The sequence below is a fragment of the Stigmatopora argus genome, chromosome 10 (assembly GCF_051989625.1).
Source record: "Stigmatopora argus isolate UIUO_Sarg chromosome 10, RoL_Sarg_1.0, whole genome shotgun sequence".
NCBI lineage: Eukaryota > Metazoa > Chordata > Actinopteri > Syngnathiformes > Syngnathidae > Stigmatopora > Stigmatopora argus.
In genome coordinates this window covers 16,475,616-16,732,249 of record NC_135396.1, presented here as the reverse complement: position 1 = coordinate 16,732,249, position 256,634 = coordinate 16,475,616, and the positions used below count along the sequence as shown (strand labels likewise).

Below are 256,634 nucleotides of genomic sequence, written 5' to 3'. Positions count from 1 at the left end.
GTATTTCAACCAGACTACACAAATTGAAGACGAGGAAAAGTAGACTCAATTAAATTATTTAGCTCTTTACGAACAATCACAGCTAAATGTAGAGCAAAACAACTCAAACATGAGAAACACAAAGACAATTTAAACACTGAAAAAGAATAAAGTAATACAAAAACAAGACAAGATACAACAGGAAACCACAATTTCAGTTGCCAAATACGTAAATACAGTGGGTTGTCAGGGCCTGCAAGGTCTTCTCTGCTGGCCTAAAAAAATCTGAATTACAGGTAAGATCGGGCCAAAAAAATCCTGCCCGACCTGGCCCGGCCTGCGCATATTAGAGCCTGGCCCGGCTTGCGCGTATTAGAGCCTGGCCCTGCCCGAGCCCAGCGAATTAACTTTATTTGCAGGACTAAGCCCAAAGCAAACCCGAAATTTCAGATTTTTATTTGTGAGGACTCGGGATGGATAGATATGGATATATGGATATATGGATATAGGGATATACGGAAATACGGATATAACGGATATATGGACATATATATATTTTTTATTTTATCTTATTTTTTCTAACACAGCAAACAACTACACTCATAGTAAACAAATAAACTTTGAGTTGCAGAAAGTGGCTGTTGTTGTCGGATTGGTCAAGCAGACGTAGGTTTGTGTAAATGTTGTTCTGGTTTATATATATATATATATATATATATATATATATATATATATATATATATATATATATATATATATATATATATATATATATATATCTATCTATCAAGGCCTTCTCTGCTGGCCGAAGAAATATCTGAATCATATATTATATTTTGTCCATCAATGCTTATTAAATAATTCCAAATTGTCTGTTAGCTTCCTTTCATTGCTTTTCCCCCTGGTTGCACTGCTTCCAGATGTGTGTTTTCATATTAATAATAATAATCTTAATAATCGAACATAGGCTTTGTCATCATCATTGACTCAACAAAAGCTTAATTGTCATCATACCCAGAAACTGCGTATGACGAAATTGGTAGTGCTTCTCCACAAGTTGCATTTTCCCGGTAAAAGACGCAAATAAGTGAAAATAATTTCAGACTCGTAATTTGGCATTCTGCCGTGATGGATACATCGCATCACCCCCCGAGCGGATCACTTACCTCTCACAGTCTTTCACTTACCTTCAGTCAGCCAGTAGGAGGCAGATCACCGCCCAACGTCTTTTCATGTTACCTGTTACGTCACTCCGAAGTTATTACACATTTGAAGGGATTGTGTGTCATGTTACCACAAGTTTAGAGTCCTGATGGATGTGGGAAAAAACTGTCCTTAAGCCTATTTGTCCGTACTTTGTGAGACCTATAGCGTCTGCCAGAGGGCAGCAGCTGGAACAGATTGTGACCAGGGTGGTATGGGTCCCCGATGATGTTCCTGGCTCTGCTGAGGTAACGAGGGCTGGAAATGTCTTCCAGTGAGGACAGAGCGCAGTCGACGATCTTCTGGGCAGTGTTTATCACTCTCTGCATGGCCTTTTTGTCTGCTCCCGTGCTTCCAGCGTACCACACTGTGATGCAGTATGCCAGGATGCTCTCCACAGTGGCTCTATAGAAGGTTACCAGAAGCTTAGTGTCCAAGTTGTTCCTCCTGAGTACCCTGAGGAAATGGAGTCGTTTCTGGGCCTTCTTTACTACTGCCGTGGTGTTTGTAGACCAGGAGAGCTTATCTGTGACGTGGACCCCCAGGAATTTAAAGGACTGGACCCTGTCTACACATACTGCATTTATGAGGAGTGGGGCCAGATATGTGCTGTTTTTGCGAAAGTCCAGGATTATTTCTTTAGTTTTCGTGGTGTTCAGTGTGATATTGTTCACCGAGCACCACGAAGAGAGTTTGTTGACCTCAACTCTGTAGGCCGACTCATCCCCTCCTGAGATGAGTCCGACCACAGTGGTGTCATCGGAAAATTTGATGATGGAGTCAGACTGGTGGATTGGTGTACAGTCGTATGTGTACAGGGAGTACAGAAGAGGACTCAGTACACAGCCTTGAGAAGATCCAGTGCTCAGTGTAATGGAGGAAGAGAGGTGGGGACCAAGTCTAACAGTTTGTGGTCAGTTGGTTAAGAAGTTCTTTATCCAGCAGCAGATGGAAGAGGATAGTCCAAGGTGGGAGAGTTTGTCAGTCAGAATGTCCGGTATTATAGTGTTGAAGGCTGAGCTATAGTCAATGAAAAGCATTTTCACGTAATTATCATGGTGCTCCAGGTGGCTCAGTGCTGTGTGTAGAGCAATGGTGATAGAATCCTGACTGGACCTGTTTTGAATCATTTAAGCAATCACATTTCAACCATTATTTGTTGTCACGGTCTACGGTCACGATCTACCTCAAGGCCTTCACAGTCAGTTCTGCAGGCTCTGCTGCATTAAACAAGCGTCGATAAGACTGTTGCTTTAACCAATCAGATTTCGAGTTGGCAACACCACAATGCCTTGTCGCAGGCTATACGTCATTGCCTTCTCGCACGCGTAGGGATACATCATCGCTTTCACCAACTATGATTGGCTAGTGATTAGCCAGAGCTACCAAACTGTATCACAGGCTCGACTTTCAGCATTAGCTTCGATGGCGATAGAAAAGAAGGAAGAACGAAAGGAGGATGGATATTGTGTACAGTTAAGAAGGATTTTTGGTGAGTAAAATATGGCTATATTGCTAAATAATATTTCAATTATGGGCCCGGTTCTGATATCTGAAAGGCTCCAGTGTTTGTATTTAAGCTACAGTGTTTGCATTTATATCACTAAATGCTGCTAGGAAGTGGATTTTACCCCATATTAGTGCAATTTTTGCCGTTTCGCCATTGACGTCCATCGCTGTCTTTTCCCAGGGAAATCACCCCCCTTGGCCCAGTTGTAATGTCTGAAAAGCTCCAGTATTTGTATTTAATCACTAAATGCTGCTAGGAAGTGGATTTTACCCCATATTAGTGCAATTTTTGCCGTTTCGCCATTGACGTCCATCGCTGTCTTTTCCCAGGGAAATCACCCCCCTTGGCCCAGTTGTAATGTCTGAAAAGCTCCAGTATTTGTATTTAATCAATAAATGCTGCTAGGAAGTGGATTTTACCCCATTTTAGTGCAATTTTTGCCGTTTCACATATGGACGTATTGACATTCATCGCTGTCTTTTTCCCGGGAAAATGATACTCCGGGCTCGGTTCTGATCCCTAAAAATCTCCAGTATTTGTATTTAATCAATAAATGTTGTTTTCGGCTGGATTTTATCCCATTTTCGGGCAATGTTTGCCAGTACGCCATTGCCGTTCATCGCTGTCTTTTCCCGGGAAAATCACCCCCCTGGCCCAGTTGTAATGTCTGAAAAGCTCCAGTATTTGTATTTAATCATTAAATGCTGCTTGGAAGTGGATTTTACCCCATTTGTGTGCATTGGTTTATTGATTATTTTTTATGTGTCGCAGCTGTAGCTGCAGTAGAGGTTTTATAGCCATAAAATAGTTTTTGAGGGTTGGATTGAATCGTTGAAGGCGCTACAAGAAAATGCACGGACCGCCACTGATATATATATAATATATATATATACAGACGCTCCCCTACTTACGAACATTCAACTTACGAACAACGGTACATACGAACATGTCTGCAAATTGCGTTTAAGTCCAAAAATGTTCGCAAGTCCAATTTTGTATTTCGCCCCTTTTTCGGAGTAGTACTTCTTTCCGCCACTAATACCGACGCCTGGCGCTGTGAGAGCTCAGCTCACCCAGCATCTACCTTCTTCTTCGTTGCAATGCGGAAGTGCGTGAATGTATCTCCAGTGTGCAAAGAACCTTTTTCATTTGTATCATTAAATATCTCATGCATCCAATATTGAATATGGTTGGTAAAAAGCTAAAGGCTTCTATTGAGGGAGTTGCAAGGAAGAGGCAAGCCATTTCATTTGAAACGAGTGGCAATAATAACTAAGCTTGATGCGCGTGAGAGTGGTGAGCGTTGCACATTCAGTACCATTTATAAACAGAAAGATCGAGCAGCAGGACCCAAATATTGAACGTTGCACAAAGTTTGCAAATCAATTGAATGATGCCATACAGTGCTACCTCATCATTTATGATGAAAAAAAGAAGAAAACTGCAATCGTCATTAGGTCGCTTCTTTTGGCCAGTTTCTAATACATAAATCTCTCTCTCTACAGTACTGTACATATTCTCTCCATTTTATTAAATGTTTTTTTTTCAGTACAAACCAATGCGTGTTACTTATACAAGCCTTAAACATACAAATGCACTTGTATAAACCTTCAATATACTTATATCGGCCTTAAACATAAATTATAATACAAAATATAGCACTGAATCAACTTACAAACAAATTCAACTCATGAACAACCGCTCGGAACCAATTGCGTTCGTAAGTAGGGGAGCGTCTGTATATATATATATATATATATATATATATATATATATATATATATATATATATATATATATATATATATATATATATATATATATATATATATATATATATATATAAGAACAAGATGGCAGAAAAACAAGATGGCAGAAAAACAAGATGGCGGCGCACACGGATGCAGCGGCTTTTGGCTTTCCAGTTTGGTGTATTCTTTTCTCAATCCTATCGTTATTTACCAACATCTGCGAGGCAAACTTTTCCTACAGTCGCCACGACTTAATTGCTATCGGAAGGAGATGCGATATATCCGATGTCACAACGAACTACCAACGAACCTACGATATCCCCGAGGACATCTCGAGACCTCCGGGACCTCCGTGGATAGTCAGCCCACTCAAAGCACGACGAAGGAGGCGAAGGCGGCGGAGAGAAAGGAAGCAAAAGCGCGGTTGTCGGGCGGGCCTTGCTGCTAAGCTAAGTCAACAACCACACCGAGCACCGCTCCCGAGTATCTTTTTGACCAACGCCAGATCCATCACCCACAAAATGGACGAGTTGGAACTTCGAATTGCCACCAACAGCTTTGTTAAGAACTGTAACATTATCCTCATCACGGAAACGTGGCTACACCAGCAAATCCCGGACGCTGCGGTTTCGCTAGCTAGCCGAACGCTTTTTCGGAACGATCGTTCAAAGGAACTAACAGGCAAAAGCAGAGGAGGAGGACTTTGCTTGTTCATACATAATGAATGGTGTGGTGACAGTAGGATTATTGACACTCACTGTTCTCCGGACTTAGAGCTATTGGCAGTACGGTGTAGGCCAGGGGTGTCCAAACTATTCCACAAAGGGCCGCAGTGGGTGCAGGTTTTCATTCCAACCCATCAGATGACACCTTTTCACCAATCGGGTGTCCTACAAGTGCAATCAGTGGATTGCAGTCAGGTGCTTCTTGTTTTCTTCAGAAATCTCATTGGTCAAAATGTCTGTGCTGGATCGGTTGGAACAAAAACCTGCACCCACAGCGGCCCTCGAGGACCGGTTTGGCCATCCCTGGTGTAGGCCCTTCTACCTACCGAGAGAGCTAGCCGTCGTCATAGTAACGGCGGTTTATATTCCTCCTGATGCTAACGTCAACACGGCATTAAACCTCCTGCTAATGGCTGTAAACAAACAACAGCTTGACCATCCCGATGGAGTCTGTATTGTTGCTGGTGACTTCAACAGAGCATGTTTAAAGACTGTTCTACCTAAGTTTATCCAATACGTAAAATGTCACACGAGGGGAGACAAAACTCTTGACCATGTTTATTCTAACATTAAACATGCTTACAAAGCCACTTCCCTCCCTCACCTAGCTGGATCAGATCACCTCTGTCTAGCCCTCACCCCAGCATACACTCCATTCCGGAGGCAAACAAGACCACAAATAAAGACAATTAAAACTTGGCCCGAGGATGCCCTTTCTCAGCTGCAGGACTGTTTTTTCCGCACCAAGTGGGAACTCTTTGAACACGACAACCTCCAGGACTATACGGACGCTGTACTCTCCTATATCAAAAACTGCATGGACAATGTCACTAGGAATAAACAAATACGGGTTTTTCCAAATCAAAAACCCTGGATGACCAAGGAGACTCAGGCACTCATCAAATGCCGTAACACCGCTTTCAGATCAGGGGACAAGATGAAATATAGAGCTGTCAGAGCTGATCTGAAAAGAGGCATTAAAAAGGCCAAGGCAGAATATACTAAGAAAATTGAGGAGCACTTCACAGACAATAACCCAAAGAAGATGTGGCAGGGAATACGACATATTACCAACTACAATAACAATAATATGTCTGTTAACGCAGATGCCTCACTAGCGGAGGAACTGAACCGTTTCTTTGCCCGCTTTGAGACTGACAAATCAGACCCAGTCTCAACACCCCCGCCACTATCCTGCAGCAATACACTGAAGTTCCAGGAAGAGGAAGTGAGACTGGAAATGCGGTCTGTGAATACCAGGAAGGCTGCTGGACCTGATGGAGTACCTGGGAAGGTGCTCAAAGCCTGTGCTGACCAGCTGGCTGGAGTCTTCACAAAAATCTTCAATTGTTCCCTGCAACAATCCATCATTCCATCCTGCCTGAAATCTGCCACCATTATTCCTGTCCCCAAAAAGCCAACTATCGACAGCATGAATGATTATAGGCCTGTTGCTCTCACACCTGTGATCATGAAGTGCTTTGAAAAGTTGATAGCCCGCCATATCAGGAATACAATCTCTCCCTCAGTTGACCCTCACCAGTTTGCTTATAGAGCTAACAGGTCCACTGAGGATGCTATCACCATTGCTCTACATACAGCATTGAGACACCTGGAACACCATGGGAATTACGTGAGGATGCTTTTCATTGACTATAGCTCAGCCTTCAACACCATGAAACCGGACATTCTGACTAACAAACTCTCCCACCTCGGACTATCCTCCTCCATCTGCTGTTGGATAAAGAACTTCCTAACCAACCGACCACAAACTGTTAGACTTGGTTCCCACCTTTCTTCCTCCATTACACTGAGCACTGGCTCCCCTCAAGGCTGTGTACTGAGTCCTCTTCTGTACTCCCTGTACACTTATGACTGTACACCAACCCACCAGTCCAACTACATCATCAAATTTGCTGATGACACCACTGTGGTCGGACTCATCTCAGAAGGGAATGAGGCGGCCTATAGAGACGAGGTCAACAAACTGTCTTCGTGGTGCTTGATGAACAACCTCACACTGAACAACACAAAAACTAAAGAAATAATCCTGGACTTCCGCAAACAGAGCACAGATCTGGCCCCACTCCTCATAAATGGAGTTCGTGTAGACAGGGCCCAGTCCTTTAAATTCCTGGGGGTCCACGTCACGGACAAGCTCTCCTGGTCCACAAACACCACGGCAGTAGTGAAGAAGGCCCAGAAAAGACTCAATTTCCTGAGGGTACTCAGGAGGAATAACTTGGACACTAAGCTTCTGGTAACCTTCTATAAAGTCACTGTGGAGAGCATCCTGGCATACGGCATCACAGTGTGGTACGCTGGAAGCACGGCAGCAGACAAAAAGGCCATGCAGAGAGTGATCAACACTGCCCAGAGGATCGTCGGCTGCTCTCTGCCCTCACTGGAAGATATTGCCAGCCCTCGTTACATCAGCAGAGCTCGGAACATTGTTGGGGACCCGGACCACCCTGGTCACGACCTGTTCCAGCTGCTTCCCTCTGGCAGGCGCTACCGGTCTCACAAGGCACGGACAAAGAGGCTTAAGGACAGCTTCTTCCCCACAGCCATCAGGACTCTAAACTGCAGCAGCACGGCACGACACACAATCCCCTCGGTGTAACAACTTCGGGGTGAGGATAGATGAAGGACGTTGGGCGGCGATCTGCCTCCTGCTGGCTGACTAGGTAAGTAAGGAAGACAGTGGGAGGTAAGTGATCCATTTTATTCTTTGTTGGCATCGGTGAGGCAATCCTTCGCAGTCGCCGGGAGCTGGTTGCGCTCGGGAGGTGATGCGATGTATCCATCACGGCAAAATTGCCAGCAAGTCTGAACTCTTGCCTGAGAAAAGTGCACTTCGTGGAGAAGCACCTTCAATTTCGTCATACGCAGCTGGGTATGATGACAATTAGGTTTTTGTCTAGTCAATGATGACGACAAGCCTAAGTCTGATTTTATTTTTTATTTATATATATATATATATATATATATATATATATATATATATATATATATATATATATATATATATATATATTTATATATATCATATATATATATATATATATATCAGTGGCGGGCTGTCAGAGCCTTCAAGGCCTTCTCTGCTGGCCTAAGAAATATCTGAATCATATTACCACCCTGGTCACAATCTGTTCCAGCTGCTGCCCTCTGGCAGACGCTATAGGTCCCACAAAGCACGGACAAATAGGCTTAAGGACAGTTTTTTCCCCACATCCATCAGAAATCTAAACTCGCGCTAACATAACACACATTCCCCTCTGCGGTATATGAACAGATGTTTGGTTGGTGATCTGCCTCCTACTAGCTGACTGAGGAAAGGTAAGTGGAAGACAGTGAGAGGTAAGCGAGAGGTAAGCGACCTGTATCCTCAACAGCGGAATGACAAATTACAAGTCCGTAACTTACACTTATTAGGTATTTTGCCGATTAAACGTAGCTTATGGAGAAGCACCATCAATTTCGTCACACGCAGTTTCTGCGTGTGATGACAAGTAGGCTTTTGTGTTGTGATAATGACGACAGGGCCTATGTCCGATTATTATTATTATTATTATTATTATTATTATTATTATTATTATTATTATTATATTTTGTCCATCAATACTTATTATTCCAGATGGTCTGTTAGCTTCCTTTCATTGCTTTTCCCCCTGGTTGCACTGCTTCCAGATGTGTGTTTTCATATTGAAGCATTTAACCAATCACATTTCAGCCATTATTTGTTGCCAGATCAGATCTGCCTCAAAGCCTTCACAATCAGTTCTGCGGGCTCTGCTGCATTAAACTAGACTGTTGCTTTTAACCAATCAGATTTCGAGTTGGCAACCCCACAATGCTTTTTCATACGCATTAGCATTTTGCTGGCTGGGATACGTCATTGCTTTCACCAACTATGATTGGCTAGTAGGCGGGCCAAAGGTGGGGCAGCCAGAGATCGCAAACTCCACCCACAATGGCTGACAGAAGCAAAAACAAATGGATTCTGTTGCAGATTCGCTCACAAAGCCATTTTCCAGACGGACTTTTCCAGAAAAAAATGGACATCATTAAGAAAGGGCGGTCAACTCCGAAGCTAGCAAGCCTGTTACAGCCGGGAAAATGGTGTGTGCGGCACTTTCAGTGCGCTAACTTAGCTGCACAAGCAAATAGTATATTGTTGTAATGATTTAAAGCCATTTTCAAAACGGACTATGCCGGAAATATGACAGGACAGGCTCGACTTACATCATTAGCTTCGATGGCGATAGGAAAGAAGGAAGAAAGAAATGATGATGGATATTGTGTACAGTTAAAAAGAATTTTTGATGAGTATAATATGGCTATATTCCTAAATAATATTTCAATTGTGTGCCCGGTTCTGATATCTGAAAAGCTCCTGTGTTTGTATTTAAGCCCCAGTGTTTGTATTTAATCACTAAATGCTCCTAGGATGTGGATTTTACCCCAGTTTAATTTTTGCCGTTTCGCCATTGACGTCCATCGCTGTCTTTTCCCGAGGAAATAACCCCCCTGGCCTGGTTGTAATGTCTCAAAAGCTCCAGTATTTGTATTCAGTCAATAAATGCTGCTAGGAAGTGGATTTTACCTAATTTTAGTGCATTTTTTGTCATTTCACGTATGGACGTATCGACGTTCACCGCTGTCTTTTTACCGAGGAAATGATACTCCGGGCCCGGTTCTGATGTCTAAAAAGCTCCAGTATTTGTATTTAATCAATAAATGCTGTTTTCGGCTGGATTTTACCCCGTTTTCGGGCAATGTTTGCCCGTACGCCATTGACGTTCATCGCTGTCTTTTCCCGGGAAAATCGCCCCCCCTGGCCTGGTTTTAACATGTGAAAAGCTCCAGTATTTATATGTAATCATGAAATGCTGCTAGGAAGTGGATTTTACCCCATTTTTGTGCATTGATTTATTGATTATTTTTTATGTGTCGCAGCTCTAGCTGCAGTAGAGGTTTTATAGCCATAAAATAGTTTTTGAGGGTTGGATTGATACGTTGAAGGCGCTACGAGAAAATGCACCGACCGCCACTGATATATATATATATATATATATATATATATATATATATATATATATATATATATATATGTATATATATATATATATATTTATATATATATATATATATATATATATATATATATATATATATATATATATATATATATATCAGTGGCGGGCCGTCAGGGCCTTCAAGGCCTTCTCTGCTGGCCTAAGAAATATCTGAATCATATTATATTTTGTCCATCAATACTTATTATTCCAAAGGGTCTGTTAGCTTCCTTTCATTGCTTTTCCCCCTGGTTGCACTGCTTCCAGATGTGTGTTTTCATATTGAAGCATTTAACCAATCACATTTCAGCCATTATTTGTTGCCAGATCAGATCTGCCTCAAAGCCTTAACAATCAGTTCTTGCGGACTCTGCTGCATTAAACTAGACTGTTGCTTTTAACCAATCAGATTTCGAGTTGGCAACCCCACAATGATTTTTCATAAGCGTTAGCATTTTGCTGGCTGGGACATGTCATTGCTTTCACAAACTATGATTGGCTAGTAGGCGGGCCAAAGCAGCCAGAGATCGCAAACTCCACCCACATGGCCGACAGTGGCAAAAACAAATGAATTCTGTTGCAGATTTCTCTCACAAAGCTATTTTCCAGACGGACTTTTCCAGAAAAAAAATTGACATCATTAAGAAAGGGCGGTCAACTCCGAAGCTAGCAAGCCTGTTACAGCCGGGAATATGGTGTGTGCGGCACTTTCAGTGTGCTAACTTAGCTCCACAAGCAAATAGTATATTGTTGTTTTGATTTAAAGCCATTTTCAAAACGGACTATGCCAGAAATATGACAGGACAGGCTCGACTTTCATCATTAGCTTCGATGGCGATAGGAAAGAAGGAAGAAAGAAAGGAGGATGGATATTGTGTAAAAAGGATTTTTGGTGAGTAAAATATGGCCATATTCCTAAATAATATTTCAATTGTGGGCCAAGTTCTGATATCTGAAAATCTCCAGTGTTTGTATTTAAGCTCCAGTGTTTGTATTTAATCACAAAATGCTGCTAGGAAGTGGATTTTACCCCAGTTTAATTTTTGGCGTTCCACCATTGACGTCCATCGCTGTCTTTTCCCGGGAAAAATCACCCCCCTGGCCTGGTTGTAATGTCTCAAAAGCTCCAGTATTTGTATTCAATCAATAAATGATGCTAGGAAGTGGATTTTACCTAATTTTAGTATTTTAGTGCATTTTTTGTCATTTCACGTATTGACGTATCAACGTTCATTGCTGTCTTTTTACCGGGGAAATGATACTCCTGGCCCGGTTCTGATGTCTAAAAAGCTCCAGTATTTGTATTTAATCAATACATGCTGTTTTCGGCTGGATTTTACCCCATTTTCGGGCGATGTTTGCCCGTACGCCATTGACGTTCATCGCTGTCTTTTCCCGGGAAAATCACCCCCTGGCCTGGTTTTAATGTCTGAAAAGCGCCAGTATTTGTATTTAATCATGAAATGCTGCTAGGAAGTGGATTTTACCCCATTTCCGTGCATTAATTTATTGATTATTTTTTATGTGTTGCAGCTGTAGCTGCAGTAGAGGTTTTATAGCCATAAAATAGTTTTTGAGGGTTGGATTGATACGTTGAAGGCGCTACCAGAAAATGCACCGCCCGCCACTGATATATATATATATATATATATATACTATATATATATATATATATATATATATATATATATATATATATATATATATATATATATATATATATATATATATATATATATATATAGTATATATGACTATGCCAGCATTTATAGTGTTTAAACGTCTTATTGTTATCATAACAGTATGGTCTGTATTTTTTCAGGAGTTTGCTTGTTCGGAGGACGAAGAGGACGATGATCATAAAGCAGAGCCTAGCTCACGACTACATTCACAATGTCATTGAACACTGCAGAACTCAACCCTTTACCCTCATGATTGATCAAAGCAATGACCGTATTACCAAAAAGAGGCAGGTTATATTGAGTCACTTTTTTGAAGGGGATAACATTAAATCGTGACTACAGTGGTACCTCGACATACGATTGTAATCCGTTCCGAGACTGAGATCGAATGACGAGCTTTTCATAACTCGAGCGGACTTTTCCCATTGAAATGAATTGAAAACAAATTAATTCATTCCAACCCTCTGAAAAAACACCAAAAACAGGATATTGGATTGGAAAAAATGTTTTATTTCTTCTAATTCGCCATATATTGACAAAGTAATAAATAACGAGTGGTTTAATAGTAATGAAATATGTTGAATAGAAGTAAAATTAGATGCATTTCGCAGAGGGGAGACACGGCATACACGGAGGCACGGAGGGGTCTTTATCATCGGCACTCGTAAATGAACAAACAAATCTAAATTAACTTGGATAACTATATACAGACACTCAACGTTTAATGTAACTTCACACAAAACTGAATTCTAATTTTGTTTTAGTCTTTTTTACCTTAGTTCTACGGGTTGACACCACCCGGACGCTCCGCCGAAGTCTTCAAAACGAACGCATCAAGAGTTGTTTGTTTTTGTCTCCCCTTCAAAATGTTTCGAAAATGACGCGCTGGGGGATGTAACTTTCCTGGGTGATAATCAAGGCAAAAATGTCTTGATAAATTCCACCACGGCTTTCGAATTGGAACTTGCCGCTTCCCCGTGTCGGATTACCGAGTGTATGCCAGATCTTTTTAAAAAAAATTCGAACCAGCCATGACTCGCTTTAAAGGGTTTTGAAGTTGTTGAAGGCTCTCCTTTCGTTGTTATCAAATCCATGTAAATTCCGCTGGCTTTTTCACATATGGTTGACTTGGTCATGCTATCTCCTGCTAATTGTTTTTCTTTTATCCACAATAAAAGAAGGTTCTCATCTCATCGTGAATGTCACTGCGCCGGTGGGAAATTATAGTTAGTCCCTTGGAAGGCCTCTTCTCCTTAATTGCGTCCTTCTGCTTGAGGATGGTGGATATAATTGACGGATTCCTCTCGTATTGCCGAGCGAGCTCGGTAACATGTACCCCTCTCTCATATTTTTCAATTATTTCGCGTTTCATGTCCATTGTCAACGGTCGCCTTTTCTTTGCAAAACTCTGCCGATCCATATTATTGTTTACCTGGTATGTAAATGTAGACCAACGTGGGGGGAACAACGGGTGGGGAAATGCAAAGTCCGCCCAGCGCTCGTAGATATATTTTATACACGAAAGAGATGCAAAAAAGACAGTGCCACGGCCACCTGGCTTGGTCGCATCACGAAATTTTGATCGTATCTCGGGTGAATTATTCGATCGAAATTTCCGTCATAACACGAGCATGTTGTATGACGAGCTGTTGTATCACGAGGTACCACTGTACTTGATTTCCGGAGTTAGCATCAGGTACATCGTCAGCAATCTTTGCCGTTATTGATGGACTGTTCCAAGAAAAAGACATTCCGTGGACAAATATCGTGGGATTTGTTATCGGCAATTGTAACACTATGGTTGCAAAGAAAAACTGTTCTCTCAAGAATCATAGAAAATAATGAGGCTGTTTAGCATTGCATGCATTTGCTACCTTGGCAATCTCTGTGTAAAAAGTGGACTAAAGACACAGTTAATGTGGATGAACTGCTGCTGGATACCGTATTTTCTTGCATATATGCCTTATTTGTAACTCAAAAAAACAATGACTGAATCAAAGGTACAGCTTAAATGTGCACAAATTAGACTAGGCATGCACGAAACTGCAATCTGACAAAGATGAAACACCATAACCTAAGACAATGCAGTCGATATGGTCATTTATTACAAAATAGTTAAAAGGTAAACAGACAAAAACTCTAAACAATTTTTTCGACGTCTATGAGTGAAATTCAGGAAAAAAATAAACTGTATATATAATATATAATAAACTTGCATAAAACGTGAAAAAACTCACTTACTTGTGCCGGCCATTGCTCAACGCCATCTTACCGTAGTTAAACGTGCTCTGACTGGCCAGACACTAGTAGCCTTGATACATGTGTTCGTAGTCTTTACCATGTCAGCACATGTCAATAGTTGTTAAGGCTGATCGAAGGTCTTGCGGTTGATCATAAAAATATCAGCCTTGACACCTGCATAATGTGTATCTCATGCTATTATTGCATCCACTCGGACACACTTCCTGGTTGCACTGCTCATGTGACTTCCATTTGTCTACGTGCAGGCAACAACCTTTCGGGATGTGCAATCCAGCAGACAATCCTTTCGAATCATACAGTATCTCAAAAATACCACATGTGATGATTTTTCTTAAGATTTTCCCTTCAAAGTAACACAATTGTACTCCCAATTAAAACCACAAATATGGAGGTGAAAATTGTGAATCAGGGGGCGTCTTATATGAGAGAAATCGTAAAATTCAACTATTTAAGGCAATTTTAAAGGTCAATATGTGAGAAAATATGGTATGTTTTTTTAAGAACAGTCCAAAACGAATGGAAGATTTAAAGGAATTTCAGGACTTTACAAAACCCTCAAGCATTGCCCAACCAATCAAATCAATCAAAATCCTTTATTGTCAATATACACAGCTGCGTATAACGAAATTGGTGGTGCTGCTCCAAAAAGTGTGTTTTCCCAGTAAAAAAAACATGAATAAGTAATATAAAAAGTCACATCCTAGCAAGGTAAATTCTAAAATATTGCACAATCTAAGATATTGCACATTGTTATTGCACACCCCGAAGTTATTGCACAGAAAGGATTGTGTGTCGTGCTAACGCAAGTTCAGAGTCCTGATGACTGTGGGAAAAAACTGTCCCTGAGTCTATTTATCCATGCTTTGTGAGACCTGTAGCGTCTGCCAGAGGGCAGCAGCTGGAACAGGTTGTGACCAGGGTGGTATGGGTCCCTAACAATGTTCCCGGCTCTGCTGAGGTAGCGAGGGCTGGCAATGTCATCCAGTGAGGGCAGAGAGCAGCCGATGATCTTCTGGGCGGTGTTGATCACTCTTTGGGACGGAGACATCCCAATGCTGAATGTCCATGAAAGAGAAAAACGCTTAGTCCGGCGGGCGTCCACGCCGACCCGTGACAAGGCGAGGAAGTGGCTGGTTATGCGGGCGTCCGCGCCGGCCTGGCAGGATTCCGCGCCGGCCTGTGATGAGATGTGGGAGTGGCCGGTCCGCGCCGGCCGGTGACGAGGGGCGGGAGTGGCTGGTCCGGTGAGCATCCGCGCCGGCTGGTGACGAGGTGTCTGAATGGCCGGTCCGGCGGGCGTCCGTGGCGGTGCTTGACGAGGAGTGGGAGTGGCCGGTCCGCGCCAGCCGGTGACGAGGGTTGGGAGTGGCTGGTCCGGCGGGCGTCCGCGCCGGCACCTGACGAGGAGTGGGAGTGGCCATTCCGGCAGGCGACTGCGCCGGCACCTGACGAAGAGGGGGAGTGGCCGGTCCAGTGGGCATCCGCGCCGGCACTTGACGAGGAGTGGGAGTGGCCGGTCCGGCGGGCGTCCACGCCAGCCCTTTAAGTGATGGCCGGGCGCCCTGCCCTGAACAGACACCAGAATTTCAGAAAGATCGTCGGCCACCTTACCCTGGCTGCTTGGGGGGCCGCCGACCCCCTCGTCCAGTGGGGCCGGAGAGTCGCCGCCGCCGACCCCCTCATGCAGAGGGTCCGGAGAGCGCCGATGTTGACCTCCTCGTCCAGGGGACGCTGGTTCGTGGCTTTGGCACGGGGATGGCCGGCGGGCCAGCCGGCATGGGGACGCTGGTTTGTCGCCTGGGGACGGGGATGACTGGCGGGCCAGCCAGCACGGGGACACTGGTTCGTGGCTTCGGCATGGGGATGACTGGCGGGCCAGCCGGCACGGGGATGACTGTCGGGCCAGCCGGCACGGGGATGACTGGCAGGCACGCCGGCACGGGGACGCTGGTTCGTGGCTCTGGCACGGGGGTGATTGGCGGGTCAGCTGGCACGGGGACGCTGGTTCGCGTTGCGGCGCTCGCTGCCTCCTCCGGGAGGACGGCGTAGCACACCGGCCGCCACCCGGTGGTCCATTGTAGATGGCCAGCCGACACGGGGACAAATCTTGCTGCTGTGCCTCCCCACAAGGTCAAGGCGGGCAGTGTTCGAAACTCCTACCTGAGAGTTATCGGAGAAGATGGCGGGGTCAAGGTCCTCCGGGAGGGTGTATCGAAGTCTGAATCGGCTGAGGGAATCACAGTCCGAGTCTGAATCTCCAGCCCACAAATCAATTAGCTCATGACCATCCTCATTATCAGAAAATACAATAACAAATACAGATAGCTGGGGCGATCAACAGGAGCCGATGGAGGCTGCGGATTCTCCCTCCACTGAGGAAAAGAATAGCTGGAGTCCGAATCCAGATAACTAGGGCGATGGAATTCGGGTATTCTCTCCTAGTCGAGTGAGTTGCCAGGATCGACTGGGTGAGGGATGGGGCCAATAATCGGGGGAGTATGAGCTAAATGGCTGCCATCGGCGAGAGCGTCAGTAGCTTCCCGCTGGATCCAAGACAGGAGGGACAAACAAGAGTAGGGAAACGAACATCAGAACACAGAAAGCAAAGGAAAAATAATAACAAGCCAATCCTAACATGCAGATGTTGAAAGGCCAGGGGAAGTCAAATCAATCAATGATAGGCTACAGGAACCTCTCACTCTCCTCCGTATGCGGTCGATTGGTCGGCGGTCTTTTGGTCGCCGTCTTTTGGTCGGCGGTCTTTTGGTCGGCGGTCTTTTGGTCGGCGGTCTTTTGGTCGGCGGTCTTTTGGTCGGCGGTCTTTTGGTCACGGACTTTTGGTCGCGGTCTTTTGGTCGCGGTCTTTTGGTCGCGGTCTTTTGGTCGCCCCGACCGCGACAACGGGCGACCAAAAGACCGGCGACCAAAAGACCGACGACCAAAAGACCGGCGACAAAACAAGGTAAAACAACACGGTCTACGCATCAATAAAAGCCAACAATGGCCATGAGCAGTTTCACTGAGCCGACGTGTGAGTGTATAAGAGTTTGTATGTACATGCGTTGTCCCTTTAAGAAGCTACGTCAGTCAGGGTCTTAACAAGTTCTCCAACAAAAAACTATAAAAGTCCGGGAAATTTGGAGCTTTTCTTTAGCCTAATAATTACTAGGGCATTAAGTATGACTAAATAGTAATTCACAGTTTGTATTTAGGGAATTTGAGCAACGATTTCAATGGTAATTATCACTTACCTTCCGGGCGACCAAAAGACCGGCGACCAAAAGATCGGCGACCAAAAGACCGGCGACCAATCGACCGTGTACCCTCTCCTCACACTACATTTCCATACCTCACATCAATTTATTCCACGTACTCATCCAAACAGAAGAATGCATGATTGGTGATGTGATTCCAGAAATGTAATGGTTGCTAAAGAAAGAAATTCTACCGACAGGTGCCGACAGCATGACGATATCAGACTTGCAGTTGGTTTGAATACCAGGGCTCTCTTCAAAGACGACGATGACGAAAGCAAACTAAGCATCACACCAGTAAAGGAAGGGATCTTCTTTTCTTCTGTGTGTTCTTTCTATTAGGCTGTTGTGACCAAAATGATCAGCAAATTCCCCTTTCAAAATTCTGTTGGAAGACCACTTAAGCCAGAGTCTTTTTGGCAACACATATTTCAATTATAAAGTGCATTAGGGCAAGATCGCTTTCCATTGATGAAAGAGATTGATAAATTTCTGCTCTGCCTTCCTCACTCCACAGTGAGAGAGTTTTCAGCCATGTGAGGAAAATACATAAAGAGTATAGGAAGACAATGGGAACTGATACTCTGAAATCTTTGTTGCAAATTAAACTAAATTTCTGTTACTGAGTAAAACCATCTTTAGAACATATCAAGTCTGTGAAATCCTGCACTGCTACTTATAATAAGCAACACTAAATTTACTGCAAATGGGAAAGAAAGTAAGAAAAAACTGAAAGAATTGTTTGTGTTGTTTGTTTGGTAAATAAAATAAATTGTTTACACAAATTATCCTTGTTTTTATTTGACATAGTCCGTCTTGCTGTGAATAAATATGTGCCCTGCCACGTCGACCGGCGACCCGGCGGTGCATGCCGGCGGCAAGCAAGGTCTGTTCCGCAACCCGGCCGGCAATCTTTTAAAAAACAAGAACAAATCCTATGTTTTGACTCATTCGTTCAGAACAGACAATGGTGTTTTTTAGGTCGTTTTGTTACCTGACCTGTTTCCATCCCATGCTTAGTCAGGCCCAATGTTCCCTCTAATTTTTCGTTGGTCTGGGCAGAAAGACAACCTCCCTGAGCGCACTGAGTACCAGTGTGAGCGACATCATCGGTACTCGAATGATTCGCCTAAAGACGTTTCGCCGACAGACGTTTGACAGACGGGCAGGTCGCCGAATGGACGTTCGGCCGAACGGAGGTTTCGCCGAAACGGGATCCGCGCGCTCGCCCCGCCCCCGGATCGTGTGTGTACAAGTTTTTCAACCTCGGCCCGCGGGCCATATACGGCCCGTTAGGATTTTTAATCCGGCCCGCCGCCGGCGTTGTCCAAATTATAGTAAAAATCAATGTTAGTCTACCATCAATGGCAGCCCGGGAATAAGCAATCTTGGCTGGGCATGGCAGCCCGGGAATAAGGACTCTTGGGCGGGCATGGCAGCCCGGGAATAAGAACTCTTGGGCAGGCAGATGTGGCAGAACCGAGCCGTAAAATGACAGCAATCGGGTCAAATCCATCCTAAGATAGCATTTAATGATTAAATACAAATACTGGAGCTCTTTGGACATTAGAACCGAGCCCAGGGAAGTGAATTCCTCAGTAAAATGTTGCGATGGAGGCAAAAAAACGTCTATATACGTCCATTCGCCAAACGGCTCAAAATGCTCTCAAATTCGGTCAAATCCAGCCGAAAACAGTGTTTAATGATTAAATACAAATACTGGAGCTCTTTGGACATTAGAACCGAGCCCAGGGAAGTGAATTCCTCGGTAAAATGTCGCGATGATGTCGCGATGGAGGCAAAAAAAGTCCATATACGTCCATTCGCCAAACGGCTCAAAATGCTCACAAATTCGGTCAAATCCAGCTGAAAACAGCGTTTAATGATTAAATACAAATACTAGTATTTGTATTTAATCATTAAACTAATAAATACTAGTATTTGTATTTAATCATTAAACTAATAAATACTAGTATTTGTATTTAATCATTAAACGCTGTTTGAACGAACGTTCATTCGGCGACCTGTCCGTCTGTCAAACGTCCGTCGGCAAAACGTCTTTAGGCGAATCATCCGGTCACGACATCATCATTGCTCGCTATGGGCACACCAGTATCACACCTGCCACAAGCAGGTGCATGTCAATCTTCCCTCTAATTTTTCATGTAAAACATGCTGTAAAACACGAAAAACATAAGAGTGGACAGCGCTACTGCCACTGGCTGCCACTTAAACGGCGCCATTATGGGGAAAGGGGTAAAAAAATAAAATTAAAATAAAATAAAAACCTTGGGATTTTATTTACTGCGCGCCATATGATTGCTGCTGCGCAGAGAAGACGAGAGTAGTGCACAATTGCGCACGCGCGCAGCTTAGAGGGAACATTGGTCAGGCCAATACAGTAATCGCTTGAATATTGCGGACAAAGGACCCATGGTCACAAGAAGACAAAGGATTTGGACTAAAATCCACATTAACCTGTTTTGGGGGATTTATATCAAGCGGAGAGGAACTATTTTCACTGTCAGTACAGTATTTAAAGTATTGGCCAAACCGGTCCTCGAGGGCCGTTGTGGGTGCAGGTTATTGTTCCAACCAATCCAGCACTGACATTTTGACCAATGAGATTTCTGCAGAAAACGAGAAGCACCTGACTGCATTCCACCGATTGCACTTGTAGGACACCAGATTGGTGAAAAGGTGTCCTCTTGATGGGTTGGAATGAAAACCTGCACCCACTGCGGCTCTTTGTGCTATAGTTTACCCACCCCAGCTTTACAGTCTTTTGATATGCTTATAGCTGTAATATTTCATAAATATACACTTTTTGATAATTGTACTTATGTACTTGTATTTCTGTACTGTAAACAGATATTGTGGTAGTAATAATGGTGTGATCCTACTTTGTGGTTTTTTGTTTATTGCGGCCATGTTTGGTCTACATTAACCGCGATATTCGAGGGATGACTGTAACTGGTTGATTCTTTGATTACAACACAAATGCCTGACTTTAAAATATACGTAAACAACGGGACGCACATGCGGATATCATGCTTTATTGACAAGGCCGTAATAAGCGCGAAAAATAAATGTTCATGATCAAGGATAACTTTTTCTAGTGTACTGCGACAATATTAGCAATCGACAATGACGTTGTTGTCATGATGAAATCATGATGTAGTGAAGCCGCGAAGTGAAAAAGGATCCAATACACACGTGTTACAGCACAGTCACCACCAAGGACATCCTGCATCTCAGTTTGCCAAGCACAGTTAATGAATAAAAATGATAAGTGTAAGAATAATAATAATGAATGGATAATTATAACAGTATACGAAAGGTAATATATACTGACTATCAAGTGACTGCAGAAAAATCCTTGATAGGCAGATGAGAGTTTGAACTGGAGCTATTCAACATAACACCTGCATAGCTAATGATTTTTAAGTGTCAATATCTTGTCCGTACGTATTTGGAATTAATAAGCCTTCTAACTGGCGGCTGAGTAGTTAGCATCAGCCTCACAGCTCTCCGGTCCTGGGTTCAAATCCAGGTCATCTCCATCTGTCTGGAGTTTGTATGTTCTCCCTGGGCCTGTGTGGGTTTCCTCCGGGATCTCCGGTTTACTCCCACATTCCAAAAACATGCATGGTAGGCTGATTGGAAACTCTAAATTGCCCCTAGGTATGGGTGTGAGTGTGCATGGTTGTCCGTCTCCTTGTGCCCTGCGATCGGGTGGACACCGATTGAGGGTGTCCCCCGCCTCAGGCCCGGAGTCAGCTGGGATAGGCCCCAGCACACCCCGCGGCCCTAATGAGGATAAAGAGTATCAGAAAATGAGATGAGAAGCCTTCTAACAGCTCCATACTCACTGGTATATTTAATGCAAAAGGTATATTATTGACACTATCGGTACTCGGATGATTCGCCGAAAGACGTTTCGCCGACGGACAGGTCGCCGAATGGACGTTGCGCCGAACGGAGGTTTCGCCAAAACGGGATTTGCGCGCCTGCCCCGCCCCCGGATCGTGTGGGTACAAGTTTTTCAACCTCGGCCCGCAGGCTATATACGGCCCGTTAGGATTTTTAATCTGGCCCGCCGCCGGCGTTGTCCAAATTATAGTAAAAATCAATGATTCATTTCCCTTTGCCACTGATCACTCTCAATTTATTAGTCTACCGTCAATGGCAGCCCGGGAATAAGCACTCTTGGGCGGGCATTGCAGCCCGGGAATAAGCACTCTTGGGCGGGCATGGCAGCCCGGGAATAAGCACTCTTGGGCGGGCAGATGTGGCAGAACCGAGCCGTAAAATGACAGCAATCGGGTCAAATCCAGCCGAAAACAGCATTTAATGATTAAATACAAATACTGGAGCTATTTGGATACCCAAACCGAGCCCAGGGAAGTGAATTCCTCGGTAAAATGTCGCGATGAAGGCAAAATAGTGGTAGTTTAGATCCGGTCGATGTCGGTTCTGGTTTGTAGTTTTACTCGGGAATTGTGTCCCATGTGTGGGTAGATGTATTATTGACTAATTTGTGTAAAAATATTGGTCCAGGAAGGTTTGTAACGAAAATACTCCTGCTTTGAATCGGCAGAACTCTTCCATCCGGTGGACAAATTTATTCATTGCAATTGGGTCAGGTAACGCTCTAAAGTGCACATTTATCAGGGAAATCAACCACCCTGGGCCCGGTTCTGATGTCTAAAAATCCCCAGTATTTGTATTTAATCATTAAATGCTGTTTTCGGCTGGATTTGACCGAATTTGAGAGCATTTTGAGCCGTTTGGCGAATGGACGTATATGGACGTTTTTTGCCTCCATTGCGACATCATCGTGACATTTTACCAAGGAATTCACTTCCCTGGGATCGTTTCTAGTGTCCAAAGAGCTCCAGTATGCTCCAGTATTTGTATTTAATCATTAAATGTTGTTTTCGGCTGGATTTGACCCGAATGCTGTCATTTTACGGCTCGTGACATCATCGCAACATTTTACCGAGGAATTCACTTCCCTGGGCTCGGTTCTAGTGTCCAAAGAGCTCCAGTATTTGTATTTAATCATTAAATGCTGTTTTCGGCTGGATTTGACCCAATTGCTGTCATTTTACGGCTCGGTTCTGCTATATCTGCCCTTCCCAAGAGTGCTTATTCCCAGGCTGCCACGCCCGCCCAAGAGTGCTTATTCCCGGGCTGCAATGCCCGCCCAAGAGTGCTTATTCCCGGGCTGCTATTGAGGGTAGACTAATAAATTGAGAGTGATGAGCAGCAAAGGGAAATGAATCATTGTTACTATAATTTGGAAAACGCCGGCGGCGGGCCGGATTAAAAATCCTAACGGGCCGTATATGGCCCACGGGCCGAGGTTGAAAAACTAGTACACACACGATCCTGGGGCGGGGCAAGCGCGCGAATCCCGTTTCGGCGAAACCTCCGTTTGGCCAAACGTTAATTCGTCCGAATGAACGTTCGGCGAAACGTCCATTCGGCAACCTGTCCGTCTGTCAAACGTCCGTCGGCGAAACGTCTTTCGGCGAATCATCCGGTCACGGACACGGTCAGTGCTACATTTCAGTGGCTGTGGATGTAAACACACAAATATAGATTCCATATAAACCTGTTGTATTCACAATGTTGATAATTATTGCAAAACTTTGACTTTGCCAGCTAAACAGTGAGGTTTTACAAACCAGCATTGGGTCTTTCCAGTTGGTTCCATACACTGTTGAACCATGTCATCGTTCCCAGCTTTTCAGAAAAGGAACCCCCTCATTGTGATTTGCACTGTACATTGCCTGCTTTTGTAGCCACACTGCACAATGCGAGTTTCAGACGGGCTGGTTCATTATGTGTTGTCAGCCTATTCTCCCTAACCAGGCTCAACCGGATTCATCTCATCAAACTTGAAGATTCAAAAGGCCACAAAAAATGCATTGCAACGCTTAGCTGAAAGTATTTATTCTGAACGATTCAACTTTACATGAAGGTAAGTCAAAACATCATTCAATTCCAGATTATTTGATTTGATAAATAAAGCATACCTAGTTCTGTATAGCAACAAATGGCTACACATTAGGTAAAAACATTAATTAAAAAAGAAAATAAAACCAAGAAAAAAGAAAGAAGAAAATTATATTATTGAGCACAGCTTTGTCAAGTATATGGAACTCTGTTTTATAGTTACAGATTTGTATTTTAAAATGATAAAATCCCTTTACATTTCTATAACATCAAGAATTCATCTAATCATAGATCAATAACGTAGAAACATACAAGAATAACAGCTACTGTTTACTACATGATGTGCTTTTTAATTTGATGGATTCACAGCATTTCATAGTCCATAATTGGTAGTTAAGACAGTGAGACAGTACATCAATGCTGCTGACATACTTTACTTTACTTCTAAGGTCAAATCATGGGTGACTGGTCCATTCTTGGGCGTTTTCTATCCGAGGTCCAGAATCATTCCACAGTGATAGGGAAGATCTGGCTCACGATGCTGCTCATTTTCCGTATCTTGCTGGTAGCTTTGGTGGGAGATGCAGTCTACAACGATGAGCAGTCCAAGTTTACCTGCAATACCCAGCAGCCCGGATGCAACAACGTCTGCTACGACACATTTGCACCTGTATCGCACTTGAGGTTTTGGGTTTTTCAAATTGTGCTGGTCTCCACACCATCCATATTCTACATAGTATTTGTTTTGCATAAAATTGCCAAGGATGAGAAGCTAGACGGTCAGCGAGCACAGGTACTGAGGCAGAGGCCTTCAAGGCAAGGTATAGGGGAGAAAGATAGCAAGGAGAAGTTGAGAGTGGGTGTGCCTACTTACTGTCCTCATTTTAGGGAAGATTGGGATGATATGGAAAGAGCACAACACAGCTTTCTGGAGGAGGGCCATGGTGCACTAGCAGAAGACCCTACAAAGCAATCCAAACAGGTGCTGCTCATCTACATCCTTCATGTATTTCTTAGATCAATCATGGAGATCACCTTCTTAGTGGGCCAGTATTTATTATTTGGGTTCGAGGTGCCTAACCTCTACCGTTGTGAGACTTATCCTTGCCCGACACGCACAGACTGTTTTGTGTCTCGTGCCACTGAGAAAACCATCTTCCTGAACTTTATGTTTAGCATCAGTCTGGGCTGCTTTGTGCTCAACATAGCAGAACTTCACTACCTGGGCTGGGTCTACATTTTCCGTGTCCTTTGCTCAGCATGCTCTAACTGTTGTGGTCAAAAGAATGTTCTAGATAAAACGTACTCCAAGCAAAACCCGCTATTGCTTCAACTCAGGCATTCTCTGAGAGGTCAGCTGGTTCTGCAGACCCGGTCACCCATGGCTCAAGAGAAGACAAGAACTCTTCTTACACATGCTCCAGCTATATCTTTTGAGACAGACTCAACTGTGGAATGCACCTCAAAGAGGAGTCCAGAGAACATAGATAAGGTCAAGGTCAAGTTGGCCAACATGGCGAGGATGGGACGAACTAAGAAGTCTTGGCTGTGACAGGGTCTTTTAAGGTCATGCGACTGTGTTCTCACAATGTTGTCTTGTTTTTTTCCTCACATGTAGGATATTCTTTCAAAGTTAAAGCTTAGTAGTATTACCTTTAGAGCTGGCAGTGTATAATATTTGATAAATTGATTTTTCAAATTGTATATATATGTATATATATATATATATATATATATATATATATATATATATATATGTATACATATATACATATATTAATATATATTTAATGGAGTGCCGATAATTGAGTCTATAACCAACTGAAGGACTATTTGAGGCCCTGATTGTTCAGTCTTATTTTCTTTCAAAAGAGTCAGTTATGGCAGTTTTAGTTTGAATGTATAATTGTTTAAACCTTTGATTACAGTATTCTTACATATTTTCTTCATAAATGTCTTGATAGACTGGATTATTATTTGATGATATCACACTGCTGTATATGATCAAGCTTGTGCTTATCAAGGTTTATTTCAAATGTGAGTCAACACAATGTTTGCGTGAATACAATCACATTTTTTTGAATAAGCACGTGATGTATATGGTTATAATGTGACTTTTACCGAGTAGGAGGTGATTTCAGTTGAATTTTGAGAGTGATTCATTTTCATTAGCATGAAGTTGCTCTATTGTTCGATTCGTGCAGTAGTACAGTAAGGAAGAAGTTAACGTTAGCACACCAATACATGCACATAATCACACATCTAAACAACTTCAAATAATGAATTCAAAACAACTTAGCATTAAATATAACTCCAAAGGGCCAACAGTCTCTCCATATCCTCGTTCAGTACAAAGAGTCCATGCCAAGGAGTTGTGGCTTTGAATCCTTCCTTCAGGTTCAATAGCGTAGCGATGCTATTAGGTGGAGTACGACTGGCCATATTGCCTTGCAATATCAGTCAACCGCACGCGATTTTCTTATCTTGTTTTTCGATGAATAAAAGAGTCCGCTTATTCATTTCATTCACACACACACACACACAATTTTAAATAAAGGACTCTGTGACGATAAATGGCGGTCAAAAGAGAGTTGTTGTTCTTGTTGTGTGGGGGTCCAAGGGGAAGTAAAGCAGGCCGCAATGTTACTGGGACAATTTCAAAATATAATAATGGAGGATTACGTAGCTTGGATCTTGTTTTTGTATGTTGGGACAGTCATTTGCATATCAAAGGGTTTTGTAACCTGAAAATTTTGCACTTAAAGGGATTTGTAAATAGAAGTATGACTGTATTGAGGATTATTTTTTGGGTGGTGATGTCAGCGTGTAGTCGAGCTCCTATACTGGAAATTTAAATAAAAACAGTGTCATTTGTTTGTTGAATTGAATTAGAAGAGGATGCCTTCCCAGACATTTTTATTCAAAGAGGAACTGAAAGAGCCAGGGTTCATAATGTGTGGGTATGCTGCTGGCTTGATGGTAAAATCATTCTTAAACTACAAGTTCGACCGTCCTTGTACTTTAAAAAGTATAACAAATCCTTGCTGCCTGTCTACTGGGTGAGGAACAGGTAAGCCTGGATCATGAAAGCCCTCACAACGGAATTGTTTCAACCCGAACCAGAAGCTGTACCTCGCTGAAAGGGGGGCTGAATCAAGGTCCTCCTCCTACTGGACTGTTCAGGAGGATTTGGACTAAAACCCCATTAACCTGTTTTTTTATTTATATCAATCGGAAAAGAACTATATTCGCTGAGTAAAGCATTTAAATTATTTGCATTTTTTAATATATAGATTAAATTTAGATATTAATACATTACAGTATTTTCATATGCTTATAACTGTAATCTATAATCCTGATAAAGAGTAATTTATGGATGGATGGATGTGTCTGTGTGAATGTGTGTGTATGTTAAGATTCTCTCGGTACCTTTGTCCAAACCATGCAACGTAGAGAATTGAAATTGTTTAAAGGTGGCCAGAAACGTCTGTTGGATCCTAATAGACGAGTGATTGAATTTCTTCACCTTCTCGAAGTGTGTAAACTACTTTTATTTGTTAAAGCTGAAAGCAGAGTTGATGTATGAATCGTTGTTTTTACATGATGTGCCCTAAACACACCGTGTGGCTGATTTGGTCATCATTTCCAGGTCCAGTTTCCATACCTGTCAACCTCTCCCGATAACTGCCCTTATAAATGATTATGATTTCCCTTACAACCCCCCCAAAAAACGTATATCTACGCATGTAGACAGGGTCCAGTCCTTTAAATTCCTGGGGGTCCACGTCACGGACAAGCTCTCATGGTCTACAAACACCACGGCAGTGGTGAAGAAGGCTCAGACACGACTCCATTTCCTCAGGGTGCTCAGGAAGAACAACTTGGGCTCCAATCTTCTGAGAACCTTCTATAGAACCACTGTAGAGAGCATCCTGGCGTACGGCATCACAGTGTGGTACGCTGGAAGCACGGCGGCAGACAAAAAGGCCATGCAGAAAGTGATTAACACTGCCCAGAGGATTGTCGGCTGCTCTCTGCCCTCACTTGAAGACATTGCCAGCCCGCGTTACCTCAGCAGAGCCAAGCACATCATAGGGGACCCTTACCACCCTGGTCACAATCTGTTCCAGCTGCTGCCCTCTGGCAGACGCTATAGGTCCCACAAAGCTCGGACAAATAGGCTTAAGGATAGCTTTTTCCCCACATCCATCAGACATCTAAACTCGCGCTAACATACACACATTCCCTTCTGCGGCATATGAATAGATGTTTGGTTGGTGATCTGCCGCCTCCTAGCTGACTTGAAGGAAGGTAAGTGGCAGACAGTGTGCGGTAATCGAGAGGTAAGCGACCTGTATGTAATCGAGAGGTAAGCGACCTGTATCCACAACAGCGGAATGACAAATTACAAGTCCGTAACTTACACTTATTTAGGTCTTTTGCCGATTAAACGTAGCTTATGGAGAAGCACCATCAATTTCGTCACACGCAGTTCTGCGTGTGATGACAAGTAGGCTTTTTTGTGTTGTGGTAATGACGACATGGCCTATGTCCGATTATTATTATGCGCATGTCATCCTTTATCGATATTGCCGTATATGCACCGCTAAAAAAATACATACGATTAAGGATAATTTTTGCTGGTATACCGTGACAATAGTAACGATTGATGATAGTAGCGTCGTTGGCTGCCAGCCTACGAGACTATCTGGATTTTAGCCAAAACGGTCTTGTTGAGATCGGTTTTCATAAATATTGGCGATTTTTTTTCCCCGTACAAAAGTCGGTGTACGGCGTACATGATTTGAAATGGTAAAAAAACGTATAAAATACGTATAAAACGTACAAGTTGACAGGTATGAGTTTCCAGGTGCTCCATGGAACACTTTTTTTTCTGTCGTAATGGGAGTTATAAAACATCCACCCATCCATAAATCATTCTTTATCTATTCTATAATCCTTATAAAGTGTGATTTATGGATGTGTGTGTGTGTGTGTGTGTGTGTGTGTGTGCACCTGGAAACTCACTGACGGAAATTTTTATGGTGGGCAGAAACGGCTGTCAGATCCTAATAGACGAGTGATTGAATTTTTTCTTTTTTTTCTGTCGTAATGGGAGTTATAAAACATCCACCCATCCATAAATCATTCTTTATCTATTCTATAATCCTTATAAAGTGTGATTTATGGATGTGTGTGTGTGTGTGTGTGTGTGTGTGTGTGTGCACCTGGAAACTCACTGACTGAAATTTTTATGGTGGGCAGAAACGGCTGTCAGATCCTAATAGACGAGTGATTGAATTTATCTACCTTCTCTAAGTGTGTAAACTCAAACTTTGAGCATTTGCAAGGATGATCGATGACTATGTCTGGCCAGAAATATGTTAACTTGCTGCTCTCTTGTGGTAGTTTTAAAGCATTACACTCTGCACATTTGAAAAATCCATACTTTCTTCAGTGCACACTGCAGTGCTTCCGCTTAGTCATTTCCGGTTGAAGTTAGTTGCATGAACTACGCAACAGCCCAGCTATTAGAGTTTTTATTTTTGTCATATTTTCACTTTGGTTTACAATGTTTTAACAAAAATAACACCCAAACATTTCTTAAATAGGTAAAATTCATCATCCTTTCTTTTGAAATTGACCATCAAATTTCCTTACTTTTTCCTAAAAGGCATACTCCTGCTTCTGTATACATGTACATAATTGTATACACGTTTGCTGTGCTATGCGTGTAACTGAAATTTTCCTTTCAAATCTAACCCATTTTTCAAAAGAGATTTTTTTTTATAGCGCAACAACTGTCTTTTCGTTCTAAACAAACAGGGTGGACCGCCCCCCCCTGCTTGTATTTAATAAATTCCCATCTCAGTGCTTTTATTGTCATTGTTACGACTAGCTCGGTCGTGGAACGTAGTTGGACCCAAATGCAGGGAAGCAGGCAATGGACGAGTGCGTGGAGTGTTCTAACAAAACTTTAATATCTAAGGCAGGAATCTTCAGAAAATAAAAAAGACTAGGGACATGGCACATGGAACATGGGAGGGCAACTTGGCATGATGCAAACACAGCAGACGATCCCACAAAGACTAACAAACACACAGGGTTTAAATAGACAGACAAGGGTTGATTACAAAGTACACACACCTGATCACATGAGGTAAAGGAAAACATGAGGGACACAATAGGCGAAAAGCATAAAAAACGACCATAACCCCCTCTAACCCTAACAGTCATTATACAAGAATAATGAGCTGTAAAGCCAGTTGATGACCTTTTGGGCTATGTTCATCCTCCTCTGTGCAGTTTGAGTGCTACACTGACACAGGATAGGTCAGCATGCTCTAAATGGCTGACCGGTAGAAGATCAACAGCAGGTTGGTGTTTAGTTGCTCCTTCCTGAGTACTCTCAGGAAATGTAGCCTCTGCTGCACCTTCTTGATGAGTGCTGTGGTGTTTGCTGCCCAAGTGATATCAGCAGAGATAAGGACCCCCAGGAATTTGAAAGTATTCACTCACTCCCCTCATTGATAGAGAGAGGGGACAGAGCGGCCTTGTTCCATCAAAAGTCCAGGCTGAGTTCTCTGGTTTTGGAGATGTTCAGTGCCAAGTTGTTGAGAGTGCACCATTCGGTGACTCTAAGGACTTCATCTCTGTAGGCAATCTCATTTCCCTCTGTGATCATCCCCACCACCGTAGTATCGTCCGCAAATTTCACAATGATGGTCTCAGGGTGTGTGTAGAGTAAGCAGAGTAGTGGACTCAGCACACAACCTTAGGGCAAGCCGGTGCTGAGCATTCAGGCGGGTGAGAGGTGGCGACCCAGCTTCACGTGCTGGGGTCAGTTGACCAGAAAATCCTTAATCCAGGAGTAGATGGAAGGTGGGAGCCCCAGGTTAGCAAACTTGCTGCTAAGAATGTTGGGTCTTATGGTGCTGAAGCCTGAGCTATAGTTGATGAAGAGCATTCTGACATAGGTCCCTCTTTTCTCAAGGTGGCTCATTGCAGCCTGGAGGGTGGTGGTTATTGCATCTTCGGGGGATCTATTCGGTCGATATGCAAACTAATGGATGAGGGGGAGACAAGCTTTGATGTGTCCCAGTACCAGTTTTTGTAGGCACTTTGTGATGATTGGTGTAAGAGCTACTGGGCGGTAGTCGCCCAGATTGTTTGCGGGTGACTTCTTGGGTACTGGGATGATGGTGGCCGATTTTAGGCAGGCTGGGACGGTGGCTTGTTCTAGTGGCAGGTTGAACATGCCTATGATGACTGGTGATATTTGTTCAGCACATGCCTTCAGTACTTTGCCTGGTATTCCATTAAGTCCTCTGGTCTTTCTGGGGTTGACTGCAAGGAGCACACGTCTCACGTCCACTACCTCCATGGTGAGTGGGGTGTGGGGTAAAGCTTTTTCCCGAGGTTGGTGTGGGATGTATTGGAGGTTGAGGTGGTGTGACTGGTTGCTTGGCTTGGGATTCAAAGCGGGCAAAAGATCTGTTTAGCTCCTCTGCCAGTGCCGTATCTGAGTCCACAGGAGTCGTAGCTCAGCCTGGCCCTAGACCCCTGTACATTTGGCAGGGTGTGCCTGGATGGACGGCAATTTCTGCCTTTAGAGACGGGAACAAGGAGGGGTTGGTAACCCAGGGAACATTGGAACAGAGACAGACTGGAAGAGGCATTGGGGAGAGAGTTGTAGGCATATTCAATCCAGGGTAGCTGGTTACTCCAGGTGGTCAGAAGGGCATATTTGGTGCAGCAGGGTCTGCCTCCAGTTGCTGGTTAGTCCGCTCCCAATGTCCATTTGTTTGGGGGTGATATCCAGAGGAAAGGCTCACAATAATGTCCAGTGCTGAGCAGAAAGCAGACCAGACATGGGAGGTGATGAATTGGGGACTCCGGTCTGAGAAAATGTCTGTAGGTATTCCGTGCAGACGGAACACATGCTGCACAAGCAAGTCCACAGTCTCAAGGGCTGAAGGCAGTTGCGGATTGCCACAAAATGTGCGGCCTAGGAAAATTGGTCAACTGTAGTTAGAATGACTGTGGTACCCCGAGATGTGGGGAGGCCTGTGACGAAGTCAACAGCAATGTGGGATCAAGGATGGCTAGGAATCGGCAGTGAGCGGAATAGGCCAGAGCTCAGCTTGGTGGAAGACTTACTTACACGTGGCAGGCAGATACAAATGAGCATGAGTCCTAACTCATTGTTGGCCACCAGAAGCGTTGGCGCAACACCTCCAGTGTCCGGGTGACTTCTGGGTGGCAGGTCAGGCGTGAGGTGTTATTGTGTAATATTGTGGTGCCTGTTAGTCTAGATAACACCTATTGTGGAATTAGATGCAGTTGTGAGGGCGCCCGTGAGTCAAAGATAGCATCATGCGTTTATGAGCCAGGTTCGGACAGTGTGCGGTCGATTCGTCACCGTTTTTTTGGTCGCCGTCTTTTGGTCGCCAGTCTTTTGGTCGCGGTCTTTTGGTCGCCCGGACCACGACAACGGGCGACCAAAAGATTGGCGACCAAAAGACCGACGACCAAAAGACCGGCGACAAAACAAGGATAAAACAACACGGTCTACGCATCAATAAAAGCCAACAATGGCCATGAGCAGTTTCACTGAGCCGACGTGTGAGTGTATAAGAGTTTGTATGTACATGCGTTGTCCCTTTAAGAAGCTACGTCAGTCAGGGTCTTAACAAGTTCTCCAACAAAAAACAATAAAAGTCCAGGAAATTTTGAGCTTTTCTTTAGCCTAATAATTACTAGGGCATTAAGTATGACTAAATAGTAATTCACAGTTTGTATTTAGCAACGATTTAAATGGTAATTATCAATGACCAGAAGATCGGCGACCAATCGACCGTGTACCGGGTCGGACTGACCTTCCAAGAAAGATATCAGACGATGCAAAAGCGACGACAAAGGAGAACAGATGTCCTTCATGTTTTCACTGTACTGTGCTCAGTCTATAAAAGACAACAAATTGTGCAATAAAGCAGGTCTTGCCTCCTGTATGGAACCGGAGCCGAAGGGAAAGGCGTTGAATGATGACTGCTCCGTGCGCAAGATTTCTTACCATTTGATTGGCCATACGGTGTATGTGTGATAGGCTGGCCTCAATGCTGTAGTTCTAAACTTCCCTGGTGAAAAGGACCTGTGTTGAAAAAGATAAGAGGGGAGACCTCACACGCAAGGAGACCAAAAGTCTCCGTGTGTTTTATCAAAAAAGACTCGTCAAGCTGTTAAACAGCTGATTGGAATCTCACTGGAAGAAAAGAAGAGTTGAAAAGAGGGCAGCTGGTCTGCGGCCATCACCCTGATTTGCTTGTCTCACAAGAAAACTTCAGTGCTTTTGGTCCAGAAGCTAATGTAAAAGAGTTAGGTGATTAGATGAAGCCATCAACTGTAGTTTAAATGTAATGTCTGTTTGAACGTTACTTCAGGTGTAGCGAGTCGGTGAAATTGTTGCTACGACCTCCAAAAAACACTATCAATCCTGGTTTGCGCCTAAAAACAAACCGTGGTTTTGAGTGATAATTTCTATTGGATATTCAAGTGAACCCACCAATGAGTGTTCAAGCCAGCTTGTGTTTGAGAAATCAGTCATACGGTCACTATGAGAATGGACTAAACAATGTGCATTACAACTCAAAGAGTTTAAGTTCCGTGTGAGTGCAAGTTGCTGTGTGTGCGCGTGGGAGAGTGAATATGGGTGTGTCCGTTTCTTTGCCGGTTGAATTCAGGCGTTAAATATAACAAAACGCGCCGTAAACATATGATTTGCTTAGGACTGTGTGGAAAATAAACGTTAAAAACGTATTGTTAAAACTCTGGAAAGACACTGTTGTTTGAGTGGTCACTTCTGGAACATTAACACAAATTTGACGCTGGTTAGTTTGCATCCAGTAATATTGAATTTGTGGCTACAAGCGATCACTTTCTCCGTGAATAGTTGATCGAGAGCTGTATTGAAAATTCCTTTTGAACAGAACTAATGAAAGTGTGAGAAAGACTACTGAAAGTGTGAGAAAGACTACTGAAAGTGTGAGAAAGACTACTGAAAGTGTGAGAAAGACTACTGAAAGTGTGAGAAAGACTACTGAAAGTGTGAGAAAGACTACTGAAAGTGTGAGAAAGACTACTGAAAGTGTGAGAAAGACTACTGAAAGTGTGAGAAAGACTACTGAAAGTGAGAAAGACTACTGAAAGTGTGAGGACTACTGAAAGTCTGGTGAGAAAGGCTACTAAAGTGTGGGGATTTTGTGTGCTGAGAAGGGCAACTGAAAGTGTGAATATTCTGTGTGTGAAGAGTTGAGATAAGACTTGAGGTGCAATTGCTTAGAGTAGAGTTAGAATCTCTGCAAACTTTGTCAGCTGTTTCCCTTCTGGAAACGAACTGACTGTTGGGTGGAGCAGCTAACAGAGTATATCAGGGGGCGTGACAAATCACCCCTCCCTTCACAGAAGTATTAGGTACAAGAGAGGAGTGTGCATTTTAATTTTTCTGTGACCATTGGATTCTTTAGAACTGTATTGCTCACCTGAGGATGTTTTAGATTAACCCTGTCACACAACCACCATGGACTAAAACATTTGAAGTGAAATCATTTTGTCTCAACAGTCCACTATTTTTGCCAATAACCCCTATATGTCACCGATGTCTGGGTGAGCGGCTCAATGAACTAGGGGTTGGCACATCGACCTCACAGTTCTGAGATCGACTATCGAATCCCAGGTGGGTTCCAACCTTACAGTGTGTGGAATATGTGTGTTGTCCCCGACAATTTGTGGGTTTTCTCCGGGTACTCTGGTTTCATTCCACAAACCAAAATTATGCGTGCTAGGCTGGTTGAACACTAAATTACCCCTGGTTATGAGTGTGAGCGTGAATTGTTGTCCGTCTTCCTGTGTTTTTGACTGGCTGGCCACCGAGACATAATCATCTCATTTTCTGAACCGCTTTATCCTCATTAGGGTCGCAGGGGGTGCTGGACCCTATCCCAGCTGACTCCGGGCCAGAGGTGGGGGACACCCTGGATCGGTGGTCAGCTGATCGCAGTGCAAAAGGAGACGGACAACCATGCACACTCATACCTAGAGCCAATTTAGAGTGTCCAATCTGACTACCATGCATGTTTTTGGAATGTGGGAGGAAACCGGATTCCCGGAGGAAACCCACGCAGGTCCGGGGAGAACATGCAAACTCCACACCGGTGGATGTGACCCAGGACCCCAGAGCTTTGAGGCCGACATGATAATGACCGAGATATAATCAATCGATCAGATATCGAAATGGAAAACATTTGGGAATTTGGAACCGATTTTTAAGATTGCCAATAAGCAATTTTCAAGGATGGCCGGGACAAATTATGGCAGAAATATTTTCATCAAATGAAATTTTAATGAAAATGCGACAGCGAAGTCCAAATTTGAAACTTAAGGTGTGGATGAACAAATAAGCTGCTCTGCGAAATGGGGATTTTGTGAGCACTGAGGGAAAATCCAAATTTGTAGATAAGCTCTCTTGGGTGGGCTGCTGTTGGAGTAATCATTATTATAAATGTGTTTGCAATGCTTATTTAGGAATATAAAGCCTTATAATATACATGCTTACTATATTAATCAATATATTTGCTTATTGGGAATAGTAATGCTCATCCTAAATGTGTAACTATATTAAACTATATATATATATATATATATTGTTGATCGCTTTTATGTTAGAGTTAGAATTAATGTGTTTTCAACGAAGACAAACGCTTACTCCAAGGTCACTCTCCAGGACAACTGGCTCCAGCTAGAGACTTAACAATTCACTGAGTCCTTGCTCCGAGGACTGATTACTGGAAGATACGCCTCAACCCTTTCCCCAGATACAAGTTCCAGGATCTACAAGGACTCTTAAACTACTTTGTTTACCTTATAATGAAAATATTATGCAATTCCTCACGCCATTGTTTGGGTGCCTTTTTCAACTTTTATGCTCACTTCGGCAATTCTCGCACTGTTGTTTTTCTAGATTACATAAACATGTTTTTCGAGTGTCGCGATTAAATACAATGATTCAGTTACTGCAATTCAGAATGCCTTGTGGACTGAGACGACGTCACAAGGCAACTCCTTGCAAGTGTAACCCGATATGTTGAAAGATGTTTTTCCTTTTTTAATTAAATATTACTAATAATGATTTAAAAGGTTTTAATCATTATTCTAACAGCTGCTATCTTGACAAATGGGAAGTCTCATGTCTCAACAAGGGGGGTTTTGGGCTGGGTGCAGCGCCACTGTACAACTTTTGGGTTAATTTGTTTTCTAAATATAATACCTTTTTGAAGGGATTGTTTGATCTGTGCTCACACAACCCCCAGGGCAATACATGACCAAGGCGTGGTCGACCCCCAAAATCAATGTATCCCTTTCAAAGACTCCATATGTATATTATCAAATTAAATGACAGTGAGGGGAAGAAGCTTTGTCTATTTATTGTAGATGTTTATTTCACTGAGTTGAAATTTTTCGACAAATTTTATTTGGTTAAGCATACAAATTGCCATTATTCACTACGAAATGGTAATTAGATAACGAGGCAAATTTGGCTATATTGGAAAATCTTTAGAGAAAAAAAATATTAAGGGTAGCGAAGGAGATTGTGCTTCCCAACAGGAAACGGACGAGACCAACAGTGGCGCCAGGAGGCTGGGTGCTCATCTTGAGCATAAAGAAGAAGCACTGGCACGATCAAAAGTGGGAAGGTCCATACCAAGTGTTGCTGACCAACCAGCAGATGTGAAAATAGCTGAGAGGGGGATGTGGATTTACCTTTTGCAGAGTAAGAAGGTTATCTCAGTTGAAACTTTTGAGGAGACAGATGAGAAAAACCTTCGGACTAAATAAAAGAAAATGAATGATATAACCACTCCAATATTGATGAGAAGGATCATTGCTCTGGGAGCAATAACATTTTCCATTGTGGTCTCTTTTATATTGGATTTATTGTATCCATATGCCAAAAAAGGTGAAAGCTTTTCAATTGAAACTCAACCTTCTGCTAAAGGGCTAAAATGTGAGAAAATACGAGAAATATTGAGATGCAGAAAAAAAAATAGTCGGGCATAACAAAACCTACCAAAGGTGATTTTCAAACGTGAATTTGAGACGACATCCCTAGGAGAAAAAACACCCAAACAAGGTTTTGGCTCCCACATCTAAGACTACTTCAATCACTATTCTTTGGAGTAAAAGTGGTTTTTCAAAACAAAACTTGTGTCCTGCTTGTAAAAAAATGAAACATGTTATGAAAGCGGTAAAAAGACAGGCCAATTTTTCCACTGATATTGACTTTGCTAACTTTACCTGTTTGAACCTTACAGGGCAGGGTCTGAATCTGGGGCCGGTAAATGAGACATTTTGATCTACGGTGGTGATGTGGTGTAAATAAATTGTGACTCCTGTCAAAAAGAAACAGGACTATGTGCTTGGGTTTCACTGCTCTTACAAGTATCTGTTTGTCCATCTACAGATGAGGAAATGCAATTGGCGGCTCAGAATTTCAGTGCGGCAGTTGGCGTCTCCAAACGGAGTTGAGCCTCATGTATCCGAATTACATTGATGGAATTTGGATCCCGAGAGGCATACCAGATGAGTATGGGTTTACTAACCAAATTGCAGCAGGTCGGGAGGTTGCCCCCTGAACCTAATAACGGGTTGTGCCACCTTTGGCAGCAATAAATGAAATCAAGCGTTTACAATAATTTGTGATGAGTCTTTCACAACGCTTTGGAGAAATTTTGGCCATTCAATATTAGAGATTTTTTTTAGCATGAACAGCCCATTTCAGATCACACCACAGCATTTCAAAAGAATTGAAACCAGGACTTTGACTTGGCCACTCCAAAGCCTTAACTTGTTTTTTTGCCATTTAGAGGTGGACCTGCTGGTGTGCTTTGGATTGTTGTCATGCTGCATGCTCCAAGAGCGCTGGCTTTTGAGCGAACAAACTGAGGGCCAGACGTTCTCCTTCAAACTTTGCTGGTAGACAGCAGAATTCATTCCTCCATCAATTACAGCAAGTCATCATTGTCCTGAGGCAACAAAGCAGCCCCAGGCCATTACAATGCTTCACTGTTGGTATAGTGTTCTTTTGATGGAATGCTGTGCCATTTTTTCGTCAAATCTAACGGGCCGCACACCATCCAATACATTCAATTTTTGACTCATCAGTCCACAGAATGTTCTTCCAAAAGTGTGGAGGATCATGATGTTTTTTTGGTAAACATAAAATGAACCTTTATATTCTTTTTGGATAGTAATGTTTTTCGCCTTGGAACTGTGCCATGGATGGCATCTTAAAATCATGAACATTGACATTTCCCGACATGGATAAAGATTAATCTAATCTAACCAAACCTGACTTCATTTAACCCAACCCAACCCAATTCGACCCGACCCGGCCGGTACGCGGTCGATTGGTCGCCGGTCTTTTGGTCACCGGTCTTTTGGTCACCGGTCTTTTGGTCGCGGTCTTTAGGTCGGCCGGAAGTTTGGTCGTCGTCTTTTGGGTCGCTGGTCTTTTTTGTCGCCGCTCTTTGGGTCGTCTTTTGGTCGCCTGATCGGCTACTGCCATCTACTGTCAATTTATTAAATAGCAAATGGTGTTTTTATTGAAGCAGTCCAATGAACCTTCATTCTCTCTGGAGAACTTGCAATGTTGAAATACTTTAGATTAGATGGTCATTTTTATCAAACAAATAAAAGTATTAGTATACTTTTAGTTAGACAGTATTTAGATCGTTTCAACAGTATTTAGACTCTAAATACTGTTGAAACGACCTAAATACTGTTGAAACGATCTAAATACTGTTGAAACGATCTAAATACTGTTGAAACGATCTAAATACTGTTGAAACGATCATTGGACGCCTATGTCAGTCAATGGCAGCAGCCGATGTGTTAAATGAGTGCTCTTATTGATATTTTGACATTAGATCGTTTCAACAGTATTTAGATCGTTTCAACAGTATTTAGATCGTTTCAACAGTATTTAGATCGTTTCAACAGTATTTAGATCGTTTCAACAGTATTTAGGTCGTTTCAACAGTATTTAGAGTCTAAATACTGTTGAAACGATCTAAATACTGTCTAACTAAAAGTATACTAATACTTTTATTTGTTTGATAAAAATGACCATCTAATCTAAAGTATTTCAACATTGCAAGTTCTCCAGAGAGAATGAAGGTTCATTGGACTGCTTCAATAAAAACACCATCTGCTATTTAATAAATTGACAGTAGATGGCAGTAGCCGATCAGGCGACCAAAAGACGACCCAAAGACCGCCGACAAAAAAGACCGGCGACCCAAAAGACGACGACCAAACTTCCGGGCGACCTAAAGACCGCAACCAAAAGACCGGTGACCAAAAGACCGGCGACCAATCGACCGCACACGACCCGTCCCATCCAATCTAATCTAATCCAATCCGATCTAATCTAATATAATCTGATCTGATCTAATCTAATCTGAGGCCTGCAGTTCTTTTTATGTTTTTTAGGTTCTTTTCTGACCTCGTGGATGAGTCGCCGTCACAATCTTGGAGTAATTTTAGGTGGCAGACCACTCCGGGCCAGGTTTGCCACTGTTCCCAGTTCTCTCCATTTGTGAATAATGGCGCTGACAGTGAGTGGTTCACTGGAGCCCAAAAGATAAAACGTTTAACAAAATTTATTTTGACGTCTTTGAATGAAATTCAAGAGAAAAAATAAAACGTATCTTGCATAAAACGTCAAAAAACTCACTTGTGCCTGCCATTGCTCGCTCAGGGTGTCTCCATTTTCTCTAGGGATGACAAATAGTTAACAAGCAGTTCCCAGATTCACAGTTCTGCAAGGCGTGATGGATCCTCTTTGTTTAGACTTCCAGGAGTAAACTTTATTAACAAAAGGCAAACTTTAAGAGTCTGGTCCGTTCTGGCTCTTTATTTAGACTAACTAAGGTTATCAGGAGCAAAGCATTTACTTAGTTGCAAGCAAAAAAGATGCTAATAATGATGAGCAAAGCAAGTTAGTTACTAGTAGTTAACCACATTGTATTCTTCGTTGCAAGCAAATAAAATAAATATGGACTAAAATCCACCTTAGCGACGTTTTGGCAGCAGAAGAATCCCGACTAGGAGGTAATTCTGAGCCTCCATCGGCCCCGGTCGAACGCCCCAGCTCAAGTTTCACCAATAACCCGCCCCATCGCTCACTCCGTCGCGCTGGGCGGATGGCACAGCTAAGTGAGAAGACCCTAATGCCGACGACCCCTATTCATCCCCCGACTTATCTGAATTCGAACTCCAGCTATTCTTTTACTCAATGGAGGGAGAATCCCCAACCTCCATCGGCATGTGAGGATGACCAGGAGCTAATTGATTTGTGGGCTGGAGATTTGGATTCGGACTGTGATTCCCTCAGCCGATTCGGACTTCGATACACCCCTCCGGAGGATGTTGACCAGTGTTCCCTCTAAGTTGCGCGCGTGCGCAATTGCGCACTACTCTCGTCCTCGCTGCGCAGCAGCAATCATATGGCGCGCAGTAAAAAAAAAAAAAAAAAAAATAGGATTTTTTTTTTTTTTTTTTTTTTTTTACCCCTTTCCCCATGATGGCGCCGTTTAAGCGGCAGCAAGTGGCAGTAGCTCTGTCCACTTATGTTTTTCGTGTTTTACAGCATGTTTTACATGAAAAATGGACAGGTCGCCGAATGGACGTTCCGCCGAACGTTCATTCGGCGACCTGCCCGTCTGTCAAACGTCCGTCGGCGAAACGTCTTTAGGCGAATCATCCGAGTACCGATGATGTCGCTCACACTGGTACTCAGTGCGCTCAGGGAGGTTGACTTTCTGCTCAGACCAACGAAAAATTAGAGGGAACATTGATGTTGACCCCGACTCCTTCTCCGATTACTCCGACCTGGATTACCCCAACCAGGAATCGCCGTGTTGGCTGGCCATCTACAATGGACCACCACGTGGCGGCCGGCGGGGAGGCTCAGGTAGGAGTTTCAAACCCCGCCCGTCTTGTCTTTGTGGGGAGGTGCAGCAGGGAGGTTTTTCCCTGTGTCGGCTGGCCATCTACAATGGGCCACCACGCCCGTCCAAGCTCCTCGCTCGACCACGCCCGTCCAAGCTCCTCGCTCGACCTCGCCCGTCCAAGCTCCTCGCTCGATCTCGCCCGTCCAAGCTCCTCGCTCGACCTCGCCCGTCCAAGCTCCTCGCTCAACCTCGCCCGTCCAAGCTCCTCGCTCGACCTCGCCCGTCCAAGCTGCTCGCTCAACCTCGCCCGTCCAAGCTCCTTGCTCGACCTCGCCCGTCCAAGCTGCTCGCTCGACCTCGCCCGTCCAAGCTCCTCGCTGGACTTTGCCTGTCCAAGCTTCCCGTATTCCTGTGCTGAAGCCACGCACTATATTCCCCGTGCCGGCTGGACCGCCAATTGTACCCGTGCCGAAGCCACGCATTGCGAGCAAATATATAATAATGTAAGAGTAATAAGCTAAGTAAAGCAAAGCATTCTTCATTGCGAGCAAATATATAATAATGTAAGACTAATAACCCTAACATTCCCCCTGTTATTATATATTTGTACGTAATCCCATAATCTTTTTTAAATTTATGACAAATACAAATACACTTGGGGGTTGTCTCGATCTTTACCCAAATTCACCTTACTTGCATATCTGGCCTGAAAAAGGAAGAACAAAATCATTCTCATCCAACTCATTTTCATAATTAGCATAATCTTGGACATCAATGTTATCACCAGTAGGCTGTCTAATAAGCAGATACAATTCTTGCAAATTGGAATTTGTTAGAGCAATTGCACCAACCATAAGTCGGCCTAGCAAAGAGCATAAGCAGGGGAAAAGACAATTCTCACACATTCTCAAAGTATTAGCCAAAACAGCCATTGATATCACCTCGGTGAAAGCCAATTTTTTACATTTGCTGAAAGCCTTATCCCACTAGTCTGCCAGAAGCTGGACAGTTCCACTCCAGAGTGCCTCTTCGTTTCCGGTTCATGGTGTGCAGGCCTTCAACGGCTCTGGTTAGGGACTCATTGGGGAACGTGTCGTTGAGTGCAACATTTTCAAACATTGCATACGCCCCCTGCTCCATTAAGAGCACATCGACCTTCAGAAGCATATCAACTGCTGTTCCTTCATTGCTGTAAATCCAATTTCTTTTTTTTTGGACATTGTAATGGATGTTGTTCACCCTATTCATATTTTTATTTGGCATAACCCAAAGAAAAATAGACTCCTGCTGCAATTTGGCAAACCAACCCATAAGTCGGATCGTCATCCCTCGATGAGGCAAAGTCGTCGAGAGAGGCCAGCCGCTGCACCGAAATTCCGAGCCGCCAATTGTATCTCCTCCACTCTAAAACAGATACTGGTAAAAAAACAGTGAAACCAACGCACATAGTCCTGTTTCTTTTTTGACAAGACTTATACAATTTATTTGCCCCACTTCACCACCATAAGCCAAAACGTGGAATCAGTGGCACAGTTTGCCTTGAACAATGGGCACACCATGTCTCATCTATCGCTCCCAGATTCAGACCATGCCCTGTAAGGTTCAAACAGGTAAATAATAATAATCGGACATAGGCCCTGTCGTCATTATCAACAACAAAAAAGCCTACTTGTCATCACATCCAGAAACTGCGTATGACGAAATTGGTGGTGCTTCTCCATAAGCTGCGTTTACTCGGCAAAATACCTAAATAAGTGATAGTTACGGACTTGTAATTTGGCATTCTGCTGTTATGGATACAGGTCACTTACCTCTCACTGTCTTTCACTTACCTTCAGTCAGCTAGTAGGAGGCAGATCACCACCCAAACATCTTTTCATATTACCTCAGAAGGGAATGTGTGTTGTGTTACCGCAAATTTAGAGTTCTGATGGATGTGGGGAAAAAACTGTCCTTAAGATAGCACAGTGGAAAAATTGGCTTGTCATTCACTGCTTTCGTAACAGGATAGACACCGTTTCATTATTTTTCCTTTTCTTTACAAGTAGGACACATTTTTTTCTTTAGTAAAAACACTTTCCCCAAAGAATGGTGATTGAGGGAGTTGTTATATACGATCACATTTTCCCTCATCTGGTCGTTTGTTTTAACCCTTTGTAAGAAGGTTTAGTCTCAATTGAAACGTTTTCACTTTTTTTGCATATGGAGACAATAAAACCAATATAAAAAGTTCCCTATGGTTTATGGCATTGCTCCCTGAGCAATAATCTTTCCAATCAATATTGGAGTGGTTGCCGTTTCGTTTTATTAGGACAGAAAGTTTATCTTACCTTTCTCCTCAAATGTTTCAACTGAGAGAACCTTCTTACAGTGCAAAAGGTGGATCCACATACCCCTCTCGGCGTGCTAGTCCTTCTTTATACTGCAGGTCGAGCACCCAGGCTCCTGGCACCACCATTGGTCCAGTCCGTTTCCTGTTGAGAAGCACAGTCTGACTTTTGCTAACCCAAATTCAATGCGTTTCCTTAAATATTTTTCTCTTTTTATGTAGTCAGCTAGATTAGCCTCATCATCCAGTTCCAATCGTGCAGTGAATAATGGCGTTTTGTATGGTCTACTAATTAGGATTTCCATTTGTTGTTGTCCGGTTGACCTTGTTATGTAGGCGCAGTGATTTCATAACGAGATATGGAAACTTTTGTCAATCCAGCCAATTATTTTGTTAACACAATTTGGGTGCCATTATCACTATAAATCAATGGTTCTTTGGAATTTCAAATTGTGCACTGATATGCCGAGCACAGGTTAAGCATGCTCTGCAACCAACTTAACTCTATAAGTTGTGTAGTGGCACCGTACCAAGGCCACCATCCCCCTGTCGAGACATAGGACTTCCCATGACTCAAGACAGCTTTGTTAAAAGCAGCTCACCCAAGTAAGCTGATGTACCAATTTGTTTTTTCTTTTTGTTTTTTCCTCAGTGCTCCCAAATTTCCTATTTTGCAGAGCAGATTATTTGTTTCTCCACGTTAAGTTTCACATGTGGAGTACTGCTGCTGCATTCTCGTCAAAAAATTAAATTTGACGAAATTCTTTATTATTTTTTTCCTAATCTGCCGCCGCCATCCCCGAAAAGGCTTATTGGCGATTTCAGAAATCAATTTCAAATTTCCAAATGCTTTTCCACCTTGATATTGGATTGATAGATTTTATCTTGGTGGCCAGCCAATCAAAAACACAAGAAAACAGACAATCATTCACGCTCACACTCATAATCAGGGGAATTTAGAGTGTTCAAGCAGTCTAGCATCCATAATTTTGGTTTGTGGGAGTAAACTGGAGTACCCGGAGAAAACCCACAAATTCTCGAGGACACCAGAAATACTCCACACTCTGGAAGGTCGGGATCCACCCGGCTTTCATTAGTAGATCTTAGAACCGTAAGGATGATGTGCTAATCACTAGTCTTTCTATTTGGGTCGTTTACCCATACATCAGTGACCCATACATTTTCATCACAGGTGGAAACCACCATCCCCAGTGGGGCTTCTTGGTCATTCATCCCCTTTTGCTGTCCTATCAGCAATAATCGTTGTGATTAACTCTCTGTTTGCCAATAATGCAATAACGGAAAAGCTGTGACACATTGAAACACACACGCACCCCCACACAAGTATATTAATCGTTTGTAAAAAAATTAACCTCCATGTTTTGCATTAAGTTATACAACTCCATAAATGCTATCAGTTTAGCTGTTTGTACACAGAATTGAGGTGGGAATAGTTTTGCATCTACAATTTTTATTTTTATTTTTTTAGTAGCAGTCAATATATATTGTATTCCGTTCGAGTTTTACCCATTCCATTTATTCCTAGACAACCCATCTACTTAAAGCATTACTCAGAGGTTGATATTTCATAATTTGGAAGAGCTATTTTTTACCATAATTCCAGCACTTGTTTCATACCATGAAAGGCCCCACCAGATTTTGAGCATCCAGTGCCAAATAGAGCCTATTTCCAAATTTCCCTCGAATTTGTTTTAGATATGGGATGTATATTCCCCAAATATTCTAGAACTCATGCGCCAATGCATTTTGTCAAACCCAAAGCGACAAACGTAATCTGTTTCTTAGCCAGATTTTGGAGCTTGGAGAATTGTCCATTTCCCACTTATCTAAGCTTGTCCTTGCCAATCGTTATCTCTGAAACATTTAGGTGCATTAACCCCATAATTATAATGCTGCAAATATTAAGCTAAAGTTCTCTTAATTTGTATGCCTTTAAAGCAATAGAAAGGGTTAGGGTTAGGTTTAGAAAGCAACGTCATTTGGTTGTTATCAATTGTTTAATGCTTATGCAATCTGTAATATCCTAATAGTCATCAATATGACCCACGCCAAAGCATATTTCACCCGCTCAGGACAAAACAGGGAATGTCTTCCGTGCACTGAAAACACTCCATGCCCCTTCAGTCCTAGGGAAATTATGCCTATCCTAAATCAATTATTTTAACTAAACCAGCCAGGTACAATTTACCTAATTACTTGGATGAATGCCATTTCTGCATTGTTATTTTCATGTTTGATATCATTAACAACCAAATAATTCTTAATACTTAAGATCTAATTCTAATCTACTTAAGAACCAATTTCGGAAATCACCCCATACGATGTTTACTTAAGATAAGAGCTATTTTCTGTAGCTCACTGTTACCACAATTAAAACCTACAATAATCAAATGAGAGGAAATAACCTTCTACTAGGCATTTCCTAATTACAAATTTCAATGTTTAATAAAGGACCCACAATTGTCACCAATATGTCATAATATTGTACATTTTCTCATCCCTTTTCCTCTAACCAGCTAATCTCTAATGTTAAAGTATTTTGAACAAACCAACCATTCAAAAACAGTATTAATAAGCTTTTATCTTCCAAAATCTATTTTTCTTTAATTAAGAGCCCTTCAAAATACACAAATTGGTAAAAAATGGCTATCTTGCTCTATTCCCAATTTCGAAGCCAAACAAACCAATCTTTTACCAAACAGATTGTCTATCACCTTGAAAGACATTTTGTTTAAAATCCGAAAAATGCGAAAATAACCGCAGAACCCTGCATTTCCTGCAGACCATATTTTGCTCTTATTCTGAAATGTTTAATGGAAGCGCGTTTTTAGCCGCTAACTGTGAGTTTTAGACTCGCTGCAAAAGCAGCATTTCTCCTCTCGCACACACATCTTATCTGTCACAAATTCCTTGTTTTGCTCTGTTTACAAATGCCTCCCCAGCGAGGTATCATATTTGAAATGTCGCTTTTTAGCTGTGAATATTGCATTCTAGAGAAGACTACCATTGGTCCATAATAAACTAATTTAATTCCTCATCCGGTATCCAACAATGTCACATTTTTTGCCGATATCCCATAATCTTAAAATATGCTGCAAGCACAACTTTATCCCATAGCAAAAAACATTTTTGCACACACAAGTTTGCTTAAGCAACCCCAGGGGCTAATTGATGTAATGTCTTCACGGAAGGGGTCCAAAAATTTTAGTCGCTTATGCGGTCCGGTCACACAAGTTGCACATTGAATGACTGCAAATAATCAAGCTCTGTTTCTGACTCCGTCCAATCGGTCGCCCCGCGGGCCGCATTTACAAAGTCGGCCGGAGTGGCCCGTGCTCATTTTTCTCATAGGCCTTATCAGGCCCCTCAGTCATTTTGCACCACATTTTCGCATGGAGGAAGTTCATGTTTTCAAAACTCTCCCGCGTCTCAATCAAATCAGCAGTCACAGCTAACAGATCGCTTCCCACCGCGGTCGGCGCATTATTTGGCAAGTCTAGAGTATAATAAAAAAAAGCAGGTTGGCAACCCTGCAAAACATTTAGTTGGCCGTTTTGAATTTCTTTTCGTCTTTTAAGCATCATATTCCCGCTAGCGGACGAGATCAAAGCCAGGCCAAGCTGCAATAGGCCATCTTATCCCAGTAAATTGACAGTATATTCAGGTACTACTAACACAGACATTTTACATGTCTCCCCATTCGGATCTCTTATCTAAACCGGAACTGTTTCCGAAATGGCGGTATCCCGACCATCTGCCATTGTCACAAAGACCCTCCGCTTTGTACGTCTAGAACCTGGAATATTCATTTTAATTGCAGTTTTACAAGCTCCAGTATCACATGAAAATTCCAATTGAATTCTTTTCATGAAAAATGTGATCTCAGGTTTAACCAAATAAAATGCCAGTATTTCCACTAAATTTAGCTCAACATCTTCATATTTAAAATCTTCATTCAATTCATTTTGAGCAGGCATGCCGGCTAGCCATGCCGATTGGGCCCTGTTTTTAGAGGCCCTGTTATTTGGGCAATCACGCGATATATGCCCCATTTTTCTACAAATCCAGCACGCAGTATTTTTTAAAAACCCGATTTCTGTTTATTTTCCTCATTTCTTCTCTCCAAATCTCTTGGCTAACATCCCTACGCTCTCGCCACCTCTCGGTAAAAAAATCTCCTTCAGCCGAGGGGCCCCGCTATTCTTTTCTTTTTTTACACAACGGACCCGTCTCATCACCCTCCTTTCTGTGGAACAAGCCGTCTCGCTCTTATCAACATGCTCATTCCCACTCAGATCAGCTTTCTTTGCAAAAAACAATCTTAACATGTCCATCGCAACGTTTTTTTGCCATCAAGAACCAATAATTGGTATCATCATATCCATCCTCCATTTTATATAGATTACCCCTATGCTTAGTGCGTATTTTATCCTGCAGGTCTACTCTGATCCTCTATGAACATTCACAAGGTCAAACACAAGTAAAGCACGCCAAGACAGATGAGTGAGATTTTGAAGCTTCTGCAGAAGGAGGGTCCGATGACTCTCTTTCCACAGCCGATATTTCACTTAGGGCAAGATTTCATGACATACAAATTCTCTATGACAAGGGACATACAAATTCCCTATTAAAAAGATGCAGCGGGACAGTGACACCGATGATGGTGGTGACACTGATGATGTTAAAGGCTACATATAAACATATAAACAAAGGACATACCCTATTACAAAGATGCATGGTTTTGAAACCAATCGTTGTGATGTGGATGGAAGGTCTCTATGACATGGGCATGACACGGATTGAAGGTGATGTCATAGATTTAAACATTATTTGATTACTTTTTAAGATTTCACATACTATTTTATGCATATTAAGCTGGCCAGCAAACCCATATTTGTTTATCCACAAGTTTAGGTGTTTAACCCTTGAAGCGCTTTGATTTTCAACAAATTTCCAATCTTTACATGGCAGACGCTGTTTTGGATCTGCTTCACTCGCCGCCTTGTTATTCGAGCTCCCCATTTTGAAGTGAGTTGATGTGCAATTAGGTAGTAATTTCCTTTTTCAATTTTTTTTCCGCCTTTGTTTGTTTTCCTTAGGTTATCACTACACACGCAACACAAAAGTATACCCTCCCGCTCCTGGTATACTTTCGGAGTTTGAGTACCTACCGGACCACAGTACAGGACACCGACGCCCTAAATTTTATAGACTCATGCTCTGTCTCTCACCTGTTAGGGACTAGTATTCACAGGGTTTTATAGTCGCCGTCCCAGGACGCGAGTCCACTTCTCAAAATGGACCTTCACATGCAATGCTCTTTTTACGCATTTGGAGCCTCCGCCGCAACATGCAAACATTCATGTGGGCTCACCAGAGATGCCTTCAGATGTCTCTTTTAGTAGGATGGGTCTTCAACCGTCATGAATCCAGGCACTCCGGCGAAAATCCTGCCCGCAAAGGGTTTTAGACGCCGTGGCCACGGTCTTTCCCAAATGTCGACCAAGCGCCTGGACTCCTCCGGTATGTTGACTCCCAGGCTTGAAGGACCAAAATGATAGGTTCACCAATAGGCCTTCCCAGATGCACGCACAAATAAAGGAGACATCAGACTCATTGTTGCGTCTGTAAAACAGCTTCAGGAGCAGGTTAAGAAAGCGTGAGATCAATTTAAAGGAAATAGATTTATTACCAGACTGCAGGATGGGGAGAGAGCTCGAACAGCTGTGAACTGCTCACAGTCTGTTGTCCTTGCAACTCTCTCCGAATGAACAGTAGAGTCTTTATATAGGAAAACAGGGTATAGTATAGTTTCTATGACAACGACCAAACTTTGGGCAAAGTCTGATTAATCAGTGTCAAGTCTCCATGACAACGACCAAACTTTGGGCAGTCTGATTAATCAGTGTCAAGTCTCCATGACAACGACCAAACTTTGGGCAAAGTCTGATTAATCAGTGTCAAGTCTCCATGACAACGATGTTTCTATACTTACAAAAACTGATACAATATGAACAAGCAATTGCAAAGCGATTTTGTCATCTTATCTTACAATCTTATCTTACACCAACACATCGGTGGCATGGAAATTTTCATCACAATTGGAGACTGCCATCCCAACTGAGGGCTTCTTGGCAGCCTCCTCCCCTTTTGCTCTCCTATCAGCAAAATAATTCCCAAAGGAAATAGGTAATTAATGTATTAGATATGTGTGCCACACATTTTCTAATAGAAAGTTTGTTTTGGAAGTCGAACTGCAGCCATTAGTCGCCACATTAAGTCAGCATGCGCGGCTGCCATGCCATTTTTTGCACGCACGCACGCACACACGCACACGCACGCACATCATATGAGCCACCAAATAAATAACTTTTGTGAGATCCATTCCAACCAACCAAGTTATCTCAAACATTGGAAAGAAAATAGCGTCAGTATGCAATCTAAACATCCCAAGCAGATGTCATGAGCAATAAACTTTTTATTTTTTGCACTGAATAGAAATTAAGAAAAACAAAACAACTCAACTTATTTTGTACAAGATATATTTTTGTAGCAGATATATTTTCATACTGCCTTGAAAAATTAAGAATGGAATAAAAGCATTTCAGCCCATTTATTAAGCTGATTATGGAGGAAATACAAAAGTTCATATGTTATGGTACAATGTGTTGCCTGAATACTATTCAGCTGTAATAATGGATTTATGTGGAATTAATTTACTAATACATGCCTGACAGCAAAGAAATTAAAATGATCTTATAGTAATACTATGCTACAGTATTTTCCAATCTCATTGAAAAAAACAAAACAAAGATTACCTATAAAACAACATATCTATGTAAACTACAAAGATTTAAACATTAAAATACATCTTTTACAGAGAAAAATGACCCTTATGAATAATTTGTGGTGTTGAGAGGATGTATAATGGCAAGCAACTGCTAGATACCAAAAAGTGGTGAATGTATTGTATGTGATGTGCTTAATTATACGATAGCACAGCAGATGCTTGACAACAGTTTTCATTCATTTTTAGTTTGGCAGTTGCACTATTTTTTTAAGCGTTTGATTCAATAATACAATACAACATCAGGTGGGATAGGATTTCTAACTGTGACACAACATCTCAAAAACATCTAAACAAAGAAACATATCACTATTAATATCACTTGTGTAAACTATTTCATGACATATTGTATTATTACTGAAGCTCAGAGTGCTGTGGTTACTAACCCTCCCTGAAATTTAAATGTATATTCTCACTTTAGTTAGCCAATTATAAAACACTATTCGGAGCGTTTTATCATCTGCTGTTTACACTTCACATTCCTTTCCCAGAATTGTGGGTGAGTAATCATAAAAGCAAAAATTATGCTTCCATCTAACTTGCATTCCTGAATAGGATACGCTAACATTTTGTGGCCAAAAACTGTTGTCATAGGTGGCAAACCATACTTCAATGAAGTAGTAGGATACGCTCAAAATTTGTTGCCAAAAACTGTTGTCATAGGTGGCAAACCATACTTCAATGAAGTAGAAGAAGAACCAGTAGGATGCGCTCAAGGTTTATTGCCAAAAAATGTTGTCATAGGTGGCAAACCATACAGTGGTACCTCGACATACGATCTTAATCCGTTCCGGGACTGAGTTCGTATGTCGAGCTTCTCGTAACTCAAGCGAACGTTTCCCGTTGAAATGAACTAAAAACAAATTAATTCGTTCCAACCCTCTGAAAAAACACCAAAAACAGGATATTGGATTGGAAAAACATTTTTATTTGTTCTAATTCGCCATATATTGACAAAGTAATAAATAACGAGTGGTTGAATAGTACTAAAATGTGTTTAATATAACTAAAATTGGGCGGATTTCATGGAGGTTACAGAGAGGGACAGAAAGAGAGGGGGTATCTTTCCACGATAACGCACTCGTAACGGAACAAACAAATTTAAATTAACTTGGATTAATATATACAGACACACTCAAACATACGTTTAATGTAACTTTACACAAACCTGAATTCTAATTTTGTTTTAATCTTTTTTACCTTTGTAACGGGTTGACTCCACCCGCACGTTCAGCTGGAGTCTTCAAAACGAACGCATCAAGAGTTGTTTGTTTTTGCCTTCCCTTCAAAATATTTCGAAAATGACGCGCACAAATGTCATCACAACACGATAACGCGCGACCAATTGCCAGCTTGTCAGGGTGCCTCTTTTCTACAAAATCCGAAAACTCTTGCCACTTCGTTGTAACTTTCCTGGGTGATAATCGAGGCAAATGTCTTGATTAATTCCACCCCGGCTTTCGAATTGGAACTATCTTTTATCCACAATAAAAGAAGGCTCTCCATCTCGTCATGAATGTCACTGCGCCGGTGGGAAATTATAGTTAGTCCTTTGGAAGGCCTCTTCTCCTTAATTGCGTCCTTCTGCTTAAGGATGGTGGATATGGTTGACGTATTCCTCTCGTATTGCCGAGCAAGCTCGGTGACACGTACACCACTCTCATATTTTTCAATTATTTCGCGGTTAATGTTGATTGTCAACGGTCGCCTTTTCTTTGCAAAACTCTGCCGATCCATTGTTGTTTACTTTGTATGTAAATGTAGTATGCATTGACCAACGTGGGAAAAAAACGGGGGGGAAATGCAAAGCTCCGGCCCGTGCTCGTAGATATATTTTACACACGAAATGTGCAAGACAGTGCCATGGCCAACTGGCTTGGTCGCATCTCAAAATTTTGATCGTATCTAGGGCGAATTATTCGATCGAAATTTTCATCGTATTTCGAGCATCTCGTAGGTAGAGCTGATCGTAGGTCGAGATACCACTCTACTTCATTGAAGTATGGTTTGCCACCTATGACAACAGTTTTTGGCAACAAAGTTTGAGCGTATCCTATTCAGGAATGCAAGTTAGATGGAAGTATAATTTTTGCTTTTACAGTGGTGGACAGTCAGGGCCTGCAAGGCCTTCTCTGCTGGCCTAAAAAATATCTAAATCACAGACTGTTGTTAATTATATTTTGTCTATGAATACTTATTAAATAATAAAACCGGGAACGGACATTTTCAGCCCTAAATAGAATAAGAACTTGCCAGAAATACTAGAGAACAGACTCGACATTCAGCATTAGCTTCGATGGCAGTAGGAAAGAACTAGATTATTCTGTTTTCATGAATTTAGTGGGTTGGTCTATTAATGGACATGTCGCTGCAAGAGGTAAGAGAATCAAGAATAAAATAACTACATTTTCTCAGATGTAAAGCAGTAAGTGCTTTTGGTGTAGATCTACATTGAGCCAAATTTTACTTATTGACCATGACAACTGGTTTTCTAAAAAAGACCGAATTGAAAGTACGATAGCAACAACAGCAGCCCTGAGCGTTCATACAATACTAAGCATGATTTAAGGGGGGCACATTCCACATAAAACAAAATGTATTAAGAAAAGGCATTTTCTTTTCCAGAACCTCACCATAGTTAGTTTTTTTTTTACTATACAAAGTCTGTACAAAAACTTTAAATTGTGCATGAAGAGCAAAAAATAGGGCAGGAATAGGGAAAAATGTGTGTTTCTAGAAATAAGTACTACTCCTTTGGCATTTGTGAGTCACTGGGAAGTAAAACAATCTTTTCACTTACATTAATATCCTTTCTTGTTGTTCTCCTCCATAAAATGTCTAAACAGTGATACTTTAAAAATTAGTCTCTCATTCACATTCTCTAGCCATTTCTTCTGACAATTCATATTTCCTGTTGATAGAGAAAGAGTGACTTACTTTCTGAAAATGAAAGAATGATTATTAATAGGTGGTGAACAAGGTAGAAATATACTAATCCCCTCCAGACCAACTTTCTAATAAATAAAATCAGTGATATAGAAATAGCCGATTTAAATGTTTTTTTTGTCCAAACTAATAAACTTTCCCCTAATGTACATCTACAGTCATGCATGTATCAATAATCATACCAGAAGATGTAAATTGTAAAATGAACCTACAGCTGTTGCTTTCTGTGTGTGAGAAGCAGGATTAAGAGTAATGTGAAATTTAAAAACTGAGGTGATTTGAAATACGTTCCGTCTTGTACAGTGTTGGAGTAATTCCAATGTCAATCTCTACCAGTAGACAGAAATTATTCATTCATTTTCTAAACCGCTTTATCCTCACTTGGGTCGCGGGGTGTGCTGGAGCCTATCCCAACTGACTTTGGGCACGAGCCGGGGGACACCCTGATTTGGCGGCCAGCCAATCGCAGGTCACGAGGAGATGAACAACTACTCACGCTCACACTCATACCGCGGGGCAATTTAGATTGTCCAACCAGCCTACCATGCATGGTTTTGGAATGTGAGAGCAAACTGGAGTACCCGGAGAAAACCCATGCAGGCCTGGAGAGAACATGGAAACTCCACACAGGTGGACAAACCTGGATTTGAACCCAGGACCCCAGAGCTGTGAAGCCGACACCCTAACCACTCAGCCGCCGGGCCGCCCTAGACAGAAGTTAGGGTAACAAAACTGTGAGCGAAAAAGGTCAGGGGATTATTGTAATCAGTCACACAGCGTTGAGCAAGGATATCATTCTTTTGATATTTTCATTGTTTCATAACTGTAACTATTTTAAAAGCATTGGTTTTACTACTGGGCCTGAATGGTGCCTGCGATTGGCTGGCCACCAATCCAGAGTGTGGTTCAGGAAATGACTGAACGAATGAATGGTTTTCCTACAAGAAGGAATGTGAACATTTACTTTATTCAACTGGTTCCTTCAAATAAGAACTCAATGTACAATCAATCATACCTCTGTCTGTTGCTGCGAATCAGTGATAACAGTTACCCCTCGACGCAGCTCATCCATACTGTCAAAATTGCTGCCATGTTCAGAGTCATCCAGCCCACATAGGGCTGACACGTCCGATGCTGATGATGCGCCAATCGAAAGCCGCATATTTAGAGACCTAGAGTCATCGTTCTCACCAGTTTTTGAAGTCCCCCCAGATGCCAAAATACTGAATTCCCCATTTGCTGCCTCCCCCGTTGGAACCTGATGGGGGGGTAGGTATTGACTGGGGTGAAAATGGGAACTGCAATGCTGATGATCAGTGCCACCAGAATTTAAGGTGCTCTCTTTTGAAACCGGCAGGTTGGTGAGTGGCAGATTGTGGGGCTCTGCACAATCCTCTCCAACGGATGATGGTATAGGCAGTTGGTCTTGGCTGAAGAATTCTTCCTCGTGGGGCGGTGGATAATCGCTGTCGACATCATAATCCCCCAGATAGTAGTCGGACTCTAATTCATGATTGCTTCCTCCAAGCCGTACTGGTGTTCCCGCTGTTTTTCTTGGAGTCGCCTCATAGCCTGGGCCCTCCTCAATATCTGACAATTTGGTGCTTGGCATCCAGTCTGATGTGTCCCAATGATATGCTGGAAAATAGAGGAGGAAAAGTTTAGCCATAAACTGAAATAGGAAGGCTCCGCATGTAATAGTTATCATTACCAGCCTTCCTCGCTCCACACTGTAATGTAAAGTTTTGCATTACACATGCAGGTGGATTGCAAAAGCAGATGCAGCAACAGTACAGAAAATGTGTCAAAGGCCACTGACAAAATAATAAGGTCACAGCATGCTTGTTTTCATGCAAATAGTAGTGAGAAAGCAATGTTTGAAAAATTAAAACTTAATCATGTTGATGTTCAAAAACAGTACGTGGTAAAATGTCTTCTAGATTAATGAAGCAGTCATATAATCTTGCATTGATGGACAATAGGATACGCAGTAAAATGACTGGCACATCGATTGAGTGTGAACTCAACATTGAAAAGACTGTGTTCATACAGTGAAATAAAAAATGATTCATAAGGTAGGTATTTTGACTGAAGTAAATATTGGCTGAATGACCTCTTCTTAATGAGACTGATTAGCAAAACAAAGACTGTTATGTGGTGGACTTTTGGCGTGTCCTCTCAGATGTGTATAAACAAAGTAATTACAGAGCTGCCAACATCCGTCGACCCCATTTCAGGAGTTGCCTTGTCACATTTTTTCCCAGTTTTTCCGGAATGGATGTGATTCATGCAAAATCGATATAAAATGTAAAAAAACAACAACATAGAACAATTTAAATGAAACTGTTATTATCATGTTTTTTACATTAATTGAAATATTGTGTTTTTGCAAACTATTCAAAAAGTACAGGAATGTCACATTTCAGTATTGAAGATCATAATCACTATAAAGGTATTTGTTACTTTGTGAGTAGATGGAATATCAGAACAAACAAAAAGATGTTTTTTCCATTGTAATATCCTATTTTTGGTGTTTTTTTCAGAGGGTGGGAACGGATTAGTAATTTGTATTTAGTTATTTTCTATGGGAAAATCTGATTTGAGACACGTGTAAATTGACATATGAGCTTGATCCCAGAACAAATTAAGCTCGTATCTGAAAGTATTACTGTATAGCACATATGCAGGGCTAGATGTCTAAAAGCAGAATCAGCAGGGTAAATATCAGACGGTCATCCTTCTTCTCTGGCCGACTCGATTGTAGCTGACTAGAGTAGGTAAGTAATTTTCCCCACTAAAATACCTCCAACTCACTGATTCCTTGACAGTTTTACAAACAAATAGGTTTATAACAAACCACATCAATGTGACTAATTTTCTAGACAGGTAATAGCTTACTGCGGTGAAAAGCCACTCAATGTATAAATATCTTGCACATCTTGTTTCCACAGTGTAAAGGGTCAATATCATAGGGAAGTTAATATGCCTGTCTTTGTAAATGCAAGATATCAAATTATTCAATTTGTAAAAAGAAAGGGGTTGGTTGAGTGGTTAGCGCGTCGGCCTCACAGTAAATACAAATTACTAATCCACCTGGGTTCAAATCCAGGTCAGTCCACCTGCGTGGGTTTTCTTTGGGTATTCCGGTTTCCTTCCATGTTCCAAAGATATGCATGGTAGGCTGATTGGAGACTCTAAATTGCCCCTAGGTATGAGTGTGAGTGTGAATGGTTGTCCGTCTCCTTGTGCCCTGCGATCGGCTGGACACCGATTGAGGGTGTCCCCCACCTCTGGCCCGAAGTCAGCTGGGATAGGCACCAGCACCCCCCACGACCCTAGTGAGGATAAAGCGGTTCAGAAAATGAGATGAGTTGAGATGAAAAAAGAAATACAGTGGTACCTCGAGATACGATCTTAATGCGTTCCGGGACTGAACTTGTATGTCGATTTACTGGTATCTCAAATGAAAGTTTCCCATAAAAATGAACTAAAAACAAATTAATTCATTCCAACCCTCTGAACCCCTCCCACCCCCCCCAAAAAACAGGATATTGATAGGAAAAACATTTTTATTTGTTCTAATTCGCCACCTATTAACAACAAATAACTAGTGGTTTAATAGTAATACTAAATAATAATAATACTAAAATGTGTTTAATAGTACTACATTTAGACGGAATTCGCAAAGGGGAGAGAGAGAGGAACAGAGGGAGGGGGGAGAGAGTCTTTTTGCACGGCAACGCGCTCGTAACATAACATAAACAAATTTAAATGAACTTGGATTACGATACAGACACACTATAAAAAATGTAAACTAACCTTACACTAAACTTAATTCTAATTTTGTTTTACATTTTTAGACCTTTCTTCTCCCGGGTTGGCTCTATTTGCCCCGCCTCCACCCTGACTTTCAGATGCAACCCATGGAGGGTTGTTTGCTTTTATCTTCCTTTCAAAATATTCCGAAAATGATGCACACAAACGTCCTCCCAATAGAATAACGCACGGCCACTTGCCAACGAGAAGTAGTATATACTCCTCTCGTATTATCGAGCAAGCTCCTCCGCCATTCTGCACTGACTAAGGGGGAAAAAACACTGAAAAAAAACTCTCCGCCCAGTGCTCGTAGAGACATTGCACGAGGGAGTTGCGACGGGAAAGACAGTGCCCATGATGTTCTTATTAGCAGCCTCTCGCGTCCGCTGTATACTCTAAATTGTATGTATATCAAAATTTGTCTCGTATCTCAAGATAAATATTTGCTCGAAATTTTACTCGTATCTCAAGATAAATATTTGCTCGAAATTTTACTCGTATCTCAAGATAAATATTTGCTCGAAATTTTACTCGTATCTCAAATTGCTCGTATGTCGGGGCACTCGTATGTCGAGGTATTACTGTAAGTCTATCTTGATGAGAACCTGATGCTTTCTAAGGACAGAAATTACAATTTTTGTACCAGAAGTTTAAGATGTTGTGTCAGCCACATTGCTTCTAATGTCAAATTGTCTAAATTCTTTCGATGGTTCATTTTACTGCAATTGCGGCCCGGTGTCGCAAGTGGTAAGCGCGTCGGCCTCACAGCTCTGGGGGCCTGGGTTCAAATACAGAGTCGGTCCACCTGTGTGGAGTTTGCATGTTCTCCCCGGGCCTGCGTGGGTTTCCTCTGGGTGCTCCGGTTTCCTCCCACATTCCAAAAACGTGCATGGTAGGCTGATTGGACACTCTAAATTGCCCTTCGGCATGTGTGTGAGCGTGAGTGGTTGTTCATCTCCTCGTGACCTGCGATCGGCTGGTCACCAATTCAGGGTGCCCCCCTGGCTCTGGCCCGTAGTCAGCTGGGATGGGCTCCAGCACCCCCCGCAACCCTACTGAGGATAAAGCGGTTTAGAAAATGAGATGAGAGATAATTACTGCAACAGTTGTCACTTTCGAACAAGAAATAAAATGAAAGTGGAATTTTGTTTTATTTCAAAATCAAGGCTACTTGCGTCTGGCCAGTCAGAGCACATTTAACTAGGTAAGAGAGTAGCACCCTAGATAAGATGGCGGCACCCCACCCAAGGTAAGAGCCCCGAGTGAGTATTGACGGGCAAGTGAGTTTTTTTCTTCTTGAATTTCATTCATAGACGTCAAAATAAATTTAGCTTAGTGTTTTATCTGTTTATCTTTACTCTATTTTGAAATAAATGACTGTATTGGCCGCATTGTCTTGCGTCATGCCATCATAACGTTATGGTGTTAAGCCATACCTTGCTCTTTTTGTCCGACAAAAGCGGCTTAAATGTGAGTAAATACAGTGTATGTATGTGTATGTGTGTATATATATATATATATATATATATATATATATATATATATATATATATATATATATATATATGTCAGACAGCAAACAGTCGGACAGACTTACAGACAGATGGACAGACAAATAGACAGATGGAAAGAGAGAGAGTGCGAGAGAGAAAGAAAGCAAGGGGTAGAGATAGAAGGGAAGATAGAGAGAGACAGAGAGAGAGAAAGACAGAGAGGGAGAGAGAGAGAGAGAGAGAGAGAGAGAGAGAGAGAGAGAGAGAGAGAGAGAGAGACAGAGAGACAGAGAAGAAAAGAGGTGGGTGGTGGGGTGGAGATAGGTTAGGTAGGTAGATGTTCACCTCTGTTGTAGGTTTGACTGTGGTCCATGACTGACACTGTCATATGGAAGAATAACAAATGAGAGGTTTTAAGCATTTGCATCCTGACTGGATTGCTGCATCATATGCAACATACGTGTGATGCCACCGTTACATTTGCTGTTGTTTTAATTATAAATTAGCAATAAAATTAGAACTCTTAAATTTTCTAAAATGTGTATGAAGATTCAATTACAATCTTTTACAAATAAAAACATGTAAAACACTTTGCAGAGTGAATTCAATCACTGATTTAGTAAACTATCCTAATAACCCAAGTTCATTTTCATGTACTGTGTGATTAATTGAATGTTTGTTTAATGGTGCCTCAAACCTTTGCGTGGTATATAAATAAATATATTTCAGTGGAAAATAAATGCATAATAAAGGATTTTTTACATGAATTGCTTCCTTCTTGAGGGAATAAAAAGGAGTTGGAGATGCAAAGTGGATGAGACATTGTACCTTCACTTTCGATTGTGTCGACAGCGTCATTCACCAGTCGAATGACGGTCACTATGGAGGCTTTTGGGAGAAAAAGGGAGAACTGTTTTGAAAGAGGAATTCACGGTGATGGTTTAGTACAGCTACTAACAATCCAATCAGTTGCCATCGCTGTCTGCACAGAAGACTACCTTTTTAAACTTTTACCTTTAGAGTGCTCAGACACGTTTGCTCTGACAAATGGAAAATGAGCAACCACCAAGCATGACTTTGTCTAAATATTACAAAAGAAATATAACGTTGCAGAACCATTGCAAAAAATAAAAGCAAGATGTTTTGCACAACAATATATAAAATTGTATTCGCTTGAGATGCCAAAAATGGAGAAAAATGAATGTCTTTAATTTGTGTGCTATGAAAATGACATCTCTGTAAATTATGTACATGTACATTACATGTATTCAAACCAAAACACAAACGCCATTTTCAAAGCTCCTGATCTAATGCAATCGGATTTACATACAAGACATTGTAAAAGATTAAAACCCCTAATTGGCTGGAAGTGAAACTGATGACAGGAACAAGAATGACGTGGTTTGGAAACCAAATGCCTGTGGAAAGCCACTACAGGTGTTTGTAAACCTGCCATCTTACATTTTTGTGTGTCTGATAACGCAATGATTTGTGTGGGAAGCTTAAGCCCCCTATAAATATATACATATTAGACAGAGACCACATTGAATCAGCTGCAAGTTGTTCCAACCCCAATCCCAGTGAAGTTGGGACATTTGGAAGAATAAATATATACAAAATACAATCATTTGCAAATACTTGTCAACCTACAATGAATACAATAAAAATACAACATAATTTTTCTGAAAACTGATTAATGCACAGCTGCCAACCTCCGTCGACCCCATTTCAGGAGTACCCTTGTCCCATTTCCGGAGTTTATCCGGAGTGAATGCAATTCACGCAAAATCGATAGAAAATGAAACAAAAAATAACGTAGGACAATTTAAATCAAACTGTTTTTATCGTATTTTTACATAAATTGAAATATTGCATTTTTGTAAACTATTAAGAAAGTACAGCATAATGAAAATAAGCTTATCTTTGTGTTTGGGTCCTTCTACATGCGTTTTACAGTCAGTAATTCCATCATGTGTCACGCTGAAGTCGCATATGCATGTTGTGCAATATGTAAATGTTGGTCCTTTTGGAGACGGCTTCAACATGGGATATTACGTCAAAGAAGAAGTGTTGGAATAATGAGCAATAAACAATAGAGCAATAAACTTCTGCGAGTGTCTGGATTTCTTAAAAGTTTCATCCAAATTGCGATCCATTTTGCGCTTATTCCGAGGAGACATATTGATAAGTGCTTTGTACTCCGACTTGAACTTCCTTTAGAACAACCCCGGAAATGATAGGATTTGTTTCAAAACAAATGACTGGTGGTTTAGTCAACCTTAATAATACTTCCCTTGTGAAAAAAAAATTGAAAACGAAAATGTTAAAGCAAGAGGCTACCTACCTATGCAATCGATTCCGAATCAATTCCCATGCTGAAGTCGCTGAAGACGAATCATTCGACAGAACTTGTAACTCGGATGATTCACAATACACTCCTGTTACCAAATTCTTCGGGTTTACAGGGCAGTTGAATCAAGATGGCAGAAGCTGTAGTGATGGTGTGAATTTCGAGGGATTTAATTTGGAAATTTGGTACTTTTCCAAAATGGTTGGTTCCAAAAAAATTTAAGTGACATTTTTTTTAGTAATCATGAACTTTTGTGTTCACCAAGCCAGAGAAAATTATTATAGTTGAAAAATACACAGCTTGTCACTGCTGTGTATTCAAGTCAATGTTGAAAAGTATTTGCAAATCTATTCATTTTTGTTTATTTATTGATTCATTTGTTTTACACAGTATCCCAACGTAATTGTATTTGGGATATTAAATAGGGTAAGGCATTGCTATCATGTTTCTACCCGGATTCTTCAATCTGACAAAAAGAACATAATTAACAAATGAACTTAATGGCTTGTAGGCGATCACAAGTGGGACCTGTAATGTGGCATCAAAATTACATTAAAAAAGGAAATTATGTGCCTCCTTTTTTCTCTGACGCTATATGATTAAGATCAAAACTATCAAAACTTTGCTTGCTGTTTCAAACTGCATGAATTGATTCAAAGAGGAGAGGAATTGTTTTGTTAATGGTAAATCCTATACCAATAATGGTCAACCAAAGCACAAAATGTATGCATGCATTAGAGAATACTTCTGTGGCTATGCACATCATAAATAAGGCAGGTGCTCTATGTAAGCTGAATCTTCCAAACATAATGGATGACACACCTTTGGCTATGGAAGTAAGACAAGAGAAGGCAGTTTCTCTTGAAGTTGATGTTTTAATTACCCCTCCTATCGTCATTGATAATTCAGTCGTATTGTCTTGTCCCTTCTGTTCTTTCATCCTTATTTTCATCATGCACACACCAGAACATTTGTATATATTTGAAATTCAGAGTGCATTGCTGACAAACGGAGTGTATCTTTACCATTGTCATCACAGGAGTCAGACTGAAAGGAGCTCAGCGACTGGACCTCTGAATTACCGCCTTTGTTGCTCCCTGAGAGACAAGTTACTTCCTCAACCATTTTACCTGCAATGAGGGAATAAATAGAGGGCCAGGTGAAATTATTACAAATACAGTAAAGCGTATTTTGAACTAATGAATTTGTGATACATGGCATTGTTAAGGACGTAAGTCGTGACTGGCAAATATGGAATTTTAATGAGTTTAATTTTCAATTTATTCATGATCTAAAAAAGAGCCTACATTAGGGACAAGTTTTATGTGTATTTTTGAAACCAAAATGGATTATAACTTTTACAGATTACCTTCATTTTATTCATTAATTTCTAATCTTCTTATCCTCACAAGGGTTGCCAGGGGTGCTGGAGCTTATCCCAGCCAACTACTGGCAGTAGGCGAAGGACACTGAATTGGTTGCCAGCCAATCACACCGTAATTCTATTAGCTCTAAAACTTAAATGCCCAATTTTACCCTTAAATTTTTTTTTGTTACTTTTTTTTCTCAACTTCTTGTTGTCTAACAAGTACAGTCCTGCTCACCAGTATTTGCACTCACAAATTTCAAGTCTATAATTTGGAATATTATCTGAAGAAAATAAATCAATCATATCAAGAAAGATTATTTTTCCCCCCGAAAACTGCATTGTTTCAATACTTTGGAACTCCAAATAAAATATTTCAATTGCATGAATTTAGTACATTTCAATTAGTTTCAGTAGATATTGCAGATTATTTAAAAAAAGAAAAAGGAGTTCCAGTAATGGAGAGGGAATGTGGCTGAACTTCAAATTCGGGTTGAGTTTTGAATTGACAGTAAAATGTCTTTTTTTCCACATTAAATTTGAGTTCATACAGTCCTGGTGGTTAACAGAGAGAACTGCATGATTTTGTTGCTCTGATGGTGGCTAGACAGCAAGATCAACATGAGGCAACACAAAAAAAACCAGCTTGATATCTCACTGTTATTAAAACTTATAAAAGTTGTTGTCAAAGGAAATTGTCCACTTAACTGAGTTTAGTGTCATAGTGTCACCACCGGCTTGAAAGAGAGGCAGAGAACAAACTCAAAAAAGGCATACAAGTAGAAATTTGGTGAACAATTATTTTTCAATTCAAATTGGTCGTTGGTGCAAATTGGCCTAAAAAGAACCGAAATATTTAAGTTTGAGTTTTATTTATTTAATAAGCAACAACACATATTAATGAACATATTCATGTTAATGAACATGTAAATGCAAATATGTAAGATTGTAGCCGAGGCCTAATTTCTATATTTAGTCCCTTGTGTAGGTAGAAATTTATAAAAGGTCGAATTACGTTTACCTGTAAAAGTTACAAGGTATTTTAGGGTCACTGCAAAATTCTGTTCCAAAGCCAAATATCACAAACCATATGTAAGTAGCTTATATCTGCAATAGAAGGAATGACTGTAGTCATAAACAGTCTCACCCTCATCACTGTCCCAAGGATTCTTTTGTATGGAGCATTCTGATCGACAAGGGGAAGCTGGAGGAAGGTTTGGAGCCACGCTGCACACAACAACACCCTTCCTGTTGGACCCTGAAAGAAACCTCGGTGACTCTGGGTGAAAGGTGCTCATCTCTGTATGCTCCAAAGTGCGTCCGTCCATCATTTCCAGCGTTGACCGTGGATCAGATTGGAAACAAGGTGTGTATACCATGGGCCTGACGGGGACCTGTGGAGGTCCCATTATTACACCTGTTCTGACCACAGGAGGCCCCAGCCCGGTCTCTGAGTAAATATTGATCGGGTCTCCAGCTGTGCAATGCAGTGTTTTAAACTGAACACCGTTGGCTTTGTTGAGAAGGGCTGCTGTGGCAGGGTCTTGGACCAGGGCCAGGTTGTTTCGCGAGTAGCTCTTTTGGAAGACCTTCTTTCGGAAAGCTATGAAGAGGATGATGAGGGCAGTGATGACAAATAGCACCACAGCAATGCCAATCAACTCCTCCTTTCCGACCACCAAGTGACCAGCTTGCATGTCAGGGACAACAACAGGCCGCACGCTGCAATGCTGGCCCACAAAGCCCGTGGTGCAGTTACAGTAGAAGGAACCATGAGTGTTGACACAGACACCGCCATTCTCACATTCAACCTCAGGATTGCTGTGGTCACATTCGTTTACATCTTTCTCACAGCTGCAGGATGGAGTGTTGGAGAGAAGAAGGGAAGATACTGGTATCAGAAAAATAGCAATGCAAGGCAAGACAAATTTGCATAGCACATTTCAACACAAGGTAATTCAAATTGCTTTATATAACATCCATCCATCTATTTTTTGTATTGTTTATCATCACAAGCGTCACTCACGGGAGGCTATGCCATCCAACTATGAGCACTAGGCGGGGATACCCTGAATTGCTGGCCAGCCAATCGCAGGGCACAAGGAGACAGACAAACATTCATGCACACGCACACCTAGGGACAATTGAGAGTTCAACCAGCCTACCAAGCAGTTGATTGGGATGTGGGAGAAAACCCACACAAGCAACAACATGGAAACAGAAAGGAAGCTCTAAACCTGAGATTGAACCCTTGACCTCAGAACTGCGAGGCTGAAAGAGTTGCAGGGGTTGCTGGAGCCTAACCCAGCTTACTTTGGGCGAAAGGCAGACTACACCCTAGATCAGGGGTGTCCAAACTTTTTGCAAAGAGGGCCAGATTTGGTAAGGTGAAAATGTGTGGGGGCCGACTATTTAGCCTGACATTCTTTGAACCATTAACATTAAATACAAATTAACTTTTTGGGATTTTTTTTAATTACAAATGGCATACTTTTACATTTTTTTTTACATTTAGGTTTTTACCGAAATCACAAACCACAAAAAATTAAGAAAACTATAAAGGATATCTAAGTTCATGTGAAACATTACATATTATTCACTATTATATGCTCACTGTAGGAAAAGTGCTGAAAACAAAACAATGATCACTGCATATTCAAACTGTGATTTTGACCATCACAAAAAAATTAATTAACTGAGATTTAAGAATTTATTCAACTCAGAGGACTTAACAAAGGTCTTGCCTGCACTAATGTGAAGGGTGATACTGGGATCTTGACTGCAGTATGTAGTCCATGTCTGGCTCAAGAGCAGTGGTTTTGATGCGCAAGACGTCACGCAGGTGAGAGTCACTCAGTCTCGTCCTCATGCGGCTCTTGTTAATGTTCATAACGGAGAATGTCTTCTCGCACATGTATGTGGAGCCAAACAAGCTCAGCATTTTCTTAGCAAATGTCCGAATTGCTTGGAACCTGCCTTCATCCAGCTGGCGGTAGAAGTTGACAAGAGGGAGCTGTTGGTGCCGACTGCGATGCTCGGCGTCACACTGCAGCTCAATGAGCTCCAGTTGCAGGTGGTCTGGAGCGTCATCAGGGTCCACGGAGAAAGGAGAGGAAAAAAGCGTGATCTCCTTTTCAATAGCTGCAAAGTCCCGAAAGCGCTGCTGAAACTCCTCAACCAGAGATGAGATGTCTGCTGCATACTTTGTCATTTGCGCACTGATATTGATCTGTGGGAAACTGGTCACAATTTCCTGCAGCGACGGGAAATGTGCGGTATTGGGCTGCGCCTGTGACAGGTGTCTTTGGAAAAGTAGCAGCTTGGTCCGAAAGGCTTTGATGTGTGAATACAGTTGGCTTACCACTGCATTTTGCCCTTGAAGGCTTGTGTTCAGCGCATTCAGATGTCGCGTTATGTCAACTAAAAATCCCAAATCAGCCAGCCAAACAGGATCATTTAATTGTGGCATGGGTTGTCCCTTTTTAGTCAAGAATTGTCCAATTTCCTCCCTGAGAGAGAAGAAGCGCTGCAGCGCAGACCCCCGACTGAGCCACCTTACGTCGGTGTGATACAAAACATCTCCGTATTCAGCCTGGATGTCGAGAAGAAACTGTTGAAACTGGCGGTGGCACAGCGCTTTGGAGCGAATATAATTAATAGTCTTTATCACCGGTTTCATAACATTATCATATTTCATATATTTGGCACAGAGAACTTCTTGATGAATAATACAGTGGAGTTTAATAGCGCTGCCTCCTTCTTCGCTGACTTTGTTACAGACAAGGCTTGATAATCCACTCCGCTCGCCAGCCATGGCAGGTGCGCCGTCCGTAATAATCCCGGTGACTTTATTCCACTGTAGTTTCATGTCATCTACGGTGGAACAAACAGAAACAAATAAATCCGTTCCTCTTGTTTGGCCCTTCAGACTCTGGAGGTCCAGAAGCTCTTCACTCACGTTCATGTCATTGTCCACTCTTCTTAAAAAGATCAGTAACTGAGCGGTGTCGGACGCATCCGTGCTTTCATCACACGCTAACGAGAAAAAGTCAAACTCAGTTCCTTTTGCCTCTAACTGTCTCTTAATATCTAATGAAACGTCTTCAATTCTCCGTACCACAGTATTACGAGCCAGGCAAATATTGGCAAACTCTTGCTTCTTCGCGGGACAAATTTTCTCAACCATTTTCATTACACAGTCTTTAATAAATTCACCCTCGGTGAAAGGTTTGCAGTGCTTTGCAATCAGCGTTGCCACTTCGTAGCTTGCCTTTGTGGCATTTTCATTTGACTCACGGACTCTTGTGAAAAAGCTTTGCTGTGCCGTTAAAACAGCTTCCAGTTGCTTCACTTTTTCACCGCGTTTGTTCCCAGTTAGCTTGTCGTAGCTAGCATGTTTCGTCTGGTAGTGCCTCTTGATGTTGAATTCCTTGAAAACAGCCACAGTCTCTTGGCAAATTAGGCAGACACAGTTGTTTCGTATTTCAGTGAAAAAATACTCAAATTTCCACTTGTCCTGGAAGCGGCGGCACTCGCGGTCAACTTTCCTTTTTTTGTTTACAGACGCCATGTTAGAAATGGGCTGGGCTGAAAACGACACGTCACGGCGGCCAGAGTGCGGCCACAGGGCTACTGTCATCTTCTGGTGAAATGAAAAATAGCTTTTTGTACACATGTATTTTATACTGTGGTCAACAGTGCTGGCGGGCCACATATTATTGATTTCATGATAGAGGCCGCGGGCCGGTAAAAATTTGTCCACGGGCCGCAATTGGCCCGGGGGCCGGACTTTGGACATGTCTGCCCTAGATGATCGTCAGTCAGCCGTAGGGGACACTGAGAGACAAACCACCTACGTACTCACAATCATACCACCACCAGCGGGAATCGAGCCCGTCCTGCCTGCACCGAAGTCAGGTGAGTGAACCTCTACACCAGGCATGTCCAAAGTCCGGCCCGCGGGCCAATTGCGGCCCGTGGACAAATTTTTACCGGCCCGCGGCCTCTATCATGAATGTTTTTTTTTTTTTTTTTTTTAATATTTTTTTTTTTTTTTTTTTTCATCATGAAATCAATAATATGCGGCCCGCCAGCACTGTTGACCACAGTATAAAATACATGTGTACAAAAAGCTATTTTTCATATTTTTCATTTCACCAGAAGATGGCAGTAGCCCTGTGGCCGCACTCTGGCCGCCGTGACCCTTGACCTTGCGTGATCGTTTCAGCCCAGCACATTTCTAACATGGCGTCTGTAAACAAAAAAAGGAAAGTTGACCGCGAGGGCCGCCGCTTCCAGGACAAGTGGAAATTTGAGTATTTTTTCACTGAAATACGAAACAACTGTGTCTGCCTAATTTGCCAAGTGACTGGCTGTTTTCAAGGAATTCAACATCAAGAGGCACTACCAGACGAAACATGCTAGCTACGACAAGCTAACTGGGAACAAACGCGGTGAAAAAGTGAAGCAACTGGAAGCTGTTTTAACGGCACAGCAAAGCTTTTTCACAAGAGTCCGTGAGTCAAATGAAAATGCCACAAAGGCAAGCTACGACGTGGCAACGCTGATTGCAAAGCACTGCAAACCTTTCACTGAGGGTGAATTTATTAAAGACTGTGTAATGAAAATGGTTGAGAAAATTTGTCCCGCGAAGAAGCAAGAGTTTGCCAATATTTGCCTGGCTCGTAATACTGTGGTACGGAGAATTGAAGACGTTTCATTAGATATTAAGAGACAGTTAGAGGCAAAAGGAACTGAGTTTGACTTTTTCTCGTTAGCGTGCGATGAAAGCACGGATGCGTCCGACACCGCTCAGTTACTGATCTTTTTAAGAGGAGTGGACAATGACATGAACGTGAGTGAAGAGCTTCTGGACCTCCAGAGTCTGAAGGGCCAAACAAGAGGAACGGATTTATTTGTTTCTGTTTGTTCCACCGTAAAAAAACCATAACGGTCAAATTTCCATGGTTAGTTACTACTACTACATTCAAAGAATGTCAGGCTAAATAGTCGGCCCCCACACATTTTCACCTTACCAAATCTGGCCCTCTTTGCAAAAAGTTTGGACACCCCTGCTCTACACCATGAGGTGGCCTACTACAATAGTCCAATCTACTAAAAAGGAATGTATGGATGGATTTTTTTCCATCTCATGTTTGGACAAAGTGCCCCTTAATTCTGCCTATATTCTTTAAGTGGTCATAGTAAGATTTTGTGACAAACTTAAGATGGGTGTCGATATTGGTGGTGTATTATCAAGTCAGATAATATGGCCTTAGGAAGTACAACAATTGTGTACCTTTTAAATATGGAGGTCAATAAAAAATTAAGGCGGCCTGGCGGCTGAGTGGTTAGTAGTGCCTCGGACTGACAGTTCTGAGGTTGAGGGTTCTGTGTGGAGTTTGCGTGTTCTCCCTGAGCTTGCGTGAGTTTTCTCCGGGTACTCTGGTTTCCTCCCACATTCAAAAAACATGCATGGTAGGCTGGTTGATCACTCTTAATTGCCCCTAGGGTATGAGGGGGAGCGTGAATAGATGTCCATCTCCTCATGCCCTGCGATTGGCTGACCACCATTCAGAGTGTCCCCCACCAGGTTCCCAAAGTCAGCTGGGATAAGCTCCAGCACCCCCAAGACCCATACACACTGATAGACTCCAACATTACTGCACATCGTAATGATAGTAATGGTGTCATGAGGATGAGCTAAAACAGATCTTCATTTGTGTGGCTCTTAATCAAGTCATTCTTATCTCATTTTTTGTAGTTTAAATATATTATTAAATACATTACCATGCTGTTTCGTGCATTGTGAGATCCCAGAAATGTGCATATCAAAGGTGTTAGATTGTTTCCACAGTTCCATAAGGGCAATGTGCAATACCGCAAGCAGAAAACATGGTCCATTAGCGTAATTTGAAGTACCACAAGTATAAAACATGTTTCATAAGCATAATTTGAAGTACCGGAAGCGTAAAACGTGTTCCATAAGTGTAATCTGAATTACCACAAGTGTGAAAGGTGATCAAAGCATATGCTTTTCGATATGCCCTTCACTTGTGCTTGCGATTCACTTTGTGTTATAAGCGTGCCAATATTCTCAGCGAATCAGAAGTCCGGATGCAGCGGAAATTCTGATTGACTACTTACTGTTAATGAAGGCATACAGACTGAAAACAGACTGGATAGAGGCTCTCGAGGACCGGACTTGGCCACCCCTGGTTTACATGAAAGTACTTAAAATTCATATAGATATACATATATTTTTACAAAAGGTAATATAATAGAACATATACTATGTTGTCCCCACCTTTTGTTAAAATTGGACAGTAAGCAATCAGAATTTTACTTGCATCCCGACTCCTGATTGGCTGAGAATACTGACAGGCTTGTGAGACGAAGTGAGTTGGAAGTATGCTAGGTAGGCTGTTTGGACACTTTAAATTGCCCTTAGGTATGAGTATGAGCATGAATGGTTGTCCGTCTCCTTGTGCCTTGCGATTGGCTGGCCACCAATTCCGGTTGTTCCCCATCCGGTACCAATAGTTAGTTGGGATAGGCTCCAGCACCCCCCCCCCCCCCCCCCCGCAACCCTTTTGAGGATAAGCAGTTCAGATAATGAATGAATGAATATGAAATTAAACTCTTCAGTCTTGCAAAACGAGTATTACGTTATTTTTTCGAGTAGAATGCGCAAAATTTTGTAACAAAAAACTAAGCCAAGTTCGGGTGCACGTTATACAAATTTTATGACCAAATCCCGGTGAAAAACTGCCCTCCGCCGGTGCAAAAGTTCGCGCTGGAGCCATTATAATGGGAGACATAAAATCTGCCTTTGTCCGCCAGATGGCGCGCAAGAGCCGTTCTACCAGCGCCCAAAGAACGTAAATTTATATCCCTCTTCTCAGGGGATATAAACTACCGTTTTTTATTTTTTAAATTATTTTTTCATACAAAAGCCGGCCCTCTCCAAATTAGCTTTTGGTTAGTTTATAGGTGAGGGTAAAATAAAAAAAGTTGCTCCAGAGAAACGTGAGCAGGGCAGCCACTCACTGGAGTCTGCCCAGGAAGTGCTATACTCGCTCAAGAAGAATGGAATCAATTGTTTGGTGAATTTGATGACGATGATTCAGACTTTGAAAAATTTGTGAAATTATGATGATGAATTAGACTTTGAAAAATTTGTGAAATTATGATGATGAATTAGACTTTAAGGAATTAAAATGATAAATTCCAGTTGAGAATTGTGTTCATACTAGTAGTTTTTACCAGGTTTTTACTGGCTCCCCTCAAGGTTGTGTACTGAGTCCTCTTCTATACTCCCTGTACATATACGACTGTACACCAACTCACAACTCTAACTCCATCATCAAATTTGCCGATGACACCACTATGGTCGGACTCATCTCAGGGGGGGATGAGTCTGCCTACAGAGGTGAGGTCAACAAACTGTCTTCGTGGTGTTTGGTGAACAATCTCACGCTAAACACCACGAAAATTAAAGAAATAATCCTGGACTTTCGCAAACGCAACACAGATCTGGCCCCACTCTTCATAAATGGAGTATGCGTAGCCAGGGTCCAGTCCTTCAAATTCCTGGGGTTCCACGTCACGGACAAGTTCTCCTGGTCTACCAACACCACGGCAGTGGTTAAGAAGGCCCAGAAACGAGGGTACTCAGGAGGAACAACTTGGGCACTAAGCTTCTGGTAACCTTCTATAGAGCCACTGTGGAGAGCATCCTGGCATACTGCATTACAGTGTGGTACGCTGGAAGCATGGCAGCAGACAGAAAAGCCATGCAAAGAGTGATCAACACCACCCAGAAGATCATCGCCTGCTCTCTGCCCTCACTGGATGACATTGCACGCCCTCGCTACCTCAGCAGAGAACATTGTTAGGGACCCATACCACCCTGGTCACAACCTGTTCCAGCTGCTGCCCTCTGGCAGACGCTACAGGTCTCACAAAGCACGGACAAATAGACTTAGGGACATTTTTTTCCCAGAGCCATCATGGCTCTGAACTTGCATTAGCACGACACACAATCTCTTCTGTGCAATTACTTTGGGGTGTGCAATATCTTAGATTGTGCAATATTTTAGAATTTACCTTGCCCGGACGTGACCTTTTATATTACTTATTTATGTTTTTAATGGGAAAATGCACTTTGTGGAGTAGCACCACAAATTTTGTTATACGCAGCTGTGTATAATGACAATAAAGGCTTTTGATTTGATTTTGATTTCCGTACCATATGTTGTGAATACATGTTTTGTAATGGCGACATGTGTTCAGCATTTGCCAGTTATCAGTACCGGTGCAATCCTTGGTGTGAGCTGCGAAAAAGTGAAAAAACAACAACAATTTTTGTCACAAATTATGGGAGCGTGTTATACACGTGTCAGGCCCCAGACTAGACTGGTGGCTGGTTGCGCCTGTCACCCTATCACAGGTCCAGCCCCTAATGACTCGAGTGCTGCCAGGTGTGAGTCATTAGTCTACAAGGAGTATTTAAAGCCACCAGGAACATGACCATGCTGCTGGATCGTCTAAACAGATTACTGTGAGGTACCCTCTGGCGTTTTTCCTTGCCTGTCTTATTGATATTCGACCTATTGTTTGCACTCAGGATTCTGACCACGCTCTGCCCCCACGACCACGGATCACGGACCACGGACAACGACCACGGCTCACGCACCACGGACAACGACTGCGCCTTCGAACCTGTACACGCCACACGGACTCCACGGGAACCGACGTTCCCGCTGCGGCCAACGATCCGCCTCCGCCTTCCCCTCTTGTGCTCGCCCGCCTCGCGGACGATCAAAATAAATATTTGAAAGAACCAGACTCACACCCTCGCCTGCTTTGGGGTCCTCCATCCCCGTACGTAAAAACACGGGTGCAGGTTATACTCGAATTTGATTGGATAACTTTATTCATCCCGTATTCGGGAAATTTCATTGTCACAGTAGCAAGAGGGTGAGAATGCAGATACAGGAAAGGCTTTTTAGACATACATAGATAGGTAATAAGCAAGTGAGTAAATAAATAAATAAATATATAAGTTTCAATCCCAGCCAAATGATGTAAAAAAGTGAGACTTACTGTCCAGAAAATACAGTTATATTAAAGGTTCTGTAAGGTCATTTAGATGTCTGTTTTTTTTAATTATTTTAAATACAGTCTAATCTCTACTTAAGAATGCCTCCAGGTACAAAATTTTAAGGTTACAAACCCCTTTGATATGCAAATTACCGTCTCAATATACGAATATAGTTGAAATTTCAAGTGATATGGCTTTTTATATTTTTGGGGTTTTATTTTTAGTTCCTGTTTCAATTGATTTTTGTCTTCATGATTTTATGTGACTCCTGTCTACAGGAATTTGTCCATTTACAACCTATGTGAGTTACATCTGTTCGACTTTACGACCACGAAGGTTGTGAAGCATTATTTATGACAGTGCAGTGTGAGTGTTGCATACGACAGTTGTTTCCTCTGCATCTTAAAAAGCAAATCAGGAGATGTGGCAGCTCATTTATTTTCCTTTAGATGGGACATGCACAAACTGTTATTTCTGACATAACTTTTCTTTTTTTTTAACAACAATACGTGTGTTTCCGAGAAAGCCCACGCAAGCCCGGGAGAACATGAAACGCCACACAGGAGGACTGACCTGGGATCGAAACCAGGACCCCAGAACTGTAAGTTGCTAACCACTCATCTGCCGGACCACCTTTGTTTAAAATTATTTGTGCAAATGAAATGAATAAGCGGGCTCTGTTATCTATCGAAGAAAAACAGGTGTTTAAACAAATAAGAAAGTGACAGGCACTTGACTGATATTGCAAGGCAATACGATTATAACCCACTAACTAGCATTGCGATGTTATTGAAGCAGAAAAAAACATTAAAAGTGACGACTCCTTAGCATGGCCTCTCTGTACTAAACGACGAGATGAACTGACTGTTAGTCTTTTGGAGTTCTATTTTTTAGAATTTTGGAGTTCTATTTAATGCTAAGTGGTCTTGAATTTATAATTTGAAGTTGTTTAGATGTCTTTATGTGCGTTCGTGTGCTTTGTCTATTGCCTAACGTTAGCTTCCTCCCTTTTGCACGTTTATTATTCATTTTAATACATTAATAAATAATTTTCTTATCAGTTTCTCTCATTTTTGTGTTTCTCACATCTTTCATACAAAATTTTCTAAAGGGTTCAGTTGGTAGTTTAGTCATAATTTTATGAGATTAAATCATTTTGTTGCTTATTTTTATGAAAAGTAAACTGGAAGCTCTTTGGTTTTCTAGGCTTCAACTTTTGTCGACGTTAAGAGTATGAGCACAAAATGTTAGGTGGATGAAGTAATATTGGAAAAAAGTCGTAATACAGTGGTACCTCGAGCTTAATGCGTTCCGGGACTGAGCTCGTATGTCGATTCTCTCGTATCTCAAATGAACGTTTCCCATAAAAACGAACTAAAAAAAATTAATTTGTTCCAACCGTCTGAAAGAAACAAAACAAAACAGGATATTGGATTGGAAAAACATTTTGATTTGTTCTAATTCGTCATCTATTAGCAGAGTAACAAATAACTAGTGGTTTAATAATACTTAAATGTGTTTAATAGTACCAAAATTAGATGGATTTCGCAGAGGGGAGAGAGGGGGGGACTTTTTGCACGGCAAAAATTTAAATGAACTTGGATTACGATGCAGACACAGACTCAAAAATAAATTTAAACTAACCTTACACTAAACTTAATTCTAATTTTGTTTTAAATTTTTATACCTTTCTTCTCCTGGGTTGGCTCTATTTGCCCCGCCTCCACCCTGACTTTCAGATGCAGCTAAAATGAAACTATCAATGGTTGTTTGCTTTTGTCCTCCCTTCCAAATATTCCAAAAATAATGCACACAAATGTCCTCACAATAGGATAACGCACGACCACTTGCCAACTCTCCCAGGAAGTAGTAATCCTCTCATATTAGCGAACAAGCTCCGCCATTCGCACTGACTAACGGAAAAAAAACTTTGAAAAAATGCAACGCCCCGCCCCGTGCTCGTAGAGACATTACCCGAGGGAGTTGCGACCAGAAAGACAGTGCCCATGATGTTCTTATGAGCAGCCTGTCACGTCCGCTGTATGCTCGTATATCAAAATGTGTCTCGTATCTCAAGATAAATATTTGTTCTTAATTTTACTCGTATCTCAAATTGCTCGTATGTCGGGGCACTCGTATGTCGAGGTATTACTGTATTACGAGATTCATTTTCTTGTTTTTACTGTACCTGAACCGGAAGTTGTTTGGTTTCAGGGGCATCAACTTTTGGTGACATAAAGTCTCTGTGAGCACAATACTTTTTGCGTAATATTGGTAGAAAAAGTCAAAAATCAAAATAACGTTAAAAACATTGCATTAATTATTTTAACATCAGTCGAACTGAAAGATATTCGGAGCGGACATCAACTTTGATGACGTTAGATCGGGGTGAAAAAAATAGATTTTGGAATAATTTGGGGGGATTATTTAATTCCTGTAAATAAAACTTTGATGAGAACGACTTTATAATGTTAATATAGGTGACATAGTTTTAAATTATAAGATTTTCAGATAGTGGTGTGCCTTGAATTTCTTTCAATAGAAAAAGTGTGCTGCAGCTCAAAAAAGGTTGCGAAACACTGTGGGTTATTTTATAAAAGCCTCAATTTGTGCTCATCATAAATAAGAATATAAATGGCATACATTTGTGTACCTTTGCACACATCTAGCGGTGGGAATATAATTTCAAACTGTCGTTACAATAGAGTTTCACATCTTTTTATAAAACTTCTACAAACAGTTGAAAACAGTTAAGCAGGGGTCGGGAACCTTTTTGACACAGAGCCATAAACAATTCCTTTTTTCAAATTTTATTCCTTGAGAGCCATACTAAGATTTTAAGAGTAAAAATGTGAAAAAGGGATGTTATTTCTTTTTTGGGTTGGGGGTCATTTTACCACTTTTAAAGTACTACATTAATTCTTTTGACAACACTGTTACGCAATTGCTAATCAATGAAAATATGCATGCAGAAAAGTCTAATGAAAAAAAAGATGATTGAAGTGAGAGCCGACGTGTCACTCCTATTGGTGCATTTGGGACGCGGCTCTGTCACCAGCGGTTTAAATATATATTTTACCTCACAGGTTAGCGAAGAGCCACATGCGCCCATCAGAAGAGCCACATATGGCTCCCGAGTCATAGGTTCCCTACCCCTGCAGTAAAGCATTGACGAAACTGCATACAGAGATAATGGAAACCTGCCTTGGTCGTGGAATTGGATTGGATTGGATAACTTTATTCATCCCGTATTCGGGAAATTTCATTGTGACAGTAGCAAGAAAAGGCATAGTTATAAGTTAGACAGTACAGTCGCAAAGGCCGCACAACAACAAAGCAAAAGCCAAAAGTACAAAGCAAATCAAAGTAAATGGAAACTGGAAAATGGAAAAAAAAAAACTGGAACCACACACAGGAAGTCTTCCACAAGATGGGGAACTTCTGCAGACTGTGACCGAGGTAGAGAATATGCAGAGTCACTCTTCCAAGCTTATCTGCACAGTTCCTCAGTAGTCTGGAGCTGAAGACAACAGTTGCAGAGTAGGGCACCTCGACTCCGTTGCTAGTAAGCGCCGACAGCTCTTCCATCTTATCCCACGATGGAACGGTTGGTCAGAAGCGTTGCCTCTTCTCCCGGCACTTTTGTCCAGCTCCGAATCCCCGGCGGCACTGAGGTGTTGCTCCTTCCGCTCCGTATTGTAACAGCTAGTCCCATGTGTGTGACAGCGTAGGCATGGCTGAATGGTTCCAAAAAAAAGAAGTAGCCGAAAGAAGCCAGGCTAACAGAACAAGGAAAGTTGTAAAAACATTAAAGTAAAAAATATAAAGTACAAAGTAAAGTAAAAAGGAATGTATTAAGAAATATTAAAATGTAATTAAAAAAAGATAGGAGGGCTGTAAATAACGAAAAACATAAGAGTGTACAGAGCTTCTTCCACTGGCTCCCGCGTGAACGGCGCCATCTTGGAATGGAAAAGATAATAGAACTGTCCTTCACAGCATCCTTTTTCATGGTTTTCAAATATGGAGTAACATGCAGACTATTACAAACAAAGAAAAAAAACTTGAATAGAAATGGCATCGAAACCTCTGGGAGTTTTAGCGCTCTGTCTCCAGATGTAAATACAGATTTTATTCATTTCTGATGTGAGAACATAATTAGTTGCAGGAAATGACGTTTTGTCATTTAAAAAAAAGGACATTTCCAGTTATTAATGTACATATGACGACACATCAAATGAATTAACAAAATATTCTCTTTGTTCTGAGTTTTTGAAAACTTTCATTTTTATTGCATGTTTGTGCATGAATGACAAGCAAAACAGTAGATGTTTTTTTTGTGTATGTGTGCTAAGTAATGTGCTTGCAACCAGTTTAAGGTGTGATCAAGCTCTTTCCAGTGGCTAGCTGGGATATGCTTCTGCACCTCCACCTTCCTTGTGAGTATATACACAGTACAGAATATGAATGAAAATATAATTTCCATCCCATGTTTTCCTATAATTCTTGCCTTAACACTATTTGTTTGAATCTTGTTTAAAATTTCCAGCTTGGGTTTCAGTCTTAACACATGTCATGCCTTGTATAAAGCAAATTGTACTACACATAGAGATGCATTGTTGTTGTTAGCGTTGATAAGGAGAGTATGGTTGATTTTCTCATTCACAGCTTAATGATTGGAATGATACTCACGTCAAACCCATGAATCCTCTTCGACAGCGGCAGAGGAATGCACTGCCAATGGCCTTACACATACCCCCGTTCTTACATGGATTGGGTACGCATGCTGTTATCTCTATTTCACAGCGTCCCCCAGTGTACAGAGGGTTACAGGTGCAAGAGAATCCTAGCAGACAAGAGGGGAAAAAAAGGATAAATATTAAGGCCGTGGTCCCCAAACATTTTTGCCTTGCAAGCTACTTCTGATGACCAATCTGAAATGATCTACTTACCTTCATTATAGTACAGGGAAACATTTAACAAAATTAAATTTTTGATGAAAATGCAGCCCAAAGAACCATTGATTTATAGTAATAATGGCACCTGAATTGTGTTAACAAAATAATTGACGGGATTGGCAAAAGGTTCCATATTTCGTTATGAAATCACTGCGCGTACATAACGAGTTCAAATCCTATTTGGTAGACCATATAAATCACCATTATTCACTTCACGATTGGAACTGACCAAAACAAGCTGGAAAGGAGGATGCGGATCCACCTTTGCACTGTAAGGTCCTCTCAGTTGAAACGTTTGAGGAGACAGGTAAGAAACTTTGACATGATCAGACGTTGATGGCAAGCACTCCAATATTGATTGGAGAGATTATTGCTCAGGGAGCAATGCAAAAGATTATTGCTCAAGGATCAATGCCATAAACCATAGGGAACTTTTTGTATTGGTTTTGTTGTCTCCATAAAAAAGGGGTGAAAGTGTTTCAATTGAGACTAAACCTTGTTACAGAGAGTAAATGATCAGAAAGAAAAAAGAAACTACAATGGATAGAAATGTAACTAGATTTTAATTTCATGTTTGACTATTGAAAAATTAAGAAAATATTAGGAAAAATATTGGTTAAGAAAGTTTTATGGGAGATGATGGACAAACTCCAAAGACAATGGAATGTTACATTTGATAAAAAGACCACTAGATTGGGATATTTTGAATTTCAAACAACTGAGTTTAATATGCAACGCGATACACATTGAATGCATTGGGACTTGATTAGTATGTATTTGATAAGTAATGAGTTTTAATTGCTCTAAAGGACACTCTAAAGGACACAGTTATGCTAAAAATATTAACCTTGACAAACAAGGGGTGGTTACATTTTAGTGGGTTCAATTCTTTTCAGAATTATAAATGTGTGCATTTGTTTCTGAATATTAATTGAAGTGAATGTAACTGTTGCAGAGAACTGGAAAGCTGTTTTCCTGAGGAGAAAGCAGCCTGGTTTGCTTTTTTATTTTTCCTATTTTAAATATGATTAGTTAATTTGTGTAATTACAGGAAAGGAAAAAACAAATATAGTTCTTGAATTTTACAAGGAAGCAGTGATCAAAATAGAATACCAGCTAGCATATTTAATTTTGACTGACAAGGCATTTAGATTTTCACAAACTATAGTGATGGAATAAGTAAGATATGTGATTTTTGTTCATTGGAGTATTAAGGCCAGCCAAATAGCTGTATGCAAATGTAAGGCACACAGTCTGCGGACGACTTGTGCACAGCTAAAGGCCTGCCGTGCCTACCAAAAAATCTATTCCAAAATTGAGCCATGGGAGGAGCCATGTCTCAACAGGGGGATTGATGGACAAATGATGGCCATGCTCAGCGGTTGGTGTAAATACCCACTTTAAAATTTTAGTTTACAGACAACCTCAGGCCCAAACGAGGGCATCCCGATCCGAGTCATAAAAAGGAAGTCCTGGTCCTTGCCACGCTGGGAAGGCCCATTCGTGGTTCAACTCACCACCCCCACAGCAGTAAGGATCGCTGAAAGGTGGACGTGGATTCACCAATCCCAGGTCAAGGTAGTTCGAGATATAGGTGACTCTGAGTAGACTGGAAGTCAGACGGTTCCCAAACCTTTGTCCGTGAAACACTCATCTGACGTCTACTCACCTGCACAACCACCTAACCTTGACCTCCCATAGACACGTGGCACCCCACACCAAGCTATGACAAGATCAGGGCCACAAAACAGGAACCAGGTGAAGGAGTTCATAAATTCAGAGCAAGATTTGAAGTGTTCAAAACCCACAGTGGGATTGTGGAAGACCAAAGCGACCAAGGGGCATTGTTCCCTCTAAGCTGTGCGCGTGCGCAATTGCGCACTACTCTCGTCTTCTCTGCGCAGCAGCAATCATATGGCGCGCAGTAAAAAAAAAAATCGGATTTTTTTTTTTTTTTACCCCTTTCCCCATGATGGCGCCGTTTAAGCGGCAGCCAGTGGCAGTAGCTCTGTCCACTCTTATGTTTTTCGTGTTTTACAGCATGTTTTACATGAAAAATTAGAGGGAACATTGACATGCACCTGCTTGTGGCAGGTGTGATACTGGTGTGCCCATAGCGAGCAATGATGATGTCTTGACCGGATGATTCACCTAAAGACGTTTTGCCGACGGACGTTTGACAGACGGACAGGTCGCCGAATGAACGTTCGTTCAAACAGTGTTTAATGATTAAATACAAATACTAGTATTTGTTAGTTTAATACAAATACTAGTATTTGTATTTAATCATTAAACGCTGTTTTCAGCTGGATTTGACCGAATTTGAGAGCATTTTGAGCCGTTTGGCGAATGGACGTATATGGACGTTTTTTTGCCTCCATCGCGACATTTTACCGAGGAATTCACTTCCCTGGGCTCGGTTCTAATCTCCAAAGAGCTCCAGTATTTGTATTTAATCATTAAACGCTGTTTTCGGCTGGATATGACCGAATTTGAGAGCATTTTGAGCCGTTTGGCGAATGGACGTATATAGACATTTTTTTGCCTCCATCGCGATATCATCGCGACATTTTACCGAGGAATTCACTTCCCTGGGCTCGGTTCTAATGTCCAAAGAGCTCCAGTATTTGTATTTAATCATTAAATGCTGTTTTAGGATGGATTTGACCCGATTGCTGTCATTTTACGGCTCGGTTCTGCTACATCTGCCCGCCCAAGAGTGCTTATTCTCGGACTGCCATGCCCCCCCAAGAGTGCTTATTCCTGGGCTGCCATTGATGGTAGACTAACATTGAATTTTACTATAATTTGGACAACACCGGCGGCGGGCCGGATTAAAAATCCTAACGGGCCGTATATGGCCCGCGGGCTGAGGTTGAATAACTTGTACACACACGATCCGGGGGCGGGGCGAGCGCGCGAATCCCGTTTCGGCGAAACCTCCGTTCGGCCGAATGAACGTTCGGCGGAACGTCCATTCGGCGACCTGCCCGTCTGTCAAACGTCCGTCGGCGAAACGTCTTTAGGCGAATCATCTGAGTACCGATGATGTCGCTCACACTGGTACTCAGTGCGCTCAGGGAGGTTGTCTTTCTGCTCAGACCAACGAAAAATTAGAGGGAACATTGCCAAGGGGTGTACCAAGCCCAACTGAGACAAGGGTTCCTGGAAGGGCTCCAGCCCCCAATCAAAGGGTTTGTGCAGAAGTACTGTGTCACATACCGAACCATGCCAATGAATCAACTAATGGAGTGGGTGATTCATGCTGCGGAAAGACACCGCCAAAAGCAGACAAGCGCAGGAGTCAATACTCTAACCCAAGCCATGGCCTCATTGTTGAACCAAGGGTCACCAGAAGTATTCTAACAACAAGGACGTGGAAGAGGAAGAGGCCGAGTAAGACCCGGCCCACCAAGAAGAGCAAACCCAAAGTGTTACAATTGTGGACAGAGAGGACACTTTGCTCGAGACTGCAAAAATCTACACAGGGGGAACCAGAGACCCCCACCGTTCAACCCTGAAAATCAATATTAAGAATGACGCCAGAGGGAAGAGAAACAGAAGCCTAACACAGAGGAGGAAACTCAAGAAAGTGATGGGGAGGACGAAGAAACCCCTTGCTCGCCAGCAGAAGTGTTAGACTTAACCGAAATCATGTCCACCTTCCGGGACAAAGACAGCAAACCATACTACACCTTACTGGTGGGACAAAAACAAACACCAATAACATTCTTATGTGACACTAGAGCAGATAAATCAGTCATCAAAGACCAAGTGCCAGGATTGGACAGGATGGATTTATTGAAGAAGTCGAAGAAGATAAAAATAACAGATGAAAATGGACGAAGCCACGAAGCAAAGTTCGTCCTGAGTAAGAACTGTCCTGTGAACCTCCTGGGAAGAGACCTACTCCGTAAACTGGGAATCAGCCTTATCCCCACAGATGATGGCATGAAACCAGTACACAGGTGGGAGGAAATGGAGATCCAAGTAGTCGAAGGTTAAGAGGAACCTCATACGTTCTACTCCCTAGATTTAGCGACACAAGGGCCCACATCTGTAGTCTGACAGTTAAAAACCAAAGTCGAAGATGTAGATGGCCAAGCACAAACACACTGGCCACTACACATCACTATGAAGTTTGGAAAACCCTGAACAGAATTTGTTAAACAGTTCGAGCGACTCGGACCCCAACTAGCTCAATACGAGTACCTGTACACCACGGCAGAGGGAGATGCGGCCACCTTCAGTGGACTTGCCACCTCAAGCGGAAAAACGGCTAAAGTTTGGGATAACACCCCACGTGTCCATAAAGACAAAACCCCACAGGCCCTGGAAGGACCTAGGATGCATGGTGCGATTCTTGGAGACCAGAAGCGAGGAGTCGTGGTCACATCAGACTCCTACAGCCAGCGGACTGATGAACACCCCATATGGAACAGTCACTGCTACAAGATGAAGACTCCCCTACAGTACCTACCAAGTTCATTGCAGTCCAAATCAAAAGCAGACGTAGCAAAAATGACCAGCAAATGAAGTAAGCGTCGCTGAACAAAACTGCAGCTGCTGAGACCCAGTAATATGGACTGAAGAAGGAAACCGAACATTCCTGGAAGTGAAGCAACAAATTTTGGAATCAGGATTCCTGGCGCTTCCAGACTATGAAACACCATTCACCCAAACAGTGACTTGCAAAGGGACATTCATGACATCGGTATTACTACAACCACATGGAACAAAGATGAAACCAGTAGCGTTCTACTCAAAACGACTGGATCCAGTTGCAGCTGCTCTACCCCCGTGTACGAGCAGTGTGCGCAACAGCATTAGTCGTACAGATGACAGCTGAACTTGTACTGTTCCATCCACTCACACTCCAAGTCCCCCATGAAGTGGATCTACTGATAACACAAACAAAAATGTCGTTCCTGTCACCAGCAAGACACCTGGCCATAACAGCTACATTGTTATCGCAACCCCATCTCACCGTAAAGCGATGCAATACCTTGAATCCAGCACACGCTAGTAACTTACAGTGACATACAGTACCACCGCATGTCAAACCATGCTGGAGATTCTCGCACTCCTTTGAAGTGTGACGAATGCCAGGATGCAGTCTCCTGTGTAAATGTGTGTTTTGACTTCGCTCATTGAGATGGTGCCCTGAAAAGTGACTTTGTTATTTTCCATACCCTGCAAAGAGTGACTGATGATGGTGTTTGTATTCTAAAACCCGGAGAGGAGGGATACAAATTGATGTGATTAATAAAAATTATTTTAGTTACTATAGGGGGGAAATGTGAAATAATCTTAAAAGTAATCAAATAATGTTTCAATCTATGACATCACCTTCAATCCGTGTCATGACCATGTCATAGAGACCTTCCATCCCCATCACAACCATCGCTGTCAAAACCATGCATCTTTGTAAAAGGGTATGTCCTTTCTTTATATGTTTATATGTAGCCTTTAACATCATCAGTGTCACCACCATCATCGGTGTCACTGTCCTGCTGCATCTTTGTAATAGAGCCATGCATCTTTGTAATAGGGAATTTGTAAGTCCCTTGTCATAGAGAATTTGTATGTCACGAAATCTTGCCCTAAGTAAAATATTTGCTGTAGAGGGAGAGTCGTCGGACCCACCACCTCCGGACCCTCCTTCTGCAGAAGCTTCAAAATCTCACTCATCTGTCTCGGCGTGCTTAACTTGTGTTTGACCTTGTGAATGTTCATAGAGGATCGGACAGACCACTCTAGGGTGTAGTCTGCCTTTCGACAAAAGACAGTTGAGTTAGGTTCCAGCAACTCTTTCCAGGATCGGCGGTATGGAAGATGAATGAATAGCTTGCTTGATTTGTCCCAAATGCACTGTATTGGTGTCACTTCTTCATGTTTCAACTATCACAGCTTGGTATTCAGTGTCATGAAAAGTCGGTAGATAAGCCAATATGATATGATAATAATGTTATTTTGGAACTGGTAAATTGCCTAAACTTGAGATAATTCCATACTTGCTCTGGTATTTTACTTTTGCTGAGGCAGAATTTTCAGAAAATATCATGTGGATCTTAACTATGTATAATGGATTCAAAAGTTTGACTTCATTTTGGGGCCAGAAAAAAATACTGTATCACATAAATGTGAGACGTGAATTTTGTTTGTACAGTTACCGTCACTCACCACTAGAAGGAAGGCTGATGCAGCTTCCGCCATTGCGACAAGGCTGTTTCAGACAGGTGTCAGGGAACAGGATGCAACCCAGCTTCAGTTCTGTCAGTTCCACCACCTCGGCATAGTCTGAACGCTTGTTCTGCAAAGGCAGCTCATTGTTGTTCAACATGACCGAGTCCAGGCAGCCTTGGAAGCCCTCAAACATTTTATGGTCCTTTTTCAAGTCAATGAGGCTACGTGAGGTGGGATGCTGCATCTAAAGCCAAGGTGGGAAAGTTTGGGAAAAATAGCTTAAAACAACTGCAATTGGCTGGCAACCGATGCAGGGTGTCCCCCGCCTGTTGCTCGTGGTCGGCTAGGATAGGCTCCACCATCCCCCCACGACCCTTGTGAGGATAAGTAGTATGGGAGATGAATGAATGAACTTAAGACAATATTCATTTATCTTCCACACTGCACATCCTCGAAAGGGTTGCGGGGGTTGCTGGAGCCTAACCCAGCTGACTTTGGGTGAAAGGCGGACTACACCCTAGACTGGTCACCAGTCAGCCGTAGGGCACAAACGGGCATCCGCCATCAGCGAGCTACCCGCACCCAAGTCAGGTGAATGAACCTCTATACCACGAGGTAATTTTTTTTTTACCCCATGAGCCAAATAATTTGTTTGACTATGCTTTATTGTATAGCACTGCAATGCACACTGCACATATAATGTAGTGCCAGCAACAGGTGCATTTTGATATTTGTGATGTAAACTACACGCCAAAGGTAGAATCACATCATTGTTTGTTGATAATTGTGTGTGCGTGTGTGTGTGTCTATATGACATTTAAAAAAAGTGCACACCCCAGTTCAAATTGTAAGGTCTTGTGATGAAAAAATATATTTAAAATGTATTTTTATTCAATTTAAATGAGAAAATCCTTTTGGAAAGTTATGCTTATACTGTATTGAAAACGGCATGTAAGAATGTGAGTCCATGGGGAAAAGTAGTCCCAGGAATGGTAATGTATAGACAATGAAAATCACCTATTTCTCATAGCGTTGTAGTACATGTGAGGGTTTATGAAAGTTCAGCTTGTTAAACAATTTAAATTGAAATACATATCAACAGCCATGGTTGTTTGTCTCATTGTGCCCTGCGATTGGATGGGCACCAATTCAAGGTGTCCCCGCCTCTTGCCAGAAGTCAGCTGGGATAGGCTCCAGCACCCCCGTGACCCTAGTGAGGATAAAGCGGTTCAGAAAATTAGATGAGATAAACAGCCATATGTCGACATATGAACAAAGAAAAAGGACAATGCTCAAAAGCAGGTCCCAAAGTGTCCCAAAGGTTACTGAAGGGTATATGAACTGAATGTCCAAATGCTAAATGTCTGTATATCGTGCCTAGGAGTGTAAAATATGTAATGTAAAATAAAGAATCAAAATTAGTTTTACAGCACCATCATTAACAGAAATAGCTTAGGTGCTATTTATTTACAGCATCACTGTTATGCGTAGTTGAGGTTTTGGGATGGATGTGTGAACAATTTCCTTGTCTGTGCTGACCCTGTGATTATTGTATGCGTTTCGCCTATTGTGTCCCTCATGGTTTCCCTTCTGTCATGTGATCAGGGGTGTGTATTTTGTAATCAACCACTGTCTGTCCATTTAAACCCTGTGTGTTTGTGAGTCCTTGTCGGATAGTCTGCTTTGTTTGCGTCATGCTAGGTTGCCATGCCATGTTTCAAGTTCCTCGTTTCCCCATGTCTTCAATGTCAGGTTTGGTTTAGTTATATATTTCTAAGTCCTTGCTATTTTCTTGACTCCCTCCCTCCCTCAGTTATTAAAGTTTTTGTTAGAGCACTCATCGCACTCGTCCCTTAATTGCTTCCCTGCATTTGGGTCCTACTCTACATTCCACACTTGACGCCGCATGAAACATATCAATCACTCAATGAGAAAAAAATATTTAAGTTTGAGATTATTTTGCATAGTTAATAATAAAGATGCAATCATTGACACTGTACTGCAGTTGACAGTTTTTAAGTGGGTGCTTGTAGCTACAAATAATAAGACATTGCTAGTTATGTATAAATAATAAGACTGAGTTTAAAAAAAATACTGACCAGTGCTCCAAAGTAGATGGTTCTGTCAGAAGCAAGAGGTTCCATTAAAGCTCGTCCATGGCGCCTTTCAACATAGCTGTCGTCCAAAGACAGACTGCTAAAGTTGCGGTTGAGATCTATTACCACTGTGTGCCAGCTGCCATCGTTAATCCGGCGGCCAGAGATCCCTAACATGTCGGGACTGTCACCACCTGCGGTGCCAGGTGCGCAGCTGAGCTGGAACCACAGCTTTCCCTCATCCAGCTGCTCACACATGCAGGAAAACATATTTTCAGTGACAGTGACTATGGCTTTCCCCTGGATGAAGACACCCTAAATATTCTTGAACTTATATTAAATACCTTGGAGGATGACATTGATATTTATGAGTGTGTGCATCGGTGTTTGCATACGTGTGTGTGTGCGTGAATGCGTGAGTGTGAATGCGTGTGTGTGTTTGGTGGTGGGGTTAGGGGGGTGTCTAAGCGCCAGATAGCGATAATACCTTAAGCATTCTGCAAGGCTCACTATGAGTGTACATAATGATTCCTCTTGTCTGCAATGTTCTGATCCTCAGAGTCAGTTTTAGCTCAGTTTGGAGTCTCTCTGAAAGCTTGTATTTTATGTAGCTGTCACCTGAGAAACTCAATGATGAATGGCCTATACAAACACAAACGTACGCATCATTACATAAATTATTATGTAAGGGAATAAAACAACTTGTGAAACATGCATTCCCAAGAAACACCTGCACACTCTCCAAGTTTTCCCGGAGGACATTGACATGCATAGCGCCCCCTGGTGACATCCACTGAAACACATTGCATGTCCGCCGGACAAGGTTGGTCCTCACATAGTCCTGACATTACAGCACAATTGACATCTAAAAACATACACAGAGAAATAAAAATTGGAAAGGAAATATTTAGCAAAACCTCTATTAAGTCATGTATTGTGGACTTATTGGCAACTTTCTGGATTTTAATTATTTTTGGCATAAAAAAATGCTGTGTACAAAATGTGACTATACAATTACAATCAGATAAACTTTATTATGTTAACATCACTGATGGCCTGGAATTGGCTGGCAACGAATTCAGGGTGTCGACTGTCCATAATTAGGTAGGAGAGTGCCCCTGTGACCCTTGTGAGGATAAACGAAATAGAAAATGAACGAATAAATAAATATTATGAAAAAGTGAATGCTATTACTGATTGCTCTCTCTAAAAGCTTGGCAACATGTCCTTGCTGAAAGCGCCCTTCCCTGTATCCTGGCAGAATCGATGAAAGCAAAGTGACCCCTTTTAGCGCAACATGAAACTAGAGCTAGAATTTGTGAAGATAACATTTAGGACAGGTCTTCAGTAGTACAACTCATGATCATTGGGTGGTTTAGCTTATACCAGTAGACACCCTCACTTGTTTTTATTGATTATTTATCTGATAGTTTGTTTGTTGTTGTTATTTGTGCACTTATATAGTTATTTATGTTGTGACTACTTATTATGTTGACTAGTTATTTATTTATTATTACTTATTTATTGATTATTTATTTATTATTACTTATTTATTGATTATTTATTTATTATTACTTATTTATTGATTATTTATTTATTATTACTTATTTATTGATTATTTATTTATTATTACTTATTTATTGATTATTTATTTATTATTACTTATTTATTGATTATTTATTTATTATTACTTATTTATTGATTATTTATTTATTATTACTTATTTATTGATTATTTATTTATTATTACTTATTTATTGATTATTTATTTATTATTACTTATTTATTGATTATTTATTTATTATTACTTATTTATTGATTATTTATTTATTATTACTTATTTATTGATTATTTATTTATTATTACTTATTTATTGATTATTTATTTATTATTACTTATTTATTGATTATTTATTTATTATTACTTATTTATTGATTATTTATTTATTATTACTTATTTATTGATTATTTATTTATTATTACTTATTTATTGATTATTTATTTATTATTTATTGTTATTATTGATTGATTATTTATTTGTCTGTTTGTTTGTTGTTTTTTGTGAACTTCGTGGTGAAGCTTTAAATCTAATTATACTTGTATAATGACAATAAAAGCATTCAATTCAATTCACTTCGGTAAGGCCTACCATGGTTGAGCAAGTTACAGTTGTGTTTAATCGTCAATTATGCGTATGCGCTAAATTAATAAAGCTCTTTCTCTTCAAGCTATCATACCAAACTGAACATTTACATGACCCAATGCTTACCACTGCAAGTGCAACGTGAGATCCGATCAAAGCGTGGGGACACAAAGCTGATTTGTGGTGTACTGTACGTTGCCAGATTGTGTGAATCCAAGTTGATGGTTTGCTCACAATGCGCCCCACGACAATCCAGTCCTGAGCAGTTCTTATCCAAGATGGCTGAGATTTTAAGGACCTCCTCCAACCGCCACCTGGAAACGCTAAGTTTCTGAGTGAGGTAAGCTGCCTTGTAATATCCACCCTCAGCTGTTTCCACAGCAACAAGCATGTCCAGCTGTTTGGTACCACCAACTGTCTGGAGACTGAGCAGGTGCATAGAATCCTGTTTCTGTGATGTTGCCGCTTGCTGCAAAACCTTCAGCATGCTCTTCAGGTATGAGGCTACAAAGTCGTGTGGCGTCACACTTTCAAAGCGAACAGTCACAGCCTCGCGCAACATCTCAGGAGTGGCCTGCTCAATGTGCACGCTGACAGGCACTGGGACGGCAAATCGGCCATCACTGACACTGGCGTTAAGCGAGTATCGGCCAGCATCCAAACCTCCCAGGGCTATTATCTTTCCATCACGAGGGCTAATTTTGAAAAGACTGCGATGGGCTGGCGGTGCGTGACCATAGGTCAGTGCGTCATAGGGGTCAGCATCTGTGGCGTGCAACTTTCCAATGACACCACCGGGAAACTCATCCTCCATAGTGATAATATGAATCTCTAGTGGCAGAGGTACAGGCCTATGTAGACTCTCCTCAATCACCCTGACCGTCAGTATGGAGGAAGAGGACAAGCCAGGCCTGCCAGAGTCAGTGACCTAATTAAAGAAAAAGTTGTTAAGTGAAAAAGTAAACTATTTGTAAAGTGACTTTCACAGAAAGAAATAAGCATTTTGAGTTCAAATATATAGCGAGAACTGTGGTTTTTATGGTAATATGCATGCTAAAAACAGTTGTTCAAAACAAATGTTGATAAAAAAAACCAAATGGCCTTTTATTGTAACATAACTGAACTGTGAATGACATTAACATTCATATGCACATTGGTCATGAGTCATGACATCCATTAAGTTACTGATTGTTCACATCCTTGCCATAAACATTTAAGATATCAGTTGTCCTATTTATGACACATGCCAGATTCTACTAACTACCACATGTAATGCGCAAAATCAACACTATCTGTTGCAGTGCATCTGCAGTTGCAGATATCTGATTTCTAGCCTGTTGTCCACATCCATTATCAAAAGAGACTTTTTGCTCATATTTGAGTATAAAATGATTTTAATAGTGCCACCTTGTTGTGAAGAGGTGGCACTATTAAAAGAGGTGGCCTACGACTGACTGGCAACAGACCAGTCTGGGTTGTAGGTTGCCTTTCGCCCAAAGACAGCTGGGTTAGGCTCCAGCAAGCCCCGCAACCCTTTCGAGGATGGGCGTTATGGAAGATGGATGGATGGATGATTTTAATATAAAGCATTTTCAGAATTTAAAATAAAAAAACCTGCCTGCTTAACTTAATTGTGGATTTGTGTGTATTCTGTGGATTTTTTTTATTCCTTTGTCCTGTACTTGTGGTTGTTGTGTTTTATCACCCTTATGTATTTACCCATGTAGAATAGCAGCTTAGTATACTTGCTATTTGGTGTTGTTTATCTCTCCCTCTCTGCAATACGAACTACTGTAAACCTTCTTCCTCCTTTACGATAGTTTTTTGGAAGATGAAACGGAAGAAAGAATTTGTTAAAAATGTCGCTCATCACTGTCTAAAGATTTCTGTTACAGCACCTTCCTCGGAAGATGAAAATATTTATCGCACCACTAACACTGCTTCTTGACTCTAAATTATATTTTCTACAATACAATAAAATAATTCAGCATTTTCACCCTACCTCAGGAAATGTATACATGTGGCAGATGAGTGGTAAACTTGGATTTCTTTTAAGATAGTATTGACACCTAAAATTAGCTCATTGTAATCAGAAAAAAATATGAATTAAATATTTCCTAAAATCATGAAACCAACTCTAATCATTTAATGTAATTGTAAAGTATTGGTACCTGTATAAGAACAATGTATTTGGTTGCAAGGTCCCTCCTGAAGACTTGATTAGCCACAAGTGTTCCGTCTTGCTCCAGCATAAATTCTCCTCCCTCATTTCCAGATAAGATGTGGAAGTCAAATGGCGGCCCATTGTGGGAAGAGTCCAGGTCGATAACGGACAGCTGAATGATGCTGGTGCCAATTGGCTTGTTTTCCTACAACAGTAAACAGTCTGTCAGTTGCTCTGTTTAATGCAATTAATTCTCTACATGATAGTATACCAAGCTACAGATGCATTTCAGGGAATTAGATGATCAATTAGGGACGGGACGCAATGTCTTGCAGTCAGAGGAGGAAAGAGGGAGACCAAAAAACTAAAATAAAAAAAAATGTTTTTCCAGTTTTTTTAATATTTTAACGAAATATCAATCTAATTTACTGTTTTTATATTATCTTTTAATTTTCATGTTTAACAATAAATACTGAGAAGACACTACGTAACAGAGCAACATAGCGTGGACAAGCACTGCACCGCCTCCTTCCGGTGGCCAGGTTTGACTGTGTCATGTTCATCTTTGGCTGCGAGGCAGAGTGGCGCCCAGAAGACCAGGAAGCAAAAAACAAAACAGAGTGCTAAAGCACAAAACTAAAGGCTTTTGTGAAAACCCCCCCAAAAAACCGTACAAACTTAAGACTGGGTAAAATTAACAAAGAAACAAACTTAACGTGGATGCCAAATATGCACACCGAGGAGAAGACACCATAACCAAACTAAGCAATAATCCCACACAGACTGACAACGACACAGGATTTAAATACAGGGGATGACAAGACAATTACAAACACCTGGGTTACACGAGGGAAAGCGCACTGGAAAGACAGCAGGTGGAGCACATTCATAATCACGCAGACAGCACAGGCAAGGAAAAAGACACCCATCCACCTAAAACCCCAACAAAACGTGACAGACTGGGCCTCGGATGAGGGTGTGCTGGGCTCTCTATTAATGTCACTATAAAATGTTAAAATACGAAATTTATGGGAACTGAATTGTTCTAGTTTACCATGTTTTTGTCAGCACCTATACATATATCTGTAATGTGTCTTACATTTGGTAGCGAAGGAAGCATTGGGGAGTCAAAAACTGGAGGTCGGTCTTCCAACTAGGGTGCACTAACGATGCCAGGAAATGGCAGTGACATAAGCGATTTACAGGTACAGTGACGCGAATAAGTTGCTCACGTTCAGGCTGACAATATTCAATTTGTCCAAAATGAGGTTCATTAGAAACAACCTAACGCCTGAGTCAACAAAACTGTATTTTGACCCAATGACCATTTCACAAGACTTACTGCCTAACAAGTTGGTCATCGGCCTGCAAGACAACACTAAAACCAATTGAATCAAGGCAACAAAGCAAGCTCTGAACGTATGTGGGACAATACTGTTTAATATGCAGATGCCACCTTAGTTTACAAAATCTTCCATCACAAAGCTCCTCCTCCCCTGCAAGATTTTGTACAAAAAAATTCCAACACATCAACAAGAGCTGGCTCTAGAGGTGACAGTGTAGGTCTCTTCAAAAAGAGTGTATTCAGCCAAAGCACCTTCACTGTCCGTGCCTCGCATACCTGGAACTCAATACCAATTACCATATGTGAACTCCCATCTCTGAAGCTCTTCGCCACTCATCTTAAAGGTGGCTTTTAGACGAAAAAATTGGGATCACAACACTGTCTAAAACTGTGCTATGCGTGTATGTGCGTGTGTGTAGCTTTGTGTATGTTTTGCAATAACGAAGACAGGACACACGAGGGAAAATACGCCCAACCACCAAGCCCCAACAAAACAACATCAAACTACTATCTAAACCCTTGATGATCAAAGTGTGCCTGAAAGGTGTGAGAGAACAAAGAGAGAAAATGATCTATTCATGTATGAAAATAATTAACAAACATGCAACAGCATAGTGGTGGGTTCAAATCCATGTCGGTCCACCTGTGTGGAGTTTGAATGTTCTCCCCGGGCCTGCATGGGTTTTCTCCGGGTACTATGGTTTCCTCCCACACTCCAAAGACATGCATGGTAGGCTGATTTGACACTCTAAATTGCCCCTACGTATGAGTATGGGCGTGAATGGTTGTTTGTCTCATTGTCCCCTGCGATTGGCTGGCCACCAATTCAGGGCATCCCCAGCCTCTGGCCTGAAGTCAGCTGGGATAGGCTACACCACCCCACGCGACCTTAGTGAGGATAAAGTGGTTCAAAAAATTAAATGAAATAAAATATTTTATGGCAGGAAAAATAACTCACTTCCATGGTGTGCTTTAATCATGCATGAGAAACGTTATTACTGTTAGCAGAACCATTTGGCTTTTCAGCAACACACTTTTCATGCGGTAACACATAATAACCCATTATCACAGATTTCTGGTCAAAATTTTGGGTCGGTCAACTTGGCATTTACCTGGATGACAGTGGTGAGGTTGGCAGAGGAAAAAGTGGGGGGATTGTCATTGATGTCAGAGATGTCAATCTTGACCATAACAGTGGAAGACAAAGGTGGTATTCCACTATCCAGGGCTCTGATGGCCAGAGAGTAGCCTGGAGCCTAGATGACACACATAATCACTGTATTGATTACAGTTCAAAGTCAATAATGCCAACTAGACAACAAAATTGACGAATTCAAAAAACGTGATTCTATCAACCGCCATTTAAAATTTTGTCCTTGGGATGATAGTAGAGGACAAAGCACATCTAATGAACCCCATTTACGTGAATTTATTCTACACTTTCATGTTTCCCTTAAAATGGTCAAACCTTGATCTCAAATATTCCTTAACAGTTGCATAGTTCCTAAGCCATTGATATACCCAGTATGTGACCCTGAGATGCCTGCTGAGGATGCTGAAGGGTTTCCATAAAAGTTTGCAGCCCAAGTAAGATTATCTCTAAAAGTGTTCTGCATTTTATAAGTTTGAATTGTTCTGAATGGTTACGGCTTGTGGGAAGGCATCTTGGATGTTTACTTTACTTCTTCCTAAACCATAGATTTATCCAGTATCATTAATTTTTTTTCAATTTATAAAAGGTTGCAATTATATTATTTGAGTCCAAAGACCTTTTATTATTATCAACATGAACTTAAACATAGTGTACTACATGATATCGATAGACTCCCTGGCCGAGTGGTTAAGGTGTCAGCTTCACAGTTCTGGGGTCGAGGGTTATAACCCAGGTAGGTGCTTACTATGTGGAGTTTGCATGTTCTCTCTGGGCTTGCGTGGGTTTTCTCCAGGTACTCCGGTTTCCTCCCACATCCCAAAAACGTGCGGGATAGGCTGATTGAACACTCTAAATTGTCTGTAGGTGTGGGATAGACTGGCCAATTGGCTTAATAATTGTTTCTTCATGTCGCGCCATGTGGCCAAACTGGTTTTACAATTGTTTGTTAAGATCGTAAAATGTAAGATAGACTGGCCAAACTAGCTTTACAATTGTTTGTTAAGATCGTGGAATGTAAGATAGACTAACTAGCTGGCCTTGCATTTGTTTGCTTGTATTGTGCGATGTGGCAAACTCGGTTTGCAATTGTTTGCTTGTATGGTGCGATGTGGCAAACTCGGTTTGCAATTGTTTGTTCGCCTCGCACAATGTAAGATAGGCTGCGGAAGTTTGTGTGAGCTATAAAAATATCGTGTTTGCATACAACTTAGCCCTGCAAATGTCTAACCATATCAGCCTAAAGTTTTGTTTACATAAACTTTGTCCTACATCGCTGTCTTAGAAATATTACCCTGTTTTCCTATATAAAGACTGACCCACTGTTCATTCAGAGAGAGTTGCAGAGGACACCACGCTGAGTAGTTCAACACTGTTAGAGCTCTCTCTCTCCATCCTGCAGTCCAGTAATAAACCTATTTCCTTTAAATTGATCTTACTCTTTCTTAACCTGTTCCTGAAGTTGTATTTTCAGATCTATCAGTAGGTATGAGTTTGAGTGTAAATAGTTTTCAGTTTCCTTGTGCCCTGCGATTGGCTGGCACTGATTCAGGGTGTTCCCCGCATGGTGCAATTAGATAGCAGAGATAGGCTCCAGCACCCACCGTGACCCTTGCAGGTTTTAGCAGTTCAGAAAATGAATGAATGACCGCCATTATTAAAAATCGGACTGGCAAAATATAAAATAATTTGGGTTTAAACTTGAAAACATTCATCATTTTCCTTTTTTATTCAACAATAACAAGAAACAATGATGGTGGTCATTTGAAAGCTATTTTAGAGTAGGGTCTGAGAGTAACTGCAGACATTTGCATTTCTTTTGAACATGCTCTTATTTTGAAATGTTCAACTTAAGTGCGAGCTTAGCTGTTAACTGAGAGCTTTACAGTAAGTTCAAAAAGTACCAACAACCATGTGTACTTTTCCTTACATTTGGTTTTACATGCGCCTATTTTCTATGTGTCACATTGTTTACAAATGCTGTAACACACCAAGTTTCCTTTTAGAAATATTCTTTTTAAACATGAAGATTGCGTTTTGGAAAAGACTACTATTTGTTGATGGGAAGCTAAAGTGGTTAGTATACTGAGATCCTTCACCACTTCCAGAATGCCTCCTAAATATTGACGCTCCTTGATATGCTAAAGGAGTTACCATTGCAGCATAAATGAATCTACACTGTGGCGTTTTTTTGGTACATAATTCACCTGGTAGGAACCATGTTAATGTTAATGGGTTCTATTGTGCGGTTAAGAGGGAGACCCAAGGGAAGTTAACGCTCTTTCCCTATGGAGATGCATGTGTGTTGTTGCATGCGAGAGCTCTGTATGCTGCGAATAAATAAAAAGAAATGTTTCTCGTGTGGACTAAGACACTTCGCCTCTGAGGAATAAAAAATAAACCAGTATTATGAGGGATAGGGCTGTGAAGCTGGCATGATGAGAGGACGTCAACACAATAGCCCCCGAAACCCTGCCCTTCAACTGATAAGGACCTCGTAGAATTGATCCCATCGGGGAGTAAGAGCAATGGACAATGGCGAGAATGGGGATGAAGAATGTGGTTTTCCTTTATTTAGGACATCTACAGGAGATCTTCAATATGGCCCGCAGTTTACGACAACGGGTCCAGCATATTGATGACAATATGGCCAGAGCCATTGAATTTGGCCATCATTTTGACAGTGTCATGTACTTGTACAATCTCATATTTGTACAAGAAAAGAAACGGTGGTCGCCATGTTCCTTGTGTGCCGGAAACCTCTCGCAGAAAGAAGCTCCTCCTTCTGCCTCTACAGCGCCTCCTGAAGATTCCATCGATTATCCAATGCCTCTCGAAAGTGACGAAGAGGACTTGAACTAAAGCTCCCAATAACCTGTTTTTTAAATTATTTAAATCAAGCGGAGTATTTTCACTGTAAGCACAGTACTAAAAGTATTTACATTTGTTTTTGTTAATAGATTTATTTATGTCAGTGGTTCTTAACCTGGGTTCTATCGAACCCTAGCGGTTCGGTGAGTCGGTCTCAGGGGTCCAGTGGAGCCTCTGCCGCGGAGGTCAAGACACATCGACTCATCATGTCTATTCACAATAACATTCCCCACTTCACCATCACTGGCTGCAGATGATTACGTGACATTGTTTGGCCAAACAGTGCTGGGAGGAATCCATATATCTTAAATAGGGTTTGGTGAAAGCGCATATGAAACTGGTGGGGTTCGGGAGCTCTGACAAGGTTAAGAACCACTGATTTAGATATTAATACATTACAGGCTTTTCATTTGCCTATAACTGTGATAATTGTTAAATACACTTCTTGATAATTGTACTGTTGCCCGGTTAGCACGTCGGGCTCACACCTCTGGGGTCCCGGGTTCAAATCCAGGTCACGTCCAACTGTGTGGAGTTTGCATGTTCTCCCTGTGCATGGGTTTCCTCTGGGTACTCCGGTTTCCTCCCACATTCCAAAAACATACATGGAAGGCTTATTGGACACTGTAAATTGGTAAAAAGGTATGAGTGTGATTGTGCATGGTTGAGCTGGGATAGGTTCCAGCACCCCCCATGACCCTAATAAGGATATAGTGGTTCAGAAAATGAGATGAGATGTGATAACTGTACTTCTGTACTTGTATTTTTCTATAGGTGTGAAAACATAGTATGGTATGTAGTAATAATAGAGGTGATGCTACTTTGCGGCCCTCTCTGGTCTACCTTATCTGCGATATTCGAGGGATTACTGTATTGTCTTTCACAATTAGCCTCAATGTAACAATGCTACCAAATCACAATGTGTAATGTAGATTTTTATTTTTTTATTTTTTATTTTGTATGTCTGAATTTTAGTTATGCAGTATATTGAAGACCAATAAACATCTTTGAACAGGACTGTGGTCTCATTAACTGTCTGGCGAAGTTTAAACACGCATGCGTGTCGAGAATACGTGCACACACGCAGCAATAAATTGTAATTGTGCAAATACCGCCCCCATGCGATAAATGGATTTATTGAATACCGCAACAGGCATATTTCCAGACATCCCAAGTCTATTGGAAGTCTCCCTGATATTGATAGTGGCTCCTTGATGACCGCAAGTTGGATAAAATATCCCGGATTTTGTTTCTATGCGGGGGAGTATTTTTTGTTTGTTTGATTATGACAATGTGTGGGCGTGCAGGCGGATTAATAAATCATGCACTGTGAGTTTTAATATCCTACTTTATCAAATTACACAGGCATGCGAGAGGAGGAATGGGAAGAGTAGAAAAGAAGATAGCTGTGCATTATGCCACCAGTAATAAACAAATATAACAAATTCACGGTATAGCCGAATATACTATAGTATATTTCTGTTTAGTTGAGTTGAAAAATTATGACACACTGGCGGGCACTGGCACTGTGTGTAACAACGACTTCACCATTACCCATGGTGGGAATTGATGATTATAAAAGACATGTTGAGGTAGGCAAAATTTTCAAACGCCCTTTTAATTCTGTAGGTTAAAGACTGTCAGAAAATTAGGGTTGTTAATATTGGAATATAATCAATAAATATCTCCCGAAATTAGATTTTCTCAAGGCCTGTCTTTCTGATGTGTAGCTCACAGAGAAAGTTTTAATTTCTCATTTTTATCACTCTATATTTATACACTGTCAATGTTTGCACACTTTTTCTGTTTTTTTTGTTTATTAGCCACTCAGAAAAAACAACACTGTCAGCTTTGACATTATTGGATCCATTGGCGGGACCAAATTGCAAGTAGACTACAAAAAAAATATCACAATTCCAATATTTTTGGATGGAAGTGTACAGATAAATTCCATTTTTAGATCAACCTAGATAAAAAATATTGGCCAAACATAGCTGTTGTGCTACTGTATTGCCTTGTTGTAACAATAAGGTATTGTTCAATAATGTCAGCACACATAACTGCCACATAGAGGCACACACCCACGCACACAATTTGTTTCCCCGCTATCCTGTATTGGTTTATACATATACCAGGGTATTTTTAGTTTGTTTGGTTTGTTTCTCCATACTAAGGTATAAAAGGGATATAATTACTAATGACGTATGATTGAAAGAAATCCCAATGCAGCAAAACAATCTGGATGATATGAGAACAACCCAAATAGATTAAAAAAATCTTTGTGGATTGAGTTGCCTGAGAGGTTAGAACCCCTTTTTCTTGAATGTTCAACTCCACACATTGTACTATACAAGGCATACGATCAGAGGAGGGAAGTGCTACGTGACATGCGGCCCGCGGGGCGACCGATTGGACGGAGTTAGAAACAGAGCTTGATTTTGTGCAGTCATTCAGCGGTGCACCTTGTGTGCCCGACCCGCACACGCTACTAAAAAAATGTGGATCATTTGAGTGAAGACATTACATCAATTGGCCCTTGGGGTTGCTGAAGCAAACTTGTGTGTGCAAAAAAAGTTTTTTTTTTGCTATGGAATAAAGTTGTGCTTGCAGCATATTTTAAGATTATGGGGTCTCGGCAAGAAATTGTGATTTGGTTGGATACCGGATGAGGAATTAATTTAGTTTATTATGGACAAATGGTAGTCTTCTCTAAAATGCAATATTCACAGCTAAAAAATCGACATTTCAAACATGATACCTCGCTGGGGAGGCATTTGTGACAGATAAGATGTGTGTGTGTGTGAGGAGAAATCCTGCTTTTGCAGCGAGTCTAAAGCCCACAGTTAGCGGCTAAGAACATGCTTCCGTTAAACATTTCAGAATAAGAGCAAAACATGGTTTGCAGAAAATGCAGGGTTCTGTAGTTACCTTCGCATTTTTCGGATTTAAACAAAAATGTCTTTCAAGGTGATAGACAATCTGTTTGGTAAAAGATTGGTTTGTTTGGCTTCAAAATTGGGAATAGAGCAAGACAGCAATTTTTGACCAATTTGTTGATTTCAAAGGGCTCTTAATTAAAGAAAACTAACTTTTGGAGGATAAAAGGTTATTAATAATGTTTTTGAATAGTTGGTTTGTTCAAAATACTTTAACATAAGAGATTAGCTGGTTAGAGAAAAAGGGATGGGAAAATTGGCAATATTATGACATATTGGTGACAATTTGTGGGTCCTTCATTAAACACTGAAATTTGTCATTAGGAAATTCCCAGTAGAAGGTTATTTTCTCTAATTTACTTATTGTAGGTTTTAATTGTGGTAACAGTGAGCTACAGAGAATGGCTCTTATCTTAAGTAAACATCGTCTCCTTGGTGGGGGTGAGACGAGTTGGTTGCAGTAGGAACTCAGCCAGTGATTTTTTTAGCCGTTAATTACCTATTTCCTTCGGGAATGATTATTGCTGATAGGACAGCAAAAGGTGGTGAGCTGCCAAGAAAATGCAGCAACAGTACTCCAAATGTGAAACTTGACGTGGAGGAAAAAATAACCTGCTCTGCGAAATGGGGAATTTGGGCGCACTGAGAAAAAAATAAAAATATTATTTGTACATCAGCTTATTGATACCATGTCGAGTCATGGGAAGTCCTATGTCTCGACAGGGGGGATGGTGGCCTTGGTGCGGTGCCACTAGACAACTTATGGGGTTAAGTTGGTTGCGGAAATTTTTGCAGAGCATGCTTAACCTGTGCTCGGCATATAAGTGCACGATATGGAATTCCAAAGAACCATTGATTTATAGTGATAATGGCACCCAAATTGTGTTAACAAAATAATTGACGGGATTGGCAAAAGGTTCCATATCTCGTTATGAACTCACTGCGCCTACATAACGAGTTCAACTGGACAACAACACAGGAAAATCCTATTTGGTAGACCATAGAGATCGCCATTATTCACAGCACGATTGGAACTGGATGATGAGGCTAATCTGGCTGACTATATAAAAAATAAAGAAAGAAAAAATACTTTAAGGAAATGCATTGGATTTGGGTTAGCAGAAGGAGACTGCGCTTCTCAACAGGAAACGGACTGGACCAACGGTGGTGCCAGGAGCCGGGGTGGGACCAACCAGCAGACATGAAAATAGCCGAGAGGGGGATGTGGATCCACCTTTTGCACTGTTAGAAGGTTCTCTCAGTTGAAACGTTTGAGGAGACAGGAACTGCGAGTCCGGTGCGCTAACCACTCATGTGCCGGGCTGCAAGAACTTTTTTTAGTGCTTCTGCGCTTATTACTAACGTTACAGATCTGTGCTCCTCCTATCGAACTTGAAATCAACTGCCCAAGGAGGTATTTTTGCAGTTCCGCATTAATACCCTTTGCTTCTTTCAACTTCTCATACTTGAGCAAAATTGTTTATTCTTCCTCCATTGTGTCATAGGACTACCTTGCACTTGTGTGTAACATTTAAGGAATCGATTTTGATTGGCAGTGAATGACCTCAGAGGGGTTAATACCTAGAGCAGAGCAAAGGGCCTTTCAAATGCACTGGTTTGCATGTGTCTTAAAAACTGCAAACACCCTGTATGAAATGCCTTCTTGGCAATTGGTCAGTGTGCCTAACACATATCCTTACAATGTGTAAAATGTCAGCTGTTTCATTTTCTTCAAATGTGTTTTCATGTGCATGTGTGTGTTGTGTGTGCCCTCACTGTCTCACGGTCCAGATGCTTGTTAACTTTGACAGTCCCACTGAGTGGGTCAATGAAGAACTGATTGTCTCGGTCCCCGCTCACAATGGAGTAGAGGATGGCTCCATTCAGCTGACTGTCCAAATCCTCTGCTACAAGCTGCAACACGTGCACACAAAGACACACACACATACATATGCAATATAAATAGCAGCCTCTTTTTATTTAAAAGTCATGTTTCAGCCATTTAAAACTTTTTAAATTTGCCCATTCTAGAATTTACTATCATGGGATAAATAATGGTTTATCTTAAATTATCCTGAAAGTAATTCAATTCTTCAATTAATCAAAAGTTTACAGATAAGAAAAAAAGTGTGTGCTTAGATTCTTCCGGTTTGTTTTCTACTTTTGAGAAGGAACACTTTGAGAGATCATTATATACACTGTACATGCAGTAACAAGGGGATTAACAACAGTCTAATAAGTAAAAAAAGTACAGTACTTACAAAGGTCTTTAAGTACGAACATTTCAGGTTACGAAAGCTTTTTATATGCAAATGAGTGCCTCAAGATACGAAAAAAGATCCAAGGTACAAAATCCCCGAAAAAGTAAATGCATTTCCTTATCCGTTATTTTATTTTGAAAATATTGTCACAAAAATATTGTCGATTGCTTCTGACTTTAGATCCTCGCTACACTCTACTGTGCTCTTATTGGCGGTCTCACAACAACCCTCCATGTGTCTTTGACTTTCTGCTTAAATTTATGCTTGGAAGAAGTTGTGGCCGAGTGCCTTAGACGGACTTGCAGTCGACAACAACTCTTCATGTTTCAAGATTCTCATGTTTTTTTCACCACTGTTCGTCATTGTGGGCTTCAAGTTTTTCTTGGAGGAAGCTGAACTCAGTCTAGCCTCAACCTGAACCACAGCTTGCGGTGGGCAAAATTGTGTCGCGGGGGCAGGCGATGAGGGTTATGGTCGGTAAAGAGGACGTTGACGAGTTAGTCGAGGGGCGCCAAAACTAACTCTAAACGGAGCAGGTGTTAATGCAACGCTCTGCAATACACAAGGAATTCAACAAGAAGGCGGCTGAGGAGGAACCAGCCACCATTCCAACAGCACAAATCAGAAAAAAACGGGGGAGAAATTAACTTTCCGACCTCGTGGATAAAAGCATCAAAGAGTTTTCACGAGTCATGCGATCACCCACTTTGCTGACGTTTGTCTTGTGGATTTTAGAAACATTATTAAAAGTCGTCAAAGGCAATGTCTTTAGATCGATTTTTCTCAAAACATTTGTCAACAAGCACCGCCAAAGGGGAACTTATATCCAAACACGTAAGAAGCAGTGGTGATAAAAAAAATGGGTGAAAAATTAGCTGTCAAAGAAATCATAAAACACTAATTGAAAAAATTAAAAGTTCAATTCTAATATTGTTTAGAATTCTTAATTTTGTTTATTAGATGTGTGTTCATGTGTACGATTGCTTTCTACCTCTCTTGCCTAACGTTAGCTTCCTGACACACAAATAGATTTTGCATGTTTATTCAATTTAATAGCTTATTAAATAGTTTTTGTTGGATTTATTATGGAATGTTTCTATATGTGTTGTAAGCATTTTTAATAAGTAATAAGGCTATAAATTAATTCATGGGACCATGGACATTTTTTCCTCTCCATCGTCTCCTCAAGGCCCCACAGCTCGAGGACACATTGTTTTCAGGACGCTTTTCGGCAAAACACAACCTGTGTTTGGACGGGACTCTGGCAGCAGATGGCGATAATCGCATTATTGTTTGAAAATAATGAATGCTTTGTTTACCTTATAATGAAAATATTATGCAATTCCTCACACCGTTGTTTTGCCTTGTTCAACTTTCATGCTTACTTCTGCAATTCTTACACAGTTGTTTTTCTAACCATCTAGGGCAGGGGTCTCGAACTCAATTTACCTGGGGGCCGCTAGAGGCCGAGTCTGGGTGAGACTGGGCCGCATCAGGATTTCCACAAGAAAAGCACTGATAAAACATTCCAACGTTATCAAATATCTTTATTTTTTAACAAAAAATAATGAATTAAATAAATTAACTTAAAGATGAATAAAAAATAAATCAATCAGTAATACAAAACCAAATAATACTAATGAGCATACAGTAGATATACACTGGCTGGCTAAGTAGAGAAAATGAATTATTTTTATTCCGTTTCAAATGTCTGTATTAACAGCTCTTTAACCTTTAACTTTCTGAACTTGAATGGAACATTGAACATGAAATATTCTGAACACGGCTTCTCTTGCCTACTCCTTGCTGCTAGAGACCTGGCAGCGCTTCTTCTCACATAGTCACATTTGGCTTGAGGGAGGAAGCAGTGGAGACCCTCAGTAGAGCTTGAAGATGCTCATCAGTAAGTCTGGACCTGTACTTGGACTTATTGAAGTTCAAGGTGGAGAAGAGCTTCTCACACAAGTATGTGCTCCCAAAAAGGCACATGGTCCGCTTGAACCTTCGGGAAAGTTCAGGGAAGCTGGGGGTCAACTCTCTCAAAAATTGCCCAAGCTTGTCTGCTTCTCCACTCACCTCCCTGAACTTGGCTTTGAGTGCAGAGTTGCACTGCAGGTCAATGAGCTCCATTTGAAGCTCAGGAGGGGCATCTTGCACATCAAAGGAGAAGGGGTCCGCAAAAATTTGAAATGTGGCTTTGTGTGTCTTGAAGTCTGCAAATCTGTGATCAAATTCCTCCTGTAGCTTCGAAATGGCCTCAACATACTTCTCACCACTGAATGGTGTGCCTGCATCCACGAGAGCCTTGCATGCTGGGAAATGGCAAAGGTTTGTCTGAGAGAGCTGGGCTTTCCATAACACAAGTTTAGTGCAGAATGCTCTCACGTTGTCATAGGCAGCACTGACAAGTTGCCCCTGGCCTTGTAGCTTCTTGTTCAGTATATTAAGCCCATGTGTGATATCAACAAGAAAAGCCAAGTCCATGAGCCATTTGGGATCACTTAGCACAGGATCAATCAACTCACAAACGGCGTAGCTAGCTTTGACTGCTGCATTACTGTCTTTGGTAGCCTTCTTGAAGAGATCCTGTTGCCTCAGAAGACGTGTTTTAAGACTGGCAACCTGGTTGGCTCTCTCATCTCCCTGGTATTTTTCGTACTCCTCAGCATGTCTCGTAGTACAATTACGTGTCAAATTGTATTCCTTGTGCACCGCAACTTTTTCAGTGTAAATGAGACACGTTGGGGTGCCCCTGTGTTCAACAAAGAAATATTGCACTCCCCACTTTTCTTGAAACTGTCTGTGCTCATCACCGACCTTTCTCTTCACGGCAGGCTTTGAAAGAGACATCTCTGGGGCTCTGTAATATGTTTTTCCACTTGGAATGAGTCTCGGGTTGATCTTTCACATTCAGTCGCGCGGGTTTGTGGCGCATGTGCACTTTCGCTCTCCGTTTCAATCGCGGAGATGGCTACAGACACTGACACAGGCTGGATCACAGATCATAGCGCCTCATTCAGTTCTATGCTGAGAGCAGCGGAGGAGTGTGCGCGCCGAGCGGAGTGATCGGCCTCACGGCTTCTCCTCCGCCCAGCTGATTGGAGGAATGAATGAGTGAGTGAGCAAGGCACTGGACAGCCCGGCCGATGTCCCGCCCTCCATAGCCGTATACCTCACCGTGATTGGTTCAATCAGCTCCGAACCAAAGTTCCCTCTAATTTTTTGTTGGTCTGAGCAGAAAGACAACCTCCCTGAGCGCACTGAGTTCCAGTGTGAGCGACATCATCGGTACTCGGATGATTCGCCTAAAGACGTTTCGCCGACGGACGTTTGACAGACGGGCAGGTCGCCGAATGGACGTTCCACCGAACGTTCATTCGGCCGAACGGAGGTTTCGCCGTAACGGGATTCGAACGCTCGCCCTGCCGGATCGTGTGTGTACAAGTTTTTCAACCTCGGCCCGCGGGCCATATACGGCCCGTTAGGATTTTTAATCCGGCCCGCCGCCGGTGTTGTCCAAATTATAGTAAAAATCAATGTTCGTCTACCATCAATGGCAGTCCGGGAATAAGCACTCTTGGGCAGGCAGATGTAGCAGAACCGAGCCGTAAAATGACAGCAATCGGGTCAAATCCATCCTAAAACAGCATTTAATGATTAAATACAAATACTGGATGATATCGCGATGGAGGCAAAAAAATGTCTATAGACGTCCATTCGCCAAACGGCTCAAAATGCTCTCAAATTCGGTCAAATCCAGCTGAAGACAGCGTTTAATGATTAAATACAAATACTAGTATTTGTATTTAATCATTAAACTAACAAATACTAGTACGACCTGTCCGTCTGTCAAACGTCCGTCGGCGAAACGTCTTTAGGCGAATAATCCGGTCACGACATCATCATTGCTCGCTATCGGCACACCAGTATCACACCTGCCACAAGCAGGTGCATGTCAATGTTCCCTCTAATTTTTCATGAAAAACATGCTGTAAAACAAGAAAAACATGAGTGGACAGAGCTACTGCCACTGGCTGCCACTTAAACTGCGCCATCATGGGGAAAGGGGTAAAAAAAAAAAAAAAAAAAAAAAAAAAAAAAAAAAAAAAAAAAAAAAAAAAAAACGATCTTTCATATTAAGACGGGGGCCGCAAATTATCGTCCCGAGGGCCGCAGTTGGCCCGCGGGCCGCAAGTTTGAGACCCCTGATCTAGGGTGTTATTGTACTGTCTAAGACAATTGTTTCGATTACATAACATGTTTTCCGTGTGTCGCGATTAAATACAATGATTCAGTTACTGCAATTCAGAATGCCTTGTGGACTAGGACGACGTCACAAGGTACCTCCTTGCAAGTTGTAACCAGTTATGTTGAAAGATGTCTTCCAATTTTAATTAAATATTACTAATAATGATTTAAGGGTATTAATCATTATTCCAACAGTTTTATGATCATTTTCTCTCATTTTTCTGTGTCTTCACAATTTTCCTACAAAATTGGGACACTGATGAATTTTTAAGCGTTTAGTTAATAGTTTTGTGGGGACCGTGGAACGAATTAGAGTATTTACATATAAAGTACTGCTCTACTTACGAAATTTTCAACTTAAGAAAAAAGTTCTGGAACCAATTAATACGACTGTAGGACTGTAGTACCTCTACTTACGAAATTAATTTGTTCCATAAGTGGTTTCGCAATTGGGATTTTTCTTAAGTAGAGAAGCACTTTACATTGAAATGGCAATTTTGTATGAAATATGTGTGAAACACAAAAAAGAGCAATTCAAATTAATTACACAGCGGGGGAGAAGGCAAACATTTGACATCTGAATTAACTTACGTAGACATACACATAAACATACAGCAAAATAACTTTAAATTCATTAACTTTGGGTGAAATATCGATCCAACGACATTTGCCTTTGATGACTTTTCCTAATTTTGCAAAAAGGAACACTTTGATAAACAAAGCACGCTTCTTATTTTCACACAAACGTGAAAATTATGACAGGCAAATTATGAAGCTGCATTAAGCACATTGAGGAAAAACTCAAGAAACAACGTGATAGAACCCTCTGACGAACAAGGGTTGAAGGCACAGAAATAAGGAACACACTGCCTGAGCGGATCTGCCATGATCCTGGAATAAGATGAAAAAGTGCCCAGAAAGTGTCAGCATAGTGTGCTAATCTCAGGGGTCATAGAGATGCTTCTTCTCCTTCTAGCCAATGGGAAGCCAGCAGAGTATTGGGAGGTAGTCAATGGGTGAAAAATTCTATTATGGCAAAACATTTGTACAACAAAGGCACAATCTCAACCCATTTATGCCATACATCCCTGATTGCAGCTAACTTGTTTCTTTTACTTTGACCAGCTCCTGCGTCCCGGTTGTAACATCGGATCACATCGGAGATGTCATGTGAAAATTCCCTAGAAACATTGTTGCTCAAAATATTGGCCTTACATTCTCTTCATTCCGCAAACTTGTAGTTGTTTCTCCCCTTGACCTGTACATTCAGGCTAATACCAGAGTTCCGACGTAATTATGCAAGTCAGTCTGATCCATTGGCTTCCATTTTATTTGAAATACACGTTTCCTTTTCAAATTGGTCATGTCCAGTATAATCTTCTCTAATGGCAATAGGAAGAGAGCCTATCATGTAGGACTAGAGGTCATTTTGATGACATTGGACGATGATTTCATTGTTTTCTTTGTGTGTTCTTATGTTCATTCTCCTACTCTTGTTTGTCCCTCCTGACTTGCTGTTCCTCTCGCACAGCTGCGCGTCATTGATAATTAGTTCCTGTTTTGTCTGTTTAAACCCTGAATTGTTTGGCCAGTGTCGGATCGTCTGCTTTGTTTTGTACCATGTCAAGTTGCTACGCCATGCCATGTTTCCTGTTCCATGTTCCTCGTTTCCCCATGTCCTCCCGTCAGGTTTAATTTTGTGATTTGATTTCTAAGTCGTTGTTATATTCTAAAGAACCTGCCCAAGTTATTAAAGTTTTCGTTTGAGCTCTACTTCCCTCTTCTTGTCTGCTTCCCTGCGATTGGGTCCTAATTCATGTTTCCTCGCCACGATGTCCTACGACAAGGACGTGACATTTGGCTGATGGAACGGCAAACACGTCCTCCCGTTCAGAAGAAAATTGATGCTGATGTTGATCATCAGTCTTTGAACTCTCTTCCTCTACATCACTATCACAGTTCAAAATCAGTGCCACAGTTTCTCCAACTGTAAACCTTCTGGAGCTCATTTTTGGTTTGTCAGAGACGACATGAGAGCGTGACAAGCACAAGGGAGAGAAAGTTGTTCCTCCACTGGAATTATGTAATTATATATTAAATCATTCATCAATTCACCACCTGGGCCTCTGTTTAAAATACAAATACTCGGGCAATCTAAATAAAGTGCCTCAACGAGATATATAAGTATTTAATTTGGGTCTGAACAGCTATTTACCGACATTGAAGTGTCTAGGTCAAAATGACCCAGAACATCATTTACGTATACAACCAGTGTACAGACATTTTACTACACATTAAAGTGTCCAGGTCAAAATGACCCAGAACATCATTTACGTATACAACCAGTGTACAGACATTTTACTACACATTAAAGTGTCCTGATTACATGCACCAATTCATGGTCTAGGACAGGGGTCCCCAAACTTTTTCCTGTGAGGGCCACATAACCTTTCCCTTCTCTGATGGGGGGCCGGTGTCAGTTTGTAACAGAAAAAGTGTGACGATCGTAGGGGAGCTCAAAAAATTTATTGTTTTCCAGAAAGCCACACAACCAAATAACCCTTTCCAGGTTCTTTACAGAAAAAAAGTCAGGAAACAAATAATAACACTATTAATGAAATAAATAATAACTAAATAACCCTCTCTGAGTTCTTCACAGAAAAAAACCAGGAAATAAATTACACTATTTATGAAATAAATAATAACTAAATAACTCTCTCTGGGTTCTTCATAGAAAAAAAAAGCCATGGAACATTAACTTTCTGTTGTGCCACAATCTTCTCCCTTTGCTCTGAAGTTTATGCACGACACCACAACCGTCATTACAGAATCCCACGTCAACATTTTGCAGCACAGTGCTTGCTGGTGAATTTGGCAGTGGACTCGTAGCGGGGCGATGAGACCCCTTTTTTCCAACTCCCGGTTCATGCGTCCCATTATTAGACCGCGAGTTTCAGCCACCATGCTAGGAGCCCCGTCAGTCGTGATGCTAGCTAGCTTTAACCAGTCCAGGTCCAACTTCTCCATGGTTTGGCACACTTTGTCAAAAATATCCTCTCCTGTTGTAGTCCATTTGAGACTTTGGAGGGCTGCCAGATCCTCGCAAATCTCAAAGTTTGCGCTAACTCCACGAATAAAAATGAGCAGTTGCGCTGTGTCTTGCACGTCCGTGCTTTCATCCAGTGCTAATGAAAAAAAAGTCAAATTCTTTCGTCTTCTGCTGCAGCTGGGCATATACATTACTCCCGATTTCTTCAACGCGTCTGGCGATTGTACTCGCCGACAGACTTACGGCATTAAATGCATCTTTCTTCTCGGGACACACTTCCTCCACGACAACATCCATACATTTCTTAAAAAACTCTCCGTCAGTGAAAGGCTTACCGTTGCTTGCTATCAGTTTAGCAACCCGAAAGCTGGCCCGAACGGATGCCTGGTTCAGCTGAGCTTGGCGTAGAAATGTAGTCTGCTGAGATAATATTCCAACTTTTAGCTTTGAGAGTTTGTCTGCTCGTATTTGGCCTTGCACGCTATCGTACTTGTCTTTGTGACGGGATTCATAGTGCCGGCGAAGATTGTATTCTTTGAATACTGCCACCGTCTCTTGACAGATGAGAAATACAGCCTTTTCTTTGCATTTAACAAAAAAATAACCGTTTGTCCACTGCAGGTTAAATACCCTGCATTCTGAATCAATTTTTCTCTTAACTAACCTTTTCGCCATTATTCCATTCTCAAACAGGTTTCGGTTGCACAGTTTTTATATGCTTGAATAGCATCGCAATAGTGATGGCCCGAGGGCTCCGCCCTCACCTGCGATCGTCCAGATGTCTCGCTAACACTCTGCTCACGCATGCAACGGTGGAATGCCCGCATGCATCAAAGGCAAACACTCTCCCCGCGCGTGTCACCAAAGGAGCAATGCGAAGGCCCGCTTCACTGGGATGATTTGTGGGCTCAGCAGGGGTGCAATGAACCAAACACAAGATTAAAACGTCCCAGTCTTCAAGGCCGAATAGGAAAATAAATCCGATAGCGTCTCTGGTATTGTTCAGAGGGCCGGTCCAAATGTGCCGGCGGGCTGCATCCCAAAAAAAAAAAAAAAAATTAAAAAAAAAAAAAAAAAAACGATAGCGTCTCTGGTATTGTTCAGAGGGCCGGTCCAAATGTGCCGGCGGGCCGGATCCGGCCCGCGGGCCGTAGTTTGGTGACCCCTGGTCTAGGATGAGGAAAGTCACAAAACTGTCGGAAAAAAAGGATAACCAGTACTTTGGTGAACATGAAAAAACTGAAATGGGTCAAATTGACCCGTAACGTCAAGCTTCAATCACCTGCATTTTTGGCTGAAATTAAATAATAAATTTGCTCAAAATTTTCCGATTTTTATTCTTTTTGTTTTTTTACATGAGGCCGGAATATTTAACCTCCTAAGACCCAAACTCTTGCAAGGCATGCAATTTCATTTTCTCTTTGATATTTAGGCTAATTGGGACCTGATGAGTGTAAAAACAAAGAATTATCATTTTACATGTTGTAGCTTCTGAGAAAAATGATGTCTACATCATAAGTGGACGCCAGGCCACTGTAGTCCAAAATTTAACATTGTAGCCTTGTGACAACCAAAAATGTGATGCCCACACATGTGGACGCCAGGTCCTAGGAGGATAAGAAATGAATTTTCTTCTGTGTATTTTGCTATTAAAAAAGTTTAACTTTCTGTTAGATGATTAAGCTGAGTGAATACAGGTATGTGTAATTTCTTAATCATACTGTGAATATGAATTCTGGTAAATACAAAAAGTTACACAATATGCATTGTTTTTAATATTTACACTGATCACCACACCATTTATGGGCCTTTGTTTTGACTTTTGCACACTGATATCGTTTATTACACTGATAATTTTAAAAACATTTTTAAGCTTACACCCATGCTGTGTGTAAGGAGCTCAGGCAGAATACTTTGAAGAAGTTTTCAGCCATAAGAAGGATGTCTTCATCCCTAGGTACATGTGTGAGTACTAGATCCTGCTATGTCCAAATTACAAAGTCGCAGTACTGGACAACACTTGCAAACATGTGAAGTTGAATCTGATGGTAGTAGATGGTAGCAAAAGCAAATAGACGACATGATCAGGGTTCCTTCGAAGCTGTGCGCGTGCGCAATTGCGCACTACTCTCGCGTTCTCTGCGCACGGCAAACATATGCAGCGCACAAAATCAAATTGAATTAAATTGAATTGAATGCTTTTATTGTACTCCAACCTGAATTGTAAAAAAAAATACATTACATTTTTTCTTTGCCATTTTGCAACGCAACTCAGAGAGTGCCAGCCTGTCACTGACAAACGACAACAAATGGTCATTTTGGATAAAACTGACAAACACCGTGTCCAGCCAATGATATGATGCGGTTCAGCTAACGTCGTGTGTGTTGACTTCCGCGGCATGATTTCATTTCACCAACCCTTTATAATGGTCAAACGAGTCAAAGTAAAAAAGAAATGCGGTTCTTCTAAGATGGAATGGCTGTCGGAGCAAATAGAATAACAAGCGGTGAAATTGGGTGAGAACTGTCGAAAACTTTGCCAAGTATGCGTCTGTGTGTTTCATTGTGTGTGGTATGTGTCATCGTTTGTCGTCAATTTACACGATGGACTATAGTTGGAAATTAGCCCTTGGCTGCCATCTTACATATTTACATATGTATGTTCATGAATATGTGCTGTCCCTTATGAAATAAATCAAATCAGCTAAAGTTGTAAGCGAGTTTTCCAATGCAAAAATATTGCACATAAATGGACGCTTGACTATCTCGAGTGACACATTCAGCAGAAAAGTCGTTTGAAGCAGAATGAGAAGTGGACAGATGTGAAAAATGAGGTCAACTTGAAGTAAGATTTGTGCAGATTCTATTGTCATTTATTTAGATATTTTATCCACAGATATGAATCATTACATTTTTTTAGGACTAGATCATTTATGGCTAGTAGACACATACCTGTCAAGGTATACGTTTTTTGATCATTTCAAATTGTTTACGCTGTAACCTTTGTACGGGAAAAAACGTTTTTGTTGTTGTTGTTTTAAAAAAATATTTTTTACGATCTTGTTTTACCCATTTCGGCTGTAATCCGGAACGTCCATTGCTAATATTGTCAAGCATGATATGCGCACGTGCATTCCCCTTTCACCCGTCCGCCTTTTCACCATCAAAAATATAGCAAGCAAGGTACCCTGACATGCACCTGCTCATGGCAGGTGTTCTACTGGTGTGTGCCCGTTGCGAGCATTTATGATGTTGCTCACACTGATCCTCTGTATGCCCAGACGTATGAAAAATAAATCCCTCTAAGCTGCGCGCATGCGCAATTGCGCACTACGCTCGTCTTCTCTGCCCAGCAGCAATCATATGGCGCGCAGTAAATAAAATCCAAACTTTTTATTTTATTTTGTTTTTTACCCCTTTCCCCATGATAGCGCCGTTAAAGCGGCAGCCAGTGGCAGTAGCTCTGTCCACTCATGTTTTTCGTGTTTTACAGCATGTTTTACATGAAAAATTAGAGGGAACATTGACATGCACCTGCTTGTGGCAGGTGTGATACTGGTGTGCCCATAGCGAGCAATGATGATGTCGTGACCCGATGATTCGGCTAAAGACGTTTCGCCGACGGACGTTTGACAGACGGACAGGTCGCCGAATGAACGTTCGTTCAAACAGCGTTTAATGATTAAATACAAATAATAGTATTTGTTAGTTTAATGATTAAATACAAATACTAGTATTTGTATTTAATCATTAAACGCTGTTTTCAGCTGGATTTGACCGAATTTGAGAGCATTTTGAGCCGTTTGGCGAATGGACGTGTATGGACGTTTTTTTGCCTCCATTGCGACATCATGGCGACATTTTACCAAGGAATTCACTTCCCTGGGCTTGGTTCTAATGTCCAAAGAGCTCCAGTATTTGTATTTAATCAATAAACGCTGTTTTCGGCTGGATTTGACCGGATTTGAGAGCATTTTGAGCCATTTGGCGAATGGACGTATATAGACGTTTTTTTGCCTCCATCGCGACATCATCGCGGCATTTTACCGAGGAATTCACTTCCCTGGGCTCGGTCCTAATGTCCAAAGAGCTCCAGTATTTGTATTTAATCATTAAATGCTGTTTTAGGATGGTTTTGACCCAATTGCTGTCATTTTACGGCTCGGTTCTGCTACATCTGCCCGCCCAAGAGTGCTTATTCCCGGGCTGCCATGCACGCCCAAGAGTGCTTATTCCCGGGCTGCAATGCCCGCCCAAGACTGCTTATTCCCGGGCTGCCATTGATGGTAGACTAATACATTGAGAGTGATGAGCGGCAAAGGGAAATGAATCATTGATTTTTACTATAATTTGGACAACGCCGGCGGCAGGCCGGATTAAAAACGGGCCGTATATGGCCCGCGGGCCGAGGTTGAAAAACTTGTACACACACGATCCAGGGGCGGGGCAAGCGCGCGAAACCCGTTTCGGCTGAATGAACGTTCGGCGGAAAGTCCATTCGGCGACCTGCCCGTCTGTCAAACGTCCGTCGGCGAAACGTCTTTAGGCGAATCATCCGAGTACCGATGATGTCGCTCACACTGGTACTCAGTGCGCTCAGGGAGGTTGTCTTTCTGCCCAGACCAATGATAAATTAGAGGGAACATTGGTCATGATTCATTTGGAGTATATCTAGTATTACTTCATATGTATCTTTGTCATAAGATTATTATATCATAGCGGCAGCCACATTCGCGCCATTGGTTATGCTATTTGTGAAAAACAACAACACTTCCTAATTCATTAGTACTCACCCTTTCTGTTAAATTTGTTCAATCAACGATTAGTGCAATTTTCGCCTAGGAATTATCTTTTCCGTTTTATCTCTAAATGTATTTTTTTAATGTAGAAATGTTACTGAAATGTAAATATGTTTTGCGAATCCCCAAAAATGTATTTAAATGAAATTGTTTGCTGAAATGTAAAAAAAATTTACAGTCCAGGAAAAGTGGTTTATGCTGAGGTAAGTACAACTCATAATAAATTTTTCAAGTCTAATTTATTACATTTTTGATGATACGAGTGTAGATATTTTTTGATCTCGCAATTCAAGTTTACATTTCATTGAAATGTGGTAATGATATATCTTGATATCTAAGTCCAAAAGGTCATAAATGACGCATAAACTATTATGAACATACCTGTACAACTGACTCTCCAATGGTGGCATCCTCTGACACAACAGTGGTATATAAATTACGGCTAAACATGGGGGCATTATCATTGACATCTGTCACATTTATGTTCACTGTGGTTATAGTGCTCAATGGAGGTGTACCCCTATCTTGTGCCTCCACTGTTAAAAAGTAGTCCCTGCAAGTTTCATAATCCAGTGACTGGGCAACTATAATGGCACCTGTGGGAGGAGGGCAGAGAAATAACAACAACAGTAGTGAAAAAGATATAGTTCAGCACAGTAAAATCAACAAGGTACACCTATTTATATTTAAAATACTACCTACATATCAAACTCACCAAAAACAGAATGGATACTGAACTTTCCATGTTCATTTCCTGATCGTATACTGTAGGTGATCTCAGCATTCGTTCCGATGTCTTTACTAGCAGCATATACTGTGAGAATCTTGGTGCCTACTCCCACATCCTCAGCAATGGTCACTAACTGATCCCGACGCTCAAACACTGGTGGGTTGTCATTTATGTCCAATACAGTAATTGTAACATTGACCAATGAAGAGAGGGGCAGAGGTAAACCCTGATCCGATGCACAAATTAATATCTGATAAGATGATTGAATCTCTCTGTCCAGAATACGTTCAAGCACAATAATGCCTGTTGACTTGTCGATAGAGAATGAACCGTCAGCAGAGTCTGTTAGAGAGTACACAACTGTACGTCCAGGGCCAGCTGCATAGAAAAAAAAGTAGTTCCAGTAATTTGGTATTGAAAATAACTAAACATTTACTAAACAATGTGTGAAAAGATGGAAACAGGACTGACATTGTGTGTACGTGCAAAATAATAAAGAAAATAGCCAAATGTTGGAATAACATTAGTCTAATTCATTATCTGCCCAGAATATAATAATGTAGTATGCATAGAGAAGAAAACTACTTCAAAAAAATCAATAAGTTATAAAATGTTGCTCACACATATTTTGCTGTTATCTATTGTGATGTGAAATGCGATTTTGAAAAGTAACTTAAATATTCATTCCTTCATTTTCTGAACCGCTTATTGTGGGGGAGTGTTGGAGCCTACGCCAGCAAACAATGGGGACCAGGTGGGGGGTACTCTGAATAGGTGGCCAGCCAATCGTAGGGGACAAGGAGACGGACCATTCACGCTCACACTCATACCTGGGGCAATTTAGTGTTCAACCAGACTACCATGCATGTTTTTGGGATGTGGGAGGAAACCGGAGTACCCGGAGAAAACTCACACAAGCCCAGGGAGAACATGCAAACTCTACACAGTGAGGACCGGCCTGGGAACGAACCCACAAACCCAGAACTGTGAGGCCAACGTACTACTCACTCGACCGCCAGATTCCAAAATACATTTTTGAGCAAAATGATACTGTATATTTAAGACCCCTTCTATGTAAGTTGATACTTTTTCAGACAATAGAGCAAGCAAGAATGTATTAGTTAATATAAACTATGTGTTAGTAATTTTATGATACAAGTAATACATTTAAAAACATCACCTTCATCAGGGTCGATAGCTTGAATACGAGTGAGAAGGGCTTTAGTGCCAGTGTCTTCATATACACTTGCTGTATAATGTGGCAGGGTAAAGATTGGTGGGTTGTCATTCACATCTGTCACTTCCACCCACACCTCAGCACGGCACCACAACCCACCACCGTCAGTTGCCAGGACAACCAGCCAGTAGTTAGGTGTCACCTCTCGGTCCAGAGCTACTGACGTCTTGATTGCACCTGGTAATGGAATTAATGAATAATTTACAAACATCATCCCAGACAAAGCAGATTGATTTGGATGGATAGGCTATCTTTTCAAACTTACAAATATGCCGAGGTTGCATTTTTCTGTTGAAAATTTGCAGACATGTAATAAAGAAGGTGGCTTGTGCTACTGTAGGCATTAAAAAGCTAATTTCATTAGCTGGAGATAACAATGATTACTCTGATTAACTTTAAAGGAGTGATTTGGTAACCATGTCAAAAAAGAAAATGACTGCACTTATGTGATTTGTGATCAAGGAATAGCCTGTTTTCCCCAGTGTCACGTCTTTTTGTTCAAATGACATCAATGTTTCATAAAGTGATAATTTAGTTAAAATGCACATAATCATTGTTATAAATTAAGAGTGAGACATTTGGTAGAGCAATACTTCATTTGTTTTTAAGCAAGAGCATCTGTTCTCTACTCTCACACCTTGGACTATCCTCTTCCATCTGCTGCTGGATTAAGAATTTCTTAACCAACCGTCCACAAACTGTTAGACTTGATCCCCACCACTCTTCCTCCATTACATTGAGCACTGGCTCCCCTCAAGGCTGTGTACTGAGTCCTCTTCTGTACTCCCTGTACACATACGACTGTACACCAACCCACCATCCATCCATCATCAAATTTGCCGATGACACCACTATGGTCGGACTCATCTCAGGAGGGGATGAGTCGGCCTACAGAGATGAGGTCAACAAACTGTCTTTGTGGTGCTCGATGAACAATCTCACACTGAACACCACGAAAACTAAAGAAATAATCCTGGACTTTCGCAAACACAGCACAGATCTGGCTCCACTCCTCATAAATGGGGTATATGTAGACAGGGTCGAGTCCTTTAAATTCCTGGGGGTCCACGTCACGGATAAGCTCTCCTGGTCAACAAACACCACGGCAGTAGTGAAGAAGGCCCAGAAACGACTCCATTTCCTCAGGGTACTCAGGAGGAACAACTTGGACACTAAGCTTCTGGTAACCTTCTATAGAGCCACTGTAGAGAGCATCCTGGCATACTGCATCATAGTGTGGTACGCTGGAAGCACGGCAGCAGACAAAAAGGCCATGCAGAAAGTGATTAACGATGCCCAGAAGATCGTCGGCTGCTCTCTGCCCTCACTGGAAGACATTGCCAGCCCTCGTTACCTCAGCAGAGCCAGGAACATCATCAGGGACCCATACCACCCTGGTCACAATCTGTTCCAGCTGCTGCCCTTTGGCAGACGCTATAGGTCCCACAAAGGACAGTTTTTTTCCCACATCCATCAGGACTCTAAACTTGCTGTAACACGACACACATTCCCTTCTGTGCAATAACTTTGGGGTGAGATAACATGAAAAAATGTTGGGCGGTGATCTCCCTCCTACTGGCTGACTGAAGGTAAGTGAAAGAGAGTGAGAGGTAAGTGATCCGCTCGGGGGTGATGCGATGTATCCATCACGGCAGAATGCCAAATTACGAGTCCGAAATTATCACTTATTTGGGTCTTTTGCCGAGAAAACGCAACTTATGGAGAAGCACTACCAATTTCGTCACACGCAGTTTCTGGGTATGATGACAATTTGGCTTTTGTTGTTGTTTGTTGAGTCAATGATGATGACAAAGCCTATGTCTGATTATTATTATTATTATTATTATTATTATTATTATTATTATTATTATACCAGTGTCTGGGTCAATGCTGAAGTCATGGGATCCAAGGCCCTGCAAGGAGTACTGAATCCAAGAACTGATGCCCACATCTTTATCAGTAGCACCGACTCTTAGAAGTACACTGTTCACTGGGATATTCTCTGGAACGGTTGCAGTATAGATTGCCTGTGGATATATGTTAGAAAACACAGCTTTTGATTAATCATTTATAATGCTTTGTTACAAATTTGCCGCATTTGGTTTTAAAATATTTATAGTCATCTGATATATTCAAACCCAGTTGAAAAAAATAAAGACAGTTGCAAAAACAAGTTTAATAGTCACCTGGTTACAGAGGGGTTTGTTATCATTGGTGTCTATCACTGTGATCTCCACAGTTGCTTGGGAAACAAATAGTCCATCGGTTGCAGTGACATTAATAATGTAAAGGCTGCGTTCCTCTCTGTCAAGCAGTCCTTTCACATACATTTTCCATTCACCCTGAACTAGACCCAGTGCATACACGCCTCGATAGTTCCCACCTGTAAAAATGGTGAAATATGAGACAATTAAGATCATTTTGAATTAGTTTACACATTTTGTCTATTCCTAATTACAACTAATCAGACTTAAAGAGGACAAATAAATAACCTGGAGAATGGATGTGAACGGAAAGTAATACTGTATTTGCTTAAAGGGTAGGAGTGTTAGTTTTAATAGTCTAATAATAATTGAAACCATAGTTATGAAATCCACCATGAAAATTTCATGATGGAAAGAGATTGTTAATTATGCAAATGTCTCTCGTTTAAGAAAATCAGGACTGAATGAAATTGATGTACACATTTTTATGATTCCACTTAAACAATAATTTGAAACGTGGAGTGATATGGAAGCATACTGTGATATATATATTTTTTTTCTACCATTTGGAAAATGCAGAACACCATAACTAGCTTAGTCACAGGGCCAGTTACATTGGTGTCGTGACCCATATCGGCAGTTTACGGTTAAGGGGGTGACTGTAACGGGTGCACGCATGTTTCGTTGTATGTTGTGCAACGCTCCCTTCTGATGCCTTCAAGAAAGGATCTAGCAGCTAGGCGACAAGCCTGGGCTTTTAGCCCTGGCCCAGTGGCTGCTGTGCTGACTACGCTGTGCCAATTTGAGTTCTGATCTGGTATGAAGGGGCGGATCGTGTTGCTGGCGGCCGACTAGTTACATTTGTCTTTAAAAAATCTTCATTACAAAAAAAAATGGATTTCACTTGGAAAAATATGACAGCGTTTTCGTTCTCCCCGGGCCTGCATGGGTTTCCTCCGGGTACACCGGTTTCCTCCCACATTCCAAAAACATGCATGGTAGGCCGATTGGACAGTCTAAATTGCCCCTAGGTATGAGTGTGAATATGAATTGTTGTCCGTCTCCTCGTGCCCTGCGATCGGCTGGCCACCGATACAGGGTGTCCCCTGTCTCTGGCCTGGAGTCAGCTGGGAATATATTTCTGATTAAAACTAATGTAACATTTTCTTTACCTTAGCCATTTGATTACCTAATCACTTGACATGCATATGGATCAATAAAATATAATTTTAATACACATTACTTCTCAAACAACAATAATTAAAAAACACTGTTCTTAAAACTGTTCTTACCAGTTATGTGATAGCTGACTTGTCTGTTATTGGCAGAACTGTCGTCATCTCTTGTATTGAGCACAGCAACAACTTCTCCTGGAGAGTCACTCTCATTCACTGTACCAACATACCGTTGCTCCAGGAAAATGGGTGGGTTATCATTGATGTCTAACACTGTCACTGTAACAGTGGAGGTACTAGAAAGTGATAATGCCTCTCCTAGATCTGAGGCAATTACTGTGAATTCGTATGATGGATTCAACTCATGGTTCAGGTTCTTGCAAGTGGAAATCCACCCTGCATTAGAGTCAATACTGAACATTTCAGTTAATGCATTAGAATCATTGTCTGAATGGACGAAGGCCCCAAGACTGTATGTTACTTGTCCATTGGCAGCTGAGTCTGGGTCACGTGCTTGGACTTGAATAACTCTGGTTCCAATTGCCATTCCTTCCAAAACAGTGGCTTCATATGAGATGGTCTCAAAAGACGGTTTATTGTCATTTAGGTCTAGTACTTTAACAATAACATCAACTGAAGTGACAGAATCCAGCTTGGCCTGTTGCACAGTGGCAATAACTTTGAAATGATATTCTTTTATAAACTCGTGGTCAAAGAGCTTATCAATCTTAATAACACCTGTACCTTTGTGAATCACAAACACCTCATCTTTGTTGTTTTCTCCATTTTCCCCGTTAACCAGAGAAAATGTAGCCTTAATTGTGTTATATGCAGGAGGATTGTTAAGGCGGACCATACCAATAGCATAGCCTATTAAAGTGTCCTCTGGGATGCTGAATAGGTATGGCTGTTGACTAAAAGATGGAATGATGGAATCTGGAGGAAGAACATGAATGTAGACTGACACTAGAGAGTGGCGAACTGGACTCCCACCATCCACAGCTTTTACAAAAAAAGATAACACCGAGTTCCTCAAATGATTGAAGCTTCCTTTTGTCACCATCCAGCCATTTTCAGGATCAATCTCCAAAATGTCCACCACGGGCATATGTGCCTCACTATAGAGTGAATATGTAACCCTGGCATTGGTTCCATCATCGGAGTCAATGGCACTAATCTGTGTCACCAGAAAGCCAAAGACCACATCAGATTTGACTGAAGCTCTGTATTCAGTAGCACTGAAGTGTGGTGCATTATCATTCTCATCCAAAAGTGTGAGTTGTACGGTGCAGTAAGAAACACGTCCACCAGAGTCTTGGGCGAGAACAGCCAGTATTATGTCTTTATTTGCAGGGTCCTCACGGTCAAGTTTGTCCACTGTGATGATTTGACCACTTGCATCAATGCTGAATTGGTTTTTGCCGACATCATTGACAAAGGAATAAGTAACACGACCAAAAACACCTGTGTCCGCATCAGATGCCTTTACCTTAAATAAAAAGATAGGGGGCAAAAGGGGGGTGCGTTGCATATTTTTTTATTTAATTGCAAAAAATAAGAGAAAATCTTAAAAGAATTAATCCCTTTAGTAAATAATTCTTACCTGTATAACTTTGGTTCCTGCAGGTGCATTTTCTTTCAGCTCTGCTTCATATACATTCTGTCCAAAAATGGGATTATGCAAGTTGGCTGTCAACACTTTAACATGAACTTGTGCAGTGTTGGTGAAGACTCCATCGGAGGCAGAAACATTAAGGCTGTAAAAAGGCTCCATCCTTTCTTTGTTATGGCTGGATAACATGATAATTCCTGTCTTTTTTTCCATCACAAAGGTCAACCTTTCATTTCCAGACAGAATACTGTACTCCATCTTGTCAAAATCAGAATTGTCTGCATCAGAAGCTTGAACGCAGGTTACAAATTGACCCTTTGGTGCCAGTTCGTTTACATGTGCTTCATAAAGGAGCTGATTGAAAACTGGTGGATTGTCATTTGTGTCATTCACCACAACTGTGACAAGCATGTCACTACTTAAAGGTGGAAAGCCATTATCAGTAGCTCTGACGATGAACTCATACTTCTGGATTTTCTCATAGTCCAGCATACGGGCAGTCAGAATCAGTCCACTGCTGCTGTCAATGTGAAAATAGTCAGTGTTGTTGTGTGAATCTGATAAGATCTGGTAAAGAACATTATTATTCTTCTCAGAGTCTTTGTCATTAGCCAATACCTGAAGAGCTGGTGTCCCAATCACAGCTGTTTCTGATAAAACTACAGAGTAGGACATTTTGTGGAAGATGGGGACATTGTCATTAACATCCAGAACAGCTACATTTACGTCAACCTCAGCGCGCGCACCAGTTAAATACTCAGTTGCTCTGATAGTCAGATGATAATGTGATGATATTTCATAATCTAACGAATGGATGATAATTATGACTCCAGTGTCAAAACCAATGTCAAATTGAAGATACGGATCCCCATCAACAATTGTGTAAAAGATACTCTGACCCTCAGGACTTGTTGCATTGATACCGAGAATAGGTGTGTGCACTGACACATCCTCATTAACAGAAACTGAATAAAAAGATTTGTCAAAGACAGGCATGGCTTTGTTGACAACTGTAATAGGAAATTCAGCGGTCGAGGACAGTGGTGGAGATCCACCATCTCTGGCATATACCACCATCACGTATTCCATATTAGACAAGTCAGATTCAAATGTCCTCTTGAGTTGAAGAATCCCTGTGTGTCTATTGATTTCAAAATGGCCATAGTCATCCTTGAGATAATATGACACCTCTCCATTAATTCCTTTATCCCAATCAATTGCCATAACCTTGAAAATGTGTGATCCTGGCTCAGCTTCTACTTGAACAGCTGCATAATATGGAAGTCCAACAAATATAGGTGCATTGTCATTTATGTCTTCCACCTGGACTTTCACCATAACTCTGGCTACATGCAAGTGGTCATGCTCCCTTCTTGCCTCAACAACCAGTTCATAGAATTCTTTCTCTTCGCGGTCAAATGGTAAACCTGTGGTTTGGATCACTCCTGAAGTTGGGCGGATTTTAAAGTGCTGACCAGGGTTCAACAATGTGTACTTTAGTGGTTCATTGAGACGATTTCCCACAACATTGAGAACAGCCACCTTGGTGATATTCAACACATTCTCTTGAATTGAGGAGGTGTAAAGATCATTGGAGAACTTTAGACCAGAATCCAGAGCTTCTCGTAAAACAATGGTTACCATTGCTGTCGTGGAAAATTTTCCATCGGAGACTTTGACACTGAAGCGCAAGCGCTCTTTGGAGAAGTTGTTGTTTTTAACAATTATGAGACCATTAGAAGGTTTGATTGAAAAATGTTCTAGTGCACCATCTGTGAAAGAGTAGGTGAGTCCTGCAGCCTGTTTGTCTGGGTCTGTGGCTGACACCTGTAGTGCCTCCGCACCGACATAGGTTGGAAGAAGCACAACTGTTTCATAGGCACTCTGTGTAAATCGAGGTGGTGAATCATTTGTGTCTATGACCTGTACTGTGACCTCAGTTGGGCTATCTGCTGTCAACTGTGGTCTACCATTATCTCTGACTTGAACATGGAAGTGGAAGGTAGAAAACTTCTCATGGTCTAGATTTGCAATGGTCCTGATGGAGCCAGTACCTGAGTCCACTGTGAAAATCATTTTTGCTGTGTCCTCGACAATCTGATATACGAGCATAGCATTCTGGTTGTGATCAGCATCAGTAGCTTTGATTACCAATGGGGAATTGTCTAAGTTTAAAACTAGACTATTAACAGGTGCAGCTTCGCTGATGCTTCCAAGATAGTGAAGTTGCTTGAATACTGGCAGGTTATCATTTTCATCCAAAACATGTATCAGAAGAGTTGCAGTGGAACTCAAGCCAGCCATGTTTGTAGCTTGTACTGCGAGGGTAAAATATGATCTAGTCTCAAAGTCCAAAGACTTTTGAGTGGTAATTACTCCACTATATTGATTTATCTGAAAAATTCTACCTGAGTTGCCTTGTTTGATGTCATAAGTGAGTGTGGACTGACTGACTGCACTGACTGTGGTGACAGAGGTGCCAACTACTGCATTTTCTGAGATATCAGCTTGGTACTCCGGTTGAGGGAACTTTGGGCCTGCATTGTTCGAGAGGGTGACTGTAATATGCACAATCGTGGTTGTGGACAGGGAGGGGGAGCCATTGTCTGTGACTCGGATAGTGAGTATGTAGTGACCTATACTTGACAAGTCGAGGTCATGAGCAATTGTTATGATTCCCAGAGATGGCTCAATATGAAATGAGTTTCCATTGTTCCCTGTAGGAAAATAAAAAACAATTTAATTAAATTGATTATGAAAAACAAGTTTTCAAGAGAACCAACCTGATTCAATGGAATAGTGAAGTTCTCCATTCCTTCCTTTGTCTTTGTCCAAAGCAGTGACCTTCACAACAGCTGACCCCACCGCTGCTGACTCATAGACTGAACCCTCATATATTGCACTTGTGAAGATCGGGACATGGTCATTTATATCTTCCACTTCTACCAGCACACGAGCCAGGTTTTTCCGGTATGGGAATTCTTGATCTTTAACCTATGGTGGGACACAAATTTTGGTAATAATATAACCATATTTACTCGCATATAAGCCGCACCCTTAAAATTGTCTCAAAATTTTTGAATTTTACAATTTCTCGCGTCTAAGCTGCCCCCTGATTCACAATTTTCACCTCCATATTTATGGTTTTAATAGGGAGTACAAATGTGTCACTTTGAAGGGAAAATCTTAAGAAAAACCATCACGTAGTATTTCTGAGATACGGTATGAATCAAAAGCATATTATTAGGGTCCATAAGTTAAGTTAATATGCCTGTCTTTGTAAATGCAAAATATCAAATTATTCAATTTGAAAAAAGAAATAAGTCTATCTTGATGAGAGTCCGATGCTTTTTAATGAATCACAATTTTCTTACCAGAGGTTTAAGATGTGGCGGCCAAATTGCTTCTTATGTATGTGTAAGACTGTATCAGTTTTGTGAGTATAAAAGCATTGTTGTCATACAAACTGTGAATGGCTGACATGTCACCATAAACACTCAACTGTCTGACTGGTTAATCAATCTAAGTCTTGTGATTGAGTTGACATGTCAGCACACTCAACTGTCCGACACTGATCAATCAATCTTTGCCCTGCAAATGACTGAAACGTATCTGTCCAAAGTCCTGCTGACAACTGTCAGTTTTGCCTGTATTTAAGACTCACTCACTGGTTATTCGGAGAGCGCTGCAAGGACAACAAACTGTGAGCGATCACGCTGTTTGAGCTCTCCCCATTTCTGCAGTCTGGTAATAAACTTATTTCCTTTAAATTGGTCTCACTCTTTCTTAACCTACTCCTTAAGTTGTTTCTCAGATCTATCATTCTTTGGTGCCGAAACACAGTAATTGCCAGAGCGACGACGGACCGCTACGAATGGTAAAATAAAGACTGTCGACAGCATCCTCCATTGAAAGGGTTAACCCGACGGACGTTCCCTCGCCGCGCCGGTGATCTGGTGACGGGTCCCCCGAAATAGGGCAGGTTCGGAACGAGAAAGATCGTGAGTTCACCCTTTGATTTCCGTGAAGTGTGATAATTTGAATGAGTATTATCACTGCGGTAGTATTGAATATTTGTGGTCTGGGACCAACTTACGTAGAACATATATGTTCGAGGTCTGGGACCGACGTACGTGGAACATATATGTTCGAGGTCTGGGACCGACATACGTAGAACAAGAACAGAGCCAGAGACTCCACTAAGAGACAAAGTCAAGGACTTGTCTGATCTTGGTGTGTTCAGAGATATTGGGTGAATCACGAAGTATTGAGATCAATTTCGGTAAATTTAGAATAGAATTGTTGTTTAAGCTATTAAGTAAGTGTTTAATATGGGTCAGAAAGCGACAAGGGAGATGGGTGTTTCCAGACAGCAGAATGGAGATCGGAGGGTTGCCAGATGTGGGGTATGTGCGGATGCATAGTGTGGGGAGTTGCCTGTGTCTGCTGCGATGGGTGGAGAGGCATGGTTTCTGTCCCAATTTGAGGGATATGGAAGGTTTGATGAACGTAGAAAGGGAATTGTTGAAGAAAATAGTTTTGTAAGCATGAAGAAAATAGTTTTGTAAGCATGAAGAAAATAGTTTTGTAAGTGAATGGAAAAGAAAGTGTGGAAAAAGCAGCTGAAGGTGTGCGGAGAGTTGACTTGAGGTGCATAGAGTAGAGTTAAAATATTTTGTGTTCAGTGTTGCTGCAGAAAATGGCTCTTATCTTAAGTAAACATCGTCTCCTCGGTGGGGGTGAGACGAGTCATTAGGAATTCAGCCAGTAAATTTAGCTATCCTTGGGTGGTTAGCAATATAGGGGTGATTTGCAAATTAGACCTTAAGTATTAACAATTATTTGGTTGTTAATGATATCAAACATGAAAATGACAATGCTGAAATGGCATTCATCCAAATTATTAGGTAAATTGTACCTGGCTGGTTTAGATAAAATAATTAATTTAGGATAGGCATGATTTGCCTAGGACGGAAGAGGCATGGGATGTTTTCAGTGCACGGGAAACATTCCTTGTTTTGTCCAGAGCAGGTGAAATATGCTTTGCGTGGGTCATATTAATGACTATTCGAATATTAATGATATACGGATTGCATAAGCATCGAACAATTGATGTCAACCAAATGACGTTGACCTATTTCCTTAGGGAATGATTATTGCTAATAGGACAGAAATAGGTGGTTAGCTGCCAATAAGCCCCAGACTTGGGATGGCGCTCTCCACCGGTGATGAAAATTTGCAGATTATGAGTGTGAGCGTGAATGTTTGTCTGTCTTTTTTTGTTTTTGATTGGCTGGCCACCGAGATATAATCAATCGGTTAGATATCAAGGTGGAAAAGGATTTAGACAATTGGAATGGATTTCTGAAATCTCCAATAAGCCCTTTTTCAGGGATGGCGGCGACAAATTATGGAAAAAAATATTTCGTCAAATGAAATTTTTGATGAAAATGCAGCAGCAGTACTCCAAATGTGAAACTTGCCGTGGAGGAACAAATAATCTGCTCTGCGAAATGGGGAATTTTGGGACACTGAAAAAAAAAGGAAAAATCTTTAAGGAAACGCATTGAATTTGGGTTAGCAGGAGACTTTGCTTCTCAACAGGAAACGGACCAACGGTGGTGCCAGAAGCCTGGGTGCTCAACCTACAGTATAAAGAAGAAGCACTAGCACGACCCAAAGTGGGAACGTCCATACCAAGTGTTGCTGACCAACCAGCAGACAGGAAAATAGCCGAGCGGGGGATGAGATCCACTTTTTGCACAAAGCATTTCAATTGAGACTAAACCTTCTTACAAAGGGTTAAAATAAACGAGGAATGAAAACGTCCAATGGATCCCCAGTCAAACACGCAGAGCTTCTCACAGAACTCCTCAAAGCGGTACAGCTACCGATGAAGCTGGCTATCTGCAAATGTAAAGCACACACGACGGGACAAGACCCCGTCTCATTGGGGAACAAGCGAGCAGACGAAGCAGCCAAAGAAGCCGCACACTGCAAACATCTAGACGGCAATCTCCACGGTGGAATGACACAGCCCAATCCCTGCCAAAATCCTAAGAGACATGCAAAATAAACGACCAGAAAAAGAGAAACTACAATGAGAAACAGAAAGAGCCACTCAACACAAGAACGGCCTCTATGCAAATAAGCCATGCGTCCCACGATCATTGTTTGAAGTGATTGCCAAATTGAGCCATGGCAGGAGCCATGTCTCAACAGGAGATAGTATAGTCCCAGAGGTCTCCAAACCTACTTGAATTTTTTTGCTGAAACAGCCTCACCTGCTGTAGACACAACTCTCAAGGCAATGAATGACTCAAGTGCGGAAAAAGGCAAACAGGAACATATTCCTTTGAGGTTCTGAACATGGATTTACTCGAACTGAACCAAAGTGGCACATACAAGTACTGTCTTGTGATCATTGACACACTTACCAAGTGGGTTGAGATATGCCCATCCAAGAAAGCTGACGCCAGGGCTGTCGCAAAAGCCATATGCAAAAGGTTCATCCCAAGCCATGGAATACCACAAGTCATTTGGAGTGATAATGGTGCTCACTTCGTGAACCACGTGGTCCAAACTGTGGGACGGCATCTTGGAGTCAACCTGAAATATTGTTACACCTGCCGCCCCCAAAGTGCTGGACTCGTTGAAAGAACCAATGGAACAGTAAAACTCAGACCTAGAAAAAACATGGAAGACACAGGAAAACCATGGCCAGAATGCCTGAGCCTGGTAGAAACATACATGAGAATCATTCCGACAGCACAGAGATGCACACCATTTGAGACAGTGAATGGCAGACCCTTCAACTTACCAATGTGGGAAAAAGATCTGGTGGTAGAAGAGAAAGGAGAAACAGATCCCCTCACTCAGTGGTTATGCAAAATGTTCCAAGAAAGAACTGTGATAAATGGAAATGATCTGCCGACATCTTCTCTGTCTCCCACACAGGAGATCCTGTCCCCAGGTGACCTGGTACTCTTCAAGGTGATAAAAAGAAAGTGCTGGTCATCTCCAAGTTGGGACGGACCTCACTGTGTGATTTCGACCGCTAACTTCACCAAGTTGGCCACCACCGTCAAAGCTGATGAACGTGTGTTGGAGCTCACGACCATGATCCAGTGTGGGGCTCGGATGTTCCCCTCGAACACAAACACTGGTCAGTCTCCTCCAAAATCCTGATGACTCTCTTCCCCTGGGTAGGAACAGCAAGGAACACTATGTCTGGAGGCCATTGACTACAAATTCCAGGCCTACGTCAACGCATCAGTCCGACTACAACAAGGCCGGGAAGCCCAAATAACCGCCCAGCAGAGAGGTGTGTGTGCCATGGTAGGAGACTCATGCTGCACCTTCATCCCTACCAACACATCCTACTCAGTCCATGATGCCCTACAAACTATGAAGAACATACAGAACGCTATGAGCTAAGATCCGGTTCCACAACGAGGATGGCTTGACTGCTTCCTCTCGGGCTCATGGACACAGACTCTTTTGAAAGCCCTAGTACCATTCGTAACTGTTATTGCTCTCGTGCATTTTATTCTAACTTGTTGTTTACCCTGCTTCTCAGCTTTGATCAAACGTACCATTAATGCCACAGTCGATCAAACCATGATTGTTGAAACCCAGCTAATGCTAACTCGTATACACAGGCAACAATCCATATCCCAATCTGACCCTGATGTTGTGCTACTGTCTGACACCGATTAATATGTCTTTCCTATTGTGAGACACCAGGTCCCCCTCCTGGTCGGTCTAAACTCCAGTTCGAAGTAATTTGTGAAGAATTTTGTTCAAAAGTAGCGTCGCTAACGAACGAGGTTCCGATGTGTTTATACTCACACCAGGAGGGAATTGTAAGATTGTATCAGTTTTTGAGTATAAAAGCATCGTTGTCATACAAACTGTGAATGGCTGACATGTCAGCATAAACACTCAACTGTCTGACTGATTAATCAATCTTAGTCTTGTGATTGAGTTGACATGTCAGCACAAACACTCAACTGTCCGACACTGATCAATCAATCTTTGCCCTGCAAATGACTGAAACATATCTGTCCAAAGTCCTGCTGACAACTGTCAGTTTTGCCTGTATTTAAGACTCACTCACTGGTCATTCGGAGAGAGCTGCAAGGACAACAGACTGTGAGCGATCATGCTGTTCGAGCTCTCTCCATTTCTGCAGTCTGGTAATAAACTTATTTCCTTTAAATTGGTATCACTCTTTCTTAACCTGCTCCTTAAGTTGTTTTTCAGATCTGTCAGTATGGAAAAAAAACATACATACAACAGCCGTAGCCGATAGTTAGTGGATCTGTGGCAATTATTTATTGCATAAGGTTCTTCCGCCACGCTGTATTGGTCTGTGCACCTTGGTAAGGATAAAAGTGTCTGTTCAAGTAATGTATAAAGTAGTGGCTGAACTTCTAAACACAACTAGAGAGAGTAGGTTTAAGAGGTCATACGTGCCTGACTGTTGTGCTTATTTAGACTCAATAAGACTCAAATAAGATCAAAGCCAGAAGTGAAATTAAGTTAGGGTTGGAGTCCATACTCCTTTGGATTACCGTAATTACTCGAATATAACGCGCACTCGAAAATAACACGCAGGTCATTTTGGGCCAAAAAAATCTGGAAAAACGCAGTACTCGAATATAGTGCGCACCTAAAATTTCCCGCTGACGAAAATCAGAAATCTTACCTTTTTTTCTTCGTTTCACGATTGTTTTGTTCAAACAAATTTATTCATTAGAATCCTTCAAATGAAGAGTTCCTCTCTCTCTTTGTCTGTCCTCTTGTTATGATCGCGCCGCGTCGCTGGGTCGTCGCAGCGCGATCGAGGGCATCTGTTACGGTCGCGCCGCGTTGTGCGACGCGACCGTGGATGTAGGTAGACCCAAATACAGGAAGCAGGAGAGGACGAGGCATTCAGCGTGATACGGAGTCCTTTAATGAATCAACCAAGGCGTGGAAACAAACGTGGCCGCATGCGGCGCGCATACGGACAGAGGCAACAGAATAACGACAGCTAGCGAGCGCTAGCAACCGCTAACAACAGTCAATGATAGTCAACGATAGTCAACGATCCGGCGACGTGTGATGACGCGTTGCTACTTAAATACAGGAAACGAAAGGAATCAATGGATTGGCTACAGCCGGTATGCGTCAACTTCCTCTTCCTCCCACAACACATCATCCGATTGGCTTTACGAGATGACGTAAAATCCGTGCGTCGGCTGTACGAGATGACGTAAAATCCGTGCGTCAAAGTGAGTTTGACAATGCTTTTTTCGATCGAAAATTTGTAATTTATTTTAGTAATTGATTATAACACTGAACTGAGAGAGGGTGAACTGAGACGAGTACGAGGCTAGAGGGGGGCAGTTGTGGTCTCGGCTTTCCGATTTTCGATCGGGTTTACCAGATGACGTAAAATCCATGCGTCGGCTTTAGGAGATGACGTAAAATCCGTGCGTCAGCTGTACGAGATCACCTAAAATCCGTGCGTCAAAGTGAGTTTGACAATGCTTTTTTCGATCGAAAATTTATAATTTATTTTAGTTATTGATTATAACACTGAACTGAGAGAGGGTGAACTGAGACGAGTACGAGGCTAGAGGGGGGCAGTGCTGGTCTCGGCTTTCCGATTTTCGATCGGGTTTACGAGATGACGTAAAATCCATGCGTCGGCTTTAGGAGATGACGTAAAATCCGTGCGTCAAAGTGAGTTTGACAATGCTTTTTTTCGATCGAAAATTTGTAATTTATTTTAGTTCTTGATTATAACACGCACCCCCAACTATTGGAATTAATTATATAGCAAAAACCTGCGTGTTATATTCGAGTAATTACGGTACTCCCAATAAAAATGTAGAATGGATTAATTATGTATATTATAATCAGCAGTGTTTCATTAACTATACAAATGAAGCTTTCAGAGCGCTCGGTGAGCAGTTGCATGAAACTTCAAGGATGACGTTGCAGAATCGTCAAGCCTTGGATTGAAAAAGGAGTATGTCATAAGATTAGAGATCAGTGTTGTACTTACATTCCAATGAATGCTGCTAGCGGAGGAGCATTTATTGAAGAAATGCTAGATTTAGTGAAATACGCATGGAAGTAACTGACAATACGGGGCGTGACGTATGGTCATTTGATTGGCTAAGGTCAAAACCTGGGTATTGGTGCACTAGATAGGCAAGGATAGGAATAATTGTGTTAGTAGTTCCAACAATAGTATGCCTTCTGCTTTGTTCTCTTATACCCGTTATGAAGTAGCTACTAATGAAAACTGTTGCAAAGCAGATGACTACGGTTGCTGTTACCAAGGTGGCAGAGGCACAGTTAGCACAACAAGTATACGAGCAGCCTGATCTGTTCCCAACCGAGGCAACGGTGTTAAGGTATTCCCGTGCGGCTTTCGCGTCGGAACTCGCTGCTTCCCATGCCTCATGTATCCCCAGTTTGTTTTTTAAAATTATCGAACCGGCCACGACTCGCTGTGAATGTTTCGGCTGGTGTTGAATGTGATAACTTTGCACTTTATATAACTGTTAATATATCCATAACAGCAATCGACGGCGGAGCCAACTTTCACACGTGTGTAGCTCTTTATTGCAACACTCAGACCAACTCAAAGCATGTCAACATCCTGGTCACGCTGTATTACACAATAGTCACTAGGTGGCGGTGGTTAAACACACTTGTATAACCTGAGGCAACCAAACAGTTCTAGTATCAATATACTACACTTCTCCCCCTTTAACTATGAAGTTCCTATTAAGAATTAACACTCAACTTCAAAAATTATCTTTGCCTCATTAATTTTTTTTTATAACTTTACTCCTCAAATTGTAACTTAATTATTACTGCTAACACAACCATTAGACCCAATATGTCAGTCTTTGACATTCCAATCTCAGGAACTCTTTTTCACATTTTTGTATGAACAGGAACTTTTTTATTTTAGGAACAACGTTCCTCACAACTGACCGATCACAAATTCAGTCGCTTAGGAGATGCTCTATCTCTCACTGGGTACCTGCGCCCAAGCACCTCTGGGGAACTGACTGCTCGGTTGTCAGGTGTAACTGTCTTGTCACAGGCCACTGAGCCTGGTGAAGGTGTTACATGTGTCTCTTCAGGTGAGTACGGGCTACCACCTACTGCTCCAGGTGTGCCTTTCCCCCCACATCTGCGTGAACCACCACAGGGTAGTTGTTTGTGACGTCCAGCTGCTCATCCAGAAACTCCAATGTGTCTGGTCTGGACGGTTGGTTGTACAGCAGATGATCAATGTGGATTGAGCGTTGGCTCACTCCATTCCATACCAGGTAGGTGACTGGTCCAAGTCTCTTTTCCACTGTTCCTTCTGTCCACCTCTCCTTACCTCCACAGAAATTCCGGATCAGGACTGAGTCACCCTCAGACAGATGTCTCAGCTTGGAGGCGGTTTTATCATGATAGTGTTTCTGCTTCCGTTGTTTTGCTTCCACCACTCGAGCGAGATCTGGTTTCAGTAAGCTGAACCTGGTCCTAATTTGACGTTTGAGAAACAGTTCAGCTGGTGCACAACTTGTAACACTGTGTGGAGTATTCCTGTATGACATCAGGAAGTTAGCTAGCCTGTGCTGCATTGTTATTGTGACATTTTGTTTCTTCTCCTCGAGCACTTGTTTCAGCAGTGATGCTTTCACTGTCTGAACTGCTCGCTCTGCAGCTCCATTGGAAGCGGGATGGTAAGCTGGTACCAAAATCTGTTTTATTCCATTGCTCAGCAGGAATGTCTTGTACTCCTGCGAAGTGAATTGAGGACCGTTGTCAGAAACAATCTCCTCAGGAAGACCGTAGGAAGAAAAGATGTTCCGCAACACCTCAATCATTTTGGCTGCTGTGGTTTTTGCCATGGCGATGACCTCAAGCTATTTTGAATGACTGTCCACTAATACTAAAAAGTGGTGTTGATCTTTCTCTGCAAAGTCAATATGTATTCGCTGCCAAACTCTAGTCGATCACTGCCAGCAGTGTAGAGGTGCTGCTGCTGGTAGTTTCCTCACACTCTGACAGGTCTCACATTGTTGTACGGTATGTTCTATTTTACTGTCGAGCTGCGGCCACCACAAGTAGCTCCTGGCCAAGGCCCTCATCCTGCATCCTGGTGAATATTATGCAGTAGTCGTCCTCGGTGTGCTGGTGGAATGATAACTCGAATTCCCCACAATATGCAACCTTGTTCCACAGACAGTTAATTTTTCCTGAAAAAGTATGGTTTCAGTCTCTCGTCCTTGTTATGACTTGGCCATCCAGACCGAGTCAGCTCCAGTACTTTGCATAGGACTGGGTCCTTCAGAGTGCTCTATACGATCTCTGTAGCCTGCACGGGAAGCTCATCCACTACTGAGAAATAGAAGATGCTGTTTTCCTCTGCTGTATTATTCTTTTCCTTCCCCGGCAGTCCAGATAACGCATCTGCGTTGACATTTTCTGCTGACGTTCTGTACTCTATACTGTAGTCATAAGCCATCAGTCTCAGCACCCAGCGCTGCATTCGCAGAGCAGCTAAAGTGGGGATTTCAGACTTGGGTCCCCAAATGGCAAGAAGGGGCTTGTATAATGTGTATAATGTATAAATATTTATGAAATGTGGTCACGCCAAAAATTATGGCCAAAGCCTCTTTTTCTATCTGACTGTATTTACTTTCTGCCTCTGTCAATGTACGTGATGCAAATGCAATCGGTTTTTCATCCCCATTTTCCATTATGTGAGACATGACCGCCCCTATCCCATAAGGTGATGCATCTGAAGATAATCTCAGGGGTTTCTTGGTGTCATAGTGAACTAGTACTGAGTTATTTACTAACTGTTCTTTTGCATCTTTGAATGCTGCTGCACATTTAGGAGTCCATTTCCACTCAACTTCCTTCTTTAGCAGTTGATGTAGTGGCTGCAGCACCGTCGACAGGTCTTTCCTGAACTGACCATAATAGTTTAATAGTCCTAGAAAAGACCGTAGCTCTGTGACGTTTGTAGGCTGGGGTGCATTAACGATGGCTGCAACTTTTGTCTCAGTGGGGCGCAGTCCCTCCTTATCTATCAGATGCCCCAGGTATTCTACTTTCTCCTGCATGAAATCACATTTCGCTCTTTTCACTCTCACCCCGTAGCTCTCCAGGCGGCTCAGTACCTCCTCCAGATTCTTCCGCTCTTGTTTTCCCTGTGACCAATATGTCGTCCAAAAAACAGGTCACGTGCTCCAAGCCTTGGAGGATCTGGTCCATCACATTCTGAAACATAGAAGGAGCACTGGACACTCCGTATGAAAGTCTATGGTACACATACAGTCCTTTGTGAGTATTTATTGTCAAATACTTTTCTGAGTCTTTTTCTAACTCCAGCTGTTGGTAAGCATGTGACAAGTCTAACTTGCTGAAAAGAGTGCCTCCAGCTAGCGTGGCAAAGAGGTCTTCAACGTTTGGTAGTGGATAGGTCTCCTCTTCCACCCTTTGATTTACTGTGACCTTATAGTCTCTGCAGATAGGAATTGACTTGTCTGCTTTGGGTACCACTACTATTGGCGCGGCCAGCTTTTTCTTGGCAATTTAACTCGTTCTCAACTGCATTCTTTAATGCATAAGGCACTGGTCTGGCCTTCCTGAAGACCGGTTTGGTATTTGGCTTTACTGTAATGTTGGCCTTAAAATCACGAATAGTGCCTAGCTCCTCAGAAAACACTGCTTTGTGTCTCTACAACACTGCCTCCACATCTGCGTTGTTACAGCCCCTTGCTGGTATAACTGAGAAGATGCTTGCCCAGTCCAGTTTGAAGTTTTTGAGCCAGTTACGGCCTAGGAGGGCTGGTCTGTCACCTTTTACGATCACTAGTGGTAGATCACCACTCTGGTTTCCATATTTTGCATTGACAGTCACTTGTCCCATCAAGGGAATGTTCTCTCCGGAAAAGGTTGACAGCTGCAATTTACTTACTTTCAATGGCAGATGAGAGAGATGCTTCTTATACACTTTTTCAGAAACAAGTGTTACAGCAGCTCCTGTGTCGAGTTGCATCTCTAGAGGAGTTCCTTCTAATTTGACCTGTACTGTCATTTCCTTCTTCCAATTTCCGACAGTATGTGTGGGATACACGGCATTCAAGTGATATGACCCAAACAGTTCATCATCAACATTTCCTGTTGTCTCATTTTTATTTTATTTTACATACTGTGTGCGTCCTTGCCTATGTATAGTTTTACACATCCTTGCTATGTGTCCTACTTTTGAACACTTGTGGCATGCCTCTATTTTATACCGGCATACTGGAGCTTCGTGGTTGTTACCGCCACATCGGTAACAGGGTTGGTGATTTTCTGCTCTCTGTGGTCTGGAATTTCCACTTGTGGTTTCACTTTTCCATTCGCTGGTGGCTGGTTGGTATTTCCACGCACTTTTGCTTGTTTTCTTCTGGTCAATCCTATTTACTGTGGCAGGTCCTTTCATTTTGCTGGCAAACTCCAACGTATTCTTTGATGCCATTTCCATGGATAACGACAGTTCGCATGTTTTTTTTAAATGTCAGATCTTGCTCCGTGAGTAATCTTCTCTGAATAGCTTCCACTCTCAATCCACAAACGGATCTGTCTCTCATTGCTTCATCTAAATCAGGGCTGGGCAAACTTTTCGACCCGGGGGCCACATTGACTTTAAAAATTTGACACGCGGGCCGGGTCAGCACAAGATATGATACATATAAAAACTGCACCCATTAACCGTACATATGAAACATAAACAGAAAAAAGGACTAAAGTATGAACATACTCATCACTCATCTGGGATTTATGGGTTGCTTTCTTGGTTTTCATCAGACTAAAGTTCTGTTCACACATATGTAGAGCCAAATAACACCAGAATCCTCTGTGCCATCTTCTGGATGTTTGTAAATTTGGCTGCACTTAATGAAGCCTAAAACTCAGAGACTTTCAGGGAGTTGAACTTGTCACATTGGAGATCAATCAGTTCCAACTGCAACTCCTGTGGAACCGTTTCCGGGTCTTGTGAGAAAGGACATGACACCAGCTGTCAATTTTTACAAAATCACAAAACCGACGGCAGAATTGCTCATGCAGGTCATCCAATGATTTCCTGTATTTTGACCGCATTTAAAAAAATATATAATAATTGGCAGTCGGCGGGCCGGATTAAAAGGCCTAACGGGCCGTATACGGCCCGCGGGCCGTATTTTGCCCATGCCTGATCTAAATGGAGACCAAAATCACAGTTGGTTGATAACTCCTTTAATGCCACAACATAATCTGACAGAGACTCGTTTTCTTTCTGATTCCTTTTTTGAAATTTGAATCGCTCCGCGATCACCAGCGGTTTCGGTTTGTAATGTGATCATAATCTTCCGCTTAGCACATCATACGAGAGGCTACTTGGCTTATCTGGTATGCAGAGGTTTTTTAACAGTCCGTAGGCTTCAGCACCTATTACAGACAGGAAAACGTTGGCTCGTTTACCTTCCTCCACTTCGTTTACAATCATCCATTGCTCAAACCTCTCCAAGTAGGACATGAAGTCTTCTTGACCTTCCTTGTATTCGCCGAGATTTCCAATGAATCTGGCCATGATGCACCGCCGACGTTAGCTTAGCAACTCTTGCTAATGCTAGTTTGCAAAGTCCCTTTACCTCCGTGTAACGCCTTAATTTCCGCGTTCTGAAACTGTGAATCCCTACCGGCTTGAAAGGGATCCCATCCTCGTCACCACTGTGATAACTTTGCACTTTATATAACTGTTAATATATCCATAACAGCAATAGACGGCAGAGCCAACTTTCACACGTGTGTAGCTCTTTATTGCAACACTCAGACCAACTCAAAACATGTCAACATCCGGGTCACGCTGTATTACACAATGGTCACTAGTTGGCGGTGGTTAAACACACTTGTATAACCTGAGGCAACCAAACAGTTCTAGTATCAATATACTACAGTGGTACCTCGTCATAAGACCACTCGTCATACAAAATGCTCGTCTTACGGGGGAAATTTCGATCGAATAATTCGCCCGTGATGCGGTCAAAATTTCGTGATGCGACCAAGCCAGGTGGCCATGGCATTTTTGTTTTGCATATCTTTCATGTATAACAATATTTACGAGCACCGAATGAGATATTCAGACCAGGAAACGCACAACGCGCGTGCGCGGGGAAAAGGGGGCTTTCTGGGTAATGAAGTATACTCGTGCACACAACGCCGACAGGCAATGGCACTCAGAATAAAACGTTACCCACAATCAATACGTGGGTAAGCTCAGCTGCTGCATTTCCTGTTATTTTTTATCTAATTCGAGGAGTATTATATTACTTCTCGTTGGCTGCTCATAAGAACATCAGGGGCACTGGCTCGCAACAGCATCCCCGGTAGCAACTCTATCATAGGCGCCGTTCGAGGGGATGCGAACACAGATGCGACAAGCTAAAAGGAGCCGCTAGCCAGCGCCCCCGAAGCTCCCATGAGCAGCGGCGCGATCGCTGATAAAAGACTGCTGCTCGTTGGCAAGTGGTCGTGCGTTATCCGATTGTGAGGACATTTGTGTGCATCATTTTCGGAATATTTTGAAGGGAATAGTACGACAGTAAAAAGCCCATCGATAGCGAACGTGAGGGTGGAGTGTTTGTTCCGTTTACGAGTGCGTTGTGTGGAAAAAAAAAACCCGAAGCCCCCCCGCCCCTTTTGTGCCCCTCTCCCCTTGGCGAAATCCGCCCAATTTTAGTTAGATTAAACACTTTATTTCTATTAAACCACTCGTTATTTATTACTTTGTCAATATATGGCGAATTATAAGAAATAAAACATTTTTTTCAATCCAATATCCTGTTTTTGGTGTTTTTTTCAGAGAGTTGGAACGAATTAATTTGTTTCCCATTCATTTCAATGGGAAACTTCCGCTCGAGTTACGAGAATCTTGTCATACGAGCTCAGTCCCGGAACGGATTAAGCTCGTATCTCGAGGTACCACTGTACATTGAAGTATCCCTTATACCAGGGATGGGCAAACCGGTCTTCGAGGGCAGCTGTGGGTGCAGGTTTTTAACCAATGGGATTTCTGCAGAAAACAAGAAACACCCGACTGCAATCCACTAGTACAGGGGTCACCAAACTACGGCCCGCGGGCCGGTTACGGCCCGCCGGCACATTTGGACCGGCCCTCTGAACAATACCAGAGACACTATCGGATTTTTTTTCCTATTTGGCCCTGAAGACTGGGACGTTTTAATCTTGTGTTTGGTTCATTGCACCCCTGCTGAGCCCACAAATCATCCCAGTGAAGCGGGGCTTCGCATTGCTTCTTTGGTGACACGCGCAGGGGGAGTGTTTCCCTTTGATGCACGCGGGCACAGTGATACCGAGACATCTGGACGATCGCAGGTGAGGGCGGAGCCTTGGGAGTGGGACCATCGCGGACTATTCAAGCATATAAAAACTGTGCAACCTCTTTGAGAATGGAATAATGGCGAAAAAGTTAGGTAAGAGACAAATTGATTCAGAATGCAGGGTATTTAACCTGGAGTGGACAAACGATTATTTTTTTGTTCAATGCAAAGAAAAGGCTGTTTGTCTCATCTGTCAAGAGACGGTTGCGGTATTCAAAGAATACAATCTTCGCCGACACTATGAATCCCGTCACAAAGACAAGTACGATAGCTTGCAAGGCCAAATACGAGCAGACAAACTCTCAAAGCAAAAAAGTGGACTACTATCTCAGCAAAATATATTTGTACGCCAAGCTCAGCTGAACCAGGCATCCGTTCGGGCCAGCTTTCGGGTTGCTAAACTGATAGCAAGCAGCGGTGCATTTAATGCCGTAAGTCTGTCGGCGAGTACAATGACCAGACGCGTTGAAGAAATCGGGAGTAATGTAAATGCCCACCTGCAGCAGAAGACGAAAGAATTTGACTTTTTTTCATTAGCACTGGATGAAACCACGGACGTGCAAGACACAGCGCAACTGCTCATTCGTGGAGTTAGCGCAAACTTTGAGATATGCGAGGATCTGGCAGCCCTCCAAAGTCTCAAAGGGACTACAACGGGAGAGGATATTTTTGACAAAGTGTGCCAAACCATGGAGAAGTTGGACCTGGACGGGTCAAAGCTAGCTAGCATCACGACTGACGGGGCTCCTAGCATGGTGGCCGAAACTCGCGGTCTAATAATGGGACGCATGAACCGGGAGTTGGAAAAAAGGGGTCTCACCACCCCGCTACGAGTCCACTGCCTAATTCACCAGCAAGCACTGTGCTGCAAAGTGTTGACATGAGAGAGATTCTGCTCTGACAACTGAGCTGAACTTTTATCTGTTAAGATTGTGCATGGCACAACAGAAAGTTAATGTTCCATGGCTTTTTTTTCTATGAAGAACCCAGAGAGAGTTATTTAGTTATTATTTATTTCATAAATAGTGTTATTTATTTCCTGTTTTTTCTGTGAAGAACTCAGAGGGTTATTTAGTTATTATTCATTTCATTAATAGTGTTATTATTTGTTTCCTGACTTGTTTTCTGTAAAGAACCTGGAAAGGGTTATTTGGTTATGTGCGGCTTTCTGGAAAACAATAAAAAAAATTAAGCTCCCCTACGATCGTCACACTTTTTCTGTTACAAACTGACACCGCCCCCCCATCAGAGAAGGGAAAGGTTATGTGGCCCTCACAGGAAAAAGTTTGGGGACCCCTGCACTAGTAGGACACCAGATTGGTGAAAGGGGTTGGAATGAAAACCCGCACCCACTGCGCCCCTTCACTCTCTGCTGCTTGCTTTACTTTCAAGTCCTCGCAGACTCCGCTAATTATTCCTCCTTTATCCATATTAGAAGAAGCCCCCCTCCCTCTCGTCATGAATATCACTGCCCAGCTTGGAAAGGAACACCTAGCGATTGTATCATATGCTCATATGTCAAACATTGTCTCGTATCTCAGGGCAACAATTCGCCCTGAATTTTCCTCGTTTCTCAAATTCCTCGTATGTTGGGACACTCGTATGCCAAGGTATTACTGTATATCAAGGATATCGATGATCCAATGGAATACAATATATGCCTTTATCAATTCATTGTCATACCCCTAATGGGTTTCTGCACATTCTCCGATTGAAAACCTAAGGATAAAATGAATTGGAGATAATTAAATTTGACGAATGACAAATTCCGGCAGATTATAACAGAGTTGTCTTTGTTTGGTGCAGGTAGAGATACAAGCCGTATTAGCAGCAGTGTGTGAATCAATTTGTTTTTAATGAGGACATAATTTTGTATACTTTCTCTTAGATCAGATGTAATCATCCAAGAGAAAACACATTCAACACACGGGCACAGTGAGATCATGAACATATCTTACCATAACAGTAAGGATGTGCTGTGCACAAGCTTCATGATCCAAACTCTGGGTTGTGTAGATAGTGCCCGTGGTGGCATGGATACGAAACAGTCGTATGCTATTGGGGTCTATTGCACTCTGCAACGAGTAGCTTAGCTGATGATATTGATCTCTATCCAATGCTAGCACCTGCACTACTTCAGTGTCAGAAGGCGTGTCCTCAGAAATTGTGACATCATAGTATAGCTGGGAGAAGATGGGAGCGTTGTCATTGTTGTCAGTGACAGTTATGTGAACCTATTGACCATATAAAGAAAAGAGACAGAAGAAACAAGTGTTAAATTTTACCTTGGAAACTTCAAACAAACAAAAATCTTGCTGGTTTCATGAATTAACCAGCTATTTTAATGCATTCTTTTAAACATGAATATGTGGTCAGAGATCCTCACAACTTATGTCTTATACAAGTATGAGAAAATCTAAATGTAATTTTTTTGTGTTACATTTTTTTAAAGAAATCAAGAACAAGCCATAAACTTCGAGATAAAAAAAATACTTATGCATTCAGAATTTTTGGCCGTGCCATAGTGCCATAAGTATTCCGATTTAATTTGCGACCAATCAAACTGGTTTCTCTCATTGCATTTAGAGGGTAAAACAACACAAAATTGAGTTTTTCAAAAATTTCTTTTGTGCTCCGGTGGTCGAGTTCATTTGTGAGATTGTGGATTAAATCCCCATGGGTTCCCACCTTCCTTTGTGCAAATTGCATGTTCTCTCAGTTTCTTTATGGGTCTTCTCCGGGTGCTTTGGTTTCCTCCCACGTCCATAAAACAGCTGGTTCAGCAAGCCTTAACTCTGAGCCTGTGTTTCCCAACCTTTTTTGAGCTGTGGCACACTTTTGGCATTGAAAAAATCTCAAGGCACACCACCATCTGAAAATCTTTTAATTTAAAACTATGTCGCCTATATTAACAAAAGTCATTCCCATCAAAGTTTTACAGGCAGGAATCACATAAACCTCCAAAATTATTCCAAAATCTAATTTATTACACTGACCTAATGTCACCAAAGGTTGATGTCTGCGGACCCTGAACAACTTCCGGGTCGAGTGATGCAAAAATAAGTAATGTAATGTTTTTAATTGCATAATTATATGACATTTTTCCAAATATTACTTAAATCTACTAATATTACGCCAAAAAATGTGCTCACACAGATTTTACATCACCAAAAGAAACCAAACAACTTCCGGTTCATGTTAGAGAAAAATAAGCAACAAAATAACTGTTTCACAGTTTAAATCTTGTAATAGTATAATCTATGGTACTCGGATGATTCGCCTAAAGACGTTTCGCCGACGGACGTTTGACAGACGGACAGGTCGCCGAATGGACGTTCCACCGAACGGTCATTCGGCCGAACAGCCGTTCGGCCGAATGGAGGTTCGGCCAAACGGAGGTTTCGCTGACACTTTTACCTAGGGGCAATTAGGAAATCAAATCAAATCAAAAGCCTTTATTGTCATCATACACAGCTGCATATAACGAAATTGGTGGTGCTACTCCAAGCTTTTCAAAGTGTGTTTTCCCAGTAAAAAAAAACAAAAACATAAATAGTAGTATAAAAGTATAAAAAGTCACATCCCGGCTAGGTGAATTCTAAAATATTGCACAGAATTCTAAAATATTGCACACCCCGAAGTTATTGCACAGAAGGGATTGTGTGTCATGCTAGCTTAAGTTCAGAGTCCTGATGGCTGTGGGAAAAAAACTGTCCTTAAGTCTATTTGTCCGTGCTTTGTGAGTATTGGTCCCTTCCCTGACAATGTTCCTAGCTCTGCTGAGGTAGCGAGGGCTGGCAATGTCATCCAGTGATGGCAGAGAGCAGCCGATGATCTTCTGGGCAGTGTTGATCACTCTCTGCATGGCCTTTCTGTCTGCTGCCGTGCTTCCACACAGTGTACCACACTGTAATGCAGTATACCAGGATGCTCTCCACAGTGGCTCGATAGAAGGTTACCAGAAGCTTAGTGTCCAAGTTGTTCCTCCTGAGTACCCTCAGGAAATGGAGTCGCTTCTGGGCCTTCTTCGCCACTGCCGTGGCGTTGGTAGACCAGGAGAGCTTGTCCGTGACATGGACCCTCAGGAATTTGAAGGAATGGACCCTGTCTACGCATACGCCATTTATGAGGAGTGGGGCCAATCTGTGCTGCGTTTGCGAAAGTCCAGGATTATTTATTTAGTTTTCGTGGTGTTTAGTGTGAGATTGTTCACCAAACACCACGAAGACAGTTTGTTGACATCATCTCTGTAGACCGACTCATGCCCTCCTGAGATGAGTCCGACCACAGTGGTGTCATCGGCAAATTTGATGATGGAGTCAGACTGGTGGGTTGGTGTCACTGTTCCCTCTAAGCTGCGCGCGTGCGCAATTGCGCACTACTCTCGTCTTCTCTGCGCAGCAGCAATCCTATGGCGCGCAGTAAAAAAAAAAACGTTTTTTTTATTTTTATTTTATTTTATTTTTATTTTTTATTTTTTTTTTATTTATTTTTTTTTTTTTTATTTTATTTTTTTTTTTTACCCCTTTCTTCATGATGGCGCCGTTTAAGCGGCAGCCAGTGGCGGTAGCTCTGTCCACTTATGTTTTTCGTGTTTTACAGCATGTTTTACATGAAAAATTAGAGGGAACATTGACATGCACCTGCTTGTGGCAGGTGTGATACTGGTGTGCCCATAGCGAGCAATGATGATGTCGTGACCGGATGATTCGCCTAAACACATTTCGCCGACGGACGTTTGACAGACGGACAGGTCTCGGAATGAACGTTCGTTCAAACAGCGTTTAATGATTAAATACAAATACTAGTATTTGTATTTAATCATTAAACGCTGTTTTCAGCTGGATTTGACCGAATTTGAGAGCATTTTGAGCCGTTTGGCGAATGGACGTATATGGACATTTTTTTGCCTCCATCGCGATATCATCACGACATTTTACCGAGGATTTCACTTCCCTGGGCTCGGTTCTAATGTCCAAAGAGCTCCAGTATTTGTATTTAATCATTAAATGCTGTTTTCGGCTGGATTTGACCGAATTTGAGAGCATTTTGAGCCGTTTGGCGAATGGACGTATATAGACGTTTTTTTGCCTCCATCGCGATATCATCACGACATTTTACCGAGGAATTCACTTCCCTGGGCTCGGTTCTAATGTCCAAAGAGCTCCAGTATTTGTATTTAATCATTAAATGCTGTTTTAGGATGGATTTGACCCGATTGCTGTCATTTTACGGCTCGGTTCTGCTACATCTGCCCGCCCAAAAGTGCTTATTCCCGGGCTGCCATTGATGGTAGACTAACATTGATTTTTACTATAATTTGGACAACACCGGCGGCGGGCCGGATTAAAAATCCTAACGGGCCGTATATGGCCCGCGGGCCGAGGTTGAAAAACTTGTACACACACGATCCGGGGGCGGGGCGAGCGCGCGAATCCCGTTTCGGCGAAACCTCCGTTCGGCCGAATGAACGTTCGGCGGAACGTCCATTCGGCGACCTGCCCGTCTGTCAAACGTCCGTCGGCGAAACGTCTTTAGGCGAATCATCCGAGTACCGATGATGTCGCTCACACTGGTACTCAGTGCGCTCAGGGAGGTTGACTTTCTGCTCAGACCAACGAAAAATTAGAGGGAACATTGGTTGGTGTACAGTCGTATGTGTACAGGGAGTACAGAAGAGGACTCAGTACACAGCCTTGAGGGGAGCCAGTGCTCAGTGTAATGGAGGAAGAGAGGTGGGGACCAAGTCTAACAGTTTGTGGACGGTTGATTAAGAAGTTCTTCTCCAGTAGCAGATGGAAGAGGATAGTCCTATGTGGGAGTTTTTCAGCCAGAATGTCCGGTATTATAGTGTTGAAGGCTGAGCTATAGTCAATGAAAAGCATCCTCACGTAGTTTCCATGGTGCTCCAAGATGGCGTCCTCAGTGGACCAATTTGCTCCATGACCGGACATTTCGTCGATGGACAATTCGTCGCCGGACAGGTTAGGGTGTTATAATTTTGAGAGAGAGAAATTACCTGGTTGATCGCTTTCAACAAATTATTTATGCAACAAAACAATCGTTCGCGAGGAAGCAACCGTTCGACAAAAACGCTCTTCGACTAAATATCCATTCGACATATCGTCCGGCGACATGTCTGTTCGACGAACTGTCTGGCGACGAAGTGTCCGGCAACGAATTGTCCGTCGACGAAATGTCTGGTCGACGAAATGTCCGGTCGACGAACTGTCTGGCGACGAAGTGTCTGGCGACGAATTGTCCGTCGACGAAATGTCCAGGCACCATTTGCTCTATAGGCAAACTGGTGAGGGTCAACTGAGGGAGGGATTGTATCCCTGATATGGCGGGGAAGGAGGAATTTGAACTCCTGGGAAGAGCCCATCCCGATTTGTTTTAATCTGTACTTTTTCTTATTTTTCTAATTTACCTGAATTTGTTTGTATCCTTTTAGTGCTTTAGGTTCAAGTTTGTACCTTCTTCTGTCCACTTAAGAGAATAAAAGAATTTGCAAATAGAAGAAGCCGGCCTATCTGTTTATTGCATCACACAAAAAATAGGTCTCTTCTACAGTACCCGGAGAAAACCCAGGCAGGCCATGGGACAAGAAGGTCGGAACCCAACGGGGATTAAACCTTCAATCTCAGGCAGACGTACTAACCACTCACTCACTGGGCTGCCTTAAACCTGAATAGAAATATTAAAATGCTAAAAATAGTAATTATTATTCAGTATTATTTACATGCAACATGAGGAACATTTTCATTGAAAACGGTAGTAAATGTTGGTCTCCTCAGGGTGGCCACGTTCAAGATTGGGAAATAATATTGTTTGACAAAATGTTGCAGTACAAATCTTAAAATCCACATCCAGTTGGAAAAAAATTGGATTGTGATTTAAGGACTGAGCGGATGCATTCGTTGCACTGCCAAAAATTGAGCAATTTCAGAGTCAGAACTCCAGCACTGACATTAAGCATGCATCGACACCACGTGGAAATTAGAGGGATGCACACCTATTTAAACCTATATTTTTGCTTGAGGCTTAAGCAGCGACATGGCCATGTCCATGGTATTGAAATATTATTGTTTTCATACTAACACGAAGCAAACCATATTTAATTAATTATTTAAAAAAAAAGTTTGCAACCAGAGGACAGGTGAAAATTGTGGCGAAAATGGCGGCAAAAAAATGGCGGAAGTCAGGGTACCGCCTCCTCTTTTGCGCTGCAATGACTGGTTCCACACCACAGAAGAAGAAAGCAAAAGTATAAATGTCTCTGCGGACACACGTGCCGGTCTTTCCTGTTGCCTGCGTGTAGCGTTCAGCATTGCGTACGGAGAGTGAATTCCAGCTTTCTTTGTTTGGATTTTACAATTATACACCACAATTAAAAATGGCTCCCAAGCATCCAAGACCACCCAAGGCTTCATTTGATGCGGAGAAAAAACGGAAGATGATGACGGTTGCTGAAAAACTTAAGTTGCTCGACATGCTGAGAGCAGGCAAAAAGTATGTCGGTGTCGTGCGCCTTTGCGGCATCAAAGAATCTACCGTGCAGTACATGAAAAAAAGGAAGCTAACATTCGAAATAAGGCCACGATTTCATTTACAAGCGAAACCAAGCACGTGGTAACCACGAGGAATAAAACCCTTCTCAAAATGAAGAATGCCCTCTCAGTCTGGGTCTCGGAATATAGGGCGAAAAACCTTCCTCTAGATACCAACATCATCTGAACCAAGGCCAATAACTTGTATGATATTTTAGCTCCCGACGAATACTCTGAATGTGAGCCTCAGCCAAGCACCAGTACCACGAGTGAGCCTCGTGAATTTTTAGCAAGCAAGGGTTGGTTCGAAAAATTCAAAAATAAGCATTTCTGCCTGTGTACTGGATGAGCAACAGAAAAGCTTGGATGTTGAAAGCTCTCCTTAATGAGTGGTTTTATAACTGCTTAATCCCGACCTCGAAGCTGTATACCTCGCCAAAAGGGGGCTGGATTAAACAAACATCAGCCTGTTTTTTTAATTAAACAATCATCAACCTGTTTTTTTTAAATTATACAACAATCAACCAGTTTTATTTTTATTAAACAATCCTCAACCCGTTTTTTTTTTATTACAAACATTAACCTGATTTTTTGGGACTATTTCAAGTAGAGAAGGACTATTTTATAGATTATATATATTATAATTATATATTAATACATTAGAATCTTTAAATTAACTTGGATTAATATATACAGACACTCAAACGTACGTTTAATGTAACTTTACACAAAACTGAATTCTAATTTTGTTTTAATTTGTTTTACCTTTGTTCTCCGGGTTGACTCCACCCGGACTTTCAGCGGGAGTTTTTAAAAGGAATGCATTGAGGGTTGTTTGTTTTTGCCTTCCCTTCAAAATATTTCGAAAATGACGCGCACAAATGTCCTCACAATACAATAACACGCGACCACTTGCCTGCTTGTCAGGGTGCCTCTTTTCTACAAAATCAGAAAACTCTTGCCACTTCGCTAGAATGTCTTTGATATCCTTTGTAGCCAGGCAGTCGCCCTCTTCCACCTACTCCTCGCTACTGAGTTCCCGCAACACCTCTAAATGTTCACTCTCCTGGAGCTCGATTAAATCCTGTGTCATCAGTTCTTCGTGGTGCTCGGCGATTAGGTCATTCACATCTGCCTCGTTAACCTCCAGCCCCAAGGAATTTCCAAGTGACACGATATCATCCATGACAACGAAAAGCTCTGTGACACGTACCCCACTCATATTTTTCCATTATTTCGCGCTTAACATTGATTGTCAATGTTCGCCTTTTCTTTCCACAGCTCTTCATTCCACCTGTTTACTTTGGATCTATTGTCACTTTGTATTATGCATTGACTAACAGGGGAAAAAACACGGGAAAATGCAACGCTCCGCCCAGTGCTCGTAGATATCTGTTATACACGAAAGAGATGCGGCAAAAAAGACCGCTACAATGATAAACAGCCTCTCATGTCTTGGCCACCTGGCTTTCTCGCATCTCAAAATGTTTCTCGTATCTAGAGATAATTATTTGCTCGAAATTTTACTCGTGTCTAGAAATGCTCGTATGTAGGGGTGCTCGTATGTCGAGGTACCACTGTATTTTGATTCCCTTTGCCTGGGTTGTGTCCATTTTTAAACAGCTTAACATTTTTAACAGTTTAGTTTGTGTTTTATATTTTTTACTCCTTGCCTACTCTGGCCAGCTACAACCAAAAACTCCTTTTCAATCTTTTCGTAAATCACTGAGGAGACATCACTCAGAATTTTCTGCTAAACTCTTGATTTTTGAAAGTTTAACAGCAATAGTAGAAGCTTTCCCCTGACGAGATGACCCAGATGTTGGTCAAGACACTACACACAATATTTAAAATTGCTTTCTACATTGGACTGCTAACTAAATAAAATTAAACCTTAATTGCACATTATTACTTCGTCCAAAAAACTTAATGGAAAGGAAGAAATTTAGTTAATTTCTATAACTCAGTAAACCAGCTTTAAAAATGTTTCCAGTTTTTGCATTTATCTTTAATCATTCCATGAATTAAACAAATCATGAAATTGACTTTACAGAACCTTTAAATTTTGAGTTTATTATACATTCCTATCATTTAAGCAATGTTCATTTGAAGTGCATGACTTTTTAGCCCCAAAATAAACTTGACTTTTAACAGTCTAACACAGGTGCATCTGCAAAGTCAAATGACTTACCTGTGTGTATGCAATATTGATACCATCTGTAGCTTGCACTGTTAGGTTGTAGAAGGAGCGTTGTTCAGCATCCAAAGGCCTGGCAATAATGATGGTGCCCATGGCCTTCTCAACATCAAATACACTGTCTTTGTTCCCACCTGGTCCACATAAGGAAAGTGGCAGGGTTTAAACAATGTTAATCATTTAGCCAGTCTGAACACATAATAGTCACCACACTAAATAGAGCGGTTGAAGACACATGCAACTTAATTAAATCCAACCAAATAATTTTGCAACATGAAAATGAAATACAAATTATGACTGCTTATGTTTACACCACTGCAAAGTGAACAGTCAATTTAGAAAATAAAAAATAAAACATCTGACAGTGTAAACCCATCACTAATATTCTGTATAGCAGGTGTGGTGTACATGTGGCTACATATATATATATATATATATATATATATATATATATATATATATATATATACAGTGGTACCTCGTCATACGACCGTTCGTCATACGGAATGCTCGTCTTACAGGGGAAATTTCGATCGAATAATTCGCCCGTGATGCGGTCAAAGTTTCGTGATGCGACCAAGCCAGGTTGCCATGGCATTTTTTTTGGCATATCTTTCGTGTATAACAATATTTACGAGCACCGGATGAGCTATTCAGACCAGGAAACGCACAACGCGCATGCGCGGTGAAAAGAGGGCTTTCTGGGTAATGAAGTATACTCGTGCTCGCAAAAGTATCCCCGGTAGCAACTCTATCATAGGCGCCGTTCGATGGGACGCGAACACAGATGCTACAAGCTAAAAGGAGCCGCTAGCCAGCGCCCCTGTAGCTCCCATGAGAAATCCGACTCGGATCGCTGCCGCCTGTGCGACGAGGAAACAGAGTCGTCTGAACACTTATGGCTCCGCTGTCCGGCCTTAATGACCGAACGCTACCATCGCGGCTTGGGCAACTCCCTGGATGAACTTATCCGTGTTCCAGTGGCAGCCCTAGCGCTGCTGAGGGTAATCCTCAGGCGCCTGAGGTGAAAAAGAAGAAGAAGAAGAAGAAGAAGAAGAAGATGAGCAGCGGGGCGATCGCTGATAAGACTGCTTGCTGCTCGTTGGCAAGTGGTCGTGCGTTCTCCGATTGTGAGGACATTTGTGTGCATCATTTTCGGAATATTTTGAAGGGAATAGTACGACAGCAAACAGCCCATCGATAGCGAACGTGAGGGTGGAGTGTTTGTTCTGTTTACGAGTGCGTTCTGTGGAGGAAAAAAAAAAACGAAGCCCCTCTCCCCTCGGCGAAATCCGGCCAATTTTAGTTAGATTAAACACTTTATTTCTATTAAACCACTCGTTATTTATTACTTTGTCAATATATGGCGAATTATAAGAAATAAAACATTTTTTTTCAATCCAATATCCTGTTTCTGGTGTTTTTTTCAGAGAGTTGGAACGAATTAAATTGTTTCCCATTCATTTCAATGGGAAACTTTACCTCGAGTTACGAGTAACTTGTCATACGAGCTCAGTCCCGGAACGGATTAAGCTCGTATCTCGAGGTACCACTGTATATATATATATATATATATATATATATATATATATATATATATATATATATATATATATATATATATATGTATATATGTATATATATGTATATATATATGTATATATATATATGTATATATGTATATATATATATATATATATATATATATATATATATATATATATTTATATATATGTATGTATATATATCATGTTTATTTGTTCTAATTCGCCATCTATTGACAAAGTCACAAATAATTTTAATTAGTTAAATAGTTTTATAGTTTAATAGTACTAAAATTAGACGGATTTCGTGGAGGGGAGAGAGAGAGAGGGACAGGCACGGCAACGCGCTCGTAACATAAACAAATTTAAATGAACTTGGATTACGATGCTGACACACTCAAAAATGAGTTTAATCTAACCTGACACTAAATTTAATTCTAATTTTGTTTTAAATTTTTATACCTTTCTTCTCCCAGCTTGGCTCTCTTTGCCCCGCCTCCACCCTGACTTTCAGATGCAACCTATCAAGGGTTGTTTGGTCTTCCCTTCAAAATATTCCGAAAATGATGCACACAAATGTCCTCACAATAGGATAACGCAAACAATTGCCAACTTGCCCGGGAAGTAGTACTCCTCTCGTATTAGCGAACAAGCTCCGCTATTCGCACTGACTAATGGGAAAAAAACACTGAAAAAATGCAGTGCTCGTAGAGACATTGCACGAGGGAGTTGCAACCAGAAAGACAGTGCCCATGATGTTCTTATGAGCAACCTCTCGCGTCCGCTGTATGCTCGTCTATCGAAATGTGTCTCGTATCTCAAGATAAATATTTGCTGGAAATTTTACTCGTATCTCAAATTGCTCGTATGTCAGGGCACTCGTATGTTGAGGTATTACTGTATATGTATATATATATATCAGTGGTGTCCCGTCAGGGCCTTCAAGGCCTTCTCTGCTGGCCTAAGAAATATCTGAATCACAGACAGATGTTAATTATATTTTATCCATGAATACTTATTAAATAATTCCAAATTGTCTGTTAGCTTCCTTTCATTGCTTTTCCCCCTGGTTGCACTGGTTCCAGATGTGTGTTTTCATATTGAAGCATTTAACCAATCACATTTCAGCCATTATTTGTTGCCAGGGTCAGAAATCTGCCTCAAGGCCTTCACAATCAGTTCTGCAGGCTCTTCTGCCTTAAACAAGCGTCAATAAGACTGTTGCTTTAACCAAACAGAATTTGATACGTCATTTCCCTCTCGCAGGCGTAGGGATACGTCATTGCCCTCTTGCAGGCGTAGGGATACGTCATTGCCCTCTCGCAGGCGTAGGGATACGTCATTGCCCTCTCACAGGCGTAGGGATACGTCATCGCTTTCACCAACTATGATTGGCTAGTGATAGAGTGCACTAGCCAGAGCTACCAAACTGTATCTGGAGTGAGCTGCACAAGCAAATATATTGTTGTGTTGATTTAATAGCGGTTTTGTAAACCCGCAATGGCTGAAGGATGGGAAGAAATTGATTTGTTTGGAGATTTACTGTCAAAGCCATTTTCAAGACGGACTTTTGAAGAAAAATAAGCTGGACACCATTAAGAAAGGTCGGACAACTCCAAAGCAAGCAGGCCTGTAACAACCGGGAACGAACATTTTCAGCACTAAATCAAATAAAAATGTTTGCCAGAAATACGACAGGATAGGCTCGACTTTCAGCATTAGCTTCGATAGCGATAGAAAAGAAGGAGGAAAGAAAGGAGGACGGATATTGTGTACAGGTAAAAAGGATTTTTGGTGAGTAAAATATGCCTATATTCCTAAATAATATTTCAATTGTATGAGGTTATTATTGATGATTTTTTTATGTGTCGCAAGCTGTAGATGCAGTCGAGATTTTATAGCCATAAAATAGTTTTTGAGGGTTGGATTGATTCGCTGAAGGCGTCGCTAGAAAATTCACGGACCACCGCTGATATATATATATATATATATATATATATATATATATATATATATATATATATATATATATATATATATATATACATATACATACATACACACACACACTCACACGTCAGGGCCTTCAAGGCCTTCTCTGCTGTCCTAAGAAATATCTGAATCCTATTATATTTTGTCCATCAATACTTATTATTCCAAATGGTCTGATAGCTTCCTTTCATTGCTTTTCCCCCTGGTTGCACTGCTTCCAGATGTGTGTTTTCATATTGAAGCATTTAACCAATCACATTTCAGCCATTATTTGTTGCCAGATCAGATCTGCCTCAAAGCCTTCACAATCAGTTCTTGCGGGCTCTGCTGCATTAAACTAGACTGTTGCTTTTAACCAATCAGATTTCGAGTTGGCAACCCCACAATGATTTTTCATAGGCGTTAGCATTTTGCTGGCTGGGACATGTCATTGCTTTCACAAACTATGATTGGCTAGTAGGCGGCCAAAGCAGTAACCGAGGCAGCCGAGATCGCAAACTCCACCCACTATGGCCGACAGAAGCAGAAGCAAAAACAAATTGACTCTGTTTGCTCACAAAGCTATTTTCCAGACGGACTTTTCCAGAAAAAAATGGACATCATTAAGAAAGGGCGGTCAACTCCGAAGCTAGCAAGCCTGTTACAGCCGGGAAAATGGTGTGTGGGGCACTTTCAGCGCGCTAACTTAGCTCCACAAGCAAATAGTATATTGTTGTGTTGATTTAATGCTATTTTCAAAACGGACTATGCCGGAAATATGACAGGACAGGCTCGACTTTCATCATTAGCTTCGATGGCGATAGGAAAGAAGGAAGAAAGAAAGGAGGATGGATATTGTGTAAAAAGGATTTTTGGTGAGTAAAATTACAAATATGGCTATATTCCTAAATAATATTTCAATTGTGGGCCAAGTTCTGATATCTGAAAAGCTCCAGTGTTTGTATTTAAGCTCCAGTATTTGTATTTAATCACAAAGTGCTGCTAGGAAGTGGATTTTACCCCAGTTAAATTTTTGGCGTTTCACCATTGACGTCCATAGCTGTCTTTTCCCGGGAAAAATCACCCCCCTGGCCTGGTTGTAATGTCTCAAAAGCTCCAGTATTTGTATTCAATCAATAAATGATGCTAGGAAGTGGATTTTACCTAATTTTAGTGCATTTTTTGTCATTTCACGTATGGACGTATCGACGTTCATCGCTGTCTTTTTACCGGGGAAATGATACTCCGGGCCCGGTTCTGATGTCTAAAAAGCTCCAGTATTTGTATTTAATCAATAAATGCTGTTTTGGGCTGGATTTTACCCCATTTTCGGGCAATGTTTGCCCGTACGCCATTGACGTTCATCGCTGTCTTTTCCCGGGGAAATCACCCCCTGGCCTGGTTTTAATGTCTGAAAAGCTCCAGTATTTGTATTTAATCATGAAATGCTGCTAGGAAGTGGATTTTACCCCATTTTTGTGCATTAATTTGTGTCGCAGCTGTAGCTGCAGTAGAGGTTTTATAGCCATAAAATAGTTTTTGAGGGTTGGATTGATTCGTTGAAGGCGCTACCAGAAAATGCACCGCCCGCCACTGCTATATATATATATATATATATATATATATATATATATATATATATATATATATAGGTTACAATTTTTTTATAAGCAAATGAGTGACTCGAGATATGAAAAAGATCCAAGTTACGAAATCCCCCCAAAAGTAAATTCATTTCCTTTTCTGGCCCGCCGGGCCGCCAAAAAGGTTCCTTCCGTAAAAAACAAACTGGCAAAAGTAGCCCAAATTTTATGAATTAACCCACTGCATTTTTATCCTGCCTCGATTATTTTAAAATAGCACAACTGCTCGGGAACAACAATAATCTGGCAGCTCTGGCTGGTTCCTCCTGCAGCCTATAGGTACAGTGGACAAAAAACATTGGCAAAGACAAGGTCCTTTCTGGGTCAAATGATATGGCTGTTAACCACAGATGTGCAACACAAAGTGCAATCATGCATACTCAGATTAACCTTTAATCATCCCGTACTCGGGAAATTGACTTTGTTGCACTAGCAAGAAGACAGACACGGAAAAAGACATTGTAGACCCTGATAAAACTGGAACCACACACAGGAAGTCTTCCATCAGGTGGGGGCCTTCTGCAGACTGAGACTGAGGTTGAAAATATGCAGAAACACTCTTCCAAGTTGATCCCTACAGTCCCTCAGTAGTCTGGAGTCGAGGCCATCAGGACTGGTAGCCTTCCTTGCCTTGATCTTCCTAAGGTGTCCAATCACCTGATCAAAAGTAACAGAGAGGCCGGTGGGGGATTTGAAGCACATAATCCAACATTCCCAATCCTTCCATTGCAGCCTGGTAGGTGCCAATAGCTCTTCCATCTTATTGGGGAGAGATCTCACGTTCCCCATAATAAAAGATTGAATGCTTGGTCCGAAGCGTCGCTTCATCACTCGGCACCTTTGTCAAGCTCTGCACTCCCTTCTCTTCTGCGTTATCGACGTGTTGGGTGGAGTCTAGCTGTAAAAGTCGTAAAAACTAAAGTAAAAAGTATAAAGTACAAAGTAAAATATAAAGGAAAGTAGTGTTCAGGAGTAGAAAATGAGAACAATGAAAAAAAAAGGATCTACATTTTACAGTGCTCACAGAAAAGTAGAAATTGCTGCCTCTGTCATCCAAACCAAGTATTCCCTTTGAGGTCTTTTATGTGTAATAAGGTTTGGCAAGCATCCCAATGAGGCCAGGAGAATCTCCCATCTGCCAACAGCAAATTATATACAAAAATGCCTGTTTGCCAGCCCTTAAAAGTCGTTTTCCTAGGCTGAAGGGTTTATGATCACTGTCTTCACCTTGCCTCACAATGCAGTCTTAAAAGAAATGCTGTGAGCTCATGATTTATTTATTATTAAAATGATTTATACTTCAGTATTTAACGGTTTCAGTCATGATGGATTAACATGAAGTCAATAGAGTAAACGGAAGTTTATTATAACTGCAGTGCTGTAATTTATCATGTTTCACACTTCAAATCTACTTTTTTTCCTCTTTCAGTGCTGTTTCACTTGTATGCTAATGAGGATTAAGAAAAGTGCTTGTGAGACAATATTTAAAAAATATGTCACTGATCTCACAGGGGAAGAAAAAAAAGTCTGGATCGTCTCAGATTTATTTTTTTTACAAATGACATAAAAATCTGTACTGAAAAGAATTTTGATTTTGTTTCTTGCATAAAGTCATGAATTCCAGTCAATTTCATGAATTATTTGGTGACATCGGAAGGCCATTGTGGCAATTGTCACTTTTCAGGTTAGTGTGTGTTTAAGGTAAGGAGTGCGATAACAATAAATTCAAAGCTGACTTGACTCCATCTGAGTTGGTTTGAGATCACGCTTGTTGTATTGTATTGGATTGGATTGGATAACTTTATTAATCCCGTATTCGGGAAATTTCATTGTGACAGTAGCAAGAGGGTGATTAGACAGAACAACAATTTTTGTATATGTTTGTCTTACACTTTGGGGGTTAACTTTGGGTCGACCTTAGACTAGCTAAGGTCGAAAGAAGGAGTTAAAATGTTTATTAAGTTTCACTATAGCAATAAGTGAGGTCTTGACCACAGGTTAGCGCAGGTGTAGGGAACCTCTGGCTTGGGAGCCATATGTGGTTCTTTTGATTGGTGCATATGGGTCGCCGCTAAACTGTGAGGTAAAATATGGAAACCGCTGGTGAAAGAGCTGAGTCCCTGAACGTACCAATATGACCATGACGTCGGCACTGTGGCACCGACAGTAACTCTAGTGCCGCGTTAATCATATTATTTTTTCATTAGACTCTTCTGGATGCATACTCTCATTGATACCCATTGATTAGCAGCAGCATAACAATAATATCAAAATAATTCAGAGACTTTTTCGACTTAAAAAGTGGAGAAATTACTAAAAATTGCACACATTTTTATGTATTTTTAACTTTAAAATTATGAGTATGGCTATAGAGGAATAACATTTGAAAATATGAATTGTTTGTGGCTATCTGTCAAAAATGTTCCGGACCCATGGGTTAGCCTGTAGTCAAAAGAGGGATTGAATGATTCATATATTTATGTGTCATCAGTTGAGTAAAATACAAGGAATTAATAAAGTGCAAATTCATGGTGAGAGTAGTTATAATAGCTAAGTCCTTCCATATTACAAAAGGACAGTCACACGAGGTCCGTGGGCCTATACGGAGGAGAACATCTCTGTACTGGGAACAATGCAGTGATGTGTTGTTTTTGCAAACATTAGTTGTCTTTAGCACCGAAAGCCAAGGTGATGATGGCGTCACCTGGACCAGACAGAGGAATGTGACAGCCTGCTATGGACATCGAAAGACTTTCTGGAAGGGGCATCACAAGACAGCCCAAGACAATTCTACGTGTTTCATTTGTGCACCACACCATAAGGCATTTGAGATGCCACACCTCTGGAATATATACATACATCTTAACTCGGATGAAAGAAAGTACTGTTATTTTCCTGGAACGAGACAAGAGCAAGGTAATATCAGCCGGGATCCTGTGTTGTTTTTCTGTAACTCTGGAATTGAATACACTTGGAAGAAATTGCAATCTCGGTTCTTTTTCATTGCACTTCTAACTTCCCACCACAGGAAATACTGAACACATCAAGGTTAATTTTAAGAAGGAAACATGTACATGGTTTCCCTGGATTGTATTTGGTTCACGGCGTCCAGGGAGACCATACTTTTCAACAGTTCTTACATTTTCTAAATGCAAAGTAAATGCTCAGCAATGGCTCGAGCCAAGGCTATGTTGAGTCCACTACTCTACTTGCTCTACACGGACGACTGCAGACCCACGCACCCTGAGAAGATCATTGGGAAATTTGCGGACGATACAAAGGTGGTGGGTGTCAGGCCCCAGACTAGACTGGTGGCTGGTCGCGCCTGTCACCCTATCACAGGACCAGCCCCTAATGACTTGAGTGCTGCCTGGTGTGAGTCATTAGCCAGCAAGAAGTATTTAAAGCCACCAGGAACATGACCATGCCGCTGGATCGTCTTAACAGTTCACGGTTAGGTACCCTCTCACGTTTTCTCCTTGCCTGCCTTATTGATATACGACCTCTTGTTTGCTCCCGGGATTCCGACCACGCTCTGCCCCACAACCACGGATCATGGACCACGGACAACGGCTTCGCCTTCGACCCTGTACCCTCCACACGGACTCCACAGCTACCGACCTTCCTGCTACGGCTAAAGACCCGCCACCGCTATCCCCTCTTGTGCTCGCCCGCCACGCAGACGATCCTAATAAAGATTTGAAGGAACCAGACTCGCACCCTCGCCTGCTTTGGGGTCCTCCCTCCCAGATCGTAACAGTGAGGATGACCACAGAGGAGAATGACACAGCCTAAAGAGATGAGGTCCTTAGACTCAGCGAGTGGTGCGCTTTCGACAACTTGGGGTTGAACGTCTCCAAAACTCATCCTGGACTTCCGACGGAACATTGGCCACTCCAGAGAGGCCAACCTGCTGATGACCTTCTACCGGTCAGCCATTGAAAGCATGCTGACCTACGCTGTGTCTGTGTGGCACTCAAGCTCCACTGAGCCGACAGGAAAAGACTGTAGAGGGTGATCAACACAGCCCAAGATTATGAACTGCCCCCTACCTACCCTGTCGAGCATCTACGAACCCCCGTGCCTAGGAAGGGCAGAGAGCATCATAAAAGACAATAGACGCTCCCCTACTTACGAATATTCAACTTACGAACAACGGTACATACGAACATGTCTTCAAATTGCGTTTAAGTCGAAAAATGTTCGTAAGTCCAATTTTGTATTCCGCGCCTTTTCAGAGTAGTACTTCTTTCCGCCGCTAATACCGACGCCTGGCGCTGTGAGAGCTCAGCTCACCCAATCTACCTTCTTCTTCGTTGCAATGCGGAAGTGCGTGAATGTATCTCGTGTGCAAAGAACCTTTTTCATTTGTATCATTAAATATCTCATGCATCCATTATTGAATATGGTTGGTAAAAAGCGAAATGCTTCTATTGAGGGAGTTGCAAGGAAGAGGCAAGGCATTTCATTTGAAACGAGTGGCAATAATAACGAAGCTTGATGCGCGTTAGAGTGGTGAGCGTTGCACATATATGTACAACTTGAATCGTTCGACCGTCAGTACCATTTATAAACAGAAAGATCGAGCAGCAGGACCCAAATATTGAACGTTGCACAAAGTTTGCAAATCAATTGAATGATGCCATACAGTGCTACCACATCATTTATGATGAAAAAAAGAAGAAAACTGTGCAATCGTCGTTAGATCACTTCTTTCGGCCAGTTTCTAATACATAAATCTCTCTCTCTATATACAGTACTGTACATATTCTCTCCATTTTATTAAATGTTTTTTTCAGTACAAACCAATGCGTGTTACTTATACAAGCCTTAAACATACAAATGCACTTATATCAACCTTCAATATACTTATATAGGCCTTAAACATAAATTATAATACAAAATATAGCACTGAATCAACTTACAAACAAATTCAACTTATGAACAATCGCTCGGAACCTAACTCGTTCGTAAGTAGGGGAGCGTCTGTACACATCCCGGCTTCCACCACTTCCGCCTGCTGCCCTCTTGCATGCGCTACAGGGCCATAACATTCAAGACAAACAGACTCAAGGACAGCTTCTTTCCAAGATACTCAACTCGAGTTCTGCACCAAGGATGACCTAATCAAGACTTACTGCTCACCAGTTTAGTCACTGTGTACCTACTCATGTATTTATGTGACCATTTATTCATGTGACTATTTATCGATGTTGATTACTACTTATTTATTATGTAGAGTACTTATTTATCTATTACTTATTTATTGATTATTTATTTATATATTGATTAACTATCTGTTTGTTTGTTGTTGAGTCCTTAGACTGAGCGAGTGCTGCCCACTCATCAACTTTGCGCTGAACGTCTACAAAACCAGAAAACTCATCCTGGACGGAACAAGGACGCTCTGCTGTACATATCTCACTTGGACTACTTATTTATTTATTACTTATTTATTGATTATTTAATTTTTATTTATTGATGATTCATTTGTCTGTTTGTTTGTTGTTGTATTTGTGCACTTCGTGGTGAAGCTTTAAATCTCATTATACTCGTATAATGACAATAAAAAGCATTCACTTCTATTAAATATTTTTTCCAGCGCTTGAATAAGTCACTTAGAACACATGCATATATATTACTTGGGGTTTGTATTTCATTAAATCATTCATCTTCCATACCGCCCATCCTCGAAAGGGTTTCGGGGGTTGCTGGAGCCTAATCCAACTGTCTTTGGGCGAAAGGCAGACTACACCCTAGACTGGTCGCCAGTCAATCATAGGGCACACAGAGACAAACGACCATCCACACTCCTAATCATAGCGCCACCAGCGGGAATTGAGCCCGCGCCGGCCCGCACCGAAGTCAGGCGAGTGAACCTCTACACCACAAGGTGGCTCGGTTTGTATTTCCAACAAATTAAAAGCAAATTATACTTGGGTGACTTAAATGAGCTTGGGAGAAAAAGAAAAAAATGTTTCTTCATTGTAGCATGGAGTATCAGCTTTATCGGTTAGATATGATAGTGAGGTGGCTGATTATTTTTAGGTGCCATGATATCATATTTTTAAATGTGATTGCTGGGTATGCACTGTACATAATTAGAAGAACCTGGAGAAAACCCAAGCAAGCCCGGGTAGAACATGTGAGGCATGGACAGAGAAGGTGGTTTGGCTGAATGCACTCTTTTTTAAGGGAACTACACAGTCACATCTAGAGTCAGCCCTTGTCGATGTGTTGGATTTTTTATTTTGTACAAAATCTTGCAGTGGAGGAGGAGCTTTATGATGGAAGATTTTGTAAACTAAGGTGGCATCTGCATATCTAACAGTTTTAGCCCAGTTCAGGCGTTTGTGTTATTATTATTATTTTTTTAATACAGTAATACCTTGACATACGAGTGCCCCTACATACGAGGAATGTTTTTCCTTTGTAATATCCTGTTTTTTGGTGTTTTTTACAGAGGGTGGGAACGAATGAACTTGTATTTAGTTCATTTCTATGGAAAATGTTGATTTGAGATACGAGTAAATTGACATACTAGCTCAATCCCGAAACGCATTAAGCTTGCATCTCAAGGTATGACAGTATCTGACAGTGGTGGTGTTTTTTTTTGTTTTCTGTCCAATACTTTCAAAGCTTGCTTATAAAATAAATGGTTTCAATTGGTTTTGATGTTGTCTTGTAGGCCAATGATAAACTTGTTAGGCAGTAAGTCATGTGTGATATGATCATTGTGTCAAAATTTTGCCAACTCAGACATTAGATTGTTTCTAATGAACCGAAAATTGGACAAATTGAATTTAATTCTATTCAGAGTGGGTTTTTTTATATGTTGTTTGAGGACAAGTTGAGAGTCAAGAGTGATTCCTAGGTACCGTATTTTCACACCTCTAGGGCACATAAAAGTCTATGTTCACCCTAAAAATAGCCTCCCCGCGCATTCAAAGCATTATGGTAAAATCCTTCAAAACATCCCAGGGGAGGGGCAAGGCATTTGATTTTCGTGTGCTTGCAGCGCTTTTAACCCTCAAAACCACTCTCAATACTCAAAGAAACAGCATATTAGAGCTATACAGAGGAAATGCCTGACGTGAATGACAACAGAAAGCGGATGTGAACGCTTGGATGCGAAGCCATGATTCGAACACAATTTGACAGCTTTGCTAACGGATTGCTAACGAATTGCTAACGTTTGGCCAACATATTAGTTAGGGCGGGCAGCGTTGAACGAGTTACGTGACGATTTGGAATGAATTGTCGATGCCGGTATAACAGCGAGGAGAATCAAAGCTTGGGAGTGATGCATGTCGCGAGTTACAATGGATTGTGGATGACTGGGCTCAAGTGTCGGCCAGCACTGTTGTTCAAGCTTTCGCCAAAGCTGGAATGAAGTTCCCAGAATACACAAGACTGACAGTGGAGCCTAGCATGTTAAATGCCCAACTCTTTATATCAGTGTCCCTTTTACCTCAATAAAGCATTATCAAACTTAGTTTTGCTCATGCTGTCTTTGAAAAAACACGCTAGCGGCTAGCTTAACATATGCTAGCAGCTAGCATAACATATGCTAGCAGCTAGCATAATATACACTAGCGGCTAGCATAACAGAGGTACGCTAGCGGCTAGCATAGTATACGCTAGCCTAGGGTCATGCTAGCGCCTATTCAAACGAAGCGTCCTATGTATTGACAAAAAAACAGAAAATATACCCGCAAATGAGAATGCGCCCTATCACACGGTGCGTTTTATAGGTGTGAAAATACGGTATTTAAATTCTTACATTGATTGTTTTACCTCGGACAAAAACGTTGGGGTCACTGTTGTTTGTCGCTCTTTTTTAGAAGTACATACAGACAGTCTTAGTTTAAATGTAGTTATCCTTTACCTTCTTGTGCACCCTTTTTGAATGTCCATATATTTTTTAATCGATTGCTGGTAGTGAAGCAAAAGTACAACCAAAGCAAAATAAATGAGCTGTTATATTCTATACATGTATAAAGGTAAACATTCATTCACAAATTTTCAACACTGCTCAACATTGCCAGGCTCACGTTGAGCCTATCCCAGGTGACTCCTGGCGAAAGGTGAAGGGACCTTAGACTGGTTTCCAGTCAATCTGACATGTATAACATATTTACAATTGACCTTTTTCATGTTCGAAAAATTTAAACTAAATTTAAAAAAGGGGGGGGGGGGTTAATATGGCCACTACACTAAACACAGCCACCATATCCCTATCCATCATTACGTCATATTCAAATTATATCCAAATTCTACTTGCATTCATACCATAATGGGCACTGGTCGATTTAAAAAATGTTTACCTCCGAGGGCATCATCCCTGGTTACAGATGCAGACACAGATCTCGAACTCACCATTTCTATCATGTTCAAACAGCCACTGACATTCAGGTGCGCTTACTTAAACAACCCTGTCTTTCTTGATGAAAGTGAAGGGGTAAAACAAATAACGAAGAAATAAAAAGAGACCAAGTAGAAAGTTGAGTGTAAAAAAAATAGGAAGTGGAAGTCAGATACCTTCTGAGGAACAGTTCCGGAAGCAATTGCTCTGTAGGATAATAAACATCTCAAGGAAAGACCTGGGACCTTTCAGGCATGACGCATTGAAGGAAAAGAGGAAACAACAAGTGAGACACAAAGAGAAAAGGAAGAGGATGAAAAGACAGCATGACGAGAAGGATAGCAGATAGTAACTTCTTCTAAATTCCAACCACCCAAGATTCACAATTAGGAAAATAATGCTTTTTAAAAATTATATGTTCTCAACTCTACTGAAAATATAAACTACCGTATTTACTCGCATATAAGCCGCCCGCTCGTATAAGCTGCACCACGAAAGTTGTCTTAAAATTTTTGAATTTTGCAATTTCTCGCGTATAAGCCCCACCCCTCATTGCCATTTTACAAATGTACAAATGTGTTACTATGAAGGGAAAATCTTGAGAAAAATCATCACAAGTGGTATTTCTGAGATACTGTATGAATCAAAAGCACATTATTAGGGTCCATATCATAAGGAAGTTAATATACCTGTCTATCTAAATGCAAAATATCAAATTTTTCAATTTGAAAAAAGAAACAAGTCTATCTTGATGAGAACCTGATGCTTTCTAATTAGAGAAATTACAATTTTCTTACCAGAAGTTTAAGATGTTGTGGTAGCCATATTGCTTCTAGTGTCAAAATATCTCAATTCTTTCGATGGTTCATATTACTCCAATAGTTGTAACTTTCAAACAAGAAATAAAAAGAAAAAACATCAAGGTGGAATTTTGTTTTATTTCAAAATCAAGGCTACTCGCATCTGGCGAAAAAAATGTAGACGGCAGCGCCCCGACCTCACTAGGATGGCTGCTCCCCAACCTCACCCCTGAGCGAGCAACGACGGGAACGTTTTGCGTTTTATGCAAGAATATCTACGAGCACTGGGCGGAGCGTTTTTTTTCTTCAGTGTTTTTTTCTGTCACTCAGCGCGAATGCTGGAGCGATCGCTAATACGAGCAGTATAGTATATTACTTCTCGTTGGCTGCTCATAAGAACATCAGGGACACTGGCTCTCTCCCCCACAACTCCTCGTGTAATATTTCGGATCGCAACTACCTTTTTGTAACGTCTCTGCGAGCACTGAGCGGAGCGTTGCATTTTTTCAGTGTTTCCCCCCTTAGCCTGTTAGCTCCCGTTAGCGGAGCGATCGCTAATTCAAGACTACTTCTTGTTGGCAAGTGGTCGTGCGTTATCCTATTGTGAGGACATTTGTGTGCATCATTTTCGGAATATTTTGAAAGGAATACAACAGCAAACAGCCCATCGATAGCGAACATGAGGGTGGAGCCGTGCCAAACAGCTAACGCGGCCAGGAGAAGGTAAAAAAATGTAAAATAAAATTAGAATTCAGTTTTGTATAGTTACATTAAACGTAATTTTGAGTGTCTGTATATATTAATCCAAGTTAATTTAAATTTGTTTGTTCTGTTACGAGTGCGTTGCCGTGGAAAGTCCCCCCCCTCTCTGTCCCGCTCTCTCTACCCTCCGCGAAATCCGTCTAATTTTAGTTCTATTAAACACATTTTATTACTATTAAACAACTAGTTATGTGTTACTTTGTTAATAGATGGCGAATTAGAAGAAATAAAACAATTTTTCCAATCCAATATCCTGTTTTCGGTGTTTTTTCAGAGGGTTGGAACAAATTAATTTGTTTTTAGTTCATTTCAATGGGAAACGGTCGTTCGAGTTACGAGAATATCGACATACGAGCTCAGTCCCGGAACGAATTAAGCTCGTATGTAGAGGTACCACTGTATATAGAAGGGAGGTACAAAAATCTTCGACCGAACACGTGATGATTGTTTCAGAGATGCCGTGCATATGAGAAACACTTTTTTAGGTGTAAGAAAAATACTGTGAAATGTCCAAACATAGTTTGTGGTGTTCCTTTTAAGCATGGCTGTTGCTTGCAAGGTAAAAAGCTATTTTGCTTAAAAATCAGTAGCCAACTTAAAGGCCCCATATCACGGCAGGGTACTTTACTAAATTGAATAGTTGGGACTTCATTGAGCCTCAACCCCTTGTCCTTTTCTTTGTAAAACAAACCAAAAAGCACCAAAACAGCTTTAATCCCATTTTGCTGTTTCACATTCACGCTTTGCTTAGTTTTATTACTGTGGCGGCCAGCATTTTATTTTATTTTAATTTTTTTAAACCAAGAAATTCAATAGTTATTTGGTGGGGGGTGTTCAGGGGGTGGTTCATATGCATTGTGACGGAAATTGGATCAAATGGACATTGCCGATATAAGCCTTTACGTTTTTCAGTCCGACCACACCCAACACATAAAATGAAGTGGAGGGCGAGTGGTTAACGCGTCAGCCTCACAGTTCTGGGGTCGTGGGTTTGATCCAAGGTCGGTGCCCTACGATTGGCTGGCCACTAATTAAGGGTGTCTCCTGCCTGGTGCCCATACTCAGCTTGGATATGCTGCAGCACCACCCGCGACCTTTGCGAGGATAAGCGGTATAGAAAATGAATGGATAAAATTAAGTGGGGATGCCGGTGAGGCATCTATTATGTTGTTTTAATTCAAATATTTTCCTCAAGACGACTATGATGGAGAGACGAATGAGGTGTGGCCAATGAGTTGGGTTTTTTGTTGAGGTAAACTGCAGTAAAATATACCGGCATTAGATCTTAGCATGCCGCCTAGCTGCACCTAAATCACATTTACATGCAAACCAAAACAAAGGCATTAGCCAGCGGTATTGCCCCAGGGAGCATCATCAAAAGTGCAACATTAAAAATCCTGGTTTTAATTCCAGATGATAAACTATTAGGTTTTCAATTGCCAGGTTTGCTTGCAGAGTCGAGACGTTGTAAATGTAAGATATTTCCCATTCGGTAGATCATATTTGAATGAAATCAAAATGCCTCTGTGCCAGGACTGTGCCTTTTTGTCATTTTTTTGAGTCACATAGACCGTATTAAGGTGTAGTTTTAACTTCTATGGTACAATCTCATGTTTTTTTTGTTTTTTCACATTTGAATTCCATGATAAAACCAACAACAATACGTGAACATTCAGTTTTGTTTTTTTTTTCGGTTAGGCATAGGCTCTTGTAATGGCATCATCCTATAAGAAAGCGGATAGCAATGTTACATTCATGATTTTTGGGGGGGAACAATTTTAATACTTACTGGATATGTGTGAGTCATGATCATTTATTTATTTTTGAATACTTTGCGACAACATTCTATCATTTCTATTATCTGTTATGTTGAATTTGACTTCCGGGAATAATTACAATTTGGCAAATTTTTGTTCCAATTCAACCTATGAATATTAGTTTAGCCACAGTGATATTTGTGCTATTTGCAATGCTGTTTAACTGTAAAACAATAATGGGTTAAAGATTTCATGCAACAAAAATGTTGTAAAACCAAAGCAGAAAAAAAACCTCAGGATTTTCTCAGCATTATTGTCATCAAAAATGTCCTTGAAATATTGAGATATAGTAACACAAATTATAATTATTGTCAAGTCATATATTGTCATCTTTAAATTACATGAATAAAAACATAAAAAATCTAAATTTGGGATGCAATTCTGTAATATCGAACAAGTCTGATACTGACTAAAATAAATTATCTTCCTGTCAAACATAATAGGGAAAAATGTCTCCTGGGAAATATAGCAAGACATGGTCAGTGACATAGAAAGACGCGCGGATTTTTTTAAATTTTTTTTTCATTTTTTTAAATTGTATTTATTTATTTTTTTTATTATTATTTTTTTTACCCCTTTCTTCATGATGGCGCCGTTTAAGCGGCAGCCAGTGGCGGTAGCTCTGTCCACTTATGTTTTTCGTGTTTTACAGCATGTTTTACATGAAAAATTAGAGGGAACATTGACATGCACCTGCTTGTGGCAGGTGTGATACTGGTGTGCCCATAGCGGGCAATGATGATGTCGTGACCGGATGATTCGCCTAAAGACGTTTCGCCGGCGGACGTTTGACAGACGGACAGGTCTCCGAATGAACGTTTGTTCAAACAGCGTTTAATGATTAAATACAAATACTAGTATTTGTATTTAATCATTAAACGTTGTTTTCAGCTGGATTTGACCGAATTTGAGAGCATTTTGAGCCGTTTGGCGAATGGACGTATATGGACATTTTTTTGCCTCCATCGCGACATCATCGCGACATTTTACCGAGGAATTCACTTCCCTGGGCTCGGTTCGAATGTCCAAAGAGCTCCAGTATTTGTATTTAATCATTAAACGCTGTTTTCGGCTGGATTTGACCGAATTTGAGAGCATTTTGAGCCGTTTGGCGAATGGACGTATATAGACGTTTTTTTTTGCCTCCATCGCGATATCATCACGACATTTTACCGAGGAATTCACTTCCCTGGGCTCGGTTCTAATGTCCAAAGAGCTCCAGTATTTGTATTTAATCATTAAATGCTGTTTTAGGATGGATTTGGATTGCTGTCATTTTACGGCTCGGTTCTGCTACATCTGCCCGCCCAAGAGTGCTTATTCCCGGGCTGCCATTGATGGTAGACTAACATTGATTTTTACTATAATTTGGACAACACCGGCGGCGGGCCGGATTAAAAATCCTAACGGGCCGTATATGGCCCGCGGGCCGAGGTTGAAAAACTTGTACACACACGATCCGGGGGCGGGGCGAGCGCGCGAATCCCGTTTCGGCGAAACCTCCGTTCGGGCGAATGAACGTTCGGCGGAACGTCCATTCGGCGACCTGCCCGTCTGTCAAACGTCCGTCGGCGAAACGTCTTTAGGCGAATCATCCGAGTACCAATGATGTCGCTCACACTGGTACTCAGTGCGCTCAGGGAGGTTGACTTTCTGCTCAGACCAACGAAAAATTAGAGGGAACATTGGTCACAGCCAAAGTACTACTAAGTAGCACAAGTGTTTTTACTTCCAATGCTCAGTAAAAAAAAAGAACTTTTTCCCCCTCCTAATGTTGAAATTAGTAGTTGGAAATAATACAATTACAGTAAAGACTACTAATAATTGGATCAAATCACTCTTACTACACCAGTAAGTACTGGAAATAATGCAGGAAAGTTCAGTTTAGTGCAATTCATATGAGACAATCTCTTTAAGCCTCCCAAGAGGAATCAACTTTGACGTATTAAAAGGCATATTTGTTCTCAATATTGGACTATAAAACTATAGCTGAGAATGTTGAAATTTGATTAACATACTACTGTTTATATCAATCAATTTGGCACAGACACAATATATCAGCATATAGTGAATTAAAAAATATAATTGAGTAATAATAACATAATTGATTGCCTAATTTTAGTTTAGATACTATATATGATACTCGTGTACTCCTTGCAGACTGATGGATTAATTATTTTCCGACAGAACCGGCAGCATATATCTAGAATTGCTGTTGCCATAGTGACTGAGATGAGCAGTGCAAAACGGATCAAAGAGAGAGTCAACAGTATCTGAGCTGCACTGATATTGAAAGGATAGTATATTGACGTTAACAAGCCATTCAAATAACACTCAACTGATAGGCAAGAACAAGAATAGTAAAAGAATACCTGTGATATCAAACCATACAGGGGCTGAACTTCGCTGCATGGATACCACACCAACAATTTCAGTGACTTTGTCATTCTCCATAACAGTAAAATTGTAGAAAGGCTCATCAAACAGAGGAGAGAGAGCTGTTGGAGAAGGACGACGGATCCACTCAATGTGGAGGCGAGTTGTGGAGGACTTCTGAGGACGGCCATTGTCTGTTGCCTTAATCTAAGGAAAGAAGTAATCAAAATGGATGCTAAAAGGAGTATGCATCTTAAAAGAGTGTTACTGACACACAATTGGTTTAAATTGCTTATGTTCACAATTGAATTGTTATTATTAAATTGAATTTTTACTACTACATACTGTCAGAATATCATAGCTGCCAGCGGGAAAGGCCTTGCGAGATGACACTAATGCCGTTTTGGGATCGATGAAAAATTTTCCATCATCATTGCCATCAACGATGCTGTAAGAAAGATCACTGTTGGGTCCATCATCACGGTCATAGGCAAAGACCCGATAAATAGGCTCTCCCTTCTTTCTCCGCTCCCTCTCTGGTAGTTTGACCTGGTAGACCTTCTGTGGAAATGTTGGCTTATTGTCATTTTCATCTAGGACCTGGACCATCACCCACACTGCACTCTGCCTCGGACTGAGTCCACCATCTGACACCAATACCTAAAAGAGCAAGAAAGAATTATGAATGCCTTTGAATTAGCATTTGAGGTTGAACTCCTTGGAAGTGTGGCTAATGCATTTATTCATTAAGTCATTCATTCATTTTCTGAACCGATTTATCCTCATTAGGGTCATGGGGGTGCTGGAGCATATCCCAGCTGGTTTCAGGCCGGAAGCGGGGGACACCCTGAATCAGTGGTCAGCCGATCGCAGAGCATGAGGAGACGGACAAACATTCACGCCTACAGTCATACTTGGGGGCAATTTAGAGTGTCCAATCGGCCTGCTATGCATGTTTTTGGAATGGTGGAGGAAACTGGAGTACCCGTAGAAAATCCACGCAGGCAAGGGGAGAACATGCAAACTCCATACAGGTGGAACAATCTGGATTTGAACCCAGGATCCCAGAGCTGTGAGGCCGACGTGCTAACCATTATATTTGGAAAAACTTGTAGTAAGGCTGACATCTGCCTCCTCACGAGACAGTCATTGAAGCCATATTAGAATCTAAGTTTTGAGTCACACTCCATCTGCATTTCTTGGGTGCACACATTTTAGGCTGCAGAGTTGGACTTTATTTGCTCAAATTAAGTGCAAACATGTTCTATTGACCTTTTATTTTTTGTTCTGGATAAGTTCATTTGCAGCTACATAAGGGTATCATAAATACACATTGGTATTCTGTATCCCTGCAAATCATATTAACGTGACACTTTGATGGTTCCTGGCTCTTATTACACATCATTCATTACTGACCACAAGGTCAAGTTCTGTAATGGAGAGCTTTATTAAAAAAAGGACCGGTTGTACCTTTTAAGGTAAGCATACTGCCTGCAGATACAGCACTTAATGCACAGGTTTAAATCACCAATTTAGAAACTATACAATATCAATTATTTAGAAAACAATACGAGATTGGTTTACATTACAAAGTCTACCACAATTTGATTTCATTCCATTCAAGATCTTTGACATTACTGACAAGTTTGCTGCTGAAAAATTTGGGACATTTGAACCAAATGAAAAGCTAAAAGCTAATGATGTTGATCGGATGCTATTCCACCTACCTAATTGTGTCTTTAGAAACCTTATTAAAATTAAACTGAAACCTAACAAATAAAATAAAGGAAGAAAGTTATGTGTGTTGTAAAAATGATTTTAGCATTTGAATTGTAGACATAAATACTCTCCACAGTCTTCATTTGCATGACATTTTGAACACACGCATAATTATTAAAATAAAACTACATCAAGGTCGGTCCTCCAATGTGGAAATTGCAGGTTCTCCGCAGGACTGTGTGGGTTTTCTCCAGGTACTCCGGTTTCCTCCCACATTCCAAACACAGCATTGTAGGTGGGTTCGACACTCTAAATTGCCCCTAGGTATGAGAGTGAGTATGAAAGCTTGTCACTCTCCTCGTGCACTGCGATCGGCTGGCCACGAATTCAGGGTGTCCCCCGCCTCCGGCCCAAAGTCAGTTAGCATAGGTTCCAGCACCCTCCACGCCCCTTCTGAGGATAAAGCAGCTCAGAAAATGAATGAATGAAAACTACAGCCATACCTCTACTTAGATACGGAATTTTCAGGTTACGAAAAATTTTATATACAAAAGAGTGACTCGAGATACGAAAAAGATCCAAGTTACGAAATTCCCCAAAAAGTAAATGCATTTCCTTATCCGTTATTTTATTTTGAAAATATTGTCTCGGATGCATTGATTCTCACTTTAGAACATGGCTTCCCTCTACTGGGCTCTTTCGTCGCACTCATTCTATCTCATATTAATGACAATATGCCGCTTTCAATTCAATTGGCTGTCTCATGACAACCACTATCCATGTTTCAAGATTCTCTCTTAAATACCTGACCACCACGTCTAAATGCTCCCCTTATTAATGATTGCAATTCCCCTTATTAAGCGATTAAAACCTGTACAAATGTAATGTAGCACATATTTTCACACACATAGGGCACCCGTAAGAGTCTAAAATGTATATAGTACTACAAAGTGGACGGCTTTCGGCCCTGGTAGAATGGGCTCTTGCCGCCATCTGGTGGACAAACACGAGTATTACGTCTCCCAATATAACAGCCGCGGAGCAAACTATTTTATTTTTGGCCATTATATTCATTTTAAGACATTAATAAATCATTTACTTATAATTTTCTCTCATGTTTGTGTTTTCCCTCACATCTTTTATACAAAATTGGGACACAATGACCAATTTTAAAGGGTTTAGTTAATAGTTGTGTGAGGACCGGGGAACAAATTTGAGAATTTACATATAAAGTTCACCTCTACTTACGAAATTTTCAAGTTACGAAAAAAGTTCTCGAACCAATTAATTTCGTAAGAAGAGGTATGACTGTACATCATTAAAGTTGTGTTGAATGAAACTTTTACTGCTATTATTTGTAATTAAAATGAATACATTGGCATTCTCATAATAATATAAAACTCAACTAAATTAACATTTTCCTTAAAAGCTTCTGGCTCGGATAGCAAACACCTATTGCAGTAATCATTTGGTTACGCAAAGCAAGAGATTATGAAATTAATCATGTATTTTTATTGAATGCAAATCATCAGACCCAAAAAGGGTTTTATTTTACTGGGGTGATGATGGCACTAGATTTCTAGCTGTCTCTGTGGAAGTAGTTGTTCCAAAATCGGTATCACTATCCAGCAGGAGTAGCTCCAACACAGTCAATTGTCACCGTAACAATCGCTGTGCCAACATCAGCTCCAGTCGGAATCAGAAAGGCTTATGGAGTATGCCCAGCTGAACCTTCTGAGTGTAATGTTCACAAATTCTTTGTTGTTGTGAATGTAATCACTTGTGTTTTTTCTATGCCATTCTTTGAAGGATAGGTACTGACGACCACTGTACTGACCACTGTCATTAGAATCTTCTGTGGAAGTGTATAATTTTACTATTTTAACAAAATAGTAAAAAAATGAATTCAGACAGTTAGAGGAGGTATTTGGCTTCTGTGGAAAACATGTCTGTACGGGGAATATTGCAGTGATGTGTTGTTTTTGCCAACATGAGTTGTCTCCAGTAACAAAAGCCAAGGTAAGGATAGCCTGGACCAGACAGAGGAGTGTGAAAGCCTGATATGGACATCGAAACACTTTCTGGAAGGGGCATCACAAGAGAGCCCAAGACGATTCTACATGTTTCATTTGTGCACCACACCCTAAGGCATATGAGATGTCCTACCTTTAAAATATATACGTACGATTTATGTTTTTTGCATATTTATCACACACAAAGGTTTCAGATCACCAAACCAATTTTAGTTTGACACAGAGACTGCCCAGCAAAATAGAAAATGCCATTTCTATAGGATTATTTTATTTACCAAAGCAGAAAAAATTACAAGCTTGTCTGGTCTTATGTGAAAAAGTTATTGCCCCCTGAACCTAATAACGGGTTGTGCCACCTTTAGCAGCAATAACTGAAATCAAGCGTTTATGATATATTAGATTAGATGAAACTTTATTCATCCCGTATTTGGGGAATTCAGTTTGTAGCAGTAGAAAGCACAGACACAGGAAAAGACAATGTAGACCTAGATGAAGCTGGAACCACACAGAGTAAACCCACACAAGGTTAGGACCTTCTGCAGACTAAGGCTGAGGTTGAAAATATGCAGAATCACTCTTTCAAGCTGATCCACGCAGTCCCTCAGTAGTCTGGAGCTGATCATCAGGACCGGTAGCCTCCCTAGCCTGAATGGTTCCAAAAAATGTCAAGCACTAGCATAAAGAAACTAAGCTACTAGAACAATGACTGCCTCACACACGCGATGGGTGGAGTCGAGTCGTAAAGTTATGAAAACAATAAAGTAAAAGGTATAAAGTACAAAGTAAAGTAAAAAGGAAATTTTAAAATTTAATTTAAAAAAAAACAGAAAAGCTGTAAATACAAAGAAACGAGTAAGAGAGTATGGAACTACTGCCACCGGCTGCCACTTGAGCGGCGCCATCTTGGTTGCAGTAGCAAGAACAGATACAAACACAGAAAAAGACATTGTACAGCTAGATAAAACTGGAACCACACACAGGAAGTCTTCCACAAGGTATATACAGTGGGGCAAATAAGTATTTAGTCAACCACCAATTGTGCAAGTTAAATTACTTGAAAAGATTAGAGAAGCTTGTAATTGTCAACATGAGTAAAACTCAACCATGAAAGACTTAATGTGGAAAAAAAACAGAAAATCACATTGTTTGATTTTGAAATAATTTGTTTGCAAATCATGGTGGAAAATAAGTATTTGGTCAATACCCAAAGTCTCAATACTTTGTTATGTACCTCTTGTTGGCAATAACGGAGGCCAAACATTTTCTGTAACTCTTCACAAGCTTTTCACACACTTGCTGGTATTTTGGCCCATTCCTCCATGCAGATCTCCTCTAGAGCAGTGATGTTTTGGGGCTGTCATTGGGCAAGACAGACTTTCAACTCCCTCTACAGATTTTCTATGGGGTTGAGATCTGGAGGCTGGCTAGGCCACTCCAGGACCTTGAAATGCTTCTTACAAAGCCACTCCTTTGTTGCCCTGGCTGTGTGTTTGGGATCATTGTCATGCTGCAAGACCCAGCTACGTCTCATCTTCAATGTCCTTGCTGATGGAAGGAGATATTCACTCAAAATCTCTCGATACATGCCCCCATTCATTCTTTCCTTTACACAGATCAGTCGTCCTGGTCTCTTTGCAGAAAAACAGCCCCAAAGCATGATGTTTCCACCCCAATGCGTCACAGTGGGTATGGTGTTCTTCGGATGCAATCCAGTATTCTTTATCCTCCAAACACGAGAGCCTGTGTTTCTACCAAAAAGTTCTATTTTGGTTTTATCTGACCATAACACATTCTCCCAGTCCTCTTCTGGATCATCCAAATGCTCTCTAGCAAACCGCAGACGGGCCTGGATGTGTATTGGCTTCAGCAGGGGGACACATCTGGCAGTCCAGGATTTGAGTCCCTGAAGGTGGATTGTGTTACTGATAGTAGCCTTTGTTACTGTGGTCCCAGGTCTCTGTAGGTCATTCACTAGATCCCCCCGTGTGGTTCTGGGGGTTTTGCTCACCGTTCTTGTTATCATGTTGACGCCACCGGGTGGGACCTTGCATGGAACCCCAGATCGAGGGAGATTATCAGTGGTCTTGTATGTCTTCCATTTTCTAATAATTGCTCCTACAGTTGATTTCTTTACACCAAGCGTTTTACCTATTGCAAATTCAGTCTTCCCAGCCTGGTGCAGGTGTACAATTTTGCCTCTGGTGTCCTTCGACAGCTCTTTGGTCTTGGCCATAGTGGAGTTTGGAGTGTGAGAGACAGAGGTTGTGGACAGGTGTCTTTTATACCGATAATGAAAACAGATGCTATTAATACAGGTAACGAGTGGAGACCTCGTTAGACCTCTTTAGAAGAAGTTAGACCTCTGACAGCGAGAAATCTTGCTTCTTTGTAGGTGACCAAATATTTATTTTCCACTCTAATTTGAAAATACATTCTTTAAAAATCAAACAATGTGATTTTCTGTTTTTTTCCGCATTATGTCTCTCATGGTTGAGGTTTACCCATGTTGACAATTACAGGCCTCTTTAATCTTTTCAAGTAGGAGAACTTGCACAATTGGTTGTTGACTAAATACTTATTTGCCCCACTGTAGGTGGTTTCCCTGGAGTACATTTGGCTTACGTCCAGGGAGACCATAAACAAGCATGGTAGGCTGATGGGACACTCTAAAGTGCCCCTTGGTATGGGTGTGAGTGTGCATGGTTGTCCGTCTCCTCGTGCCCTGCGATCGGCTGTCCACCGATTTAGGGTGTCCCCGCCTCTGGCCTGGAGTCAGCTGGGATAGGCTCCAGCACCCCATGCAACTCTAATGAGGATAAAGCGGTTCAGAAAATGAGATGAGATATTGAAGTATTTGTATATGTATTTATTTATTTTTGTTTTGTTTGTTTACTAGGAATACAACTGTTGGATTTAAAGTGAAAGAACATATCTTCAGTGATTTTTAAATAATAAGTGACACGGTGCTCTTTAGTGCTTTTTGGAATTTCTGCATTTGTTTTTCTTTCCAGATTAACAATGTATTTCTTGTAGCAAATGTATTGCACATTTAAAGGCACAGTCGTGACCCTAGTGAGGATAATCTGTACAGAGAATGGATAAGGTAATTAGATGCTACATAAATTATGTCTAACCACCCCAAGAAACTCCTGTTGCAATTGGCTATTAAGCCAGCACATTTACGGGGTGAGGACTTCACCAAATCAACCAAGTAGGTTATTCACTCATCCCCTGATTCTGGATTGGAATCAGCACCCCTGCGACCCTAATGAGGATAAAGCGGTTCAGAAAATTAGATGACATCTTCCGAGCTACCCAACCTTATATATAGATCGCAGGGATTGTGTGTTGTTTACAGTTGCCGTTGTTTTTGAAAAACAACATTCTACTTTTAAGGCCCAACACATTACACCACTAAAACTGAGCTTTAAAAGCTGCCATTTCACATAACAGTTGTGTCCAGCTGTCTGCTCTTTGCACACTAAAATGTTCACTCACCTCTAAGACATGTTCAGTTTGTTGTTCACGGTCTAGTTTCCTCGAGGTTGTTGTGAGCAGGCCTGAAGCAGAAAATAAAAATAAAAAAATCAAACTTTGATTCCCCAAATGGGATACAATCATCGAACCAATGTCTGAATTACAGGTAGCTTTTAGTCAGTGGTGGTCTGTGCATTTCCTAGTGACGCCTTCAGCAAAAACTATTTACATGGCTACAAAACCTCTACTGCAGCTACAGCTGCGACACAAAAAATAATCACTAAATCAATGCACAAAAATTGGGTAAAATCCACTTCCTAGCAGCATTTAATGATTAAATACAAATACTGGAGCTTTTCAGACATTACAACCGGGCCAGGGTGGTGATTTTCCCGGGAAAAGACAGCGATGAACGTCAATGGCGTACCGGCAAACATTGCCCAAAAATGGGGTAAAATCCAGCCGAAAACAACATTTATTGATTAAATACAAATACTGGAGCTTTTTAGACATCAGAACCGGGCCCGCAGTATCACTTCCCCGGGAAAAAGACAGCGATGAACGTCGGTATGTCCATACGCGAAACGGCAAAAATTGCACTAAAATTGGGTAAAATCCACTTCCTAGCAGCATTTATTGATTAAATACAAATACTGGAGCTTTTCAGACATTACAACCGGGCCAGGGGGGTGATTTCCGCAGGAAAAGACACCGATGGACGTCCGTGGCGAACCGGCAAAAATTGCACTAAAATGGGATAAAATCCACTTCCTAGCAGCATTTATTGATTACAAACACTGGAGATTTTCAGATATCAGAACCGGGCCTGGAGGACGACTTTCCCCGGGAATTTCATACAATTGAAATATTATTTAGGAATATAGCCATATTTTACTCACCAAAAATCCTTCTTAACTGTACACAATATCCATCCTCCTTCCGTTCTTCCTTTTTTCTATCGCCATTGAAGCTAATGCTGAAAGATGAGCCTGTCCTGTCGTATTTCTGGCATAGTCCGTCTTGAAAATGGCTTTAAATCAACACAACAATATATTTGCTTGTGCAGCTCGCTCCAGATAGTTTGGTAGCTCTGGCTAGTCCACTCTATCACTGGCCAATCATAGTTGGTGAAAGCGATGACGTATCCCTATGCCTGCGAGAAGGCAGAGAGGTTCACTCGCCTGACTTCGTTGAGGGCAGACGTGGGCTCGATTCCCGCACGCAGTGCAGATGGTCGTTTGTCTCTCTGTGTGCCCTACGACTGACTGGCGACCAGTCTTGGGTGTAGTCTGCCTTTCGCCCAAAGACAGCTGGGTTAGGCTCCAGCAACCCCCACCACCCTTTCGAGGATGGGCGGTATGGTATGGAAGATGAATGAATGAATAAACAAAATAAAATTCCCCCCCCCCAAAATCTGCGATGTAGTGAAGCAGCGATAACCGAAGTGTGAAGTAGCGAGGTGTCTCTGTAATCGGAAAATCACTTTTTTTTGTCAAATGTTACTTCTACAAAGTAATTTAGGCAAAGGTAAACACAAGATTTACTGACCAGTTTGAGGGTTGATGGTGAAGAAATTTTGAGGGTTCCCGCTGATAATGCGATAGTTGAGTCCATCATTGGATGAGTGTGGTGTGGCATCAGGATCCTGAGCTTGGATCTGAACCACAGAAACTTCCCGAGGCGAGTTCTCCGGTATTGATGGTCGGTACAGCGGCTCAGATGTCAGCGGTGCATTGTCATTTACATCCTCCACTTGGATGAATATTTCGATTGTGGCAAACTGAGGGACCACACCATGGTCACTAGCATACACTGTTAGCCAATAAGAGTCTTTGGTCTCGCGATCGAGCACATCTGTGGTATAGATCACACCTGTTTGAAAGGCAGAAAAAAAACTTCAAACAAAATATTTTATGACTGCTTTTTGTGATTACTTACACAATACAGTAATCCCTCAAATATCGTGGATAAAGTAGACCAGACATGGCCGCGATAATCGAAAAACCGCAAAGTAGGATCACCCCGATAATTACAACCATACTACCACATTTTCACACTTAAAAGTCTAAGTCTAAGTCTTTTCCCCACATCCATCAGAACTCTAAACTTGCGGTAACACAACACACAATCCCTTCTGTGTAATAACTTCGGGTTGAGGGAATATGAAAAGATGTTTGGGTGGTGAGCTGCCTCCTACTGGCTGACTGAAGGTAAGTGATCCACTCGGGGGGGTGATGCGATGTATCCATAACGGCAGAATGCCAAATTACGAGTCCGAAACTATCACTTATTAGGTCTTTTGCCGAGAAAACACACCTTATGGAGAAGCACTACCAATTTCGTCATACACAGTTTCTGGGTGTGATGACAATTATATAACAGCGAGGAGAATCAAAGGCTTGGGAGTGATGCATGTCGCGAGCTACAATGGATTGTGGATGACTGGGCTCAAGTGTCGGCCAGCACTGTTGTTCAAGTTTTTGCCAAAGCTGGAATCAAGTTCCAACTCTGACTGACAGTGGAGCCTAGCATGTTAAACACCAAAATCTTATATCAGAGTGTACCTTTGACCTCAATGAAGCATTATCAAACTTAGTTTTGCTTGTGCTTTCTTGAAAAGAACACGCTAATGCATACCTGTCAACCTCTGCCGATAACTGCCCTTATAAATGATTATGATTCCCCTTACAAACCCCAAAAAAACCTTACAAACACCGTACGACTCGTACGGTGTTTGTAGGGTTTTTGGGGGGTTTGTAAGGGGAATCATAATCATTTATAAGGGCAGTTATCGGCAGAGGTTGACAGGTATGCTAATGCCAAGCCTAACATGCGCCTTATAATCCTGTATGCCTTATATATGGATCAATATTGTGCCGCAACAGGTCGGCGGCCGTCATTTAAGGTGGATTTAAAAAAGAACTTCTGCCGCTAGATGTTGCCGTCCACACAGCATTCAAAACTAGACTGTAAACTATATATACAGACGCTCCCCTACTTACGAACATTCGAGTTACGAACAACGGTACATACGAACATGTCTGCAAATTGCGTTTATGTCGAAAAATGTTCGTAAGTTCGATTTTGTATTGCGCGCCTTTTTCCGAGTAGTGCTTCTTTCCGCCGCTAATACCGACGCCTGGCGCTGTGAGAGCTCAGCTCACCCAGCATCTACCTTCTTCTGCCCACTTCGTTGCAGTGCGGAAGTGCGTGAATGTATCTCCAGTGCGCAAAGAACCTTTTTCATTTTTATCATTAAATATCTCGTGCATCCATTATTCAATATGGTTGGTGAAAAGCGAAAGGCTTCTATTGAGGGAGGTGCAAGGAAGAGGCAAGCCATTTCATTTGAAATGAGTGGCAATAATAACGAAGCTTGATGCGCGTTGCATGGGAATACAACTTGAATCATTCGACCGTCAGTACCATTTACAAACATAAAGATCGAGCAGCAGGACCCAAATATTGAATGTTGCACAAAGTTTGCAAATCAATTGAATGATGCCATACAGTGCTAACGCATCATTTATGATGAAAAAAAGAAAACTGCAATCGTCATTAGATAGCTTCTTTCGGCCAGGTTCTAGTAAATCTCTCTCTCTCTCTCTAATGTATGTATACAGTACTGTATGTGGGTCATTTTCACATAATTCAGCAAATAACGGTAAAGATATGGCCCTGGACTTTCCCTTTATGTGTTACAAAGTTATAAAAATTAATTACTACTGCTTTGTTTGCCACATATTATACTACATTTGGCACCAATTTTAAGAGAAATCTATTTGAGACACAAATACATTGAGAGCCAGTTTATGTTGAATTTGTCCACTCCGTTAGATGTCCAGAATCTAGTGTCACAGTTTATAGGAATGAAAAGTCGGGTTATGATTTATTTGTTTGTCTCTATTTAGAATGTGTTGTTTAGATTTGTTTCAATAGTATTTTCACTCAAGTTGTCTTTGAGAAAAATGCAAAAGAATTGCAACTGCAAACAGTTTTACTGATGTACCTTTCATATCAGTTAGTGTGTCTTTACCGTTATCACATGAGAAATACACCAAAAAATTCACAGTAAATACACCAGGTGGCTGGTGTGGGAGAAGTACCAGGATGTTGTCAGCCATATTGTCAACGCCAGCTAAGCAGAAGCCATGAGAATGAAACTAAAACCAAGGTAAGGACCATACCTGTGAAATGTCGTAACAATTCCATGTCTTTACCGATGTCCTAAAAACTTGGTGAACATAATTACTTTGCTTTTTAATGAACTGGGCATGGTGTATGCATGCAGAACACTATCATTTACTGAGTGCCAAGAAATACCATCTACCAATGTCAAAGGCTGAGGTGGAATGTTGTGTCTTTACCGTTAATAAATTTTGTCTTTACCGTTATAACGGGAAAGACGTATCATATAACGGGAAAGACTAAGTAGAAAAGGTGTATACAATAGATATGTAGAGATGAAATACATATTTTTAAATATACAACAGATATGTAGAGATGACGCTAACATGTTATGCTATGTTTATGTGTATACTAATTCCTGCTTTGATTTGTAAAATTTCCAGAACATGAATCCATTTAAGAAAAAAGGCGGTAAGCCACCTGCGAAAAAATCTAATGCTGCAGCGATGCGCAAATGCAGGGAGAAGATTAAAAATTACCCTGGAGCCTATCACAAATATTTAGAGAAAGAAAGGGAACGATATCAGAAAAGAAAGGCACAAGGAAAGATTCCAAATATTCACAAGCTTTCAGAGAGGGAGCAAAGGCAACTGAGAAGAAAATGGAAGCTCAACCAACGAAAGCAAAGGAGCAAGAAATTCCAACAACTGGAAGAGGATCTGCCAAGCACTCCCCCACCTAGCCCAGATGCTGATGAATTTGGTGAACCACAACCAGGACCATCGCAACCATCAACACAAAAGAAAGCTGGCAGGAGAAAGACGCAAGCCCGGGACCGCAAAGCATACAGAACAATTACCAAGAATAATGCTCAGATCAAGCAATATCAAACTGAAATACGGAAATTGAAAAGAAAGATCAGCAGAATGCAGAATGCTCAGCAGTTGAGTGTTAACGTGATCAGCGATTCTCCAGCATCGAAGGCATATTCCCTCCTTTCCAGCGGGAATAACAACAGGATAAGGAAGGAGCTAACATTCTGCTATGCTATCAAAGATGATCTCAAAGCAAAGGTACTAGCCAGCAAAAAGCGACAAAATGAAAGAAAGGCTATACACGCTGCAGTTGTTGGTCCCATTCTACAAAAGTACAGATTGATCAACAAGGCGAAAGATGATTTGCAGCTGACCAGGCATGGTATAATGATTTGTGCTTTCTTTCAGCATGGAGCATCAGTATCTTGTGACAGAGAACATTTGTCACCTGTCCAGATCAGGCCCTTCGCTAATAAGGCAGCACTCTCTGATTATGACAGCCTGGAAGAATCTACTGAAATCTTTCCTATCGAAGATGAAGTCAGTACCACAAATCTGAAGTTAGGTGATTTTGTTCTTGTGAAGTATTGCGGGAAAAAGTCCGTTCAACATTTTGTGGGAAAGATCATTCAAAACTTTGATGAAGATGATGAAGCTCTGGTGCAATTTATGCGTCGCAAGTCCAGTGTTATGAAAAAACCTTTGTTTGTGTATCCTGAAATGGATGACTTGGATGACATACACATAGACAATATTGTTATGAGATTGCCACCTCCTACAACAACAGGAGGAACCTCACGCACTGGAAAGCAGCATGTTTTTGATGTAGACCTAGGGAACTACAACTGTTAAGATTGTGCACTCAAGTATCCTATCATTTGATCATTGCTAACTTTGATTATATTGGCAACTTCTTTATCATTTGTCAGTATTAGCTTAAGATGTTTAGGCTTTAAGACAATTTCATGTTGTTGACAGTAAATCTGTATTTACAATTTCTTCCGTAAGACCGTATATATGTGTTCGAGTTGTATTACAATAAAGTTTACAGATATTAATCAATGTGTATATTTTATTTTTGCAGGGCTTTAAGAAAAAAGAAAAAAAAAAACAAATTTTTTTTATTGAATTTGACTTCAAAGTTTCCCCGGCAGATATCCCAATATAAGGGCTGGGGTACACTGTTACCATCATTTTACTGAAATTGCAACTAAGAGTACTTTATATAATTGCCACTAGTTCTTAATGGCCTTTTCCACACTACTGATACCCACAACAAAACACATAAAGGTCTTAGTTTTTCCCTGACATAGACTGAAGTTTCACCATACTGTCTTTTCCGTTATGCTTGGTCTTTACCGTTTTTGGAATAACGGGAAAGACCAATCCATATTTTTTAAATTTTAATTAATTATGTTTTCATTAAAGTTCCAGCTAAGATATTTCCAGGCAGTGCTAGTGTTGCTAATTAGAGATAATCAGAATGCTTGAATTGCATTTTGTAAATTATTCATTTTCTGAAAGTGTCTTTACCGTTATTTGCTGAATTATGTGAAAATGACCCATGTATTCTCTCCATTTTATTAAATATTTTTTTCAGTACAAACCAATGCGTGTTACTTATACAAGCCTTAAACATACAAATGCACTTATATAAACCTTCAATATACTTATATAGGCCTTAAACATAAATTATAATACAAAATATAGCACTGAGCAACTTACGAACAAATTCAACTTATGAACAATTGCTCGGAACCTAACTCGTTCGTAAGTAGGGGAGCGTCTGTATATTATATATGGATCAATATTGAGCCGCAACAGCTCTCGCAACTACGGCATGCAGCCCTGACTCTATTTCCCCCGTAGAAGAAGTAGTGCGCAGTGACTGCTGGGATATATAGTTCTTTTGTCAACCGATTGACATCGGCCGTCATTTACTAAGGTGGATTTACAAAAGAACTCCTGCCACTAGATGTTGGCGTCAACAGAGCATTCAAAGCTAGACTGCAAACTATATATATATATATATATATATATATATATATATATATATATATATATTCACGCCTGTGAATTTGATGGGAAGAGACTTGTTAATGTCTATATTGGAGCTACCATCTTATGTGGGCCGGTGGCCTCACAGTGACTCTACCAAATGGTGCAAAGATTCTGTGTTCACCAGTACGAACATGTGGACAGTGGTTGATGTGTCCTTTGCAATAAGATTCAGAGGTAGCAACGATCTATTGGTCACATCTTGAGCCTGAAACTCCGGCTACTGGGGGACTGTTGTCTGTTTATCACCTGTGGAAACCATTCATTGACTCTTTCCGACCTTACCATTCACCCATCGATGATTTTCATTGTAGGTTGTTTTATGACACAGACGATGACTTAGTCTATCGTGACCGTTTTCAGAAGGTTCTTGGAACACCCTGGCAGTTGAAATCCACCAATTTTTTTGTGGGTCCTGAAGGTGTAGCGTCATAGGTTGATTTGGATAAATCACAAAAAGTGTGCTACAAAATGTCGGACACAGCCGACCCACACATTTCTTTGGCTCTTTCTCTTGGTCATGAAGCTCGGCAGCTCGGTCCAATGGTCAAGAGACTTCTTAAGGTCACTGACTGGCAGTCCACTGACATCCCAGGACTGACTTATTCCGAAATGCATGACTCTTATCAGATTGACCCACAGACTCCATTGTTAAACTCCTCCATTTTGGAAGAACAAATCTTGACTCGAGAACATGGCAGGGAATTGACTCATCACCACCAGACAGAGGATCTGTTGAAGACTATTCCGGACACATTGTGGTCATCAGGACCATTTGATGTGGGCCATTGTGTTAAAATCCCACCTATAACGTTAGAAGTAGATGAGTGTCATCATCCAACCATTGCACACAAGGATATCATGTTGCGCCTGCGCGAAGCCATGCTCCTTCCGTCCCAATTGACGATTGTTAAGGTTCCTGGTCACTCCAAGTCGTCATCTTTTACAGCTAGAGGTAATCATGCGGCTGATCAGTTAGCAAAGTCAGTACTTTGTTAATAGATGGCGAATTAGAACAAATAAAACATTTTTCTAATCCAATATCCTATTTTTGGTGTTTTTTCAGAGGGTTGGAACAAAAAAATTCGTTACAGCCAACCATTTCAGTGCCGATGAAGAAGCAGTGCCCTGACTTCCGCGATTTTTCATTTGTCTTCCTGTCGCGAGTTTTAGCGTGGATGTTGACATTTTTATGAACTTTATTTGCTTTATCCTTCATTAAAAAATCTGCGATGTTGTGAAGCCGCAAAGTAATAAAGAACCACAGTAGTATGGTAGTAATAATAGGCGTGAGCAGTTTTTTGATTATCGTGGCCATGTCTGGCCTACATTATCCACGATATTTGAGGGATTACTGTACTTATGGTAGAAATAATAGGTGTGATCCTACTTCGTTGTTTTTCGATTATCGTGGGAATGTCTAGTCTACATTATCTGCAGAATTCAAGGGAATACTCTACTTACTCAGACAAACTGCACGCTTCAGCGAGGGGCATTCAGTTTGAGCTCAAATGGACATCAGATTTCATTTTCAAAAGATGAACCATTGAAGAAAGGAACTAGCACGCTAATTTTAGTCAAAAGGGTGTATTACTGTATCAAATCTTATTGCCATGTGATCTACCAAGAGTTCCTTACTGATCGACTGGAAGACTGGGATTAACATGTTCAGCACCAATGTTTTAGAGTTGGGGTGAGGAACCTATGGCTCGGGAGCCATATGGCTTTCCGCTAGCCTGTGAGGTAAAATATGGAAACCACTGGTGAGAGAGCTGAGTCCCGAGCGACTAATAGGAGCGTCACGTCAACACTGTGGCGTTGACACTACCTCTAGTGCAGGGGTGTCAAACCGATTCCGCCGAGGGCCGCAGTGGGTCCTGGTCTTTATTCCAACCGATCCAGTGCCGACATTTTAACCAATCAGGTGTCTTCTAAAATAAGTAGCCCCTGACTTTAATTCACTGATTACACTTGCAAAAGGTATCCTCTTGTTGAGTTGGAATGAAAACCTGCACCCACTGCGGCCCTTTGAGGACCGGTTTGACACCCCTGCTCTAGTGCCTTTTTAATCATATTTGTTTTTCATTAGACTTTTGCATTCATACTCTCATTGCTACTCATTGATTAGTAACTGCACAAATATGTTGTCAAAATACTTTTTTGTACTTTAAAACTGGTGAAATTACTAAAAAAAATGCTCACATTTTCACGTACTTTGACCGTATTTTCTTGCATAGAAGCCGCCTCCGCGTATATGCTGTACCCTTAAAATGGTCTTAAAATCGTTGAATTTTACAATTTCTCTTGTATAAGACGCTCCCTGACTCGCAATTTTCACCTCCATATTCATGGTTTTAATAGGGAGTACAAATGTGTTACTTTGAAGGGGAAATCTTAAGAAAAATCATCACACATGGTATTTCTGAGCTACTGTATCCAAAGGATCGTCTGCTGGATTGCACATTATTTGGGTCAATATCATAAGGAAGTTACCGTATTTACTCGCATATAAGCTGCTTTTGTCGGACAAAAAAATGATGACTGAATCTAGGGTAAGGCTTACATGCACATAAAAACACGACATAAGAAAAAAACTGCAAATTGACGGCGCCCCGACACGATGACGTTACTTCAAGATGGCGCTGTTGCGTCAGTGCATGACGTCCCAAGTTGGGCCGATACTTTCATTTATATCAAAATAGAGAAAAGGTAAACAGATAAAACGCTAGACAAAATTTACGTTGACGTTTATGAATAAAATTCAAGAAAAATGTACGTATCTTGCATAAAACGTGAAAAAACTCACATTCCCGTCACAGCTCGCTCGGGGCACGGCCATCTTACTGTAATTAAACGTGCTCAGACTCGCCAGACGTGAGTACACTTACTTGTGTCTGCTATTGCTCGCTTGGGGCGCCACCATGTTACCGTAGGTACGTGGTCTGACCATAGCGTTTACCATGTCAGCACACCACAATAGTTAAGGCTGATTGAAGGTCTTGAGGTCGATCGTCAAAATATAAACCTTGATACCTACGTAATCTGCAGTGGCGGTCTGTGCATTTTCTCGTAGCGCCTTCATCGAATCAATCCAACCCCCCAAAAATATTTTATGGCTATAAAACCTCAACTGCAGCCACAGCTGGGACACAAATTTTTTTATCAATAAATCAATGCACAAAAATGGATTAAAATCCACTTCCTAGCAGCATTTAAATGATTGAATACAAATACTGGAGCTTTTCAGACATTACAACCGGGCCAGGGGGGTGATTTTCCCGGGAAAAGACAGCGATGAAAGTCAATGGCGTACCGGCAAACATTGCCCGAAAATGGGGTAAAATCCAGCCGAAAACAGCATTTATTGATTAAATACAAATACTGGAGCTTTTTAGACATCAGAACCAGGCCCAGAGTATCATTTCCCCGGGAAAACGACAGCGATGAACGTCGATACGTCCATATACGTACATCCATATACATCCATATACGTCAATACGCGAAATGGCAAAAATTGCACTAAAATTGGGTAAAATCCACTTCCTAGCAGTATTTATTGATTAAATACAAATACTGGAGCTTTTCAGACATTACAACCGGGCCAGGGGGGTGATTTCCCCGGGAAAAGACAGCGATGGATGTCAATGGCGAAACGGCAAAAATTGCACTAAAATGGGGTAAAATCCACTTCCTACCAGCATTTAGTGATTAAATACAAACACTGGAGCTTAAATACAAACAATAGAGCTTTTCAGATATCAGATTTGAAATATTATTTAGGAATATAGCCATATTTTACTCACCAAAAATCCTTCTTAACTGTACACAATATCCATCCTCCTTTCTTTCTTCCTTCTTTTCTATCACCATCGAAGCTAATGCCGAAAGTCGAGCCTGTCCTGTCGTATTTCTGGCATAGTCCGTCTTGAAAATGGCTCTAAATCAACACAACACTATATTTGCTTGTGCAGCCCGCTCCAAATACAGTTTGGTAGCTCTGGCTAATCACTAGCCAATCATAGTTGGTGAGAGTGATGACGTATCCCTCCGCCTGCGACAAGGCAATGACGTATCCCTACGCCCGCGACAATACATTGTGGTGTTGCCAACTCGAAATCTGATTGGTTAAAGCAACAGTCTTATCGACGTTTATTTAATGCAGCAGAGCCCGCAGAACTGATTGTGAAGGCTTTGAGGCAGATTTCTGACCCTGGCAACAAATAATGGCTGAAATGTGATTGGTTAAATGCTTCAATATGAAAACACACATCTGGAAGCAATGCAACCAGAGGGGAAGCAATGAAAGGAAGCTAACAGACCATTTGGAATTATTTAATAAGTATTGATGGACAAAATATAATATATGATTCAGATATTTCTTAGGTCAGCAGAGAAGGCCTTGAAGGCCCTGACGGCCCGCCACTGGTAATCTGTATGCTATTATTGCACCTAGAGACTTGGCGAATACTTCGTATAGCGCTATGGGCATATTTCCTGGTTGTGCTTACGTTACTTCCTTTTTTAATTTTCTATGTGCAAACAAGACCCCCTCTTTCGGAACACAGAAAAGAAATGATAGCACATTTGTGATTATGAAATAAAACTAAATTCTGGTTTGATTTTTTTTCTTTTTGTTTCTTGTTCGAAAGTGACAACTATTGCAGTAATATAATCCATCGAAAGAATCGAGATATTTCGACAATAGAACCAATACGGCCGCCACAACATCTTACACTTCTGATATGAAAATTGTAGGGTGTTGCCTGCACGTAGACAAATTCAAAAAGTAAGTAACGTGACCAGTACAAGCGGTTTAGTGTGCACCAAGTCTCTGGGTGCAATAATAGCATGAGGTACACATTACGCAGGTATCAAGGCTGATATTTTAGTGATCGACAGCAAGACCTTCGAACAGCCTTAACAACTACTATTGGGATATGCTGACATGGTAAACACTACAAACACATCTATCACAGCTACTCGAGTCTGGTCAGTCAGAGCACGTTTAACTTTAGAAAGATGGTGACACCCTGAGTGAGCAGTGGCAGGCACATGTGAGTGAGTTTTTTCACGTTTTATGCAAGATGTTTTTTTAAAATTGAATTTCATTCATAGACGTCAAAATAAATTTTGTGTAGTGTTTTATCTGTTTATCTTTTCTCTATTTTGAAATGACTGACCGTATCGGCCTTATTGTCTTGCGTTATGGCGTTTCGTCTTGTCAGCTTGCAGTTTCGTGCATGTTAAATCTAATTTATGCGCATATAAACTGTACCCTGGATTCACTCATCATTTTGTTGAGCGACAAATACAGCTTATATCCGAGAAAATACTGTACTTTTAATTTCTGAGTATGACTCTCAAGGAAAAATATTTCAAAATATGAATTGTTTGTGGCTCACAGCTCTAGGGTCCTGGATTCAAATCCAGGTCATGTCTATATGTGTGGAGTTTGCATGTTCTCCCCTGCGTGGGTTTCCTCCGGGTGCTCCGGTTTCCTACCACATTCCAAAAACATGCATGGTAGGCTGATTGGACACTAAATTCTAGGTATGGGTGTGAATGTGCATGGTTGTCTGTCTCCTTGTGCCCTGCGCTTAGCTGGCCAACGATTCAGGGTGTCCCCCGCCTCTGGCCAGCTGGGATTGGCTCCAGCAACCCCCGCGACCCTAATGAGGATAAAGCAGTTCAGAAAATGAGATGAGATGAGGGAGAATTGTTTATGGCTCTCTCCGTCAAAAAGCTTCCCGACACCTATTTTAGAGCAATGTAAGCTCACAGCCTGCCACACTGTTGAAGAAACATCATTACACTAGCTGATAGGTGCTTGCAAATGTGATGAAGAATCTGGTGCATGTAAAAGGTCTAATCCATTCCAAGGTTCCCATTGCTATCAACTAAACCCTTCAAATATATCAAGGTATACCGATTTTGTATGACATATGTGAGCGAAGCACAAGAAGAGGTAAAAGATAAGAAATGTAATTATTAAACCATTACAATAAATAATAAACACATGCAAAATAGTTTTCAATTGCTGATGATGTGTGAGTGCTTGTTTGAGAAAGGAGGCAAACGTTTGCCAAATGGCAAAACATACAAAGACATGCACATAAAAAACACAACTTTCACTCATTATTTTCTCTCAAAAGAGACACGGTGGGTGCTGGAGCCTATCCCGGCCCACCGCGTCGACCTCACAGTTTTGAGAGTGAGGTCCGGACCTTCGTGTGGGGAGTTTGTATGTTCTCCTCGGGCTTCCGTGGAAATGAATGAATGAAATTGGAATGTTACTTGCTGTGCAAGGGTAAACATATCCATAATGTGGGTTTGTACTACTATACAATCACCAAGTACATACTAGCTATGTGTTATGTACTATGCACTTGGCTCTGCCCAGTGGGGTCTCACTAATTCCGTACTGAAAATGGACGATACATATACTATCACACTATCACTCATTTAACGAAATATCTTGCACTATTTGCTGTTGAGAAGTCTAGTTTAATAGAAGCGCAGATATGCTTCAGCTCACTTGCATCTCTAATCACAATATAGAAAATTGATGGATGGTATTTGGTCAATATTTTCATTTTTCAGATGTCCAATTGTATGAGTGAATTATTCACTGAGTCAAATTTATTTATTCACATCATGCAACATTTTAGAGAAAGGGGCTTGAAAGAGACACACTGGAACAAATTTCATTTGTATTGCTGATCATTAGCGTTTGGGGCCAAAACCAAACTAAAATAATGAAGACAGACCAAGGGTTGACATCAGTAAAAAATACTCTAGTCATTTCTGGTATTTGGAGAAAAGACAAATACAGATTCAGTCCTTGTTTACAGCTCCTGACTTCATCTTTCCGCATCATAGACACCCTCAATTACCTCCACGTGTTTCTAATTTGCTCCCCTCTGGAGTTTGCCTACACTGTAGCTGCTCCAGTGGAAGGTTGTGAGTCCTAATTGGGGTTTTCCCACAACACTCTTTCGAACATAAGACCCCAGACATACACAGAGAGAGCTTGAATCATGACAATACAATTTTACACAATTTGTATGTATGGATATTACAGTCAGTCTTGAGCCTTTGTTTAGGGATAACGTTTATATGGCCTAAATCACTGTTTCCCAACCTTTTTTGAGCTGCGGCACACGTTTTGCATTGAAAAAATCTCAAGGGAAACCACCATCTAAAAATATTTTTATTTTTAAAACTATTTTCACATGTATTAAAAATAGTCATTCTCATCAAAGTTTTAGCAACAGGAATCACATAAACCTCCAACAATATTCCAAAATGTAATGTTTCACACTGACCTAATGTCACCAAAAGTTGATATCTGCGGACCCTGAACAACTTCCGGTTCGAGTCATGCAAAAATAAGCCCTGTCATGTTCTTAAACGCATCATTATATGACTTTTCTCCAAATATGAATTAAATCTCATAATATTACGCAAAAAATGTTGTGCTCATACAGACTTCCCGTCACCAAAAGTTGATGCCCTAGAAACCAAACAACAAAAATAAGAAACAAATGACTGTTTCACAATTTGAATCTTGTAATATTATAATCTATAATTTAACATTCATCATATTTTGATTTTAACCTTGTAATAGTTCAGTTTTAATCTCGTAATATTCATATTCATTTTTCTCTCGGAATATTACATTGTATGACTTCTTGTAATTTCCCGCGGCACACCAGGGTGCCGTGGCACAGTGGTTGGGAAACACTGGCCTAAATAATATCTGAATAATAGACTGATGTTAATTATATTTTGTCCATAAACACTTCCAAATTGTCTGTCAGTTTCCATTCATTGCTTTTCCCCTGGTTGCGCTGCTCTAGATGCATGTTTTCATATTCTCATCTCATCTCATTTTCTGAACCGCTTTATCCTCATTAGGGTCGTGGGGGGTGCTGGAGCCAATCCTAGCTGTCTCCGGGCCAGAGGCGGGGGGACACCCTGAATCGGTGCCCAGCTGATCGCAGGGCACAAGGAGACGGACAACCATGCACCCTCATGCTCATACCTAGGGGCAATTTAGAGAGTCCAATCAGCCTACCATTCATGTTTTGGGAATGTGGGAGGAAACTGGAGTACCCAGAGGAAACCCACACAGGGGGAGAACATGCAAAACATGACCTGGATTTGAAACCAAGACCCCAGAGCTGTGAGGCCGACGCGCTAACCACTCGCGCCAACGGGCCACCCCATTTTCTTTCTGTGTTCCGAAAAGGACCACAACCAGGAAGTGTGTCTGTACCAGTTTAGTGTTCACCAATTCTCTGGCTGCAATAATAGCATGAGATACACATTATGAAGGTATCAAGGCTGATATTTAAACGATCGACCGCAATACCGTCGATCAGCCTTAAATACTATTGGGAAGTGCTGACATGGTAAACGCTACGAATCTATCAAGGCTACTTGCGTCTGGCCAGTCAGAGCACGTTTATAACTACGGTGGGCTGGGGACGCCATGAGCGAGCGGTGGAAAGCACAAGTGAGTTTTTTTCCCCTTTTATGCAAGATACGTTTTTTTCTTGAATTTCATTCATAGACGTCAAAATATAGGGTGGCCCGGTGGTGCGAGTGGTTAGCGCGTTGGCCTCACAGCTCTGGCTCTAGCACCCCCAGCGACCCTAATTAGGATAAAGCGGTTCAGAAAAAGAGAGATGAGACGTCGAAATAGATTTCTGTTTATCTTTTTTCTATTTTGAAATAAATGACTGTATCGGCCACATTGTCTAGCGTTATGGCGTTTCGTCTTTGTCACCTTGCAGTTTCGTGCATATCAAGTCTCTTTATGTGCATATATGCCGTACCCTGAATTCAGTCATCATTTTTTGAGTTACAATTATGGCTTATATGCAAGAAACTACGGTATTAAGTACACTTTTTTATAGTTGTACTTGTGTTGTACTGTATCGGCCGCATTGTCTTCCGTCATGGCGGTATGGTGTTATTGTGTTTCGTCTTTGTCACCTTGCAGTTTCGTCTTTTAATGCACATATAGGCGTACCCTCGATTCAGTCATCATTTTTTGTCCGACAAATGTGGCTTACATGCGAGTAAATATGGTACTTTCTTTCATAGAGAAGTAAATGTCTGTCTGTCATTAATCCTTTTTGATTTAAGTGATATTTTGAGAGCATGGTCTCGTTTTTGCATTAATGCCTGTATGTCTTCATGTATCTATGGAGGTGATTCTTTTTTGATGGTTTTGTTTTATTTTTTCTTATAAATGTAGGGACTGTCTTGGATAATGGTCATGAAAACGTTGCAGCTGTCATTAGTATGGTTATGGTAAAGATAAATGTCCCAATTGATATTGTTTAACACCTATGTCAGATTTAGGATGTCGTTTTTGGTACTCTCATCTGCACTGATGTTTTTTGGGCACATGCGTATCTAATTTTAGGAGGAGGTTGTGGTCTGGTAGACCAGTAATTATATTGAACGTCTTTTGGATCCAATCATACTTATTGGAAAAGAGCAGATCTATGCATGTTTCGGAAGAAGCAGTTAGTCTAGAAGGACTTTTGATCACCGTATTTACTTGCATATAAGCAGCTTTTGTCGGACAAAAAAATGATGACTGAATCGAGGGGACGGCTTATATGAACATAAAAACACGACATGCACGAAACTGCAAGTTGACGCCGCTGTGGCACGATGACGTCGCAACAAAATGGCGTCGTGACGCCATGATGGAAGCGAATGCGGCCGATACGGTCATTTATTTCAAAATAGAGAAGAAACATTTTTGGGGGACATCTATGAATGAAATTCAAGAAAAAAACGTACTCATCTTGCATGAAAAGTGAAAAAACTCCTGTTCCCGTCACTGCTTGCTTGTGGCACAGCCATCTTACCTAGGTCCCGGGGCAACCATCTTACCTAGGGCGCTGCCGTCTAAACCTAGTTAAACGTGCTCTGACTGGCCAGATGCGAGTAGCCTTGAATTTGAAATAAAACAAAATTCCACTTAGATTTTTTTTCGTTTTATTTCTTGTTCGAAAGTGACAACTATTGGAGTAATATGAAAGAATTGAAATATTTTGACATTAGAAGCAATATGGCTGCGACAACATCTTAATCTTCTGGTAAGAAAATTGTAATTTCTGCAATTAGAAAGCATCAGGTTCTCCTCAAGATTGACTTAATTCTTTTCTCGTGTGTGTACATGAGAGAGAGAGAGAGAGAGAGAGAGAGAGAGAGAGAGAGAGAGAGAGAGAGAGAGTGAGTTTCTAATTGCATTGACAATGTAAGAGAATTAATATCTGAATATCTAATATCAAAATTATCAATAAGTTGCCTATTATTGGCGTGTGTGTACATGTTTCTCTTTGTCGGATTCGCTCGCTCGCCCCGCCCCCGGATTTGCTCGTCTTGGCGTGTGTGTACATGTTTTTCAAACTACGGCCCGCAGGCCATATACGGCCCGTTAGGCTTTTTAATCCGGGCCGCCGATGTTGTCCAAATTATAGTAAAAATCAATGACCTCAATCATTTCCCTTTCCCCTGCAATACCGCTCATCACTCTCAATTTAAAGACTGCTTTCTTTTGTTGAATAATAATGTTCTTAATGTTGAAAGTAAATTTGAAAATACATTTTCCCCTTCAATTGTGTCTTTTTTCTTATATTTCAATACCCACGTTTGATAAATTACATTGCGTGTCCAAATGCTGTCAAATTTTAGTATCCATTCTGGCCCGCAAGTCAAAAAGTTTTCCCACCACTGGTATAGACAAACTTGCCTCTTTTATATTATTATTGTCCCAAATTAAACACATTTTCAATAAGCTGCCATTGACGGCGTAGATGTCATTGATTTTTACTATAATTACTAATTTTTACGCCAATACGAGCAAATACGGGGGCGGGGGGAGCGACCGAATCCGGCGACGAGAAACATGTATACGCACGCCAATAATACGCAACTTATTGATAATTTTGATATTAGATATTCAGATATTAATGATCTTACATTGTCAATGCAATTACAAACTCACTCTCTCTCATGTATGCACACACCAATACGAGCGAATCCGGGGGCGGGTCGAGCGAATGCTCTTACATTGTCAATGCAATTACAAACTCACTCTCTCTCATGATTATAATTTTGAGAGCGAGAGATTACCTGGTTGATCGCTTTCAACAGTAAACTCTGTCTGTCTGTCTGTCTGTCTGTCTGTCTGTCTGTCTGTCTGTCTGTCTGTCTGTCTGTCTGTCTGTCTGTCTGTCTGTCTCTCTCTCTCTCTCTCTCTCTCTCTCTCTCTCTCTCTCTCTCTCTCTCTCTCTCTCATGATTATAATTTTGAGGTTATTGATTTTATCTGTTGTACTGTAAGTATTTCAATTTATTGAGTGGGCTGAATTAGAGCCGCTGATGTGTTTGTGTATAGAGCAGGATAATTCTTGTTTTAAGTTGTAATTGCATTTATGCGGTTTCTCAGCAACTTCGAGCTGATTTATGAGGCCTGCCACAGCTCGATTAACAAGGGCAATAAATCCTAACCTTCACTGTGCTCTCGTTCATCACCTAAAGGCAGGCAGACCAACTTAAATACTGTGTCTCAGTATGTTGCAACAATTGCAATACTGCACTGTAACACAGGTGTGTCCTCCAAGAGAGAATTTATATGCATTTTTCTAATGTAGTTATCTATGAATCTACCAATGTATGTCTCTATATGCATTAGTAATTTATTTAGTCATGTTTCCAGTAGTCCGATTTTTAGGACAAGATATATGCCACCGGCGGACCGGTGGGGTGAGTGGTTAGTGCGTCGGCCTCACAGCTCTGGGCTCCTGGGTTCAAATACAGGTCACGTCCACCTGTATGGAGTTTGCATGTTCTTCCCGGGCCTGCATGGGTTTCCTTCAGGTACTCTGGTTTCCTCCCACATTCCAAAAAACATGCATGGTAGGCTGATTGGACACTCTAAAATTGCCTCTAGGTATGGGTGTGAGTGTGCATGGTTGTCCGTCTCCTTGTGCCCTGCGATCGGCTGGCCACCGATTCAGGGTGCCTCTGGCCTGGAGACAGCTAGGATTGGCTCCAGCACCCCCCACGACCCTAATGAGGATAAAGCGGTTCAGAAAATGAGATGAGATATATGCCACCAAACTGCAATAAATCAATCCAGATTTAATAGAAAATTTCGCAAAGAATATAACATTTATTATTCAACCAATTATTCTTTTTTTTGTTAATATTTAAAATAAGTGTTAATAGGTTTGTTAACATCTGTAAATTAACTTCACATTTACAAACACACTCATTAAAGAGAATACTATCAAAACCATCACTACGGTATATAACTTTTAAAGAAATCCTACCTGTTTCTTCATCAATGGCGAACCGTCCAAGTCCACTCCCATCACGAATAGAGTATTGGACTTCTCCATCTCTGCCATCATCTTCATCATTAGCGCTCACTTGTAAAAGGGTAGTTCCAATACGTGTGTTTTCTTTAATTGATCCTGACAGGGCAAACTGGGTAAAGTATGGTGCATAGAGGTTCTCATTTACATCCAAGACCTCTATTTCCACGAAGGTGACAGAGAGAAGAGCGACTGGTTTTCCTTTGTCTTTGGCCCGAACACTGAGGTTGTAGAACTGTTGTGTCTCATAGTCCAGCTCTTTGCTGAGACGAATAGCTCCACTTGCTTTGTCTATCTCGAACCATCCATTGTAGTCATTAGCTAATGAATAGCAAACTTGGCCACCCAAACCCAGATCCAAGTCTTGGGTTTCTAACCACGCAACAACTGTTCCAATTGGGAGATCCTCTAGAGCCCTGGCTTTGTAAATGTTTGGGATAAATATTGGGGGACAGTCATTTACATCTTCCAATATTACTTTTAATGAGGTAACAGAAAACTTCTGTCTCCCCTTCTCTGCCTTGTCTCGAGCCTCAATCTTTAAATAAAAAGAAGAGGCAAACTCCCTGTCAAGTTGTCCAGCTACATATATGATGCCATTTGTGGAGTTAATACCAAATTGGTTTGTGTTGGTCAAAAAAGAGTACAGAATTTCTCCATTAAGCCCATGATCTTTATCAGTAGCCTCCACTTGAATGACATCCATCCCTATGGCAGTGTTTTCAGATATGAAAATGTTATAACCACCTTCTTGCAAAAACTGAGGTGCATTATCATTAGCGTCCATGACATAGACAGTAAGCAAACGCCAAGAAGCTTTTTGAGGCAAACCAAGGTCATAGATTGTTATGTTCAGGAGATAACGATCGTTTTTTTCTCTGTCCATGGGCAGAAAGACACAAATAAGACCTGTCTCCATGTCTATTGTAAAGCAGCTGTCAGTATTTCCATCTGATATGGAGTAAAGAAGATGCCCATTGAAACCAGAGTCCCCATCATAAGCATTTATCTGGAAAACACTTGATCCCACCTTTAGATCTTCTACCACAGAGATATCGGAAGGAAAAGAGCTCTCAAACTGGGGCATTTGCCGATTTACTGAAAAAAGGTCAATAAAACCTTCTTCTAATTTGGGCTTGTTGCTTGCTTTTGACTTTTTGAGTAATTTTTCAGCCAGTTTTTGAGCTACCCTTGTTTCCTTGCAATTGAAATCTTTGAGGGGTGATTTTGCATTAACAAGTGTAATGTTAACAAACATGGGATCAGAAAAGTTTTCACCATCTGTGGCAAATATTTTGAGACTAAATACACCATTCTTTGGATTAGCTGTTGCCAAGGGATGCCTTAGTGAAAGGACCCCTGAATCAGGGTTTAGAACAAAGTACCCCCATTCATTACCTGAAATGATTTTGTATTTTACCAGATCTAAGTCATCCATATCAATTGCAGAGATGGTGGTTATGACTTCATCAATTGGGAAGTGTCTGGAGACCACACCTTGACATGCTACTTTCTCAAACAATGGTTGGTTGTCATTTATATTCCCCAGCTGAATAGTAACATTAACCTCATTCTCTCGCCTGTAAGGTGAGCCCCAATCTGATGCTCTGACTACAAAGACAAAGTTCTCTAAAGATGATTCAAAATCCAACTCTTTAGTGGTTCTAATGGCTCCAGAAAACTGATTAATTTTGAATGGCAATTCCACTAGACTGGATATACTATAAGTTATGTATCCATTTTCTCCTTTATCCACATCTACTGCAGAAAGTGTTAATACAGTTGCCCCAACCGGAACACTCTCGTTGACAAAAACCGTGTAGGAGGATTGAGTAAATGTTGGAGTGTTGTCATTGGCATCCTCGATCAAAATTTGCACCTTAACTTTTATTTCACTATCAATTTCCAAAACCTCCAAGTTAAAGACAGTTTGTGTCACTTGGGTAAACCAGCGAGTGGTGAAGATAACCCCTGTTAAGGTATTAATTTGAAAAAACCCACAATCGGCAGATGGAGTCAAGATATATTTTACATCATCTGGCTCTGGTTTTATTTTCACAGCCTGTACAATTGTACCTGGAGGTGCTATTTCACTCAAATTAATGTGATAAGATTTGTGCTCAAACTTTACATCCATTGTCGGTTGTTTGTTAACTGCAACATGAACAACTTTGACTGCAGAGAATTTTGGTGGGTTTCCTTTATCTTTAGCTTGCAATGTAAGGTTAAAGCCATATGGGTAATTCTCCCAGTTAATTCTCTCAGAAGATTTTATGGCAAACTCAACTTCATTGCTTTTTTCTACATAAAATTGGTCAGAGGGGTCTCCACTAACAATAACCACAGAGTCTACATCTCCATTTGGACCTTGATCCAAGTCATCAACAGTGATTATTGCAAATACCGATTTTTTATCAAGCCAAGCGGGGTTGTGGGTGATCACATTTATAAGTGGTACATGTTCATTTAAACGCTCAACATGTACAAAGAGTTTGGCCGTGCTACTGACTCCATTATTGCCATAAAGTTTCATGCCTCGGTCCACCGCCAGTATTTCTAAGTCATATCGGTTTTGTTCCTCAACATCAAGCTTTCCGCTGAGTGAGACAATACCACTGGTTGGGTGCACTGCAAATAGCTCCCTTTTTTCTTTAAAAAAATAGTAAAACTCCCCATTGGACCCAATGTCTGCATCTGTAGCAGTAACTTGTGCTATGCTAGTCCTGAGTGGGGTATTTTCTGCAATCGTCACAGAATAAGTGGTGGGTGAAAACAGTGGTCGAAGGTCATTCATATCCAAGACTTGAATGCTGACTTTTGCCCAGGTCTCCAGTAGGGCATCTCCTTTAATCGAGGCCTTGATAGTCAAAACATAGTTATCCTGAATTTCTCTGTTTAAGATGGCAGCATTGCCACCTTTAGTTCTTATGCGCAAGAAGCAGAAGTCTCCTAGGACATACTCTTCAGCTTTGAAAAATCCCTCATCATCTCCTGATGTGATTCTGTAGCGAATCTCCCACGAGTGCTGTGTCAGGTGGATGCCCATTTTAATATTACTGTTGGCATAAGTACGAGCAGCTGAATTTTCGTAGACTGTGGCATGGTACACAGGCTGAGTGAAACCAAAATGAGGTGCATTCTGAGGGGCCGCTTGGGTGTTGTGGCCTCGGCAGGGTGGTGGTTTGAGAAAAAACAGCAGCAGCAAGATGAGGCCAAGCAGTGCGGCACGCATGCCTGCCCACTGGCCCATTTTCAGATCCATCCCATCATCACTCCATCCTGAAAGAGAAAAATACAGATAAACAGAATAAGAGATATTTAACAACAACAAAAGGAGACACATTTTGACCATTAAACTCGCTGCTCTCATGGATGACTAACTATACAACACACCATCAGATTCCTTGAATGTGGACAGGGAAAGACAGTGAGTGCACACTTCTTAATACGGTCTGACATCATCCTTTCGCGGTTGCAAAACCATGATCATTATTTGCCAGTTTCATAAAAGCCAGACGTCGTTTTCATAAGGGACAAAATAATTATATCTCTCTAAAGATACGTGTAGCATCAGGAAACCAACACTGACGAAAATAAGTGCACAGGACACAATAATGGTCTACTTCATCATGACCCTATCAAAATCTTTTTCCTGAAATAAGAGGAAACTACTGTCTCAGAGCATTGGAATAGTTCCAGAGGCAATGGGATATGATTTTGAACTACTAGTCACGTTAATGTGTGCAAAATGTGTTGTCTTTTAAAAAGAAAAAATATGCAACCACAAATATGTGCAAAGCTAGTATTTGTAAGACAAGCCTGATCTACTAAATGCCATGTTGTGGCATAAGGAGTTCCACATTGGTCAGCAACTTCTTGATTTGGCACTTTCCATGACATATGATACACAGATCAGGCAGGACAAGCAAGTATAGTTACAATAACATTGCAATAAAAACAATGAAACTCTCAGTCACATGTACTGTACATATTGGTTTTACAAAAGCAGGATTTTATTGTCTTGCACAAGTCTTGACCTCTAAATGTTTGGTTTTGTCCAGCAGGCCAAAAACCACCTCTGTGGAAACAATGCAAAGTGACTACAAAGCCAACATTTAAATATAAACCAAGTCATTCATGGGATGACAGCCTCAAACACAAGTGAAATGAAGATGAGGAACCCTGCAATTTTTTCTTTGACCCTAAACTGTCATCAGGATATCAACTTCAGGCGGTGAAGAGGTTGAGTTGAGGTGGGGCTTGGGAGGAAAGGCGTTTTGAGGACTTTTCTGTGAGCTGAATCTCAAAGCAGTCTATGTCAGTTTTACTAGGTCAGTCTATCTTTGCTCAGAAAAAAAGGTTTAAAGTAAGTCACCGGATGATGCCTAAACCACCCCAAAATTCATTAACAATGTTAGTTTGTTTTGTTGTTAATTGTGACAGAATTTCAGCAGCAAAAAAATCCAAGGTAGACACAATAATATGCAGTTTTAAAAGTGTAACAAATTAAACTAACATTCAATGCAGGGACTTCTGTTCTCGTTGTAACGGGAAAAGGCAAGGCATTTTGTTTGCGTAGAGATTTAAACATGGTGAGATCCTCAAATGAAACACTACCCTTTTTCCACTAATCAATTATTCTCTTCGTGCGCATATACAAGTCACTGTGTGTAAAGACTATTGTAAACTTCCCAACATCAATATGTGAATAATTGCACAGATGTACGACTTGGAATGTTTCATTATTTCGTGAGGCATGTTTTTATTTTGGCGCAAACAATGTCCCAGACAAAATGAGAACACACTTTGCCTATGAAGAAGATGCAAGTAAAGTAAAGAGGAACGAGATTGCTTTTGATCCACAGAGTCGTCAATGGAGGCGGCCCGGTGGGGCGAGTGGTTAGTGCGCCGGCCTCACAGCTCTGGGGCCCTGGGTTCAAATCCAGGGCACGCCACCTGTGTGGAGTTTGCATGTTCTCCCCGGGCCTGCCTGGGTTTCCTCTGGGTACTCTGGTTTCCTCCCACATTCCAAAAACATGCATGGTAGGCTGATTGGACACTCTAAATTGGCCCTAGTTATGGGTGTGAGTGTGCATGGTTGTCCGTCTCTTTGTGGCCTGCGATTGGTTGGCCACAGATTCAGTGTCACCTGCCTCTGGCTGGGATTGGCTCCAGCACCCCCACTTGCGACCCTAATGAGGATAAAGCGGTTCAAGAAAATGTATGTGTGTGTGTGTGTTTGTTTGTTTAATGGGTCAAGCATAGCAAATTCCCTGATGACTCATAGTAATACCAATTAAAATCTAAAACTGATTTGGTTTCAACCAGTGTGCGTAATTGTTTTTTTTTTCTGTGTGAGAGAGAAAAAAAGGCAGATACACAAAGGAGATAGAGAGTGAGTAAACACAGTAAAAAGAAAACTGAAAATAGGTCAGGTACTGAAGCCGCCTGACGGTGTAGAGTATAGGGAACCTATGGCTTGGGAGCCATATGTGGCTCATTTGATGGGTGCATATTGCTCTCCGCTAACCTGTGAGCTAAAATATGCAAACCGCTGGTGAGAAAACTGAGTCCTGAATGCACCAATAGGAGCGTCACGTCGCCACTGTGGCGCTGACACAAAGACTTTTTGTACTTTAAAAGCGGTGAAATGACTAAAAATATGCACACATTTTAATGTATTTTTAGCAGTGGCGGGCCATCAGGGCCTTCAAGGCCTTCTCTGCTGGCCTAAGAAATATCTGAATCATATATTATATTTTGTCCATCAATTAAAAAAATTAAAAAATTCCAAATTGTCTGTTAGCTTTCTTTCATTGCTTTTCCCCCTGATTGCACTGCTTCCAGATGTGTGTTTTCATATTGAAGCATTTAACCAATCACATTTAAGCCATTATTTGTTGCCAGGGTCAGAAATCTGCCTTAAGGCCTTCACAATCAGTTCTGCAGGCTCTGCTGCATTAAACAAGCGTAGATAAGACTGTTGCTTTAACCAATCAGATTTCGAGTTGGCAACACAGCAATGCCTTGTCGCAGGCGTAGGGATACGTCATTGCCTTCTCGCAGGCGTAGGGATACGTCATCACTCTCACCAACTATGATTGGCTAGTGATTAGCCAGAGCTACCAAACTGTATCTGGAGCGAGCTGCACAAGCAAATATATTGTTGTGTTGATTTAAAGCCATTTTCAAGACTGTCTATGCCAGAAATACGACAGGACAGGCTCGACTTTCAGCATTAGCTTCGATGGCGATAGAAAAGAAGGAAGAAAGAAAGGAGTATGGATATTGTGTACAGTTAAGAAGGATTTTTGGTGAGTAAAATATGGCTATACAGTGGTACCTCGAGATACGAGCTTAATCCGTTCCGGAACTGAGCTCGTAAGACGAGAATCTCGTAACTCGAGCGGACGTTTTCCATTGAAATGAATGGAAAACAAATTAATTCGTTCCAGCCCTCTGAAAAAACACCAAAAACAGGATATTGGATTGGAAAAAATGTTTTATTTCTTCTAATTCGCCATCTATTAACAAAGTAACACATAACTAGTGGTTTAATAGTAATAAAATGTGTTTAATCTTACTAAAATTGGGCAGATTTCAACCGGTTGATTTTCCCGGGAAAAGACAGCGATGAAAGTCAATGGCGAACCGGCAAACATTGCCCGAAAATGGGGTAAAATCCAGCCGAAAACAGCATTTATTGATTAAATACAAATACTGGAACTTTTTAGACATCAGAACCAGGCCCAGAGTATCATTTCCCCGGGAAAACGACAGCGATGAACGTCGATACGTCCATATACGTCCATATACGTACATCCATATACATCCATATACGTCAATACGCGAAATGGCAAAAATTGCACTAAAATGGGGTAAAATCCACTTCCTAGCAGCATTTATTGATTAAATACAAATACTGGAGCTTTTCAGACATTACAACCGGGCCAGGCGGGTGATTTCCCCGGAAAAGACAGCGATGGATGTCAATGGCGAAACGGCAAAAATTGAACTAAAATGGGGTAAAATCCACTTCCTACCAGCATTTAGTGGTTAAATACAAACACTGGAGCTTAAATACAAACAATAGAGCTTTTCAGATATCAGATTTGAAATATTATTTAGGAATACAGTGGTACCTCGTCATACGACCGCTCGTCATACAAAATGCTCGTCTTACGGGGGAAATTTCGATCGAATAATTCGCCCGTTATGCGGTCAAAATTTCGTGATGCGACCAAGCCAGGTCTTGCTCGTAAATATTGTTATACACGAAAGATATGCAAAAAAGACCTGGCTTGGTCACATCACGAAATTTTGACCGCATAACGGGCGAATTATTCGATCGAAATTTCCCCCGTAAGACGAGCATTTTGTATGACGAGCGGTCGTATGACGAGGTACCACTGTATTCCTAAATAATATTTCAAATCTGATATCTGAAAAGCTCTATTGTTTGTATTTAAGCTCCAGTGTTTGTATTTAATCACTAAATGCTGGTAGGAAGTGGATTTTACCCCATTTTAGTGCAATTTTTGCCGTTTCGCCATTGACATCCATCGCTGTCTTTTCCCGGGGAAATCACCCCCCTGGCCCGGTTGTAATGTCTGAAAAGCTCCAGTATTTGTATTTAATCAATAAATGCTGCTAGGAAGTGGATTTTACCCCATTTTAGTGCAATTTTTGCCATTTCGCGTATTGACGTATATGGATGTATATGGATGTACGTATATGGACGTATCGACGTTCATCGCTGTCGTTTTCCTGGGGAAATGATACTCTGGGCCTGGTTCTGATGTCTAAAAAGTTCCAGTATTTGTATTTAATCAATAAATGCTGTTTTCGGCTGGATTTTACCCCATTTTCGGGCAATGTTTGCCGGTACGCCATTGACTTTCATCGCTGTCTTTTCCCGGGAAAATCACCCCCCTGGCCCGGTTGTAATGTCTGAAAAGCTCCAGTATTTGTATTCAATTATTTAAATGCTGCTAGGAAGTGGATTTTACCCCATTTTTGTGCATTGATTTATTGATTATTTTTTTGTGTCCCAGCTGTAGCTGCAGTTGAGGTTTTATAGCCATAAAATATTTTTGGGGGGGTGGATTGATTCGTTGAAGGCGCTACGAGAAAATGCACAGACCGCCACTGCAGATTACGTAGATATCAAGGTTTATATTTTGACGATCGACCTCAAGACCTTCGAGCAGCCTTAACTATTGTGGTGTGCTGACATGGAAAACGCTATGGTCAGACCACGTACCTACGGTAACATGGTGGCGCCCCAAGCGAGCAATAGCCGACACAAGTAAGTGTACTCACGTCTGGCGAGTCTAATTACAGTAAGATGGCCGTGCCCTTAGCGAGCTGTGACGGGAATGTGAGTTTTTTCACGTTTTATGCAAGATATGTACGTTTTTCTTGAATTTTATTCATAGACGTCAATGTAAATTTTGTCTAGCGTTTTATCCGTTTACCTTTTCTCTATTTTGATATAAATGAAAGTATCGGCCGAACTTGGACAACTGCGCCATCTTGAAGTGACGTCATCGTGTCGGGGCGCCGTCAATTTGCAGTTTTTTTTTTTATGTCGTGTTTTTATGTGCATGTAAGCCGTACCCTAGATTCAGTCATCATTTTTTTGTCCGACAAAAGCAGCTTATACGCGAGTAAATACGGTAACTTCCTTATGATATTGACCCAAATAATGTGCAATCCAGCAGACGATCCTTTGGATACATTAGGTCAGAAATACCATGTGTGATGATTTTTCTTAAGATTTCCCCTTCAAAGTAACACATTTGTACTCCCTATTAAAACCATGAATATGGAGGTGAAATTTTTGAGTCAGGGAGCGTCTTATACAAGAGAAATTGTAAAATTCAACGATTTTAAGACAATTTTAAGGGTACAGCATATACGCGGAGGCGGCTTCTATGCAAGAAAATACGGTCAAAGTACGTGAAAATGTGAGCATTTTTTTAGTAATTTCACCAGTTTTAAAGTACAAAAAAGTCTTTTGACAACATATTTGTGCAGTTACTAATCAATGAGTAGCAATGAAAGTATGCATGCAAAAGTCTAATGAAAAACAAATATGATTAAAAAGGCACTAGAGCAGGGGTGTCAAACCGGTCCTCAAAGGGCCGCAATGGGTGCAGGTTTTCATTCCAACTCAACAAGAGGATACCTTTTGCAAGTGTAATCAGTGAATTAAAGTCAGGTGCTACTTATTTTAGAAGATTCCTGATTGGTTAAAATGTCGTCACTGGATCGGTTGGAACCGTGTGCGGTCGATTGGTCGCCGGTCTTTTGGTCACCGGTCTTTTGGTCGCGGTCTTTAGGTCGCGGTCTTTAGGTCGCCCGGAAGTTTGGTCGTCGTCTTTTGGGTCGCCGGTCTTTTTTGTCGCCGGTCTTTTTTGTCGCCGGTCTTTTGGTCGCCTGATCGGCTACTGCCATCTACTGTCAATTTATTAAATAGCAGATGGTGTTTTTATTGAAGCAGTCCAATGAACCTTCATTCTCTCTGGGAGATCTTGCAATGTTGAAATACTTTAGATTAGATGGTTATTTTATCAAACAAATAAAATTATTAGTATACTTTTAGTTAGACAGTATTTAGATCGTTTCAACAGTATTTAGACTCTAAATACTGTTGAAACGATCTAAATACTGTTGAAACGATCTAAATACTGTTGAAACGATCTAAATAAGCTTGTAAACTCAAGCTTTGAGCCTTTTCAAGACTTATCGATGAGTATTTTAACTTGTGCCTCTCTTGTGGTAGTTTTAAGCATTACACTCTGCAGGTTCAAAAAACCCATACCTTCTTCAGTGTTCAACTGCAGTGCTTCCACTTAGTCATTTCTGCTTGAAGTTAATTGCATGAACTATGCAACAGCACTGCTATTTTGTGAGTTTTTGTGTCATATTTTCACTTTGGTTTACAATGTTTTAACAAAAATAACGCCCAAATATTGCTTAAATAGGTAAAATTCTTCATCCTTTATTTTGAAATTGTCCGTCAGTTTTCCTTAGTTTTTCCTAAAAGTTATACTCCTGCTTCTGTATACCTGTACATACAGTGGTACCTTGACATACAAGCAATTTGAGATACGAGTAAAATTTTGAGCAAATATTTACCTTGAGATACAAGACAAAATTTTGAGATACGAGAAAGCCAGGTGGCCAAGACATGTTTATGCGACACATATTTATAAGAGGCTGTTTATGATTTTAGTGCACTGTCTTTTTTGCCGCATCTCTTTTGTGTATACAGATAACTACGAGCACTGGGCGGAGCGTTGCATTTTCCCGTGTTCTTTCCCCGTTAGTCAATGCATAATAAAAAAGTGAACGACAATGGATCCAAAGCAAACAGGTGGAATGATGAGTTGTGCAAAGAAAAGGTGAACGATGACAATCAATATTAAGCCAGAAATTATTGAAAAATATGTGTGTGGTGTACATCACAGCGCTTGCTCGGCAAAACAAGAGGAATACTTCAACGATATGCACCATCCTGAAGCAGAAGGACGCGATTAAGGATAAGAAGCCTTCCAAAGGACTAAATATAATTTCCCCCCGGCGCAGTGACATTCATGACGAGATGGAGAGCCTTCTTTTATTATGGATAAAAGATAAACAGTTAGCAGGAGATAGCGTGACAATATGCAAAAAAGCCAGTGGAATTTACATGGATTTCATAACAAAGAAAGGATCTGAAAAGGGGGAGCCTTCAACACCTTCAGAACCCTTTAAAGCGAGTCATGGCTGGTTCGAAAATAATAAAAAAAAGATCTGGAATACACTCGGTTATTAGACACAGGGAAGCAGTAAGTTCAATTTGAAAGCCGCGGTGGAATTCATCAACACTTTTGCCTCGATTATTACCCAGGAAAGTTACATCCAACACCAAGTGTTCAACTGCGACAAAACTGGTCTTTTTTGGAAGAAGATGCCCAGGTGGACATTCATCATGGCAGAGGAGAAGGGACTACTGGGGTATAAACCTATGAAGGACCACTTAACTCTAGCCTTGTGTGCCAATGCCAGTGGTGACTGTAAAATCAAGCCGCTGCTGGTGTACCATTTGGAGAACCCACGTGCTTTCAAGAGACAAAATATCTCGAAAGAAAAACACCAAGTGATGTGGCGCGCTAATTCTAAAGCTTGGATTGCGCGTCATTTATTCACAGAATGGGTTAATCTGTGCTTTGGTGCGGCAGTCAAAACGTATTTGACCGAGAAAAGCCTGCCAATGAAATGTCTCCTGGTCCTTGACAATTCCCCTGGTCACCCTCCTGGTCTCGAAGAGGAAATTGTTGATGAATATAACTTCATCAAGGTCCTCTATCTACCGCCCAACACCACGCCACTCCTCCAGCCCATGGACCAACAAGTAATTTCAAACTTTTGTACACGAAGTATTTATTCAAAAAATGCTTTGATGTGAGAGATAACACAAACCTAACCCTTCGTGAATTTTGGAAAGACCACTTTAACATTGCCCATTGCTTGAAAATCATTAACGATACATGCGAGGGTGTCACACAACAAACTCTTAATTCAGCATGGAAAAAAATGTGGCCAGCCTCTGCTAAGAGAGCCTTTGAAACAGCAGCCCCTGCTGTTCATGATGAACTCATTGTCATGGATGATATCGTGTCACTTGGAAATTCCTTGGGGCTGGAGGTAAACGAGGCAGATGTGAATGACCTAGTCGCCGAGCACCACGAAGAACTGACGACACAAGAATTAATCGAGCTCCGGGAGAGTGAACATTTGGAGGTGTTGCGGGAACTCAGTAGCGAGGAGGAGGTGGAAGAGGGGGACCGCCTGGCTACAAAGGATATCAAAGACATGCTAGCGAAGTGGCAAGAGCTTTCTGATTTTGTAGAAAAGAGGTACCTTGACAAGCTGGCAAGTGATCGCGCGTTATGGTATTGTCAGGACATGTGTGCGCGTCATTCTCGAAATATTTTGAAGTGAAGGCAAAAACAAACAACCCTCAATGCATTCCTTTTAAAAATTCCCGCTGAAAGTCAGGGTGGAGGCGGGGCAAAAAGAGCCAAACCGGAGAAGGTAAAAAAATTAAAACAAAATTAGAATTAAGTTTTGTGTAAAGTTAGATTAAACTTAAATTAGATTAAATTTAATCCAAGTTAATTTAAATTTGTTTATGTTATGTTACGAGCGCGTTGCCGTGCAAAGTCTCCCCCCTCTCTCTGTGTCTCTCTCGCCCCTCCGCCAAATCCGTCCAATTTTAATATACTATTAAACACATTTTAGTACTATTAAACCTCTAGTTATTTGTTACTTTGTTAATAGATGACGAATTAGAACAAGTAGATATGTTTTTCCAATTCAATATCCTGTTATTGGTGTTTTTTCAGAGGGTTGGAACAAATTAATTTGTTTTTAGTTCATTTCTATGGGAAACGTTCGTTTGAGTTACGAGAAAATCGACATACGAGCTGAGTCCCGGAATGAATTAAGCTTGTATCTCGAGGTACCACTGTAATTGTATACATGTTTGCTGTGCTGTGCGTGTAACTGTAATTTTCCTTTCTCATCTAACCCATTTTTCAAAAGAGATTTTTTTTTATAGTGCAACAACTGTCTTTTGGATTGCCGGTCCCCCTGCTTGTAATGACAAATGAGCAACCACATTCAGGGCCTCCCTTTGCTCTGAAAAACGATACTTGAACACCAAGGACATGCTATCTTCCGAATCCTGCAGTAAGATGAGTGGTTCTTTCAAACACATGAAAAGACATTATTATGCACATTTACAATGTGAGAAAGCAGCTTTTGAGCTTGCAGTCGCCTGAGGAAAAGCTATCAGCATGAATGTTCATCTGGCATCATGATAAGCAGAATTAAAAACTCACCCAAGGCAATTTTCTGATACAAATGCATAGTGAGTGAATCTGGCACGTCCTCACCCGTACTCAGTCAATCATTTTCCGAACCGCTTATCCTCACAGGGGTCGCGGGGGTTGCTCGAGCCTATCCCAGCTAACTACGGGCACCAGCTGGGGACACCCTGATTCGGTAGCCAGCCAATTGCAGGGCACAAGGAGACGGACAACCATTCATGATCACATTCCTACTCAAGGGCACTTTAGACAACCAGCCTGCCCTGCATGTTTTTTGGGATGTGGGAGGAAACCAGAGTACCTGGAGAAAACCCACGCAAGCCCGGTTAGGGTACCCAGACGTTTCGTCAACGGACACTTGGTCCCCGGACATTTCGTCGAATGGACGTTTAGTCGCCGTACAGTTCATCGAACAGACATTTCGTCACCGGACATTTTGTCGACGGACAATTCGCCGCCGGATTCGTTCGCCGGACATTTTGTCGAACAGACATTTCGTCGAACGGACAATACGTCGCCGGATTCGCTCGCTCTCAAAGTTATAATCATGAGAGTTTGTAATTGCATTGACAATGTCAGAGCATTAATATCTAAATATCTAATATCAAAATTATCAATAAGTTGCGTATTATTGGCGTTGTGTACATGTTTTTCAATTTGTCCTGTTCTCCTGTGTATAGACAAACTTGCCTCGCCCGTGCCCATCGCACATTTTATACTATTATTGTCCCAAATTAAACACATTATCAATATGTTGCGTTTATTTAAAAGGCTAAAAGTATACTAAGACTTTAATTTGTTTGATAAAGATGACCATATAAAGTATTTCAACACCTTGCTGTATTGCAAGTTCTCTCAGTTAGAAATTAAGAGAATGAAGGTTCATCGGACGTCTACCGCCTTCAATGGCAGCTGATGGGTTAAGTGAGTGCTGAGTACTCTGCACCTCACAGTCAACATGAATCGGACGTCTACCAATTATAGAGCACTCATTTAACCCATCGGCTGCCATTGACGGCGGTAGACGTCTGATTCATGTTGACTGTGAGGTGCTCAGCACTCATTTAACCCATCGGCGGCCATTGACAGCGGTAGACGTCCGATTCATGTTGTACACAAAACGCCAATAATACGCAATGTATTGATAATGTGTTTAATTTGGGACAATAATAGTATAAAATGTGTGATGGGAACGGGCGAGGCAAGTTTGTCTATACACACACGAGAACAGGATGAATTGAAAAACATGCACACAACGCCAATAATACGCAACGTATTGATAATGTGTTTAATTTGGGACAATAATAGTATAAAATGTGTGATGGGCACGGGCGAGGCAAGTTTGTCTATACACACACGAGAACAGGCCGAATTGAAAAACGTACACACAACGCCAATAATACGCAACTTATTGATAATTTTGATATTATATATTTAGATATTAATGCTCTGACATTGTCAATGCAATTCCAAACTCTCTCTCTCTCTCATGATTATAATTTTGAGAGCGAGAGATTACCTGGTTGATCGCTTCCAACAGTAAACTCTCGCTCTCTCTCTCTCATGATTATAATTTTGAGAGCGAGCGAATCCGGCGACAAATTGTCCGTCGACGAAATGTCCGGCGACGAAATGTCTGTTCGACGAACTGTCCGGCGTCCAAACGTCCGTTCGACGAAACGTCCGGGGACAAAGTGTCCGTCGACGAACTGTCCGGCGACCAAACGTCCGTTCGACGAAACGTCCGGGGACGAAGTGTCCGTCGACCAAGTGTCCGTCGACGAAACGTCCGTTCACGCTGGGGGGAACATGCAAACACCACACAGCGATGACCGATCTGGGATTTAACCCGGCCGCCCTCACCCCAACTAATTAATCTAATATTACAAGAAATACAATATCTGTGCATGTTCTCGGTTCCTATGCTTCTTTGTCCTGAAAGCATTCATTTTCATGTGTGTATATACTGCAAGGAGAAATGCATTATAACACACACACACACTAAGGATGCATTGCACAAAGGCAGAAATAATTGCATAAGTCTTACAGACCCCCGCATTGACTTCAGTGGAAGCCATGGGAATTTCATGAGTAGGTCAGTCTGTGAAAGGTTGCATGCATCTCTGCAGAAATGTTTTAGCACTCGAACATTTGTGTGCGTTCCCCTGCTCTGCCCCGCATGAGAGGAAACTAAATCCTATCAAACATCTTTTTTTTCTCCAGTGTGCGAGTGTGCTTAGCTAAAGGAGCAGGGGTGATGTCTGTCTGCCCTGGAGCAACTTTGGATGCACTGTGCATGATAACTCCCTACTTGCTCAGACCACCTATATCACTTGTGCTTCTGTTCCCAGCAGGCCAATAGTTTCAGCATTTCAAGTAACGATCCATTTAAAGCTTTAGTGTATGAGAGTGTTATGGGTCCTCCGCTAGTTTAAGTCTCTGTCGTGGAATGTAATCCCCGTCATGTATTATGATCCTTCGGTACTTTGCGGCTTCAACTTTCGCGCCTTCATTACATCGCAAAAAAGTTCAGAAAAATGACAAAATCCACACTGAAACTCACAAGTGGAAGACAGATGGAAAATGGCGGTGAAAAATATGGCAAAAGTCGGGGCACTGCTTTTTCTTCGGCACTGAAATGGGTGGAAGAGGATGATTTTGTTTTGCCTTTTCCTCTTTCGCATTGCGCACACAAAGACTATGCCAGCATTGTTTGGATTTTGAATTGGCGTTGAAAATGCCTCCTAAGCGTCTGGCGTCATCATAAATGAATCCACCATGCGTTACATCAAGCAGGGCTCGACATTAACAACTGTCCGAATCCCCGGGGCAGCCAAATACTCTTTCCGGGCAGCTAATTACATTTTGACAGCTGCCCTAAAGAGCAGGTAACATTTTGATAATGTGATGCAAAATAAATGAGGAAAATCACAATCACTTCGTCTGTTTTGTTTCCTTCCATGGGTGCGGCCATTTTGTGACACATTTTCTTCTTCTGCTCATGTGAAATATTTATCTACGTTTTCTTAAAGGTGCCATCTTTTTTACGCAGGCCGATGCGATGAATCATTGTCACCTCGGACAGGTAAGATAGATGGGTTACCTGCCCTCTGGTAAAGTAGCTTAAAAGTTAATGTAAAGAAGGAAGAAGCGCCGAGACTATTCCAGCATTTTAATCTTCAGATGGAACAAGCCTGCTCCACTCTGCTGACCTCACATTGACTATTTATTTATTATTTATTGATTATTTAGTGATTATTTATTTCTACTATATATTGATTTCCTGTGTCTGCTTGTTTATTGTTGCATCCAGACTCAGCGAGTGGTGTGACATGCTCTCATGTTTCACAGAGAATAGGTGTATGACCCCGCTCAATTCCACACACACAAAGACATGGCCTCCAAAATTGAAAAACCACAAAGTAGGATCACCCCTATTATTAATAAATTAATAATATTAATAAATACATTTCTTGATAAATGTACTTGTGTACTTGTATTTCTGTATCGGCACAAAAACATGTAGTATGGTAGTCATAATAGGGGTGATCCTACTTCGCGATTTTTTGATTATCGCAGCCATGTCTCGTCTACATTATCAGCGAAAAACGAGGGATTGGTGTACCTCCAAATGTCTCCGAGAATGGGCGGTGAAATTTAAGTAAGGCAAAGAGGGGAAGACATGGAAAAAGAAACATGGATCTATACTGAAATGTAATCCCATCCTTGAGAATACAGTGTTCAGATCCAATGGGGTGTGTAGTTCTGGGGAATGATTACAAACAGATGCTCTGACTCTCTTCTAAAAGTGTATTGTTGTTGTTGGTTGACGCTATTTTTCTTAGATATAAAAGATAAATTGATAAATGTCATCAAGGTTTATATTTACATGAAAAATATAGGATTAAACTATGTCTGTCACAAAACACTGTTTATTTGTAGTGAATGTATGTTGTTGAACAATTTCAGGATTAGGATTTACCTGTGCAGTAAATTGGAAAACAGATTTCTAGAAGTGCAAATGTAAATCTACAACATCATTATCATCATCATCTTCCATACCACCCATCCTCAAAAGGGTTGCGGGGGTTGCTGGAGCTTAACCCAGCCGTCTTCGGGCGAAAGGCAGACTACAGCCTAGACTGGGCGCCAGTCAGTCGTAGGGCACATACGGACAAACGATCATCCGCACCCCCAATCATACCACCAACAGCGGGAATTCAGCCCGCGCCTGCCCGCACCAAAGTCAGGTGCGTGAACCTCTACACCACGAGGCGGCTTAAATCTACATACTTTCATTCATTCATTTGCTGAATCAATGTATGCTCATTAGTGTCGTGGGAGCTCCTGGAGCCTATCCCAGCCTATTCCGGGCCACAGGCGGGGGACTCCCTGAATCAGTGGCCAGCCGATCTTAAGGCACAAGGAGACAGACAACCATTCACACTCACACCCATACCTAATGGCAATTTAGAGTGTCCAATCAGCCTACCCTGCATGTTTTTGAAATGTGGGAGGAAACCAGAGTACCTGGAGGAAACCCATGCAGGCCCGGGGGAGAACATGCAAACTCCACACAGGTGGACTGACCTGGATTTGAACCCAGGACCCCAGAGCTGTGAGGCCGACGCAATAACCACTTAAGCCGCCGGCAAAAAATGAAGGCTGAAATATGATTGGTTAAATGCTTCAATATTCTGGGGAGCTGGGAGGCTACAAGTAGTTAATTTGACAAATGAATAACCATTTGAAGGCAATGCATTCATTCACTAATCTTCAATTCTGCCTATCTTTACAAGAGTTACAGGGGTGCTGAAGCCCACCCCAGCTATCCTTAAGTGATTGCCAGCCAATCACAGAGCACACATTGACAAACAACCTGTCACACAATTGCACCCAAGGAGAAATTTGAATGTTCATTCAAACCACCTTGCAAGTTCCTGGGATGTGGGAGAAAACAGTAGTACAATAGTACTCAATGAATACCCTCATCACAGGAAGGCCAGAACCAGGAATTGAACCCCTGATCTCAGAACCGTGTTCACCACTCATTCCCCATATTTCCTTAAGACCTTCACTAGTCACTGAATCATAATTTATATATGCCTTTGTTGCAATTGTGTTGCAAGTGTGGTACGCTGGAAGCACGGCGGCAGACAAAAAGGCCATGCAGAAAGTGATTAACACTGCCCAGAGGATTGTTCGGTTGCTCTCTGCCCTCACTTGAAGACATTGCCAGCCCTCGTTACCTCAGCAGAGCCAAGAACATCATAGGGGACCCTTACCACCCTGGTCACAATCTGTTCCAGCTGCTGCCCTCTGGCAGACGCTATAGGTCCCACAAAGCACGGACAAATAGGCTTAAGGACAGTTTTTTCCCCACATCCATCAGAAATCTAAACTCGCGCTAACATAACACACATTCCCCTCTGCGGTATATGAACAGATGTTTGGTTGGTGATCTGCCTCCTACTAGCTGACTGAGGAAAGGTAAGTGGAAGATAGTGAGAGGTAAGCGAGAGGTAAGCGACCTGTATCCTCAACAGCGGAATGACAAATTACAAGTCCGTAACTTACACTTATTAGGTCTTTGCCGATTAAACGTAGCTTATGGAGAAGCACCATCAATTTCGTCACACGCAGTTTCTGCGTGTGATGACAAGTAGGCTTTTGTGTTGTGATAATGACGACAGGGCCTATGTCCAATTATTATTATTATTATTATGAATTTAAAATAATGTCCTATGTCAAGACAGTAATATTTTTTATTTGTTTAGTTTTTTTCAAAAACAAATTGATTCACTTCCTTTGCATTTGTTATTGTTTTTCTCCACATGTGCGGACCGTGTGTTGAATAAGGTGTTCAGACAACGGATACGTTTTTTTAACTCACTGATAATATGCTAACACCTGTTTAATTTCTATAGAGCGTACGTAGACACAGAAGTAAAGGCAATAAGGGCACCAGGTCCTGCTGACATTACAAAAATACACAATAGCAATTAAATCAATAAATCAGAAGACTGGCTGGATATAAGAGCTGTTTAACAACTCCAACCTTACTTCGGGGGGTGCTTAGTCAAAACCGGCGGGAAGCAAAGACATAAAACTCAAACAACTCAATGGTATGCGCACAGTTATAACAAAATTGCCAAGAAGTCAAATAAACCACTGACCAAATAAATGACCAGATGAATAATGAGGAAACCACCCACATTTCACAGACCGCACACATTTTTTCCCATCAGATAAGGTTGTGGAAGGTCAAATCATCAATCCAGTCAGTTTCAATAATTATTATCCTGTTTTGATTTGCGGGGTGCTGGAGCCTCTTCAATTTTTACTTGACCATGACCAAAAACTGCTCATCAATCAGTACACATTATAACATTGACTCTTTTAAAAGTTCTCTAAGAAAAAGATGTTGTACTTCAATGGTGATGGCAGTGGCAAAAAGTTCAAACACAATCTAACTGAAATTTTGTTGTAAATATGAAAACAAAAACATCACAATATGAGATATTTTAAATCACAATATCAATGTGCGACTAATTAATGCATTTTCAATTATTCGGTAAAAAATAAAAATACTACTACAATTACGACAGCATTGCTTTCGTTGACTTTATTTTTGAATTGACATTAATCTGACCTGCCACAAAAGTTAAACGCATTAAGTAGTTCTTCAAACTTATATTATCCACTGTAAATAGAAGCAGCACAGTCACATTTTTTGTTGTTGCTCAAATGTAAAGATATCTAATTATCTGCTAATGATTTTCATCATTGTTTTAGTGTCTTTTAGGACTGCTGTATATCCCATTAGCATAATATAGTTAGCAATACAGCGGTACCTCAAGATACGAGCTTAATTCGTTCCGGGACTGAGCTCGTATGTCGATATTTTCGTAACTCGAACGAACGTTTCCCATTGAAATGAACTAAAAACAAATTAATTTGTTCCAACCCTCTGAATAAACACCAAAAAACGGATATTGGATTGGATTTTTTTTTAAATTTCTTCTAATCGCCATCTATTAACAAAGTAACACATAACTAGTGGTTTAATATTACTAAAATGCAGTGGTGTGCCGTCAAGGCCTTCTCTGCTGGCCTAAGAAATATCTGAATCACAGACTGATGTTAATTATATTTTGTCCATCAATACTTATTAAATAATTCCAAATTGTCTGTTAGCTTCTTTTCATTGCTTTTTCCCCTGGTTGCACTGCTTCCAGATGTGTTTTCATATTGAAGCATTTAACCAATCATATTTCAGCCATTATTCGTTGGGTTGCAGGGTCAGAAATCTGCCTCAAGGCCTTCACAATCAGTTCTGCAGGCTCTGCTGCATTAAACAAGCGTTGATAAGACTGTTGCTTTAACCAATCAGAATTCGATTTGGTGACACCAAGGCCTTCTCGCAGGCGTAGGGATACGTGATTGCCTTCTCGCAGGCGTAGGGATACGTCATCGCTTTCACCAACTATGATTGGCTAGTGATTAGCCAGAGCTACCAAACTGTATCTGGAGCGAGCTGCACAAGCAAATATATTGTTGTGTTGATTTAAAGCCATTTTCAAGACGGATGAAGACTATGATTGGCTAGTGATAGAGTGGACTAACCAGAGCTACCAAACTATATATGGAGCGAACTGCACAAGCAAATATATTGTTGTGTTGATTTAATAGCGGTTTTGTCAACCTGCAGTGGCTGAAGGAGAAGAAATGGATTTGTTTGCAGATTTACTGTCAAAGCCATTTTCAAGACAGACTTTTCAAGAAAAAAAAGCTGGACATCATTAAGAAAGGTCGGACAACTCCAAAGCAAGCAAGCCTGTCACAACCGGGAACAAACATTTTCAGCACTAAATCGAATAAAAACGTATGCCAGAAATACGACAGGACAGGCTCGACTTTCAGCATTAGCTTCGATGGCGATAGAAAAGAAGGAGAAAAGAAAGGAGGATGGATATCGTGTACAGGTAAAAATGATTTTTGGTGAGTAAAATATGGCTATATTCCTATATAATATTTCAATTGTATGAGGTTATTATTGATGATTTTTTATGTATCGCAAGATGTAGCTGCAGTAGAGGTTTTTGCACCGGTGAATCGTAATATAACATAAACAAAATTAAAGGAACTTGGATTACGATGCAGACACACTCAAAAATAAGTTTAATCCAACTTTACACTAAACTTAATTCTAATTTTGTTTTACATTTTTATACCTTCTCCTGGCCGTTAGCTGTTTGCCCCGCCTCCAACCTCATGCTCGCTATCGATGGGCTGTTTGCTGTTGTATTCCCTTCAAAATATTCCGAAAATGATGCACACAAATGTCCTCACAATAGGATAACGCACGACCACTTGCCAACGAGAAGTAGTCTTGAATTAGCGATCGCTCCCCTAACGGGAGCTAACAGACTAAAGGGGGGGGGACCACTGAAAAAATGCAGAGACATTACACGAGGGAGTTGCGACCAGAGACATTACACGAGGGAGTTGCGACCAGAGACATTACATGAGGGAGTTCCGACCTGAGACATTACACGAGGGAGTTGCGACCAGAGACATTACACGAGGGAGTTGCGACCAGAGACATTACACGAGGGAGTTGCGACCAGAGACATTACACGAGGGCGTTGCGACCAGAGACATTACACGAGAGCGTTGCGACCAGAGACATTACACGAGGGAGTTGCAGAGAGAGAGCCAGTGCCTCTGATGTTCTTATGAGCAGCCAACGAGAAGTAATATATACTCCTCGTATTAGCGATCGCTCTGCTAACGGGAGCTAACAGGCTAAGAGGGGAAAAAACACTGAAAAAATGCAACGCTCCGCTCAGTGCTCGCAGAGACGTTACAAAGAGAGAGTTGCGACCAGAAATATTACACGAGGAGTTGCGGAGCCAGTGCCCCTGATGTTCTTATGAGCAGCCAACAAGAAGTAATATATACTGCTCGTATTAGCGATCGCTGCGGCATTCACGCTGAGTGACGGAAAAAAAACACTGAAAAAAATGCAACGCTCCGCTCAGTGCTCGTAGATATCTGTTATACACGAAAGAGATGCGGCAAAAAAGACAATGATAAACAGCCTCTCATGTCTTGGCCACCTGGCTTTCTCGCATCTCGAAATTTTTCTCGTATCTGGAGATAATTATTTGCTCGAAATTTCACTCGTTTCTCGAAATACTCGTAAGTAGGGGTGCTCGTATGTAGAGGTACCACTGAACATCAATTAATATTGATATTGTGTTGTTTATGTTTTTGGTGGATTATATGTGTAGGTGTATATTTCCAATGTCTTCAATATCCTTCTTGAAACCGATTAACGTGGACTCTTGAACGCAGACGACAGGACAAGAAAGTTATATTTAATCTATTTAATAACAATCTTCATAATACAAATCATGTCGTATGGTCAAAAAACTGACGCTATCAGAAGGCAGTTTCATCTGACTGGAGAAACCTGGGCTACATTTGTCAACACCGAGAACAGGTCACATGACCAACCTTAAGTCAACAATTCTAAACAAGAAAAAATGTTTTATCTCATTTGACTCTGTGTATACTTTTAAACCAATGAATTCTAAAGGTAATTATGCGATGAAATTATCACAGTCTTTTTAACAAAATGATCAAATATGAAAATATTAAAGGAACAATATACTACACAACATTATAACAATAAGGAACTTGACTCAATCCCGGATTGGCCCCTGCAATACGTATTGATATATTCAATTGTTTCGCACGCACTCTCACATACGGTTGGCCGGGGAGCCAATTTGCTAAATATTAAGTGGAATTAGGTATATTTGGAGACCAATTGGTGGTACTACTAATACAGTAATTTCTCGAATATCACGGCTTCAACTTTCACGGCTTCACTACATCGAGAATTTTTTCCTGGGGGAATTTTTTCAATTTTTTTTTAAGTTAATAAAAATGTGAAAATCCACGCTGAAACTCGCAAGCGGAAGCCACTGCCCTGTCCTCTGCCTATTACTAGGACTCAGCACTGAAGTATTTAAAAAAAAAAAAAAACATTTTTTTTAAATAGGCGTGACCCTACTTTGCGGTTTTTCATTTATCGCGGCCATGTCTGGTCTACATTGACCGCGATAATCGAGGGATTACTGTACCAAAAGTCATAAGCAAGTCATTTGAAATTGGAAGCCATTTGCTGGCCAGAATATGCAGAGTAGGAACAGGCCTTTCTTTGTATGGCCATAATGAGGGCAGACAGAAAATGTCGATAGAAAGGTTTATGTTGTTTTGACAATATACAGTATAGTATTGATATACCGTATTGCCCCGAGTATAAGATGACCCTGATTATAAGAAGACCCCCTCTTTTGCAAGACTCATGTTTGAAAAAAGACTGTTTGAACACCAAATTAAATTTTTGTACACAAAATAATGACAATACATCTGAAACAAATAATTATGACAATATATTCAAGAGAAAAAGCATGTTATTTTGCCTCATTCAAAAAATGCAAAAATTGTCAATGACATCTTAATATCTGAACATTTAAATATGTAAGCTAAAATGCAATCACATTTGGAAATGAATGGATTCTGGTTTTTGAAATGTAAATTAACCAAACCACTGTGAAAACAACATAATTGCAATAACTGCATCAACTCAAGTTCTGCTCATAGGAGACACCATTAGGCTAATTTCTTATCTGGTACTTCCACTAAAACTCCATAGGCTGCTAACCAATTTAGTCACTTTTTGTACCTGACTACTTATTTATGTGATGACTTATTCATGTTGAATTCTTTTCTAAATTGACTACTTGATTGATTATTTATGTGTGCACTCCATTGTGAAGCTTTAAATCTAATTATACTTGTATAATGACAAAAAAGGCATTCATTTCAATTCTCTTAACCATCTAAGTTTTCAACATTCGCTTTAAAGGTATCTAGCGTTGTGAATGGGTATAATGTCTAGACCCCGAATGTAAAGCAACCGAAACCTTGTCAGTCTTATTTCAATGTAAAGAACATCGTCTTATATTCGGGCAAATACGGTATTGTACAACACTAGCATGCAATAAATATATTATTTACCTTTATCATCATCTTAAGTGCTAGGGTTGATGCAAAATACATCATTAGTTCTAGTATCTGTAAGAAGAAAAATGAAATGAATAAAATATTAGAGATGAGGTCAAAATATACCTACCTCACTGAATGAAGTCGATAGCTACTGTGGATTAGTTTAAAAATTATTGATGTGTGCTATTGAGCAATAACTTTAGAGATCTTATTTCCTGCAAGAAAGTTAAAAATCTGCTATTGACTACAAGCTAAAGATTTAAAAAAGAAAAGAAAAATATTAACCCAAGCTGGTTAAAAATGTTTGGGTTCGGGAGGTGCCCTTCCACTCGCTTCTCTCCAATTGCAATTTCTGAATACCTTATTATAAAGATCTATGAAAGAATTAACCAGAACACAAAAACTTTTACATCGTGTAAAGCAGGGGTGCTCAATACGTAGATCGCAATCTATCAGTAGATCACTAAGGTACAACTGGTAGATCGCATGACAGTAAGATTTGATCCAAGGATTGGATTTGTAGTAAAATTGTATATGGGACTTGAGCAGGGAAACAGCGCCATCGCACGTCCAAGCACAATTTCTGCCTGCCTACACTATTCTGGGTCCAGCTGGCATCAGGTATATCATCAGCATACATAACTGCTGAGCTTTGTCAGTGGCCCAGAAAAAAGGGAAGATCGTGCAAATTTGGCTCCTTAAAAAATAGATCCTTGAGCACCCCTGGTGTAAAGACATTTGAAAATGTTTAGATTTACCCATACAATGTCTCCAAGAGGCAAAACCAGAAAATGGTTAAAAAAAATGTTATCTAATGATATAAAAAATGAATGCCAACTATGCGTTCTACTTTTTTAACAGCACAAACATTATGTCACTATTGTTAAATTTACCCAAATAATTTAAATTAACAGATATGACAACAGCATATGACAACAACCAACTAAAACACATTTATTCCACATGTACAATTTGTGCCAAAATGATTTTTTGCCTCTCCATTTCTTCAGTGCACAAAGACAAACAATACTCTTGAGCGTGGGAACAGACAAGTGGCATGAATATGGATGGGAGTATTCAGATTAGTATGCAAGAGCTACTATCTTAAACATGAGTAAAAAAAACATGTCGACATTTTTAGACACCAATATAAAATGTATTGTCACAGCACGTCCCCTTTCGATATGTTAAACCTAGATTGTCATACATACTTTGGGCTGAGATGCAGTAAAGAGTCAATGACAAATCTGTCTTTTTTGTATTGTATTACAATGTTCTTTGTTAAGAACAGGTGACTGCTAGGTCTGAAAAGAGCAGGGTCACAATTGTCTGTAAAAGATTTGCTCATAAATATTTTCTCCCCCTTTCACACAAAGAAGGAATGTACAGGCAACTTAAAGACTCATTTTACTAAATCTATATGTATTTAGGTCATTATGAATGGTCTTCAGGTTTAACATAAGAAACAGATAAGATTTTGCAAATCAAGTTGCAAATATTTTCTTAGCGATAAGAGTGGTAAGCAGAATAATATTCTATTTCACCCACACTCAAAGCAGGAATCGGGGTATCATCCAGTTTTCTGCTTTTATAATGTCATATACTGTGACAAATGGAGACAGCTATAGTGGTTTTCACAGGCCATTGAAAGTTTATTGGATTTACAAAGACACATTGAAATGTTATTGGATTTAAAAAGACATTGTTTGTTATTCCAGTCACACCATTTGACTACTGTTCTCTATATGCCAACAGATCGTTTTGCAATCATAAGCATTTCCTTTTTAATTCTCTATTTTGGTCTGTTTGATTTTTCAAAATTCTGATGACGCAGAAGTCTGACTAAACCGGTTGTTGTAAAACTGGGAAGCAGAAGCAGCCAGTAGGAATGTGTTAGCTACAAAATTCTGGTGGTTATTTCAGGCGGATATGGCTCAGGCACAGCCACCAAAGCCTCAGGAAGACTGTCACCCAAATCGGGTCAACATTCCACCAACACCGCAGTAGCTCAACCACAGAGACAAGTTGCTGATTAGCCCTCATATTCTATGGCCGCAGAGCGGAAGCAGAACCCGACACACCACAGAACTTCAAGTGCCCAGGCTGCATGCCGGAATCAGATGACCTGTACACCCGTATACAAACAGCAAAGGCCCGAGCGCAGCGAAAGGCCAAGCAGCAGTGGCAACCTAAACCCAACAGCGGCCACGGAAACATGACAGTGGCCATCCAGACAGGAAAGCCCATCGAGATTAGTCTCATCGCCACAAGGCAGTAGACGGGTCGCGTACATCTGAAGCAATCACTGGCGTGGGCCGTCGGCAAGTCCACACTACACACAACGCTTCCTCAAGTAGCAACCGCCATGCAAGAAGAAAATAGGGACTGGAAGTATGCTTACACCGGAATTTATACCCTTATGGGGGTCAACCTGATGTCACGAGTGACTTTGTTGGTAATGGCACTCGCAGTGCACATGTGCGAAGTGATCATTCAGTGCTTATGACACTGCCTCTGGCGGTCATTCAGGATTCATAGAACCATAGTTTTATATGTACAGTAATCCCTCGAATATCGTGGTTAATGAAGACCTGACATGGCCACAATAATCGAAAAATCGCGAAGTAGGGTCACACCTATTATAATGAGTTCCTTTTTTTAGTGCTGAGTCCTAGTAGCAAGCGGAAGACAGAGGAGTGGCTTCCGCTTGCGAGTTTCAGCATGGATTTTCACATTTTTGTGAACTTTAAAAAAATAATAATAATCATTAATAGCAGAAAAAAAATCGCAAAGTGACTAGAGACGAGCACATTTAGCACTTGCACACGCCCAAATGTTAATGTGTTTGTGTTGTCGGGCGAGTTTTTGCTGTTTTATTTTCTTTAATAAAGAATATGTGAATTTCCTTTGACTTCTTTAATAGTGGTTAAGGTTAGTGGTTAAGGTTAGTGGTTAAAGTTAGTGGTTAAGGTTAGGCGAACTGTCTGGCGACGAAGTGTCCGGCGACAAAGTGTCCGGCGACGAAATGTCGGGATACCGATAGATGTGTTCGTAGCTTTTACCATGTCAGCACATCCCAATAGTTGTTAAGGCTGATCGAAGGTCTTGCGGTCGATCGTTAAAATATCAGCCTTGATACCTGCGTAATGTGTATCCCATACTATTATTGCACCCACAAAGTTGGTGAACACTATACCGTTATGGACACAGTTCCTGGTTGTGCTTACGTTACTTCCTTTTTGAAAGAAAATGATTGTACATTTGTGATTATGAAATAAAACAAAATTCTGCTTTGATTTTTTTCTTTATATTTCTTGTTCGAAAGTGACAACTATTGCAGTATTATGAGGAATCAATTTTTTTTTAGATATTTCGAGATTAGAAACAATTTGGCCGCCACAACATCTTAAACTTCTGGTAAGAAAATTGTCATTTCTGTCATTAAAAAGCATCAGGTTCTCATTAAGATAGACTTATTTCTTTTTTCAAACTGAATAATTTGATATTTTTCATTTACGAAGACAACCATATTAACTTCCTTATGATATTGACCCTAATAATGTGCTTTTGATTTATACAGTATCTCGGAAATACCAGGTGCGATGAAGCTTTTCCCTTCAAAGTAGCACATTTGTAATCCCTATTAAAACCATGAATATGGAGGTAAAAATTGTCAATCAGGGGGCGGCTTATACGCGAGAAATTGTCAAATTCAACCATTTTAAGGCAATTTTATGGGTTCGGCTTACACGCGGGGGTGGCTTAAATGCGAGTAAATACAGACACTCCTCAACTTACGAACGCAATTGGTTCCGAGCGATTGTTCATAAGTTGAATTTGTTTGTAAGTTGATTTTGTGCTATATTTTGTATTATAATTTATGTTTAAGGCCTATATAAGTATATTGAAGGTTTATATAAGTGCATTTGTATGTTTAAGGCTTGTATAAGTAACACGCATTGGTTTGTACTGAAAAAAAAACATTTAATAAAATGGAGAGAATATGTACAGTACTGTAGAGAGAGAGATAGATTTATGTATTAGAAACTGGCCAAAAGAAGCGACCTAATGACGATTGCACAGTTTTCTTCTTTTTTTCATCATAAATGATGCAGTAGCACTGTATGGCATCATTCAATTGATTTGCAAACTTTGTGCAACGTTCAATATTTGGGTCCTGCTGCTCGATCTTTCTGTTTATAAATGGTACTGAATGTGCAACGCTCAACCACTCTCACGCGCATCAAGCTTCGTTATTATTGCCACTCGTTTCAAATGAAATGGCTTGCCTCTTCCTTGCAACTCCCTCAATAGAAGCCTTTAGCTTTTTACCAACCATATTCAATATTGGATGCATGAGATATTTAATGATACAAATGAAAAAGGTTCTTTGCACACTGGAGATACATTCACGCACTTCCGCATTGCAACGAAGAAGAAGGTAGATGCTGGGTGAGCTGAGCTCTCACAGCGCCAGGCGTCGGTATTAGCGGCGGAAAGAAGTACTACTCCGAAAAAGACGCGAAATACAAAATTGGACTTGCGAACATTTTTGGACTTAAACGCAATTTGCAGACATGTTCGTATGTACCGTTGTTCGTAAGTTGAATGTTTGTAAGTAGGGGAGCGTCTGTATATACAGACGCTCCCCTACTTACGAACGCAATTGGTTCCGAGCGATTGTTCATAAGTTGAATTTGTTTGTAAGTTGATTCAGTGCTATATTTTGTATTATAATTTATGTTTAAGGCCGATATAAGTATATTGAAGGTTTATATAAGTGCATTTGTATGTTTAAGGCTTGTATAAGTAACACGCATTGGTTTGTACTGAAATTTTTTTTTTTTAATAAAATGGAGAGAATATCTACAGTACTGTAGAGAGAGAGAGAGATTTATGTATTAGAAACTGGCCAAAAGAAGCGACCTAATGACAATTGCACAGTTTTCTTCTTTTTTTCATCATAAATGATGCGATAGCACTGTATGGCATCATTCAATTGATTTGCAAACTTTGTGCAACGTTCAATATTTGGGTCCTGCTGCACGATCTTTCTGTTTATAAATGGTACTGAATGTGCAACGCTCACCACTCTCACGCGCATCAAGCTTCGTTATTATTGCCACTCGTTTCAAATGAAATGGCTTGCCTCTTCCTTGCAACTCCCTCAATAGAAGCCTTTAGCTTTTTACCAACCATATTCAATATTGGATGCATGAGATATTTAATGATACAAATGAAAAAAGGTTCTTTGCACACTGGAGATACACTCACGCACTTCCGCATTGCAACGAAGAAGAAGGTAGATGCTGGGTGAGCTGAGCTCTCACAGCGCCAGGCGTCGGTATTAGCGGCGGAAAGAAGTACTACTCCGAAAAAGGCGAAATACAAAATTGGACTAGCGAACATTTTTGGACTTAAACGCAATTTGCAGACATGTTCGTATGTACCGTTGTTCGTAAGTTGAATGTTCGTAAGTAGGGGAGCGTCTGTACGGTAGTTCTCACAATGTTTTCTTTTGGGTTTTTTGCTAGATATATAGTATGATGTATGTATTTGTTTCAAAAAATGTTAGATTTTATGATATAAAAGGCAATGGCGGGCCGTCAGGGCCTTCAAGGCCTTCTCTGCTGGCCTAAGAAATATCTGAATCATATTATATTTTGTCCATCAATACGTACTTATTATTCCAAATGGTCTGTTAGCTTCCTTTCATTCCTTTTCCCCCTGGCTGCACTGCTTCCAGATGTGTGTTTTCATATTGAAGCATTTAACCAATCACATTTCAGCCATTATTTGTTGCAGGATCAGATCTGCCTCAAAGCCTGCACAATCAGTTCTTGCGGGCTCTGCTGCATTAAACTAGACTGTTGCTTTTAACCAATCAGATTTCGAGTTGGCAACCCCACAATGATTTTTCATAGGCGTTAGCATTTTACTGGCTGGGTCATGTCATTGCTTTCACAAACTATGATTGGCTAGTAGGCGGGCCAAAGCAGTACCGAGGCAGCCGAGATCGCAAACTCCACCCACTATGGCCGACAGAAGCAAAAACAAATAGATTCTGTTTGCTCACAAAGCTATTTTCTAGACGGACTTTTTCAGGAAAAAAATGGACATCATTAAGAAAGGGCGGTCAACTCTGAAGCTCGCAAGCCTGTTACAGCTGGGAAAATGGTGTGTGGGGCACTTTCAGCGCGCTAACTTAGCTCCACAAGCAAATAGTATATTGTTGTGTTGATTTAATGCTATTTTCGAAACGGACTATGCCGGAAATATGACAGGACAGGCTCGACTTTCATCATTAGCTTCGATGGCGATAGGAAAGAAGGAAGAAAGAAAGGAGGATGGATATTGTGTAAAAAGGATTTTTGGTGAGTAAAATTACAAATATGGCTATATTCCTAAATAATATTTCAATTGTGGGCCAAGTTATGATATCTGAAAAGCTCCAGTGTTTGTATTTAAGCTCCAGTGTTTGTATTTAATCACAAAATGCTGCTAGGAAGTGGATTTTACCCCAGTTTAATTTTTGGTGATTCACCATTGACGTCCATCGCTGTCTTTTCCCGGGAAAAATCACCCCCCTGGCCTGGTTGTAATGTCTCAAAAGCTCCAGTATTTGTATTCAATCAATAAATGATGCTAGGAAGTGGATTTTACCTAATTTTGGTGCATTTTTTGTCATTTCACGTATGGACGTATCGACGTTCATCGCTGTCTTTTTACCGGGGAAATGATACTCCGGGCCCGGTTCTGATGTCTAAAAAGCTCCAGTATTTGTATTTAATCAATAAATGCTGTTTTTGGCTGGATTTTACCCCATTTTCGGGCAATCTTTGCCCGTACGCCATTGACGTTCATCGCTGTCTTTTCCCGGGAAAATCACCCCCTGGGCTGGTTTTAATGTCTGAAAAGCTCCAATATTTGTATTTAATCATGAAATGCTGCTAGGAAGTGGATTTTACCCCATTTTTGTGCATTAATTTATTTTATTATTTTTTATGTGTCGCAGCTGTAGCTGCAGTAGAGGTTTTATAGCCATAAAATAGTTTTTGAGGGTTGGATTGATACGTTGAAGGCGCTACCAGAAAATGCACCGCCCGCCACTGATAAAAGGTGATTATTATTGTTGATTGTAATAGCATTTGTTGCAACAAAATAAACTTGTCCTTCATTTAAAGGTATCTATCCCACTCCCAAGTTCAGCACTCTATTATTCCATCGTGCCTACTATACCTCATCTCATTTATTTGTGTTCATTTCTGTTTGTCAATGACAGTGTCTATTCATTAGCCATCTTTCGTGCTGAGGACAGATAACAGATATTCACAATGTTTGATTTTCACAATTGTAAGCAGTAGATGTTTTCCAAGATGATTAAAAAATAAGAAATGTCTTCACACAACATACACCATAATACAAAATCAGATTGGATAATTTTATTAAAGTGTTCATCTGTCCAGAACTTGGTGGATTTGACAGTTGACCAGGTTCAAAACAGCCCAATTATGTGCATGCCAGACCTAACCAGATTTAAAAAAGTGAGGATTGTTAGCAAAAATCTGCGAGGAGAAGAGGATAAAGACAGAAGCGATACTATCAAGATGGATACTTGCAGCAAGCCAAACTCTGAGTCAAGCATAAGGAAGTAGTATAAAGCAGATCTAAAGGGTGTATTCCTCTTGGGTGTAAATTAGGGCCATGAACGTATAACTGCTTGCACTGCAGTTACTAAGGATTTGCTCCCTTATATTTACACTAGGCTAAAGGATTTAGACTTTTTTTGGTCGAAGAGGCACAAGGAAAAACAGGCAGTATTTATAATAGTGACATTCCTGAAGTTTTCCCTCATTAGGGTCGTGGCGGGTGCTGAAGGCTATCCCAGAGGTGGGGGACACCCTAAATCGGTGGCCAGCCAATCGCAAGGAACAAGGAGACGGACAACCATGAACACACACCCATATGTAGGGGCAATTTAGAGTGTCCAAACAGCCTACCACAAATCCCTCATAATGCTGGTTCATTTTTTTTTTTGCCAAGACGTCGTCCTTGTCGGTCATTTTTCTTTTACGGTGAAACATCGCTTCTTTTTCAGCGCTAAGTGCCACCCAAGTCAATGCTGAAAAAGAAGCGGGAGCCCTGACCTCCGGCATTTTTATCCCCTGTGTTCCGTTTGTGAGTTTCAGTATAGATTTGGACATTTTTCTGAACTTTTTTTACACATTAATATACATATACATACCTGTCAACCTCTGCCGATAACTGCCCTTATAAATGATTATGATTCCCCTTACGAACCCCCCAAAAAACTTACAAACACCGTACGAGTCGTACCCTTTAAAATTGGTCAAAATGTCCCAATTCTGTAAGGAAGATGTGAGAAATACAACGATGAGAGAAAATGATCAGAGAATTATTTATTAATGTCACAAAATGAATAACAAGTATAAATACAAAATCTACCCGTGTTGAAACGCATGGGAACAAGAGAAAGCTAACGCGATGAAAGCTAGAGATAGCACACAAACATGAACACACATCTGCCACCAAATTTACTCGCATATAAGCCCCAGTCACGTATAAGCCGCACCCTTAAAATTGTTGAATTTTACCATTTCTCGCATATAAGCCGCCCCCAGATTCCCAATTTCTCATTTCTGAACCGCTTTATCCTCATTAGGGTCGCGGGAGGAGGAGGAGGAGGGGGGGGGGGGGGGTGCTGGAGCCTATCCCAGCTGATCGGGCCAGAGTCGGGGGACACCCTGAATCGGTGGCCAGCCGATCACAGGGCACAAGGAGACAGACAATCATGCACACACACCGATACCAGGGGGCAATTTAGAGTGTCCAATCAGCCTACCATGCATGTTTTTGGAATGTGGAAGGAAACTGGAGTACCCGGAGGAAACCCACGCAGGCCCGGGGAGAATGACCTGGCTTTGAACCAAGGACCCCAGAGCTGTGAAGCCGATGCGCTAACCACTCCCTCCACCGGGCCGCCTGATTCCCAATTTTCACCTCCATGTTCCTGGTTTTAATAGGGAGTGCAAATGTGTTACTTTGAAGGGAAAATCTTAAGAAAAATCACCACACGTCGTATTTCTGAGATACTGTATGAATCAAAAGCACATTATTAGGGTCAATATCATAAAGAAGTTAATATGCCTGTCTTTGTAGATGCAAATTCTCAAAATATTCAATTTGAAAAAAGAAATAAGTCTATCTTGATGAGAACCTGATGCTTTCTCATTACAGAAATGACAATTTTCTTACCAGAAGTCTAAGATGTTGTGGCAGCCATATTGCTTCTAATGTCAAAATATCTCAATTCTTTTAATGATTCATATTACTCCAATAGTTGTCACATTCGAACAAGAAATAAATAAAAAAATCAAAGTGGAATTTTTAATTTCAAAATCAAGGCTACTCGCGTCTGGCCAGTCAGAGCACGTTTAACTAGATTTAGACGGCCGCACCCTAGGTAAGATGGCCGCCCCCCACCTCGGTAAGATGGCCGTGCCCCGAGCGAGCAGTGACGGGAATGTGAGTTTTTTCATGTTTTATGCAAGATACATGCATTTTTTTCTTGAATTTCATTCTTAGACGTCAAAATAAATTTTGTCTAGCGTTTTATCTATTTATCTTTTCTCTATTTTGAAATAAATGACCGTATCGGCCGCATTGTCTTGCGTCATGACATCACGGCGCTATTGTATCATGACATCACGGCGCCATTGCGTCATGACGTCATCGTGTCATGACGTCATCGTGTCATGACATCATTGTGTTATGGCGTCGTCAACTTGCAGTTTCGTGTATGCCGTGTTTTTATTCACATATTAGCCGTACCCTCGATTCAGTCATCATTTTTTGTCCAACAAAAGCGGCTTATATGCGAGTAAATATGGTAATAGCACATGAACACATGAACGCACATTTAATAAACACAGCATTAAGAATTCAAACAACAACATTAATCAACAGGAAGCATTAACATTTTCTGATTTCTCTGAAATGTAAGTCAATACTGGTTCTTAACTGTTTCTGCAGTGCTGGTTGACGAACATTTTGAAATATTTCCAGGCACTCATTTGCATATAAAAAGCTTTTGTAACCTAGAAATTTCGCACCTATTACTCACGCCTATTATTAATACCATATTAAGTTTTTGTGCCTGAAAATTACACTTCTTGATAATTGTACTTGTTTACTTGTATTTCTGTATCGACGCGAAAACATGTAGTATGATAGTAATAAAAGGAGTGATACTACTTCACGTTTTTTTGATTATCTGGTCTACATTATTCGCAATATTCGAGGGATTACTATAATCCTGTGAATTTAGGATTGTTTCTGTGTTTTACGATCCTTCAACCACGAGAAGACCGCTTTTCACCTGATGTGGGGCACTTTTAATTCTGCTTTCTATGTTTGCAGGCAGTCAGAAAATATTCCTTTTTTACAGATTGAAAAAGCTGCACACATACTTTCCTTTGTGCCTGATCCCTTTCAAGTAAGTTTGTTGAAGTTTGTGGTTATGAACTCATTAGCTCAGGCGCTTTATAATCCGTTGCAAACAAACATGCAAACATCCAAGATTAATGGCAGTTCACTGAGTGAGGAAAAAGGCTAGCTGAGATTTAAAGCAACTTTACAGTTTCACTTTCCCATACACACGAACACACCTCTGCATTAATTTGTTTGGGAGGAACTTACAAACTGACTGTTATTTTACCTCTGTCTTTACCAATTGTTCAGCTTGTCCTTCAGTCTTTGTCTGTCTTCCCCACTCTTCCATCAAGACATATAAATGAGGATGTGGAAGAGAGAAGGGGGTGGGGTACCATGGCAGGAGATGCCAGGGATTGGCTCATACCCACTTACTTGCATTCCAACATCCTAACACTAGAGTTCCAGCCAACTGCAATAACAGTCACCACAGACAAAGGCTGCTTGGCTCCCACCACCTTACAATGTTAATGTTTTGGCAAATGACATCATCATTTCACATCCAGCATTAATGAGTCAACATAGTCTGTGTGCGTATGTGCGTGAGTGAATGTTCAACCAGGTGTCTCATTTGTCCCTGATAACCCATTTGAATTTGACACTATTAAGTTTTAATTGAACCAGATAAATCAGTGTTTAACAGTTTTAACTGACGGTAAATTATAATGCTTTAGCTCTACACCAAGTTGATCTAGAAGTTGAGTTATAGGTTAGCCTTAGGGATGAATGATCAGAAACAATAGCTCTGTTGATGATGTGTAGCTGATTTACTCAATTCAATTTAGTAACGTTTCAACTCACGTCTATGTTTGAATTCCTGTCAGATTTGTTTACTTTATAGGACAATCAGCCAAGTCAGACTTTTGTGGGAAAAACTTCAGCTGTTTGTAATGTGCAAAGAAAAAACATAAAACATTGTATATACATTTGATTGATGGAAGGGGGGATTTCTGGAATGGATTATTCGTATTGTACTCCTTTTTTGAACTGAAAATACCAAGGCCATATATTTCAGGTAACGCAACAGTTCCACAGATTAAAAGTGATGAATTACATTTTATTTTTAATTGGTTCACTAGAAAAAATTTGGGTCGCTGAAACCTTTAATTCAAGTGTAAAAAAAGGGTAAATCAAAAGAATTTTCAATGTATTGGTCTTTTGACCAAAGATGTGTCTACATAAGACTGTAGCATCATATTTGCTTAATTTTTGTTTTGCATCACTTCACTTTTTTAATAAGTATTAAGCTCTGTTCAATTTAACCAATTTATGGTTTATATTCTTACATAAGGGTGGCCCCTGTGGGACAAGTGGTTAATGCGTCGGCCTCACAGCTCTAGGGTCCTGGGTTCAAATCCAGGTCACGTCCACCTGTGTGAGTTACCTTTCATGCTTCTGAAACTTATGATATTGACCCTAATAATACGCTTTTGATTCATACAGTATCTCAGAAATAACACTTGTGATCATTTTTCTTAAGATTTTCCCTTCAAAGTAACACATTGTTACTCCCTATTAAAACCATGAATATGGAAGTGAAAATTGGGAATCAGGGGGGTGGCTTATACGCGAGAAATCGTCAAATTCAAAAAATTTAAGGCAGTTTTAAGGGTGCGGCTTAAACCTGCGGGCGGGTCATATGCGAGTAAATACGGTAATTCAAGAGAATCTTATGGAGAAAGTTTTTAAATGTGGATGAGAGAAGACTTTTTTGGAAGAGAATGCCTTTATGGGCATTCAAAGATGAACTGAAAGTGCTGGGGTTCACACGAATCGCCTGACGACCATCATGTGTGCGGATACTGCTGGCTGGCTTCATGGTAAAGCCGGACTTAATCTACAAATTCGACCATCCTCATGCTTTAAAAAATAAGAACAAAGCCTTGTTGCCTGTCTACTGGATGAGCAACCAGAAAGCCTGGATAACAAAAGCATTCACAAAGGACTTGTTCTTAAACTGTTTTCATCCCGAACGTGAAGATGAGGTGAAAGGGGGCTGCACTTCAAGGACTGTGCAGAAGGACTTGGACTAAAACTCCCATTAAACTGTTTTTTATTTATATCAAGTGGAGAGGAACTATTTTCACTGTGAGTACAGTATTTAAAGTATTTATTCATTTTTATTTATATTTAGATAGGCGGCCCGGTGGCCCGTTAGTTAATTCCTGTCAAACATCAAACAATTTGACATGACACAGCATTATTGTTCACAGAACCAGCAAAATTGAAAATTGAAATACTCTCAGTAATAAATCTTGAAAACGGAAAAACATGAGGCTTGCCCATGAGTTCTCAGAAGGTATAGGCATGTCCGCTGACTGTGCTCAAACCAAATCCCTGCTCATGTACCCGTTGTCAGCTGACTGCATAGTAATGGATGCTCGGGCCGTGGTCGGTAGGATATGCTACCACAGGTGCTATGGTGGTGGAACACTATTTGGCTTAATCTTACCAAAAGAAAACAGGCAAGTGGATGAATCCAAAGTTGTGTTGATAGAGCTGCACGGATCTGCAAAGGTTATAATTTCCTAATCTTTGTTAAATTTTCAATTGGGTTTTCTCCCTCCCAGGCCCCTCCATAATGCATGGGCTCCTACTGAGAGCCAAGTGAGAAGGAAAGGTGTTATTCTAACATTTAAAAAACAACGTAAATTAGTCGCTCCAACCACATTCTTTTTACACCCTAAAACGTAGCCCCCTTATATATAGGCCAGGGACCGTGTGCAGCCTCACCACCAGCAAGCAACCCTCCAATGTCCGTCCCTTGTAAAAGTATTTAAACTTTTTTTGTACTGTAAATTAACCGAACCAACCCCTTTAAAGAAGCCAAACCGAATCAAAATAACTTTTTATTGTATCATTACAACCCTAATGGGAATCAAACAATGACAATTCATTTTAGTCACTTATGGCAGGCAGGGGTGTGGGGATGTGTGTGGGAGAAAGTGCACGTGTGTGTGGATGTACGAGAGAGAGGCTTTTCCGCCATGTTCAACTGCTTATCAGCAACTCTGTATGTTTTACAGTAGGTTTCAATGTATTTGTATGTTTATTTGCATGTGATTCGTGTATCTATCTATTTACGTGTGTCAATATATGTGTAACTCCGCTAAGAATCGCAACAGGGCTGCAAAAAAATAAGGCGCAGTGAAACGTTAATGAGGGCAGTCGGATGTGAACGAACAGCCTGATGAATTAATTCAGACAAAGACAGAAACGGAGACAGCGAGACATGGCCGCTGCAGGAGGAACTTGAGGGATCAGACACTTAAATTTAAATATGAATAGATGAGATGACCAGGCAGCCTAGTTGCACGCTACATGCATGTACTGTATGGGTGGATCTGGGATGTTTTTCTCATTGCAGAAACACAGCTTTAACATCTACAATAATGTATACCATTCATTCATTTATTCATTCATCTACCTGAATGCTATCTTGGCGCCTACCCCAGCTAACTATGGGCAGCAAGGAGGGGGGGACACTGGCCTGGTTGCCAGCCAATTTCAAGCTACATGTATTATAGCCATGGCAGTGTTTACCAATGCCTGTTTTTATTTATTTTTAAGCATTTAAAGATTTCTATTATTCTCTTTAATTTGTGCATATCTGCCTTGACCTGCCAAGCATTTAATAAGAGCCAGTCACATTTAACAAAATTTCTGCTTTGTTTTATCTTTAAGTTCAAATGGCTCAATAAAGGTTGGGAATAATGCACTTCATGCTTACTTTAAAACTGTCATCCTTCTCTAACTCGCAGCTTCAGCATTCACGGCTTCAATACATCACGTTATTTATATTAAGTATATTTTAAAAAGTTGGCTTTTAGCATTTCATGGTTATTCTATCCAGAATAATCCAGGGAACGTCCATTTTTTAAATGTATTCTGGGTGTGATCTCACAACCATAAGTGATGATCCTGCCTAGCTTCTTAGTGCTGGACTAGCTACTAAATGTTTACAGAATGACCGAACAGTCACTGAGAAACTCAAGAATAGAAATGCAATGGATGACATGATAGCAGACTGCAATAATCTATCATTCTGGTAGTGACATCAACTTCTGTTTGAAGATTTCTTTAGTTGGCGGAGCAATGGTAGCTGCGAAAGGAAGACTATAATTAGGACTTACAGTGGTACCTCTACTTACGAATGCTTCTACATACAAAATATTCATTTTACGAAAGGCTTTGATGGGAAACCCTTTGTTCCTAGACACGAAATCAAAATCCAAGTTACGAAACATCCACCAAAATCAACCATCCCAGAAACGTAAATACATTTCCTGTATCCTGAATTTACTTTTGAAATTGTCGTGGCAGAGTTACTTTCCCATTGACTATCTACCAACACTCCACTGGCCTCCCGTTGGCTAAGGGAAGCTGAGTCTCCATGATGCCGGAACCAAGGTTAGCGCACTGTTAGCAGAGCAACCACCAGTTCCGACAAAGAAGCAAAGAGCCAGCCCGGCCCGAAAACGCACTCTTGTTGGACAACCAGCGCCGTCCTGAAATGGGGTAGTGGCCACCGGCAGCGTATGAGTGTGATTGTGCGACCAAAGCCCCCATTTTTGGGCACTTTTCTGTTCTTTCCTCGGGACAATGAATGATCAGCTCCGGGTAGCAGTAAGTTCCTGCTTCGTGTGCCTTCAACAGTTGTCCGTCACAGAGTACTTTCTTGAGATTTTAGGAATGTGCATAAGACCATGTTAAATTGTTGAGTGTTTATGTATGTGTACATATTGTATCGACTAAGGTTCTAATGTTGAGGATTTTTGAACATATCATGTGAGTGATGAGAAAGAAAGAGAGCGGGACTTGCCTAAGAGCTAGACAAAAAGTTTCCGGTTTTATTTGGTTAGGGTTTTGTTCGATGTTGTTTTTGGCGTTGGCTATGGGAGACAGTAGCTGTGTTCTGTTCTCGGAATTGCAAACCAAATAAATACAAACCTGGCAAAGCTGACGACTTCTTTGTCAATTACAGTATGTTCACTGAGCTGCCATTTGCAAATTTACAACACTGGAAAATGTCTTTGCATTTCTCATTCTTTTTTAATGAAAAAAAATATTATCTTTGTTCTTTTTTTTACATTCATATATTTGAATACATATTTCCTAAAAAATCTGAATACTTTTGTATTTTTTAAAGGATTTATGCGGTAGTATTAAATTTCGTAGAGGCTATGCCATCGATTCTGAATCGATTGCCACGCTGAAGTTGCACAAGACAAATCATTTGTCAGAACTGATTCACAATGCACTCATGTTACCAAATTCATCCGGTTTCCAGTGCAACTGAATCGAATGCAGAAGCCGTAGCGATGGTATGAATTTCGAGGCATTTAAATTGGAAAATTTGGTACTTTTGCAAAATAGTTGCTTAAAAAATGTAAATTATAATTTTTGGGGGATATCCGGAGTATAGGGAGGTTGTCAGGAGTCCCGGAATTTGCATTATTTGTCCAGGTAAACTACGGAAATTCCGGAGAAGTTGGCAGCTGTGTGAATGTTTGCTTGTTCTTTCTTGGTAAAATGCACGGTAGATTCATTTATGCCCCAATGGCATGCTGCGTCACTTTTTTGGTCACTGTCATCATTTCTCGTTCTTTCTTTGGCTCATTGGTGCATAGGAGGCATTTTCAAGATTTTCAAGACGATTTGAAATCTAAACTAAGCTGGAATAGGCTCAGCGTACTGTTTCTCCACAGGTAATGTGCGCAAAAAATGTAATCCAAAGAAACTAGGAAATGGCAAGACGTCGTCCTTCTCGGTCTTTTATATTTTTCGGACATCATTCTTCTTCTACGGGGAAATATCGCTTCTTCTTCAGCGCTGATTGCCCCCCAATTCAGCGCCAAAGAAGAAGCCCTGACTTTCACCATTTTTTTATCTCCTATCTTCCGCTTGCGTGTTTCAGCGTGAATTAAGTACTTTTTTTGAACTTTTTTAATACTTAATATAAAAGATCGCAATGTACCGAAGCCGCGAATGTTGAAGTCGCGCAGTGGTGTAGGATCACAGTATTGCAGGGGTCGAGAACCTATGGCTTGCGAGCTAGACATGTCACTTTTGATGGGTGCAAATGGCTCTCTGCTGACCTGTAAGCTAAAATGTGGAACCCGCTGGTGAGAGAGCTGAGTCCCGAACGCACCAATAAAAGCCTCGCGTTGGCACATAAAAGTGGCGCCAACACTTACTCTAGTGCCGTTGCAGTGACCAATGGGAGCGACACTTTGGTACATCTCTGTGTTCGCGACACTACTTTGAGCGCCGCAACATTGAGCGCCGCTACATCGACCAATGGGAGCCTCGCGTTTGCACATCTCTGTGACCGCGTCAGTGCATCACATCCACTCCATTGACCAATGGGAGCTCTGCGTTAGCAGATACAAATTTAAATGGCCGACTAAAACAAACTCTAGCACTGCTTTATCATCATTTTTCGTTTCATTAGACTTCCTTGCGCATGCTGCATCCACTCATTGATTAGCAACAGTATAACAATGTTTTTAAAAGAATTTAGATGCTTATCGTACCGTATTTTCGCTACAATGGATGAGCTACAATGGCCGTGCTAGGCAACAGGAGCAAAACTGCGTTTCATTGTGTTTTATTGACGTCATGTGTATTCGCGATAAGATAAGTCAAAGCATTCAAACATCTACAAATCCGTCAAAGTCCTCATCGTCTGTATCCGACATAAGGAGTTCGGCCAAGTGGGCGGTTTCGCCGTCCAACAATGCTTGGTTCCATCTGATTGTCTGGGTCAGAGTTGTCACCGTGGGATTTTGTAATTGATTCTAGCTTTGACGAAAGCTCAAACCACAGTGCTTGGCCCAGGCATCGACAATCCATTCTAAATCGTCACGTAACTCGTGCGACTCTGCCAGCCAGTCTTTGTATGGAACTACAGTATTTGCCATCCGACATTCATCACTCCCAAACCGTTCGCAACGCTGCTTCTCCCGGCTGTTCTTTCGTGTTTCATCCATTGCTCGAGTCCTTCTTCCAAACTTTCAAACTCGCATCCTGGTGGCATTCACGTCAGGCCTTTCCTCTGTATAGCTATAAGGTGTTGTTTATTTGACTATTGAGACTGTTTTTGAGGGTTAAAAGTGCTACGAGCACACGGAAGTAATGCTTGGAGTATGCGGCCACGCTATTGTTAGGGTATGCTCTTTTGACCACGAGAACATGAATGTCCGCTGGGTTGACCGCAGTAAATAGCGTGTCGGCATGAAATAAAACCAGTCAAGCGGTCGCGGTCATACAACATTTTGAATTTAGTGCATACACAAGGCGCACTGACTGATTGGGTGCCCCGTCCATTTTAGAGAAAATGTTAGACTTTTAAGTGCACCCTATGGGCATGAAAATACGGGACTTTAAAAGTGTTTAAATGACAAAAAAATATTTTCACATTGAAATTCTGGGTATGGCTCTCAAGGAATAAGAAAATATCAATTGCTAATGGCTCTCTCGATCAAAAAACTTCTGATCCCTGGTGTACAGTAATCCCTAGAATATCGCAGTTAATGTAGACCAGACATGGCCGCGATAATCGAAAAATCGCGAAGTGGGGTCACCTCTATTAATTTTTTTTCAAAACTTCAGTGCTCACTCCTTGTAGCAGTGGCGTGGATTTTCAAATTTTAATGAACTTTTTAAAAAAAATGAAACTCATAAGCGGAAGCCACTCTTGCTTCTAGGACTCAGAACTGAAGTAAAAAAAAATGCAATTTTTAAAAATATTTAATAGCAGAAAAACATCGAAAAAATGATGTAAGTAGTGAATTTGCGATAAGTAAAGGTGGGTCGAGGGATTACTGTAATATTTAATATATTCACTTCTTGATTTGTATCCATGTGAAAACATGTAAATATGATAGATAAGGATGAATCTAGTTTGCATTTTTTTTAATTATCAAGGCAATGTCTAGTCTAGGACGGCCCAGTGGAGCGAGTGGTTAGCATGTCGGCCTCACAGCTCTGGGGTCCTGGGTTCAAATCCAGGTCATGTCCATCTGTGTGGAGTTTGCATGTTCTCCCAGGGCCTGCATGGGTTTCCTCCGGGTACTCCGGTTTCCTCCCACATTCTAAAAACCTGCATGGTAGGCTGATAGGACACTCTAAATTGCCCCTAGGTATGGGCGTGAGTGTGCATGGTTGTCGGTCTCCTCCCAGATGGGATAAGCTCCAGCACCCCCCGTGACCCTAATGAGGATAAAGCAGTTCAGAAAATGAGATGAGATGAGATGTCTAGTCTACATATATTATCCACGAAATTGGAGGGAAGACTGGACTGCTGAACTGACACGACCACCATTCAACAGCATTCCACTAGTTGTTGCAAACAATAGTGAGGCCTTGCATACAAACATCCACTTATTCACACAAGCCAACCGCTCGATATGCAATCCCATAACAGTCACCCCCCACCATCTCGGAGAGGGGAACCAAAGAAAACCCCCAGCTCACTCTCACCAACACAGTCAGAATAAGAGAAGGGGGTCTTTCACAGTGCTGGCATTTGGCACGAACAGACGCTCACAAAGCCCTTGGGACCCCAGAGATGAAGAAGAAATGTGGGGGAGGGTGGAGGAGCACAGGGAGGAGGGGTTGCAGTAATGCTATTTCCAAGCAGGCAGCCTGTGGAGCAAAGCGTCAGAGAGAAAGAGAACAAAACGAAAAGAGGGATGGCCCCTATCTCCTCCTCCATGGAGAGGTCAGTGTGCTTGGCAGAGAGGTCAGCCACTGCAGCAGGGAATGCACACCACATTTCCTCCAAGTATTTCTGTACTGTACTTTTAAGTTCCTCCATGCAACCCAACAAGGAAAATCACAAACATATTTGCAATATACTGAGATATATTCCTCACTGTGTCAACTATTTTCATGTCTTAAAAAACCAGTCTCTTGCCTTGAATGGCACTAAATAATGAATAAGTTGAGAATAAGTAAAAACAATGACTATACTATTACTACATACTGGTTGAACGCGCACAGCATTCAGATCATTGACTAAATATTCAAACTGAATTGACAAGAGTACTTTCGAAACTGTTACTCCGCACAGTACATGCATTTACCTATTATCATTAAGTAAACTGTCAAACCAACTGCTTCTTAATAGCTAGATGTTATCAGCTCAAATGAGCTACACTTGCGCAGAGTAACTAACCTCTCATCTCATTTTCTGAACCGCTTTATCCTCGCTAGGGTTGCAGGGGGTGCTGGAGCCTATCCCAGGTCACTTCAGGCCAGAGGCGGTGGACACCCTGAATTGGTGGCCAGCCAATTGCAGGGCACAAGGAGACAAACAACCATTCACGTTCACACTCATACCTAGGGGCAATTTAGAGTGTCCAACCAGCCTACCATGCATGGCTTTGGAATGTGGGAGGAAAGCAGAGTACCCGGTGAAAACCCACGCAGGCCTGGGGAGAACATGCAAACCCCACACAGAAAGGTCCGAACCTGGATTTGAACCCAGGTCCCCTACTGTGAGGCCGACGCGCTAACCACTCAGGGAACCAACCCAAGGAATATAATATTACATTAAACAGTTCAAGACCCACTCAGTTGCAAGATGCTAATTTGAACATTTCAATGTAAATGCCACCTGAACTTGCACATTCTAACAGCATAGAAATTTTCTTTTATACATTATACATTATATCTACCCATCCATCTATCCATCTAGTTTCGATACCAGGGGTGGCCAAATCCGGTCCTTGAGAGCCGCTATCAGGTCTGTTTTCCAAATCTCCCTCCTCTACCACACCTGAATCAAATGATCAACTCATCAGCAAGCTGTCCAGGAAGCTTGATACCGATCCTGATTATTTGATTCAGGTGTTGGTGGAGGGAGATATGGAAAACAGACCGGATAGCGGCTCTCGAGGATCGGAGTTGCCACCCCTGTTCAATACGGGGGGAAAAAACAGTTAAATATCATAGGTAGCTTGCTTAACAAAGCACTTTCCCAAAACATAGCATTCATCCCCTTATTCATTCTTATTCTGTATTGTGGCAGCCTGGTGGCGCGAGTGGTTGGCACGTTGGCCTCACAGTTCCGGGGTCCTGGGTTCAAATCTAGGTCGGTCCACCTGTATGGAGCTTTCATGTTCTCCCGGGCCTGTGTGGGTTTTCTTGGACTACTCTGATTTCCTCCCACATTCCAAAAACATGCATGGTAGGCTGGTTCGACAATCTAAATTGCCCCAAGGTATGAGTGTGCGCGTGAAACGGTTGTTTTTCTCCTGGTGCCCTGCGATTGGCTGGAAACCAATTCAGAGTGTCCCCTGCCTCGTGTGCGAAGTCAGTCCCCCCCGCAACCCCAGTGAGGATAAAGCGGTTCAGAAATGAATGCAAAGCTGGAGAAATCAAGAGGTGATAAGGGTGGTGCGATGGTGTGGAAGAGGAGGCGGTGATAGGTACAGAAATGAGGAGGAGCTGTAAACATTGGCCCACCAAGCAGCAAAATACAGCTGTGCACTTGTTTGGCTAACTGCCAGATGAAAGGTGAGAGGATGCCGCTTAACACACACACAACAGTAGATGGAAATAGACAAGTGTGTCTATGTGTGCACACGCATGCGGACGTTTGCGGCATATGATGTATCTTATAATCAGAGAAACCAGGCAGTAAAATAAATAACTGCTTTAGACATCGAAAATTGGTTTCATGCATCGTTGATGGGTTTTGCAGAAACAGGCTATAACATTACTCCAGCCCTCGAATGACTGACTGGTGGTAACCTTTTCCTTCACGATAGTAATCCATAAAACACCCCAGTTGTTGCTTCCATCTATTTGTCTGTTGCTCTACAGGCAATCCTGCATGACCAAGAGTTCCTCTTCTTGTATATACGCATTTTGAGTATGGAAAATGAATTCACATCAAGGCAACGAATGCAGTGTGTGTGTGCGTGTGTGTGCGCGTGTGTAATCTATAACGTGAAAGCAAATACAACCTAAACCATTGATATTCAATACGCTGTGATTGATCGTGAGTCGAAACTCTAACATACACCTGCTTCTGCGCTCCTACACATGTAAGTATAGCCTTTTTGTCCTTTTCTTTAGCTTTTCCCTTTTAAACAATTCTCCTAGATCAAGAGTAGGGGTGAGTGAGACACATGAGTGTCGTCAGGATGTCGCTAGCTAGCGCGGACTCGGACAGTCCCACGCGACTGAGACTCAAGCCTTGCCCAGCTCGCCAATCATCAGACATCACCTCTCATAAGGTCTTACTCCACCCTGATATTCAAGTCACATTCTGCTGCAGGTCTTCGTTGACAGCATTAGAAACGCACCATGCCCTCGTTCAGTCTTCTCGTTGAACACATCGTTGGTATTATTTCTTTGACGATGATTTTTTTAAACGTGTCACTGGTTGTAGAAACCTGCTTCGCCTCTCGTGCTCAACGCACGTCTGCATGCATGTACTGAACTTGGATTAATGAATGCTGCTCGATACGCAGGACTCACCTGTGCATGCTGCGGAATATCCCGGTTGAAAAGTCCTTAGGTGTACGTATCTTTACCAGCGACACCGGTGCAAGTGTAATACATACCAACTGCTCGGCGACTGGCTGCTCCGCTGCGAGCGTGCTCCTCTGCTGCTTTGGCGCGCTCATGGCTGAGCCGTGTTCTGCGGAGGGTGTGCGCGGGAACAGCACAGCCTGCTGGAGAACTAATGCAATGCATCTTCCCGGGCATCTCAAATTCCCTCTCTCTGTGAGCACCTTACATTTTGCGTAATATTGGGAGGAAAAGTCCCAAAATGGAAATAAGGTTAAAAAAAACATCTTGCATTAATTATTTTAACATCAGTCGAACTGAAAGCTCTTCGGGGTCTGCGGGCATCAACTTTGAAGACGTTAGATCGGTGTGAAAAAAATAGATTTTGGAATAATTTGCGGGGGATTATTTAATTGCTGTTAATAAAACTTTGATGAGAACGACTTTATAATGTTAATATAGGCGACATAGTTTTAAATCAGAAGATTTTCAGCTCGTTGTGTGCCATTTTTTCAATGCAAAAAGTGTACTGCAGCTCAAAAAAGGTTGGGAAACACTGTTTTAGGGTCTAAGAGTCTTCTCTGAGAATGTGATGTGCGACTAGTCATGTCAAGTCAAGTCAAAAGCCTTTATTGTCATTATACAACAACTGCGTATAACAAAATCAGTGGTGCTACTCCACAAAGTGCGTGTTTCCCAATAAAAACATAAATAAGGAATTTTAAAACCCATATGCCATAGTATGGAGTGGATCTGGATCAACAGGTGTCTGCTCTGGCCTCCAGATAAATTGCGTGGCTCAGGTTTTCCGTGATCCGTCCGTTCTCATGCTTTTACTGATCCGGAGTCTGCTTACCAGCCTGTCCTTGTCCTATTGCTTCGCACAATGAACAAGGAACCTCTCCTTTGGTGCTGCCCTCTCGTGTCCTCGTAACTGCAATCAGTTCAACTCAGAAATATAAAATGTAACAATATGGATAGAACTATCAAATCATAAAAAAAATAATTTGTCTGTATTGATTTGTAATAATCATAATATAACTTAATCATTGTTACACATTGGAAAGTAAAACCACATTTATCAGCTTCACCAAAATTGTGTTTTTAAGTATGTGATGTTAATGGAAGGAATCAAAAGACAAGTGAAATCGGACAAGATTTTCATTAGAAAACTCAAACAACAACACCATTCAGGTCAGACCCATCTTTTCTCTGTCAGCTTTTGGTCAGTTCCTGTCTACAGTTCCAGTTAGGAACCACATAGGATGTTGATTCGAGGCTCCCCCATCTGTCGTGATAGTGTCCAAGCGTCTGTAAATCAGCGTGGAACTTGCGCTTGAATGTCCACAGCTACCATCACAGCAGAACACGTCGAATGGCAGCAGGCGTTGTGGCCGCCGGAGCTGTTTTCTTGATTCTGCTTCCTCCTCCAAAACATAGAGAAGCTTCTTCTTGAAGACGCTTTAAGTACTGCTAGTAGTTGTCATTGTCTGTGGGAGCAACAGTAAATTCACAGTTCTTGTGTACTGTCCTGACAATTCTTGAAACCAGCTGGTCTGGTGAACAAGGTTGGTGAGCACTTCCTTCTGATTTTCTTTAATGAACCTCCTGTTTCAATTTCCCACCTTGATTCCTGCCCATTCAATTCTCTCTAGCCTGTACTAGTTCCAAATTCAGCTTCTGCATATATTTGAACTTTTGCATTCTAATCACACAAAAAACATTGACTTCCCTCTCGTTTTTTTATTTTGTTTTGCCAAAAGACATGTATTATTCAGAATTATGAAAATATTTTTGGGAGATCATTGACTTCTTGCTCGTCTTAATAATTGTATTTCTGAGTTGAACTCAATAGACATTATATAAACATTCACAATCATTCCATAGTTAAAACCACATCACTTAACATTCGAAAAAATAAATGTACTGTCACTGTAATAATTAATTGTCCCTCTCTTAGCCATGTTTATCACAATAAGCATGGCTAAAGCACCAAATTTCTTTTGGCACCATTAGTTCACATATTTATAAAAATGCACAATGACAATGAAGTGAGTCCAAATAAGTTTTCTTCAAATGACGTGTTAAAATCAGTAAATCAATCAATTTAGCTGTCTGCATGGAACAATATATAAAGGTAACCTTTTAAGTGTATATATTCTTGGAAGTTTTGTCTATAATTGGTCACAGCAAAGAATTAGTTAACTTTTAAATTAATCTTGTACTCAAGTTCAGGCACCTCTACACAGTTCGATATAATCCATCATTAACAATAAGAAACTGCTACGTAGTAGATAAAAATATTTCCTTCCATCAGCGGCGGTCCATGCATTTTCTAGCGATGCCTTCAATCCAACCCTCAAAAATTATTTTATGGCTATAAAACCTCTACTGCATCTACAGCTGCGACACATAAAAAATAACCAATAATAATCTCATACAATTAAAATATTATTTAGGAATATAGCCATATTTTACTTACCAAAAATCATTTTTAACTGTACACAATATCCATCCTGCTTTCTTTCTTCCTTCTTTTCTATCGCCATCGAAGCTAATGCTGAAAGTCGAGCCTATCCTGTTGTATTTTTGGCATACGTTTTTATTCGATTTGGTGCTGAAAATGTTCGTTACCAGTTGTGACAGATTTGCTTGCTTTGGAGTTGTCCGACCTGTCTTAATGATGTCCAGCTTTTTTCTCTTGAAAAGTCCGTCTTGAAAATCAACACTACAAAATATTTGCTTGTGCAGCTCGCTCCAGATACAGTTTGGTAGCTCTGGCTAATCACTAGCCAATCATAGTTGGTGAGAGTGATGACGTATCCCTACGCCTGCGAGAAGGCAATGACGTATCCCTACGCCTGCGAGAAGGCCTTGGTGTCACCAAATCGAATTCCGATTGGTTAAAGCAACAGTCTTATCAACGCTTGTTTAATGCAGTAGAGCCCGCAGAACTGATTGTGAAGGGCTTGAGGCAGATTTCTGACCCTGGCAACAAATAATGGCTGAAATGTGATTGGTTAAATGCTTCAATATGAAAACACACATCTGGAAGCAGTGCAACCAGGGGGGAAAGCAATGAAAGGAGGCTAACAGACAATTTGGAATTATTTAATAAGTATTGATGGACAAAATATAATATATGATTCAGATATTTCTTAGGCCAGCAGAGAAGGCCTTGAAGGCCCTGATGGCCCGCCACTGCCTTCCATCATGTTAGTATAATTTATGAATACATTGCAATGATTTTTCAAAAAAATATTAGTGAAAAAATATTTCATAGTTGACTTCATTTAACTAGTACCATGTCCACTGTAATATGTACCTGTAAAAACATCTTGGATGAACTAAAATTTATAACAAAAACACAGAAGTATTTTCTGTAAGCGTGCAACAAGAGAAAAAAACCTTGAGAAGGAAATAGTTTATTTATAGAAAATAAATTTTAAAAAAAACAAACGTTTTGTAAAAATAAATGTCTTTGACTCATATTAAAAAAATCTATTTTAACTACGAAGTTACAAATTTCGATCAACATCATTTCACAAAAGTAAACTTTCAAAAGTCCATAATAATACAGTAAAATTCTGGTTGAGATGATAAAATGTGTAAACATTTGTAATACACTACATAGTAGCAACACTTCAAAGCAAGAATCAACTCAATAAACCTGTACTATCGAGTATTACAAATGGCACTTAACCACAGAGGTTTTACAACACAATATTCCTACTATGATTCCAATTGCCAAGATTTGCTTATTTTCACAGAAGGCTTAAATTCCTCCTGGTGAACTCAATTTAGTCATTTCCCTTATTTTGTAAATTGTAAATTATATTTTGCTGTGGTGTGGTTTACCATTGTGGACATTAATTACACAGAAATAAGGTTCACACTATTTGTCTTTTTTCTTTGATTTGGGAGAAGACAAAATAACTTCTTTTTTTGGCCTTTTGCTGTCAACGTGTGATCCAAAAATGACGCTTCTGTGACATTATCATAATATTGATCAATTGTTTGTGGATTAATTTAATAATGAATTAGAATTTACATGTTGAATTTGTAGTTTCTGTTGTAGCAGTGTGTCATCCACTTAGTCAAAATCTGACTATTAATGACCCAGGTAAAGTTTTTAATTTGCATGAGAAAGCACTGTGGGACGATTACAAATCTCTTGAGAAATCTTTTAATTATTTATCTTTCTCCTATAAAATTTCCAATATATGTGTCATTTTACTTTTGCTTATAGACATAAACTTCAGTGGCCTAGTGGGCCTAGTGGGCCTAGTGGGCCTAGTGGGGTGAGTGGTTAGCATGTTGGCCTCACAGCTCTGGGGTTCTGGGTTCAAATCCAGGGTTTGGTCCACCTGTGTGGATTTTTTTCCACTTTCAAAATTCTCTAATTCTCTTCATAATGTTCACCTGTTCAATGAGTTTGACACTACTTCAAATTTAAACTCACTGAAAACCATATATTCACTTAACGTACATCCAGTATCAAACTCACCATCCATTTCGTCAACTCAATATACAACTTTCACCTTCAAGCAACACAGTTTACATGTTTCACTAACAACTAAATAAAACCATACAACAATGATTACACGACAACACTAGAATACTCATGATTTATGAACACCTTTGGAACAAACTGACAAGACACTGAGTGAGTCCCTGCGGTGAGTGGGTAAGCCCCCACCTTCTGAGTCCCTTAGGACACACACGTCCTCTTCACAGATGATCACCTCTGAGTTCTATCTACTACATGTGATGATCAACACTATTAACAGACAAATAATCTGATTCAAACAAACCCAGATCCACCAAAGCATTCTCTGGTATTCCAAATGAATCCAAATCTAACGTTGTCAGATCTACCAATACATTTTCTAACATTACAGGATGCGTCTCAAATGTCATTCCCACGTTAGTACTTTAAAACAATTAACCCAAGTTGTCAAATCCGCCAAATGCTTTCTTTGCTTATTACAGGATCCAAATATAATGTTGTCAGATCCGCCAATGCATTCTCTGACATTACAGGATGCGTCACAAATGTCATTCCCATGAATTCAGAGTTGTTCTTCCATCCAGAGAGAATCCTGCCGACAACGTTAATTTGTAGAAGAGATCTATTTTTGTGTGTGCTGTAATGAACAGCTAGACCAGCTACTTCTATTCGCAAATTCTTTAATTTTCTCCAGTGGACAGAAGATGGTACAAACTTGATTCCAGGACAATGACACAAAGTGTAAAAAGAACAGAGAACAATAACATAAATTAAAACACACATAGACAGAACATTTAGACAATACAGACCAGTCCAGGGCCCCTCTCATTTCACGCTTCAGTGGCTTCCGGGTTGCAGAGAGGGCCATGCTCCCAAAACAACTCCACTTTTAAGACTATATGCAAATGAACAATTGGGTGTAACTCAAGTCATGTCCTGTTCCAAGGAGATGAGTTAAGAAGAAAAGGTGTGAACTTCCCTTGCTCATCATAATAGCCAGGAACAGAGCAACCATTCCGTCTCCTTTTGGCCCCCTCTGCTTGGGTAAGTGAATTAGTTATGTAAAAGCAAAATTCCACAGACATCCTGTCTCTAAACTAAAAGATAGCTAGGAACCTACATATATAGATATACATTATTTGAAAGCAATGAAAGAATACATGCGATGATAAGAAATATTTCTCTTCAATCCCTCTTGATTTCAAAGACAATCGGAATCACAAAATAATAAAAAATTCAATCACTTTAATAAACCTGTCCCTGTCCCTGTCCCTGTCCCTGTCCCTGTCCCTGTCCCTGTCCCTGTCCCTGTCCCTGTCCCTGTCCCTGTCCCTGTTCCTGTCCCTGTCCCTGTCCCTGTCCCTGTACCTGTACCTGTCCCTGCCCCTGCCCCCTTCTGGTAAGATAATTGTAATTTCTGTAATTAGAAAGCATCAGGTTCTCATCAAGATCAACTTAACCCATATTAACCCAAGATAACAAGTTTTAGATTTTTTCAATGTTTTCAGAAAATTTACATAAAATGGGAAAACATATTGATATCAAGTAAGAAAAATATTACAGGCCGTCCTCAAATGAGGACAGTGGGTTAAGGACGTTTTCAATCAGGATACTCTTTGCGCACAGCTAGGTATTAGGGAGGCATTTAAAGAAAATGCCAGGGAGAATTCCCTTGGCTCTTTCAGTGGGTCGGCTCGGTGTTGCACTTAATCTCATAATTGCTTATTTTGGCCCTGTTATTGTCCTTTTGCGTTAATGCTCCGCGTTACCCTATATTGCTAAAGTGCTAAAAACACGTTTCCTCGTCATCCTCTTTTTCTCCTGAGATTTGGTCTGGAACTAGCGTTCATCTCGCAACAGTGCCCCCGTTCTCCGTCGCCATCGGGTGGTGTACTTACAGTTTCAAATTATCGAATTTTTATATAAAGTTTTTAATATTATCGTTGACAAAAATTATTTCACGATAATCATCGCTATCGTTTTCTCACCCAGTTCTAACCTAGAAATGCTATCTGTGCTTGGAAGCAAAACCAATAATACATGCTCATTACATACCACAACTGCATGATCTTCCCTGCAGCCTCTAACAAATAAAATTGATATTGTCAGCAGCACAATTACAAATGTGGGACACATACACACACAAACACTCAGAGGCATTGTATAATAAAAGAAAAAGATTGAAATAAGAAATCTGCTTCTGGCTATTTCACATATGCACATATACTATGCCTTCTTGGCAGAATTCCTGAGAGAAAGCTTGGTTTGGAATTTATTCAGTACTGCACATCATTTTCCGTCACACACAATAAAGAAAAACATCAGAAAATGACTATGATATACTATATGTTGTGCAATTGGGATGAAAGTTTGCTCACATCTGGTCGATTATACAGATTCATACCTGTAAAATGTAGCACTCCCATTGATTCAAAACACACATTAATTGACCACACGGAGTTTCTCCTAAGCGCGATTAGTTTTCTTTTTCTGTTAGAGTAATACCGTCAGTCTTTTTTTTGTCATCCGCGATATTTTCTAAAATACATTTCTGAAAGTTTTAGGGCATTGTTGTTTAACCCATTAACTATTAGTAAATAACATTAATAATACAATCATCAATTTAATTAACTATGGTGTCCTTAAGCCACCTGTTAGTCGAGTGGTTCTTCTGTCTGACGTGGGTGCGGGCTGTCTGGGTTCGATTCCCACACGGTGGAAGTGTGATTGTAAGCGTGAGCGTAGTCTCTTTCATTGTGCCCTGTGATTGGCTGGCAACCAATTTGGGGTGCTCCATGCCTAATGCTTGCGGTTGGCTGGGACAGGCTCCAGTACCCCCCGCAGTCCTTTTGAGGATAAGTGGTACATGAATGAATTAATAAATCCCTTAATGCTGGACAAATATTTTAAAGGAATTGTTTAGCACTGTTGTTATTTTAACACTGTAAGCCAGGGGTGGCCAAGTCTGGACCTCAAGAGCCCCTATCCAGTCTGTTTTCCATATCTCCTTCCTCTACCACACCTGAATCAAATGACACATGAAAAACAGACTGGATAGGGGCTCTCGAGGACCGCAGTTGGCCACCCCTGCTGTAAGCTGTGCTTTTGCAACCACAACTGATGAGATGAGAATCACAGTATAGCAGTGGTGGGCCATCAGGGCCTTCAAGGCCTTCTCTGCTGGCCTAAGAAATATCTGAATCATATTATATTTTGTCCATCAATACTTATTATTCCAAATGGTCTGTTAGCTTCCTTTCATTGCTTTTCCCCCTGGTTGCACTGCTTCCAGGTGTGTGTTTTCATATTGAAGCATTTAACCAATCACATTTCAGCCATTATTTGTTGCCAGATCAGATCTGCCTCAAAGCCTTCACAATCAGTTCTGCGGGGTCTGCTGCATTAAACAAGACTGTTGCTTTTAACCAATCAGATTTCGAGTTGGTAACCCCACAATGATTTTTCATAGGCATTAGCATTTTGCTGGCTGGGATACGTGATTGCTTTCACCAACTATGACTGGCTAGTAGGCGGGCCAAGAGATCGCAAACTCCACCCACAATGCCGGAAATATGACAGGACAGGCTCGACTTTCGTCATTAGCTTTGATGGCGATAGAAAAGAAGGAATAAAGAAAGGAGGATGGATATTGTGTACAGTTAAAAAGAATTTTTGGTGAGTATAATATGGCTATATTCCTAAATAATATTTCAATTGTGGGCCCGGTTCTGATATCTGAAAAGCTCCAGTGTTTGTATTTAATCACTAAATGCTGCTAAGATGTAGATTTTACCCCAGTTTAATTTTGCCGTTTCACCATTGACGTCCATCGCTGTCTTTTCCCGAGGAAATCACCCCCCTGGCCTGGTTGTAATGTCTCAAAAGCTCCAGTATTTGTAGTCAATCAATAAATGCTGCTAGGAAGTGGATTTTACCTAATTTTAGTGCATTTTTTTTGTCATTTCACGTATGGACGTATCGACGTTCATCACTGTTTTTTTACCAGGGAAATGATACTCTGGGCCCGGTTCTGATGTCTAAAAAGCTCCAGTATTTGTATTTAATCAATAAATGCTGTTTTCGGCTGGATTTTACCCCATTTTTGGGCAATGTTTGCCCGTACGCCATTGACGTTCATCGCTGTCTTTTCCCGGGAAAATCGCCCCCCTGGCCTGGTTTTAATGTGTGAAAAGCTCCAGTATTTGTATTTAATCATGAAATGCTGCTAGGAAGTAAATTTTACCCCATTTTTGTGCATTGATTTATTGATTATTTTTTATGTGTCGCAGCTCTAGCTGCAGTAGAGGTTTTATAGCCATAAAATTGTTTTTGAGGGTTGGATTGATACGTTGAAGGCGCTACGAGAAAATGCACCGGCCGCCACTGCTGTATAGTAATATTCAAGACTTATTATGCAGTATTTTCATACAGTAGAAAGAAAACAAGAAATTAAATTATACAATACAACAAAAGGAACTTTAAATCTAATAACTGAACATCCTTGTATTTCCCTAGGGAAATAAAGCGTAATTTTTCTTCCCGTTTTCTTACATTATTACTGTAGTTTCTTTTCTTTCGTTTTTATTTCAGTGTCACATTACCTCTCAATCAGTTAGTTGGAAGCAGCTCCAATATAATAAAACAACTTATGTCAAGGAACCAAGTAAAATATGCAAGACTTTTTGATATTGGTTGTCAAAATCTTTGGGGAAAAGTGTGATTTCATGAAAATGTTTGAGTGATATAAAAAGAACGGGAGCTGAAATCCATATACCCATAAACTTTCAAATAAGAATTGGACAATCAAGTCAACCTTACAGTTAACTGACCTGCCTCCAGCTGCTGCTTATTACAGTTCAGGGTAGCACCATAACATTGCAGCATGTTCTCCGTCTATATTCGATAAGCCTAGTTAAAAGGGGTATTTGGGGTTGTGTGAACAGTCGTGATGCTGATGTTCTTTAAGTCGATGAATGATGCAGTCAACAAATCCTTTCATTTAATTTCCGATCAGCATATCCTCACAAGGGTTGCCCAAAGGTGCTGGAGCTTACCCCAGCCATCTACGAACAGTAAGCAGGGGTACCCTAAAGTGGTTGGCCAGCCAATCGCAGGGCACTAGGAGGCAGACAACCATTCGCACACATCTTCATCCCTATGGACAATTTGAAGTGGTCAGTCAGCCTGTGGTGGGAAGTGGGAGCACCTGGAGAAAACCCACATATGCACCCTCGATCTGAGAACTCTGAGGCAAACGTGCTAAACACTCAACAACCGTGCTGCTCAACAAATCCATTCATTCATTCATTTATTCACTAATTTTACTGCATATCCTCACAAGGGTCGCGGGGAGTACTGGAGCCTATCCCAGCCAACTATGGGCAGCAGGCAGGGGACACCTAAAATTGGTTGCCAGCCAATTGCAGGCACAAGTAGACAAACAACCTAGGGGAAATTTAGAGTGTTCAACCATCCGACCATGCTTTTGGGGTGTGGGAGGAATGCAAACTCCACCCAGGAAGGTTGGAATCCACCCCGGGATTGAACCCTTGATCTCAGAACTGTGAGGCGGACGTGCTTACCACTCCCCACCGGGCAACTCTGCTCAACAACGTCCAACAGCATTTTCACCATGTTGGAATAATGATTCAAACCTTTTAAATCATTATTAGTAATATTTAATTAAAAAAGGAAAAACATCTTTCAACATAGCTGCTTACACTTCGAAGGAGATGCCTTGTGACGTCGTCTCAGTCCACAGTGCATTCTGAATTGCAGTAACTGAATCATTGTATTTAATCGCGACATTCGAAAAACTTGTTTATGTAATCAGTACCATAACACCCTCGCTGGTTAGAAAAACAACAGTGTGAGGAATGCATTATAAGGTAAACAAAGTAGTATTATAATGTAAGCAAAGCCGTATTTTCAAATCTGCTGGTGGAGTCTCGTCATAACAGTCTCATTTGGTCCTGCCGGGAGAAGTGTTCGTAACGCCGTGTCCTCTTTTTTCTTTGTCCTTGAGGAGTCGAATGTGGAGGAAAAAGTCCATCTTCCCATGACTTGATTTATAGCCTTACTACTTATTTAAAAAAATGCTTACAACACATATAGAATATTCCATAATAATTCTAACACACCAATTTTGAGGAATCATGTTTTTCAGATTCAAATAATACATACCATGTATGTCTAAAACCCTGAATAAATTTGTTTTCAAAACCTAAGAACTAAGATTTGTTATCACGCATTGATAGAGCCTTGTAATTTAATATATTATTGCTGAAAATGTTACAAGTATATTTTGCCTGGTGAGGCAGTGTGATTCCCGTGGTATTTGTGGCATTTAACAACATAAAAACAACACATAACAAATTTTACATAATGGAATAAAGAAATCCAACAACCCTCTAAAGATCTGTTTTTCCAGTCAACTGAACAGCCTACCGTATTTGAACAGGCTAAAATTTACTTCACTCTGACAACCCCTCTGAACTGGTTGCTAATTGCAACAACACTCTCTATGCCTGTCTGGACGAACTAGCCCCAGCCAAAATTAAAATTATGTCTTCATTCAACTTTTCCCTAGTACATCCCAAAAACTCCACAAGCTGATATCCTGTAAACATGATCTTTAGTGACTGGAAATCTGGTTTAGAAATGACAGTATTTTTGATGATTTGCTTCTAAATGTTGGGATTCTTTTGGTTATATAATGTCCTTGACCTGCAAAGTTTTGACTTTACAACACCCATACCTCTTCTACCATTTAGTCCCAGGACCAGTGTTTCTGCTTAGCTAGTGTGTAGTGCTTGTCTGTGTTTGAGCACTAGAAGTATCTTTACTTTTTTCGCACTACTTTTTTTTTTTACATTGTTGCCCCAAAGAAGAAAACCTCCTAGGTCGATTCATTTATATTCAACACTACTTATCCTTATCAGGCTCATGGGTAGCTTTCGGTTGTAAATAAACAATTGAAAACCCTAACTAAATTGGTGGTGTCCTCGTGGACAGGATCGTGTTTCGTTACAGGGTGTTCCTGCTTTCTAACTCGACCCTACCACTATATAAGACTAAGAATGCTGTCAGTGGCTCTTTGTGGTTAGTCAGTCGGTTTTTCAAAATAGACATTCAATTACTATACTGTAATCTCGCCCTGTCCACATTCAATTACTATACTGTAATCTCGCCCTGTCCCCGTGACGGTTCGCCACAGCAAATCAACTTTTTCAACTTCACCCTATCCATTGCATCATCCTCCCCTTCACCAACCACCATGGTGGTGTTATTCAAACTACTAAAAAAATTGGTATATGTACCGTTTCTTGCAAATAGACCGCCTCCGCAGATAAGCCGTACCCTTAAAATTGTCTTAAAATCATTTAATTTTATGATTTCTCTCATAAGACATACGATCTCAGTCTCGGAACGGATTACGATCGTATGTCGAGGTACCACTGTAGTCTTAAAGGTGGACTTGTTTTGGGAGCATGGCCCTCTCTGCAACCCAAAAGCCACTGAAGGGTGGAAGGAGAGGGGGCCCAGACTGATCTGTATTGTCCAAATGTTCCGTCTTAGTGTGTTTTAATTTGTGTTATTGTTCGATGTTCTGTTTTCACTTTGTTTAATTCTTAGAATCAAGTTTGTGCCTGTAAGATTATATCAGTTTTTGTGAGTATAAAAGCATTGTTCTCATACAAACTGTGAATGGCTGACATCTCAGCATAAACACTCAACAGTCTGACTGATTAATCAATCTTTGTCATGTGATTGAGTTGACATGTCAGCACAAACACTTAACTGTCCGACACTGATCAATCAATCTTTGCCCTGAAAATGACTGAAACGTATCTGTCCAAAGTCCTGCTGACAACTGTCAGTTTTGCCTGTATATAAGACTCACTCACTGGTCATTCGAAGAGAGTTGCAGGACAACAGACTGTGAGCGGTTCACACTGTTTGAGGTATCCCCATTCTGCAGTCTGGTAATAAACTTATTTCCTTTAAATTGGTCTCACACTTTCTTAACCTGCCTCCTGAAGTTGTTTTACAGACTTATAGGTGCCTTCTTCTGTCCACTTGAGAAAATAAAAGAATTCGCGAATAGAAGAAGGCCTAGCTCTTTATTTCAGCACACACACAAAAATAGCCCTCTTCTACACAAACCGATTCCGCAGAGGGCCCCAATGGGTCCTGGTCTTTGTCCCAACCAATCCAGTGACGACAGTTTAACCAAAGAGGTGTCTTCTAAAATATGTAGCACCTGACTTTAATCAACTGATTACACTTGCAAAAGGTATCCTCTTGTTCAGTTGGAATGAAAATCTGCACTCACTGCAGCCCTTCGAGGACCAGTTTGACAATCCTGTAATGGGGAGTACAAATGTTTTACACTTTGAAGGGAAAATTGTAAGAAACATCATCGAATGTGGTATTTCTGAGACGATGTATGAAAAAGCATTGTCTGCTGGATTGTATATTCTGAAAGGGTGTTGCCTGCACGTGGACGAATTCAAAAAGGACGTCACATGAGCAGTACAACCAGGAAGTGTGTCAGAGTCTCTGGATGCAATAATAGGATGAGATACACATTACGCAGGTATAAATGCTGATTTTTTAATGATCGACCGCAAGCTATTCGATCAGCCTTAACAACTATTGGGATGTGCTGTCATGGTATATCTAAGAACACATATATCAAGGCTGGCCAGTCAGAGCACACACATTCAACTAGCGTTAAAAGGTCAGATGGCGGCGCCCTGAGCGAGCAATGGCAGGCAGGCAGTGAGTTTTTTCACGTTGTATGCAAGATTCGCTTTATGTATTTTCTTGAATTTCATTTATGGGCGTCAAAATAAATTTTGTTTAGCCTTTTATCTGTTTATCTTTCTCTATTTTGAAATAAATGACCGTATCGTCTGCATTGTCTAACATTATGGCTGTTTCGTCTTTGTCACCTTGCAGTTTCGTGCATGTCAAGTCTAATTTGTGCACATATAATCCGTATCCTGGATTCAGTCATCACTTTTTTTTTTACAAATACGGTTTATAAGCGAGAAAATACGGTAACTATGTATGAGGGAGGGTGTGTTAACACCCACATTTTTAAATTTGGAATCATTGCTTTAATCTAATTATGAAGCGTTGGGTGAATGCACTTGTGAAATATGTTGGGTTTGATGCATTTAGCAATATTAAGAATTGCTGATAATTTTCCAACACTACACCAATGTCATATATCAATATATACAATTTCTAAAAAGAAAAAAAAACATTCGGATAGGTATTTACTATGGAGAATGTAGTATGTACTGCAAATAGACTATGTACTGTAATTCTTTGCACTTCATAAACACCTCGTACAACACTCATTCCTTATTCAGTGGTCCTTTACTTGACTTTCAGCCCACACATGCTGGCTTTTTGTCTGAGGACAAGTCATGAATGCTAAATGCCACAGCATAAAGGAAGGCAAAGGTGACACAAGTAGAAAATGATTCTTCACCTTTTACTTACGCCCCAATTTACAAATCCAATATGCGTGAAAAATATGAGGCTTTATTAAACAAGTAACCCAATAACATAGGGTGGGCGACACGTGTTCTTTGTCTATTTGACATTGCTTTGTGTGATAAGTGTCATTTGAGTGTGTGCACGTGCACCTGCTTGTCAGTATGTATAATGAGCCAATCTGGTGCAGTGCCATCCCCCAAAATCACATGCTCAATGAAGGGCAAAACAAGGATATATGAATGATGACTGCTCCCTCCACAGGATTCACATTCAGTATTATTTTTATCATATATATTTGTGCATGTGCATGTCAACACACATTCTTGACTTAAGCAAAAAACATCAGTGTCTGGATGTGTAATGTATGCATTTGGCATGTCCCACTGTGCTATGGGACCTGAGAGGTGCCTTATGAATTCATTCATTAATTTTCTGAACCATTTTATCCTCGCAAGGATCGTGGGGGGCGCTGGAGCCTATCCCAGGTGACTTTCGGGCACAAGCCGAGGGACACCCTGAATCGGTAGCCAGCCAATCGCAGGGCACGAGGAGACAGAAAACCATTCACGCTCAAACTAATAGCTATGGGCATTTTAGAGTGTCCAGCCAGCCTACCATGCATGTTTTTGAAATGTGGGAGGAAACCAGGGTACCCAGAGAGAACCCGCGCAGGCCCATGGAGAACATGCAAACACCTTATGAATTGTGTGAAAATTCTACTTGTTCACTCAATCTATATGCATGTTTAAAAATATATTTATTTTGTAAGGATGGATTTGTGTGATTAGGACTGAGGATGGATTTGTTTAATATTTTGCATGTTTTTTAAGTGTTATAATCTTAACTGGCATAATGACACTATTATGTTCAAATAATAGGTTCTTCAAACACGAGTGTCTTTTCTTCCTCTAGTAAAAAAATACACTAATATGAGCAGGGTTATATAAAGTTCAAATTTACATTTATCACATCTTTCTTAGATTTATAAGAATGTAAATAGGCTAAACAACAACACTAGCTTGTGTAAGTGATCATTTTATAAACTCTTCACACTTGCCCATAGCCCAGCATAAATGGACCACGATGACTATTTGCTAGTAAACAGATGGAGAGAACCATCATGAGACAACTTACTGATGGCCTGTCAAGGATTGACCAGAGCCAGCTCCCCGAAAAGTTCAAGTTCTGGTGCTACCAGTTCATACTAAACAGAAGGGTAATGTGGCACCTGAAAATGAGCAAGATCTTCTCATTCACGGTGAGCAAGATGGATGGCCAATTCATTCATGAGAAAGTGGCTAGGTCTACCACAGTGCCTTTCCAAAACGGGACTCTTTGAAAGGAATGCACTGCAACTGTCACTCCCGTCTATCAGTCTGGGCTACAGGCAAGAGAAGTCTAGGCTGGTTCTCAAGCTAAGAGAGTCCACTGACCAGTCAGTAAGGAACGCCAACATGAAGGTTCCCACTGGCCGAAGGTGGAACGCCCAGGCTGAGGTTGACCAAGCCATCAATAGACTGCAGCATCAGGAGATCATGGGCAGACTCCAGGCAGGAAAAGCAGGGGTAGGATCGGGAGAAACACCACGATTCTGGTCCAGAGCTAACCGTAGGGAGAGGAAGGAGATGGTGGTGGCAGAGTTGACAAGGATGGGGAAGAGAGCTATAAGATGAAGGACGTGTCACAGGGCCGACAAGGAAGCTGGACAACCTGGGAGGGAGTTGTCAACCAAAACATCAGCTGGTCTGACCTGTGGAATATCCCACAGGCAAGGATCAGCTTCCTCATTCGCGCAACCTACGACACACCTCCCTGTCCTCGTAACCGCCACCAATAGTTCGGGAATGAGGTATGCTGTGCACATTGCAAAGCTCCCAACGCTAGGGGCGCTATAGATGGCGCCATGACCAGGTCCTGAGGAAACTATCTGAAGTGCTGGAGGGATGCCGACAGAGCAGTAAAAGAGCAGCGAGCCACGCCAACTTCGTCACGGAAGGGGGGTAAAGAGATACACCAGGCCAAGAGTGGCACTAAGTCTTTTTCCATGGTCAGGAGTGGGACTTGAGGGTTGACCTCAACAGGCAGCTCCAATTCCCCACGGAGATCATCACCACATCACTCCGCCCAGACATAGTGGTATGGTCCTCCAAGGCAAGAGCAGTGCACCTCTTAGAACTAACAGTACCATCAGTGGAGGGGATTGAGGCCGACTCAAATACTTGGAGCTGGCACCCGAGTGCCAGGAAATTGGCATCATCTACCCAGTCGAGGTTGGCTGCCGAGGCTACGTCGGCCTGTCAACAACATGCCTCCCGAGGGACGCAGGGGTGACTGGAGGCAACCTGAGGAAAGCCATAAAAGAGCTGGCAGAGGAGGCAGAGATAGTCAGCTTTTGGCTCTGGTTTAGGAGAAAGGACAGGACCTGAGGAAACAACAGCAAACCCCAACAACGGCTGCAGGAGACAACAGCTATCAGCTACAGGGGGTGACAGGGAGACGTCTCTGTCACTGCTCCGCCACCAGGAGATGTTCCAGGATTAAAAGAGCGAAACATCAATGAACGGTGGTTCCTGGCTGATGACCCTGCAGCTGACCCGTTGGCACCGGAGGAGGTGCGACAGGCAGCAATGCAAAGCAGGAAAAAACACCTACCTGTACATCAACTGCTCACTGTATCATACAGAACAAGCAATTTCAACATGTATACTATAGGAAAATAATAGATCATAGTGTCATAATAACAGTACATATAGATAGCGCTCTGCTGGGATTTATACCACACAATATATCTAAGGCATCTTAAACATATTTAAATGCTACAAACAGACAAAACTGAGAAAAACACATAAAGGAAGCCTCAGGATGGTAAGAGTTAAAATATACATTTACAAATTAAGCATGACAGATATTTTCTTTATTCTACATGTTTTTTTAAATTTTGTACTAAAATACATTGCACATAATTATTGTTTGGCCATGTGCTTATGTATCTCTAAAATATGCACCTAACTAATTCCAATTTCAGTTTTTAAAAAAATACTTCACACATTCAAAAATAAAACTAACGGAAGACCAGGGTATCGGGGCCGCCAGCTCTACCAATGAGGTTCCCTCTTTATTTATTTTTTCTCCCAGTAAGTTGGGACACCTTGACAAGACCCACCATTCTTGATATATACACTTAAGGCTGTGCAATTAGGGTGTTTTTTAAAAAAAAGTAGCAGTGTCGCATTCATTCATAACATTTGTGACAAACAGCTGTAAATCAGGTGGCCCCTGTTTAATATGTATGCAGCACTTGTTCATGCATTTCCCATTTTGCAACCTGAGGAAAATGGGTCATTTGATGCATTGTTGAGAAGAAAATTAAAGGCTGTCCAGCTAAAATGATCTATAATTCCTTAAATTGGAGTGAAATTCTTTCATCCGTCTAAACTGCTTATCCGCACAAGAGTTGCATGGCGTGGTGGAGTCTATCGCAGCTACACAGGGCATAAAGAGACGGACAGCCATTCACGCTGACCCTCATACCTTGGGGCAATTTAGAGTGTTCAACCAGCCTCTCCTGGATGTATTTGGAATGCGGGAGGAAATCAGAGTACCTGGACAGAACTGTAAGGCCGATTCTCTTACCACTCGGTCAGCGGGCCGCCCTGTGAAGAATTTTTTTTATTTATTAAAAAGGTAAAATATAACAAATTATTAGTTTAGCAAATTATTAGTTTAGCGATTCAAAGGATTGGTAAATGCTAGAAACCAAAAATGTACAAAATATAGTTTTGAGTTTGTAAAGTTAACAGCAGACTACTAATTTAAGAAAAACAAGAGAGGTCGATCATTAATGCTGTGTCATGTTGATTTTCTGAGTATCAACTACACGTACTTGTTGACTTATGTAAAAAAAATACACTGAAATCTTGAATTGATTTGGTCAGTCACTTGGACTGTTATCATACTGCTGTACGTAATCAACACAACAGACAATTCAAATGAATGAATGAATTCATTCATTTACACTAACCCAGGAAGAATATGCAATCTGCCCACAGTGAGGACTGACCTTGGATCAAACCCTTGACCCTAGAATTGTAAGACCAACACTCTAACCACTCAACCACCAGGCCCCACCAAGTTCAGAACAATCTATTTTTGAATTGGCTTTACCATTCAGTAGATGCCTGAGATCCAATGTAAATGGTGCTCAAGATTCTTCCATTTTGGGTCTCCTCTGTTTCCTTTTTTCTTACTCACATGAGCCATGTTATGTTGAGACCTGCAAATGTCCTTTAGTTCATTGAATTAGAAAAGAAGGCAGATCAGATCATCATTCTAAAGATGAGAATTACGTGTAATGTTTTTCCTTCAACACATTAATTTAGGAGGACATTTTCAGTTTCGTATAACTGAACCACTGCGATTGGATGGCCACCAATTGACCGTGTCCCCCGCCTGATTCACTTAGTAGGGTTAGATAGGCTCCAGCACCCCATGCAACCCATGTGAGGATACGCAGAATGGAAATGAATGAATAACAGGACCAGTAGTAATAGTACATACATTTTGGTAGAGCGAGCTCTCTTTCAGATTTAATGCACTGGGACAAAGATTTTCAAATTTTAGCAGTATCCTGTTCCAAAGGAGGGCTAACACTCC

At 41.2% G+C, this 256,634-nt stretch overlaps 3 protein-coding genes across 10 annotated transcripts; 2 read left to right on the top strand and 1 right to left on the bottom strand.

Moving 5' to 3' along the window:
* Positions 1-23,182: 23,182 nt before the first annotated feature.
* Positions 23,183-25,064, top strand: LOC144083511 (gap junction delta-2 protein). Its single transcript, XM_077611427.1, has 2 exons — positions 23,183-23,436; positions 23,861-25,064. Exon 2 carries the CDS (start codon positions 23,869-23,871, stop codon positions 24,961-24,963), a length of 1,095 nt encoding a protein of 364 aa, XP_077467553.1. The 5' UTR covers positions 23,183-23,436; positions 23,861-23,868; the 3' UTR covers positions 24,964-25,064.
* Positions 25,065-49,230: 24,166 nt separating this feature from the next.
* LOC144083872 (protocadherin Fat 3-like) lies at positions 49,231-238,069 on the bottom strand. 8 transcript variants are annotated; one of them, XM_077612018.1, is made up of 32 exons: positions 237,926-238,069; positions 191,913-195,236; positions 174,099-174,422; positions 172,572-172,633; positions 165,667-165,981; positions 165,318-165,528; positions 159,743-159,811; positions 146,038-146,177; positions 138,255-138,530; positions 121,639-121,849; positions 118,847-121,572; positions 117,361-118,732; positions 116,051-116,247; positions 115,738-115,891; positions 113,808-114,041; positions 112,613-113,005; positions 112,279-112,493; positions 99,317-99,454; positions 91,696-91,839; positions 89,246-89,443; positions 87,201-88,002; positions 85,664-85,798; positions 85,421-85,575; positions 84,937-85,179; positions 82,835-83,081; positions 76,386-76,539; positions 62,736-63,442; positions 61,248-61,352; positions 58,701-58,760; positions 58,218-58,253; positions 53,579-54,201; positions 49,231-52,528 (listed from the first exon to the last, which is right to left on the bottom strand). In XM_077612018.1, the coding sequence occupies exons 2-32, from the start codon at positions 195,217-195,219 to the stop codon at positions 52,520-52,522; spliced, it is 13,962 nt and encodes a 4,653-aa protein (XP_077468144.1). In that variant the 5' UTR covers positions 195,220-195,236; positions 237,926-238,069; the 3' UTR covers positions 49,231-52,519. The 8 variants fall into 8 exon arrangements, 7 of the variants coding, with proteins under 7 accessions (XP_077468144.1, XP_077468145.1, XP_077468146.1 ...); XM_077612019.1 differs by lacking the exon at positions 58,218-58,253; XM_077612020.1 differs by lacking the exon at positions 159,743-159,811.
* Positions 176,184-178,551, top strand: LOC144083876 (uncharacterized). The gene is made up of 3 exons (XM_077612035.1): positions 176,184-176,724; positions 177,122-177,751; positions 177,902-178,551. The coding sequence occupies exons 2-3, from the start codon at positions 177,125-177,127 to the stop codon at positions 178,343-178,345; spliced, it is 1,071 nt and encodes a 356-aa protein (XP_077468161.1). The 5' UTR covers positions 176,184-176,724; positions 177,122-177,124; the 3' UTR covers positions 178,346-178,551.
* Positions 238,070-256,634: the final 18,565 nt, after the last annotated feature.

Excerpts from the sequence above, each read along its gene's own strand:
- LOC144083511 (XM_077611427.1), top strand. The coding sequence starts at position 23,869 with ATGGGTGACTGGTCCATTCTTGGGCGTTTTCTATCCGAGGTCCAGAAT.
- LOC144083876 (XM_077612035.1), top strand. The coding sequence starts at position 177,125 with ATGAATCCATTTAAGAAAAAAGGCGGTAAGCCACCTGCGAAAAAATCT. Across the intron at positions 177,752-177,901 it reads AAGATGATCTCAAAGCAAAG|CATGGAGCATCAGTATCTTG; the intron begins GTACTAGCCAGC and ends GCTTTCTTTCAG.
- LOC144083872 (XM_077612018.1), bottom strand. The coding sequence starts at position 195,219 with ATGGATCTGAAAATGGGCCAGTGGGCAGGCATGCGTGCCGCACTGCTT. Across the intron at positions 172,634-174,098 it reads CACCATCAACCCTCAAACTG|GCCTGCTCACAACAACCTCG; the intron begins GTCAGTAAATCT and ends TTTCTGCTTCAG. Across the intron at positions 85,799-87,200 it reads CTCACGTTGCACTTGCAGTG|ATGTCAATTGTGCTGTAATG; the intron begins GTAAGCATTGGG and ends GTATGTTTTTAG.